This window comes from Rhinopithecus roxellana, chromosome 4 (assembly GCF_007565055.1).
Source record: "Rhinopithecus roxellana isolate Shanxi Qingling chromosome 4, ASM756505v1, whole genome shotgun sequence".
Taxonomy (NCBI): Eukaryota; Metazoa; Chordata; class Mammalia; order Primates; family Cercopithecidae; genus Rhinopithecus; species Rhinopithecus roxellana.
The window spans coordinates 23,856,827-24,134,665 of NC_044552.1; the positions used below are offsets into that span (position 1 = coordinate 23,856,827).

General features: G+C 48.2%; 12 protein-coding genes, 1 long non-coding RNA gene and 1 pseudogene across 35 annotated transcripts in view; 6 read left to right on the plus strand and 8 right to left on the minus strand.

The window, feature by feature from the left end:
- Positions 1 to 12,255, plus strand: part of ABCF1 (ATP binding cassette subfamily F member 1) — a 19,490-nt gene extending 7,235 nt beyond the window's left edge. For both annotated transcript variants that reach the window (XM_010368197.2, XM_010368198.2), the window contains exons 4-25: positions 1 to 66; positions 210 to 247; positions 332 to 439; positions 1,485 to 1,559; positions 1,639 to 1,752; positions 3,925 to 4,038; positions 4,596 to 4,718; positions 5,137 to 5,237; positions 5,340 to 5,425; positions 5,716 to 5,855; positions 5,942 to 6,090; positions 6,786 to 6,869; positions 7,082 to 7,206; positions 7,403 to 7,515; positions 7,658 to 7,829; positions 7,998 to 8,072; positions 8,165 to 8,235; positions 10,517 to 10,549; positions 10,635 to 10,803; positions 10,979 to 11,043; positions 11,135 to 11,207; positions 11,364 to 12,255. The exon at positions 1 to 66 is cut by the window's left edge. In XM_010368197.2, the coding sequence (XP_010366499.1) occupies positions 1 to 66; positions 210 to 247; positions 332 to 439; positions 1,485 to 1,559; positions 1,639 to 1,752; positions 3,925 to 4,038; positions 4,596 to 4,718; positions 5,137 to 5,237; positions 5,340 to 5,425; positions 5,716 to 5,855; positions 5,942 to 6,090; positions 6,786 to 6,869; positions 7,082 to 7,206; positions 7,403 to 7,515; positions 7,658 to 7,829; positions 7,998 to 8,072; positions 8,165 to 8,235; positions 10,517 to 10,549; positions 10,635 to 10,803; positions 10,979 to 11,043; positions 11,135 to 11,207; positions 11,364 to 11,530 (2,261 nt within the window). In that variant the 3' untranslated portion in view covers positions 11,531 to 12,255. The remainder of the gene's footprint in view (positions 67 to 209; positions 248 to 331; positions 440 to 1,484; positions 1,560 to 1,638; positions 1,753 to 3,924; positions 4,039 to 4,595; positions 4,719 to 5,136; positions 5,238 to 5,339; positions 5,426 to 5,715; positions 5,856 to 5,941; positions 6,091 to 6,785; positions 6,870 to 7,081; positions 7,207 to 7,402; positions 7,516 to 7,657; positions 7,830 to 7,997; positions 8,073 to 8,164; positions 8,236 to 10,516; positions 10,550 to 10,634; positions 10,804 to 10,978; positions 11,044 to 11,134; positions 11,208 to 11,363) is intronic.
- A 9,364-nt stretch (positions 12,256 to 21,619) lies between these two features.
- PPP1R10 (protein phosphatase 1 regulatory subunit 10) lies at positions 21,620 to 40,936 on the minus strand. Of its 2 annotated transcripts, none has more exons than XM_010368201.2 (20): positions 39,547 to 39,652; positions 38,802 to 39,323; positions 32,203 to 32,320; positions 31,440 to 31,526; positions 31,142 to 31,277; positions 30,208 to 30,259; positions 27,970 to 28,047; positions 27,663 to 27,836; positions 27,348 to 27,453; positions 27,133 to 27,245; positions 26,207 to 26,307; positions 25,803 to 25,950; positions 25,568 to 25,726; positions 25,223 to 25,469; positions 24,991 to 25,054; positions 24,687 to 24,881; positions 24,428 to 24,503; positions 24,064 to 24,177; positions 23,151 to 23,906; positions 21,620 to 22,876 (listed from the first exon to the last, which is right to left on the minus strand). In XM_010368201.2, exons 3-20 carry the CDS (start codon positions 32,307 to 32,309, stop codon positions 22,767 to 22,769), a joined length of 2,823 nt encoding a protein of 940 aa, XP_010366503.1. In that variant the 5' UTR covers positions 32,310 to 32,320; positions 38,802 to 39,323; positions 39,547 to 39,652; the 3' UTR covers positions 21,620 to 22,766. The 2 variants fall into 2 exon arrangements, with proteins under 2 accessions (XP_010366503.1, XP_010366504.1); XM_010368202.2 differs by lacking the exon at positions 39,547 to 39,652 and adding an exon at positions 40,882 to 40,936 and having other exon boundaries at positions 21,625 to 22,876.
- MRPS18B (mitochondrial ribosomal protein S18B) lies at positions 40,039 to 48,857 on the plus strand. Its single transcript, XM_010368200.2, has 7 exons — positions 40,039 to 40,267; positions 41,814 to 41,922; positions 42,030 to 42,127; positions 42,243 to 42,311; positions 45,000 to 45,066; positions 47,078 to 47,137; positions 48,041 to 48,857. Exons 1-7 carry the CDS (start codon positions 40,190 to 40,192, stop codon positions 48,334 to 48,336), a joined length of 777 nt encoding a protein of 258 aa, XP_010366502.1. The 5' UTR covers positions 40,039 to 40,189; the 3' UTR covers positions 48,337 to 48,857.
- Positions 48,858 to 49,321: 464 nt separating this feature from the next.
- ATAT1 (alpha tubulin acetyltransferase 1) lies at positions 49,322 to 71,986 on the plus strand. Of its 8 annotated transcripts, none has more exons than XM_010368205.2 (13): positions 49,322 to 49,466; positions 49,930 to 49,990; positions 50,106 to 50,197; positions 50,321 to 50,381; positions 50,501 to 50,614; positions 50,798 to 50,899; positions 65,559 to 65,604; positions 65,719 to 65,787; positions 67,332 to 67,403; positions 67,922 to 68,165; positions 71,037 to 71,116; positions 71,209 to 71,251; positions 71,612 to 71,986. In XM_010368205.2, the coding sequence occupies exons 1-13, from the start codon at positions 49,360 to 49,362 to the stop codon at positions 71,790 to 71,792; spliced, it is 1,272 nt and encodes a 423-aa protein (XP_010366507.1). In that variant the 5' UTR covers positions 49,322 to 49,359; the 3' UTR covers positions 71,793 to 71,986. The 8 variants fall into 8 exon arrangements, with proteins under 8 accessions (XP_010366507.1, XP_010366505.1, XP_010366506.1 ...); XM_030928488.1 differs by lacking the exon at positions 49,322 to 49,466 and adding an exon at positions 49,496 to 49,743; XM_010368203.2 differs by having other exon boundaries at positions 71,037 to 71,251.
- Positions 71,986 to 72,933, minus strand: LOC115896861. Its single transcript, XR_004056765.1, has 3 exons — positions 72,793 to 72,933; positions 72,373 to 72,519; positions 71,986 to 72,110 (listed from the first exon to the last, which is right to left on the minus strand). It is a non-coding gene; the product is annotated as an uncharacterized LOC115896861 (long non-coding RNA).
- Positions 72,143 to 77,742, plus strand: C4H6orf136 (chromosome 4 C6orf136 homolog). Its single transcript, XM_010368209.2, is given in 9 exon segments — positions 72,143 to 72,504; positions 72,507 to 72,690; positions 72,693 to 72,780; positions 72,782 to 73,043; positions 74,347 to 74,748; positions 75,659 to 75,747; positions 75,935 to 76,135; positions 77,288 to 77,357; positions 77,442 to 77,742. Coding segments are annotated over 9 exon segments (1,752 nt in total). The 5' UTR covers positions 72,143 to 72,162; the 3' UTR covers positions 77,556 to 77,742.
- A 17-nt stretch (positions 77,743 to 77,759) lies between these two features.
- Positions 77,760 to 98,195, minus strand: DHX16 (DEAH-box helicase 16). Of its 3 annotated transcripts, none has more exons than XM_030928485.1 (21): positions 97,736 to 97,853; positions 97,561 to 97,616; positions 96,063 to 96,310; positions 95,817 to 95,979; positions 95,423 to 95,479; positions 90,190 to 90,444; positions 89,780 to 89,983; positions 89,510 to 89,701; positions 87,625 to 87,735; positions 87,340 to 87,455; positions 85,013 to 85,223; positions 84,717 to 84,815; positions 84,453 to 84,605; positions 81,626 to 81,766; positions 81,271 to 81,433; positions 81,065 to 81,183; positions 80,872 to 80,939; positions 80,109 to 80,271; positions 79,849 to 80,010; positions 79,379 to 79,552; positions 77,760 to 78,005 (listed from the first exon to the last, which is right to left on the minus strand). In XM_030928485.1, the coding sequence occupies exons 5-21, from the start codon at positions 95,447 to 95,449 to the stop codon at positions 77,877 to 77,879; spliced, it is 2,487 nt and encodes an 828-aa protein (XP_030784345.1). In that variant the 5' UTR covers positions 95,450 to 95,479; positions 95,817 to 95,979; positions 96,063 to 96,310; positions 97,561 to 97,616; positions 97,736 to 97,853; the 3' UTR covers positions 77,760 to 77,876. The 3 variants fall into 3 exon arrangements, with proteins under 3 accessions (XP_030784345.1, XP_010366510.2, XP_030784344.1); XM_030928484.1 differs by lacking the exon at positions 97,561 to 97,616 and adding an exon at positions 78,527 to 78,617 and having other exon boundaries at positions 77,877 to 78,005; positions 97,736 to 98,195; XM_010368208.2 differs by lacking the exon at positions 97,561 to 97,616 and having other exon boundaries at positions 97,736 to 98,195.
- A 3,308-nt stretch (positions 98,196 to 101,503) lies between these two features.
- On the minus strand, positions 101,504 to 112,326 carry PPP1R18 (protein phosphatase 1 regulatory subunit 18). Its single transcript, XM_030928504.1, has 4 exons — positions 112,159 to 112,326; positions 109,466 to 111,098; positions 104,280 to 104,490; positions 101,504 to 102,397 (listed from the first exon to the last, which is right to left on the minus strand). The coding sequence occupies exons 2-4, from the start codon at positions 111,068 to 111,070 to the stop codon at positions 102,378 to 102,380; spliced, it is 1,836 nt and encodes a 611-aa protein (XP_030784364.1). The 5' UTR covers positions 111,071 to 111,098; positions 112,159 to 112,326; the 3' UTR covers positions 101,504 to 102,377.
- A 770-nt stretch (positions 112,327 to 113,096) lies between these two features.
- NRM (nurim) lies at positions 113,097 to 116,209 on the minus strand. 4 transcript variants are annotated; one of them, XR_004056776.1, is made up of 4 exons: positions 115,861 to 116,015; positions 115,050 to 115,268; positions 114,315 to 114,491; positions 113,097 to 113,993 (listed from the first exon to the last, which is right to left on the minus strand). XR_004056776.1 is itself a non-coding variant. In XM_010368211.2 (4 exons), the coding sequence occupies exons 1-4, from the start codon at positions 115,991 to 115,993 to the stop codon at positions 113,712 to 113,714; spliced, it is 789 nt and encodes a 262-aa protein (XP_010366513.1). In that variant the 5' UTR covers positions 115,994 to 116,209; the 3' UTR covers positions 113,097 to 113,711. The 4 variants fall into 4 exon arrangements, 3 of the variants coding, with proteins under 3 accessions (XP_010366513.1, XP_010366515.1, XP_010366516.1); XM_010368211.2 differs by having other exon boundaries at positions 115,072 to 115,268; positions 115,861 to 116,209; XM_010368213.2 differs by lacking the exon at positions 114,315 to 114,491 and having other exon boundaries at positions 115,072 to 115,268; positions 115,861 to 116,008.
- A 9,159-nt stretch (positions 116,210 to 125,368) lies between these two features.
- MDC1 (mediator of DNA damage checkpoint 1) lies at positions 125,369 to 143,474 on the minus strand. Of its 8 annotated transcripts, XM_030928962.1 has the most exons (16): positions 143,243 to 143,378; positions 140,154 to 140,292; positions 139,143 to 139,295; positions 138,915 to 139,044; positions 138,753 to 138,828; positions 136,984 to 138,461; positions 136,772 to 136,831; positions 136,517 to 136,609; positions 132,165 to 132,956; positions 131,983 to 132,053; positions 128,533 to 131,007; positions 128,330 to 128,449; positions 128,016 to 128,198; positions 127,664 to 127,789; positions 127,465 to 127,575; positions 125,369 to 125,697 (listed from the first exon to the last, which is right to left on the minus strand). In XM_030928962.1, the coding sequence occupies exons 3-16, from the start codon at positions 139,143 to 139,145 to the stop codon at positions 125,536 to 125,538; spliced, it is 5,880 nt and encodes a 1,959-aa protein (XP_030784822.1). In that variant the 5' UTR covers positions 139,146 to 139,295; positions 140,154 to 140,292; positions 143,243 to 143,378; the 3' UTR covers positions 125,369 to 125,535. The 8 variants fall into 8 exon arrangements, 7 of the variants coding, with proteins under 7 accessions (XP_030784822.1, XP_030784821.1, XP_030784823.1 ...); XR_004056850.1 differs by lacking the exon at positions 143,243 to 143,378 and adding an exon at positions 143,404 to 143,474 and having other exon boundaries at positions 128,330 to 128,427; positions 138,915 to 139,295; XM_030928961.1 differs by lacking the exon at positions 143,243 to 143,378 and adding an exon at positions 143,404 to 143,473 and having other exon boundaries at positions 136,517 to 136,606; positions 138,915 to 139,295.
- Positions 143,475 to 146,342: 2,868 nt separating this feature from the next.
- On the plus strand, positions 146,343 to 151,544 carry TUBB (tubulin beta class I). Its single transcript, XM_010368217.2, has 4 exons — positions 146,343 to 146,700; positions 148,665 to 148,773; positions 149,046 to 149,156; positions 149,462 to 151,544. Exons 1-4 carry the CDS (start codon positions 146,644 to 146,646, stop codon positions 150,517 to 150,519), a joined length of 1,335 nt encoding a protein of 444 aa, XP_010366519.1. The 5' UTR covers positions 146,343 to 146,643; the 3' UTR covers positions 150,520 to 151,544.
- A 2,307-nt stretch (positions 151,545 to 153,851) lies between these two features.
- FLOT1 (flotillin 1) lies at positions 153,852 to 165,590 on the minus strand. 2 transcript variants are annotated; one of them, XM_010368218.2, is made up of 13 exons: positions 165,427 to 165,590; positions 165,060 to 165,116; positions 164,705 to 164,780; positions 164,526 to 164,616; positions 164,103 to 164,246; positions 163,595 to 163,714; positions 163,411 to 163,506; positions 163,079 to 163,231; positions 157,339 to 157,520; positions 157,126 to 157,171; positions 156,873 to 157,010; positions 156,467 to 156,631; positions 153,856 to 154,263 (listed from the first exon to the last, which is right to left on the minus strand). In XM_010368218.2, exons 2-13 carry the CDS (start codon positions 165,100 to 165,102, stop codon positions 154,234 to 154,236), a joined length of 1,284 nt encoding a protein of 427 aa, XP_010366520.1. In that variant the 5' UTR covers positions 165,103 to 165,116; positions 165,427 to 165,590; the 3' UTR covers positions 153,856 to 154,233. The 2 variants fall into 2 exon arrangements, with proteins under 2 accessions (XP_030784825.1, XP_010366520.1); XM_030928965.1 differs by lacking the exons at positions 164,526 to 164,616; positions 165,427 to 165,590 and having other exon boundaries at positions 153,852 to 154,263.
- A 494-nt stretch (positions 165,591 to 166,084) lies between these two features.
- Positions 166,085 to 167,429, minus strand: IER3 (immediate early response 3). Its single transcript, XM_010368219.2, has 2 exons — positions 167,180 to 167,429; positions 166,085 to 167,067 (listed from the first exon to the last, which is right to left on the minus strand). The coding sequence occupies exons 1-2, from the start codon at positions 167,387 to 167,389 to the stop codon at positions 166,807 to 166,809; spliced, it is 471 nt and encodes a 156-aa protein (XP_010366521.1). The 5' UTR covers positions 167,390 to 167,429; the 3' UTR covers positions 166,085 to 166,806.
- A 16,484-nt stretch (positions 167,430 to 183,913) lies between these two features.
- LOC115896906 lies at positions 183,914 to 184,106 on the plus strand (annotated as a pseudogene).
- The last annotated feature ends 93,733 nt before the right edge of the window (positions 184,107 to 277,839 follow it).

Sequence of the window (277,839 nt, forward strand, 5' to 3'; positions counted from 1 at the left end):
AGGAGAAAGAGCTCATGGAGCGTCTTAAGAAGCTCTCAGTGCCAGCCAGTGATGAGGAGGATGAGGGTAAATGACCTGAGGGGGAATGGGTGCCTGGAATCCATGAGTCATGGAGAGTGATGCTTCATACCTTGATCTTCAAGTTGGATTAAAGTGGGGGGCCAGACATTGTAATTGTTTCCTATCATGTTCTCCCCTTGTCATTTCAGTACCCACCCCAAAACCCCGCGGAGGGAAGAAAACCAAGGTAAGCCATCTGTGTGGTAAACAGAGACCCCAAGGATGCAATCTTGACCATCCTACTGACTTCTGTGGCCCTTTCATTCTCTAGGGTGGTAATGTTTTTGCAGCCCTGATTCAGGATCAGAGTGAGGAAGAGGATGAGGAAGAAAAACATCCTCCTAAGCCTGCCAAGCCAGAGAAGAATCGGATCAATAAGGTGACACTGGTGGCTCGATCAGTCATTCTCACTCCATTTAGCACCTTCTGGCCATGGTGGAGTAATTTCCTGCTTTTAAACTAGCTCTCCTCGATCTGTCTTACTTATACGGTTAAAATCATCTTTTTAAAATACACACCCAGGCCGGGCACAGTGGGTCACACCTGTAATCCCAGCACTTTGGGAGGCCAAGGCAGGCAAATCACGAGGTCAAGAGATCGAAACCAGCCTGACCAACATGGTGAAACCTCGTCTCTACTAAAAATACAAAAATTAGCCAGTCATGGTGGTGTGCGCCTGTAATCCTAGCTACTTGGAAGGCTGAGGCAGGAGAATCACTTGAACTTGGGAGGCGGAATTTGCAGTGAGCCGAGATTGAGGCACTGCACTCCAGCCTGGGCAACAGAGCAAGACTCCGTCTCAAAAAAAAAAAAAAAAATGCCCTTTTTATCACTCAGAAATCTTCAGTGATTCTGTTGCTTCAAGCACAGAACCTGAAACAAAGCCCCAGGTCCTTGCTCTACTTGTGACTCTTCTGCGTGTGCATCTTAGTCCATGTCCATTTGCCCTCTCGAGAAAGCCTCCAGTGCTAGTGCCACCCACTCCGGTTGCGCACTTGCCTGACTTATAATCCTTAACCTTGCTGATGTTCCCTAGTTATCTCTTCACTATCTAGTCTCAAGCTGGAGGGTAGGGTTTTTCTGGGTCTCATTTTTCGTCAGCAGCACTCGGTACAGATGGTCTCCAACTTATACTTAGGCATACGGTTTTTCTACTTTATGATAGTGTGAAGGTCATACTCATTTAGGATACTCCTCAACTCATGATGGGGTTATGTCCAGAAAAACCTATAGTAAGTTGGAACTGTCATTTTTGATTTATGATACTTTCAGTTTCTGGTGGATTTATCGGGATGGGATGCAACCTGATCATAAATGGAGGAGCATCTGTATGGGTAACACAGTAGACTTAAATGCTTATTACACAGCAAAGTAGCACAATAATTTGTACGTATGTGTTTAATGTGTATGTGTGTCTCCTCCAGGCCGTATCTGAGGAACAGCAGCCTGTGCTCAAGGGCAAAAAGGGAAAGGAAGAGAAGTCAAAAGGGAAGGCTAAGGTGAGAGAGTAACTAGCAGGAGGAGGTATTGGGGCCCAGGAATTAAAGCATTTCATCACACCTGTCTTTTCCCTATTAGCCTCAAAATAAATTCGCTGCTCTGGACAATGAAGAGGAAGATGAAGAAGAAGAAATAATAAAGGAAAAGGAGCCTCCCAAACAAGGGAAGGAGAAGGCCAAGAAGGCAGAGCAGGTGTGTATTTGGTGTTGGGGGAAGGTAGAATGAGGGACTAGGGCTCCAGGGTTCTTATGGGAGAGTCACGATCTGGGGATATAGTTACTATCCCAGGAAACCTTTTTTCTTTTCTTTTTTTAGGGGGAATGGTGGGGTTGTTGTTTTGTTTTTGTTTTTATTTACACAGGATCTTACTCTGTCACCCAGTCGGGAGTGCAGGGGTGTGAACACGGCTCACTGAAGCCTCAACCTCCTGGGCTCAACAGATTCTCCTGCCTCAGCCTCCTGAATAGCTGGAGCTAGAAGTGTGCACCACTACCCCTGGCTAATTTTTTAATTTTTAGTGTAGAGACGAGGTCTCACTCTGTTGCCCAGGCTGGTCTTGAACTTCTGGGCTCAAGCAGTCCTCCTGCCTCAGCCTCCCAAAATGCTTACAGGTGTGAGCCAATGTGCCCAGTTAGCAAACTTTTTCTATAAAGGGCCATGTAGTAAATGTTTCTGGCTTTGCAGGCCACATATAATCTCTATTACATATTCTTTTTTTTTTAGCCAACTCTTTGAAAATACAAAAACTTATTTTTATTAAGTTCAGGAGCTATGTAAAATCAAGTGTCAGGTCAGCCTTGGCCCATGGGCTGTAGTTTGCAACACCTGATCCAGTGAGGAAAGGGCCTGGAATTTATCTCAGATGATCTGGGTCCTGGCTCTGCCTTCACTGGCTATGACCTTGAATACATCTTCCCATCCCTTTGGGTCTCACTTGTCTCCTTTGTGTGATAGAAGGAGGAATCTGGAGATCTCTAGGGTCCCCATGCCTCCAACACTTCCTGGTTCTGTGATTCTGCTTGATTCCTCTGACCGTACACTAGAGATTCCCGATGTTTTCTTTTCTTTTTTTTTGAGATGGAGTCTTACTCCATTGCCCAGGCTGGAGTGCAGTGGTGTAATCTCGGCTCACTGCAACCTCTGCCTCCCGATATCAAGCAATTCTCCTGCCTCAGCCGCCTAAGTAGCTGGGACTACAGGCACGTGCCATCATGACCAGCTAATTTTTTGTGTTTTTAGTAGAGACAGGATTTCACCATGTTAGCCAGGATGGTCTCAGTCTCCTGACCTTGTGATCTGCTCGTGTTGGCCATTACAGACATGAGCCACCGCACCCAGCCAGCTACCTGATTTTTTTTTTTTTTTTTTTTTTTTTTTTGAGGCAGGGTTTCACTCTTGTTGCCCAGGCTGGAGTGCAATGGCACAATCTCGGCTCACCGCAGCCTCCGCCTCCCAGGTTCAAGCAATTCTCCTGCCTCAGCCTCCCTAGTAGCTGGGATTATAGGCATGTGCCACCATGCCCAGCTAATTTTGTATTTTTAGTAGAGACGGGGTTTCTCCATGTTGGTCAGGCTGGTCTCGAACTCCCGACCTCAGGTGATCCACCTGCCTCGGCCTCCCAAAGTGCTGGGATTACAGGCGTGAGCCACTGCGCCCGGCCTACCTGATCTTTTCTTTGCATGTTAACAGGGAAACCACAGAAACTCATTTTATGCAAATGAAACTCTTGAAATCCATTTACTCCACCTTCAGTTACATTGTATTGGGAGTTACGTTTATAGGGACATACGCGTTGTCACATTTCATACATATATATTCATACCATTTGTCTTGTACCATTCCTGGTAGCAGAAATTGGTAAAGGACTACAGGGAGACCAGGGGCTGGGTATGAGAATGAGAGAGGATCCCAAGATATTTTAGGACTCTTTTGAGTAGTGAAGGAAAGAGCTGACTGTGGAACTGGGGCAGGGACAGGGGGCGGATGACATGAAATCTGAGTTCTAGAAGGAGTCCCTGGGTTTTTTTGTTTGTTTGTTTGTTTTTGATATGGAGTCTCGCTCTGTCACCCAGCCTGGAGTGCAGTGGCGCTATCTCGACTCACTGCAAGCTCCACCTCCCAGGTTCACACCATTCTCCTGCCTCAGCCTCCCAAGTAGCTGGGACTACAAGTGCCCACCACCACCTCCAGCTAATTTTTTGTAATTTTTAGTACAGATGGGGTTTCACTGTGTTAGCCAGGATGGTCTTGATCTCCTGACCTCAGGATCTGCCCGCCTTGGCCTCCCAAAGTGCTGGGATTACAGGCATGAGCCACCGCACCCAGCCGGGGTCCCTACTTTTGACCATCCCTGGGTTCTCACAGGGTTCAGAGGAAGAAGGAGAAGGGGAAGAAGAGGAGGAGGAAGGAGGAGAGTCTAAGGCAGATGATCCCTATGCTCACCTTAGCAAAAAGGAGAAGAAAAAACTGAAAAAACAGGTAAGACCTTGGTTCTTAGCGGTCAAAAGTAGGGGATTTTTAAATACTTCAACTAGGGGACATGCGATTGGGAACAGGAAGGACAGCTTTGGGGCTACTCCAGGTAAAACAATCGGAGTAGGAAAATAATTGTGTTCTGTGAGCCTTATCTCAATGTCTGATGACATGGGCTGTTTCAGTTTGGAGTTTTTTGTTTGTTTTTTGAGACAGGGTCTCACACTGTTCCTCAGGCTGGAGTGCAGTGATGTGATCTCTGCTCACTGCAGCCTCAACCTCCCAGGCCTAAGTGATCCTCCCACCTCAGCCTCCTGAATAGATGAGACTATGGGTGGCACCACCATGCCCGGCTAAATTTTGTATTTTTTGTAGAGACGGGATTTTGCCATGTTGCCCAGGCTGGTCTCAGACTCCTGAGCTCAAGAGATCCACCTTCCTCAGCCTCCGAGAGTACTGGGATTACAGGCGTCAGCCAGCATGCCCAGCCAGCATGGGCTGTTTCATGGTGATGGGAAACTGGTAGACCGTGGCTTCAAATGTAGTTTTTCCTTCCTTCTCAGATGGAGTATGAGCGCCAAGTGGCTTCATTAAAAGCAGCCAATGCAGCTGAAAATGACTTCTCCGTGTCCCAGGCAGAGATGTCCTCCCGCCAAGCCATGTTAGAAAATGCATCTGACATCAAGGCAAGGTCTCAGGGGGCCCCTTCCAGTCCACTTACCTAGGGAAGAGCCAGTTCTCTCATCTTCCCTGAGTGGCCATGGTGTGTGAATGGGTTAGTTCAGTGGAAAGAAAGATTGGAGGCATTTTCCACACCTTGGGTTCTGCAACTTGAGCAAGAAGATAGAAAAACCAGTAGAAGTAGGGTCCACCCTCGGCAGAAAATAGTGTGGGACAGACCAGACTAGCTGAGGACGCATGGGACTCCCATTCCAGGCAGTGGACAGGGCAGGGACCGGCTGTGGGGAGAAGAAGGGGATTATGCTGGAGGTATCGGTTTGTCAGAGGCTTCCCTGCAGGGAGAAAGTGACCACTCCTGTCCCAAAGGGAGAATTTTCATGTGATCATCCCTTCCCTCTGCCACCTCTTTCCTGATGGCTGCAGCTGGAGAAGTTCAGCATCTCTGCTCATGGCAAGGAGCTATTCGTCAATGCAGACCTGTACATTGTAGCCGGCCGCCGCTACGGGCTGGTGGGGCCCAATGGGTGAGAAGAGGATGGAGCTGGAGGCCAAAAAGGGGAGGAGCCTGGAGGGATAAGAAGAGATTTCTCAGTGGTGGCCGGGTCCTAATAGCTTTTATTCCCCAGCAAGGGCAAGACCACACTCCTCAAGCACATTGCCAACCGAGCCCTGAGCATCCCTCCCAACATTGATGTGTTGCTGTGTGAGCAGGGTGAGGCCAGTGGGGAGAAAAGGGGCTCGGTGGGGTGGGCAGTTGGGTAGAAAAGCCAGCCAAGAATACAAGAAATTGTGGCTATGGAGTTGGAAGGGTGTGGAGGGAGACTAGGGACTGGGAAAGGGATGCTAACGAAAGGAGGGGAGAGTCAATGAGGAACTTGTTTTATTTGGAACGAGTACAAAAAGCTGGGCAGGGTCAGGCAAAACAGAAATGCAGTTGAAGGGAAAGAAGGATGAGACACTTGGCTCTTGAGGCTGCCTGACTGTTCTCCCTCTGCCTCCCAGAGGTGGTAGCAGATGAGACACCAGCAGTCCAGGCTGTTCTTCGAGCTGACACCAAGCGATTAAAGCTGCTGGAAGAGGAGCGGCGGCTTCAGGGACAGCTGGAACAAGGAGATGACGCAGCTGCTGAGAGGCTAGAGAAGGTAGAGGAGATGGCGCAGGGGACACGGGCTAAGACTCGGGGGTTCCTGGGACCCTCAGACATGTGTCCTCTTCTCCCTCCTCCCAGGTGTATGAGGAATTGCGGGCCACTGGGGCAGCAGCTGCAGAGGCCAAAGCACGGCGAATCCTGGCTGGCCTCGGCTTTGACCCTGAAATGCAGAATCGACCCACACAGAAGTTCTCAGGGGGCTGGCGCATGCGTGTCTCCCTGGCCAGGTGGGCCATTCACTTCACTGCCCTCCCTTCCAACCTCAGACCACCAGGGCCCTTTCCCTCTATCCCTTCTCATTCTTCCAAGGCAATAGGGAGGCCCAAGGCTTACCTCTCCCTCCTTACTATCTGTGTTGTGAGAGCTTAGGGTCTTTCTCTGTTTCTCTCTACCTGGTGGTGAGTTCTCATCAACATATCCTGCAGCTGGGCGCAATGGGTCATGCCTGTAATCCCAGCACTTTGGAAGGCAGAGGCAGGAGGATTATCTTGAACCCAGGAGTTTGAGAGCAGCCTGGGCAATATAGTGAGACCCTATCTTCACAGAAAGGGAAAAAAAACATATCCTAGCCTGGGCAACATAGGGAGACACTGTCTCTACAAAAAATTTAAAAATTAGCTGGACTTGGTGGTGCACGCTTGTGGTCACAGCTACTCTGGAGGGCTGAAGTAGAAGTATCACTTGGACCTGGGAGATTGAGGCTATAGTGAGCCCTGACTGTGCCATTGCATGACAACCTGGGCAACAGGGCAAGGCCCTGTCTCAGAAAAACTTAAACCATATCCTCCCCAAGAACTTCTCTGAGGAGAGCTTGGGAAGGAGTGTTCATGGTCTCAGGCTCTATCTCCCTGAATTTTCTCTGGGGTTGTCTGAGCAAGGATCTTTCTCTCCCTGACCCTGCCCTCTGCTACCCACCCTCTAGGGCACTGTTCATGGAGCCCACACTGCTGATGCTGGATGAGCCCACCAACCACCTGGACCTCAACGCTGTCATCTGGCTCAATAAGTGCGTTACGGCCTTTACATCATTGGTTCCCATTCTGCAGTTTCTTTCCCTTCCCTCCCTGCCCTATTTTCCTTCAGCCGTTCTCCACTGTGCCTGTGACAGCTCTACCCAGACCCCCCCTTTTCCTCCCAGCCCCCATTGTCTGCCTGCTTCCCCTGACTTCTCTCTCAATTGACCGCTGTGACACTTACACCCTGTTCTCTGAAACCCAGCTACCTCCAGGGCTGGCGGAAGACCTTGCTGATTGTCTCCCATGACCAGGGTTTCTTGGATGATGTCTGCACTGATATCATCCACCTCGATGCCCAGCGGCTCCACTACTATAGGGGCAATTACAGTAAGTAGGATTGTGTGTGGATGCAGGGAAGAGATAGAACCTTGAAAAGAGACCTGAATGGGAGGGCCTATTTAGATAAACTGAGTCCTGTCAGAATTCCAGGCAGTGATGCCTACCCCGTCACCACCAACCCCTGGTTGTCCCTTTGCTGGGGAGAGGAGCAACCACTGATGCCCATTCCCCTCTTCTGCCCCAGTGACCTTCAAAAAGATGTACCAGCAGAAGCAGAAAGAACTGCTGAAGCAGTATGAGAAGCAAGAGAAAAAGCTGAAGGAGCTGAAGGCAGGCGGGAAGTCCACCAAGCAGGCGGTGAGCACCTGAGGGATTTCTGGGCTGGGGACCACTGTTCTCTCCTGACAGTGGAGGAAGAAGAAGACTCTGGAACACTGGCCTACATTTCGAAGACTGCTGTGCAGGACACAGATTTCTCTTTCTTCCTCTTCCTCTCCAGGAAAAACAAACGAAGGAAGCCCTGACTCGGAAGCAGCAGAAATGCCGACGGAAAAACCAGGATGAGGAATCCCAGGAGGCCCCTGAGCTCCTGAAGCGCCCTAAGGAGTACACTGTGCGCTTCACTTTTCCGGACCCCCCACCACTCAGCCCTCCTGTGCTGGGTCTGCATGGTGAGTGCCACGGGCCTCTGCTGCTCCACAAGAAGCACCAGAAGCATGTATGTGCACCCCAAATTCTCCACCAAGGTTGACATTGCTCCTGTTCTCCAAGGCCAGCACATCAGAGGAACTTTACAGGGACTGAAAATAATATAACTTGCTGCTTTTCCTGGCTTTCAGGTGTGACATTCGGCTACGAGGGCCAGAAACCACTCTTTAAAAACCTGGATTTTGGCATCGACATGGATTCAAGGAGTGAGTTGGTGGGGTTGGCTCAGGGATGTGTAGCAGGAGCCATGGGGAGAGTCTCTGGGGACCTCTTTGACCACCTGTCTTCCATCTTGCAGTTTGCATTGTAGGCCCTAATGGTGTGGGGAAGAGTACGCTACTCCTGCTGCTGACTGGCAAGCTGACACCGGTGAGTCCTGGAGCCAAGAAGGGAGAGCATGAGAAATGTGAAGACACAGCTGCTTGCCAGAAGCTGGAATCAGGGAGCTTCTCGAGAATGTAGAGTTAAATACAGAACTCATCATAGATGATTCATTTCCCTAAGAGGAGCAGTAGAGGAGGAGAAGAGTTTAGATCAGTTCAGGGAGGAGAGCTAAGAGAACTGGGATCGAACTGGGGGCACACCCACGTGTTTTGGTTATACAAGAAATATATGTCTTTTATAGAACAATTAAAAATTGCATAAACGGGCTGGGCACAGTGGCTCACGCCTGTAATCCCAGCAGGGATCACCTGAGGTCAAGAGTTCCCGACCAGCCTGGCCAACATGGTGAACCCCGTCTCTACTAAAAATACAAAAATTAGGCGGGTGTGATGGCACACATCTACATCACAGCTACTCAGGAGGCTGAGGCAGAATTGCTGGAACCTGGGAAGCGGAGGTTGCAGTGAGCTGAGATTGCACCATTGCACTGTAGTCTGGACAATAGAGCGAGACTCCATCTCCAAAAAAAAATGGCCTGGTGTGGTGGCTCACGCCTGTAATCCCAACTCTTTGGGGGAGGCTGAGGCGGGCGGATCACTTGAGCTCAGGAGTTAAAAACCAGCCCAAGCCTGATGCGGTGGCTCACACCTATAATCCCAACACTTGGGGAATCCGAGGCGGGTGGATCACCTGAGGTGGGGAGTTCGAGACCAACATGAAGAAACCCCATCTCTACCGAAAATACAAAATTAGCCAGGTGTGGTTGCGCATGCCTGTAATCCCAGTTATTTGGGAGGCTGAGGCAGGAGAATCACTTGAACCCAGGAGGCAGAGGTTGCAGTGCACCGAGATTAGCCAGGATGGTCTCGATATCCTGACCTCATGATCTGCCTGCCTTGGCCTCCCAAAGTGCTGGGATTACAGGCGTGAGCCACCGCGCCTGGCCAAGTCTACCATTTTATTTGAACTTTTGTAATATATTGCCATCTAGTGTGTTAGAAAGTTTGTAGCCATTTCTGCTCCCTCCAGCAAAGTGTTGAGAGGCCATTTTCTCACATCCAGAGATTAGATCCTTTTTTTTTTTTTTTTTTTTTTTTGAGACGTAGTCTGGCTCTGTCGCCTAGGCTGGGGTGCAGTGGCACGATCTCGGCTCACTGCAAGCTCCGCCTCCTGGGTTCACGCCATTCTCCTGTCTCAGCCTCCTGAGTAGCTGGGACTACAGGCGCCCACCACCACGCCTGGCTAATTTTTTGTATTTTTAGTAGAGACAGGGTTTCACTGTGGTCTCGATCTCCTGACCTTGGGATCTGCCCGCTGCGGCCTCCCAAAGTGCTGGGATTAGAGGCATGAGCCACCGCGCCCAGCCGAGATTAGATCTTTAGAAAGGTATTAGATCTTCCCCAAAACACTAAACTTGTCACCTGAGGCCCTTAGGATGTACCATTCATGAGTCTCGCTGTATGGAGAGCAGATGTTCTTTGGCTGTGGTTAGTCCCTCCTGCTTGTCCCTGTCGTCCTCCCTCTATTTTGCTTAACTCCCCTTTTGCCCCTTACTCTTTTACTTTGCTCACCATGCCTTTGTCATATTAGGGGAACATCCCTTTTCCTTTTCTTTTTTGAGACAGAGTCTTGTCCTGTCCTCGAGACTGGAGTGCAGTGGTGCAGTCTCAGCAACTTCAACCTCCTGGGTTAAAACGATTCTTGTGCCTCAACCTCCTGAGTAGCTGGGATTACAGGCATGTCCCACTATGCCCAGCTAATTATTGTATTTTCAGGAGAGACAGAGTTGTCCAGCCTGGTCTCGAACTCCTGACCTCAAGTGCCTCCTGACCTGCCCTCCTTGGTCTCCCAAAGTGCTGGGATTACAGGCATGAGCCACCGCGCCCAGCCCTTTTTCCTTTTCTTGTGCATACTTGTCCCTGGCCCATTTCTCGTGTTTGTCTCCCCTTCAGAAAAGTTGGTGTATGGATGAGGTCAGGACATTGAGACCATCCTGGCTAACATGATGAAACCCCGTCTCTACTAAAAAAAAAAAAATTAGCCAGGCGTGGTGGCAGGCGCCTGTAGTCCCAGCTACTCGGGAGGCTGAGGCAGGAGAATGGTGTGAACCCAGGAGGCGGAGGTTGCAGTGAGCCGAGATTGCGCCACTGCACTCCAGCCTGGGTGACAGAGCTAGATTCCGTCTCAAAAAAAAGAAAGTTGGTATGTGGAGCTGCAGTGCCTTTTCCCCTTACCCTCCTCTTAACTACTTTCTCTTCCCTTGCAGACCCATGGGGAAATGAGAAAGAACCACCGGCTGGTAAGTTGGTATTGGGATTTAGGGAATGGTAATCTGATGGAGGAAGTGTGACTTCAACTGACCACCTCCCTCTCTTCTCGGACAGAAAATTGGCTTCTTCAACCAGCAGTATGCAGAGCAGCTGCGCATGGAGGAGACACCCACTGAGTACCTGCAGCGGGGCTTCAACCTGCCCTACCAGGATGCCCGCAAGTGCCTGGGCCGCTTCGGCCTGGAGAGTCACGCCCACACCATCCAGATCTGCAAACTCTCTGGTACCACTGCAGGGGCCGGGGAGGGCACCCTTCACCGTATCATTCATGTCTACTAACTACCTAGAGGAACTGGGAATGAGGGAGCCTCAGTTCACAAACTGGCTTATCTTGAGGGTTTGCCTTCAGACCGTGAGGTGCTAGAAGGTGTGACAGCCCTCCCCTTCCTTTGCTACAGGTGGTCAGAAAGCGCGAGTTGTGTTTGCCGAGCTGGCCTGTCGGGAGCCTGATGTCCTCATCTTGGTGAGTGAGCTGGGCTGTGGGAGAAGGGATAAGGTTAACAGCATGGAAGATGGGAGTTGCAGTGCTCAGTCATGGAATTCCTCCTCTGTAGGATGAGCCAACCAATAACCTGGACATAGAGTCTATTGATGCTCTGGGGGAGGCCATCAATGAATACAAGGGTGGTAAGTCAGCTAAGAGTGTGCCCTCCTCCCTGCTCCATGGGGACCAAGCTGTAGTGTCCTTCACTGCAGCAGGGCCTGGGACTCCCTTATTTCATGTTCTGATTCCCCTCTTCCTCCTTTCTTCCTGCCCTCTGTTCTTACTTTCTTTCTTCAAAGCTGTGATCGTTGTGAGCCATGATGCCCGACTCATCACAGAAACCAACTGCCAGCTGTGGGTGGTGGAGGAGCAGAGTGTCAGCCAAATCGATGGTGACTTCGAAGACTACAAGCGGGAGGTGTTGGAGGCCCTGGGTGAAGTCATGGTCAGCCGGCCCCGAGAGTGAGCTTTCCTTCCCAGAAGTCTCCTGAGGGGCATACTTGTGTGGCCTAGAAGTCCCCTGTGGTCTCCCCTTCTCATCTGAAGACTGCCTCTGGCCTGCAGCTGACCTGGCAACCACTCAGGCACATGAAAGTGGAGTGTGACCTTGATCCCACTCTGACTGCATCTATTTCTCTGAAAGACTTGTTTGTTCTGCTTTTCTTCATATAACTGAGCTGGCCTTATCCTTGGCATCCCCCTAAACAAACAAAAGGTGACCACCTTATTGTGAGGTTCCATCCAGCCAAGTTTATGTGGGGCTATTGTCTCAAGACTGTCATCACTCAGAAGCCTGCCTCTGGTTTACCCTACAGCTTCAGGCCCAGCTGCTCCCTGGTCTTTGGGTGGTGCTGTTCTTTTCTGGTGGATTTAATGCTGAGTCACTGGTACAAACAGCTGTTGAAGCTCAGAGCTGGAGGTGAGCTTCTGAGGCCTTTGCCATTATCCAACCCAAGATTTGGTGCCTGCAGCCTCTTGTCTGGTTGAGGACTTGGGGCAGGAAAGGAATGCTGCTGAACTTGAATTTCCCTTTACAAGGGGAAGAAATAAAGGAAAGGAGTTGCTGCCGACCTGTCACTGTGTGGAGATTGATGGGAGTATTGGAACTGTTCTCAGTCTTGATTTGCTTTCTTCCGTTTTCTAGCAGCTTTTAATAATCCCCTCATCCCCACTAAATGGATCTTGTTTGCAGTCTTGCTGACGGTGTCTGCTGTGTGAGGATCGTGGGATTCCTCCCCCAGCCCTTCACGTGAGGAAAAAGCAGAGTGACTCCGTCCGCACCTTCCGTCTTGGAACCTGGGTCTCTTTTGTTTTTGTTTTTGTTGACAGAATCTTGTCCTTTCACTAAGGCTGGAGAGCAGCGGCCTGATCTCGGCTCACTGCAGCCTCCACCTCCCAGGTTCAAGCAATTTTCCTGCCTCAGCCTCCCACGTAGCTGGGATTACAGGCACACACCACCAGGCCCAGCTAATTTTTGTGTTTTATTAAAAACACACACAAAAAACAGGGTTTTACCTTGTTGGTCAGGCTGGTCTCGAACTCTTGACCTCAAGTAATTCACCTGTCTTGACCTCTGGAAGTGCTGGGATCATAGGGGTGAGCCACTGCGCCCACCTTTTTTTTTTTTTTTTTTTTTTTTTTTTGAGACAGGGTCTTGCTCTGTTCCCCAGGCTAGAGTGCACTGTACCCTCAACCTCCTGGGCTCAAGCAGTCCTTCCACCTCAGCCTCCTGAGTAGCTGGGACTACAGGCATGTGCCACCACACTCAACTAATTTTTTTTTTTTTTTTTTTTTTTTTTCTTGAGACAGAGTCTCGCTCTGCCACCCAGGCTGGAGTGCAGTGGCCGGATCTCAGCTCACGGCAAGCTCCGCCTCCCGGGTTCACGCCATGCTCCTGCCTCAGCCTCCCGAATAGCTGGGACTACAGGCGCCCGCCACGTCGCCCGGCTAGTTTTTTGTATTTTTTAGTAGAGACGGGGTTTCACCATGTTAGCCAGGATGGTCTCGATCTCCTGACCTCGTGATCTGCCCGTCTCGGCCTCCCAAAGTGCTGGGATTACAGGCTTGAGCCACCGCGCCCAGCCCACACTCAACTAATTTTTTAAAAAAATTTTTAGTAGAGACGGTGTCTTGCTATGTTTCTTAAGGCTGGTCCTGAACTCCTGACCTCAAGCAGTCTTCCTGCCTCAACCTCCCAAAGTGCTGCGATTATAGGCATGAGCCACCACGCCTAACCAGAATTTGGGTCTCATTGTCCAAGCTAATCTCATGAATGAGGAAGTGCTCTGCCCTGTGGTCAGGGACCAGGGTATTGATCCTCTCAAAAATTATTAAATCGGCTGGGCGCGGTGGCTCACGCCTGTAATCCCAGCACTTTGGGAGGCCAAGGCAGGCGGATCACGAGGTCAGGAGTTCAAGACCAGCCTGGCCAACATAGTGAAACCCCGTCTCTACTAAAAATACAAAAATTAGCTGGGAGTGGTGGCTGGTGCCTGTAATCCCAGGCGGGAGCCTGAGGCAGAGAATCACTTGAACCCAGGAGATGGAGGTTGCAGTGAGCCGAGACTGCACCACTGCATTCCAGCCTGGGCGACAGAGCGAGACTCCATCTCAAAAAAAAAAAAAATTAAATCGTCCAGCCAACATGTACAGTACTGTGGGATATATAAGAAGGGAAGGGATAAGATCTGCCTTCATTAATAGTCTGGTTAGAGAAGGCTTAAAAGTAAGCATGAATAGGTAATGTAATTTGATCAATTGTCTAACATGTACTCTAGATTCTAAGTTGCCACATACTCAAAAGGAAACACTATCCATGGCTTGATTATTTGACAGGGTCACTTGAGGATAGACCTTGAAAAATAATGATTTTTTTTTTTTTTTGAGACGGAGTCTCGCTCTGTCGCCCAGGCTGGAGTGCAGTGGCCGGATCTCAGCTCACTGCAAGCTCCGCCTCCCGGGTTCACGCCATGCTCCTGCCTCAGCCTCCCGAGTAGCTGGGACTACAGGCGCCCGCCACGTCGCCCGGCTAGTTTTTTGTATTTTTTAGTAGAGACGGGGTTTCACCGTGTTAGCCAGGATGGTCTTGATCTCCTGACCTCGTGATCCGCCCGTCTTGGCCTCCCAAAGTGCTGGGATTACAGGCTTGAGCCACCGCGCCCGGCCGAAAAATAATGATTTGAATAATCAGGAAACAGGGAGCCATTTTTCAGAAGTAGGAAAAGAGCAGAGCTAAGGCTTGGGAGGAAGAACAAGCTAACCTGGGAGTTAATGGATGATAGCTGCTGTGGCCATTTTTCTTACGAGTTAGACTGGGGAGATGGGTTTGGAAAGTAAAATACAGATGATGGGTAGTGGTATTAGGTGGTGACAGGCAAGGCGTGCTATAGAAACCTGAAGGGTGAAGCCCATAACTTCCGTTACGGGAATGGGGTAACTGAATCCTGCACTAGCTAGGGGAGATAGGGAGGGAAAGAAAAGGGCAGATGGAAAGAACAGATGTGGAGGTTGGGGAGAAGGGAGTGACAGGAGATGTATCCAGTTCCAGAGGGAATATGGAGAGCTGTGTGGCTAAGATTTAACTGTTTGGACATTTAATTTGGGGGAATTGTTTTCCAGTCAAGTGAATAAATAATACTGGACCTCAAGTACAAGCTTCATACAACAAGTGAAGGTTTGGTGTGGAGACAGCTGCATAGTCAGGGAACACTCTAAATTAGAAATAAGAAGGCCGGCTGTGGTGGCTGATGCCTGTAATCCCAGCACTTTGGGAGGCCGAGGCAGGCGGATCACGAGGTCAGGAGTTCAAGAACACCCTGACCAACGTGTTGAAACCTCATCTCCACTAAAAATACAAAAAAAGTAACCGAGTGTGGTGGTGCACACCTGTAGTCCTAGCTACTCAGGAGGCTGAGGCAGGAGAATCGCTTGAACCCAGGAGGCGGAGGTTGCAGTGAGCCGAGATTGCGCCACTGCACTCCAGCCTGGGCAACAGAGCAAGACTGTCTCAAACAAAACAAAAAACAGACATAAAGAAACATGCCTCTTACGGAATTTGAGGGGGAGAAGTCAGGGTCTTGTCAGTGACCTTGGATAAGCCATTAGCCTCTTGATACCTCTTTTCTCATCTGTAAAATGAAGGTGGTAGTACCTACTTCACAGTGTTATTAGGGGATTCAATGTGTAATAATATGTAAAGTGCCTTAAACTCCATTGCTTTTGTTATATGTATTTCATATTATAATTTTTTCTTTTTTTTTTTGAGATGGAGTCTTACTCTTGTCAGGCTGGAGTGCTGTGGAATGATCTTGGCTCACTGCAACCTCTGCCTTCCAGGTTCGTTTCTCCTGTGTCAGCCTCCCAAGTAGCAGGGATTACAGGCATGTGCCACCACGCCCGGCTAAGTTTTGTACTTTTAGTAGAGATCGGGTTTTGCCATGTTGGCCAGTCTGGTTTCAAACTCCTCACCTCAGGTGATCTGCCCACTTCAGCCTCCCAAAGTGCTGGGATTACAGGCATGAGCCACCGCACCTGGCCTACACTTTTGCATTTTGAAGTTTTTAGTTCGCTAGTCTAGATGAGATGATACATAAAATATATAGGAATGTTATTTATAAAGTGAATACCAGCTTGCATTTCAAGTATTTGATCACTAATTTCACTACTTCAAACATAGTGAAAAAATACTCCAAAATAACTTCCCCTCACAGGCATAAATTTCATCTCTCTTTCTCTCTCTCTCTCTTTTTTTTTTTTGTAAAGATGAGGTCTTGCTATATTGCCCAGGCTGGTCTCAAACTCCTGACCTCAAGCAGTCCTCTCTCCTAGGCCCCCCAAAGTGCTGGGATTACAGGAGTGAGCCATAGCACCTGGCCACAAATTTTATCTCCTCCAGTGTATATGTTTTAACTTCTGTGATCCCTCTAGCCAATCATACATGCTGTTAATGGAATTAATAATTCACCTAAATGTGGGCAGAAGTATGCCCTCCAAAAAGCAGCATAGAAATGGAACACGAAAGGGAAACATTTCCATGGTAGCGCATGGAAATTTCATTAACCACATTAAATTGTTTTATTTATAAACAACTTATTACCTACAAGTGATGCACATACGTGGTACACATAGTAAACCTTGTAGAAATGTGTTTTTTGGTTTGAGACGTGGTCTCCCTCTTTCCCAGGCTGGAGTGCAGAGGCTTCAGTGGCTCACTGCAGCCTCAATCCTCTGGGCTCAAGTGATCCTCCTACCTCACCTTCTCAAATAGCTGGGACTACAAGCGTTCACCAACATGCCCAGCTCATTTTTTAATTTTTTTGTAGCATAGAGGTCTTGCTTTGTTACCTCGGCTGGGCTCAGACTCCTGGGCTCAAGTTATCCTTCCACCTCAGCCTCCTTAAAGCCAAAGCCTGAAGGTAGGAAAGGAGAGCCTTCAGGGAAGGGACCAAAATGTGCAAAGACCCTGAGGCTGCGAAGAGCTGGACATAGTCAAGGAATGGCTGGAGCTGAGAACTTGAGCATGCGCCAATACACACGGGGTCTTATATGCCTTGACCAGCGGGTTGGGATGTGATCAGGAGAGGCTGAGCAATGGGAGGCCATTGGTTCTGTTTAGCCAGGAGTGCAAACTGATCCAGTTTTCATTTTTACAAAATTGCTCTGGCTACTAGGTGGTAAATAGTGGGTGTGGGGAGACAGGGAAAAGAGATGCCAGGAGAACAACTCAATATTACTTTGGAAAGAAGATTCTCTTCATCTAAGAATGGAAGGGAGATAATGTAGACTCAGGTATTTCCATGGGAAGAGAAGGGGAAATGTTGCTCCCAGTGGATGGGACTCACTCTTTTCCAAGCTTTGGTGCCAGAGAATCAAGAAGAGTAGGCCAGGCACGGTGCCTCATGCCTGTCATCCCAGCACTTTGGGAGGCCGAGGCAGGCGGATCACTTGGCAAAACACCGTCTCTACTAAAAATGCAAAAATTAGCCAGGCGTGGTGGCACGCACCTGTAATCCCAGCTACTCAGGAAGCTGAGGCAGGAGAATCACTTGAACCCAGGAGGTGGACGTTGCAGTGAGCGGAGATCGCACCATTGGACTCCAGCCTGGGCAACAAGAGCAAAACTTCGTCTCAAAAAAAAAAAAAAAAAAAAAACAAAACGCCAAGCAGCAGTAAGTGTACCATCAATGCTAATATTAATGTGTACTGGGCTAGCTAGTAGGATTTTGTGATTTTTCAACATGAGGTCTACTGCCCAGGAGTAGGAATGAAAGAAATGAGATAATGATTCTGAATTGAAGATAGACCCGTTGCCCCTGGGAAAGGACTGACAGGAAGAGAACATTGAACATTACAAGAGTATTTTAGAGGGAAAAAATGGAAGCAGAAAGGAAAAACAGACTGAAACGGGAGAGAGAAAAGTGCCTACAGGGCTTGGTGAAGAAACATCATTGTAGTGAAATGAATGAAATGTTCAACCTCTCTCCCCCTGCAAAAAAACAAGGAAAATCTTCTCTTTATATAATCTAAAGTTCTTATGTAAGTAAAAAGGAACAGGTAGGCTGGGTGCCGTGGCTCACACCTGTAATCCCAGCACTTTGGGAGGCCAAGGCGGGTGGATCGCCTGAGGTCAGGAGTTCGAGACCAGCCTAGACAACATGGTGAAACCCCTTCTCTGCTAAAACTACAAAAATTAGCCAGGCATGGTGACAAGCGCCTACAATCCCACCTACTCAGGAGGCTGAGGCAGGAGAATCACTTGAACCCAGGGGGCAGAGGTTGCAGTGAGCCAAGATTGTGCCATTTCACTCTAGCCTGGGCAAAAGAGTGAAATTCTTGTCTAAAAAAAAAACAACAACAGGTTCTTTTGTTTTGTTTTGTTTTTGAGATGAAGTTTTGCTCTTGTCAGCCAGGCTGGAATGCAATGGCACGATCTTGGCTCACTGCAACCTCCGCCTCCTGGATTCAAGCGATTTTCCTGCCTCAGCCTCCAGAATAGCTGGGATTACAGGCAACAGTCACCACGCCCAGCTAATTTTTTTGTATTTTTAGTAGAGATAGGGTTTAACCATTTGGTCAGGTTGGTCTCAAACTCCTGACCTCAGGTGATCCACCCGCCTCAGCCGCCAAAAGTGCTGGGATTACAGGCATGAGCCACCGCGCCTGGCCAAATTTTCATAAATGATTTGAAAGAAAAGGAGCTTTCTTTTTTTGAGACAGAGTCTTGCTCTGTTGCCAGGTTGGCGTGCAGTAGCATGATCTCGGCTCACTGCAACCTCCACCTCCTGGTTCAAGCGATTCCCCTGCCTCAGCCTCCCGAGTAGCTGTGACTACAGGTGTGTGCCACCATGCCCAGCTAATTTTTGTTTGTTTGTTTTTGAGACAGAGTCTCGCTCTGTTGCCCAGGCTGGAGTGCAGTGGCGCGATTTCAGCTCACTGCAACCTCCGCCTCCCAGGTTCACGCCATTCTCCTTCCTCAGTCTCCTGAGTAGCTGGGACTACAGGTGCCTGCCACCTCGCCCGGCTAAGTTTTTGTATTTTTAGTAGAGACAGGGTTTCACTGTGTTAGCCAGGATGGTCTCGATCTCCTGACCTCGTGATCCGCCTGTCTCGGCCTCTCAAAGTGCTGGGATTACAGGTGTGAGCCGCTGTGCCTGGCAATTTTTGTATTTTTAATAGAGACGGGGTTTCACCATGTTGGCTAGGATGCTCTCCCATCTCCTGACCTCGTGATCTGCCCGCCTCGGCCTCCCAAAGTGCTGGGATTACAGGTGTGAGCCACCGTGTTTGGCCGAGCTCATTCTTAAAATATAGTAAAAACTTTAAGCTCTCTTTAAAGGTTCTTGTGGCTTGTTGCAGAAGATAGAAGAAAGAGGGTGAGAAGCAGGCAGCAGATGGAACCAGAAAGAAAGAGAGACAAAGTTGTGACCACTAGGCTGTGACATGTTTGGGTTTTTTCACTTGAGCTGTATACTTCTTTGGTATTTCACGTCCTAGCCTGGTCCTTAGATTATGTCTTGTCAGGTCTTCTCCCAGTGCACAGAGCAACAACAGACTGACCTGAACACCCCACACACACACCAAGCCTGGGCAAGGGGAAGGTATAACTACCCACTTTGGGCCTAAATGCAGTGAGGCCTTTGAGAGACATTAATAAAACATCCTTGCCCCCTCATGTGGCCAATGCCAGAAATACAGCTGAGACACGTGTTCCAGGGCAGTGGAGCAGCATCAGCAACTGGGAATTTGTTAGAAATGCAAATCTCAGGACCCATCCTGACCTACTGAATCAGAATTTTGCTGGACCCTACCCCCAATTTGTCTCTTTTTTTTTTTTGAGACGGAGTCTCGCTCTGTCACCCAAGCTGAAGTGCAGTGGTGTGATCTCGGCTCACTACAAACTCCACTTCCCAGGTTCAAGTGATTCTCCTGCTTCAGCCTCTCAAGTAACTGGGATTATGCGCGCAAGCCAACATGCTTAATTTTTGTATTTTTAGTAGAGGTGGGATTTCAGCATGTTGGCCAGGCTGGTCACAAACTCCACCTCAGGTGATCTGCCCACCTTGGCCTCTCAAAGTGCTGGGATTACAGGCATAAGCCACTGCATCCAGCCCAAATTTGTTTTCTAATAAGCTCTTCAGATGATTCTGATGAATGCTAACAGACTTGAAAACCAACGTTCTTAACCCACGTTAAACATGTTAGTTTCTTCAACTGCCCCATATCTGCCACACACACTCTCCCCCGAGTGATAGATCCTTTTTTCTTTTTTCTTCTTTTTTTTTTTTAGATGGAACTTCACTCTTGTTGTCCAGGCTGAAGTGCAGTGACACGATATTGGCTCACTGCAAGCTCCGCCTCCCGGGTTCATGCCATTCTCCTGCCTCAGCCTCCCGAGTAGCTGGGATAACAGGTGCCAATCACCACACCTGGCTAATTTTTGTATTTTTAGTAGAGACGGGGTTTATTCATGTTGGCCAGGCTGGTTTCGAACTTCTGACCTCAGGTGATCCACCCGCCTCAGCCTCCCAAGGTGCTGGGATTACAAGCATGAGCCACTGTGCCCAGCTTTAATTTCTGATTTTAAGAAGAGTGGGGGCCGGGCATGGAAATGGGGAAATGGAGTTTCCCTATGTTGCTCAGGGTAGTTTTGAACTCCTGGGTTCAAGTGATCCTCCCACGTTGGCCTCCCAAAGTGCTGGGATTACTGGCATGAGCCACTGTGCCTGGCCAGAGCCACTTTGGGAAGAGCAGTCTATACTTACCCTTTTTTTTGTGATGGAATTTTGCTCTGTCACTCAGGCTGGAGTGCAGTGGCATGATCTTGGCTTACTGCAACCTGCACCTCCTGGGTTCAAGCGATTCTCCCGCCTCAGCCTCCCAAGTAGCTGGGTTACAGGCACCCAGCTAATGTTTATATTTTCAGTAGAGACGGGGTTTTATCACGTTGGCCAGGCTGGTCTCAAAACTCCTGACCTCAGGTGATCCACCCACCTCACCTTCCTAAAGTGATGGGATTACAGGCATGAGCCACTGTGCCCAGCCTTTTTTTTTTTTTTTTTTTTTTTTGAGACAGGGTCTTGCTCTGTTGCTCAGGCTGGATTGCAGTGGTACTATCATAGCTGTGGCCTTGAACTCCCAGACTCAAGTGATCCTCTCGCCTCAACCTCCCAGGTAGCTGGAACTAAAGACATGTGCCACCATGCCTGGCTTTTTTTTTTTTTTTTTGCATTTTTTTTGTACAGACCCGGTCTCCCTATGTTGCCCAGGCTGGTCTGAAACTCAAGTAGTCTTCCCACCTTGACCTCCCAAAAGTGCTGGGATTACAGACATGATCCACTGAGACCCAACACTAACCTGGCTAAGGTCACCCAGACTGTAGAGAGGTAGAGCTGGGACAATGGCCTTTATCTGACTCCAGCATCCTCAGGTTTTCCTCTCTTATCTGTAGAATGTGGATAAGATGACCAAAAACACATCCTAGAGAGCATGGTAGTCAGGATAGGACTGTTCTAGGAACACACACAAGGCATGTTAGGGAAGACTCAGAAAGATGAGAACCAGGAAAAACCCCTGTGGCTGAGATCTAGTCTGTATCCTAGAGTGTTTTATGTACTTTTTGAAGTATTTTTTCACCAGTACTTAATAGCAACTCTTAAATCAAGCATTAGCTCCAGAGGAGTAAAAATCAGATTCCACAGATTTATACTAATGTACCTAACACAGGTGGTAATGGCTTTTTTAAAAAAACAGTCCAGGCCAGGTGCGGCGGTTCACGCCTGTAATCCCAGCGCTTTGGGAGGCCGTGGTGGGCGGATCACGAGGTCAGGAGATCGAGACCAGCCTGGCCAACATGGTGAAACCGTCTCTACTAAAAACACAAAATTAGCCAGGCATGGTGGCAGGTGCCTGTAATCCCAGCTACTCAAAGAAAACTGAGGCAGGAGAATCCCTTGAACCCAGGAGGCAGAGATTGCAGTGAGCTGAGACTGCACCACTGCACTCCAGCCCAGGCAACGGAGCGAGACTCCGTCTCAAAAAAGTCCAAACACACCAGGGGTTAAATAAGCTGCTTCTCTTTCCACTGTTTATTATTAATGTACAAAATATACAAAACCAAAAAAAAAAAAAATACTCATCCTCAAATCCATTTTGGCTCTAACCCAAGACCCTGCACAAAACCCAACCAATCCACTGTTTTCATAGAAAACAACTGATGCCAAGGTGAAGGAGAGAACTGGGAAAGGGCAAAATCATCTTGTCGAATCCACCCAGGAAGGCACCTGGTGGGGATTCAGAGGTGGTTGACAGGGTGAAGTAGCTGGAAGCCTCCTTCACACTGGCAAGGTTCCAGGTGGGAGCAGGGAGTGAGCTAACTCCCAAAGGCAGTGCATGTAGTGTGACTTTCAGGCCCAGCACGCCAGGCCCAAGTTGATGAGAAGCTGGTCTCACTGAAGTATGATCAAGTCTCCAGACTGGCTGTAGTTGGCAAAGGCACACCAGCATCACTGGCCTCACCTTTGCCAGCTAAAACTTGCACCGGATGCAGATATGAGTTCACCGTCATCGAACCTAGCAGACCCAGGATGCAGACTGGGTGTTCACAGACAGTTCAAGGTCCCACTTGAGAAAGGACTCAGAATGCAGACCCCACGCTGGGGGAGGAGTGGGGATGATGTATGTTCCAGAACTCAAATCCAGCTGATTGAGCCCTCAGTGCAGTGGGATATACAATACCCCTTCACCATCTCCCCACCCCATGAGGAATAATGAACTGAGCTGGGATGATTTCTTAAGTGCAGCTGATCCTGTGTCAGAGTTCTGTGTGCATGTGGGGACCCGCAATAGAAGGGTAGGGGTGTTCTCCAGGATAACCAGCTTTAGGTTCTCAAGCATTAAGGGTAATACTGGAAAGGGGTTTGGGGTACAGGGTGAATCTTCTCAAAAAGTGAAGCCAACTGGGTCTCCTCTTCAGCAGTCCAGGAACGTTTCCAGTCTCTCTCCTCCCCAGACTGGAGGAAAATATGTACATCAATGCGCACCAGTGATCAGAAAACCCCCAGGAACCCAAGCAAGTGGGAACTGAGGGGGCCGGCTCCTCATCAGCTGGGGAAAAGGGAAAATGGGCCTCACAGAAGCCATAACAGGGTAGAAGGAGCGAGGCTGCAGTCCACAGGGGTTGTGTGAACGGGGCAGGCAAATGGTCCCTAGGGCAGTGGGGGCCCATTGACACCCGGGTGGTAGAAGGCACAGTTGTTCTCATAGCGGCAGTTGCCCTTCATCATGAAATGTCGGCAGACAGGGCGGTTTGACATGTCTGTGGGAATGATGGCAGAACAGTTAGACAGGGAAATGGCTGAGGGCAATGCCACCCTCACCACCCCAGTCCATGGCATCCTGAGAACTTTCAGAGACACAGTCTTAGGGATTTGGGGGAAGGGCATAGAGTAGGAACTGCTATGCATACTAGGACATCAAAGAGACGGGAACTTCACGTTCTGCCTAGCTACCAACAGTAGTGACTCTCACCCACTCCCCAAAAGCTTGTATGGGACACCAAAGGGCATATGGGGGACAGGCAGCATCCTCACCTCCTCCATGGCTGTGGCCTCCATCGTGCCCTCGGTGGCCCCCTCCCCCGTGGCCAGGGCCATCATGGCCACGGTGCTCATGAGGTGGTCCTCGATGGTCATGGCCTCGGTGACCAGGGACATCATGAGGCCGGTGGCCATGGGGCCCCCCGTGTCCAGGGCCTTCATGGGGACGATGTCCACCACTTCCACCCATGCTTCCGCCAGGGCCTTCGTGGGGGCGATGTCCACCACCAGCACCCATTCCTCCACCAGGGCCTTCGTGGGGACGATGGCCACTGCCACCACTGATGCCACCACCAGGGCCTTCGTGGGGACGATGTCCTCCACCCCCACCCATGCTACCACCAGGGCCTTCATGGGGGCGATGCCCACTGCCCATGCCACTGCCAGGGCCTTCGTGGGGACGATGTCCACTGCTGTTGCCCATGCCTCCACCAGGGCCTTCATGGGGACGATGCCCACCACCTCCAACCATGCCCCCACCAGGGCCCCCTCGTCCATTTGGGGGTCCTCCTCCAGAGCGACCTCCTCTGGCGCCTCGGAATGGAGGAGGAGGAGGGGGAGGAGGTTCGTTTCCTCCTCGGCCACCTCGGCCTCTATGGTATGGTCCAGGACCTGGTCCTGGACCCCCCCGCATTGGGCCACCCCGCATAGGGTCGCCCGGGCCATCCCAGAAGGGATCACCCCCCCGGGGAGGGGGTGGAGGACCCAAAAGACGTGGACCCACTGGCCCACCAGGGCCTCCATGGGGACCTGTAAGGGGAGAAAAAAGAGACAACAGTATCAGCTACCAGGAACTGCCATCTCCCAACCTAAACCACCTCACCTCCCACCTTCCAGTCAATCCTATACTATTATCAGACTGAAATTAAGCAGATAAGCCCATTCCAACCTTGTACTCACTACCTACCTGGCATAGGTCCCCCAGGTCCAGGGGGAAAGTGCTGCATGCCCTTGGGGCCCCCAGGACCCCCTGGTGGGAAACCATTGGCTATTGGGCCAGGGCCTAGGAGTCCATGTGGCACTGTTAATGAAAACAAGAGTAACACAGAATAAGCACTCTAGAAGACTGGCATCGTTTCCCATTTAGATGCACCCAACTGACCCTCTCAAACCGACCTGGCAGAGCAATGCTCTCTCTGTCCAGTCTTTCCCTCCCATTTCTTGCCTACTGTCCACAGCCCTGTACTCTTCTGCATCTGTGAAACCCTGCTTCCCCCAACTCCACTGCAGGCTTCCTCCCCCAGTCCCCTGGGGCTGGCCCTGAGGATTACCCAGCATCTGCTTGATCTTGTCTGAATAGTCTGGTTGTTTCAGTAGTTCCTCTGAAGGATGACTATTTGGGCTACCCTGTGAGGATGTAAGAACGCAAAGTAAACAGACAGGGTAACAACCATGGCGAAAGGGAGAGCCAAAGATTAGGGTAAGTGGGTAGATGTGGAGAACTGGGGTAAGGCGAATGGGAGACAGAGTGAGGAGAGAGCACTTAAGGAGGCTCCACAGAAGGTGGAAAAGGGGAAGGAGGGCGCATACCATGATGGAAGTGAGGATCTCCTGGACGTTAATGCCTCCTCCTCCAGGGCCTTGGGGGCCCTTTCCAGCACCCATGCTTCCCATAAGATTGGCCAGAACTGGAGGCAACTTGGAGCCTCCTGCCCCATCAGGTGAGCCACCTGACCCCCCAGGTTCCAGGGTCTCAACATACGGAGTCTCATCCATGGAACACTCCTGAAAGAACAAAAAAATCAGGACTGACAGAACAGAGACATTCTCACATGAAAGATGCACTGAATTCAATGACCATCACAAGTTCCATCATCACATAACATTGACTTACCTCATCTAGGGGGATGAGTTTAGGGGGTATGGGCTCGTAGGGCTCAGGATCAGGCTCATGAGGACTATCAGGAACAGCACAGGTGAGGGAAAATAGTAGAATGATAGTCAAGTTATTAATTCAGGCCCTGAAAGTAATTTCTAACCTCCACCCCTTAATTCCGCCAGCTCATGTTCCCCTCAGGAGTGTCCAAGCACTCAACATCCCAGGGCAGGAATCCTACTCTGCTCACCTCTCCTTGTTCAGGAAGAGCTCCTGAAGGATTCCCTTCTCCCGCTCAGCCTGGATATATCGCTCCTGGCTATTGCTTCCAGGGGTGACAAGCGGTGATGGTAGAACCAGAGGCCGGGGGCACACCCAGGGCACCTTCTCCTCCATGTTATCATGGCTCAGACGCCGCGCTGTCTCAAATGCATGTCGGTCTGACAGTATCTCTCGCTTAGCTGCCTCACCAAAGTCCTTGATCTTATTCACATTTACTATCGGCAGAGGAAGAAAAGCAAGAGGGAAAGTAAGAACAACCAAGTTCTTTTAAAATCCCTTAAACACACCTATTACATAGGAAATGACCTCTTACCTCGTTCAGTTTCATCCAATTCAAAATAGAAATATTCTCTCAGTTTGCCTTCCTCAGGCCATGTCACACTTTTCCTCTTCCTGCCTTTCCGGGTCAGTTGGTTAGGATCTCCAGGACTCTCCACTGGCTTGGCATCCAGAGCTCCTGGCTCCAAAGAGGCTGGAAGCAGAAGAGTTTTCAGACCCAGATCCCTCCTTTCAGAAAACCCCCCAAACTGAACCAGTTTCTAGATTACCTGTATCCATGAGCTCTGGGACTTCAACAGGGGGAACCGGGGTGCCTGGACGGTCTATGTCCATTGCCTCAGAAGGCGGTGCTGGTTCTGGGGAAGAAGGTTTGGCTGTGCTTGGTTCTGTGCTCGTTTTCCCTTCAAAGGGGCTTGGCTATGGTGAAAGAAAAGGAAGTGAACTGACTGGAAAGCCAAGGGCAAGGCAATTAGTCCAGGGTCCCAGGCACAATCCCCCAACAGTTCCTATATAAAGGAAGACTCTTATCTCCACACTGGTCTCACCTGCACCAGTCTATAGCCAAGGCAAAACGCCTCTTGTTGTCCTCCCGGACAACTTCTAGCTGCTGTGCCCTTTCTTCTACTTTACCTTTTATACTCTGTCACTGAAACCTACTTTTAGGAGCCCATACCTTGGCAGCTGTAGGTGACAGCACTTTTTTCTTCTTCTTAATTTTGATGCCTGGAACAGGGGCTGAATTGAGAGCATCCAGAAAGCCCAGGCCCTCCATAGCTACAAAAAGAAAGAGCATCAAATGGCATCATCAGACCTCCTTCACCATCCTACACCTGCACACACAGTCCAGGCATAAAACGAGCCAATGAAGAGCCTGCCTCAACTTAGGACACGATAAGCTCAACAGGACCAGGAAGCACATGCAGGAGGATTCACACACGATATTCTTCTTGTTATTATAGGTTTCTCGTGGCAGGCAAGCCATAGCTTTGGATGTGAATTTTAGCTCAGGTAACTGATGAAGTGAGCCCCTGTGAACACGACAGATCACCTTGCCAGGCGCCCCTGACCAGTCACAAAATGGCACACCTCCCTATCTTATCTCTAAAATTACTCCTAAGTGACCCCGGAAATGGGAGTTCCAGAAGTACAAAAAGTAAAGGGGACCAAGAAATCAAAGGAAAATGGAAGGAAATAATAAAAGAGAAGGGAAAAAAACTTCTCGTTCCCAGGGACATTCGTTCCCATAAGAGTTTGCTCCTGGCCAGGCGCGGTGGCTCACGCCTGTAATCCCAGCACTTTGGGAGGCCAAGGCGGGTGGATCATGAGGTCAGGAGATTGAGACCATCCTGGCTAACATGGTGAAACCCCGTCTCTACTAAAAATACAAAAAATTAGCCGGGCATGGTGGCGGGCGCCTGTAGTCCCAGCTACTCGGGAGGCTGAGGAAGGAGAATGGCGTGAACCCGAGAGGCAGAGCTTGCAGTGAGCCAAGATCGTGCCACTGCACTCCAGCCTGGGCAACAGAGCAAGACTATCTCAAAAAAAAAAAAAAAAGACTTTGCTCCTAATTCAAAGTACATCTCCCCACTTTAGACTCACGCTGCGGCGGAATGATCTTCACTTTGATCTCTTTGGTGGCATTAGGTGTTGTGTTGAGTGGCTTGTATTTCTTCTCTGCAGGGGGGGTAGCATCTCCTGGAGCAGCTACGTTGCTGTCAGAAGAGGCACTGTCATCAACATCTCTGACTCACCCCCTCTTGCTCCCTTGTGTCCACAGATCCACCCCATTCAGAACCTGAGAATATGGTCCATACCTCTGACGTTTGAGGGGAATGGGTTTAAGGTTGTACTTGTCAGAAACCACCACTGTGCTGGCGTTCTTCTTCACAGGCACCAAGGATGGTGTCTCCAGCTCTAGTCCTGGGGAAAGAAGCATGGTGTGGGCGGCTGAACTCAAACCCCCAAACCCCTGAATTTTCCTCCCGTTCTCACCCGCAAATGTTCTTCTAGCCTTGGTAACCAAAGCTTCCTCCGCTAATCTTCCCTCTTCCTTACAATTAACATTCCCCCATAAGGCTCTGAGTGTGCACATGCACACGAACCCTCCAGAGGCCAGCCGCCAGTCTTACCAGTGGAACGGAACTTGGCATGACTGGGTGCTGTGGTTCGAAGAGACTTGGGCTTCTCCCTCTTCTTCTCTGGGGCCTCCTCGGCCCGGGTCTCAGCCTTCACCTCTGTCAAAGGTCGCTCAGGAGGGGTAGTTCGACTTTTCCCCTCATCTTTACGTTTCTTCTTATCTTTCTCTGTTGTGAAAAAACAAAGCAGAAACAGATTTTATTTAAACACTGTCAGAAGTGAAGCAGACTGGGAGCATCTAAAGGCCACATCCCAGTAGGAAAGAAATAAATACAAAGGATAAAGGACTAAGGAGCTTACCAGTGGGCTGAGTACTGCTCTGAGAGCGGATGACAGCCATCCAGTCGCTGACAAGGACTGAGGCCAATTTCCGGAGCTCTGCAGGTGAGAGAAAGGGGAAATGCCTAATAATGTAAAACATTCTTCCAGGAACAGAAAATGGGAGATTTGAGAAAATATTGTGAAAATCTATGTAATGGAGAAAGTAATCCAAAGTTTTAAGAAGAACATGAGATATGCTTGAAAACCAAACTCTTAAAAAATGGAACAATGAATTAAGAGTTGTGTTCTACTCAAATAACTTTCAACTCTGACGTCATCACACCACTCTGGAGTAAAAAGACCTAATATTTATTTCAGAATATGTGGTTAAAATCTGCATTAGTAAAAGACTACACATTGGGTGCAGTGTACACTGCTCGGGTGATGAGTGTACCAAAATCTCAGAAATCACCATTAAAGAACTTATACATGTAACCAAAATCCACCAGTTCCTCAAAAACTACTGACTTTTTTTAAAAAAGCTACATTAGTTGCTTTACGTATAACATACCTAATTGTTACAACAATCTGAAGACTTTTTATTTTCCTTTATAGATGTAAAAACAAGAATAAAATTTGTTTCTAAATATATGAAAAAATACTTTTGTAACTCTTTCCTTTTGTACTTGGCAAATAACATCTCTGATCTATGGCACCTCTCTTCTGGCCAACATTTCCACTTATAGACTCATTTCATAATTTGTCACTTAATAGTAAGATTTTTCACAGAACACTAAAACATAACTTTTTGAAACAGTCATACAATTAGCAATTTCTGCACCTAAGCCAACATGAACCTCAAAGGAATATCCTAAAACCTTTCTGGAGCAACTGATAACTATGGTTCCGGTGAGACTTAACTACAGCCGACAGGGAATATACAAATTTCAATATCTAAAGGAATGATGGTAATTAAATACATATTTAAAGAGAGCAGCATAATTAAGCCAGCTGGAAATAGATTACTGCTCACTTGGTGGGAAACTAGTATCTTGTGTGCCTGCGTAGAGATAAAGGAAACTCTAAATTTCTAAAGGAGACAGGCTTTGTCTTCAAGACAGAACTGTATGGTCCTTGTCAGAAGCTCCACAACTCTTTTAGAAAAGGAAAGAAATCAGAGCTTTGATATATTTCTTTTTTTTTTTTTTGAGATGGAGTCTCACGCAGTCACCCAGGCCAGAGTGCAGTGGCGCAATCTCGGCCCACTGCAAGCTCCGCCTCCGGGTTCACGCTATTCTCCTGCCTCAGCCTGCCTAGTAGCTGGGACTACAGGCGCCCACCACCACGCCCAGCTAATTTTTTTTTGCATTTTTAGTAGAGACGGGGTTTCACCTTGTTAGCCAGGATGGTCTCAATCTCCTGACCTCGTGATCCGCCCGCCTCCGCCTCCCAAAGTGCTGGGATTACAGGCGTGAGCCACCGCGCCCGGCGCTTTGATATATTTCAAGAGTCAAGATTTTGCCCATGTCCTACAGGAATATGTTTATTGGTAGAACTAGTATATCTATTGTTAGGAAAACAGATATTAAAGTTCCCAGAATATGCCATAGTTAGAAAAACAGAAGTGAACGATGATGAGACACGCTAGGATGATACTATTTCCCACAGCGAATTTTAAGTGTATGTGTTTTATAACAAGCAATCTTAGGAATCAGTTTCCAGTTAAAGTATGGTGCCTTATATTCAGCAACAGAGAAATGAACAACTTTGGAATTGAGAACAGGAAAGAGGGTTAGAGGTTAGAGGAACTTTCTCTTTAAAAAAAGGAAAAAGGCCAGGCGTGGTGGCTCAAGCCTGTAATCCCAGCACTTTGGGAGGCCGAGACGGGCGGATCACAAGGTCAGGAGATCGAGACCACCCTGGCTAATACGGTGAAACCCTGTCTCTACTAAAGAATACAAAAAACTAGCCGGGCGACGAGGCGGGCGCCTGTAGTCCCAGCTACTTGGGAGGCTGAGGCAGGAGAATGGCGTAAACCCGGGAGGCGGAGCTTGCAATGAGCTGAGATCCGGCCACCGCACTCCAGCCTGGGCGACAGAGCCAGACTCTGTCTCAAAAATAAAAAAATAAAAATAAATAAAAAATAAAAAAAGGAAAAAAAAGCAAGGTGACACAGAAGGAGAAAAGTGAAGGGACAATCCAAGGATGGGAAAAGATATTAAGGTAATGAAGTGGAAGTGGTAGCGAAAAGCCCATGAGAGAGGAGCGGCACCATACCTTCATCCTCACTTGACTTGCTCAGCTGCTTCACCAGTTTAGCTGTGTTGTTCTATGAGAGATGGGAGCAACAGAAAGGTAAATGCCAGGAGGCATATAATTCCACTTAGAGCTAAAAATGACAAAAGTTACAATGCTCCCCCCTCCCTTTTTTTTTTTTTTTTTTTTTTGAGACGGCGTCTCGCTGTCTTGCCCAGGCTAGAGTGCATGGCGCAATCTTGGCTCACTGTAGCCTCAATCTCCCAGACTCAAATGATTCTCCCACCTGAGTCTCCTAAATAACTGAGTCTACAGGCATGCACCACCACCACCACATCTGGGTAAATTTTATTTTTTGTAGAGACAAGGTTTTTATCATTTTTGCCCAGGCTGGTCTTAAACTACTGGGCTCAAGCAATCCACCCACCTCAGCATCCCAAAGTGTTGGGATTACAGGTGTGAGCCACCACACCCGGCTGACACATTCTTTTCTTTGGGGGTAGGGGACAAGTCTTGCTTTGTCACCCAGGCTGGACTGCAGTGGTGCGATCTCGCTCACTGTAACCTCCACCTCCTGGGTTCAAGCGATTCTCCAGCCTCAGCCTCCTGATTAGCTGGGACTACAGATGCATGCCACCATGCCTGGCAAATTTTTTGTATTTTTAGTGGAGATGGGGTTTCATCGTGTCAGCCAGGATGGTCTCAGTCTCCTGACATCGTGATCTGCCCGCCTCGGCCTCCCAAAGTGCTGAGATTACAGGTGTGAGCCACCTCACCCAGGCGCCACACACTTATTAAAGGAGATAAATTCAAACCAAGTCTTCTTATTCTAAATTCTTTTTCTGCCATTCTACCTCACAGGCCCAAGATTACAGCCAACATCAGTCAGTGTGAGTTTTCATCTGTTAGATTAAACCAAAAAAAAGAAGAATCAGGGTTTAAAGACTAAAGGTACCTGCTTGAGATGGTCTACAGTGAGTGGTAGGTGCTGCAGGGTCAGTAGTATTTGCTGGAGGAGGGGAACGTTGTTGGTTGTCTTTGAATACGTCAGCCAATTGTTAAGAAGTTTGTAGCCGCCAACATCAATAAACCTGCAGGCAGGCAGGAGAGTCTATCAGTAACGCCCTTTCTAGGTTTTGAAAGTACCACATCCCACGATGCCAGTCTCCCATCAATGACCCTGGAACCCCATGCCTCACCGCCCCATCTTTTAGCTACATCTTCCCATTCCAACCATCTAGATCCCCACTTACTTGACCAGTATTTCTGGTGAACGGGTCTGCAGGAGAATGTTCAAGTAAGTGCATCGACTCACCATCTTTCGTGCTTCCTTCATCAAACTGCAGGATATGAGTGAGGGTTAGAAATGAAGCAGCCAGTATCTCTTCTCTTAGCAAAAGCGCCTCTCTCATCTGTGAACTGCCTAGAGATTCCTGATGATTTGGGACTTTGCTCCAGAAAACGGGAGTCACATATACCTCTAGGAGGATGGGATGGAGCCAGTGCGACATGGAAACTTATGGGAGAACAGAGACACCGAAGTCCCTGACCTGGGGAGGAGAGCATCACTGCCTCCCTAACACACAGGATGAATGTCATTCTGTCCCCAGGTGATACGGCTAGCCCTCAACAACTGTCCCTGATAGTCTGTTCAAGACTGGCTTATTTACTCTCCACTGAAAAACCTGAGACTCCCTGAAGAAAAATAACATTATAGGTACGTGGAACACGAACCAAAACAATCTAGAATTCTGTTACCAGGCTACCCTGCTCTCATTCCAACATATGACTTCCTTGGGACTGTGGACGTCCAAATCTCCAGCTCCCGCTATGGTCAGAAACCAAGTGATCATCTTTTCCTCCCCCTTACCCTAAAATTGTTAGATTTTAATCCTATTGCACTGTCTGTCTTTCCCTTTCCTTTCCAGGATCATTCCAGTCTGCCTCAACTGCAGCCATATTTTAACACACAATATTCTCTACTCACAATGAATCCAAAAAAGGGTAAAGACTCACCTGAAGATCTTGGAAATCCCATCCACACTTTTGACTTCCCCATCTCGGTTAAGGAAGCTGTCCAGGCCCTTGAGAAGTTCTTTGGGGTCTATGGGACCAGAACCCATGATGGTGGTTTCTATGGTAAAAGGACAAAACAAACCCACAGAATAAATGGGTGGCAAGGACTACCCGTGTAGGCCCTCTAATAAACCACATCTCTACATCTGACAAAGTATAGTGACTATTCAACTACGCTATTTTTTAGATATGAAAAATCAACACAGACCACTTGCCACTACCGAGAAAATAGCCCCAAGTTAAACATGGGGAGCGTTATGTGACTGAACAGGAAAGCAATTCGATTGGAGGACTAGGGCAGCACACCTGTCCCTCCCTCCCAGCAGCATCCTTCCTAGGATGGCTAACTTCACTCGATCGTACTAGAGCTAAGATTCAGTTCTCATAACAAGATGTTCAACTCTCCAGGGCATTTGTACCTATTGTTAAGTCCTGTCTTCCCTAGTTGCTGAAAAATTTGGCTTGAAAAACAGCCTATAGCTTGACAGAAATTGGGCCAATCTTGGGTGTTTGAGCTAAATGTCTTGTAAGAGTTGATTCCTTTTTATCTTAGCCCACTAAGAGTCATAATCACGACATAAGGCAAGATATGTATCAGCTGAAGTGGTTGATGATAGAGAACAAAACAAAACTTGCAAACAGAATCCCTCCCTAAAGAGATCTGGAGGTAGGTGCCAGATATTGAGACAAATGGATGCAAGGAAATCAAGCAGGTCCTCCTAGGCCTTGAATAGACTGTCACTCATTAACCAAACACTGCACAAGTTTTTACTGTCTCCATGTTAAACGGAAGCTAGTGGTTTGTGCTTTCAAAAGCAAAGTTGTGAATCTGGTCCTCTCCTCAAAAATCACGCTGTGGATCCCCTAGGAAAGCCTAAAACTGAAAACCATGGAAACTAAAGAATGGAATAGATAAAGTCAAATGCTAGACAAATTCCCTTTTAAGCAGCTGTTTTAGACCAGGCTGGAAAAGGAATTAGTTAAAAGCTAAGCTCCTTTTATGGGACAGGGCAGAATTGAAGTTTCAGAAAAGTAATTTACGATCAATATTGTTCTGAATGGGATTTTTATCTACACTGCCTCTAAATACTTGCTTCTAAGAACCAAAAAAGAGGCCAGGTGCTGTGGTTCATGTCTGTAATCCTAGCACTTTGGGAGGCCAAGGTGGGCAGATTCCTTGAGCATAAGAGTTTGAAACCACCCTCGGCAACATGGTGAAACCTCATCTCTACAAAACGTAAGCTGAGTATGATGGTGTGCACCTGTGGTCCCAGCTACCTGGGAGGCTGAGGTGGGAAAATGGGAGGACTGCTTGAGCCCAGGGACATTGAGGCTACAGTGAGCTGTGATTGCGCCACTGCACTCCAGCCTGAGCGACAGAGTAAGACCCTGTCTCAAAAACAAACAAAAAACCACCAGAAAAGAAAGCCATTTCAGCAATATCTGCCTTTGGGCAATAAGGCCAACACTGGGTAGCAAGGAAGAGGCAAGAACAAAACCTTCCTCATCCTACATCTAGCACAGAGGTAACAGACACAATCCCAGCAGAAGGGTAGAAAAATCAGTATTTTACAAAGATGAGTATTTTTGTGCCGGAAAAAACACGGGTTTCTTGTAAGATAATGCAAATTAATTCTATTTTTTCTCAAACAAAAGAAAAAACATAAGCATAACAATCTCAGCCTTTTAGTCCTCCCAACAAAAAGGTCAATAAATTTCCAAATGTGTAGGTCCTAACAACCTAGGCGAGCAGCAGCAGAAGCAGGGAGGAGGCAGCCAGGAAGGGAAGAAGTATAATCTTGGCTCTGGAGATCACAACCTGTGGGCCGAACAGAGGGAGAGATGAGGCAAGAAATGTTGAGAAGTCGGTGCTGCCCTGGAACCTCTACAAGTACAAGCAGAACCTGAGGTCACAGAAAAAACATTCAAGGAGAATATTGGAAAAGATTAGACGTTCGTGGGCCAAATCCACTCAAGTATGGTGATTCTTACACAGACAGACACAGAAATAAAGGTATTCTTCCCATGTAGTGAGATACTATAAAGTGATCTACAGCACCTATAAAGAGATATGATAAAGGGACATATAAAACAGATATCACATCTGTTGGAGACTGGAAAAGCAATGTATGGGTTCCAATAATAACATATAAGCCATCAAGAAGACTAAGAAATTTTTAAAACTCTATATACATATACACACATACCTACCATTAAATTCCCAAAGCAAAATATATGCAATTTGACAAAAGGCCTTGAATTAAACATCATTTCAAACCAGTTTCCCTTGACTTGACTGATTCAAACCCAGGGCTGAATATATATAACCCTGGAGAATTCCCTTTGGCATATCCAACTGCAAACTAAGCCAATAAATAGACCAGCTACCCCTATTTCCTTCAGACACTAAATAAACTGTCATCTGAGCTCAAGTGTTCCTTCAGAGGATGGGAGACAAGACAGAAGAGCCAGTCTTAGAAAAATGGACCAATGAGTACACAGCTAAATTCTGTCCAGAGCCCTCTGCTGGGAATGGGATCCAGGGACTTTATTCCCATTTGTATAAACAAGAATAAAAAACATTAATAGTCAAAGGGAAGCTAAGAGACAAAGCAAAATTAGTGTTAAATATTCATTTTCCACTACTTATATTTTGGAAATATAAGTGAAATTTTGTCTCATTAGCACCAATCTTGATAAAATGTAAGTGGGTTTTCTCATGATGGCCTTCCTTTAGGCAGATTCATTCTTACTTAAAATTAAGGACCCCAAGTGTCTTATAACCTAGTTTCCTTACTTGGAAGTCAGTATATTTCGAGAAAAAAACAAACAAGTTCCAAGGCACTGAAGTGGGAAGGAATGTAAAGTCCAACATTCCAGGCACAGGACTACAGCTGAGAAGGCAAACTGAGTTGATGAAGGAAGGCAGGGGCTGTGACTAAGTGTTGTAACATTACCTACTCAGGATCTGGTGTCTAGAATGAAAGCTTGAGAAAGCTTTCTGGAACCACGAATAATCCAGGGCATAATTATGTCTTCTTTTAATGAGCTGCTATTTCCTTGACTGCAGAACATACAGAAGGTGGGGAGTGAGGGAGCAACCCCCGGGCCTACCTCCACCTCATCCTAAGCTATGCTTTCCTTATGGAGATGTTTCAGGCAGAGCCATACTCTACTGGCACAAGGCACTGGGGAATTTTCTACCATTTTTACCAGAGATAAATGTCTGTGACACCAACTCCTGCCTTCAAAATGAATTTTACTTGAGGGCTATTCAATTAAATAGGGTGAAAAATATCCAGCATAGCTAAAGTTATTCCACATCCATCACCAATGAACAGGACTGAATTGGTTCAGAATAAAAATTCTGTGCAAGTCAGAGCTCTTTAAAAAATAACTGTCTTCTAACAAAAGGAGAAAAAAGTCCCAAATTTACCTTAATTTACAGGCACTTCTGGAAATGAAAATGATTTGTACCTAACTCATGTTCCCCTTCCTTTCTTCAGTGTTTTAGGCATTTCCTAGTTTGACTCAATAGTGGACTGAATTATGTCTCTCAGGTGATTCATCACAAGGTCATAACTTTCTTCCAAGTAGTAAGCCCCTTCCCCTCAAAGTCATTTTGCAAACCTAATAATGAGCTCCTCAAAGGCTTATCTGCCTTTCAATAAAGATGCAAAATGATACACCACCCCAACTCATAGAAAAAGACCCCAGACTAGAACTGTGGCCACAAACTACAAGGATCAGGTTTTCCAAGATTCTCTGAATGGATGTGGTTCCCCTAGTAGACCTTGCTTCCCATCTCCCATGTTAAGGAAGATCTTCTTTATTAATCCCCTGGCTCACTAGTTATCAGGAACCCCAGTGGGTAGAATGTTCAGCTCCCAAGGAAGATATGCTGCAGGCACATGGCAAACTGCTTAAAAGAAAAAAACAACAAAACAAAACAAAAAAAAACTTGTGGTCAATAGACATGTGGAAGAGTCCCTCCCATCCAATCCAGAAGTTTAAGTAATAATTTGAGAATCTGTACCCAGTAGGAAATTAGCCCTAAGTCTCACCCACGTCACCACAGGGCAGTTGTGCTTTCCAGTTCTGCCTAGAACCTCCATGCTTCAGTGTAGGACTTTTAAAAATTAAAATTATATGGAGAGTCTGATAAAGATTTGGCTTTGAAAAAGTTGGGGGAAGAAAGGAACTAGACACCCAATACCACCCTCAGATAGGGCATGGCTTCTGAACATGCACCAACTGCCACAGCACTGCATGAGTTGAAAAATGAAGAGGACATCATTTTTTCATTAATGCTTTCAAGGAATTTCTTTTAGAAGGGAAGGAAAAAGAAATTCAAAAAAGGTGGCTCTTTGGGAAAAAAAAAAAATGAAAGTTGTGAAATGTAATACCAGAAAGGTTTTGCTTACCAGAAACCGTAGCTTGATTCCCCCTGCCTTGAGTTTACAACTGCCGCCTCCTTTCCTAAAGATTCACTTCTTATCCTAGTACCAATGTACAGGAACTAAGCAAGTGCAGAACGTGATACAGCACTGAATACAGTTTATCCCCAAACTGAGAGGTGGGAATGAGGGCGATTTAGAAGAAAGTCCTAAAAGTACCCACCTTCCCCCGATTCTCATTACACAAAGCGACCAAACGCAGGAGGCCCAAAGACTGATTCCTGAGCAGAAATGGCACATTTCAGTGCCATCAGGCCCGTTTATCTCGAAGGTACTCTTGCAAGCCCTTGTGTCTTTCCCATCTCCCTCTACACACATATATACATACACACACGCTCTCACACATCCTCAAAGTTTCCCAATCTTAGGTTTGCCTGTTTTTTCACCCCTGGCAGCTGAAGTGGGGAAAAATTACAAGCAGTTGTGATGAGTGAAAGAAAGTGAAAATAAAAACTGGTTCTGTAAAAACTAGAACTACCCAAGGAGATGGACAGCCTTAATACTTAATTCCTATAAGCTCTCATCCCTTTAAGGTATTTTATATAATGAAAATAAGGAAAATGTCTTCTCCCTAGCAGCAACGAGCACAGGGAGTGCAGAGGCATCTGCTCAGGGGTGGAGCTTCAAGAGGGTGGAGAAAGGAGGAAGAAAGCTGATTACATCACCTTTCAAGGCTGCTCCTCCCCCTTGACCAAGTTTCTAGGGCGGCCCTAAGCTCAGGATGGCAAAAGGGGAAGAAAAACAACAAAGACGGAGGGACGCCATTTTGTAATGGAGAAAGAGGACTCGAACTTTAAAAAGCCACCCAGCTCTGCCGGTAGCTTCAGTTACATTATAAAAACCTTTTTAGTAAAAAAGCCAAAAGCCAGTTCCCCATTGTGAATAATCTTTGACCTATTTTGATCAGTAAGAGCGTAGTGAAAATTAAAGCAATCAAAATATTAGAACAATTTTCTGCAGGGAAGAACTGAATTTGCAACGGAGGTTCAACCGGCTACCATCGACCACCCCCATCCTCCCTATAGAGGGAAAGGGGGAGGAAGGACTTGGACCCCTCTCAACAAATAGGGTTGAGGTGGGAGGACAGGAAAAAAAATGGGTCAAGACACAACCTGCAACGCCGCTTGGAAGACAAAAGGACAAGGAAAGTCGCCATATTGAAGCAGGGAAGAAAAAAATTCCTTTTAACGACACAAATCTTTTAGAAAGCTAGCATTCAATTGCACTAAATGGCTTTTAAAATTATACTCCTAAATTCCACATTCCCCAACCTTTCCACCCTCTATTTAACTGTACCTCCCCCACCGAAAAATATCAAGTTAAAATGTTAATCACTCTTTTGCTTTTAAATACCTATGCAATCTGCAACAATTATAAGACATTCTTTACCTCCCCAACTATTATCTTGTATGTACTGGCACTAAGATTATATTTTGTCCTAAGTGTCTTGCAATCTTTATTCCTAGATTGCCACCTATTTTAACCACACAAATATACCCCAAACAAATTACATTAAAATTGAGAGGATTTAACAGTCATTTAAAAAGTTATAGCGACCTATTACTTCTCTCTGCCCATCTCCTTACCCTGCAATCTTTATGTACAGATTGCTTATTAATCTGGCAAATTGAAAGGCACCCTGCTTGTCTCACACACAAAGAAGTGGTACTTCTGGGCCACAAGATCCACCATCTCTTGTATGTGAGCTCATTAACCCTTTCGAAGACTGCTGCTAACCAGAGGAAGGTAACCATTCCTCCTTATATAAACACGTATGGCTTTGGCAGTCTGGAAATTGGCTGGATTACCAAGGGTTAACCATCAAAATCCTTACTTGCTGGCCCTCCCTCCACCCTCTCTTTGCCTGCAGCAGGGCAGGGAAGAGATAGGTGGTAGGGGAGAGAGAACAAGACTGTTTAGACCCACAGGCCCTTTTTAATGGAGATTAAGTGACCAGATTGGTCCTTCTCCAGCTCTCTATTTGTTCTATGGTCTCATTTCTTCCTCTCATTATTTTTGGTTTCACAACGGGAAACGTTGACTTCTTGTTGCAAGGCTGGTTTTTGAAAATTCGACACTTACTATCCAATTTTTTTGCGACGTCAGCACCTCGGGCTCAGGGGGGAGGGGGTAGAATTTTGGAGGAAAAAAAATAAAACAACCAACCAGGACCCAAAACTCAATTATTTAGGGGGCCTCATTGGATCAAAAAGTCTTTTAAAAAATAAAGGCCAACTCAGTATTCATTTCCCCCCCCACCCAACTCCATTTAGGGAGGGGGGTCGCAGAAAAAAGTTCTGAGTGGATTCAAAAAAGTAAACGCTGGATGAGTGAATTTGGGTGGTTTGGGAAGGGAGGGTGGTTGATTATTTTTCAAGTTATGTGGTGACGGTCCTTCGGCCACAGATTTCAAGTCCCAAGCAGCGTGGGCTGGTGGGGTGGGCAAGATAGGTGGGAAGGGGCAGAAGACACAAGTGGTTGGGCTGGTGGCTGCTGTTTTCCCTTTCCCCCCTCTCTCAGGATCCTTTCAAGGGCTTAGATGTTGCTGCGGCTTGTTTCTGTTTTCCTCGTGGTCGGCCTGTCTTTCTCCGAGAAAATTCAAACCTGGGATAAAAGGAACACAAGGGAGAAAGATGTAATCAGTACGGGTTGCTTCAAAACACCCAGAAATGCCATCTTTGCTGTCCCCAAACAAACCTCTGTGTCCCATCCTGATCGCAACCGCTTTAAGCCGTGGCTCTCAAATGAACCCATCCCTACCCCGCTTCCCAGATCCAACGCACTCCGCAAAATTTTGCCCACTAAACAATAAGGTATGCAAACTTACCTCTAAACGAACCCCAGAATGGCGGCCGCCCGCTCGGGTGGAGTCTTTTATACCCGGACGCCGCCCAACGCGCCCAAACGTGCTAGTGAAACGCCCTTGTCGCGAGACATTATACGCGAGGCGTGAACTCATTGGTCAACCTAAATGACAATTCGCCAGCTGATTGGCTAGTCTCACTACACCTTTGCTCCGCCCCTTCCCCTGGCACTCTCTTCCGCCTCCTTTCTGCCTCCCTGTCGCGTGCGCGTGACCAGAGAGCCCAGCACCTCCCTTTCCTCTGCTTCCGCCACTTCCGCCCTGGAGAACATTTCTCACTCAGGGTTGGTAGAAACGTATCGGAGCATGCGCACTGAGAGGATCTCGATAAAAATCGCCTTCAAAATTGCTTAAAAGGTAAACTCTAACAAAGAGATCTAAGAGTCGTAGTGACTGGCCAAGAAAAAACGCAATTTTGAGGTCTAATTCGATTGTGACGCAGTTGAAATTAGTTTCTCCCCCATGCCTTTCCTTTCACGCTTCCGTCCTGACGCAAACGTGCGGCCGCCTTCCGCACTGCGGGCTTGTCCTTGGCCCTGCCCTAGTCAGTTTCCTGAAGCATGCGCAGTTGCCTTTCCTTCCATTCCTGTGCGGGGCGTACGTCAAGATGGCGGCGTCTGTATTAAACACCCTGCTGAGGCGGCTTCCTATGCTTTCTCTCTTCCGAGGTGCCCACAGAGTTCAGGTAACTCCTCGAAGGACATTTTGCACAACCCCAAGTTGGTTATACCTTCTCTAGGTCGTCGCTCCGCTGTCAGGAATCCACGAGTGGAGACCTTCCCACGTGTTTGTGTCTTAGCTGTCTAGGCATTACTTCCAGCAACCCCCTCCATACACCGCGCGTTTTCTAATCTCGAGCTGAGGACTAAGCCCCAGGGTTAGGTGTCATCCTTCTTCCAAAATACCATCTCAGTAAAATAATTAAGTGATGGAATTGACCCCCGTTCACCCTCAGTTATGCGTAACCAGCTTTTTGAAAATTATTTAAATAATTAAGGGGCCATGCTAATCTTGTATCGTTGCAATTTTAGCATAACATATGTGCTCCCCAAGCGAGCGCCACAAGCAGCTCGTAACTATGCAGGCGGTGTCTAAATCTGTGTTGCTCAGGAATGTCCTTAGGGAAATTAGGGATCCTAATTTCTACCCACCTTGCTATTTCCCAGTAAGGTCACGATATATTCTTACGACCTGAGGACAGTTTCTCAGCTCTCTCTATTAAATCAGTTTCTTATCGGAGTTAGGAGAGCTTAACTCCGTCCTTTGAATTGAGGTTTCCCTCCAGTCTTGTGTACTCACCTCTCTGGAGGTTCTTGGTGGGGCACGGTGAGATAGGAAGGCTTGCCCAGCCGCCACTCCCTAAAGTGGGACTGAAGAGTGGTGACAGAGGTCAACACAGACTTAATAACAGCCTTGGTAGCTTTAAAACTAGCGTTAGGACTCAGGTTTGTTCTGCCCTGTAGATTGTTGACCTTCAGCGTTTATGAAAATGGGCAACTCAGTGACTTCATTGGATTGCTTTGGAGACTCACCTGTCTTCAGCATCCCCTCCCCACCACACATCTTGGTTCCGAGAACCTAGATATCCTTCCTCTTTATTCTGCCACCAGAATCAATTCATTTCCCAAAAGCAGGACTACCTTTTGTATACTAGATTTTTTTTTTTTTCTTCTTTAGATGCAGTCTCACTCTGTTGCCAGGCTGGAGTGCAGTGGTGCGATCTTGGCTCACTGCAGCCTCTGCCTCCCGGGTTCAAGCGATTCTCCTGCCTCAGCCTCCCGAGTAGCTGGGACTACAGGCACATGCCACCATGCCCAGCTAATTTTTTGTATTTTTAGTAGAGATGAGGTTTCACCATGTTGGCCAGGATGATCTCGATCTCTTGACCTCATGATCCGCCCGCCTCGGCCTCCCAAAGTGCTGGGATTACAGACATGAGCCACTGCGCCTGGCCTTGTACTAGACATTTTAATTGTTTTCTGAAATAAGATTGTTTTTCAGCATATATCCGCTAACTTAGCTTTTCTTTCAGGATCCAGTTGTAGAAAAGGAGAGTGGTTGTTGATTTATGTCAGTTTAAACCCAACAAAAATACTTAACTTACATATGTATTCCTGTTATATTCCATTAATGCAATATGTATGCATTCCCCCTCTTTCCAAAGTGTGATAAGCAAACCATTGAGTTTTTTCCTTGAACTCATTCTTTTATTTTTTTCTGCTCCTTCATAGGTTCCCCTCCAGACTCTTTGCACCAAACCTCCCTCTGAGGAAGATTCTTTGTCCCCAATTCCCATTTCTCCTTATAAGGATGAACCCTGGAAATATCTGGAATCAGAAGGTACCTCTAAATGGGGAAAGGGAGGGTCAGATAGGATTTAAGATAAGTGGATAGAGCCACCCACTACACTCCCACCCAGGAATAACTTGTATGATCTTTCATTTCAGAATACCAGGAGCGATATGGTTCTCGCCCTGTCTGGGCTGACTACCGCCGCAACCACAAGGGTGGTGTACCCCCACAGCGGACTCGGAAAACATGTATTGTGAGTTTCTGAGAGTGGGATGTGGAGTAGGGGTAGAGGCCACAAGTAACAGTAACAGCAGCACTTTTTCTGATGGGTTTGAACATCCTTAACTGCTGGTTTTTTCTCTCTACAGCGTGGGAATAAAGTTGCTGGGAATCCCTGCCCCATCTGCCGAGATCACAAGTTGCATGTTGACTTTAGGGTAAGGATAGTCTTTTCTTTTTATGGAAAGAAAAATAAAGATTAGGAGCCCCTTTGCAGTGCCAAAGAGATTACTGTAGGTGCCCCACACTTCGTATATCCTGGAGGCCTTACAGTTTATTTTGTAGTAACTGTTTCTGGCATTATAAAAACATTCCTCTCTTCAGTCTTTTACCTTCTACTATGGATTGTACTGCAAGTTTTATCCTATGCCTGTGAAATTTACAGTCTAAACTGGCAGGTAAGAGAAATAGCTATTTCTTTTGAGACTGAGTCTCACTCTGTTGCCAAGGCTGGAGTGCACTGGCGCGATGTCAGCTCACTGCAACCTCTGCCTTCTGGGTTCAAGCGATTCTCCCCCCTCAGCCTCCCAAGTACCTGTAACTACAGGCATGTGCCACCATGCCCGGCTACTTTTTGTATTTTTAGTAGAAACAGGGTTTCACCATATTGGCCAGGCTGGTCTCAAACTCCTGACCTCATGACCCGTCCGCCTCGGCCCTTTAAAATGCTGGGATTACAGGTGTGAGCCACCATGCCCAGCCAGCGAAATGGCTATTTCTAGTGGGAGAGCAATATCCAAAGATTCGTTTGTATTCTTTACAGTTATTACCAAGTATATTGGCCCACTTTCTTCCTGAGGTTTTTTATATTTCCTTGTCAGTGTTCAGTGGCATGCTGGGACGTGAGGCCGGAGGGCAAGATAGAGTCTAGTGTTTTTCAGAAAGCCTTCAATATGTGAGAAGGACAAGATTTGCTCCTTGAAAGAATTTGGAAACATATTGGCTGGGGGCGGTGGCCCATGCTTGTAATCCTAGCACTTTGGGAGGCCGAGGAGAGTGGTTCACCTGAGGTCAGGAGTTCGAGACCAGCCTGGCCAACATGGCGAAACCCTGCCTCTACTAAGAATACAAAAATTAGCCAGGCATAGTGGCAGGCGCCTATAATCCCAGCTACTCGGGAGGCTGAGGCAGGAGAATTGCTTGAACCTGGGAGGTGGAGGTTGTAGTGAGCTGAGATTGCACCACTGCACTCCAGCCTGGGCAAAAGAGCGGAACTCCTCAAAAAAAAAAAAAAAAAACAAAGAAAACCAAGAATTTGAAAACATTACATTAATAAAATAGGTAATAGGAAAGTGTTCTTCTGAGTTTGCACCAAAAGTATTAGAGCAGAAGCTGTATGGCTTGTCATCAGGGAAGTAGTAGAGCATTTGGATAACAGTCAGAAAATGGGGGTATTTGACTCCAATAAGAACCCTTCTGACACAGGTTATTCAGGAGTCATATAGATAATTCCCCAGTTTCAACTGCATATGATTGGTTATAAAAAGATATTATGGCCGGGTGCGGTGGCTTATGCTTGTAATCCCTTGGGAGGCCAAAGTGGGTGGATCACTTGAGGTCAGGAGTTTGAGACCAGCCTGGCCAACATGGTGAAACCCCATCTCTACTAAAAATACAAAAAAAATTTGCCGGACGTGGTGGCGGGTGCCTGTAGTACCAGCTTCTTGGGAGGCTGAGGCAGGAGAATCACTAGAACCTGGGAGATGGAGGTTGCAGTGAACCAAGATTGTGCCATTGCATTCCAGCCTGAACAACAGAGCAAGACTCTATCTCAAAAACAAAACAAAACAGAGATTATAGTTAATTATATAACTGAGAGAGAAATGTTACAAATTTAGTAGCATGGGTGATTCTGCTTGCATTCTACTCTATAGTGTATCTGCTTTTTTCTCAAGAGTCTCATTTCCTACAGTTAATTTGCTGAGTGAGGGTTGTTCTATGTAAACTGTAAAATTATTCTTACTATATAAATTATATTCAGTATGCTATTAAATACATTAGTTGTTTATACATACACATTACAATATCTTTTTTTGGGTGATTTCTGGGATTTCCAATGACCAGTCCCAGTTTTTCACCTAAAGGCTGACTTTAGAACTTAACTTCTGCAGGCCGGGCATGGTGGCTCACGCCTGTAATCCCAGCAGTTTGGGAGGCCAAGGTGGGTGTATCACCAGGTCAGGAGTTCAAGGCCAGCTTGGCCAAGATGGTGAAACCTTGTTTCTACTAAAAATACAAAATAATTAGCCAGGTGTGGTGGCGGGTGCCTGTAACCCCAGCTACGCAGGAGGAGTAGCAGAGAATTGCTTGAACCCGAGAGGCGGAGGTTGTAGTGAGCTGAGATCGCACCACTGCACTCCAGCCGGGGCGACACAGGGAGACTCCGTCTCAAAGAAAAAAAAAAAACTTAACCTGTGCTTAAGAGATTTCTGTGGGAGCACAGTGACAGAATATGGGATGTGCAAGGATGGATTCAGTGAATTGATGAAGCCCAACTGGGACATGAAGGAAGATAGCATCTGGGGAGCTGTAGAGGGGTGAGAGGATAGCACCTGGAGAGCTGTAGAGGGGTGAGAAGATAGCACCTGGAGAGTTGTAGAGGGGTGAGAGGGATAGCATCTGGAGAGCTGTAGAGGGGTGAGAGGATAGCATCTGGGGAGCTGTAGAGGGGTGAGAGGATAGCACCTGGAGAGTTGTAGAGGGGTGAGAGGGATAGCATCTGGAGAGCTGTAGAGGGGTGAAGGTGGTCCATGTGGGTATGTAGGGATTGTGTACTTGCAGTGTCCAAAGATCTTGCTGCTCTCCCTTCCTCTTTCCTCACGTTTCTCTACCACTTTCCCCTACAGAACGTGAAGCTCTTGGAACAGTTTGTCTGCGCCCACACGGGTATCATCTTCCATTCTCTATACACAGGTTAGCCCATCATCCCTGCACCACCAGAGAGCTTTTCCTTGTGTCATGTTTTGTTTATGTAGTTGTTCAATAGTTATTCGTTCAGTGGCTCCTACTTATAGCTTAAAAGGTCTGGCTGAACCTTTTGGAAATCTTGGCTTACTGGGGGCTAAAGCAATTAAATGTGGACAAAAGAAAAGGACAAGTACAGCCGGGTGTGGTGGCTCACGCCTGTAATTGCAGTGCTTTGGGAGGCCGAGGCGGCCGGATCACCGAGGTCGGGAGTTCGAGACCAGCCTGACCAATGTAGAGAAACCCTGTCTCTACTAAAAATACAAAATTAGCTGGGTGTGGTGGTGCATGCCTGTAATGCCAGCTACTCGGAAGGCTGAGGCAGGAGAATCGCTTGAACCCAGGAGGCAGAGGTTGCAGTGAGCTGACATTACGCCATTGCACTCCAGTCTGGGCATCAAGAGTGAAACTCCATCTCAAAAAAAAAAGGAAAAAGAAAAAAGCAAGTGCTTCTGTAAGCAAACTATCTAAATGTAGTTTTTAATTGATGAACAGTGATTAATTCCTTTCTATAGGGTCTTTTCACTTTTACAAAAGATTTCTCGCAAATTATCACATAAGTTATTTTATATCATTGTCAATTGAATTAGATTTTCCAAACTTGGAGTTGTAAATTTAACAATTCAGGATTATATCTATTCCCTAACTGCAGTCACAGGGCAAATCTGGCCCACTGCCATGTCCATTTGTTTTCATATTGTCTACAGTTGCTTCCATGCTACAATGGCAGAGTTGAGTAGCTGAGACGGAGACCACAGGACCTGCAGAGTTTAAAATATTTAGTATATGACTCTAGACAGAAAAATTTTGCTAACCCTGCTCTGAAGCAAGACAAATTTGCAGAGAATTTTTTTTTTGTTTCGTTTTTGAGACGAATTTTCACTTTTGTTGCCCAGGCTGGAGTGCAATGGCAGGATCTTGCCTCACTGCAACCTCTGTCTCCTGAGTTCAAGTGATTCTCCTGCCTCAGCCCCCTGAGTAGCTGGAATTACAGGTGCATACCACCATGCTTGGTGAATTTTGTATTTTTAGTAGAGATGGGGTTTCTCCATGTTGGTCAGGCTGGTCTCGAACTCCCGACCTCAGGTGATCCAGCCACCTCGGCCTCCCAAAGTGTTGGTATTACAGGCGTGAGCCACCGTGCCCGGTGGAGAGTAATATATATATGTATTTTTTTGCAACGAAATCTCATTTACTTTGTCACCCAAGGCTGGAGAGCAGTGGCGTGATCTCGGCTCACTGCAGCCTCCACCTCCTGGGTTCAAGCAATTCCCCTGCCTCAGCCTCCCATGTAGCTGGGATTATAGGGCACGTGCCATTGTGCCTGGCTAATTTTTTTTGTATTTTTAGTAGAGACAGGGTTTCACCATTTTGGCCACTCTGGTCTTGAACTTCTGACTCAAGTGATCTTCCTGCCTAAGCCTCCCAAAATGCTGGGACTATAGGCATGAGCCACCGTGCCCAGCCTTGCAGAGAATAAATCTGAATTCACCATTATTGGGGGTGGCAGTACAATCAGTGTTCAGTTTGTCAAGAGTTTCTTGTAGTCAAGCTGTAAAGGCTGAAGGGACTGTTATTGTTACTCTCTCAGGTTGCCTTCCCCAACTCTGAAATCTCCTCTCTTTATTGAATCTTTCTCTGTGGATTGTTCAAGTCAACCCTCTAATTAACCACATTTGCCCATTAAATTGTGTTCTGCTCCCTGTCTTAGAGGCTTTACCATTAAATAACTTCTCTATAGTGGCTAGACCCTCCTAAATCTTTATCCCAGCTCTCCAAGAGATGGGGGAGATTCTTTCCATTGGGCAGATGGGGAAACTGAGGTCCTTGGAGAGGTCAGGGGAAAGGGGTCATTAGGTAAAGCCAGTCCTTCCCAATCTACTCCTCTGTCACCATATGGAAGCAGTTGTGTTCTATTATTTACTGTGCCTTAAAGAACAAGTTATTTTTCTCCCCACAGGAGTCTGTGTGAAGCAGCACAAGAGGTTGACCCAGGCCATCCAGAAAGCCAGGGATCATGGTGAGCATGAGACGGGGCACACGGCAGTTTTGTTTAGGTATAAGGAAGGTGACTTAGGGCTAGATTATGGATATAAATGCTCACACCTGTTCAAGATGATAGCAACCAGCATGTTCTTCCTGAGTCTCTTCTGACATTCCATTGTCCCCTGTCCCTTCTCCTGGGTGTCTTACTTTATCATTACCCTGTCTCCTTGGTCTTTGTCTTTCCATCCCTTTCCCTCCTATTTTACAACTGCTGGTCTCAATGCCATAGCAAGATCATAGGAATATCTTTATGTAAATGTCTGGCCCTGAACTACATGGCACTGCTGCATAAATTAGTAAAAGGTATAGATGCAGCTTCATAGTCCTTGTTCAGGGCTGCATAGCTTTGTAAGCAAGAGCCCCAGCAGTATGTCAGCCCACACTTGCCTTCTGGGCCAGTCTCACCTGTTTGCAGTATACAACAGACATAAATGTACCCAGTGGCTCTGACTGGTCCCTCCCTTTATAATCCTTTTTCTTTATCTTTTTCTTTTTCTTTTTTTTTTTTTTTTTTTTTTGAGACGGAGTCTCACTCTGTTGCCCAGGCTGGAGTGCAGTGGCCGGATCTCAGCTCACTGCAAGCTCCGCCTCCCGGGTTCACGCCATTCTCCTGCCTCAGCCTCCCGAGTAGCTGGGACTACAGGCGCCTGCCACCTTGCCCGGCTAATTTTTTGTATGTTTTAGTAGAGACGGGGTTTCACCATGTTAGCCAGGATGGTCTTGATCTCCTGACCTCGTGATCCGCCCATCTCGGCCTCCCAAAGTGCTGGGATTACAGGCTTGAGCCACCGCGCCCGGCCTATAATCCTTTTTCTTACTTCATCTAAACCACCCTCCTCATTCCCTCTTAAATTTCTCTTCTTTTTTAATCCCTTAGGTCTCCTCATTTACCACATCCCCCAGGTTGAACCACGGGACCTTGACTTCAGTACCTCTCATGGGGCTGTGAGTGCTACTCCGCCAGCCCCCACCCTGATCTCAGGTGACCCCTGGTACCCATGGTACAACTGGAAACAGCCACCAGAGAGAGAACTGTCACGCCTTCGCCGGCTTTACCAGGGTCATCTCCGAGAAGAGAGTGGCCCCCCACCTGAGTCAATGCCCAAGATGCCCCCTACAGCACCAGCGGAAGCCTCCTTCACTGGGCAGACAGACCCTCAGAGTGCTCTGTAGGAGCTGTAGACTGGGAAGAGAGGCCAGGCGTGGTGGCTTACAAAAAAATACAAAAGTTAGTTGGGTGCGGTGCTGCACGCCTGTAGTCCCAGCTATTGGGGAGGCTAAGGTGGGAGGATCACTTGATCTCAAGAAGTGGAGGTTGTAGTGAGTTGCAGTCACACCCCTGCACTCCAGCCTGGGTGACAAAGCCAGACCCTGTCTCAAAAAATAAAAAGGGAAGAGAGCCAGAGGGACTAGGAGATAATGTGTATGTAGGTTGTAGGTTTATGTAGGTTTATATGATGGGATATCACCCTGAAGAGTTGTGTCTTCTGCGGCCAATGACAAATCCAGGAAATAAATGAATGTTGCTGATAGGGATAAATCTTGAGGCTGAGGGAGGGCAGGACAGATGTGTATGGGAAACCCCAACCCCTATATATTGTAAATAGATGGGCTGGGCTAAACATTGTTGCTGTTTCAGACTTACACCAACTCAGCTTTTACACAATAAAGCTCTACTCTCCTGTCTCTAGTTTGCTTTGGGCTGTTTACCATGAATACCATTAGTGGGGGTGGGCTGAGTGATGTTTTTTTCATATAAGCAATTGGGTGGTGCTGTGGGGAGATGAGTGGTCAGGCTTAAGCCAGCCTTGCCAGTGACGCCTGGGACTAGAAGCTGGGGATGGGCAGCAGTGCCACTCTGTCAAGATGCCTTTGTGGGTCCCCATTCCACATTCAGAGCATAGCCCACTTCACTGAGGGGCTAAAAGGTTAGACAGTGACACACTGGGCCTAGGAAGACTGCGTTGCCATGGCACTCACTGCCGAGGGATGCAGAGATGGGAATGAGTGGCACTGCTAGGGATACAGCTGGTTTGGCAAAAAAAAAAAAAAAAGGGTGCCCTAGCAGTTGCCGGGACGCTAGGGGCATGGTCTACAGGCGGGGCTCCTGGAAATAAAGACTCCGAGAGGCAGTGCGGCGAAGGGAGGGGCGGAAGTGACGTCGTGTGGGGCGGGTCCAACCGCGCACAATGGGCCATGGAGTTCCCGTTCGATGTGGACGCGCTGTTCCCGGAGCGGATCACGGTGCTGGACCAGCACCTGAGGCCCCCAGCCCGCCGACCCGGAACCACAACGCCGGCCCGGTGACAGCTCAAACCCACCCCCTGCCCCTTTTCTCCTGGTTCCTCTCCAAACCTGGTCCAGGCACCACGCCCCCTTCTCACTGACTAGTGATCGCTCCTTTTGATGTCCTGGCCTTTTTGGTGACCTCTGACCCTGGGCCTAGTGGGATTGATCAGCGCTTGGATCTGTGACCTTTCACCCCGGCCCAAAATGTCCCAACCAAAGGATGTGGTTGACCCGGCCTTTCTGCTTCCTCACAATAACCTTAAGGGAGGAGGGAGTGTACCACCTTGAAAGGTGTGACAGAAGTTTGGGTTTCAGAAGCGTGGGGTGGGAAATCAGATTGGGAGACTTCCAGGCAAAGGCAGCGAACGTTCAGTGTTAAACCTTGGTTGGAGTTGTGGCCCAGGTTCCCAGGACTGACTGCCCAGGACCCGTTAATTCAGTGAGTATCTGACTCTTTTATTTCTTCTCTTTCTCTAGTGTTGATCTACAGCAGCAAATTATGACCATTATAGATGAACTGGGCAAGGCTTCTGCCAAGGTACTGGAGAGTTTTTAGATGGAGTAAAGGGAGGACCTCTGTGGGGATGGTAGATAAGGGAGGCCTGGGTCCTTTGGAGGGACTTGCAGAAAGTCTGACTTAATCTTCCCTGCAGGCCCAGAATCTTTCCGCTCCCATCACTAGTGCATCAAGGATGCAGAGTAACCGCCATGTTGTTTATATTCTCAAAGACAGTTCAGGCCGACCGTGAGTGCCACATTCTCTTCCATCCCATACTTAATTCCTTCCTCCCTCAGCCCTTCCCCCATCTTTGACTATTTCTTACAGATAGTTACCACTAGCCTGTTCATTATTTTCCCCGTTCTACAGGGCTGGAAAAGGAGCCATTATTGGTTTCATCAAAGTTGGATACAAGAAGCTCTTTGTACTGGTGAGTGTTATTGGAAGCCAGGAGTTCGTATACCTTGGTTCTTGAGAACAAAAGTGCTGGAGTTAGGGGGCAGCAGAGATGCCGGGGGTCCTAAAACATTTTTATTGTTTCTCTCTTAGGATGATCGTGAGGCTCATAATGAGGTAGAACCACTTTGCATCCTGGACTTTTATATCCATGAGTCTGTGCAACGCCATGGCCATGGGCGAGAACTCTTCCAGTATATGTTGCAGGTATCACTTACCTCTTCACTGGTTCATCCAAACTAGGGACTCCTTTGCCATGAGCCCTTCCAGAAGCCCTGCCTCCCACCCCCAGTATTCCTATGTCCTCCTATTCCCTTCCCAGGCTTGTGGCTTCCTGTTGGCATGCTTTCCCCATACTTCCTCCTACCCTGAATCTCCTGTTCCCTGCAGAAGGAGCGAGTGGAACCGCACCAACTCGCCATTGACCGACCCTCACAGAAGCTGCTGAAATTCCTGAATAAACACTACAATCTGGAGACCACAGTGCCACAGGTTAGAAGTTTCAGAGAATAGATCCCCACTGAGCATTCCCATTGAATTTATTATTTATGGCAAAGAAGTAGTGACTTATTTCCTATCACATAGGTTTCATTTTCTTTTTTTTTTTTTTTTGAGACAGAGTCTCGCTGTGTCACCCAGGCTGGAGTGCAGTGACCGGATCTCAGCTCACTGCAAGCTCCGCCTCCTGGGTTCACGCCATTCTCCTGCCTCAGCCTCCTGAGTAGCTGGGACTACAGGCGCTCGCCACCTCGCCGGCTAGTTTTTTGTATTTTTTAGTAGAGACGGGGTTTCACCGTGTTAGCCAGGATGGTCTCGATCTCCTGACCTTGTGATCCGCCCGCCTCGGCCTCCCAAAGTGCTGGGATTACAGGCATGAGCCACTGCACCCAACCCTTATGCCTTTTTTTTTTTTTTTTTTAAGATGGAGTCGCTCTGTCGCCCAGGCTGGAGCGCAGTGATGCGATCTCAACTCACTGCAAGCTCCGACTTCCGGGTTCATGCCATTCTCCTGCCTTAACTCCCCCTGTAGCTGGGACTACAGGCGCCCGCCACCACACCCAGCTAATTTTTTGTATTTTTAGTAGAGATTGGGTTTCAGCGTGTTAGCCAGGATGGTCTAGATCTCCTGACCTTATGATCTGCCCACCTCGGCCTCCGAAAGTGCTGGGATTACAGGTGTGAGCCATTGCGCCTGGCCCCTTATGACTAATTTTCAACCCAAATATAACCAGCTCATTTTCACTGCCTTGTTTTCACATAGTCCATTACTCATCTGGTCAGTCAGTATTTATTAAGGGTCCAGAATAATATGCATTCCCTGTCCTCATGGAGCTTTGGCCTAATATGGGGAAGGAGATCTTGTTTATAACTAAGTGCAGCAAAATGTTACTAATGCTACCCATTCATCCAATAAACATTGAGTGCCTGGCAGTGTTCTGCGCACTAGGAATGCTTTACTCAATGAAACAGACAACAGCCTGGGCAACATGGCGAAACCCTGTCTCTACAAAAAATACAGAAAAAAAAATTTAGCCAGGCATGGTGGTACGTGCCTATAGTCCTAGCTACTTGGGAGGCTGAAATGGGAGAATCACCTAAGCCTGGGAGGCAGAGGTTGCAGTGAGCCACGATTGCGCCACTGCATTACAGCCTGGGCAACAGAGAGAGACCCTGTCTCCAAAAATAAAAACAAAAACAAAAGGCCAGGTGTGGTGTGATGGCCCACGCCTGTAATCCCAGCACTTTGGGAGGCTGATGTGGGCAAATACTTGAGGTCAGGAGTTTAAGACCAGCCGGGTCAACATGGTAAAACCCCATCTCTATTAAAAATACAAAAATTAGCCGGATGCAGTGGCTCACGCCTATAATCCCAGCACTTTGGGAGGCGGAGGCAGGCAGATCACCTGAGATCTGGAGTTCGAGACCAGCCTGACCAACACGGAGAAACCCTGTCTCTACTAAAAATACAAAATTGGCCGGGCGTGGTGGCACATGCCTATAATCCCAGCTACTAGGGAAGCTAAGGCAGGAGAATCGCTTGAACCTGGGAGGCGAAGGTTGCAGTGAGCCGTGATCATGCCATTGCACTCTAGCCTGGGCAAACAAGAGTGAAACTCCGTCTAAAAAAAAAAAAAAAAAAACAAAAATTAACGAGACATGGTGGCGGGTGCCTGTAATCCCAGCTACCCAAGAGGCTGAGGCAGGAGAATCACTTGAACCCAGGAGGCAGAGTTTGCAGTGAGCTGAGATTGCACCACTGCACTCCAGCCTGAGCAACAGAGTGAGACGCCATCTCAAAAAAAAAAAAAAGAAAAAGAAAAAGGGCCAGGCATGGTGGCTCACACCTGTAATCCCAGCACTTTGGGAGGCCAAGGCAGGTGGATCACCTTATATCAGGAGTTCGAGATCAGCCTGTTCAACATAGTGAAACCCTGTCTCTACTAAAAATATAAAAATTAACTGGGCATGATGGCGTGCGCCTGTAATCCCAGCTACTCAGGAGGCTGAGGCAGGAGAATCGCTTGAACCCCAGAGGCGGAGGTTACAGTGAGCCGAGATCGTGCTGCAGCACTCCAGCCTGGGGGACAAAGCGAGACTCTGTCTTGGAACAAAAAAGAAAAAGAAAGAAACAGACACAAGTCCCTGTCTTAGTGGTGGAGCTTATATTCTAGCTGGAGAGACAAACATAATAGACAAGAATATGGTTAATAAGTGCTCTGGAAAAATGAGAGCAAGTAAGGGTTTGGGAATACTCAAGTAAGGTGGGCATGGGAGTATGTGGGATTGCAGGTTGAAAGGGGATCATCACTGAGAAAGTGTCATTTGAGCAATAAATGAAGTAAGAATAAAAACCAAGACTGGATGCAGTGGTTTACACCTGCAATCCTAGTACTTAGGGAGGCCGAGGTGGGTGGATCACTTGAGCCCAGGAGTTTGAGACTAGCCTAGGCAACATGGTAAAACCCCATCTCTACGAAAAAGCAAAAAAATTAGCCAGGTGAGGTGGCAAGCACCTGTGGTCCCAGCTACTTGAGGGTCTGAGGCAGGAGGATTGCTTAAGCCCAGGTGGCGGCTGCAGTGAGCCAAAATGGTACCACTGCACTCCAGCCTGGGTAACAAAGTGAGACTCTGTCTCAAAAAATAAAAAAAAAAATTTAAAAAAAAATAAGAGCCAAGAAATATCTGGAGAGAGAGCATCCCAGACAGAAAGTACCACCAGTGCATGGCTGTGAGGTGGGAGTGTGGGAGTGTACCTGAAGGAGCAAATGGGCTGTGTCCAGAGCAGCATAGTGAGTGGAGGAGTATGCTAGGAGATGAGATCAGAGAGGTAATGGGGAAGGAAGGGCCTTATAGGCTACTGCAAACACTGGCTTTTATTTTAAGTAAAAAATAAGATCAGGCCAGGGGTGGTGACTCACACCTGTATCCCAGCACTTTGGGAGGCCGAGGTGGGCAGATCACCTGAGGTCTCTACTGAAAATATAAAAATTAGCTGGGTGTGGTGGCAGGTGCCTGTAATCCCAGCTACTTGGGAGTCTGAGGCAGGATAATCACTTGAACCAGGAGGCAGAGGTTGCATTGAGCCGCTGAAATTGTACCACTGCACTCCAGCCTGGGCAACAGAGCAAGACTCCTAAAAAAAAAAAAAAAAAAAAAAAAAAAAAAAAAAAAGAGCCAGGCGTGGTGTCTTATGCCTGTAATCGCAGCACTTCGGGAGGCCAAGGCGGGCAGATCACAAGGTGAGGAGTTCAAGACCAGCCTAGCCAATATGGTAAAACCCCGTCTCTACTAAAAATACAAAAATTAGCTGGGTGTGGTGGTGGGCACCTGTAGTCCCAGCTACTTGGGAGGCTGAGGCAGGAGAATCGTTTGAACCCAGGAGGCAGAGGTTGCAGTGAGCTGAGATCACGCTATTGCACTCCAGTATGGATAACAGAGCGAGACTCCATCAAAGAAAAAAAAAGATCACTTTGGCTGTGATCTTGATTTTTTCTTTTTTAACAAGATCACTTTGGCTGTTAAGAACAGGCAATAGCCGGGCGCAGTGGCTCACACCTGTAATCCTAGCACTTTGGGAGGCAGAGGCAGGTGGATTGCCTGAGGTCAGGACTTCAAGACCAGTCTGGCCAACATGGTGAAACCCTGTCTCTACTAAAAATACAAAAAAAATTAGCCGGGCATGGTGGTACGCACCTGTAATCCCAGCTACTCAGGAGACTGAGGCAGAGGAATTGCTTGAACCAAGGAGGTGGAGGTTGCAGTGAGCTGAGATCGCACCATTGCACTCCAGCCTGGCAACAGAGTAAGACCCTATCAAAAAAAGAAAAAAAAAGAAAGAAAGAAAAGGCAATAAGGGAGCAAGAGTAGAAGCAAGTAAACTAATTAGCAACAATCCTGGTGAAAAATGGTGGTGGCTCAGACCAAGGTGGTAGCAGTAGTGAGGGTAAAGAGTGGTCAAATTTTTAAAATTCTGAAGGTAAAGCAAGTAAGATTTTCTGACAGATTGTATGTGGAGAAAGAGGACTTTAGGACAACCCCAAAGTCTGAGCAGCTGGAAGAATGAAGTTGCTTTAACTGAGATGGTAGGTAGACCAGCTTTGGAGGAAAATATTAGGAGTACATTTTTAATATGTTAATTGGAGATGTCTGTGATAAGTCCAGGTTTGAGTAGACAGTTGGATACTTCCCTGGAGATCAGGGAGGAGGTTTGGGGAGGAGCATTTTCAGCATACATCTGGTATTTAAAGCAAAGAGACAGGATGTAATCACCATAGAAAGATTATAGATAGAGAAGCTACCCTGGCCAGGCACAGTGGCTCACGCCTGTAATCCCAGCACTTTGGGAAGCCAAGGCGGGTGGATCATGAGGTCAGGAGATCAAGACCATCCTGGCTAACACAGTGAAACCCCATCTCTATTAAAAATACAAAAAAAATTAGCCAGGCGTGGTGGTGGGCGCCTGTCTAGCTACTCGGGAGGCTGAGGCAGGAGAATGACGTGAACCCGGGAGGCGGAGCTTGCAGTGAGCCAAGATCGGGCCACTGCACTCCAGCCTGGGCGACAGAGCGAGACTCTGTCTCGGAAAAAAAAAAAAAAGAAGCTGCCCCTTTGGGCCCTCCCCTTGGGCCCTCTTTAAGAAGTGAGGACCCCCAACTGGCTGCTCTGAAAAGCCATCTTTGCATTGTTCCTGGTTCGGTGTCCTGCTCATGGCAGCCACCTCCGCCATGCGCTTCCTCTGCTGTCTCACAGTCTGGTAGCTTAATCGACATAGTCCCCAAACTCTTGCTTTCTTCTTAATCCCTTGCATCGGATCACCGCTGTGCTCCACGATGTCAGATGCAGTTGTGGACACAAGCTCCGAGATCACCACCAAGGACTTCAAGAAGTTGTGGCCGGGCGCGGTGGCTCAAGCCTGTAATCCCAGCACTTTGGGAGGCCGAGACGGGCGGATCACAAGGTCAGGAGATCGAGACCATCCTGGCTAACCCAGTGAAACCCCGTCTCTACTAAAAAAGAAATACAAAAAAAAAACTAGCCGGGCGAGGTGGTGGGCGCCTATAGTCCCAGCTACTCGGGAGGCTGAGGCAGGAGAATGGCGTAAACCTGGGAGGTGGAGCTTGCAGTGAGCTGAGTTCCGGCCACTGCACTCCAGCCTGGGCGACAGAGTGAGACTCCGTCTCAAAAAAAAAAAAGAAGTTGTGGAGGAGGCAGAAAGTGGAAGAGATGCCCATGCTAACAGGAACGCTAATGAGGAAAATGGGGAGCAGAAGACTGACAATGAGGTAGATGAAGAAGAGGAACAGGGTGGGGAAAAAGAGAAGGAAGAGGAAGGTGATGGTGAAGAACAGAGATGAAAATGAAGCAACTGAGGCGTTCTGGACAAATGGGCAGCTGCTGATGATGAAGATGACGATGTTGATCCTAAGCAGCAGAAGGCCGATGAGGATGATTAGACAGCAAAAAAAGAAAAATTAAACTTTAAATTAAAGCCACTGTGATCTATTCACCCTCCGCTTCCCATCTCAGAATCTAAACGTGGTTGCCCTGGAGAGGCCTGCTTGCCCTCCAAAGGCAGTGCCACTGCAGATGACAGGCACTCGCCACCACCCAACCCAATGCAGAGAACTTGCAACAGAGGAGGAAAAAAGAACCAAAACTTCCAAGGTCTTGGTTTTTTAGAAGTACTTTAAAAAGGAAGTTTGTATTTTTTATTTACATTTTATATTTTTGTACATATTGTTAGGGTCTTTTTTTTATTATTTCTTTGAGATGGAGGCTAGCTCTGTCACCAGGCTGGAGTGCAGTGGTGCGATCTTGGCTCACCGCAAGCTCCGCCTCCCGGGTTCAAGCGATTCTCCTGCCTCAGCCTCTTGAGTAGCAGGGATTACAGGCGCCCGCCACCACACCCAGCTAATTTTTGTATTTTTAGCAGAGACAGGGTTTCACCAGGTTGGCCAGGATGGTCTCGATCTGACCCTGTGATCCGCCCACCTCAGCCTCCCAAAGTGTTAGAATTACAGGCGTGAGCCACCACGCCAGGCCAGGTCAGTCATTTTTAATGATCTCAGATGACCAAGCCAGCCTTTGGAGGGTTCTCTGTCTTACTTCTGACTTTACTTGTGGTATGACCATGCTCATTATAATCTCAAAGGAGGAAAAAAACCTTGCTTAAAAAAGAACAAAAAAAGAGTCTTATTCTGAGCATTCCAGTAGCTTTTTTAGTGTATGTAGTTAGCTGTACCATACACAGTTGGTTTGTGTGAGATGGTTAAAAAGACCAAAGATAAAATGTTTCATTTATTTGCCTTTTTTGTCTATGAAATAGCTGCTTATTTATTTATTTAGGCCTATTTGATGTATGCGTGAAACAATATTGTCCAACAATAAACCCAAATTTTATTTTGCTGAGTTGTTCTAACAGCAACAAAAAGAAGTGAAGGAAGAGAAGACCAGCAAATGCAACCACAGAGTGCCTAGTCAAGTAGATGAAAACTGAGGCCGGGTGTGGTGGCTCACACTTGTAATCCCAGCACTTTGAGAGGCCAAGTTGGGTGGATCACCTGAGGTCAGGAGTTCAAGACCAACATGGTGAAACCCCATCTCTACTAAAAATACAAAATTAGCCAGGTGAGGTGACTCATGCCTGTAATCCCAGCTACTTGGGAGGCTGAGGCAGGAGAATCACTTGAACCTGGGAGGCAGAGGTTGCAGTGAGCCGAGATCATGCCATTGCACTCCAGCCTGGGCAACAAAAGTGAAACTCCATCTCAAAAAGAAAAGAAAATTGAAAAGTAAGGTGACCTGAAAGGCCACTGAACAAAGTGTTTCCAGGAGGAAGGAATAGTTTACTGGGTCAAATGCTGCTGATCAAGGAGCAAAGAGGTCTGAGAAGTTACTATTGGATTTATCTGCCTTAGGCCATTGGTGATCTTGATGAGCAGTTTTGGTGCAGTGGTGTGTGGAAGCCTGGATGCAGTGGGTCTTGTAGACTGAGAAGCTAGGAATGCAGCAAGAATAAGCCACTTTTTAAAATCCTGCTTTAAGAGGAATAGAAATAGAGCAAGAGCTGGAGGGTGAAGTGAATCAAAAGAGTTGATCCTTTTCAGATGGGAGAACAAATAGCATTAGAATGATTCTATAGAGAAAAAATATTACTATGTCAGAGAAAGTGGGGAGAACTGTTGAAGTGATGTCATTGGGCAGGAGGGGTTGGGATTTGGTTGACAAGTTAGCCTTGGATAGGAACATGGACAGTTAATCCATTGTAACATGATTTGATAGATGTGATTACAGAGGAGGCATAAGGACATGGATTTGAGTGCTACCTTGGGCTGGGGGTTGGGTAAAGAAAGACGACATGTCTGATCTTGAAAGGCAAGTGTTTGTCAGGTGGACAAAAGGCTAAAGTGCCTTTTATGTAGAGAACTGGCATGAACAAAGGCAGAAAGGTATTAAACTACCTTTCAGGCCAGGCGCGGTGGCTCACGCCTGTAATCCCAGCACTTTGGGAGGCTGAGGCAGGTGGATCATGAGGTCAGTAGATTGAGACCATCCTGGCTAACACAGTGAAACCCTATCTCTACTAAAAATACAAAAAATATTAGCTGGGCGTGGTGGCGGGTGCTTGTAGTCCCAGGTACTCTGAAGCTGAGGCAGGAGAATGGGGTGAACTTGGGAGGCGGAGCTTGCAGTGAGCTGAGATCGCGTGACTGCACTCCAGCCTGGGCGACAAGAGTGAGATGCTGTCTCAAAATAAGTAAGTAAATAAATAAAAATAAACCACCTTTCAGGGTTTACTACAAGCAGTATGGTGTGGTTGGAGTGCTGAGCATGTGCTTGTTGGGGGAGGATGGGGATGGGTTGGTAGACATTACAGCAAGGTCAAGGCAAGGGATAGGCAGGGTTTTCCTACAGTATATTTTTCCATTAAGAGGCAGCAGAGAGGCCGGGCGTGGTGGCTCAAGCCTGTAATCCCAGCACTTTGGGAGGCCGAGGCGGGCGGATCACGAGGTCAGGAGATCGAGACCATCCTGGCTAACACGGTGAAACCCCGTCTCTACTAAAAAAATACAAAAAACTAGCCGGGCGAGGTGGCGGGCGCCTGTAGTCCCAGCTACTCGGGAGGCTGAGGCAGGAGAATGGCGTAAACCCGGGAGGCGGAGTTTGCAGTGAGCTGAGATCTGGCCACTGCACTCCAGCCTGGGTGACAGAGTGAGACTCCTTCTCAAAAAAAAAAAAAAAAAAAAAAAGAGGCAGCAGAGAGCAGTGGAAGGAGCACACTATTTTTTTTTTTTTTTTTTTTTTTTTTTGAGACGGAGTCTCACTCTGTTGCCCAGGCTGGAGTGCAGTGGCACAATCTCGGCTCACTGGAACCTCTGCCTCCTGGGTTCAGGCAACTTTCTTGCCTCAGCCTCCTGAGTAGCTGGGATTACAGGCGCCCACCACCACACCTGGCTAATTTTTGTGTTGATGAGGTTTTGCCATGTTGACCAGATGTCTCTAACTTCTGACCTGAAGTGATCTGCCCACCTCGGTCTCCCAAAATGCTATGATTACAGCCATGAGCCGCCACACCTGGCCCTGGAGCACAATATTTGATATGAAACACATTACCCAGTTAACATGTAAGGCCAGAGCAGTGTAGAGTGTAAATAACAACTCACATTTCATGGGCTCTATGTGATATCTATATGCATCATCTCAGTGGATTCTTGCACATCTTTTTGAGGTAGGTACTATTATTAAACCTATTTTGGGTTTATACAAATTAGTGACTTAACCAAATTCACACAGCCAGTAAATAGTAGAGTACACATTTGAACCCATAGCCATTTGCACCCAGTGAACTTTTTTTTTTTTTCTTTTTGAGGCAAGGTCTTGCTCTGTTGCCTAGGCTGGAGTGCAGTGGCAACATCATGGCTCACTGCAGTCTCTACCTCCTAAGCTCAAGAGATCTTCCCTACCAGCCTGGCCAACATGGTGAAACCCCATCTCTATTAAAAATACAAAAATTAGCTGGGTGTGGTGGCACGTGACTATAATCCCAGCTACTCAGGAGGCTGAGACAGGAGAAGAGCTTGAACCTGGGAGGTGGAGGTTGCAGGGAGCCGAGATTACACCATTGCACTCCAGCTTGGGCGATTCTGTGTTTAAAAAAAAAAAAAAAAGGCCGTACGCAGTGGCTCGCCCTGTAACCCCAGCACTTTGGAAGGTCAAGGCGGGCGGATCATGAGGTCAAGAGATCAAGACCATCCTGGCCAACATGGTGAAACCCTGTCTCTACTACAAATACAAAAATTAGCTGGGTGTGGTGGCACATGCCTGTAGTCCCAGCTATTCAGGAAGCTGAGGCAGAAGAATCGCTTGAACCCTGGAGGTGGAGGTTGCAGTGAGCTGAGATCTTGCCACTGCAGTCCAGCCTGGCAACAGAGCGAGACTCCGTCTCAAAAAAAAAGAGATCTTCCCACCTCAGCCTCCCAAGTAGCTGGGACTACAGGTGTGAGCCACCATGCCTGGCTAATTTTTTTTTTTTTTTTTTTTTTTTTTTGAGACGGAGTCTCACTCTGTCGCCCAGGCTGGAGTGCAGTGGCGTGATCTTGGCTCACTGCAAGCTCTGCCTCCCAGGTTCATGCCATTCTGCTGCCTCAGCCTCCCAAGTAGCTGGTACTCCAGGCACCCACCACCACACCTGACTAATTTTTTGTATTTTTAGTAGAGATGGGGTTTCACTGTGTTAGCCAGGATGGTCTCGATCTCCTGACCTCGTGATCCGCCTGCCTTGGCCTCCCAAAGTGCTGGGATTATAGGCATGAGCCACTGCGCCCAGCTCATGCATGGCTAATTTTTAAAAATATTTTTGTAGAGATGAGGTCTTGCCCAGGCTGATCTTGAACTCCTGGGCTCAAGCTATCCACATGAACTACCATGCCCAGCCCCCAGTAAACTCTTTTTTTTTTTTTGAGATGGAGTCTCACCTGTCACCCAGGCTGAAGTGCAGTGGTACAATCTCAGCTCACTACAGCCTCTCCCTCCTGGGGTCAGTCGATTCTCCTGCCTCAGCCTCCTGAGTAGCTAAGATCACAGGCGCACGCCACCATGCCCAGCTAATTTTTGTATTTTTAGTAGAGACAGGGTCTCGAACTCCTGACCTCAAGTGATCCACCCACCTTGGCCTCCCAAAGTGTTGGGATTACAGGCGTGATCCACTGCACCCGGCCCCGAGTAAACTCTTAATGACTACACTATTTTCCTGGCTGAAACACTGCAACTGGAATCAGAAGTCTGAAAGTTGAGGCCCAGCCCTGCCACTTGTACCTACTTGGCATTGGCCAAGCGAAGCCATGTCTCCAAGGCTGTATTTCCCCCCATCTTTCTTTTTTTTTTTTTTTTTGAGATGGAGTCTCGGTCTGTCGCCCATTCTGGAGTGCAGTGGCGCAATCTCGGCTCACTGCAAGCTCCGTCTCTTGGGTTCACGCCATTCTCCTGCCTCAGCCTCCCAAGTAACTGGGACTACAGGTTCCTGCCACCACGCCCGGCTAATTTTTTTTTTTTTTTTGTATTTTTAGTAGAGACGGGGTTTCACCGTGTTAACCAGGATAGTCTCCATCTCCTGACCTCGTGATCCGCCCACCTCAGTCTCCCAAAGTGCTGGGATTACAGGCGTGAGCCACCGTGCCCGGCTTCCCCCCATCTTTCAAATAGTGACTTCCAGGATTGTTGTGAAGGCCAAATTAAATGTGAAAATATAATAAAGTAACTCTAAAATTAATAGTTGCTGGTTACCAAAGTAGCATCCTGGCCTCCAGCATGTCTTCCCCTGACTTTACCCACCCCTTGGAACCCTGCTGCATTTTTTATTTTATTTATTTATTTATTTATTTTGAGACGGAGTCTCGCTCTGTTGCCCAGGCTGGAGTGCAGTGGCGCGATCTCTGCTCACTGCAAGCTCCGCCTCCCGGGTTCACAGCATTCTCCTGCCTTAGCCTCCTGAGTAGATGGGACTAGAGGCACTCAACACCATGCCCAGCTAATTTTTTTTTTTCTTTTTTTTTTTTTTTTTTTTTTTGTAGTTTTAGTAGAGATGGAGTTTCACCATGTTAGCCAGGATGGTCTCGATCTCCTGACCTTGTGATCCACCTGCCTCGGCCTCCCAAAGTTCTGGAATTACAGGCATGAGCCACCACGCCCGGCCTGTCTTTTCACTTTCTTAGTGAAAAATGAAGCATTAGATTTTTATTTTATTTATTTATTTATTTTTACTTTTATTATTTTTGAGACAGAGTCTCACTTTGTCTCCCAGGCTGGAGTACAGTGGCACGATCTCACCTGACCGCAACCTCCACCTCCTGGGTTCAAGTGATTCTTCTGCCTCAGCCTCCTGAGTAGCTCGGACTACAGGTGTGCACCACCATACCGGGCTGATTTTTGTATTTGTAGTAGAGACGGGGTTTCACCATGTTGGCCAGGCTGGTCTTGAACTCCTGAAAGATTTTTATTTTGATGAAGTACAGTTTTTCTTTTGTTTCTTGTGCACTAGTGTCATATTTAAGAAACTTGCCAGCCGGGCGCGGTGGCTCACGCCTGTAATCCCAGCACTTTGGGAGGCCGAGACGGGCGGATCACGAGGTCAGGAGATCGAGACCATCCTGGCTAACACAGCGAAACCCTGTCTCTACTAAAAATACAAAAAAATTAGCTGGGCGTAGTGGCCAGCGCCTGTAGCCCCAGCTACTTGGGAGGCTAAGGCAGGAGAATGGCGTGAACCCGGAGGCGGAGCTTGCAGTGAGCCAAGATCGTACCACCGCACTCCAGCCTGGGTGACTGAGCAAGACGCTGTCTCAAAAAAAGAAAAAGAAAAAAAAAGAAAACCTGCCAACTGGGTGCAGTGGCTCACGCCTGTAATCCCAGCAGTTTAGGAGGCTGAGGTGGGCAGATCATGAGGTCAAGAGATCAAGACCATCCTGGCCAACATGCTAAAACTGCGTCTCTACTAAAAGTACAAAAAATTAGCTGGGCTTGGTGGCGCATGCCTGTAATCCCAGCTACTTAGGAGGCTGAGGCAGGAGAATCGCTTGAACCTGGGAGGCGGAGGTTGCAGTGAGCCAAGATTGTGCCACTGCACTCCAGCCTGGCGACAGAACAAGACTCCATCTAAAACAAACAACAAAAAAAGAAACTTGCCTAACCCAAGGTCAAGAAAACTTCCCCGTTTCATTCTAATAATTCATAATTTTAGCTTTTATTTATTTTATTTATTTATTTATTTGAGACGGAGTCTCACTCTGTGGCCCAGGCTGGAGTGCAGTGACACATCTCAGGCTGACTGCAACCTCCGCTTCCCAGGCTCAAGCGATTCACATGCCTAAGCCTCCTGAGTAGCTGGAATTACAGGCATGCGCCACCACAGCCAGCTAATTTTTGTATTTTTAGTAGAGACGGGGTTTCACCATGTTGGCCAGACTGGTCTCAGACTTCTGACCTCATGATCTACCCACCTCGGCCTCCCAAAGTGCTGGGATTACAGACATGCCACCGCACCTGGCCAGTTTTAGCTTTTACATTTAGGTCTTTGATCTCTTAAGTTAGTTTTTGCCTATGGTATGAGGTGTAGAGATCAAAATTAATAATCTTGCACGTGGATATTCAGTTGTCCAACCACCACTCGTTGAAGAGGCTGTTCTTTTCCCATTGAATTGTCTTGGCACCCTTGTCAAAAGTCAATTGACCAGAGATATATGGGTTTATTTCTGGATTCTCAATCCATTCCTTTGATCAATATGTTGATCCTTAGGCCACTACCACAGTTTTGATTACCATAATTTTGTAGTAAGTTTTGAAATCAGGAAGTGTCAATTCTCCAGCTTTGGTTTCTCTTTTTCTTTTTTGAGACGGGGTCTCACTCTGTCACCCAGGGTGGAGTGCAGTGCAGTGGAGCAATCTTGGTTCACTGCAACCTCCAGCAATCCTTTTACCCCAGCCCCCTGAGCAGCATGTGCTACCAGTTCTGGCTAGTTTTTGTATTTTTGGTAGAGATGGGGCTTCACCATGTTTCGCAGGCTGGTCGCAAACTCCTGAACTCAAGCAATCCGCCTGCCTTGGCCTCCCAAAGTGCTGGGATTACAGGTGTGAGCCACCATGCCCGGTCTGTTCTTTTTCAAGATTGCTTTGGCTATTTGAGGTCCTTTGCAATTTCTTGTGAACTTTAGGATCAGCCTTTTGGGTTCTGAGTTTTTTATTGAGTCTATTATCAAAGACGAGAAGGTTGGCTTTTGTTCCTCCTCCTATGATTTTCCTAACACAGGTTTCTGTACCTAAGTATGTGCTGAGTGGCCAGCAGACAGCTATATAGTCATGTGCTTATCGTGACATTTCAGTCAGTAGCAGACCGCGTATGTAACAATGGCCCCATAAGATGATAATACCATATTTTTACTGTACCTTTTTTTTTTTTTTTTTTTTGAGATGGAGTCTCGCTCTGTCGCCCCGGCTGGAGTGCAATGGCCGGATCTCAGCTCACTACAAGCTCCGCCTCCCGGGTTTACACCATTCTCCTGCCTCAGCCTCCCGAGTAGCTGGGACTACAGGCGCCTGCCACCTCGCCCGGCTAGTTTTTTGTATTTTTTAGTAGAGACGGGGTTTCGCCGTGTTAGCCAGGATGGTCTTGATCTCCTGACCTCATGATCCACCCGTCTCGGCCTCCCAAAGTGCTGGGATTACAGGCTTGAGCCACCACGCCCGGCCGCATTTTTTTTTTTTTTTTTTTTTTTGAGACGAAGTCTCGCTCAGTCGCCCGGGTTGTAGTGGCACGATCTCAGCTCACTGCAACCTCCGCCTCCAGGGTTCAAACGATTCTCCTGCCTCAGCCTCCTGAGTAGCTGGGATTACAGGCGGGCACCACTACACCCAGCTAATTTTTGTATTTTTAGTAGAGACGGGCTTTCACCATGTTGGTTGGCCAGGATGGTCTTGATCTCTTGACCTCATTATCTGCCCACCTCAGCCTCCCAAAGTACTGGGATTACAGGCGTGAGCCGCCGCGCCCGGCCTTTACTGTACCTTTTCTATGTTTAGGTAAGTATAGATACATCTGCTGAACCATTATGTTAGAATTGCCTACAGCTGGCTAAGCACGGTAGCTCATGTCTATAATCCCAGGACTTTGGGAGGCTGAGGCAGAAGGATCGCATGAGCCTAGGAGTTTGAGACCGGCCTGGGCAACATAGTGAGACCCCTATCTCTACAAGAAGTTAAAAAAAAAAAAATAGTAGCCAGATGTGGTGGCATGCACCTGTGGTCCTAGCTACTCGGGAGGCTGAGGTGGGAGAATCATTTAAGCCCAGGTTGATGCTGCAGTGAGCTGTGATGGCGCCACCGCACTCCAGCCTAGGCAACACAGCGAGACCCTGCCTCTCAAAAAAAAAAAAAAAAATTGCCTCCAGCATTCAGTACAGTAACATGCTGTACAGGTTTGTAGCCTAGGAGCAATAGGCTGTACAACATCGTCTGGGTGTGTTGTAGGCTGTAGTGTCTAGATTTATGTAAGTACACTCTGTGATGTTCACACAATGAAATCACCCAATGACGTATTTCTCAGAATGTATCTCCATCATTAAGTGATGCATGATTATATTTTGTTTGTTTCATCTTCTAGGTGAACAACTTTGTGATCTTTGAAGGCTTCTTTGCCCATCAACATCGTAAGTTCTCTCACCTTTTGTTGGTCATGTAGTCGGGGTGAGGGAAAGGAAAGAGCTGGACTTTTGGTCCTGCCGGCCCCTCACTGAGGGATCCCGCCGCTTCCTTCCTCACAGGGCCCCCTGCTCCCTCTCTGAGGGCAACTCGACACTCTCGTGCTGCTGCAATCGATCCCACGCCCACTGGTAAAGCCTGTATTGAAGGGGTGGAACTGTAGTGCAGTGATGGCTACTTAATCTAGACACCACGGGGTACAGTGCCATCTGTGGGCAACCCAAGCCTCCAGCAGTCATGCCTGTTGCCTTTGCCCTCATGGGAGCTCAGTGCATTTTATATTTGGCAAGACTTTTAACTAAGCAAGCTCACTGGGAGCCTGTTTGACAACTGATATCAATGGACCCTCTTGCTAGTTCAGATCCATCAACATAGGCCAGAGTCAGGCTCCTTTGTAAACCCCAGGCTTCTGTCAGCCAACTGAGGGACACACTGGTGCAAACAGCCCTTCCATTTGCAGTCAAATAGTGATACAAATGGCCCAAAATTTAAATGTTAGTTTTAGAAGATAACACTCAGAATTTATAACATTTCCAACCAGATAATGAAATTGATATGGGGAAACCAAACCTCAGAGGCACTAAAATGTTGTCCAGATTCCCCATCCCGTACACACACACACACGCTCATACTTACTGACAGTCGGAGCCCCACTCCTTCCTCTTCCTCACCACCTCCACCTTACCAACTTCTGACGGCTGTACAGTGCTTGCTTGCACAGAAGAGCCCCCTTCCTGAGCTGGCTCTGTGGCCAGGAATGGGAATTACCACCATCCAAAGAGCAGTCTGTAACCAGCTATGAGCATCACAGTGTCAGGCACTGAGAGGCACCTCAACTCGCTTTGGTTTCCAAGGCTTCTCCCATTTAGCTCACGCAGAACCACAGGCTGTGAAACAGAGTGAGGGCCAACAAGGATGGTGAGGACTCAGGCCTGCAGGGGAGGGTGCTGTGGATAAAGCTTAAGTGAATTTGCTGAGAAGTCTTTCATTTGCCACCCATACATGGTAGAGAATCTCTTGAGAGGGAAAGCCAGGAGCAAGGAGAAAAGTGAGGAAGGGGAGGCTGAACTTTGGACATAATATCAGCCTGTTTACTCTGATAGCTCCTTTTCAGATGCCCATATTTATTTTCTCCTCATCCTCATCCTTTTTTTTTTTAACCTAATAAAACTTCAGTCTCTTCCCATTTTCAGTATAGGAAGGAGAGATTCTGGCCTCCTTCCAAACCTCCCCTGACCTCTCCAGAGCAATTCCTGATTAACCAAGGGCTTTGTCCATCTCATCCAGAGGAACCCAGGGTCCTTGTTGGCCCGGCTGGGACCATTCCACTGCCCCAGAATCCCAGGGGGCCGTGACAGCACCCACTGACAGTAAGAGCTCGCTCCCCTTTGCTGCCCTTCTCCTGCATCTCCCAGGCCCCCGGAGTCTCCCCTTAGATCTTTCTCCCTAGCTCTGTGTTTGGCCTACTCCTTCTGGCTCTCCTCAAAAGTGTTCCACATTCCCCTCAAATTCCCTTTTGGTGTGCTGGCATTGCCATGGTGCTGCTCCTGCAAGTTCCCAGGAGGAACTGTGGTGTCAGGGAGCAGAGGTTTGGGGTTGTGGGCTAGTGGCTGGGCGGAGGAGTGCAAAGTATGTCTTCTTACACTTACCCTGCCTGTGTCCCCTCCACTACCAGCTCCAGCAAGGAAGCTGCCACCCAAGAGAGCAGAGGGAGACATCAAGCCATACTCCTCTAGTGACCGAGAATGTAAGAGGGGCAAGGGTTGGGTATCTGGGCCTGGGGGACCTTAAACAAGGGAAGAGAATGTTCAGGGGACCCAGGGGAAGGATTTGTTCTTTCTAAAGACTCAGATTTCTTGGGCCAGGTGTGGTGGCTCATGCCTGTAATCCCAGCACTTTGAGAGGCCAAGGCGGGCAGATCACCTGAGTCCAGGAGTTCAAGAACAGCCTGGCCAACATGGTGAAACCCTGTCTCTACTAAAAATACAAAAATTAGCTGGGCGCAGTGGCACGTGCCTGTAATCCCAGCTACTTGGGAGGCTGAGGCAGGAGAATGGCTTGAATCTGGGAGGCAGAAGTTGCAGTGAGCCAAGATTGTGCCACTGCACTCCAGCTTGGGTGACAGAGCGAGACTCCGTCTCAAAAAAGAAAAAAAAAAAAAAGACTCAGATTTCTTTTTCTACCCAAACCTTTACTGTCATGACTCTCTGTCTTCCCTCTTTTTTCTTCTTTTTCTGTCTTGCTCTTCGTTCTCCCTGTCCCCAGTTCTGAAGGTAGCTGTGGAGCCTCCTTGGCCCCTAAACAGGGCCCCTCGCCGTGCCACACCTCCAGCCCACCCACCCCCCCGATCCAGCAGCCTGGGAAACTCACCAGAACGAGGTCCCCTCCGCCCCTTTGTGCCAGAGCAGGAGCTGCTGCGTTCCTTGCGCCTCTGCCCCCCACACCCTACCGCCCGCCTTCTGCTGGCTGCTGACCCTGGGGGCAGCCCAGCCCAACGTCGTCGCACCAGGTAATAGGAGTTGAAGGGGTAAGGAGCCTCACAGCTATCAAAGAGGATGTTAGAAATGACAAAGGTTAATTTGAATCCATCAGAGAGATGGATCAGTAAGATGGGTGGATTGGGGAGGTCCTGAAACCTTTCACGAAAAATATTTGTGCAAGTGATCTGGGAAAAAAAATACAGTGAAGGAGCAGAATAGGACCTTATATGGAGCCTAGGGACCCTGGCTTTAATGTGAGAGTTGTGTGGAACAGTAGCAAGGACACCAAGATCCATCGAGTTGGGGGAACGGAGCCTTCTAAGATTGGGGAAATCTTTGCATAATACTTGCTGGGGAAGGGGCAGTGTCTGACACAGAGTGGGGAGCCACTGGCTTGTGTGCCAAGAGTCCATCGCAGCAGGCAGGGAGTGGGCATTTCCTTGATTTCTCTCCCTGGCTTTCTCTTCACCTCTGACTTCTCTGTTTTTCTCTCCCCCCCTCCCCCGCCCATTTCTCCACTCCCTTCCTCCCATCCATAACATCCTTCCACAGCTCCCTTCCCCGCTCTGAGGAGAGTCGATACTGACAGCTACCCTCTCCCTTCCCTGGGAGACCTGGGGTGGGCAGAGACCCCCTCCCTGAGAACCTCAGACCCACTCTTCCATTGCATCCTGTAGGACCCAGTGGAACCTGACAGAGCCCATAGGATTCCCTCTTCTACTTTCTTAGATAATAGGGATGTCAGGGTCTCAAATTGCCTAATACTTTGTAGCTTTTCTTACCACAAAAGCACCCCTTCTGTCCTAGCTTGGGCTCTGAATACTTTCCCCACAGACAGCCTGATCTGTTGCCAGACCTCTTGGTTGGATGGCTCATACATTCATCTAGAGAAGCACATTCTTGCTTGCTGTCAAACTTTAGAACACCATGGAAGGTCTAAGGGCGTCCTGTGTCAGGGAAACTTTTTAAGGAATTTTATCCATGGGATAAACCCCATATTCCCTCTAGTGTCTACAGGTGGCTCTAATACTGCTTTGTGCTGCCTGCCACACTTGCCCTTTGAGCCTGCAAATGGCCGCCAGTGAGCAAGCTCTGCTTCAGAGCAGTCTAGTTAGGTAGAACAGGGACTTACCAGCTTCCCAAAGGGATCTACTCAACATTGCCAAACTCTTCATTTCCACACTTTGTGTAGGTGTCAGGGAACCCCAAACTGGTGTTGCTTTGGGGTCTCTAAAGGAGACTGGCTGACACCACCATTTCCCCCAGATCCAGATTCTCTGAGGGAGGTTGTTTCTTGAGAGTAGATCCAGAGTCTCGAGGATCTGTTAGATCCTGGAATCCCCTCTTGCATCCATCCCTCCCTGGTAGCTAGATGCTGATATACTCCTGTCTTGTGAGATTGTCGAGATAAGATGGGGGACCACTCTTCCTCTGTCCTTCCTCTCTCCTTTTCTCCATAGCAAGGATGACCTTCCCTGCTCCATGCCCAGAGTATAGCTAGATCCCTTCCCCTCCCTACCCTTTGAATGTGTGCTAGATCAGGTACCCCACTGTGTTTCCTGAAATCCTTGGGAGCCGGATCTCCCCCTCTCCCCTACTCACTCTTCCCTTTTCTTCTCCCTCTCCGTGTTGTCTGAATAAAGTGTGAATTCTTTTGTGTTTTCTAAATTGACATTTTCAATGAAAAAAAGAATCACAAAAAAGTTGTCAGCCTCATTTGTGCGTCACCCCTTATTTTCCTGGGACCTCAGGACCTCTGTCCCTCTCATTTCTAGATCTGCACATCTTTTACCCAGGAGCCTCAGAGTTCCCGGGTCTGGTGTCTGCCTATCCCCATCTGCACTGTTAGTCCTCCTGCAGATTCTGTGTCTCCTTTCATGTAGGTGCTGGATCCCTGTGTGTGGGCTTCTGTATCTACTTCCTCATTCCCTCCAGGAACCTCCAGCTCTCCCTAGTGACTTCTACCCTTTACTCTGGGCCAGCCTTTGCCGAGATGTCAACACCTCTGGATCCACTAATTACCTCCTGCCTGCTGTATTCCTCTTCCCTCTCTGATTACCTGATGTCTGCTCCACTAAACCGCTGGATCTCTCTCAAGACAAACCCTTACCTCCATTGAGAGTGTAACACAATCTGTCACCCTATTTACAGAGGCCCCCTTCCTTTTCCTCCTAAATTCAAAATTCAGCTTGTCACTTCCTATTTCCCTCTGGTCTAAGGAATCTTTTTTTTCTTTTTTTGAGATGGAGTCTTGCTCTATTGCCAGACTGGAGTGCAGGGGCACAATCTTGGCTCACTGCAACCTCCACCTCCTGGGTTCAAGCGATTCTCCTGCCTCAGCCTCCTGAGTAGCTGGGATTACAGGAGTACACCACTGTGCCCAGCTAGTTTTTGTATTTTTAGTAGAGACGGGGTTTCACCATGTTGGCCAGGATGGTCTTGATCTCCTGATCGTGTGATCCGCCTGCCTTGGCCTCCCAAAGTGCTGGGATTACAGGCATAAGCCACCGCACCTAGCCTGGTCTAAGGAATCTTATACTTAAGGTAACCCTGTTTTCCAAACCAAACACCAGAGTACCTGATCAAACACATTTTTGACCACATGTGAGTCTGTTCTTATGACATGATTTGGATCACACCTAGCCATATATTTAACACATTACCTCAACTAGAAAGAATACAGCAATAAATCAGAAGCGCTCCAGAAAATCTTGGGTATAAAATCAACTTCCCCTGCCCTTTTCTGGGACACAGCTTTGATTAAAACCCGTTAGGAATGATAATTACCCCCTTCTCTTTGTTCCTGTGCTATTCCTTTTACTTCTCTCCTCTGATTCTTACATACCCACCCATCTTTCATCCAGTTGCCTCCTCCCCATCATCTCCCATTTCTTCTACAGGGGAACTCCCCCAGGTCTGGTAGCCCAAAGCTGCTGCTACAGCCGCCATGGGGGGGTGAATTCCTCATCCCCCAATACAGGTAAGTATTCACTCCTCCCTACCCTCAAATCAAGTAGGCCACATTCACTATCTACTCCTGCCTTCCCATTCACATGCCTGGTATTTCCACAGGCAACCAAGACTCCAAGCAGGGAGAACAGGAAACAAAGAATAGGTGAGGTCTAAACCCCTCCCCTAACAGCCTCCCACCACCATCTGACTCCCTAACATCACTCTTAGCCACTTCATTGCCTACTCCTAAATCTTACTGTATGAACCGGACACCAGCTCCTCCCACAATTCCTTCCACCTTACATCCTGCAAGCCCCTTTCCCCCACAGGTTCAACTCTGGTACTTCCCTTTGGAATACAGGTTCTCTGGGAGGTTTTAAATTTGGACATAGCACTAATGGTTCCAGCCTCATACCCATCATGTGTCCTACATTAAAACCTGGCCTGAGACCTTGAAGAGTCTGTAATCTTAATTTTCTCTTTAGTATTCCTATAACCCAGTCTCCATCTCCCCACCTACCAGGTCTGCCAGTGAGGAGCAGGCCTTGTCACAGGATGGGTCTGGGGAGAAGCCCGTGCACACAGCTCCTCCACAGGTCCCGGCCCCGGCTCCACCAGCCCAGTCCTGGACAGTGGGTGGGGACATACTCAACGCCAGGTTCATTCGAAACCTGCAGGAACGTCGCAGCACCAGGCCTTGGTGACCGCAGCCCCGTCTCACATCTTCAAAGTGTTATTTCTCCCTCACTACAGGAAAGAGCCAAAGCCCAACCCTCATAACAGATGGATTCATTCATTCATTCATTCATTCATTCATTCATTCATTCAGCAGGCTTATCAGATTCAAGTCATTTGTATCTTTTAACCAGACCAATAAAAGTATTTATTTTTATCACAAGAGCGCTTGGAAAACTTGACTCATTATTTCAGCCACCTCACCCCTCACTGTCGTTGCACCCGGTTCAGGCTTCAGCCGTTTTTGCTCAGCTTTTTGCTCAAAGGCCTCAGCTGTGAATACAGCGCTGGGCGGAGAGGTGGGGGGGTAGGTGGGGGGGGTTGGGGGGGAAAAAAAAAATGCTAACTTGCGCAAGCGCACTCAGGCAGCCTCCGAGCCCGCGGGCGCAGGCGCGCTTACTGCCGACAGAGCGCTTCAGCCGCTTCCCTCGAGCCCGCAGTGCGCAAGCGCGCGACATCTCCGTTTCCCTCCCTCAGCCCCTTCCCCCCCTTCCCCCCCCGTCCCGGCCTCCTTTCCCCTTCACGAAGCCGGCTCCGGGGCGCGCTCACCCCTGTGAGGAGGCCGGAGGCCGGACTCAGAGGCTCCCTCTCCACTCCCGGAAGATCATGTACCAGCCCAGCCGGGGTGCGGCCCGGCGTCTCGGCCCTTGCCTCCGCGCCTACCAGGCTCGACCCCAGGTGAGAGCGGAGCAGAAGCTGGAGGGAGGAGAGGGGGCGGGGAGAGACCCTCCTCAGAGCCGGTGCGTGGGGCGGAGCGCGCGCTGGGTTCCGCGCAGGCGCAGAGACACCCACCGCCCCTTCCCACCTGTGCCCTGCAGCGCGTGGACGGGCTAGGGGTCGCGGGAGCGGGAGGGATTCACTGCCGGCCTGGCGCGTAAGGACTTCGGTCCTCCCAGGTTTGAGGGCGGACAGACGGGGTCAAGGCCAGGCAGCGGGGCGCGTCTGCGTTGCGCCCGACTCCGCGGTTACCTGTGCCTAGAGGTGATTTGAAGGGCAGGGGCGGAGAGATTCGCAGCCCGGCCGCGGCGCCGTCCCGGAGTTCCTCGGCCCAGACCAGACCCGCGGGGCGCCTTCAGCAGCCCGCGCGTCTTGCACTCGGAGAGCGGTCCGGGCAGGAAGGCCGGCCAGTGTGCACCCTCTTCGGGCCCCTGCGCCGGGGCTGGCAAGATGGCCACGCCCCCAGCAGAGACGGCGCCTCTGGGACACCGTTGGGGACCGAGGTACCCGAGCGGGCCGCCCGCCTTCCCTGGAGTGAGACGGTCCCCTGGGTGGTTCCTTGGGAGCGGAGGGACTCGGGTGAGGCCTGACTTTGGGTGACCTCCCCTTGCAGTTTCAACGTCGGTAAACCCAGGAGAATGAAGGCCAGCCTTTAACTGTCTCCTGAGGTTGTGTCTGTCATTAAAGGGGCCCAAAATGATAATAGCTTCCATTTATGTACTGCTTTCTAGCTCGCTACGTTTTGTTTACATTCATTATTTCATATAGGCCTCATAACTCAGTGAGGTTTTATTGTCCTGGTTTATAGGACATTTGTAGGAAGCGGAGGCATAGGGAATGAGAATGCCTGAAGTTACATGATAGAACTAGAATTCAGATTCCTAGCTTCAGCTGGATATTCTTTTTTCTCTGTACATTTGCCTCGCACACTTAATCATGGAGACGTATAGGCCACAGCATTTAATCCACAGTACAATAAAACCTGTTATTCTTTCACTCATCAAGTATGTATTAGATGATTCTTGAGATAAGAGAGGTGAAACTGCCCCCAGTTTTGGAATCTTTTTTTTTTTTTGAAACGGAGTCTCGCTCTGTCAACCAGGCTGAAGTGCAGTGGCACCATCTCGGCTCACTGAAACCTCCGTGTCCTGCGTTCAAGCGATTCTTCTGCCTCAGCCTCCCGAGTAGCTGGGACTACAGGCACGAGCCACCACACCCGGCTCATTTTTTTGTATTTTTAATAGAGACGGGGTGTCACCATATTGGCCAAGCTGGTCTCGAACTCCTAGACCTCGTGTTCTGCCCGCCTCGGCCTCCCAAAGTGCTGGGATTACAGGTGTGAACCACCACGCCCGGTCCAGTGTTGGAATCTTAAGGAATTCTGGCCGGTCGCGGTGGATCATGAGGTCAAGAGATGAAAACCATCCTGGCCAACATGGTGAAACCCCATTTCTACTAAAAATACAAAAACTAGCTGGGGGTGGTGGCGCTCGCCTGTAGTCCCAGCTACTCGGGAGGCTGATGCAGGAGAATCACTTGAACCCGGGAGACAAGAGTTTGCAGTGAGCTGAGATTGCGCCACTGCATTCCAGCCTGGCGACAGAGCGAGACGCCATCTCAAAATAATAAAATGGTTTCCTCCTGTTTTCAGTAGAGATGGAGATGAATCCATCCCTTTTTTCCTATAGTAATTCCATCCTTTCTGTCAGGAGGAATAGGTATTGGAAGCCTGTTGAGCATCCAAGGGATGAAGGGGTGTTAGGCAAGTGGATTCTTATCTTTTTCCCTTTTGTTCTGTCTCCTTAGGACCAGCTTTATCCAGGGACTCTACCATTCCCACCCCTTTGGCCCCACTCCACGACAACCACTTCCCCATCATCTCCTCTACTCTGGTCTCCCCTGCCCCCGCGCCTTCCCACCCAGCGTCCTCCCCAGGTTCCCCCACTGCCTCTCCCTCAGATCCAGGCCCTCAGCTCAGCATGGGTGGTTCTCCCTCCAGGAAAGGGGGAGGAGGGACCAGGACCTGAGTTGCATAGCGGCTGCCTGGACGGGCTTAGAAGCCTTTTTGAGGGACCTCCCTGCCCCTATCCTGGGGCTTGGATACCTTTCCAAGTCCCTGGAACTGCCCACCCTTCCCCTGCCACCCCATCAGGAGATCCTAGTATGGAGGAACATCTGTCTGTCATGTATGAGAGACTGAGACTAGAGGTAAGTCAGTGCAAAAGTGGCCTTCATCTACAGTGGGAAGGGATGTCAGTAATCCTTGGAGGTAGGGGGTTAGTCAACTGGATTCTTTTTTGGAACCATGAGGCAGGCATAGAAATGTATTATAAACGTTTTCCTGAGAAAATGATGTTCCAGCCAGGCACAGTAACTCGAAGTGCTGTAATCCCAGCACTTTTGGAGGCTGAGGCAGGTGGATCATCTGAGGTCAGGAGTTCAAGACCAGCCTGGCCAACATGGTGAAACCCCATCTCTACTAAAAATACAAAAATCAGCCAGGCATGGTGGCAGACACCTGTAATCCCAACTACTCAGGAGGCTGAGGCAGGAGAATCACTTGAACCCAGGAGATGCAGTGAGCTGAGATAGCGCCATTGTACTCCAGCCTGGGCAACAGAGTGAGACTGTGTCTCAAAAAAAAAAAAAAAGAAAATGTTCTTCATTTTGGGTTAAGGGAGGTTAATCACGGGATGAGATCTTTCATTCCAAGATGGGAGTAAGGAGGCCTTAAAAATAGAAAACTGGGCCTGGCATAGTGGCTCACGCTTATAATCCTAGCACTTTGGGAGGCCGAGGCAGGCAGATCACGAGGTCAGGAGTTCAAGACCAGCCTGGCCAACACAGCGAAACCCCATCTCTACTAAAAATACAAAAATTAGTAGCTGGGCACAGCAGGTGCCTATAATCCCAGCTACTCGGGAGGCTAAGGGAGGAGAATCGTTTAAACCTGGGAGGCGGAGGTTGCAGTAAGCCAAGATCACACCACTGCACTCCAGCCTGGGTGACAGAGCTACACTCTGTCTCAAAAAAAAAAAAAAAAAAAAAAAAATAGAAAACTGAAAAATAGGATTATCTTTTCTTTCCCACTGGGTTGATGCCATCTTCTTCCACCTAGCTTCCCAAGCTCTTCCTTCAGTCCCACGACTACAGTCTGTATTCCTTGGATGTGGAATTCATCAATGAGATCCTCAACATACATACCAAGTGAGAATTGGGGCACAGGTAGGGCCTTGGGGAGGAAAAGCACCCAAAGCTATACACATGACCCTTTCCACTTCCCAGAGAAGTTCCTAGATTGCTTCTCACAGCTCTTCCCCATTTCTTAGACAGAAGCCAGTTTGTTTTTCTAATTCTGCCATCATGAGATTTCTTTCCCATCCCTTCTTCACAGGGGCCGAACATGGTACATTCTTTCACTGACCCTCTGCCGTGTCCTGGCCTGGAATTATTTTGCACACCTTCGTTTGGAGGTTCTACAACTGACCCGCCACCCTGAGAACTGGACCCTGCAAGCACGGTGGCGGCTCATAGGGCTGCCTGTCCACTTGCTCTTTCTGCGGTTCTACAAGCGTGACAAAGATGAACTTTACCGGTAAGAGAGAAATGAAAAAGGACCCAAACTATAATCAGTTCCTTCTTTTTTTTTTTTTTCTTTTGAGACAGAGTCTCACTCTGTCACCCAGGATGGAGTGCAGTGGTGTGATCTCAGCTCACTGCAGCCTCTACCTCCCGGGTTCCAGCGATTCTCTGGCCTCAGTCTCCTGGGTAGCTGGGATTACAGGCGCACCACCACACCTGGCTAATTTTTGTATTTTTAGTAGATATGGGGTTTCACCATGTTGGCTGGCTGGTCTCGAACTCCTGACCTCAGGTGATCTGCCTGCCTTAGCCTCCCAAAGTGCTGAGATTACAGATGATCTAGTCTCCCAGACAACCCTTGACCTATCCTGACTTGACTGTATAAGGACAGGGATCTTGTTTAGTTTATGTTAATGTTAAAAAAAAAAAATGAGAGGCTGAGTATATTAGAAAAACCTCTGAGCTTCAGTTTCTTCCTATACAGTGCCTAGCATATGGTAGGTACTCAAATACTTACTGAACAGGCTGGGTGTGGTGGCTCACGCCTATAATGCCAGCACTTTGGGAGGCCGAGGCAGGCAGATCACTTGAGGTAAGGAGTTGGAGACCTGCCTGGCCAACACGGTAAAACTCAAAAAATACAAAAATTAGCCAGGTGTGGTGGTGTGCACCTGTAGTTCCAGGTACTTGGGAGGCTGAGATGGGAGAATTACTTGAACCCAGGAGGCAGAAGTTGCAGTGAGCCGTGATCACATTACTGCACTCCAGCCTGGGTGAGAGTGAAACCCTGTCTCACAAAAAAAAAAAAGTACTGAACAAATGAAAAGTCCTGTCTCTTACGTTGAGCCTTACAACCTGGTAAATTTCTGCCTGGGAGTATAATCGCAATAAAATGTTAGGCTCAGCCACAAACATTGGATATAAGTTTTTAAACCAGCAGTTCCCAAACTGCTGCACGGTAGAAATGCCCAAGGATCGTTAAAAAATATTGATGCCAAACACTGATTTAATTGAGACGGGACAACCTAAGCACTGAGATGTTTGTAAGTTGCCCAGGTGATCTAATATGTAGCAGAATTTAGAGACTACTCGTTGAAACAAATGCTTGAATTCAGCTTTGGGACCAGTCACCTTCTCCCTCAGTAAGCCTCCCTGTATTCCCCAGGACCTATGATGCCTACTCCACTTTCTACCTGAATTCCAGTGGCCTCATTTGTCGCCATCGTCTAGATAAAGTGAGTCCTAGGTAGGGCTGGGTGGGGTGAAGGGTAGAACATCTGTGTGCCTCCCCCAACTGGCATTAACCTTTCTCCTTGCAGCTGATGCCTTCACACTCACCTCCAACGCCTGTGAAGAAGCTGCTAGTGGGAGCCCTGGTGGCCCTGGGGCTGTCAGAGCCAGAACCTGACTTAAACCTGTGTTCCAAGCCCTGATCCTTGACCTTTGAGTGGGGGCAGCACTGAAGACTGCTAAGCCCAAGAGAAGGAGGTGGAGGCAGCCAAGAATCTCAGGAGCCAGCTTCCTCTCTTTTCTCTCCTTCCTTTCCATCTCATGCTGTGTAAAGCTGCTCTGTAATTTAACTTGTAAATAATAAAGTTTAACTGACTATATGAGATAGAATTTCATATATCACTTTCTCTAGATCCCAAATATTCCCACAAGTTTTATTCCAAAAATAATTTTATTTAATAGGTATTAAATAATGTATAGAAGGAAAAGGAGCTGGTGTCACAGGTTCTGTTTACGTCCTTCTCTTACCCTAGCTCTTCTCGTGTTTTGCCTATTTTTTTGGGCATTTTCTTAGCATGGGGATCTTCTAGCTCCTTGGCCTTATAATAATGGGGAGCCACCTCCAGAAGCCAGCTGCTCTCAATCTCCAGTACCTAGGAGGAGAGAGAAAAGATCAATGGAGTTCCCTTCTTTCCAACATAGATCTTTTGTTGTTATTATTTTTTTCTTAAATTGAAACAGGGTCTTGCTCTGTTGCCCGGGCATGGCTCACTGCAGCCTCGACCTCCCAGGCTCAAAGCAGTCCTTCTGCCTCAGCCTCCCAAGTAGCTGAGGCTACAGGCACACATCACAGTGCTCCATTAATTTTTTGTATAGATGGGGTCTCAGTATGTTGCCTGGGCTGATCTTGGCCTCCCAAAGTGCTGGGATCCTGCCTTGGCCTCCTAAAGTGCTAGGATGGTTTACAAGAATGAGCCACTATGCCCAGCCCCAACCTAGATCCTTATGTGTGTGGTCAAAAGTTATCTTTCCTCTTTGCAGGGCTAGGGGTAAAGGTGCCTGGCTCTATTATTATATATCCAAAGGGCAGATACACCTCTATATGTTATTCAAGATACCAAATAAACTATTCCTAAGAAAAGTCTAGAACAACATGCCAGGCGTGGTGACTTGCCTGTAATCCCAACACTTTGGGAGACTGAGGCGGGTGGATCATGAGGTCAGGAGTTCGAGATCAACCGGGCCAACATGGTGAAACCCTGTCTCTATTAGAAAGACAAAAATTAGCTGGGCGTGGTGGTGGGCACCTGTAATCCCAGCTACACTGGAGGCTGAGGCAGGGGAATCGCTTGAAACTGGAAGGCAGAGGTTGCATGAGCTGAGACTGTGCCACTGCACTCCAGTGTAGGCTACTAGAGTGCAAAACTTGTCCCAAAAAAAAAAAAAGAAAAGCCTAGAACATAGACTAAGTACACTCTGAGACAAGAGACACTCTGCTTTGTTCATTATGGCCCCAGCACCTATATAGTAGCCATTCAAATATGTATTGAATAAATGTCTAGTTCTCAGATCTTGGAAGATGCTGACACCTGTTAGAAAGGATGTCTTTGGGCTGGGCACAGTGGCTTACAACTGTAATCCCTGCACTTCGGGAGGCCGAGGCACGCATTTAAGACCAGCCTGGCCAACATGGTGCAACCTCATCTCTACTAAAAATAACAAAAATTAGGCGTTGAGGTTTGCGCCTGTAATCTCAGCTACTTGGAAGGCTGAGGCATGAGAATATCTTGAACCCGGGAGGCAGAGGTTGCAGTGAGGCTAGATTGCGCCACTGCACTCCAGCCTGGGCAACAGAGCGAGACTCAGTCTCAAAAACAAAAACAAAAAACAAAGGATGTCTTTCTATTTTACCCTACCTTCCTCTTTCTGTTCCAGTCCCAGCAACTTGAACCTGGGTTCTTAGCTTGTCAGGATACCATCTCTCTACATAGTCTCCACGTGTGTGGGCACAGGATGTTCTCCTCACCTGTCTCATGAACTCTTTGGTGGTCAAGACAAGTTCGTGGTAGAGCAGCCAGCGTGGCTGTTGCTCAAAGAGGGAGGAGTTGGGATGAATGAAGACCGTCTGCTGCTGTTTTACTGTGCGGTAGCCGCTCCGAGTCAACCGTGCCGTGTGGTAAAAGTACCCAGCAGTGATGGCCTAAGGAGCAGGCAGGAAAGAAAATCAATGGAAAAGGCAGACATCTAGGGACCCTAAGAGCTCACTACCTTTTTAATTCAAGCTTCAGGAAAATTAGAGAGGTAAGGAATGCATGAAGAACTTCCCAGGAATGAACCTTCAGCGGTCTGGGGAAGAAAGGGCCCTGGGAGGACACCGTCATACACCAGGGGAAGAAGGCGTGCTCTCAGGCTGGAGGAACTGCTGCATGCCCCCAGAGAAGCTTGCTCCTGGGAAGGTACTGGGGGTGGAGAGCAGGAGGCTGAAGAAATGCTGACCTTGCGTACACGGATATAGTCCCCCTGGCAGGAACTAAGACCAACTTCCACACGTTCCAAGAGCCCTTCCAGCTGTTCCCGCACATCCCGGGCTCGGCGCATTGATCTGAACTGTACAAAGTTCTCATAGCACCACTGGGAAGAGTAACCACTCTCAGCCCACTGGGAAAAGGGTTAAAAAGAAAGGAGAGATAGTTAAGTATACAGCAGGACTAAAGTCCCCCGGTGTCTCTCATTCCCACTCACCCAAGCCCAGTGACCTGTGTGTAAACGTTTAGCAGAACCAGGTGGTCACCACCAGGGAGAAAGAAGTTGACACGGGCATTGTCAGCATGGACGACCTTGTCCTTTGGTCGGTAGAAGATGGAGTTGTTGACAGAGAGCATGGCAGCCACTGTCAGGATCTCCTCTGAACAGCTGTACCTGGGACAGAAAGGGGAAAGCATGAGTTCAAAGCAAGACACATAGGAACGGATATGGGGGAGTGGGGAGTGATCACTGTGTGATGGATGTTTCCTCATGTGGAAAAGGCTGGTTGGCCTAATGGCTACAAAGCAGCCAGCAGACAGATTCTGGCAGCAGCCTGGGGGTCAAGGAGGTAGGGACCATAGATGAAACACAGTCACAAAGGAGGGACATCCATGGAGGCAGGAGCAGGAAACACTGGGGACTTCTGAGGCTTCTGCAGAAAGTGTGCATTCACTATGTGCATTTGGAAAAGATCTCTGACAGCAGAGGAATGGCATTTAAAGGTCGTCCCTCCACAGCTACATTAAATGTTTTAGTTTGAAACCTTAGGAACGAGTAAGTTCCTCAAGGGGCCAGGCACAGTGGAATCAAGGATAGGACCAAGTGTCTTACCCTTGTTGGCCTCAAAAGAGGGCAATCAGAGGTATCTAATACTTTACTATGTGTTAAAGGATAATACGATGAAGAGAAAAAGACAGACAAAGAGGATGCCAGAGACAAGAGGAGGCCTGGCCAGTATGTGTGCTGGGGGACCAGGTGGAGGGGAGGGCTTACTTCTCAGAGGCTAAGATCATTTTGGACAGCATGGGGTCCACCGGCAGCTCTGCCATCTTTCGACCAGACTAAGGAGAGGAGAGAGAGAGTTGAGCCCAGTCCTCCCTCGGGTTTCCCACTACTACTACAGGTGTCCCTAGAGCCATCCTGACCCCTATCATCCTGCCCCAAGCCATGCTGCCTCCCAACTCACCGTAGTGAGCTCCCCAAGGTGGTTGAGGGCTCCCAGAGCATACAGCTGCTCCAAAGCCAGCAGCAGTGTCTCATATGGTGGAGCATCCAGGAAATCAAAGTGCATTAGGTCATGGATCCCTAGAGAGAGGTGTGACAGATGGAACACAGTCCCTTCAAAGGACAGTGACTCCAGCCCCTCCCTCCTCTCTCAGGTAGCCCAATCACCTAAGCTCTTGAGCAGCAACACGACATTGCCCAAGCTGGTCCTCTGGATCTCAGGCACTGTGGTTTCCTCAAGCTCGTGCTGATAGGCCCAGGCGGTATACAGGCGGAAGCACTTCCCTGCAGCCACTCGACCTGCCCTGCCAGCTCGCTGATTGGCTGAGGCCTGGAAAGAAAGGAGAGCAGGCTGGCTGACAAGTTGGTCAGGGAAAAGAGAAAAGGCAGTATTTACACAAGAAATCTGGAAGGATGCAAACTGCTCATCCCCGTTCCCTAGGAAGCCCCCACTCTGCTTCTGAGTTGGACCTTCTCTGTGGGCCAACTCCACCTCCCCACCCCCATGCATTCCCAGGCTGACCTTGCTGCAGGGTGTGACAGTGAGCGATTCCATGCCTGTGCGGGGGTTGTAGCTCTTCTGCTTACAGAACCCTGGATCCAGCACATAAATGATGCCCTCGATGGTGAGTGATGTCTCAGCAATGTTCGTTGCCACAACCACCTGAGTGAGAGGATATGGGGTCATCCAGTGACCCCACCTACCTAGTTACCCAGAAAAAGTAATCTTGGAAAGTTAGGAGTAGTGAAGCAATTGCAGGTAAGGGGCAGGAGCTAAAGGAATTAGTATTCAAGGTCAGGAGCAGGAGACAAGTCCAAAAGACAGGGGAGAGGGAAGTGGGGGCTGGGAGATAGCAGGGCCATAGGAGGAAAGGAAATGGAGAAGAGGATTTAGGGGTTTTTTTTGGGGGGGTTGGGAAATGGGGGTGTTCAAGTTCCTGCCCCATCTTCCCCAACACCGCTTTCATCTTCACACAACACTTCCTGTAAGAGCCTCCTAACACGTCTCCCTGCTTCTGCTCCTACCCTCTGTTACATGGCATCCAGGACAGTCCTTTTAAAATACAAACCTGTCACATCACTCCCCATCCTTCAGTGGCTTCTTATCCTACTCTAGAATTTAATCCAAGCCCCTTAAAAGCCTGGATCACCTACCCCGGCTGCCTTTCTGACCTCATCTGCTAGCACTCCACCACCTCCCTCACTCCTCTCGCACACTGCTTTGCTCTGCCCACATAAGTGCACTCCTAACTGGATTATTTGCATCAGCTGTTCCCTCTGTCTGGCACGCTCTTCTCACAGGTATCAGCCTGGCTCCCTCCCTCACCTGGTTTGGGTCTCTGTTCCACTTTCCCCTTACTGAAGAGGCCCTCACTACACCTCAAGAAAAATACCTTCATGCCAGTCCTCACTCCCACCCCTCAGAGTCAAGTTCCATCCTGCTATGCTACCTTGTATCTCTTCATAGCACTGGCCACAAATTGACATTATGTATTTATGCATCCACTGTTTCCCCAATAGACCACAAGTGCAAGTTTATTAGGCTAGGGACTTTTGTTTTGTTCATCACTGTATCATCAACCCCTGTGTACCTGACCTGACACACAGAAGGAACTCATTAAATATTTGTTGAATGAAAGTTAAATCTCTGCTCAAAATCCTTTGATTGCTACTCAGCTGTCTAAAGTCCAAACTTCGCTGGGCACAGTGGCTCATGCCTGTAACCCGGCACTTTGGGAGGCCAAGGCAGGTGGATCACTCGAAGCCAGGAGTTCAAGACCAGCCTGGCCAACATGGCAAAACCCCGTCTCTACTAAAAATTAGCTGGGTGTTGGCCGCGCACGGTGGCTCATGCCTATAATCCCAGCACTTTGGGAGGCCAAGGTGGGTGGATCACCAGAGGTCAGGCGTTCAAGACCAACCTGGCCAAAATAGCGAAACCTCATCTCTACTAAAAATACAAAAAATTAGCTGGGCGTGGTTGAGGACGCCCATAATCCCAGCTGCTAGGGGGGCTGAGGCAGGAGAATCGCTTGAACCTGAGAGGCAGAGGTTGCAGTGAGCAGAGTTGGCGCCACTGCACTCCAGCCTGGGCAAGAGTGAGACTCCATCTCAAAAAAAAAAAAAAAAAAAATTTAGCTTGGTGTGGTGGTACACACCTGTAATCCCAGCTACTTGGGAGGCTGAGGCACAAGAATCACTTGAGCCTGGGAGGCGGAGGCTGCAGTGAGCTGAGATCTTGCCACTGCACTTCAGCCTAGGTGACAGAGCAAGACTGTCTCAAAAAAGAAAAATAAATAAAGTCCAAACTCTCCTGTCATCAAAGGCTCTCTCTAATCTTAGCCTCAAATTGTTTTCAGCCTTGTCTCCTACTCCTTCACCATATGAACCTCCCACTAAGCCTACTAGCTCACACTGACCTCAAACACACTTTGGGCCTTCCTCTGATAACTTCTCAGCCATTTCTCTTTTTTGAGATGGAGTCTTGCACAGTCACCAGGCTGGAGTGCAGTAGGGCAATCTCAGCTCACTGCAACCTCCTCCTCCTGGGTTCAAGCGATTCTCATGACTCAGTCTCCTGAACAGCTGGGATTATAGGCGCACGCCACCACGCCCGGCTGATTTTTGTATTTTCAGTCGAGGCAGGGTTTCACCATGTTAACAAGCCCAGTTTTAAACTACTGACCTCAATGATCCATCCACCTCGGCCTCTGAAAGTCCTGGGACTACAGGCGTGAGCCACCGTGCCTGACCTCAGCCTTTTCTCTTTTTTTTGAGATGGAGTCTCACTCTGTCGCCCAGGCTGGAGTGCAGTGACGTGATCTCAGCTCACTGCAAGCTCCACCTCCTGGGTTCATGCCATTCTCCTGCCTCAGCTTCCCGAGTAACTGAGACTACAGGCGACCGCCACAATGCCCAGCTAATTTTTTATTTTATTTTTTTAGTAGAGACAGGGTTTCACCGTGTTAGCCAGGATGGTCTTGATCTCCTGACCTTGTGATCCACCCGCCTCGGCCTCCCAAAGTGCTGGGATTATAGGCGTGAGCCACCGCGCCTGGCCGACCTCAGCCATTTCTCTTAAAGGTCCATATCAAATCCCACCTTCTGGCACATCAAGGACTTCCCTTCTCCACTGAATCTACTGTGCTTACTTTCCAGATCACATAATTGGCTCTCTCTTGGTTCACACCATATTTCTCCTCCCTTCAGTCCCAGGGACAAAGGACTGACTGCTCCTCAGCTGTGTGCAGCAGTGCCCAGGGCTCACCTTGCATGGGGCAGACACACAGCTTTTTCACTACTAGTTGTGGGAAGCATAGGGGTGAAGAGTGTGGGTTTCTCCAACTGACCTTTCGTGCCCCAGGTGGCGTGGGCTGGAAGATACGGGCCTGCATGTCAGAGGGCAGGTTGGCATAAATGGGCAGCACCAGGAGCTCCCGGATTTTGGAGCCCAGGCGGCGGCAGCGATCCTGGAGCATCTCACAGGCAGCCTCAATCTCCTCCTGGATAGAGGGTGGGGAGAGCAGCAGGGATCCCAGAGTCACAGAAGGCCAACATGCCGGCCCCGTCTACCCCTGGGATACATCATCCCCTCTCCCAACCATGTCAGGCACCTGTCCTGTCAGGAACACCAGGATATCCCCAGGGGGCTGGGTCACGTGGATCTGCAACACAGATACAACACAAGCTTCCAAGTAGTCGGCCTCTGGAGCCTGGAGAACAGAAAGAGATGGGGTCACAGGAGGACCACCTGCTTAGGCAAACCTTTCCTCTCCTCCCAGTTCAACATATACTTTATCCTAGTTCCCCTTTGGACCTTCCACTCCATCTTTCCCTCCTTGGGATAACCTTCTCCAAAGGCCTCAGCTTTTCTGCCACAGACTTAAGCCCATCCTCCCTGAGGTAGCACCTTGGTGTAGAAGATGTCCACAGGAAACCTGCGTCCAGGGATTCGAAACACAGGGGCGTCATCAAAGAAGGTGGAGAAACGGGCAGTGTCCAGTGTGGCTGAAGCCACCAGGACCTTGAGCTCAGGTCGGAAGCGAGCAACATCCTTGATCAATCCAAAGAGAATGTCTGTGTGTAGGGTCCGTTCATGTGCCTCATCCACCATCACCACACTGGGGAGGGAAGAGGCAGCAATGAGGGAGGAGCGCTGGGCAATGCAGTATCAGACACCAGGGTTCCCTGGATGAGAGGGGAGTAACGGACACAAAGAGCTCAAGAATGACTGTTGACGGAGGGGACTCTAAGGAGAACTCAGCCATCCCAGTTATGTAAGACCAACAGAAAGTCAGAGGCGGCCAGGGACCCATGATCTGCAACCTATCCCAGCCTCAGCAGACAATAGAAGCCAAGATGTAGAGGCTGCACTGAGGCCAGGACAAGTTAGACATACTCTCTAGTTCAGTCAAGAGTCTGCTTAGACTCAGCAGCTGCTCTTACAAGAAAAAGTTGAAGGATATGCTTTACGCTGGGCACGGTGGCTCACACCTGTAATCCCAGCACTTTGGGAGGCCAAGGCAGGCAGATCACGAGGTCAGGAGTTTGAGACCAGCCTGGCCAATATGGCGAAACCCTGTCTCTTCTAAAAATGCAAAAAAAATGAGCCAGGTGTGGTGGCGCGCACCTGTAGTCCCAGCTACTCGGGAGGCTGAGGCAGGAGAATCGCTTGAACCCGGGAGGCAGAGGTTGCAGTGAGCCAAGACTGAGCCACTGCACTCCAGCCTGGGTGACAGACAGAGACTCCGTCTAAAAAAGAGGCCAGGTGCGGTGGTTCACGCCTGTATTCCCAGCACTTTGGGAGGCCGAGAAGGGTGGATCACGAGGTCAGGATATTGAGACCATCCTGGCCAACATGGTGAAACCCTGTCTCTACTTAAAAAAAAAAAAAAAAAAAAAAATTAGCCGGGCGTGGTGGCAAGCGCCTGTAGTCCCAGCTACTTGGGAGGCTGAAGCAGGAGAATGGCATGAACCTGGGAGGCGGAGCTTGCAGTGAGCTGAGATTGCACCACTGCACTCCAGTCTGGGTGACAGAGCAAGACCTGCCAAGAAGGATTCTTCTTTTGCAGAGAGGAGCAAGTTAAGCCTTTCTACTCCAACTCTCAGAGGACTCTGCATGCTCCCTGGTTTCCTCCTAACTCAGTTATGTGCATGACACCTTCTTTCTCTTTGCTTTATTTTTTGGCTTTTCTGGGTGGCAGCCAAGTCCCAGGAACTCATCCTCATCTTCCCCTACCCACCTCTCTGACCTCAACTCTTTGTCCCTAACCCTAACTGTGATGGTGAAGTCCCCAGTTATTCCACAAAGCAGGCTGGCTCAATGGGCAAAAATATCTGCATCAGGCCCTCTTGCACTGGCTGGCTCTCCATGGGTTCTCAGAGATTTTTTGCAAGTGATATGAAGGATAAAATCCTATCTGTCCAATTGCTCCACTGTGATCTTCCAGGGCCAGAAATTCACAGCCTCTGAAGAGTCAAAAGGGCACATATTGTTCAGCTGGCCTGACCCCAACCCCATCACATTCATGAATCCCTTTCCCCCTCAACACACGTTCAAGCAACCTCTGCTTGGCCATTTCCAGCACTAAGAGCTCATTATTCACAGACCAAGCTACCCAAGACTTGTGTGGAGGGCCAAGATCCAGAGTCCAACAACTCTGACAGGCCCTGCAATCTCCAACACTCTGAGGGTTACTCAGCCATCGGTACTGAGTTGGAATCTGTCTCCCTGTAACCTCCTCATGGCTCCTAGCTATATCCTGTAGGGTTACATAAACCAAGTCTCATCCTTCTTTCCGTGTAACAGCCTTCACATATTTAGAGGGAACCAGGATGCCTCTCCTGTTTCTCCCTCTGAGCTGAGCATTCCAAGTGTTTTCAAATGGTCTTCACATGGCATTTCAAGCCTCCACAGCAATGCTATGCTATCCTGGTTGTTTTCTAAACCCTGGAGATGAATGGGGAAAGAAGAAGAGGCTTTCTCTACAATCTCTTCTATCCTCCAGCCCCATCTCCGTGGTACCTGGAGGTCAGTTCAAGGACCGTTTGAATCATAACAATTTAAGAACTGGTGGATTAATCAGAAGACAATGGCTGAATTGGCTGGGTGGCAAGAAATGAGAGAAAAGCCAGAGATTAGAGATCCAGGAAAGAACTGAGTGGGAGGGAGGCGGCAGCACACGGGGAAGAGAGTGTGGGCAGCTCTCTCATGGGAGATGAGGGCCCTGTATGTACCTGTAACTCGCAAGGTCAGGCTCAGAGAGGAACTCCCGGAGAAGCATCCCATCTGTCATGTAGCGGAGGACAGTTCGCTCAGATGTGCAGTCCTCAAAGCGGATGCTGTAGCCAACCTGGTCAAGGGGAACCATTAGCAACCAAGTGTTGGATGGTGTGCCCTGAAAGGAACTTGGGGAAAGGTGAAGTGGGGCAGCACCAAGACTTCTGCTGTAGGGACCTGAGGGCAGTATAGACTGAGTCACAGACCCCAGTCTCTACCCCTCAGTTCCCTAGAAATCTCACCTCATTCCCAAGCTTCACACCCATCTCCCGGGCCACTCGGGCGGCTACACTCATGGCGGCCACTCTCCGGGGTTGGGTGCAGGCAATCTTCATACCCTTCTTTGTATAACCCTGAATGACAAGGAAGAAAGAAGAGGTTTACCCTTTGCTAAATATGCCCCCTGGGACTAGGTACAATTCAGAGAAAGAAGTTGTAAAAGCCAGACAGGAGAAAAGGAGGAAAAGAAGGGCAAATAGATAGGATGACAGACCTAGGGCCCTCAAAGGGGGTCCTCACCTAGCTCTGGGTAATTAAGTTCATGGCTCTGCTAGACTTGAGCTGGAAAAGAACAGATTAGCTGAGGCAGTCAGCTAAGGTAAAAAGCAGGAAGGCTGGACACAGTGGCTCACGCCTATAATCCTAGAACTTTGGGAGGCTGAGGTGGGAGGATTGCTTGAGCTCTGGAGTTCAAGACCAGCCTGGGTAACATAGTGTGACTTAAAAATTAAAAATTTTGGCCAGGCACAGTGGCTCACGCCTGCAATCCCAGCACTTTGGGAGGCCGAGCCAGGCGGATCTCCCGAGGTTGAGAGTTTGAGACAAGCCTGGCCAAAATGGTGAAACCCTTTCTTTACTAAAAATACAAAAAAGTAGCCGGGCATGGTGGTGCATGGCTGTAATTCCAGCTACTTGGGAGGCTGAGGCAGGAGAATCGCTTGAACCTGGGAGGCAGAAGTCGCAGTAAGCCAAGATCATGCCACCGCACTCCAGCCTAGACAAAAGGGCAAGAGTCTGTCTCAAAATAAAAAAAAAAAAAATTTCAGGCCAGGTGCAGTGGCTAACACCTGTAATTCTAGCACTTTGGGAGGCCAAGGTGGGCAGATCACGAGGTCAGGAGATTGAGACCATCCTGGCCAACATGGTGAAACACCCTACCTACTAAAAATTAACTGGGTGTACAAAAATTAATACAAAAATTAGCTGGGTATAGTGGTACGCACCTGTAGTCCCAGCTACTCGGGAGGCTGAGGCAGGAGAATCACTTGAACCTAGGAAGCGGAGGTTGCAGTGAGTCAAGATCGCACCACTGCACTCCAGCCTGGCGACAGAGCGAGACTCCACCTCAAAAAAACAAAAAATTTTTAATATGGGCATGGTGGTGTGCACCTCCCAGATAGGAGGCTGAGGTGGGAGGATCTCTTGAGCCCAGGAGTTCCAGCTTGCAGTGAGTCATGATGGTGCCACATCACTCCAGCTTGGGCATCAGAGCAAGAGCCTCCAAAATAGGGCAGGGGCCAGGCACAGTGGCTCATGCCTGTAATCCCAGCACTTTGGGAGGTTGAGGCGACTGGATCACTTGAGGTCAGGAGTTCGAGACCAGCCTGGCCAACATGGTGAAATCCCATTTCTACTAAAAAATAAGCCAGGTGTGGTGGCACATGCCTGTAATTCCAGCTACTCTGAAGACTGAGGCAGGAGAATTGCTTGAACCCAGGAGTAAGAGGTTGCAGTGAGCCGAGATTGCGCCACTGCACTCCAGCCTGGGTGACACAGCAAGACTCCCATCTCCAAAAAAAAAAAAAAAAAAAACAACTATCAAAAAGACAAGAAAATAGTCCTTTAACTTCTTGTTTTTTGGCCAGGCTGGAGTACAGGGAGGTCCACATTTACACACATGTCCCACTCCACCTATCCACCTACCCATCCTTCTAACCTGAATGAAATGAATGCAGGAAGTGAGAACAGAAATGTGAAAAGGGTATGGTCTTTATTCTCAAGAATTTCACAATTTAGTGGAAAAGATGGGTAAGTGACTACTAAAAATGCAATGTAAAAGGAGCTCTGACAGGAATGAGGACATTAATGCCAGGTGCCCTGGCAAGCTGAAGGGTGAGATGACTGTACCTCCTCAAACAGATACTGCGGGATCTGGGTGGTCTTCCCTGAGCCTGTCTCGCCTTCAATGATGAGGACTTGGTGATTTGCAATAGCAGCCAGGAGCTCCTCTCGAAATGGGAACACCGGGAGGCTGCGGCGGACGGCCTGGATGGACTCTTTCTGCTGGGCCTGAGTTGAGGTGGGTGGAGCTGATGGCTCCTAAGGAAAGAGGAGGAGATGTGAGCTAAATAGCTCGCTTCGGGTCCTCCTCAGAATATCTCCCAGCTCTCCTCTTACCTCATCACCTTGGAGCTGAGTGGCCCGGACAAACTCAATGGTCTCCTCCTCCTCCAGCACCAGTTGATACTTGGGCTCCTGAGAGGCAGCATCTCGGGCCCCAAACTTCAGGGATGCTGCCCCAAGCCGCGCCTCCTCCCAGCGCCGCTGCTCCTCCCCAGGGGCTCCTGATTCCTCCTCCACTAGATCCACAGCTCGGGCTGGCTACAGAGAGCAGGGATATGTGAAGACTCGAAAACAGAGGATGTCCTCTCTGCCCACCCCCCTCCTCCCATAACTACCCCCGCCCACTGCCCACTGGGAAAGGCAAGGCAAGAAAGGGGCTGACCCAGGGGTTGCCCAATCCCCTGAAGCCTTCCCCACAATTTGTCTTGGGGACCAAGGCTGAAGCAGATGCCGCTTCGCCTCACCTGTCCTCGGGTTTCCTTGGGCATGTGGTAGCGATTGGTGGCCTCTAGCTTCTCCTGCTCCCCAGCTGCCCGGTACTCCCGGGCGAGATCCCGCACTCGCCGCTTATATTTGAGCTCCTGCCGCTCATGCCGGCTCAGCTGGACGTCCCCAAAAAGAAACTCCTCATCAGCCAGCTCCGCCTCCAGGTCCTCAAGCTTCTCTCGCTCCCGCTTAGCCAGGTACTCTCGGCGAGATTTCTTCCGCAGCTCAGGGACCTGAGTTGGGAAAGGACAGTCGAATCCTCATCTTGCTGGAGCAGCAACCCCTTTCTCTACCAATCCCTAAAAAGGAAAAATTCCCTGACAGGTGGGCATGAGAACCTAAGGATGCACCCTCTACCTTCCCTCTGCAATGCACAACCAAAACAATGACATACTCAAATCTGGGCCCCTTTGGATGCTACATACTGATGCCACACCCTACGTTCCTGCAGCAGAATCCAGCTGGAAAGTCCTCTTGGGCAGCATTGTCATCTTTGTTAAAATAGACACATTACGGAAATGTCTGCATAGCTTTATTTTACTCTTGCCATTTTATTCGAATTAGTGGAAAGGGGGAAAATAAAAGGCTAATCCAGTATTTAGAAGCACAGGACTCAAACCGAAAACAATTCAGACAAAGATAGAAACCAGTGGGGGTGCCAACAGGAGGCAATCTTCAGCCCCAGTTAGATGTTCCTTGGTCTTAAACTGTACGACTGTAGTTTGAGGAAGAGAGAAAAAGTGATTATAAAAAGGTAGGACTACAGCATCAGAGTGTTTCTGTAAGGCAAATGTAATCAGGGATGTTTGGCTCTCTGGTACTAACCTCTCTTCACCATGCTATGTGTCACTTAGTTTCTACACATTTACCTTTGATACAAACTTTTCAGGACACATTATGGATGACAGCAGAAAACTGGCAATATCTGTAAGGCCCCTTCCTGCCAGGAGTCCTCCCACTATGACATCATCATCTTCCCTGTGATCACAACTTCCTCTAATGCAAGGTCAAAGCCCCTCTGGCAGGCGCAGTGGCTCACACCTGCAATCCCAGCACTTTGAAAGGCTGAGGCGGGTGGATCCCCTGAAGTCAGAAGTTCGAGACCAGCATGGCCAACATGGTGAAACCCCGTCTCTACTAAAAATACAAAAATTAGCCGGGCACGGTGGTGGGCACCTGTAATCCCAGCTACTTGGGAGGCAGAGGCAGGAGAATCGCTTGAACCTGGAAGGCGGAGGTTGCAGTGAGCTTACATCACGCCACTGCGCTCCAGCCTGAGCGACAAGAACAAAACTCCATGTTAAAAAAAAAAGTCCCTCTAGTGCTTTATCCTTAAGGGGCCTCGTTCTACTTAGTTGCTTGGCTTTTCTTGTTTGTTCTGTAAAGACTTAAAATGCAGTTTATGATCACGACCTAATTTAAGTACCACAGTCAAATATTCCTTCAATGGAAGAGGTAGATTTTTTTTTTTTTTTTTTTTTTTGAGACGGAGTCTAGCTCTGTTGCCCGGGCTTGGAGTGCAGTGGCCGGATCTCAGCTCACTGCAAGCTCCGCCTCCCGGGTTTACACCATTCTCCTTCCTCAGCCTCCCGAGTAGCTGGGACTACAGGCACCCGCCATCTCGCCCGGCTAGATTTTTGTATTTTTTAGTAGAGACGGGGTTTCACCGTGTTAGCCAGGATGGTCTCGATCTCCTGACCTTGTGATCTGCCCATCTCGGCCTCCCAAAGTGCTGGGATTACGGGCTTGAGCCACCGCGCCCGGCCGACTTTTTTTTTAATATGGGTAAAAAATCAGAGCAATTTGAGCATTAAAAAGAATAATGATGTGAGATTATAAAATACTGAAAAATAAAAATTCTTGAATCCAACATGACACACACAAACAAAAAACAAGGGAAAAAAAATCTGCCTCCAGTGAAATACACCAAACTCCTTACTCTAAAAGCTGGTATTTAAAAGGAAACAAACATTTACCCTGGTTTTTAAGAAGGAACTGTAGCTTGTTCCTAGTTGTTAAGGAAAAGCTCTTCTTTATAGACAAATTCTAGCCAATACATGTAACAGGAGTGACAGAATCAAAAAATCACCATTTTACAATCCCCAATAAAACAACATGTTCAGGAAAGGATTACCCGTGGCTGCTAAAAGCATTCGATGAAAGGCTGTTGGTAGAAAGGGCATCAATGCTAATAGATACACAACCGGACAGTATGTCCCCGTGATGCGACATAACATGAAGTGCGCATCACCGCCCAAGAAGGGTTCCTGCCACAACTGTTTAATCTGAATGTAGACAAGCTTTAGACCCGATTGCCGCTTTAAAGAAAGCACAGGGCAGAGAAGTACTTAACACCATAAGATAAGGATCAGACAAATCCAGAATGTAGGACACTGCAAGGTGAGACAGAGAGAGAGAGAAACAAACTTAAAATCTAATAACCAAATGCAATGCATGAACCTTGACTGCATTGTTAGGAAAAAGCAGTCATTAAAGTTATTTTGGGGGTAATGAGGGAATCTTTGATTGTACAGAGATCTTAGTCGATACATAAGAATTGCTGTTCAACTTCCTGACTGTGACAAGAGCATTCTGATTTTAGAGGACAATGTCTTTATCCTTAGCAGGTACATACTGATGTACTTAGAGATAAAATGCTATGATGTCTAAGACTCTTTTAAATGATCTGAAAAGAACATACCACATTTACAAAGACAATGTAAATACCGCCCACAGTATTAACCATTTTTCAAACTGAATAGTGTATATGAGTGTTCTTTGTTCTAGTCTTTCAACTTCCCTATGTGCTTAAATATTTTTGTAATTGTAAAAGAAAAATTACGGCTAGGCACAGTGGCTCACGCCTGTAATCCTAACACTTTGGGAGGCCGACGGGGGTGGATCACCTAAGGTCAGGAGTTTGAGATCAGACTGGCCAACATGGCGAAACCGCGTCTCTACTAAACATACAAAAATAAGCCGGGCATGCTGGTGCATGTCTGTAGTCCCCGTTACTCAGGAGGTTGAGGCAGGAGAATCACTTGAACCCGGGAGGCAGAGGTTGCAGTGAGCCGAGATCATGCCACTGCACTCCAGCCTGGGCAACAGAATGAGACTCCGTCTCAAAAAAAAAAAAAAAGAAAGAAAGAAAAAGAAAGAAAAATTAAATTCAGGCCAAAACAGTAACACCACCACCACTACAACTGCATTGAGATGTCTCAGAAGCCTAACCACAGTCAATTTCAGGAAGAGATATGAGATAAATTGGTCAGGAGAGACCTGGGAACCAGTAGGCCATTCTCAGAACTCCAAGAGTAGGCCAGGCACGCGGTGGCTCACGCCTGTAATCCTAGCACTTTGGGAAGCCAAGGCAGGTGGATCACCTGAGGTCAGGAGTTCAAGACCAGCCTGACCAACATGGAGAAACCCTGTCTCTAAAGAATTAGCCAGGCAAGATAGCTCATGCCTGTAACCCCAGCTATGCTGGAAGCTAAGGCAGGAGAATCACTTGAACCTGGGAGGCAGAGGTTGCAGTAAGCCAAGACCACACCATTGCACTCCAGCCTAGGCAACAAGTGCAAAACTCCGTCTCAAAAAAATAAATAAATAAAAGGCCAGGCGCGGTGGCTCACGCCTGTAATCCCAGCACTTTGGGAGGCCGAGGCGGTCGGATCACGAGGTCAGGAGATCAAGACCATCCTGGCTAACATGGTGAAACCCTGTCTCTACTAAAAAAACACAAAAAACATTAGCCGGGCATGGTGGCGGGCGTCTGTAGTCCTAGCTACTCGGGAGGCTGAGGCAGGAGAATGGCATGAATCCGGGATGCGGGGCTTGTAGCAAGCCAAGATCACACTACTGCACTCCAGCCTTGGGGAAAGAGAGAGACTCCATCTCAAAAAAATAAAAATAAATAAATAAATAAAATTTAAAAAGTAAAAAGGGCCAGGCGTGGTGGCTCAGGCCTGTAATCCCAACACTTTGGAAGGCCAAGGCGGGCAGATCACAAGGTCAAGAGATCAAGACCATCCTGGCCAACATGATGAAACCCCCTCTCTACTAAAAATACAAAAAACTAGCCGAGTGTGGTGGTGTGGGTCTGTAGTCCCAGCTACTTGGGAGGCTGAGGCAGGAGAGTCGCTTGATTCCTCCACCAGGGAGGCAGAGGTTACAGTGAGCTGAGATCACGCCACCACCCTCCAGCCTGGCAACAGAGACTCCACCTCAAAAATAAATAAATAAATAAAAATTAAAAATAAAACAAAACAAATAAATAAAAAGAAGGCAGGGCACGGTGGCTCACGCTTGTAATTCCAGCTCTTTGGGAGGCCAAGGTGGGTGGATCACAAGGTCAGGGGTTCGAGATCACCCCGGCCAACATGGTGAAACCTCGTCTCTACTAAAGATAAAAAAAATCAGCCAGGTGTGGTGGTGTGCTCCTATAATCCCAGCTACCCGGGAGGCAGAGGATGCAGTGAGCTGAGATCGTGTCATTGCACTCCAGCCTGGGCGACAGGACAACGTGTGCCCCTCTCCATTTCAAAAAAAAAGAAAAAAGGTAAGAAAAAAAAGGAGCTCCAAGTGTCTCAAAATTCTATTGGGGAATCTAAGTGTGACTTTACTTGACAAGACCAGGCCTTTGGAAAACAGCTTACCCTACCTAGTTTCATACCATAAAAAGTCCAGTTTATGAATTATGAGGGCTCTGCCCCTGTCCAGTGAGAAGACACAGGGAGATCACAAAGCCACATAAGGGGTGCAGGAATTAGGTGGTGGGAAGGTATTTGGAGATGGTGTGCCTAAGCTGAATGATTAGCACATTCCTGTACAGTGGGACTGCTGCCCTGCCCTTGTCCTCCAGCAACCTTCTTGACAACATTCCAGCTGCCTCACATTTCATTAGGACTCAGGAATAGGGAAAGCTCACGATTTCATTCACTAATAGAGTATATTTGATCCTAAAGTTAACAGTCAAGGAGGACTTATGGGTAGCCTCCTTCCCCCTACAACTTAAGAGGGTTCCTTCCCTCGACAATATAAGTCTGTCCTCAGCTGGCTCCTGACAACCAAGGCCCTCCTCTAGAGACCTGACCACTCCATCAGCATCCACACCGTGCTTCCTCTGTATTCTCTCTCCCTATACGTAACCACTCTATCAGAAGGTCTTCCCTTTTGTCTTCTGATCTTGGCTCCCTGGGCCCTGGGACTCACCATGGCCTTCCGGTCTTCCTCGGCCATCTTGAGGCGCTTCTGAGCCTCTTCATAAGCCTAGAAAAAAAAAAACAAGAATGGAGGGGTGTGAGGCCAAAGAGCCCCCACACTGACAGCTGCTCCTCTCTAGAATCACAAGGATCATTCAGATGTACCCTAACACAAAAAATGTCCCCTCTCAGTGAGGAATCTGTATGATTGCAGGTACAGTAGAGAGTTGCCTTAGCCACAGGATGCACAGGGCTTCTCTCACCACATCTCTCACCAGAGAGGTGAACATCTCACTAGAGAAAGCCCCTTGTCTTCCCAGAGATCACCATCTCTGCAATCACAGCCAACCTCAGATTTCACCCTGGGATCTTGGGGATTTACAGAACGTGCTGCTCCTATTCACCTTCTTGTCTGACCGCTCCAGGACATTTCGAGTCCGATCCTTGTCCCGCTGTCGAACCCTCTCAGCAAAGGCATCACGCTCCTCCAGGTCCTGAAGGCGCTCACGCTCTGTCCGTTCCCACTCATCTTCCGACTCGGGCTTCTCTGTCTGCTGTTTACTCCCCCTGCAGCCCATCCAGGGGATTAAATAAGGGCATCGAGAACACTTCAGCCTGCCCCATCGTCTCTCGCCCTGCTTCTGACTTACCCTGTTTTCTTCTTCCCTTTCTCAGAAGCCTCTTCCTCCTCTTCTTCCTCCTCTTCCTCACGCTTCTTCCTGAGGTGTTTCCGCTTTTTACGTTTCTTCTGGAGGCTGCTTCCAGCCCTACTCACAGTCTCCTCACTGCTCTCTTCACTGTCTTCCAACAACCTATAAGATTGGTTCTTCTCCAGCAGGGCTCGGGCCTCTCGCTCTGCTGCCCGCGCTGGTTTTTCTACCACTGCCTTTCGTGGTACCTGTCAGTAGAGGAGAAGATAAGGAGGTCTGAGCAACTCCTGATCTCTGCCCTCCCACTTAGCTCTAGCTCTGTTCCTAATTTAAGCAATTACTTAGTCTCCCCCTGCCCACCGAGATGGAGTCTTGGTCTGTCACCCAGAGCTGGAGTGCAATGGCGTGATCTCAGCTCACTTCAACCTCCACCTCCTAGGTTCAAGCAATTCTCCTGCCTCAGCCTCCCAAGTAGCTGGGATTACAGGCACCTGTCACCATGCTCGACTAATTTCTGTATTTTTAGTAGAGATGAGGATTCACCATGTTGGCCAGGCTGGTCTCGAACTCCTGACCTCATGATCCAGTTGCCTGGGCCTCCCGAAGTGCTGGGATTACAGGCGTGAGCCACTGCACCCGGGCAAAATTACTTAGTTTTAAACCAGCTAACCAGCCTTCATTCTTTCTTCCTCATGGCTTCACCCCATGTTTATCATCCTGAATGGGGCCCACAGCTTTTTGGTTTTTTTTTTTACAGACAGGGTTTCACTCTGTCCCTCTTGGGCTCAAGTGATCCTCCCACCTCAGGCTCCTAAGTAGCTGGAAACACAGGTGCACACTACAACGCCCAATTAATTTTTAAATTTTTTGTAGGGCGGTTTCACCATGTTGCCCAGGCTGGTCTTGAACTCCTGGGCTCAAGTGATCCTCCTGCCTCAGCCTTCTGGGGTGCTGGGATTACAGGTGTGAGCCACTGCACCCGGCCCCCTCTGTTAATTAAACGGCTGAAAGGAAGTTCAGAAGCTGAGGGGGGCCGGGCAAGTTGGCTCACGCCTGTAATCCCAGCACTCTGGGGTGCTGAGAGAGGACTGCTTGAGCTGAGGAGTTAAGAGACCAGCCTGCGCAACACACCAAGGCCTCGTCTCTAAAAAAATATAAAAATAAAAGATATTAGCCGGGGGTGGTGGCGCACGCCCGTACTCCCAGCTACTGGGGAAGATGAGGTGGGAGGGTTGCTTCAGCCAGGGAGGTCGACGCTGTAGTGAGCCGTGATCTTACGACCGCACTCCAGCCTGGGCGACAGGGAAAGCGAGGCTATGTCTCTCCAAAAAAAAAAAAAAAGAAAGAAAAGAAAAGAAAAGAAATAAATAAATAAATAAAAAGAAAGAAATGCAGAAACTAAGATCCCTACTGAATCGCAATCTGCATTTTAACGAGGGCCCTGGATGCATGTTAAGAGTTCGAGAAACACCGTTCTATTGCGCTTAACCCGACACACCTAAGCCCTCCTCAATCTTCTCCACTGAGCTGGGCGTCCAGCAGCTAGCACAGTACCTAGGCGATAACAGACAAAGAATAAGTGCTTGTGAACTGAGCTTTCTTAACTCCTCGATGGACCGTTAGGCCAGCCTCACCCGGACAAATCACAGGACCCCTCCCCACCCTGCCGACACCTTGTTCCAGAGTCTCAGGGCGAAGTCCCGGGCCGGCCCACTGAGATCCAAGGTATCAGTGTCTCGTAGGCGCTGCACGAACTCCTCGGCCGACGTGCAGCGCTGTGCAGTACCGATCAGGAACTGGGCGACGTGCCGCTCGCTCAGCCCCAACACCGAGTGCAGCTCGTCCTGAACCCAGCGCTCCAGCCCCGCCGGCGTCGCCATGGCGACCCACGCTCCCTGCTCCCGGCCCTGAAGCGTCGAGCGGACGCGCTCACTTCTGGGCCGGTCGGAGGCCTGGAGCCCTCGGCTGGAGCCTCAGCTTCGCAAGGCAGCTACTTTGGGACCTCTAGGATCAATTTCCGACATCCCAAAGCCGTCTTCCGGTACCGCAGAGCCCGGAAGGGGCTGCACTTTTTCGGCCTCTAAGCACTACGGTGGCCGAGCGAGTTCAAACTTCGCGGAACCATACCTGAAAGTTCGGAATAATTCTTTTTTCTTCATTTCCGCCTCTATCCAGTTTCTCTGACGCCCCCTGATGGTCAGTCCGTGAGTGCTTCGCTAACGCATTCATTCAACAAGTGAAATCAATTTAATGGACTCCTAATGTGTGCTCATTGCTTTCCGTCGCTGGAATCTAGCAGAGGACAAATCAAAAGTTCCTTACCGAATTTACATTTTGCGGTGGGGGAGGGACATAATAAATAGGATATATGAAATAAATAAATAAAAAGGATACATAATAAATAAACTATGAAAGTTTTATAGAGCCCAAAACTATATAAAGTAAGGGACGACCGAAATTCTATTTCAGATTGGAAGATCGGGTCCATGCTCATAAAACATATTAGCCGTGTTGGCCAGGCGCGGTGGCTCACGCCTGTAATCCCAGCACTTTGGGAGGCCAAAGCGGGCAGATCGCCTGAGGTCAGGAGTTCGAGACCAGCCTGGCCAAGATGGTTAAACCCTGTCTCTACTAAAAATATAAAAATTAGCCGGGTGTGGTGGCTGCGCCTGTAGTCCCAGGCACTCGGGAGGCTGAGGCAGGAGAATCGTTTGTACCTGAGAAGCGGAGTTCGCAGTGAACCGAGATCCCAACACTGCACTTTCAAACAAACAAAAAAGTGACCTTTGCTAGGACTGGTTTGCCTGCAGCAGGAGTGAAGACAGGTCAGGCATAAGGGAAGACCTCTAGGCAGGAAGAAACTGGGGAACTGGGGAAAGTTGTTAAAGACAAAATCTCCAAACTAAGGAACAGGCAAACTGTTTTCTGCATTTTTGCTAACATCTTGAGAAAATCACTGGTGGCTGCTTATTTAAAAGTAAGCAAGGCAGTTGCAGTGGCTCTTCCTATAATCCCAGCACTTTGGGAGGCTGAGGCAGGAGGATCTCTTGAGACCAGGGGTTTGAGACCAGCCTGGGCAACATGGTGAGACCCCCCATCTCTATAAAAAATTAGCCAGGTGTGGAGGTGTGCATCTGTAGTCCCAGCTACTCTGGAGGCTGAGACAAGAGAATATTTTATTTTTTATTTTTATTTTTTTGGAGACGGAGTCTCACTCTGTTGCCCAGACTGGAGTGCAGAGGCACGATCTTGGCTCACTGCAACCTCTGCCTCCTGGGTTCAAATGATTCTCCTGCCTCAGCCTCTGGAGTAGCTGGGATTACAGGCACAATAGGCACGTGCCATCACGCCCTGCTTACTTTTGTATTTTTAGTAGAGACGGGATTTTACCATGTTGGTCAGGCTGGTCTCGAACTCCTGACCTCATGATCTGCCTGCCTCAGCCTCCCAAAGTGCTGGGATTACAGGTGTGAGCCACTGCACCGGGCCTGAGACAGGAGAATCTCTTGAGCCCAGGAGCCAGAGGTTGCAGTGAGCCGAGATCAGGCTGTCCAATCTAGGCGACAGACCAAGACTATGCCACAAACAAAAAAAAAAAAAAAAAAAAAAAAGCTGAATTTGTCACTTGATGCTCTGCTGTCTGATTTGTTTGACCCTGCATCATACTTTTATGATTAATTGCAGTTACCAGGCACTACTGTTAGGAAATGAAACATTGTTCTTATTAATAGTCACAAGTGGATCTACATCACTGACTTTTTTTTTTTTTTTTTTTTTTTTGGAGAGGGAGTCTCAGAGTCTTACTCTGTCGCCCAGGCTGGAGTACAGTGGCGTGATCTTGGCCCACTGCAACCTCCACCTCTCAGGTTCAAGCGATTCTCCTGCCTCAGCTTCCTGAGTACCTGGGACTACAGGCACGTGCCACCACATCCAGCTAATTTTTTGTATTTTAGTAGAGACGGGGTTTCACCGTGTTGCCCGGGCCGGTCTCAAACTCCTCAACTCAGGCAATCCACCCGCCTTGGCCTCCCAAAGTGTTAGGATTACAGGCGTGAGCCACCACGCCCGGCCTGACTTCTTGAATGCATTGTTTTCTGTTTCTGAGATGGACTGTGGGCACTCCTGGCATCTCAGAGCTTCCTAACTCTGTTTTCCTGGGTCACAACTGGAAACTTATTAAGACCTTTACCTAACAGGCTACTAATATAATCATTCTGTTTCCTTCCCTACCCAGACTTTCTCCAAACTGGCTGTCTTTTGACACTTGGCTCGTTCTCTTGCTAGTAAATTGAAAACCTTTGGCATATGCTTAAGATCAATTTGTCTGATACATTTTGTTTTATAGTAAAGGCGTGGGGCCTCCTCTGACCAGTCTGAGAGTAGCAACTTGTAGTGGTAGGAGGACTCTAACTATTCAATGATATCTTTCTTAGCCTGGAGAGCTAACAACTAACAAACAAAAATACCTGATGAATAAAATATTGATGTTCCACATTTGTATAAGATATTCTTTGAAATGGGAAAATCCCGATTATCAACTATATGGGCACCAAAGCCATGCATTATCAAGGTTTTTTAAACCTTTTTTTTTTGAGACGGAGTCTCGCTCTGTCGCCCAGGCTGGAGTGCAGTAGCGCGATCTCGGCTCACTGCAAGCTCCACCTCCCGGGTTTACACCATTCTCTCGCCTCAGCCTCCTGAGTAACTGGGACTACAGGTGCCTGCCACCACGCCCGGCTAACTTTTTGTATCTTTTTTGTATTTTTAGTAGAGATGGGGTTTCATCGTGTTAGCCAGGATGGTCTCGATCTCCTGATCTCATGATCCACCAGCCTCAGCCTCCCAAAGTGCTGGGATTACAGGGGTAAGCCACTGCGCCCAGTGATATAAAATCCATTGTCTATCAGAGAACCTTTTCCAGGAAACTGACTCTGGTACATACTTACTTCATTTTGCAGCAATTTCAGATTTACTATTCATAGCCCCAACCCTTGAAGTACATATCCCTGGATTAGCCACATGGGTTGTGTGTCATATACTACCTAGCTGCCCGCATAGCACAGGCTTCTAAATCCTAGAACCCTTCAACTCGAAGTGTCCTCTGCAATATTTTAACCCTTTTCTTCTATTCATTGTCATTCATTCTAGAAATAATTTCGTGTCTGCTAGTTGACAGGTACAGGATGTTGCAGTGAACCCAGCTGATGTAGTCAGCCTTCATGGCACTTCCAGTCTAGTGGACACTTCAACTGCCCTTTCTCATGTCACCTGCTTGTCCTGCGTGAAACCCATGCGCAGCTTCCCAGACCCCTTTTGACATGTCAGTGCCGAGTTCCTGGTTCATCCCCCATCATTCTCCTCTCCCCCAGCCACCAGAGCCTCCCCTCACATACCCGTTTTTGTTTTTTTGTTTTTTTCCTAAAGAAGGAGAAGCAGATGAGTTGGAGAGAACTCCATTTTATTATGGAAAGTTAAAAAACAAAACAAAACAAGACAAGCAATTGATGAAGGTGGCACAATGGGGGAGGAGAGGTGAGGGGTCTCCTTAGCCACCCGACACCATCTCAATTCAGTTCAATCGTGAACCACTAGGAGAAACAATTAAATAACTATCAACGGGTACAGAGTTAAGATTTCCAGCCTTCCCTCTTGGGGAAAACTAAGGCAAAGTAATACTGAGAAAAAGTGGAGGAAGCCACACCTTCAGGTCACTCCAATGAGAAGACTGGAGGGGACAGAGGAAAGAATTCCACGCAGACACAGCAAGTAAGCGTGGCTTGTAAACCTGGGACTTTGGCAGGTGGGGCTGGGAGCTGGTGGAATTTGTAAACCAGGCTGTGGTCAAGGAGGAGGCAGGAGCTGTAAACAAAGGGGCAGTGACCTAGGAAATGAAGGAGATGTGCCTATAAATGGAGTGGGGTCTGGGCCTCCCAGAGAGATGAGTGCTTAAATCCCAAGAGTCCCCACAGGATGGTGGGGAGGAAGGCTGTGAGGAGACTATACCCTGCCATGGGGTGATCCATCTCCACCCTCCAGGGAGTTCTGTGCTCCTTCTCAGCACTTGGCGCTCACTCTTGGATCACCCAGGATGTACCAGCACGTTTAACCCCACCCACACCAGGGACTTTGGATTAGGGTAGAAATTGGGCAATTGGCTCTGCCCCCAGAAACAGGGTGGGGAAAGCAAGTTACAAGATGTTGGTTGTTGCCCTTCCCTGCCAGGCTCATTATCAGGGTCTGCCTGCCCTGAATCTTCCAGGATCCAGGATCTTCAGTTATAAGAAGGAAGGAGGTATATCCCTATGTTGAAGATGGTCACCGCCGGCAGGACTCATCTGTGGGAGAAGGGGCAATAATGATAGAGAATGAGTGAGAGCCTCTGCCTTCTGCCCACCCTTCCCCGACACACAAATTGAAGGGCAGTTGGCATACAGGAAGTCCTATAATATTTTCCATATCTAAAGCACGTTACCATCAGTAACCACATCCATCACTCATTTAGCTCAGATTCTGTGCCAAGCATCCTCATAATTGTTTAATGTCACCATAACTCCAGGAGAGATTAAGTAGTTTGATATCCAGCTGTGGCTCTTGGTGCTTCACTGGAGCCCCTGTAATCTGAGCAATTTAGGAGGCTGAGGCGGGAGGATCACTTGAGGTCAGGACTTTAAGACCAGCCTGGCCAACATGGGGAAACCCTGTCTGTACTAAAAATATAAAAACTAGCCAGGTGTGATGGTACACATCTGTAATCCCAGCTACTTGAGAGGCTGAGGCATAAGAATCGCTTGAACTTGGGAGGCAGAGGTTGCAGTGAGCCGAGGTTGTGCCACTGCACTCCAGTCTGGGCGACAGAGGGAGACGCTGTCTCAAAATAAATAAATAAAATAAAATAAAATAAATTACTTAATCTTTTCTACAACTCTAGGAGATAGTTTTTGGTTTCTGTTTTTTTTGAGACGGAATTTCACTCTGTAGCCCAGGCTGGAGTGCAGTGACATCATCTTGGCTCACTGCAACCTCTGCTTCCCAGCTTCAAGTGATTCTCCTGCCTCAGACTCCCGAGTAGCAGGGATTGCAGGTGTTTACCTCCATGCCTAGCTAATTTTTGTATTTTTAGTAGAGATGGGTTTTCACTATGTTGGCCAGGCCGGTCTTGAACTTCTGACCTTGAGTGATCCACCTGCCTCAGCCTCCCAAAGTGCTGGAATTACAGGCGTGAGCCACCGTGCCTGGCCTGTTTGTTTCTTTTGAGACAGGGTCTTCCTCTATTGCTCAGGCTGGAGTGCAGTGGGTGGTGCAATATCGGCTCCCTGCAGCCTCCAACTTCTGAGGTCAAATGATCCGCCCACCTCAGCCTCCCAAGTAGCTAGAACCACAGCTGTGCACTGCCACACCTGGCTAATTCTTTTATTTTTATTTATTTATTTTTTTTTGAGACAGAGTCTCGCTCTGTTGTCCAGGCTGGAGTGCAGTGGGTTGATCTCGGCTCACTGCAAGCTCCGCCTCCCAGGTTCACACCATTCTCCTGCCTCAGCCTCCCAAGTAGCTGGGACTACAGGTGCCCACCACCACACCCGGCTAATTTTTTTTTATTTTTAGTAGAGATGGAGTTTCACCGTGTTAGCCAGGATGGTCTCAGTCTCCTGACTTCATGATCTGCCCGCCTCGGCGTTTCAAAGTGCTGGGATTACAGGCGTGAGCCACCGTGCCTGGCCCACACCTGGATAATTTTCGTATTTTTTTGTAGAGACAGGATTTTGCCATGTTGCCCAGGGTGGTCTTGAACTCCTGGGCTCAAGCAATCCACCCGTCTTGGCTTCCCAAAGTGCTGGGATTACAGGCATGAGCCACAGGAGGTAGTTATTATTAACTTCATTTCATAAATAATCAACTAAAGCCAGAGATCAGATGGTTTCCCTGAGATCACACAATTAAGAGACAAGCTGGAATTCCAACTCAGGCCTGTCGACCCACCCTGTGGTTTTGACCAGATTACAGTACTCAGGAAGAGTTCTCGTTTTGAAACCTGAAGACTCAATGTGTACTTCACTGCCCGGGACCTCAGTTTGCCCATCTATTGAAGGAGCAGGTTGGACCACAGGACCACCATGCCCCTTCCAAGCGCCTACATGCAATCCTCCCTCTTCTCTCCTGGACCGCAGCGCCCGCTCTGACAGCAGGGGGCGCCCTCGAGCCGGCGGAGCCTCCGCTTACCCACAATCAGGGCCTTGGTGCGCAGGCCGCCCTGGAGCTCTGGCTGCAGCAGCAGCAGCTCTTCCTCATCCTCTTCGTCGTCGGGTTGGGCTGCTGGGGGGTTGGGGGCACTGGGGACCTCAGGCTCCGGGCCCAGCTCCTCCAGTACCGAACTCTCGGAGGGGTATTGGTACGTGGTCTCCAGGGCTGTCTCGCTGAAGGAGATCTTAAGCTAAGGAGGGAGAAAAAGGGGGCAGGAGGCAAGGTCAGCAGGGGTGAGGCCTGCGGGGGGGTTGAGGGGGAGAAACCGGGGGCGGGGGGCGGGAAGTCTGCAAGAGAGCGGGTGAGGCGGGCGAAAGGTGGGGGTGGGGGTTGGACTTAGGCGCCCCCCTCACTCTCTCCCATCCACTCTGGGATCCAGTTTTCCTTTACACACTGGCTTTCCAATCCTAGAGTTTCCCTCTTCGATCATATCATTTCAAAACATCAGACTTTGCCCTGTACGTTGGCAGGGGCTTGGGAGGCAGAAGTGAATAACATAAGACCAAGGTTCCTGCTCTTTCGAGTGTGGGAGGCAGAGGGGTAAAAAGAAATTAAAATACATGGCGATTAGTCTTGTGATCAGAACCCAGTCTTTGGGCACCTTGGAGGCAATAGAGTAAACTTCGTAGAGGAGCCCAGCAGACTGGCCAGTGGGGAAAGAACTGGCTGGGGAGCCAGTCTCAACCAAAACCATGGTTTTCATACCCACAACCCCTTGCTGTCCTATGCGAAACCCAGGACCCTGGGCACCTGTTCCCTCCCACTCCCCTCATTCCTCTCCTATCCATAGCAAAGGGGGTCTAGGGCCTGGGAAGAGTTGGGAGATGAATAGAAAGGCCCAGAGGAACCAAGAGACTCCCACAACACACAGGGGAAAGATTAGCCGCTGACACCTTGAAAGGTTGGGGGAGATGACAAGGGCAGAAAGGAAAGTCCACACAGACCTGGGGTGGGGGTCCACAGTGTGCTCAAAGGGACAGGCACAGAGACAAAATACCAGACAGGGCACAGAAAAATCACACTGTGCCAAAAGCAGGCTGAGTCCCAGCTGTTCTCACTGCCTTTCTACCCTTCCCCTTTGCCCTCTTAAGAAGCTCAGGGGGAAGGGGCAGGGTGGGATTAAGTCTAGGAGCCAAAGGGATTAGGCAGACAGCAGGAGGATTCCATGTGAACTACTTGGAAAGGTCCAAATGATCTACTCAGGCCTTCCCTGGCATCTGTTTGGGAAGACTTGGGGCCAGTCAAACATCCCTGAGTCCTCTAACAGACTGAGGTATGAAAAGGGAGAAGCCAGAAGGGTGACTGGGCAGGTGGTTGCTAAGAGCTGCATCAGATATGACATCAGTCAGGCACGGTGGCTCACGCCTGTAATCCCAGCACTTTGGGAGGCTGAGGCAGGATTATTTCTCGAGCCCAGGAGTTGGAGACAAGCCTGGGCAATAGAGTGACACTGTCTCTAAAAAAGAAAAAAAAATCAGATATGACACCTGGGTCCCCATGGGAAGGTGGAACTCAGGAACTGTATATGTTACTCCTTGTTGGCTCCGAACCCTGCATTGTCTCCCCATCTCACTTGGAGCAAAAAGTCTACTCGAGGCTGGGTGCGGTGGTTCATGCCTATAATCCCAGCATTTTGGGAGGCCAAGGCGGGCGGATCACAAGGTCAAGAGATTGAGACCATCCTGGTCAACATGGTGAAACCCGTCTCTACTAAAAATACAAAAAAATTAGCTGGGCATGATGGCGTACACCTGTAGTCCCAGCTACTCGGGAGGACAAGGCAGGAGAATCACTTGAACCCGGGAGGCGGAGGTTGCAGTGAGCCGAGATCACGCCACTGCACTACAGCTTGGGCAACAGAGTGAGACTCCACCTCAAAAAAAAAAGTCTACTCGATTGCTCCCAAGGTGCCCAGAGCCTGACCAAAGCCTACAGGGTGCTCCCAATGTGCCACCCTCCCCTTGCCTCTCTGGCTTCTTCCTCCACTCCAGCCACACTGGCCTTGGTCCCTCCACACACTCCCACCTCAGGACCAGAACAGTACTAGCTATTCCTTCTGCCTAGAACACTCCCCCGAAATATCCCCATGGCTCTGACCCTCCTGATCACCCCATTTTGAAGTCTCCATATTCACTCCCCCTACTTCCTGACCCTCTAAGTTCCACTGTTCTATTTTTTTTCCATAATCACTTACCACCTTCTAACTTCCTAGATAATTTACTAATTTGTTATACTCGTGTCTGGTGTTGAAAGGAGCTTGGGGCCAGGTGATCACACCTGTAATCCCCGCACTTTGGGAGGCCAAGACAGGTGGATTATTTGAGGTCAGGAGTTTGAGACCAGCCTGGCCAACATGGTGAAACCCCACCTCTACTAAAAATACTAAAATTAGCTGGGCTTGGTGGTGTGCGCCTGTAGTTCCAGATATTCAGGAGGCTGAAGATGGAGAATCACTTGAAGCCGGAAGGTGGAGATTGCAGTGGGCCGAAATCTCACCATTGAACTTCAGCCTGAGAGACAGCAAGACTGTCTCAGAAAAAAAAAAAAAGAAAAAAGAAAAAAGGAGCTTGGAAGTTGCTACAATGCAAGAGGTTAGAGTTTGTTCAAACCTCAGATGAGGTGCCATCAGGGGACCAATGCTGGAGAAACAATCTGGGGGTGGTCCAGCCTGTACATATTTGACCCCCTAGTTCATGTCTGTGGAACTGCTGGTAGAATCTAGTTACAGCAGCCAGACTGCTTATATCCCAAGTTCTCAGAAGTGACCACTTAGTTTCTGTTACTGACAGATTTACCCACATTTCTGGGAACCCATTTTTGTTTTCTTCTCATATCCTCTTTTGGAATAATAACCTCTGTAGTTTATTATCTCCTCTGAAAAAGGACTTATTTTATTTGCTCTCGGTCTATGTTTATATCTCCCCCCTACCCTGCCTCTCTCCTCACCCCCCAACCGGCTTCTGACTGGGCTTCTCAGGAATGCACAGCCTGCATGGGAGTGGGGAGGAGAGAGAGAGGGTGACTCACTTGCTCCTCTCCCATCAGCTATATAAGGTCACAATGGGGCCGGTCTCTCAGCCCAAGAGGCCTCTGGGTTAGGGCACCAGCCACAGCCATCCCCTGGGCTCCAGTGGCAGGGCTGGGATTTCTCTCCTGATGGCAGGGATAAGTTTGATGGACTTAGCGTGCAAATGAGTTATTTAGGGAAGGTGAAGCGGGGGTTGGTGGCAGGGTCCTCCTGTCTCCTATTCCTGAGCCAGTGTGTTGCAGCAGAGCTGGGACAAGGCACCCAGTCCCTGAAGAGCAGGGTGCTGAGAGTGGGGAGAGGGTGGAGGGTGAGGCATCTGGGTCAGAAGAACTCTGTGCTGCCTCTTCCCAACCCCCACCCAAGCAGCGGCTGCTTCCTTATTCTCTCACCACATCCTGAGCACAGCTCTGGCAGGCCCAGGGCCCAGGGTTCTCCACTCAGCCCCACCAGCCTTCCGGCCCCCACCCCAGGCTTCCTGTTTGGGCGATCTGCTTCCGGCTCCCCTGCTCTCTGGCCTAGGTATGGTCACCAGCATGGGTCCTGCCCTGCACTTGCTTCCTGGCTCCCCTGGGATGCTCCCTGGGCTTTGGGCCCCAAAGCTTCATGCTTCCCTCTGCTCATTCTTCCCCAGAGGCACAAGCCTCTCAGTAGGAAGTGACTTTTCTGAATACCTCACCCGGGTAGCATTTCCGGACTTCTGTTTTTTTCATCTGCCCAGCCCTGAGGGGAACAGGATGGTAGCAGTCAGAGGGCTGAGGGTAGGTTCCCAAGCACCACTGGCTCAGGGGTGTGAACTTACGCTTCATGTGAAGATGAATTGGGCAATCAAATGAACCCCCCTCTACCCCAGGCTTAACCCGTATCTTTAGTCCCTGTGGTTCCCCACTGATACTGAGGACACAAAAAAATCAAATCTGAGGATATTCACACATGGGATGAGAATGAGACTGGGCTTCCCAGGCTCTGGGGAGGTGTGTGTGCCTGGAGGGACTTCCTAAGTCTGAGATGTCTGAGTGTGGGACCTCTCTCTCCCCAGAGATTTTCAAGCTGGAAACAGGTGGGTGTGCACAGGGAAGAAACGAGGCCAGGGCCAGGGGGAGTCAGCCTAGCTGCCCCCACTTTCCTGCAGGTCTTTGTTGCAAGTCTAACCTCTGACCCTCTGCTGGCCTGAGCCCCGACCCCTGTCCAGAACTCCCACTGTGCTCCCTGGCCAGTGCCTGCTCTCAAAACTGTCTCCAAATTCACTTCTCTCTTTCGCTACCCTAAGGGGAGGGAGAGTCCAGGATGGCAGGAAGAGAGGGGAAAACCGATCCCTAAAGCCAGTTCTTAGGAGGGAGGGGAAACCCAGGGAGGAAGGACAGGGGAGTGAGGGGTGGGGGTATTTTGGAAGAGGAGAAGGCTTTTCTTGTCCCAAGAGAGAAGGGAGCACTGTCTGAAGCAGTGGCCCAGCTGGGGGTGTGCAACCCCGAGGTCACCCACTTCAAATGGCCTCTCTGTGTCTCTCCCATGGGGCAGACTCGGGGTTCAAAAGCCTTCTCTCTGCTCTTTGGCCGGCCCAGTTCCATCTCCCCTCTCCCCTCCATCCTAAGATGTCCCTATTCAGCTCTGCCCTCTTTCCCATGGGGCAGCTGGACCTTCCTCCATTCACTTCTCCCTACAGTTTCTCCCTAGAACACAAACGCACCCCCTCCGCCACCCCAGGCTCCCTAGCCCTTCTCCGCAGAAAAACTGCAAGTGCTTTCACCCTCGTGACCCTGCCCTCACTGATTCAAGCTTGTCAGTTTGGGCTCTCCCACTGGATGGGCTGGGGCGGGTCACACTCAGGAAAGGAAGGAAAGAAAAGGAGGTTGGAAATTTAGAGCCCAAGGGAAGGGAGAATGAGCAGCCGGGCACACCCTGAAAGAGACACACCCAGAGACGGCCTTTGCTGGGGGAGGATCTTTTGGGCTCAAAATGGAAAAGGAGGGCTCTGAGAAGGAAGGGTGTATGTGCAGAGCGAGGAAGGGTGGTGGCAGGAATTAACAAGAAAGAAGAGAGGAAGACAAGAAAACAGGGGTATAAAAAAGAGATAAAGACCAGAGTCCAAAGAGAATTGACAAGTGGGCTTCTAAGAAGTCTGGCTTGGCTGCTTCCCTACCTGTTTGTGGTGTCTTTCGGGGGACCCCTTGGCAAGGCAGCTGCGGCTGAGACGGAGGTAGCCCCCCAGAACCAAGATCTCCTCGGCAGTTGGGTACCGCTTCTTCCCAGCTCCCGGGACTGCAGCATCAGCTGTGGCTGGAGAGGTTGGGGTGGCTGGGGTCGCAGGGGGCACAGACCGCCGGGGGTTGACGGTGAAGGTGTGTCCACTGCGGCGGGGGGCCCCCACCCCTGGCCCTGCCTTCACCCCATAGAACAGGCGGCTCATGAGGGGATCCCCAGGAGGTTGGGGGGCAGTTGGGGCTGGGGGTGGGGGAGATAGAGGGGCTGGTGGTGGGGGCTGGAGTTCCACTGCTTCCTCTTCCTGCTGTCTCAGGCCTCCAGTCCCAGCGTCCTCTGGTGGGAGGGGGGAGGGCACAGAGCAGCAGTTCTGCAGGGCTCTCAGAGGCCTGCCCTGAGCTCCCGCCTCCTCCTTCTCAGCCTCCCCTTCTCCAGCCTCCACACCAGGAGATTCCAGACGCTTCTCTGCTGACTCTGAAGGTTCTGGTTTCTGAGTTTGAGCCTCTATGTCCCTGGGTGTCCATTCTCGAGCCTTCCCGGAGTTCAGGGTCCATTTCCACCCTTCTGCTGGCTTCATGCCCCCCTCGCCATCTTCCACAGGCCTCTGCTCTGCTGCCTCCATTCCTGTGGAACTGCTGCCTTGGGCCTCCCTTGTCAGGGTCTCGGACAGCTCTGTAGTCTCTTCCGGGGCCACCCCTGGAACTGGCCACTCTTCTTTCCTCCCACATTTTTCCGAGTAGGCTTGTCTTTCTTCTTCTGACCTCAGCCTCCACTCTGTTGCCTCCAGTTGTACCAAACTCTGTTCCTGAGACTCTCTGGAGTCAGGTCTCCATTTATGGGCCTCTGTCAGGCCCAACTTCTGGTAGGCAGATTCCCCTGGGCTCAGTCTACTTTCCACCTCTTTTCTCCTGGGGCTTTGCTCTCGAGACTCTGCTAGTCTCAGACTCCGCTCTGGAGTTTCTCCAGGACTCAGCCTCCATTTCCATGGCTCTGACAGTCGGGAGCTCCTGTCTCCCACCTCTCCTGGGCTTTGCCTCCAGTCCCGAGCCTCCAGAGGCCTCAGGCTGGACTCTTGGGCTCCCCCTATCCCCAGTCTCCTCTCTCTGGTCTCCCTGGGACTTAGTCTCTCTTCTCTTGACTCTCTTCCCTTGGGGCTCTGATCCCGCATCTCCCCAGGGCTGGGTCTCCGCTCCCGGGCCTCCAGAGGCACAGGCTTTCTCTCTGCTAGCAGCTCTTCACTCCTTTGTTGCTGCTGCTGCTGCCGCTCCTGCCGGATAAATCGGTTCTGGTGCACTGGCCCAATAGCCTCCAGAAGGACCGCAGACTCATCTGGGTCTGGAGGTCCAGCCTCTGCAGTCCCTGGCACAGGGCTAGGCTCCCCAGGGGACAGCCCAAGCTTGGCCCGGCGGCGCTCCAGGAGCCCTCGCTTCCAGGCTGGCATCTGGGACAGGCGCTCCCGTTCTGCTTTCTCCCGGCCTCGAACGGACGCCTCCTCCTGCCGGCGCCTGGCTAGCAGCTGTAGCTTCCAGTCTGGGATGGTGGCCATGGTCGCCTTGAGGTGAGGGTAGGGAGCACTGGGGGCAGAGAACAGGAAGGAGAGGCTCCAGAGAGGCCCAGGGGGAGACTGAGGGTGGGAGGAGAGGAAGTGGAGGGAGAGAGGTGGGACACAAAGCAGGGCAGAGGGGCTAAGTATGAGGACAGAGGGAAAGAGGGAAGGCAGAGAACTGGGGAAATGGAAAAAGTGAAGAGAAGTTGTGAGCCCAAGTTGGGGGTGGTGGGGGTGATGTGAGAGGAAGAGTCCTGATTGGAGGCAATGAGGGCAGGAGCCAGATGTGGCAGTCGGGGTTAATGCGTATTAAAGACAGTCTCTAGGATGTGAGACATAGAGAGAAGGGTGAAAAGGAAAGTTGGTGTGAGGGAGAAGAGAGAAATGGGGCTGGGGTGAGGGGAATCTGGGTGCAGGCCAGACTGCCTCAGCGATATCCCAGGGAGACTAGTGTGGGAAGGAAGGACCAGGAATCCCTGGAAGGACCAGGAGGCAACGGGACCTTGGGGGGGTGTTGGGGAGGCAAGGAGGAGCGGAGAGCGAAGAGGTCTAGGGGAGAAGGGAAACCAGGGAAGAGGGGAAAGGAGCGCGGCGGCAGCAACCCGGCGCGTCTCAGCGCGGGCCCCAAAGGTCCCGGCTCCCCTTCCAGCACCGCTCGGGCCACGCCTCTCCCCAGCCCCCACCCCTCTGCCCCGCACTCCGCCCCCGAGGCGGGTTCGGGGGAAGTACTCACCCCCGGGACTTTCGGAACCCGGGCGTCAGGGCTGCCAGCGCGTTCCCAGAACCCTGGCGTCCACCCCCACCCTGTCCCGTCACCACCGCCTGCCTCCCCCACCGGCTGCGCCACGCGACCCCAGAGTGCCGGGGGCCGGCTCCATGTCTCTTCTCCCCGGCGCCTACAAGTCCTGTGCCCCGTCCCCGCTCTCATGGAGCCGTGACAGAGCCGGCAGTCTCCACCCCGCTCTGGCCGCACAGACTGACAATCTCGGCACAAAGAGGAGACAGCCAAGATCCGGGCCAGGGATGGGAGCAAGGACCGGAGCGAGGAGACACCCACTCCCCAAGTCTGAGCCCCTCAGTCAACTCACACGCCGCGGGACCCCCGCGGGAGGGGGTGCCGAGGAGCCGGGCGTCCGGAGAGAGGAAGAGGAGGAGAGAAGGACCGAGAGAGATCCGGAGACTAGAGGGAGGGGAGGAGGGAAGGAGAGGAGGAGGGAAAGAGGCAGCAAAGGAGGTGGAACGGAGACAGAGACCAGGGGGCCGGGCGGGGGCGGCGACCGCTTTGTCTAAGGACAATGAGGAGAGGGATGGGGGCGCAGGGCGGAGTCCGAGGAGAGGGCGGGGCCTAGCTCCCTCCTACCCCGCGTGGGACTCGCTCCGGGACTGCCCTGTTCTCGTCCCAACCCCTGGTCCTCCGCTGTGTCCCTAGGGGCCCTCACCAGCTTCCCGCCCGGACACCCCAGGTGTCCAGATCCCTTCCCCCAGCTCGCCGACCAGGGCGGTGGCCCGTGACTCAGGCCCCTCGTGGGACTTTGGGAGGAAGCGGCAGCTGCTCGGGGCCGGGCCCGCCCTTCCCATCTCCTGCAGCTCCTCGCTACGCTTTTGCCTTCTCATCTGGGTCTGGAGGTCCAGCCTCTGCAGGCCTTTGTTTTCGCGGGGTCGAGGGCAGCCGCCAGGCTGTGGGGGGCCTTGTGGAGTGGGCGGCAGGAGAGGAGCTCAGAAACCAGAGGTTTTGGAAGCTCGCTTCCCTACCAGAGCCTGCTGCCCGACTCTTTCTAGCTTCAACCTGTCTCCCTTGGGTCTGCAGGTCGGCTGCCGGGCAAAAGGGGATTTGAAGGAATGGGAATGGGGACCCGGCCGCTCTGGCAAAGTGGGGGCGGGTCTGCGGGGGATGGCCGAAGCCCAGCGGTTGCCAGAGGGCGTGGTGGCTGCCCAGACTCCAGTTCGGCGCTCCCAGGCTCCCTCTGGCTTTCCTTTCCAAACTCAGCCCTGCAGCTTGGGAGACACTGACAGACTGCATGCCATCTGTAGAAAAATCAGGCTGACTTTTATTTTCCTGCAGAGCATCTTCCTCGGGAGAGCAGGGAGTCCCAAGTCATCGAGTTAAGAGCAGGAGAATACCCTTGACTAGGTTGGGGTGTAAGCACAGAGGCAGGGCCTAAGGAGGTGCAGAGACTAGGGCCGGGAGTGGTGAGGCAAGGTGTGGGGCCTGGAGGGACAGCTATGACGGTTGAACTTGCAGACCCTGGTCCAGCTTCTTGGAGTGGAAGCCAGAGGTGGAGAAGGGGACCCCTGAGGCACAGAGGCAAGTAACAGTGCCAGGGAGTGGTCAGGGCAGATCCTTTCCTTCTCAGGAGGCTGTTGAGGGCGAAAGTGTCATGCCCTAAACAGTGAGGGGACAGATGAGTTCCATACCCCGCTCTTCCTTGCTAGTGAGAAGTGGACCTTGGAGTTCAGTGGCTGAAACTCAGAATTTAGGGTGTGGAGCTGGACCCAGAGAATAAAGTCTCAAGTAGTGGAAGGGGCAACTCCTTCAGTCTATGAATTTGGGCCTCTGGCGTGAAGCAGCCATGGCCTGGACGTTAAGGATTTAGAATTCAGGGGGAGAGGAAGAACAGAGCTTGTACCCAGAGTGAGCTCCTCACTCTGCCTCCCCATCCTGGGGCCGAGAGAGCAGGTGGAGTTTTCTTTGTAGTTGGGCCCGGAGGTAGCGGAGGTCTTGCTGATCAAGCCCATGAGCCAGGCCCAGGTAGAGGGTAAGGAGGAGAGCAAGGAGGAGACGGTCCATGCCCAGGGTAGGCACCACCCACAGCACTGTCAGCAGCTCCACACACACTGGGTGGCGCAGGTGAGAGAAGAGTCTGAGAGCCCGGGGAGACTTCAGGGCCAGAGGCTCGCCCAGCCCCAGCACATGGTAGTATACCTAAGAGAGGGAGAAGAGTTTAGAAATTGAGTCAAGCCCTTTTCTCAGCTTAGGCGCTTCTTTCCTCCTCTTCCAGGCACCACCCTTCTAGAACTCAGATCCAGGAACCCCTCTTCTGAGACTTGGATCCCTGATCCTGACTTATGATCCATGTACCTTCCCCAGGCCCAGGAGGCCCATGGTTGCTGTCCTTCTGAGGGAAGGGTCATGAGGGAGAAGCAAGGAGACAGTAGAAGAGCATGAGAGGAAGGAAACCCTTGAAAGGGAAAGAGTAGTTCTAAAACGGGTCAGAGATCGTAGGTAGGGATCTCAGAGCCTCACCTGTTTGAGGCCCATGAGCTCAGCATAGTCAAAGACGAGAAGGATGCTGAAGATGAGAAGCCAGGAGATGACATGGAGCACAAAGCACAGGAGGGGCACCCAGGTGGCCCATGGCTCAGCCTGAGCCTCCCACAACACGGGGCCTCGGGGTACGGGCTCCCAGTACCGCATCACCAGCTGTGGAAGGATAAGGGGTCGTATCCCAGTGGCCTACCCTGCCCGACCTTGGGAGACCTGGACCCAGAGCTGCCCCCACCACAGGCTAGCCTGCAACTCTCCCCCACCTCTCTCCTAAGCATCACTACTAAATATTCACCATGTGGAGGGTGCATGCTGGGTGAGGTCCCAAAGATGTAAGGATGGCCTGTCTCCACCCTGAGAATTTACAGAACAGATGGGGTGACCTGATAGCTACACAAAGTAGTAGCCTATGCCAACCACCCAATGAGAAGACAGACAAGGCCTCTTCAGACCTAGGGAAGTGGTTTTGAAGAAAGGGTAGGACTGAAGAGAAGGAAGGGATCTCAAGCAGGACATGAACAAAGTTGCAAAGGTGAGAATGCACGTATTGTGCTTGGGCAAGGACAGGTACACCCTTCTTGATAAAAACTAGGGTATGTGCTGTAGAGGAATGGAAGCTGAGATTAGTTCCTCAGTTCTCCTCCTGAACCCATATTTTGCCCCTCCAATCTGGGGCACCCCTCCCACACTTGGTCTCCCTTAGGGACTTCATACCTGCAAGGCCAGGGCCTCATACCTGCAAGGCCAGGGCAGTGCAGGCCACATACAGTGACCTCTGAAGGACCCCAAAGTACCGGGATGTCCATGCCTTCACTCTTTCAGCTGCCATGAGGCTGTGCTGCCCAACAAATAGAAGCAGGAGTCCCAGATCCCATGCCAGGGGGACAAGGATGCTGCGGTCCTGCAGGGCAGCCAGCCATCCCTGGCGGGCATCTACAGGAAGTTGAGGGAGAAAGAGACAAAAGATGGAAAAGGTGGCAAATGTTTCCCCCATCCTCATGTCCTTTTGGAGCCCCAGGCCATGTCCCTACTGCTTTCAAGAGCCTTAATGCTTCCTCTCTAGGCTGTGCCCATCTCACTTTTCCATTCCTAGTTTCTGCCCTCTTCCCTAGGCCTCCTGCAAACCTAGGGGAGAGGATTTATAGAACAATGCATGTTAGGCAGTTGCAAAAAGCATGGCTGGAGAGGCCACCGCTGGATTGCCCCTCTTATTTCGGTTCTCCAAATGCTCCTTCTTTTTAACACTCTCAACAGTCCTCTCTACAAAACATTGTACTTAGAATACTCTGGTTATCGCCCTTTTCGGCTCCCTCAGTCCTCACTCTCCCGCCTCTCCAAAACTGTAATCCTTGAGTTCCTAATTTAGAGCTCAGGTCTCCCTCCCCTGTAGCTTCTCGGCCGCTTTCAAGATTCGAGTTCCCTCTCTTGGACTTCCCCTGTCATTTGTTTCCAAGCCCCGCCCTCGATCCTTCTCCTACGGCTCCACCTTCCTACTCCCAGTTCATCCTCGATCCCTCCCGCTCACCCGGACCACCAGACTCCGGGATCCCTCCAAGAAGTGGCCGAAGGGAGGTAAAGCGCACGAACTCCACTCCGGTGCCAAAGGCCAGGATGAAAGAGGCGAGGGCAGCAGGGACCAGGAGCAGTGCAGGGGCCATGGCGAGAAATGGAGGGGTGGGGAAAGGGGCGGGGTCGGGATTCCCGCTGCCTTAGGCCCCGCCCCTTCCCCGCCCCCCCCCCGCCCCCGCCCGAATCCAGCCCGGGAAGGCGGGGCTCCTGCACGCCACCGCCCGGCTTCCGGCCCGCCGGGCGCAGCCTTCTGCACCCAGCTGTGGATCCGTCCCGGGATGCGTGTCCCAGCCTGCGGTCTCTCCGTCACAGAAGGGAATGTTAGAATCCCGAGAGAGAGCTGTTAAGGGTAGCTGCTCTGCAGCCGCTTACGTGGGTTGAATCTCAGCTCTTCTAGTTTAACCATCCAAAGTTAAAAGTTACTATTTTACCACAAAATACATTAATGTATGGAATACATTGTACAGAATACAGTGTACAGAATAAATTCTGTAACTTACTATAAAGTTGAGTTGTTGATTGGCCAGTTGCTAAGAAGGGCAAATAACTGCTCTGTAAATACTGAAAGGTTGGTTGTAATTGTGCCAGAGATTGTTGATTTGTAACCACGAGAGTAAAAATGTTAAAATATTTGTGATAGTAACCTTTGTCAGAATTAAAGATCATGCAGCTAAGGACCTTGTCACAGTAGCTGTGCACATAGTAGGGACCTTAGATATCATTAGACTAATTCCATCAACTTATAGATAGAAGAAACAGGTCCAGAGAGATAATTGCCTGTTAGGAAGCTGCTAATCCTGTAGGCTAAGGGACCAGAAAATTGCTGAGCAGCCTCTCGCAGGCTTTACATTCCTTCTCCCTCTCCTGGGCTCAGTACTCCCACCCTCCTCTGAATCAATGCTGTTGTATGCTGTACCAGACATCTTATATTTTCCCTTGAATTCAGTCTCCACCCTGCTTTCTGCTTCAGGAAGTTGTCCCAAATGGACGGTATCAATGAAAGTCATAGTTTTTATTGAGACAGTCCTCTTTACACGACTGCTCCGTCCTCATCTTTTTGAGCTTGGAGGTGATCACAACAGAGCTGTGGGTACTAAGGCACTGCACTATGCTTTCTGATTTCCCTACACCCTGCCTACTTCTTCGTAATTATCATTTTATTAAACTCTTCCCCAAATTATCCTAATTTGACTGTGCTATTCATTTCCTGCTAGGACCACGAATAGAGACACTTACCACACAAAGCAATGTGCTACAAGCTGTGGGGTTCATTGGGAGTGTAAGAGGCCAGACGCGGTGGCTCACGCCTCTAATCCCAGCACTTTGGAATCGCTTGAACCCGGGAGATGGGAGTTGCGATAAGCTGAGATCTCACCACTGGACTCCAGCCTGGGTGACAGAGTAAGACTGTCTCAAAAAAAAAAAAAAAAAAAAAAAAAAAAGGAGGCTGGGCTCAGTGGCTCACACCTGTAATTCCAGCACTATGGGAGGCCTAGGTGGGTGGATTACAAGGTCAGGGGTTTGAGACCAGCCTGACAAACATGGTGAAACCCTGTCTCTACTAAAAATACAAAAATTAACTGGGTGTGGTGCCACATGCCTGTAGTCCCAGCTACTTGGGAGGCTGAAGCAGGAGAATCGCTTGAACCTGGGAAGACAGAGGTTGGAGTAAGCCGAGATCACGCCACTGCACTCCAGCCTGGGCAACAGAGCAAGACTCCATCTCAACAACAACGAAAAAAAAAAGGAGCCAGGCGTGGTGGCTCATGCCTGTAATCCCAGCACTGTGGGAAGCCAAGGCGGGTGGATCACCTGAGGTCGGGAGTTCGAGACCAGCCTGACCAACATGGAGAAACCCCGTCTCTACTAAAAATACAAAATTAGCCTGGCGTGGTGGTGCATGCCTGTAATCCCAGCTACTCAGGAGGCTGAGGCAGGAGAATCGCTTGAACCTGAGAGGCGGAGGCTGCGGTGAGCCGAGATCACGTCATTGCAACCCAGCCTGGGCAACAAGAACGAAACTCTGTCTCAAAAAAAACAAAAACAAAAACAAAAAACGGAAAGAAAGAAATCAGGGCCTCAGGGATATGGAAAATTTCAGAGTATGAAAGCTTTGAGTTGTGCAAGGGGACTAATATTTATTTGGGTCATACTGTCTGCCACCCCCACAATGGCTGTGCTTAATGTATATTATGAGATTAGATATGTTTAATAGCCAGCACAATGCTTGGCAAATCTCATGCTCTTTCTACTACAGCAAAGTTTTCCAAACTTAAGTATTACTTACATGCAGAAAAGTGTACAATTATTTTTTATTCTTTTCTTTTTTTTGAGACGGAGTCTTGCTCTGTCGCCCAGGCTGGAGTGCAGTGGCCAGATCTCAGCTTACTGCAAGCTCCGCCTCCCAGGTTTACGCCAGTCTCCTGCCTCAGCCTCCCCAGTAGCTGGGACTACAGGCGCCGCCACCTCACCCGGCTAGTTTTTTGTATTTTTTAGTAGAGACGGGGTTTCACCGGATTAGCCAGGATGGTCTTGATCTCCTGACCTCGTGATGCGCCCGTCTCGGCCTCCCCAATTATTTTTAAAAAATTGAAATTCATACAACATAAAATTCACCTTTTTTTTTTTGAGTTGCGGTCCAGGCTGGAGTGCAGTGGTATGATCACGGCTCACTGCAACCTTGAACTTTTGGGCTCAAATGGTCATCTTGTCTCAGCCTCCTGAGTAATTGGGACTACAGGCATGTACCACCACATTCAGCTAACTTTTTATTTTTTGAAGTGATGGGGTCTCCCTATGATGCCCAGGTTGGTCTCAAACTCCTTGGCTAAAGTGATCCTGCTGCCTTAGCCTCCCAGGGTGCCACCATACCCTGCCTAAACACTTTATTTTATTTATTTATTTATTTATTTATTTATTTATTTATTTATTTATTTTTGAGACAGAGTTTCGCTCTTATTGCCCAGGCTGGAGTGCAATGGCGCGATCTTGGCTCACTGTAACCTCCGCCTCCTGGGTTCAAGTGATTCTCCTGCCTCAGCCTCCCGAGTAGCTGGGATTACAGGTGCCCACTACCACACCTGGCTAATTTTTGTATTTTTAATAGAGATAGGGTTTCACCATGTTGGCCAGGCTGGTCTTGAACTCCTGACCTCAGGTGATCCACCTGCCCCAGCCTCCCAAAGTGCTGGGATTACAGGCGTGAGCCACTGTGCTGGGCCTTCAAAACTTTTTTATTACCCCAAAATAAAACTCCATACCCATGACGTTACTCCCCATTTCCCCATTTTCTCATTCCCGCCCCCCCACCCCCCGCCAACAGCCACTGGCAACCACAAATCTGCTCTTGTTCTCTGTGGGTTTACCTATTCTGAATATTCCACACATGTGTAATCATATAATATGTGTTCTGTTTCTGGCTTTCCTTCACTTAGCAAAACATTTTGATGTTCATCCTCAAAATATTGTAACATATATCAGTGTTTCATCCTTTTTTATGGTCGAATAATATTTGATTATATGGGTCTATCACAATTGTTTATCGAATAATATTTGATTATATGGGTATATCACAATTGTTCACCACGCGTTTGCTGATGAACATTTGTGTTGTTTCCATCTTTTTGGCTATTGTAAAAAGTGCTGATATGAACACTCGTGTACAAGAATTTGGACAACTGTTTTCTTTTCCTTTTTTTTTTTTTTTGGAAACAGGGTCTTGCTCTGTTACCCAGGCTGGAATGTAGTTGCACAATCATGGCTCATTGCAGCCTCAACCTCCTCCCACCTCAGCATTCCAAGTAGCTGGGATTACAGGCGTGTGCCACCACACCTGGCTAATTTTTTTTTTTTTTTTTTTTTTTTTTTTTGAGACAGAGTCTCGCTCTGTCACCCAGGCTAGAGTGCAGTGGCATGATCTTGACTCACTGCAACCTCTTCTTCCTGGGTTCAAGTGATTCTTCTGCCTCAGCCTCATGGGTAGCTGGGACTACAGGCACATGCCACCATGCCTAGCTAATTTTTGTATTTTTAGTAGAGAGGGGGTTTCACCATGTTGGCTAGGATGGTCTTGATCTCCTGACCTCATGATCCACCCGCCTCAGCCTCCCAAAGTGCTGGGATTACGGGCATGAGCCACCATGCACAGTTAATCTTTTTTTTTTTTTTTTTTTTGAGAGAGAGTTTTGCTCTTGTTGCCCAGGCTGGAGTGCAATGGCATGATCTTGGCTCGCCACAACCTCCGCTTCCTGGGTTCAAGCGATTTTCCTGCCTCAGCCTCCCGAGTAGCTGGGATTACCGGCATGTACCACCAAGCCTAGCTAATTTTGTATTTTCAGTAGAGACAGGGTTTCTCCCTGTTGGTCAGGCTGGTCTCAAACTCCTGACCTCAGGTGATTCACCCACTTTGGCCTCCCAAAATGCTGGGATTATAGGCATGAGCCACCACACCCAGCTAAGTTTTGTAGTTTTTAGTAGAGATGGGGTTTCACCTTGTTGGCCAGGTTGGTCTTAACTCTTGACCTCAGGTGATCTACCAGCCTCGACTCCCAAAGTGCTAGGATTACAGGCGTTAGCCACCACACCTAGCCCATTTTTGTATTTTTTGTAGTCACAGGGTTTTACCATGTTGCCCAGACTGGTTGCCCATGAACTCCTGGGCTCATGCAATCCTCCCGCTTTGGCCTCCCAAAATGCTGGGATTACAGGCATGAGCCACCCCACCCAGGCTGGACACCTGATTTAAATTCTTTTGGGTGTATCCCTAGGAGCAGAATTGCTGGATCATTTGGTAATTCCATGTTTAACTTTCTTTTTTTCTCTCCAATTCGAGAGCAGGTACTGTTTAAGTGCTTAGATTACAAAAACAATCATGGTAGACACCTTAGTTCATTCTTCTAAGAAGTCTGTTGATCTGGTCCTCCCTGTTGCCAGCATGTCCACTTTCTACAAAATGGGTAGTCTTTTTCTTTATTCCACCATGTGGAGAGGATAATTTCGAGGGCCACAGGAAGTTATTTGTTTCTTTGAAGCATTTTCCAACAGTATAGATCTCAAGAATCAGATCCTCCATGCAGGTGATGCCATATTTACCCAGAGATCAAGCAATCACAGTATCATCTGTCAAAGTAATTCGCTTCTGGCTGGGCGCGGTGGCTCAAGCCTGTAAGCCCAGCACTTTGGGAGGCCGAGACGGGCGGATCACGAGGTCAGGAGATCGAGACCATCCTGGCTAACACGGTGAAACCCCGTCTCTACTAAAAATACAAAAAACTAGCCGGGCGAGGTGGCGGCGCCTGTAGTCCCAGCTACTCGGGAGGCTGAGGCAGAATGGCGTGAACCCGGGAGGCGGAGCTTGCAGTGAGCTGAGATCCGGCCACTGCACTCCAGCCTGGGCGACAGAGCGAGACGCCGTCTCAAAAAAAAAAAAAAAAAAAGTAATTCGCTTCTTACTGATTTTGCCATAACCACGCTGATAGATTAGTTCATTTACTGACTTCAGATTTGGGTATCCCCATGCCATATATGGTTCTATAATCCTCAGCATGTTCATTGAAGCCATTGAAGATTTGACAAAGGCGAAGAAGCTTCAACACCTTTTGGACCTTTGGGCTCACACCATTGATATCTCTGATCCCGATGACAAATGTCAATTTGGGTTTTGCAGATACATAGAAGTTGCCAGCTTTTCTGGCCGTCCTAGCCGTTTGAATTTCAGTTCTGTATACCTGCCTATATTCCTTGTGGTAGTGTTTCACTTTTTCTTTTTTTTTTTTTGAGACGGAGTCTCACTCTGTCGCCCAGGGTGGAGTGCAGTGGCGCGATCTCGGCTCACTGCAAGCTCCGCCTCCGGGTTTACGCCATTCTCCTGCCTCAGCCTCCTGAGTAGCTAGCTGGGACTACAGGCGCCCGCCACCACGCCCGGCTAATTTTTTTGTGTGTTTTTAGTAGAGACGGGGTTTCACCGTGTTAGCCAGGATGGTCTCGATCTCCTGACCTCATGATCCACCCGTCTCGGCCTCCCAAAGTGCTGGGATTACAGGCGTGAGCCACCGCGCCCGGCTCACTTTTTCATAGATAAGTTTCCTCCTTGCCTTTTGAAGCATCTTTTGGGCAAACTTCTTTCTCAGGCCTTTGATCTTCAACTCTGGGAAATTCCTTCGCTTTTTAAGGGTTTCTGGCATAGCAGGAACCTCCTTCTTTTTTTCCTTTTTTTTTTTTGAGACGGGGTCTCACTCTGTCTTCCATGCTGGAGTGCAATGGCGTGATCTCGTCTCAATGCAACCTCCCCCTCCTGCGTTCAAGCAATTCTCCTGCCTCAGCCTCCTGAGTAGCTGGGATCACAGGCACCTGGCACCACGCCCGGCTAATTTGTTTTGTATTTTTAGTAGAGACGAGGTTTTGTCATATTGGTCAGGCTGGTCTGGAACTCCTGACCTCAGGTGACTTGCCCACCTCGGCCTCCCAAAGTGTTGGGATTACAGGTGTGAGCCACCGCACCCTGGCCCTCTCCTTTTTCTCTATGACACCCTACATGGTTCCAGCCAGAAAATAAGTTACTTTTTTTTTTTTTTTTGAGACAGAGTCTCACTCTGTTGCCCAGGCTAGAGTGCAGTGGCGCGATCTCGGCTCACTGCAAGCTCTGCCTCCCGGGTTCTTGCCATTCTCCTGCCTCAGCCTCCTGAGTAGCTGGAACTACAGGCGCCCGCCACCACGCCTAGCTAATTTTTTTTTTTTTTTTTTTTGATACGGAGTCTCGCTCTATTGCCCGGGCTGGAGTGCAGTGGCCGGATCTCAGCTCACTGCAAGCTCCGCCTCCCAGGTTTACGCCATTCTCCTGCCTGAGCCTCCCGAGTAGCTGGGACTACAGGCGCCCACCACCGCGCCCAGCTAGTTTTTTGTATATTTTTAGTAGAGTCAGGGTTTCTCTGTGTTTGCCAGGATGGTCTCTATCTCCTGACCTCATGATCCAGCTGCCTCAGCCTCCCAAAGTGCTAGGATGACAGGCGTGGGCCACTGCACCCGGCCTTTTTTTTTTTTTTTTTTTTTTTTTTTTTTAGGTGGAGTCTTGCTCTATCACCCAGGTCAGAGTGCAGTGGCACGATCTCAACTCACTGCAACCTCCACTTCCCGGGTTCTAGCAACTCTTCTGCCTCAGCCTCCCAAATAGCTGGGATTGCAGATGCCTGCCACCATGACCAGCTAATTTTTGTATTTTTAGTAGAGATGGGGTTTCACCATGTTGGCCAGGCTGGTCTCGAACTCCTGTCCTCAGATGATCCACCTGTCTTGACTTCCCAAAGTGCTGGGATTACAGGCATGAGCCACCATGACTGGCCTTTTATTTTTCTGAGACAAGGTCTCACTCTGTTGCCCAGGCTGAAGTGCAGTGGCTTGATGTCAGCTCACTGTAGCCTTGACCTCCTGGGCTCAAACGATTTTCCTCTCAGCCTCCCAAGTAGCTGGGACCATAGGTGTGTGCCACCATGCCTGGTGAATTTTTGTATTTTTGGTAGAGACAAGGTTTTGTCATGTTGCCCAGGCTGGTTGTGAACTCCTGAGCTCAAGTGATCTGCCCGCCTTGGCCTCCAAAGTGCTGGGATTACATGTGTGAGCCACTGTGCCCATCCATATGTTTAACTTTTTGAGGAACCATCAAACTGCTTACCACAGAGGCTGAACCATCTAATATTCCTACCAGCAATGTATAAGGATTCTAATTTCTCCACATCCTTGTAATCAACTTTTAAATTTTAAATTTGGCTGGGCATGGTGACTCAAGCCTGTAATCCCAGCACTTTTGGAGGCTGAGGTGGATCACTTGAGGTCAGGAGTTACAGACCAGCCTGGGCAACATGACAAAACCTTGTCTCTACCAAAAATACAAAAATTCACCAGGCATGGTGGCACACACCTATGGTCCCAGCTACTTGGGAGGCTGAGAGGAAAATCGTTTGAGCCCAGGAGGTCAAGGCTGCAGTGAGCCGACATCAAGCCACTAGACTTCAGCCTAGACAACAGAGTGAGACCTTGTCTCAAAAAAATAAAAGGCCAGTCATGGTAACTCATGCCTGTAATCCCAGCACTTTGGGAAGTCAAGACAGGTGGATCACCTGAGGTCAGGAGTTCAAGACCAGCCTGGCCAACATGGTGAAACCCCATCTCTACTGAAAATACAAAAATTAGCTGGGCGTGGTGGCATGTGCCTGCAATCCCAGCTACTCAGGAGGCTGAGGTGGGTGGGTCACTTGAGGTCAGGAGTTAGAGACCAGCCTGAGCAACATGACAAAACCTCGTCTCTACTAAAAATACAACAATTTAATAGAGCCCCGTCTCTACTAAACAAAAAAACAAACAAACAAAAAAAATTAGCCAGGCATGGTGGTGTGTGCCTGTAGTCCTAGCTACTCAGGAGGCTGAGGTGGGAGTACTGCTTGAACTGGGAGGTGGAGGTTGCAGTGAGCTGAGATGGTGCCACTGCACTCCAGCCTGGGTGACAGAGATGAAACCCTGTCTCAAGAAAAAAAAAAAAAAAAAAAAAAAAACCCTTAAGAAATGTTACATAATTTGCCCTAAATAGAAGATAATGATGAATTAAATACAAGTCCGTGACTTTTTTTTTTTAAAGTTTGTGTCTTGAGACCTAGACATTTTAAAAAACTACACTACACCGTAAGGCACAGAGTGAATATTTATTTATCACAGAGGTCAAGCCTAAGCTCTAATTTTATAAATCCTGGAAAAGCAGGCCAGAAAAGTACCGAGACTTGCCCAAAGTCAAAGCTAAAGATGCTTCCAGAGGCCAGGAGAGAAGAAAATGTTTTAGTAGCACTCCATAACTGGACCCTCAAATCTACTCACTCCAAGCATCCCTTCAAGTTCTTGACTCCAAAGAATCTCAGTAAGAAAACAATAGAGGGGCCGGGCGCGGTGGCTCAAGCCTGTAATCCCAGCACTTTGGGAGGCCGAGACGGGCGGATCACGAGGTCAGGAGATCGAGACCATCCTGGCTAATACGGTGAAACCCCGTCTCTACTAAAAAATACAAAAAACTAGCCGGGCGACGAGGCGGGCGCCTGTAGTCCCAGCTACTCGGGAGGCTGAGGCAGGAGAATGGCGTGAACCCAGGAGGCGGAGCTTGCAGTGAGCTGAGAGCCGGCCACTGCACTCCAGCCTGGGCGGCAGAGCAAGACTCCGTCTCAAAAAAAAAAAAAAAAGAAAACAATAGAGATGGTTTCCAAATAGGAGGTAGGACACCATGAGTGGTATTGAGCAGTAACTACAACACTCTAGCTAAAGATACCTGCCACTTATGACATCTGAGCATGAAACTAATTTTAAAATGGCCATTTAGTATATACATGTAAGAAATCTTGTATCCCCTAAATCTATACAAATAAAAACTACAAATACAAAATAAAATGGCCATAAAAACGAAACAACAAAACAAAAGCAACAACCACCTGTGGCTTCCAAACGCCTTATCTTTTCATTTATTCATAAAGATTTCTGGTCCCACACATGTTCCAGGACAAGTTGTATCAATATACCCCAATCCTTTCTAACGCCCTGAGTTCTTTCTTCCAAATATCTTCTAATTCGTGGTCTGGGAGGGAAAAGGGTAGCGGAGTTCTCAGGTAGATGACAAAGGGGAAAGGACAAAGGCCTCTGGCTTGGCTTCCTGCTTCAGCACTCCAGTCAGCAGGAACTCAGGTGAGAGGAGGGGCAGCCCAACACGCAGTGGAACAGAGCAACGAGGGAAGTCCTGAGGGCATGTGATCACAACTCTCTGAGGCTAGGGAAGACAGAGCAAACACAAAATCAGGGGTGAAAAAGAATCCTAGAAATGGGTTCAGGACCCACTAACCAGTCTTAGCATCACTAAAATAATACCTCCTAATATGAAGCCAAGTGAAGCACACCACATACTGTCTATGAAATACTCTTGCTAGGCCAGGCACAGTGGCTCACGCCTGTAATCCCACCACTTTGGGAGGCCGAGGCGGGCAGATCATGAGGTCAGGAGATTGAGACCATCCTGGCTAACACAGTGAAACCCTGTCTCTATTAAAAACACAAAAAAAGGCCGGGCGCGGTGGCTCAAGCCTGTAATCCCAGCACTTTGGGAGGCCGAGACAGGCGGATCACGAGGTCAGGAGATCGAGACCATCCTGGCTAACACGGTGAAACCCCGTCTCTACTAAAAAAATACAAAAAATTAGCCGGGCGAGATGGCGGGCGCCTGTAGTCCCAGCTACTCGGGAGGCTGAGGCGAGAGAATGGCGTAAACCCGGGAAGCGGAGCTTGCAGTGAGCTGAGATCCGGCCACTGCACTCCAGCCCGGGCGACAGAGCAAGACTCCGTCTCAAAAAAAAAAAAAAAAAAAAAAAACACAAAAAAATTAGCCGGGCGTGGTGGCGGGCGCCTGTAGTCCCAGTTACTCAGGAGGCTGAGGCAGGAGAATGGTGTGAACCCGGGAGGTGGAGCTTGCAGTGAGCTGAGATTGCGCCACTGTACTCTAGCTTGGGCGACAGAGCAAGACTCCATCTCAAAAAAAAAAAAAAAAAAAAAAATTAGCTGGGTGTGGTGGCGTGCACCTGTAGTCCCAGCTATTCGGGAGGCTGAGGCAGGAGAATGGTGTGAACCCGGGAGGCAGAGACTGTAGTGAGCCAAGATTACTCCACTGTACTCCAGCCTGGCGACAGAGCAAGACTCTGTCTCAAAAAAAAAAAAAAAGAAAAAAAGAAAGATGCTAGAAAGATGAACCTGAATTTATTCAAGCTTTTACAATTATCTGCAGTTTCCAGGAAATATGGAATACAGAGGAACAAGATAAATGATGCAACAAGGAGGCAAACCCAAAATTCCAGACTGAGGAACATTCTAAAGGACAAGTGACCTAGTTTCTGCAGGAAATTGATGGCATAAAAATAGCTGGGTGGGTTAAGGGATGCTGTAAAGAGAATTAAGAGGATAATAGGTGTGGCAGTATGTGGACCTTATTTGAATCCTGATTTGAACAACTGTATAGAGAGATTTTTCAGTCAATGGGAGAAATTTTATTAATGGAGTGTGAGCAAATGACCAATAAACTACTGTTAATTTTGTTTAGGATCAATAATGGCATTGTGATTATGAAACAAAATGCACATATTTCTTAGAGATGTATATTTAAGTATGTAGGAAGAAATAATATAATATTGGCAGTTTGCTTTAAAATACTTCAGCAAAGGAAGAGAAAGGAAAAAAGGAAAGAATAAAGAAAAATAAAAAGAAATAAAATACTTCAGCAAAGCAAATCAAAGGAAAAAAGGGATAGATGTAGCAAAAGTAGCATAATCTAAATTAAGCTGCTGAATCTCGGTGATTGTTATATGGGGGTATCAGCAGATCTGTTCCCTCATTCCTATCCCTTTCTATACCATAGGTCTTTCCCCACCCTCTCACTTCTCTATATTCCTTTCTGTACCTCCATTTTTTTTCCCCTCCAACCTTTGCCATTCCAGCCACCTCTTTAACTGCCACTGCCACCTCACCCAGACCCAGAACATCCTAAACATACCTTATAGGACCGAGGCATGCTGGGTAGGTATGTGCCTCCACAGCAGGTAATGATCTCTCCCATCTGAGGTGGTGGTGGCTGGACTCCAGGGGTCACATAGATCTCATAGCCCTAAGAGAAAGAAATGGTGGAGACGGTATTGTAGGTTGGGAAGCACTGGAGGGAGGGCTGAAGCACGGGTCAAAAGATAGCCTCTCACCTCCAGCAGCCTTCGCTCCCGAGCCCGACTCAGTGCGTCTTGAAGGCTAAAGCCAAAGTTCTTCTCTTGCTCAGGGTCAGTCACCACATATTCATCCGGGGGTAAGAAGCAACCGGCCTTGCCGGACTAAGGACAGCAGCAGTCAACATGAAAGCTCAGCCCAGCCCCTCACCCAGTTCTGCTGCCTAGCATTTAGAGAGAGCTCAGAAAATGTCTTTTAAATCAATTCAGGCTTCTGGCTCACTAATGCGCCTGTCTTCCTGTAACGCCTCTTCCCTTCCACAACTTTCTAGGGTACTACGTGAGCAGTCTTGCCACTATATCGGTCTGTCATCATCCCTTGGCCTCTCACCTGATGCAGCCAGTCCAGGGAGAGAATGGGGATTCCCCGCCCCAGGGCACACAGGAACTTGACTGTTCGGCGGATGCGATCAGTGACCAGGTGGGAAGCCTCTGCCGCTGAACCAGCCAGACTTCCCCCAAGTGCCAGCACGGCCCGCTCTCCCCGAGCATCCACCACTCCTGTGAAGAGCACCTGTGGAAGGGTTGACCTGAGGTGGTCACAGCAACCCACACCATCAGCACCCATCTCTACAATCCTCTAGGTCTGCTTGCATCCTCCCCTCATCTCTGTCTCCCACAAAGTCCCATGCCCTTGTCTCTTACTTTGGGGGCTGTTGATTCTTGGTTAAGTTTGGTCCGTCGGAGGCTGCGATTAGGTATTCTGTTGGGCTCCTCCTCTGCCTGGTCTCTCTTTCTCTTGCCTGGTTTTGGAGTCATGACATCCTGAGATTGAGAAAAATCTTGGTGGGAGTTTCAGAGCCCCGAAGCCATTTTTCCCAGCTTTGTGGTCCTAGCCCTCTCCTCACCTCTTCCTTCCCTGGCTTCTCCACAGTATCTTCTTCCTCTTCCTTGATAATCAGTGTCTTCTGGGAGACTTCCCCTCTTTGGGGCTGTTTTTGATGTGGTGAATCCATGATAGCTAAAGACCTCTTGCGGCTTTGAGAGGCCTTAGGCTGGAGCTCTGGGGTGAACCTAGATCTACCTGTTGGTTCCACCTTTTGGATCTGGGAGGCATGAGTTGGTGTATCAAGAAGCTGGGGAGAGGTAGGCTCAGGAATGGCTGTAAGGGATTCACCTGCTCTCACTGCTCCCCATCTTTGGTTCCTTGAGGGCCGGGATTTAGGTTCCAGGGGTGCAGAGCAAGGCTTATGGTCAATGGGAGCTGTGAGGGAGCCAGGATTCCCAGTGGCTCTCTGCCTCTTGATGCAACTGGCTTGAGGAATAGGCTCAGGGGAAATAGGCTGGTCTGTGGTGACAGGAGATTGGAATTCAGGGGTAGTAGGAATTAGCATAGCACTTACTGTGGAAGACCTCAGTGTTTTGCTCTGACCACCCTGAGGTATGGCCTCAGGGGTGACAGGCTGGTCTGTGGGGGTAAAAGGCTCAAGATCAGAGGCTGCTGGTTCAACTGATTCAGGAGTCTTGACAGAGGACCTATTTGTCCTTCCCCTAGTGGCCCTAGATGTGGGCTTGGGGGTGACAGGCTGGTCTGTGGAGGTGGTAGGATGGGGCTCAGGGGCTGTGGGGACAGCTGGCTCAGGGGTCTTGACAGAGGACCTATTTGTCCTGCCCCTAGTGGCCCGAGATGTGGGCTCAGGGGTGACAAGCTGGCTTCTGGAGGTGGAAGGGTAAAGCTCAGGGGCTATAGGGACAATTAATTCAGGAGTCTTGACAGATGACCTATTTGTCCTGCCCCTAGTGGCCCGAGATGTGGGCTTGGGGGTGACAGGCTGGTCTGTGGAGGTGGTAGGATGGGGCTCAGGCGCTGTGGGCACAACTGTTTCAGGGGTCTTGACAGAAGACCTATTTTTTCTTCCCCTAGTGGTCCGAGATGTGGGCTCAGAGGTGACAGGCTGGTCTGTGGAGGTGGAAGCCTGGAGCTCAGGGGCTGTGGGCACAACTGTTTCAAGAGTCTTGACAGAGGATCTATCTGTTCTTCCCCTAGTAGCCTGAGATGTAGGCTCGGGGGTAATAGGCTGGTGTGTGGAGGTGGAAGGCTGGAGCTCAGGGGCTGTGGAGACAACTGGTTCAGGGGTCTTGACGGAGGACCTATTTGTCCTGCCCCTGGTGGCCTGAGATGTGCACTTGGGAGTGACTGGCTGGTGTGTGGAGGTGGAAGGCTGGAGCTCAGGGGCTGTGGGGAGAACTGTTTCAGGGCTCTTGACAGAGGACCTATTTGTCCTACCCCTGGTGGCCTGAGATGTGGGCTCAGGAGTGATAGGTTGGTCTGTGGAGGTGGAAGGCTGGAGCTTAGGGGCTGTGGCCACAACTGTTTCAGGGGTCTTGACAGAGGATCTATTTTTTCTTCCCCTAGTAGCCTGATATGTGGGCTCAGAGGTGACAGGCTGCTCTGTGGAGGTGGAAGGTGGGAGCTCAGGGGCTATAAGGACAGTTGATTCAGGGGTCTTGACAGAGGACCTATTTGTCCTGCTCCTAGTGGTCCGAGATATGGGCTTGGGGGTGACAGGTTGGTCTGTGGAGGTGGAAGGCTGGAGCTCAAGGGCTGTGGGCACAACTGTTTCAGGGGTCTTGACAGAGGATCTATTTTTTCTTCTCCTAGTAGCCTGAGATGTGGGCTCAGAGGCGACAGGCTGGTCTGTGGAGGTGGAAGGCTGGAGCTCAGGGACTGTGGGGACAACTGGTTTAGGAGTCTTGACAGAGGACCTATTTGTCCTGCTCCTAGTGGTCTGAGATGTGGGCTTGGGGGTGACAGGTTGGTCTGTGGAGGTGGAAGGGTGGAGCTCAAGGGCTGTGGGCACAACTGTTTCACGGGTCTTGACAGAGGATCTATTTTTTCTTCTCCTAGTAGCCTGAGATGTGGGCTCAGAGGCGACAGGCTGGTCTGTGGAGGTGGAAGGCTGGAGCTCAGTGACTGTGGGCACAACTGGTTCAGGGGTCTTGACAGAGGACCTATTTGTCCTGCTCCTAGTGGCCTGAGATGTGGGCTTGGGGGTGACTGGCTGGGCTGTGGAGGTGGAAGGGTGGGGCTCAGGGGCAGCAGAGGTAGCTGGAAAGGGTGTCATCCTAGAGGACTTCCGAGTTATGATTTTAGGCTTTGGGTGGAAAGGCTCCAGCTCTGAGGACAAGGGAGTCTCTGGAGCTTCCTGACTCCTATCCTGCTCGGTCTTACGAATGGTTGGCTCGATAGAAGGTGAAAGGGGAGGAAGAAGGGGCTGAGGTGCAAGATGTTTCTGGCTCTGAGAGTTAAGGGGCTTTTGGGGTGGGGCTGAGGCTTCAGGCACTGTAGGAGGCAGACAAGCATCTGGAGATTCCTGATCGCCCTAGGGAGAAACAGAAGCAAGTGAGGGGGAGGAGGTGGAGAAAAGTGATAGAACTTGGATACTGTTCTTGATACTTGTTTATGGTTAGACAGGCTTACTGGATTTCGCCCAGGCGTGGTGGCTCACAGCTATAATCCCAGCACCTTGGGAGGCCAAGGCGGGTGGATCACGAGGTCAGGAGTTCAAGACCAGCCTGGCCAACATAGTGAAACCCCATCTCTACTAAAAATACAAAAAAAATTAGCCGGGTGTGTTGGCAGGTGCCTGTAGTCCCAGCTACTTGGGAGGCTGAGGCAGGAGAATCACTTGAACCTGGGAGGCAGAGATTGTAGTGAGCCAAGATCGCGCCACTGCACTCCAGCCTGGGTGACAGAGTGAGCCTCTATCTCAAAAAAACACACAATAATTAGCTGGGCGTGGTGACACGCACATGTAGTCCCAGCTACTTGGGAGGCTGCAGCAGGAGAATCGCTTGAACCTGGGAGACGGAGGTTGCAGTGAGCCAAGATCACGCCACTGCACACTCCAGTCAGGGTGACAGAGACTCTGTCTCAAAAAAGAACAAAAACAAAACAAAAAATATGCTCACTGGATTTCCCTTTCTGTCTATGATCTCTCCTCCATTAGAATGGGATATACCTGGGAAGCTACCTTTTCCCCATGGACCTGTCTCCATAATGCTACTATAGTGTTCTCCACACATGGATGATGGTAATGAAAAGAATGGCTGGGGCAAAGAAAGAAGAAACACGAAGGGTCTTTCTTTTGAGTCAGGTAGGAGGTATAACTTGGGAAACAGATATGGAAAACAATGGGTGCCAAGGATAAGGGAATAGAAGCCAATCAAGGAGTGATAAAAATGGAAGAAAACTGAATAATGAGAAAGGAATAGATTAAAGTGAGGCTAGGTGAAGGAGTGTTGGAGAGGATATAGAGATGACTTGTGGAGTAGGAGGCAGAAAAAGCAGCTCTCACCCTGGAAGCTTTCTCAGCAGCTCTGATCCTAGAAGCCTTCTCAGTGGGTGGCATCTTACAATTCAGGAGGCCTAGACAGAAAATAAACACAAAGGTGGCTGAGTTCCAAGCAGCTGGTTGCCCAGGGGTTGATTATTATGAGGCCTGTGCATCACCTTGAGTTCCCCTCTGCCTTCACTTACCTTTCTGATGCCTCCTGGGGCTCACTGGGGATCCCCTTCCACCTGACTGGCTCCCAGAAGGTACGGGGGCTGAGGTAGGTCCCGGAAGGTCCCCCGCCCCCACCCCAGGCTCTGGTGTTGGGCTGGAGGCCTGCCCTTTCTGGTCCTGGCTTCCTCCCTCTGGCTCCCCTCTCTGTGCGTCTCTCTCCAGGATCACTTTGGGCACCTTCTCTTCTAACTCAGCGGGCTCACACTCTCTGTCTGCTACTGGTCTCTCTACTTCTCTCTCAAATGCTTTGCTTGGAATGGTCTGCTTCTGTACTTGTTTCTCTTGTATTTCCTCGGATGTCTCAATTTCTACCTTCAAACTCTCCCTATCTCTTTCAGGACTTGCACTTTCCCCATTTTTGTCAGATTCTTGTCTCTGGGTGTCTCTAGCTAACAATTGTTTTTGTTCTGTGTCCTGTATCCCCCTGGTTAATTGTTCCTCTCCTGTCACATCTGTCTGTCTTTCCGGTAGCAGTTTCTCAGTTTCTCTCTCCAGTGGCCCTCTCTCAGGGCCCACCCTCTCTGCTGTTTCTTTTGGTATAACCATGCCTTTATCCACAGTCTGCCTCCCTCTGCCTTGAATCCCCATTGGCTCTGTGTGAACTGGGCTCTCTGGATGTTGGTCTCCTGGTATTGCCCTAGGTGGAGACAGGCAAGGTCCATAGGCCTCAAGGTGGGTGTCAAAAGGCTGGGTCTCAGAGTCCTCAGACTCTCTCAGACAGAATGGCTGTGTAGCCAGGACCTCCCATGGTTCATCTAGGGTACCTGGAAGGGAGGAAGGAAGAGAGAGAGAGGGGGAGAGAGAGAGAAGAAGGAGAGGAGGAGGGAAAGGGAAGTACAGGTTGACATAATAAATATGATGAGAAAGGATTTAGATAAACTCATAAATAATAAATCTGAACAGGTTATTAAAGGAAAGCTGGGAATAAGAGTGGTAGTTATAACATTTAACGTTTGTCTCAAAAAGGTCATAGCCTTGGGTGGGCATGGTGGCTCAGACATGTAATCCCAGCACTTTGGGAGGCCAAGACATGAGGATTGCTTGAGGTCAGGAGTTTGAGACTAGCCTGGACAACAGGCAAAACCCCATCTCTACAAAAAATACAAAAAAATTAGCCAGGTGTGGGGGCAGGGACCTGTAGTCCTGTAGTCTCAGCTACCCAGGAGGTTGAGGTGGAAGAACTATTTGAACCCCAGAAGTCAAGACTGTAGTGAGCTGCGATCATACCACTGCACTTCAGCCTGAGTGACAGAGACCCTGTCTCAAAAAAATTAAAAAAAAATTAAAAGGCCGGGCGCGGTGGCTCAAGCCTGTAATCCCAGCACTTTGGGAGGCCGAGACGGGCGGATAACGAGGTCAGGAGATCGAGACCATCCTGGCTAACACGGTGAAACCCCGTCTCTACTAAAAATACAAAAAAAACTAGCCGGGCGAAGTGGCGGGCGCCTGTAGTCCCAGCTACTCGGGAGGCTGAGGCAGGAGAATGGCGTAAACCCGGGAGGCGGAGCTTGCAGTGAGCTGAGATCCGGCCACTGCACTCCAGCCCCGGCGACAGAGTGAGACTCTGCCTCAAAAAAAAAAATAAAATAAAATAAAATAAAAAATATCATAGCCTAATAAGAGAGTTCCCTGAATAGTCTCTCTTTTTTTCTTTTTGAGACACAGTCTCAGTCTGTCACCCAGGCTGGAGTGCAGTGGCATGATGTTGGCTCACTGTAACTTCCAACTGCTGGGCTCAGGAGATCCTCTCACCTCAGCCTCCTGAGTAGCTGGGACTATAGCATGTGCCAATGCGCCCGGCTAATTTTTTGTATTTGTTGTAGATATGGGGTTTGGTCTTGAACTCTTGGACTCAAGTGATCCGCCCATCCTAGCCTCCCAAAGTGCTGGGATTACCGGTGTGAGCCACCATGCTTGGCTGGAATTTCCTACTTTTTAAAGGCTGAATAGTATTCCACTGTGTATATATACCATATTTTGTTTTTCATCGACACATAATAATAGTACATATTTATGGGGTACCTGTGCTATTTTGACTCATGCATACAGTGTACAATGATAAAACCAAGATAATTGGGATATCCACTATCTCAAACATTTACCATTTTTTTGTATTGGAAACATATCAAATCTCTTCTGGCTATTTTGAAATATACAATAAATTATTAACTATAGTAACCCTACTGTGGAACTGAATACTAGAACTTATTCATTCAATCTTGACTGTATTTTTGTATCCATTAACCAACCTCTTTATGCGTCCTGTCCCTCTACCCTTCCCAGCCTTTGGTAACCATCATTCTACTCTCTACTTCCATGAGATCCATGTTTTTAGCTGCCACATGAGTGAGCATGCAATATTTGTCTTTCTGTGCCGACTTATTTCACTTAACATAATGTCCTCAGGGTTCATCCATGTTGCTGCAGATGACAGGATTTCATTCTCTTTTGTGGCTGAATACTGTTCCATTGTGTATATACACACATTTTCTTTTTTAGATTGAGTCTTGCTCTGTTGCCCAGTTTGGAGTGCAGTGGTGTGATCTCAGCTCACTGCAATCTCTGTGTCTTAGGCTCCAGCAATCCTCCCATCTCAGCTTCCCAAGTAGCTAAGACTACAAGTGCATGCCACCATGCCCAGCTAATTTTTGTATTTTGAGCCACCGCACCCAGCCTATATACACATTTTCTTTTTTTTATTTGAGACGAAGTCTCACTCTGTCACCCACATTGGAGTGCAGTGGCGTGATCTTGGCTCACTGCAACCTCTGCCTCCGGGGTTCAAATGAATTTCGTGCTTCAGCCTCCTGAGTAGCTGAGACTACAGGCACCCGCCACCATGCCCAGCTAATTTTTGTATTTTTAGTAGAGACAGGGTTTCACCATGTTGGCCAGGCTGGTCTCAAACTCCTGACCTCATGTGATCCGCCCACTTCGGCCTCCCGAAGTGCTGAGATCACAGGCATTAGGCACTGTGCCCGGCCTACGTTTTCTTTTCTTTCTATTGTTTTTGAGACAGAGTTTCACTCTTGTTGCCCAGGCTGGAGTGTGATGGCACAATCTCAGCTCACCACAACCTCTGCCTCCCAGGTTCAAGGGATTCTCCTGACTCAGCCTCCTGAGTAGCTGGGATTACAGGCATGTGCCACCACACCCAGCTAATTTTGTTTTTTTAGTAAAGACGGGGTTTCTCCATGTTGGTCAGGCTGTTCTCGAACTCCCAACCTCAGGTGATCTGCCTGCCTTGGCCTCCCAAAGTGCTGGGATTAGAGGCGTGAGCCACTGTGCCCGACCCCAGCCTACATTTTCTTTATCCATTCATCCGTTGATGGACATTTAGTTTGGTTGCATATCTTGCCTATTGTGAATAGTGATGCAATAATGTGCTTTCTTTAAGAGACATTGGGCCGGGCGCGGTGGCTCAAGCCTGTAATCCCAGCACTTTGGGAGGCCGAGACGGGCGGATCATGAGGTCAGGAGATCGAGACCATCCTGGCTAACACAGTGAAACCCCGTCTCTACTAAAAAATACAAAAAACTAGCCGGGCGAGGTGGCGGCGCCTGTAGTCCCAGCTACCGGGGAGGCTGAGACAGGAGAATGGCGTGAACCCGGGAGGCGGAGCTTGCAGTGAGCTGAGATCCGGCCACTGCACTCCAGCCTGGGCGACAGAGCGAGACTCCGTCTCAAAAAAAAAAAAAAAAAAGAGACATTGGGGGTGGGGGTTGAGCGAAAGGCTATTGCCCAGGCTGGGCTCAAGTGAACTTCCCATCCTGGCCTCCCATGTAGCTGGGACTACAGGTGCTCACTACTATGCTGGGCTAATTTTTTCATTTTTGTGGAGACCAGGTCTCTCTCTGTTGCCCAGGCCAGTCCCTAAATATTTTCAGTCTGCAGCTGGTTGAATTCACGGACGCAAACTCGCATATACAGAGGGTTGATTGTGATCAGAGTATGAAAGAAACATGTAGGAAGGCAAATCAAGAAAGAATGCAGGCCGGGCGCAGTGGCTCATGCCTGCAATCCTAGCATTTTGGGAGGCTGAGGCAGGTGGATCACTTGAGGTCAGGAGTTCGAGACCAGCCTGGCCAACATGGTGAAACCCTGTCTCTACTAAAAATACAAAAACATTAGCCAAGCATGGTGACAGGCGGCTGTAATACCAGCTACTTGGGAAGCTGAAGGAAGAGAAACCGCCTGGGAGGTGGAGGTTACAGTGAGCCGAGACGGCGCCACTGCACTCCAGCCTGAGCGACAAAGGGAAAAAAAAAAGAGAATGCAAAATTGGGGGCACAGAGGAGGTAAGGAGGTAAGAGTTTCTTGTACCTGTTGTCTGGAAGCTGCAATGGGAAGGGCCAAGTTCTTGGGGTGGAGTCAACATGAAGGCCTGGGTAGGTTCATCCTCCATGCTCTGGACTGCTGTATAGGAAAAGATGACCTAAGTACATCTCCTCCATACTACTGCAGGGTCTGATTCCTGGTCTCCTACCCTACCCACACTAGCTTTTACCCTTCAAGGACCACCAGTCTAATCTCCCAGCTCCCACTGGTACAGGATTCAAATAACATAGAAGTCCTCACCTTCCAAGCCCTGATTCTCCAGAAAGCATTGGGTAGCTTGTAGGTCCGGATCTTCAGAATCTGGTAGGGGAGGAATATTAGATAATTAAAAAAAAAAAAAAAATCATACCTGACACTAAACTCCTTAAATAATCTCTACCTTTCTCTCCCCAACCCCAGCTGTTAGAACCCTGGTTTATTTCAGAGGTCAAGGAAGGAAGGCCAGCACTTACCATCACAGTTGTCTTCAGAGTCCTTGGTCCTACCCACATGTTGTTTTCTCTCCCTTTCTCTGGGGACCTGGGCTCCCTCTCTCTGTGGCTGGGTGGATTCCCCTGGAATGTCTGTGTCCACCACATCTGTGAGGTTCTCTCTTGAGGTAGGGAGGTCCTGCTCCACTTGTGCCACAGGTGACCCACCCTGGGCCCCCACCTCATAAGCTCTCTCCTGCTTAAGACAAGCTGCAGTCCACTCTGCCCCAGTATCCCCTTCTGCTGGAAGCTGGCTCCTTCTTACATCTGCAACTGCTGAGGCTGCTAAGGAGGTGCCCTCCTCCGCATCTGTTTCACAGTCCCCATGCGGAGGCCAGGCTTCCTCTAGAGATACCACAGGCAGCTTTGCTGGTCCCCCGTCTGCTTTCACATCTGTTTGATTTGTCCCCTCCATAGACACCTGATGCTTCTTCATATGTACAATGGCTGACCCTGGCGGGACTTCCTCCTCTACTTTTGTGTTGATGTCCACTGTGATGGAGGCTTGGCTTCTTTCCAGGTGGATCCCAGGTGAGCTCTTATCTGCTTCCACACTGTCATCACTGTCCCCAAAAGGAGGCTGGTCCTTTTCTGAATGTGCTCTAACAAGGGCTCTAATCTTTGTGTGACCCTTGGGGACGGTTTCTGTATTTTCCACTGGGAGCTCTTCCTCCTCCACATCTGTGTCACTGTCTCTCCCAGTGGTGGTTTGGCTTCGCTGGAGAAGGACCACATGGTGGGCCATGTCCTCTTCTGCATCTCTGTTCCATACAGCAGGCTGGCTCTCTTTCAGACGTGCCAAAGTCAGCGCTGCTGAGACTTCTTCCTCATCATCTGTATCGCTGTTGATAACCATGGAAGCTTGGCTTTTCTCCAGAGGGACAGCCTGTGGGGCCTTGCCTTCCTCCACATCTGTATCACTATCAGCCTGGCTCTCCTGCAGATGGGACAGGCCTGGTGCTCCAGGACCCCCTGTACCAACTCCATGAAAGATCTTCCTCTTCTTCATAGGAACGACAACTGGGGTTGCTGGAATCCCCTCTTCTTCCGCATCGGTGTCGCTGTCGATGAAGCCAAAAGGCTGAGCCTTTTCCAAATGGACCTCAGCTGGCCTTCCAGGAGGCCTGCTGTCATCATCCACATCTGTGTCACTATCCTCTCCAGGAGGTTGGCTCCTCTCCAGAATTATCCCAGCTAGAACTACCCCATTCCCTGCACCCCTCTTGACTTTTGTGTCATTGTCCCTCTCCTTCACTGAAGGCTGATCCTTTTCAAGCTGGATTTCAGTTACAACTTCAGCTTCAGACTGCTCTGCCTCTATAGTGGCACCTCTTCTGGCAGCTGAGGAGGCCTCCTCTGTGGCTGATTGCTGACCTTCTTCCGCATCTGTGTCACTGTTCAAATTGAAGGCAAAAGGCGGCCCAGGGCCACCCAGGACAGGGGAATGCCCCTCTTCATCACTGTGAAGGGAAGAAAAGAGAGTCGATAGAATTTAGTTCCCTGGAAGGGATACCCCAACTCAACTGTGAGCTCCTTGAGGGGAGACACAAGATAGTATTTCTTCTTCTGTTTCCAATTTGTTTTCCACTTGGCACATCAGAGGTGCTCCATAAACATTCAGCTGAGTGAATGAATATGTATGGTTCCCCAGCCCCAACTCTCAGGATAATCATCTCTTTTAGAGATTGATCCTCCAGCCCCTGGTTCTTCCTCGTTTTGAAGACTCAGGTGTCTGACTCTTTGGCACTCACCTCTCTGGAACTATCATTGCCACGGGGGAAGATGTGGTCCTTGATTTTTTTACCACACGCCTTTCAGAAAGAAAATCTGTCAAGAACAGAAAAAGAATAAGTTGACAATTGTACACTCATTATTCCTGTCTCCTTGTTCGCCCTGCAAACATACAAACTTACCTACTTCCTCCTCTGAGTCCTCAGCTAACAGAAGCCTCTGGGGTTGAGTTCCTCCCTGTACCCTGGGTGTCTCTTCTACAGTCAGAGGGCCCCGGGAGACAAAGGGCAGAGAGACATCCAGGCGATGGTACTGGCAGAGCAAGTCAGCAAAGAGAATCAATTCCTGGTCCCTCAGACGGTGACTCACCCCAGGGCTCAAAACCTTAGGAGGTCTCAGGATTTGAGTACCATTAAGGCTCCCACAGTCTCGGAGGATAGGTGCCTTGTCCCAGGCTAGGATTTCAATCTCTGCATGTTGTTTGGAGATAGATGGAAAGGGCAGGGCCACAGAGCAGTCAGGCATTCGGCCTACCACATTCTTCCCGAGGTGTAGTGGGAAATCTAAGAATTAGAGAGGCAGGTAAGTTCCAGGGTCAGAGTCCTGGCCTGTCATTAGGAAAAAGTGCCTATTAGGTACTCTACTACTCACTCAAGGCCTCCGTATGCATTAGAAAAATAGAAGGCCCTAGGACATCTAGGCACTGAAAAAGTATATGTGATACCCCATCCATCCACAATGGATTTTTTTTTACTGTTATAAAATATACATAACACAAAATGTATCACCTTAATAATTTTAAGTGTACAGTTTAGTGGCATTAAGTGCATTCACATTGTTGTGCAATCATCACTACCATCTATCTCCAGAGCACACAATTGGATTTTATTTGATTTATTATTTTTTTTGAGACAGGGTCTCATTCTGTCACCCAGGCTGGAATACAGTGGCATGATCATAGATCATTGCAATCTTGAACTCCTGGGTTCAAGCGATCATCCTGGCTCAGCCTCCCAAGTAGGTGGGACTACAGATGTGCAATGAACCACCACACCTGGCTAATTTTAAAATTTTTTTGTAGAGACACGGTCTTGCTATGCTACCCAGGCTGGTCTCTAACTCCTAGTCTCAAGTGATCGTTCCGCCTTAGCCTCTCAAAGCACTGGAAATACAGGTGTGAGTCACTGCACCAAACTTCATTTCAATCTCTTAATCTTCTCTTATCAAAGTAAAATCACTTCTAGTGAGTCCAGGGCAGTAGCCTACAACAATCAACTCAATCGGCCCCATCTCTTCCATTCATAAAAAAAGAAAAATTCACATCTTGTTGAAACATACATAAGCTTCTTGCAACCCTCCAAATACCTTCCCACAAAAATAAAAGACCTATATCAATACTTGAGCATCCAATACCCTCTGACCTTTTTCTGGTCCATGGGCACCACTAAAGATATGTAGCCGCCCTACTGGCTCCACATTACACCTCAAGGATTCACTGGATTGCTCTGTCTCCTCCTCTTCTTCAATATCCCAGTCAATAGCCTGGGTGTCCTCCATGATCTGGGAAGGATACACATTATCAATTATCCTCATTATTGGTTCACACAAACAACATCAGAGTTATCAGACTGAAAACTGGGGGGTAAACTGGATCATTATGAATGTTGATGCTTCTCTTTCCACCAATCTTTCTGTTGTTAACCTTCTGAAGCACTTAAAACATTTTTTTTGAGAGAGAGTCTCGTTCTGTTCCCCAGGCTGGAGTGCAGTGGTAAGATCTTGGGCCCACTGCAACCTCTGCCTCCCGGGTTCAAGCAATTCTCTCACTTCAGCCTCCTGAATAGCTGGGATTACAGGCACCTGCCATCACGCCTGGCTAATTTTTATATTTTTAGTAGAGATGGAGTTTCACCATGTTGGCTAGGTTTCATCTTGAACTCCTGACCGCAAGTGATTCCCCTGCCTTGGTCCACCAAAGTGATGGGATTACAGGTGTGAGCCACTGGGTCTGGCCCTTAAAACACAGTTTGACCATGATGCAGAGCAAGAAATATTGTAGGCCAGGTGTGGTGACTCACGCCTGTAATCCCAACACTTTGCTAGGCTGAGAAAGGCAGATCACTTGAGGTCAGGAGTTTGAGACCAGCGTGACCAACATGGAGAAACTCCGTCTCTACTAAAAATACAAAAATTAACTGGGCATGGTGGCTCATGCCTGTAATCCCAGTTACTTGGGAGGCTGAGGCAGAAGAATCGCTTGAACCCAGGATGTGGAGGTTGCGGTGAGCCGAGATCATACCATTGCACTCCAGCCTGGGCAACAAGAGTGAAACTCCATCTCAGAAAAAAAAAAAAAAGTAATATTGTAATGTCCCAAGTACACAAATAGGTAAAACGTGTGCTTGTTTATAGAAACAAGTTTTGAGAAAGAGACAATGTTTATCCTTACTATGTACAATATACTGATATTTTTCATTCTATTTTTTTCTGTTCTACATATTTTAAATGCTGATTTGTAACCTACTAAATTGATTTCACTATCCACTACTGGATTGCAACCCACAATTTGAAAAATGCTATTTTGCTAACACATGCCAAGCATGTGTTGGGCATTGTCTTATGGTCAGGCATAGTAAACATATGAGGCAGGCATTTAGGAAACTAATACCAAACATATATTCAATAGTTTGCTCAGGATGTCCCAGCAGGTTAAGTGAACAAGAATAAATGTGCTTCTGGCTGCAAAACCCATGCTTCTTTTTGTCTTTCTCCTTTTTTTTTTTTTTTTGAGACGGAGTCTTGCTCTGTCTCCCAGGCTGAAGTGCAGTAGCACAATCTTGGCTCTCTGCAACCTCTGTCTCCTGGGTTCAAGCCATTCTCCTGCCTCAGCCTCCCAAGTAGCTGGGACTACAGGCACGAGCTGCCACGCCCAGCTAATTTTTTTATTTTTAGAAGAGACGGGGTTTTGCCATATTGGCCAGGGTGGACTCGAACCCTTGACCTCAGGTGATCCGCCCACCTTGGCCTCCCAAAGTGCTGGGATTACAAGCGTGAGCCACTGTTCCCGGTTGTTTTTCTTTCTTTTTTAGCCCACGCTTTTTATACTTTACCAGACCACCTCAATATGATCAGATGCAACTGCAAAAAATGATAACAAAAGATGACATATATAGAGGCTTCCTATGTGTCAAGTACTGTTCTAATTACTTTATATTGACTCTAACTCATTTAATCTTCACAAGAACCTTGTAAAGTAGGTATTATTATCTTCCATTTCTTCAGATAAAGAAACTGCAACATAGCTGGGTTAAGATTTTCAGATCTCCTTGAAACATATATAAGCGTATATAACGTTAAGATTTGCCTCAAATCACCCAGATAATGTCTCTCCTCTAAAATCTTCTGATGGTTTTTCGTGCACACAGAATAAAATCTAAACTCCTTAGCAAGACTCTCCATGATCTGAAATTCACATCTTGTAATGCCTGCCCCTCACCTGCAAAAGCCTATGGTTCAGCCAGACTTTTTCCCCAGTCTTCGAACACACTGTTCTTGTCCCCTCAAATCTTCATGCCTTAGACCAATTCCTTGGCTTTTTCCCACCTAGTTTTCTGGTCCAACTTCTACCTATCCTTTAAGATTCAGTTCAAATGTCACTTTTTTTTTTTTGAGACGGAATCTCACTTTGTCATCCAAGCTGGAGTGCAGTGGTGCTATCTTGGCTCACTGTAACCTCTGCCTCCCGGGTTCAAGCGATTCTCCTGCCTCAGCCTCCGGAGCAGCTGGGATTACAGGCGCCCACCACCACGCCTGGCTAATTTTTGTATTTTTAGTAGAGACGGGGTTTCACCATGGTCTTGAGCTCTGACCTCAGGTGATCCGCCCACCTTGGCCTCCCAAAGTGTTGGGATTACAGGCGGGATCCACCGCGCCCGGCCTCAAATGTCACTTTCTCAGCAAACCTTTTCCTGGTGTCTTCCCTGCTTTCTGGTGTTCCTGGTGTATCCTGCCTGTTCCACAGTGGTCAATGGACTTGTGCTTACCCTAAGATATCTCGCTACACTGTAACCATTACTTTCCATTTCTGCCTTCACATCCACTTCCAGGACTGGATTAGGGGAACTGTGTCTTTCCCCTGGGGTCCATCTTATTCATTCAATGGTTATGGTATACCTAGTGCTGTTTGAAGTATTCGGCATACATCTGTGAACCAAACAAGAAATCAACCCTGCCCTCGGGAAGGCTCATCACCGAGCCTACTGATGAAGGAACAAATGAGATGAAAAGAAAATAGCATAAATGGAATTCACCTGAAAATATGCCACTCTAAAGGGAAACTGTTGACAGGTAGGGAAAGTAGGATGCCCCATGGACAAAGAGTCAACTCTGTCTTTATGACAGGCCATCTCAGCGGGTGCCCACCACGCTTGGCTCCAATTCAAAGAGCCACCATCTTTGGTCCCCACCTCAGTGGGTTCCCTTGTGGCCCAACGTCTCCGTGTCTTCATACCTAAACTCGGAGCGGGGCGCCAGGTAAGGATGAGTATTATGGTCCGAGAAGCGAACTTCCAAGTCACCTCCGCCCAGTCGCACCCAAGACATGCCCCTCCCACCTTCTGGGGGAACCAAGATGGCTCCCGGGGAGCCGTGGACGAGGCCCCTAGAACTCACCTACTTTGAGTCTCCGCGCGCGCCACCAGTAACGGTCGCGACCCGGGTGGAGCGAGTGCGTGTGCTGAAAAAGACCCGATTTGCTGATTGGCTGCTGCCGCTGTCTTTCACAGCTGCAGCCAGTCGAGCAGAGGCACACCCAAATCCCCGCCCCTCCTCCCCGCCCCCTTACAGCTCAAATGGGAGGTGTCTCCCAGGCTGCTGAGATCAGTTAATAAGACGGTAATTGAAGGCCGCCGTGCGCCAACAAAATAATGCACGTCGATTGGGCAGCTCCAAGGGACAACCCACTACCGCTTGCCCGCCCACCACCCACTTCCCGCGCAGATTTCCAAAACGCGACCAGAGAGTCTGGCGCCAGCTGCCGGCGATGGATAGAGGGGCTCTGCCATAGACGTCCGACGTGTCCGGTACGGCCAGAGCGCCTTTCCTCAGTCCTCCCAGACATGGTGTCCGCTGACTCATGAGAAATGAAAGTGGGTTGGAGGTTGCAGTCGTGGCTGGGGGCTGCAGTTTGGAGAACAGCCCGTAGGCGTGGCATTTCACTCCTTGTTGCAGTGGAATTTCATTTCCTTTTGATTTGGTTTGTAGTAGAAGTCGTATCATTTCTTCCCGGGAATACATCTCTGACGGACATTTTGAGGTCATTTTCATAAATCCAAGATCCTAAAGATCTGTAGTCGAACAGAGAAAACTGGCTTGCACTCTGTCTTAAAGCCTGTCCCCACCTTTCGAGGGGCGAGGGAAGGATGATAAAATCATTTATTTTTATTTTTTAATTAATTAATTAATTAATTTTGAAATGGAGTTTCGCTCTTGTTGCCTAGGCTGGAGTGCAGTAGCGCGATCTCGACTCACAGCAACCTCTGCCTCCCGGGTTCAAGCGATTCTCCCTGTCTCAGCCTCTCAAATAGCTGGGATTACAGGCATGCGCCACCACACCCGGCTAATTTATATTTTTAGTAGAGACCGGGTTTCTCCATTTGGTCAGGCTGGTCTTGAACTCCTGACCTCAGGTAATCTGCCCGCCTCGGCCTCTCAAAGTGGTGGGATTACAGGCGAAAGCCACCGCGACCGGCCATTTATTTGTCCTTTTTTGAGACGGAGTTTCGCTCTTGTTGCCCAGGCTGGAGTGCAATGGCGCGATCTCGGCTCACCGCAACCTCCACCTTCGGGGTTCAAGGAATTCTCCTGTCTCAGCCTCCCTTAGTAGCTGGTATTACAGGCATGCGCTACCACGACCGGCTAATTTTGTATTTTTAGTAGAGACGGGGTTTCTCCATGTTGGTCAGGCTGGTCTAGAACTCCCGACCTCAGGTGATCCTCCCACCTGGGCCTCCCAATGTGCTGGGATTACAGGCGTGAGCCACCGCACCCGGCCTATTTTATTATCTCACAGTAAGACATGAAGAAAACGGTAACTATAACACTTGCATAATTCATAAAGTCCGTTCTGTTGGTTATCTCAATTCTGTCCACAACAGTCAAATAAGCAGATTTTACAAACAAGGAGTTGAAGCCCTGCAAAGTTAAAGGACTTTCCTAGGATCCTACAGCTAATATAGGGACAAATTGAAACAAGTTATCTGATTGTGTATTTTGAGTTATTTCTACTCCCACAAAATGACTGTTTTCATTTCCCTAAAACATAGAGCATTATATTTTAAGTGGGTAGAGAGGGCTTACACAAGTTGATGTTCCCTTATTTAGAAGGCAACTTAGAAATACATTGATCTGCCCGCCGCGGTGGCTCACGCCTGTAATTCCAGCACTTTGGAAGGCTAAGGCGGGCGAATCACGAGATTAGGGGATCAAGGCCATCCTGGCTAACATGGCGAAACCCTGTCTCTACTAAAAATACAAAAAAAAAAAAAAAAAAAAAAAAAATCGATCTGTGTGTAATCGAATGTGAATTAACAATGATGTTGACTTGATACTACATTTCTGAGTGGCCAGACTGCAACATCCTGGAGGACAGGGAACTAATTTTTAATCATTTTGTAACCATAGTTCCTAATTTTGTGGATACATAGTAACTATCAAATAAGTGAATAAATCTCTGGGAAGAAGCAGATGGACTCTGTCTTGAGCCCATCCAATTTTCCCCCATCAATTACCCCTTCTCCTTTTTCAATACTGGGTATCTTGCAGAGTTGCAATGGCGGCCACCTGGTCAGTGAAATAAGCGAACCACTGACTTCATTAACATGTCTAAAAAGGTAGGCTGAAAAAACTGAAAATCTATCAGGCATCTCATTCCATAGTTCCCTGTTTGACAAGAAGATCAAGGTGTCTTCAAAGTCTGCCCTAAGGCCCAGATCTCCTACGTGGATGGAGACTTCTAGTTTCACAAATCCCCAATGTCGGTTTCTCTAAACTATTTTATTCTTTGAACATACTCTCCAGACAACATCTCTATCCTGAAAAGCCCTTGCTGCAATTTTGTTTCTCTTTCAAAACAATGACTCGAAAATTCCCAAGGAAATAGCAAGCAAGAGGGCGATTCCCTTCTTGAAGCATTTGAGGGAGCAGAAGCTTACTGAAGTTCATGACTTGTGTCACCAAAGGCCAGAGGTAGCAGAGCACGGTGCCACACTACTCCCCATTTTCCGCTGAGCTAAGCAATTCTGTCTTCCCTAGAGGTACTGCAGCTGGGAGCTTTCAGGGCGTGCCTCACCACCCAACTTCTGGAACCCCAGACTTCTCAATTTCTGTATCCCCGAGAACTGCTCACTTTTTGTGCAAAAACCTCAGGCACAGAGGAAAGGAATCTTGCGCAAGGTCGTTTTTCATTTACAAAACAAAAACCCAACAAAAACCAAACCGGTACCCACCCATTCGTCACTTCATTTTGCACCGTGAACAACAATAGGGGACTACAACTCCCAAAGAGGACTGCGCTCGTCCACTGGCTCAGAGGCCAATGGACGCCTGGTACATGACCGGCATCGACTAATCAGGGCCAGGCTTGATGAGGCTTTGTCTCCCGACCGCGCGCGGGGCCGATTCTCCCGCCTCCCAGCGCCGGCGCACGCGCGCCCCGCCCAGCCTGCCTTCCCTCCGCGCCCTCCCCTCTCCTTTCTCCCTCTCAGAACCTTCCTGCCGCCGCGTTCGCACCTCGCTGCTCCAGCGTCTGGGGCGCATTCCAACCTTCCAGCCTGCGACCTGCAGAGAAAAAAATTACTTATTTTCTTGCCCCATACATACCTTGAGGCGAGCAAAAAAAAATAAATTTTAACCATGAGGGAAATCGTGCACATCCAGGCCGGTCAGTGTGGCAACCAGATCGGTGCCAAGGTAAGAATTTTACACCTCTTCTATTTCTTTTTAGAAGGAAAAATCCAGGTAAGTTATGAAAAAATGGTTGTGGGGCATTTGCGCTCTCCATCCTTAATCAAGCTTTGCCCCTCCCAAGTTTTTGTTACATTTATATATATAATAAGTAGCATTTGCTTTTGGAAAGCTGGGAATCATTTTTCTTGGCAGGCACATTTTGGAGAAACTAGTAAAAGGGCTCTTCGGGTTTCGGGGGCGGGAAGACCAAGGACATATGTTACTTAAAAGGGCTTCTAACGGTCCGAGAACCGGGCAGGGAGAGAGATGCGGAAACAGTCGGAGACAAAGCGGGGCGAGGTTTTGCCCATGTGCATCCCGCCCAGCCCCCCCTGCGGGGTTCGTAGGGCCAAACGGGAGCGGGAAGGGGTGAGGCTGTCGGGCGACTGCAGAGAGCTCCAGTGCAAAGGTCGGGGGGCGATGCGCCAGGGTAGGCTGCGCTGGGCGCTACCATTCACAAAAGATCAGGGACCCCAGCGCGCCCGCGACCCCGGAGGGCCCGTCCTGTAGTTCCTGGGTGGAAGGAGAATAAGAACGGGATTAATTTTTCTTGCTTTCATGGCCCCTAAGCGAGACCTCTTTAGGGCGTGAACTGATATGTCGAGAAAATGGGGGTGTGTGGTTTTCTTTAACGAGTCCCTCAGGACTTAATGAGAGAGAAAGAATGCTTTAAATCAAGGGGGAGCAATCTAGCAAAGGAATAAAATTCCGAGGCCAAGGGTTTTTTTTTTTTTTTTTGCGCGCGGTTACAGTGTAGTGGGGGAGGGGCGGGAGGAAGTGCGGGTGCTACGTTGTAGCAGAAGGGCGGGGCCCTGCGGGGCGGGGCCAGGGCGCCGCTGGCGCGCCGGGACAATGCGGCGTTGCCCGCCGGCAGGGGCGCGCTATCCTGGTCCCCGCCCCTCGCGCGGAATTTTTGCCCCTGGCCCCGCCCACGTGCGAAGGCCTTTGTCGGCGGCTCGACCTGCGCGTGCGCCGCAGTCACGTGGAGGGCGGGGGGTGGTCGACTGCGGCAGCAGCTCTTTTCTAGTACCCCAAGCCTTTTGTGCGCCGCGCGGTGGGGCGGTGCCCAGCTCGGGGGAAAGACAGCGGCGCTTATCCAAGTATGGTCGCCCTCCATCCGCCCACCGAGCACTTGGGACCTGCTGCACATAATCCCGAGCAGGGAAAGCTGTGGCTTTCCCGGGGGAGCGAGTGTCTAGGGGAAGGGTGTGGCAGGCACACAGGATGCCAGGTCCTAGAACAACGGTCTGAGCGCGTGTGGAATTAAAATGGGAGATGTGGGGCTGAGGCGGGCTAATTGGGATCGCTCCAGCTCAGGGGTTTGAGACCATCCTGGGCAACAAAGCGAGACTCCTACCCCCCGCCACATCTCTACAAAAAAAATAAAAAATTAACTGGGTGTGGTGGCGCGCGTCTGTGGTCCCAGCTATTCGAGAGGCTGAGATGGGAGGATCGGTTGAGCCTGGGAGTTCCAGGCTGTAGTGATCCGTGATTGCACCACTGCACTGCAGGCTGGGCAACAGAGGAAGACCCTGTCTTAAAAGTTAAAAGAAGCTAGGCGCGGTGGCACACGCCTGTAATCCCAGCACTTTGGGAGGCCGAGGTGGGCGGATCAAGAGATCTAGACCATCCTGGTCAACATGGTGAAACCCGTCTCTACTAAAAATACAAAAATTAGCTGGGCGTGGTGGCGCGCGCCTGTAGTCCCAGCTACTCCGGAGGCTGAGGCAGGAGAATCGCTTGAACCCGGGAAGCAGAGGTTGCAGTGAGCCGAGATAGCGCCATTGCACTCCAGCCTGGCGACAGAGCGAGACTCCGTCTCAAAAAAAAAAAAAAGAAAGTTAAGAAAAAGATGAAATAAAATGGTAGTTGGGGACGTAGTTGACTGGGACTTGACTTGTTGTGGTCTCGTTGCTTCTGCCCGGCAGTTCTGGGAGGTGATCAGTGATGAACATGGCATCGACCCCACCGGCACCTACCACGGGGACAGCGACCTGCAGCTGGACCGCATCTCCGTGTACTACAATGAAGCCACAGGTAAGGGCAGGAGCCCGGGCAGCTCAGGTTCCCTTCCCTGTCTCCCACTTCTCTGGGGTCTTTTTCCATTCTTGGGCACGCCTTATCCCCTTTGGGTGAATCTGTCATTTTCTCCCTTTTGTGAACCACCGTCGGGGCCAAAGACGTCTTCTGCCACCTGGTGGCAGGACCTGAAACAACAAGTCTTGGGTCCCTGCTGTCTCCCATTCCCAGTATATCTATACACCTTCTCCTCTGCCAGATCTCACAGCTCTTAACTTTATTCTTTGTAGGTGGCAAATATGTTCCTCGTGCCATTCTGGTGGATCTAGAACCTGGGACCATGGACTCTGTTCGCTCAGGTCCTTTTGGCCAGATCTTTAGACCGGACAACTTTGTATTTGGTAAGTTATGCAGATGATATACTATCGTGTTCAACTTATTTGAGTGCAAGGACACAGCAAAAGTTAGGAGATGATTGTTGTACTGGAGTGCTAAGAACTGTGTTCTGAAATCTAATGGAGGGTAGAGGTAGGGTAGAGGTACTGCCTGCTGTTGCTGGTACATTATGGGGTAGTGGGGGGAGAATACATCACAGTGAAGGAGAAAGAAGATACATCCAAGGGGATTATTTCTAAAGTTGAAAGATGGAAACATCATGTATCTTCCATACCCTGTTAATTGAGCTTTTCTCTTGACTGCATTCCAGGTCAGTCTGGGGCAGGTAACAACTGGGCCAAAGGCCACTACACAGAGGGGGCTGAGCTGGTTGATTCTGTCCTGGATGTGGTACGGAAGGAAGCAGAGAGCTGTGACTGCCTGCAGGGCTTCCAGCTGACCCACTCACTGGGCGGAGGCACAGGCTCTGGAATGGGCACTCTCCTTATCAGCAAGATCCGAGAAGAGTACCCTGATCGCATCATGAACACCTTCAGTGTGGTTCCTTCACCTAAAGTATCTGACACCGTGGTCGAGCCCTACAATGCCACCCTCTCCGTCCATCAGTTGGTAGAGAACACTGATGAGACCTATTGCATTGACAACGAGGCCCTCTATGATATCTGCTTCCGTACTCTGAAGCTGACCACACCAACCTACGGGGATCTGAACCACCTCGTCTCAGCCACCATGAGCGGTGTCACCACCTGCCTCCGCTTCCCTGGCCAGCTCAATGCTGACCTCCGCAAGTTGGCAGTCAACATGGTCCCCTTCCCACGCCTCCATTTCTTTATGCCTGGCTTTGCCCCTCTCACCAGCCGTGGAAGCCAGCAATATCGAGCTCTTACAGTGCCAGAACTCACCCAGCAGGTCTTCGATGCCAAGAACATGATGGCTGCCTGTGACCCCCGCCACGGCCGATATCTCACCGTGGCTGCTGTCTTCCGTGGTCGGATGTCCATGAAGGAGGTCGATGAGCAGATGCTTAACGTGCAGAACAAAAACAGCAGCTACTTTGTGGAATGGATCCCCAACAACGTCAAGACAGCTGTCTGTGACATCCCACCTCGTGGCCTCAAGATGGCAGTCACCTTCATTGGCAACAGCACGGCCATCCAGGAGCTCTTCAAGCGCATCTCGGAGCAGTTCACTGCCATGTTCCGCCGGAAGGCCTTCCTCCACTGGTACACAGGCGAGGGCATGGACGAGATGGAGTTCACTGAGGCTGAGAGCAACATGAACGACCTCGTCTCTGAGTATCAGCAGTACCAGGATGCCACCGCAGAAGAGGAGGAGGATTTCGGTGAGGAGGCCGAAGAGGAGGCCTAAGGCAGAGCCCCCATCACCTCAGGCTTCTCAGTTCCCTTAGCCGTCTTACTCAACTGCCCCTTTCCTCTCCCTCAGAATTTGTGTTTGCTGCCTCTATCTTGTTTTTTGTTTTTTCTTCTGGGGGGGTCTAGAACAGTGCCTGGCACATAGTAGGCGCTCAATAAATACTTGTTTGTTGAATGTCTCCTCTCTCTTTCCACTCTGGGAAACCTAGGTTTCTGCCATTCTGGTGACCCTGTATTTCCTTCTGGTGCCCATTCCTTCCATCTGTCCAGTTAATATTTCCCTCTTAAAAATCTCCAAGACGCTGGGTCTCATCCAGATCCCATTTAGAACCAACCAGGTGCTGAAAACCCATGTAGATAACGGCCACCATCCTAAGCCCAAAGTAGAAAGTGGTAGAAGGTAGTGAGTAGAAGTCACTATATAAGGAAGGGGATGGGATTTTCCGTTCTAAAAAGTTTTGGAGAGGGAAATCCAGGCTATTAAAGTCACTAATTTCCAAGTATGTCCATTTCCCATCTCAGCTTCAAGGGAGGTGTCAGCAGTATTATCTCCACTTTCATTCTCCCTCCAAGCTCTACTCTTTGGAGGGGTCTGGCCCACTCTTGTCAAGTGGAATCCTTCCCTTTCCAACTCTACCTCCCTCATTCGAACTCCTTTCCCCTGATCAGAGAAAGGTATCAAGGGGGCGGGGGGAAGAGACCAGCCTTGGTCCCTAAGCCTCCACAAACGTCCTCTGAATCCCCCACCTTTTCTTACCCCCAAAAAAGAACAAGCATCCCTGACTGTGGAATGGTGTATGCCACATCAGTGTTTGAGTCAATCCCCAGAGGAGAGGGGAACCCTCCATCTTTTTTTGCAACATCTCATTTCTTCATTTTGCTGTTGCTTCCCCCCGCACACACTTGGTTTTGTTCTTTCCTACATTTGAGATTTCTATTTTGTGTTGAACTTGCTGCTTTTTTTCATATTGAAAAGATGACATCGCCCCAAGAGCCAAAAATAAATGGGAATTGAAAAAAGCTACGAGATGTGTGCTTATTTAGAGCAACACTGCTGATGGAGGCCTGGGGCCTGAGTTCAGGTGCACTGCTCTCAAATTGACACTTCACAATATTAAGTCCCTGTCCCATCTATGGGTTCTGCATCCATGGATTCAACCAACTGGATATTGGGAAAATAGTTGTACTGGACATGTATAGACTTCTCATTCCCTAAACAATAATAGTGTAAACTATTTACATAAGATTTGCATTTGATTAGGTATTACAAGTAATGTAGAGATGATTTAAAGTACACAGGTTATATGCAAGTACTACATTTTATATGAGGGACTTGGGCGTCTCCCGATTTGGTATTTCAGGGAGGTACTGGTAAGGACACTGACTACTGAATAGACCCTCACATCGTTATCTCTGGTACCCAAACTGTTCCCAGCACCAGTCAGTCTTTTTAATGGAGTCTCTGACGGCTCACTGCAGCCTTGATCTCCTGGGCTCAAGCAATCCTCATTCTCCCAAGCAGCTGGGACTGTAGGCATGAGCCAGGTGAGCCAATGCACCAGGTCCACCAATGAGTCTTAACTGGGGAAGGCATAGGCTTAGATACAGGATCCAGCGCTGGAAAATGGAAGCTGAGAAGAATGACAAGTCATGCCTAACTGGTTTCCAGACCAGCATCCACATCCTCTGGAAACTTGCAGAAATAAATGGAAGTTTTTTGTCCTACCCAGATGTACTGAACCAGAAATGGTTGAATTGGCCTTGGCCACCCAGCCCAGGATTCCTTTGGGTTAAATGTACCCATGGCCATTTCCTGTGATCCTATGGGCTTAGTCAACCTGTGACACCAAGATAACTAGTGAAGCCCTGGTATGGTGGCTCCCACCTGTAATCCCAGCACTGGGCGGCCGAGGCAGGAGAATGGCTTGAGCCCAGGAGTTCCGCACCAGCTTGGGCAACAGTGAACCATCTAACCAAAAAAAAAAAAAAAAAAAAGCTGGGCATGGTGGCGCATGCGTGTAGTCCCAGCTACCGGGGTAGGGGGTGGTGGTTGTTGGCCAGGGTGGGGGTTGGGTGGGAGGGCGAGGCTGCAATGAGCCCTGACCGTACCCCTGCACCCCAGCCTGGGTGACAGCAAGACCTTGTCTTTTTTTTTTTTGAGATGGAATCTTGCCTTGTCGCCCAGGGCGCAGCGCATTGGCGCGATCTCGGCTCACTACAACTTCTGCCTCCGGGGTTCCAGGAATTCTCCTGCTTCAGCTTCCCAAGTAGCTGGGATTACAGGCGCCCGCCATCACGCCAGGCTAATTTTTGTATTTTTAGTAGAGATGGGGTTTCACCACGTTGGCCAGGGCTGGTCAAACTCCTGACTTCAAGTGATCCACCCGTCTCAGCCTCCCAAAGTGCTGGGATTACAAGCATGAGCCACCGTGCCAGGCCCAAAGTGCTGGGATTACAAGCATGAGCCACCACGTCCGGCCCAAGACCTGTCTTAGAAAAAAAAAAAAGACAGTCGGGAATGCTACCTTACAGTCCCATTCTAAGACAATCTGTACCATCGGCTACCTCATGCTTTTAAGTTCTCAATGCAAGTCTCAAAGCTACCCTGAAAACAATAATTCCTTTTGTCATATTTTCAGGAATTCTGGGAACTAACACTATTCTCAACAGTCCTTCTATTTTAGCATGGTTTTCTGACCATAATACACTGTTGGGGGGAAAAATTAACTCTAAAACTCTTGACAGTATATAAGTAACTTGCTTTTCTCCCATTCTAGAAAGCCTATTTTATGCAAGGGAGGAAGCTACATTCTAGCGTTCATTTTCTTTCTAATAGAGCCAGGATCTTGCTTTGTCACCCAGGCTGGAGTGCAGTGGTACGATCATGGCTCACTACAGCCTCAGACTCCTGAGATTAAGTGATCCTCCCACCTCAGCCTCCCAAGTAGCTAGGACTACAGGCAAGAGTCACCACACCTGACTCTAGCATTCATTTTTTTTTCTTTTCAGTCTCACTCTGTCACTTAGGCTAGAGTGCAGTGGTGTGATCTTGGCTCACTGCAACCTCCACTTCCCAGGTTCAAGTGGTTCTCCTGTCTCAGCCTCCCAAGTAGCTGGGACTACAGGCACGTGCCACCCTACCTGGCTAATTTTTGTATTTTTGGTAGAGACAAGGTTTCGCCATGTTGGCCAGGCTGGTCTCGAACTCCTGACCTCAGATGATCTGTCTGCCTTGGGCTCCCAAAGTCCTGGGATTACAGGTGTGAGCCACCATGCCGGGCCAAGCATTCATTTCCAGTTGTTTCTGTTTTATTAACTGTTGATAAGTATCAGTACTTACTTACAGCAATTTATTTGGGTAGCAAAGTTGAAAACCTCCAGCCCATCCTTCAGTCTTGGTTAGGAAAGTATTCTAGACAACAGGCTCCAACAGTCTGATTTAATTAGGAATTAAATAAGTTGAGATGGGGTGGAGTGGGATCATCAGAAGGCTGACATGGGACCGCTGGAGTTGGCAATCATAGCAGTGTGAGGTTGGCAAGGGGAGAAACCCCTTCGAGACAAGGCACAAACTATTTGGCAAGGAGAGATGAGGGGTGGGACCTCATTGTCAATGGACATGCTCAGGGAGGCCAGTGGATTACATGCAACAGGAGGATCATTCAGGCAACTTCAGCTATGAGGCTGGGCATCTGTGAGGGCTGAAGGCTCAGGCTGTTCGCAAAGGCTTGTGATTCACCTGGCAAAAAGACAACAGCAGGTGACACTTGGGAACATTTGGGAGGTTGAGGCCCCTGCTCTCCTGGGCCCCCATTTAGACGAATGGGCTATAGGGAGAACACACATGGCCAGGAGTCTTCATTCTGGTGCCTTACCTCATCCTGTTTCCCTAAGCAAAGACATCAAGATCCACATACAATAAATCACTCAAGAGAAGAGAAGGGGCAGAGCCTTGTTTGCACTCTCCTTAGCTATGAATATTCCACTGCAGGCCTCCAGGAGGCTCCAAGGAACCCAGTTTGAAGGTCATCGGTATGATCCAGGGCTTTTATTTACATATGCTTTTTTTTTTTTTTTTAAGAAGGAATCTCATTCTGTTACCCAAGGCTGGAGTGCAGTCGTGCGATCTTGGCTTACTGCAACCTCCGCCTCCTGAGTTCAAGTGATTCTCTTTCCTCAGCCTCCCGAGTAGCTGGGATTACAGGTATGCGCCACCATACCCGGCTAATTTTTGTATTTTTGATAGAGATGGGGTTTCACCATGTTGGCCAGACTGATCTCAAACTTCTGACCTCAGCAGATCCATCCACCTTGGCCTCCCAAGGTTCTGGGATTATAAGCATGAGCCACAGCGCCCAGTCCAAATATGCATTTCTTTCTCTTTTTTTTTTTTTTTTTGAGACGGAGTCTCGCTCTGTCGCCCAGGCTGGAGTGCAGTGGCGCAATCTTGGCTCACTGCAAGCTCTGCCTCCCGGGTTCTCACCATTCTCCTGCCTCAGCCTCCCCAGCAGATGGGACTATAGGCGCACGACACCATGCCTGGCTAATTGTTTTGTATTTTTAGTACAGACGGGGTTTCACCATGTTAGCCAGGATGGTCTCGATCTCCTGACCTCATGATCCGCCCGCCTCAGCCTCCCAAAGTGCTGGGATTACAGGCATGAGCCACCGTGCCTGGCTTTTTTTTTTTTTTTTTTTTTTTTTTGAGATAGAGTCTTGCTCTGTTACCCAGGCTGGAGTGCAGTGGTGCAATCTCAGCTCACTGCAACCTCCACCTCCTGGGTTCCAGCAATTCTCCTGCCTCAGCCTCCCGAGTAGCTGGGATTACAGGCAGACACCACCAAGCCTGGCCAATTTTTTTTTTGCATTTTTCGTAAAGATGGGGTTTCATTCACCATGTTGGCCAGGCTGGTCTCGAACTCCTGACCTCAGGTGATCTGCCTGCCTTGGCCTCCCAAAGTGCTGGGATTACAGGTGTGAGCCACTGCACCTGGCACCATTTCTTCACCATACACATAATGCTTACTATACACCAGGCACTATTCTAAACACTGCAAATATTTGCTGGAGCCCCTCAACAATTCAACAGGGTAGTTTCTTTTTTTTTTTTTTTTTTTTGGAAACGGAGTCTCGCTCTGTTGCCCAGGCTGGAGTGCAGTGGCCGGATCTCAGCTCACTGCAAGCTCCGCCTCCCAGGTTTACGCCATTCTCCTGCCTCAGGCTCCCGAGTAGCTGGGACTACAGGCGCCCGCCACCTCGCCTGGCTAGTTTTTTTGTATTTTTTAGTAGAGACAGGGTTTCACCGTGTTAGCCAGGATGGTCTCGATCTCCTGACCTTGTGATCCGCCCGTCTCGGCCTCCCAAAGTGCTGGGATTACAGGCTTGAGCCACCGCGCCCGGCCTCAACAGGGTAGTTTCTAATTATTAACCCAATTTTAAGGTGAGGAAACAGGTATAGAGAGGTCCAAGATCACAGCTAGCAGGCATTGTAGCTAGGATTAACAAAACAGTGGTTCCAGAGCCTGTTTGCTGACCTCGATCATGATCTACAGGTGAATTAACTGGGGAACCAAGAAAAGCAGTGATATGCCCTGGAATTAATTAACTGTCAATAGGCTGCAACTAGTTCCCTATACTAGTGGGGTGACCACAAGCACAGGTTACAGAGACAGTTGACCTGGATTTCACTCCAGCTGCACCAGCAGAATGAGTAGGAACATGCTGGAAGTTCAGTTTCTTGACTTTGTAAAACCCTATATACCCTAAGGGTAGTTTAAGACAACTCATTCATGTAGAAGCTTAGCACCGTATCTGGCACACAGAAAGTGATTAATAAACATCAATGACTCTCAGGCCTGGATGCTGGTTAAATGCTATGCCTGCTGCATTACACAACACAGGAACTAGCAATTCTGCTCCTCAGCTCCAACCTGAGACCTCACCTGGGAGATGCTGACACCTGTGAGTCTTTCCACACTCTCTGGCAGGCGGGTTAGAATGTCCAGTACTTCCCCAGTCACTTTGGCTGCCCCCATGGTCCCACTGCCGCTGGACACCAGTGTGATCTTATTGGCCGAAGTCAAGGGACCACTGATCTCCTCTGCCACCTGGCAGGAGAGAGATGCCCATTCAGTGCTCATGATCTGACCACACTCCTCATAAAACAACTTACCCTGGGTTTTAAGGTCCTCATTCCATTGGTCATCCTTCCTTACTTTGGTCACTAATAATTCCCACCCCTAATTTAGGGTCCCCCTAGCCTGGTTCTCCCTAAGCCCCCCATTTCACCCCACCCCTTAGTCCCTGGTTCTATTTCCTCCTTTCTTGGTGCCCACACAACCTCCAGACCTGGGGCAGCTTCTCTAGCAGCATGTCCAGCTGAGCAGCCTCTTGGTACAGCTGGAAGGCTTCTGCCTTCTTGGCCATCTGCTCAGCCTCGGCTCGGGCTCGGGCCCCTATGGCAAAGGCCTCAGCTTCCCCACGCATCTGAGGGTTAAGGATGCTTGTGAGATTGACGGAAATCATTAAGAACAAGAAATCCCAGCTCAAGCAGCAACCCCCACTTTCTCTACAAGCCAGCAGGAGCTGCATCTTAACTCACCCGCACAGACTCAGCTTCTGCCTCCGCCTGCATAATTAGTTGGGACCTGTGGACAGAAGGGAAGTGGAGGGTGGAGCCCAGGGACCCAGTGTTGCAAAGGCAGAGGTTCCTGAAACCTAAAACCCATAGTCCAGGTGGTGAAGGCTTCAGCCCTCCATCTTGGGGTGCCTAGGTGGCAAGTGAGCTAGGAAGGGTCAGGAAGGGGACATTTACTTCTCTGCCTCGGCTAGGCGCTCCAGCTTGTAGCGCTCAGCTTCTGCTGGCTTCCGCACACGGGCCTCCAGTTCCTTCTCCCGCCGGGCAATCTCCTGCTCCTGCACTGCCACCTGCTGGGCCCGCTCCACCACCTGCACCTGCACCCGCTGCTCCTCAATCTGCTGCTTAGTCTTGGCCACCTGGGTAGGAGGGGCGCTCTGAGTCAGAAGTGAAGAGGAAGTGCCCCGGAACCAGAGCTCCAGAGTGGGATATAAAAATAGGAGCTGGTGGCCGGGGGCGGTGGCTCAAGCCTGTAATCCTAACACTTTGAGAGGCCAAGGAGGGTGGATTGCCTGAGTTCAGGAGCTCAAGACCAGCCTGGTCAACATGGTGAAACCCTGTCTCTACTAAAATACAAAAAATTAGCCAGGTGTGGTGGCGCACGCCTGTAGTCCCAGCTACCCGGGAGGCTGAGGCAGGAGAGTTGCTTGAACCTGGGAGGTGAAGGTTGTAGTGAGCCAGGATTACGCCACTGCACTTCATCCCGGGCAACAGAGTAAGACTCCATCTCCAAAAAAAAAAAAAAAAATAGGAGCAGGTACATGAAGGTGGGTCCCCTCCTGCTTGGCCAGCCCAGTGGAGTCCAGTGTTCCTCTGATGAGCCCCCGTTTAATCTATTTTTCCCACCTGTGCCCCCTTCTAGAGTATAAATACCTTGAGGGCACTGAGCACATGGTGGCCTTCTGTTATCTCCAGTCTTGCTCAAATCCCCCCACTGTTGCTAGAATAACCTTAGTGCTAGCCTAGGCTACTGCAATAGCTGACTTATTTTTTGTGGGGGTGGGGATAGGTGATCTTTTTTGTCTTTTGCATATGGTGGAGATTTAACAGAAAAAAAAGTAAACCACAAGAAAGCTTCTTCCTACATTCTCCACGTGGGTCCCTTTCCCAGAAGTAACCACCGAGACCAGCTTCTTGTGTATCCTTCCAGGGATACTCTGAACATCTACAAGAATGTGTGTATTCATATAATTCCTCTTATTTAAGCAGATTTATTTATTTTCCTTTTTTTTTTTTTCTTTTAGGCAGAGTTTAGCTCAATTGCCCAGGCTGGAGTGCAGTGGCATGATCTTGGCTCAGTGCAACCTCCACCTCCCAGGTTCAAGCTATTCTTTTGCCTCAGCCTCCCGAGCAGCTGGGACTACAGGCATATGCTACCACGTCTGGCTAATTTTTTGTATTTTTTTTTAGTAGAGGCAGGGTTTCACTATGTTGGCTAGGCTGGTGTCGAACTCCTGATCTCAAGTGATCCATCCACCTCAGTTTCTCAAAATGCTGGGATTTTGGGAGGCTTAAGTGGGAAGGATCCTTTGAGCCCAGGAATTTGAGACCAGCCTGGGCAACATGGCAAAATTCCGTCTCTACAAAACATACAAAAATTAGCCAGGTGTGGTGGCATATGCTTGTAGACCCAGCTACTCGGGAAGCTGAGGTGGGAGTATTGCTTGAGTCTCGTAGTTGAAGCTATAGTGAGCTGAGATTGTATCGCTGCACTCTATCTAGCCTGGTGGACAGAGTAAGACTCAGTCTCAAAGAGGAGGAGAGGAGAGAAGAGAAGGAAAGAAAGGAAGAAAGACTAGTCAAGTGCAGTAGTGAGAAGTAGGTAAAGAGCAGAACAAGGAGTTCTGTCTGTAACTGACTGAACAATCAATTGAGATAACTCACTACCTTTGGACTAGCCTCTGTCTTTATCTTAAAAAAAAAATCATTTTGGCTTTAGTGAGGTTTTAGGAGAGAGTAAAATTAGCTACATTCGTTTAATCCATCGTCTCTGAAAAAGAGCCCAACTCATCTCTTACTTCCTTTTTTTTTTTTTTTTTTTTTTTTTGAGACAGAGTCTTGCTCTGTCACCCAGGCTGGAGTGCAGTGGTGTTATCTCGGCTCACTGCAAGCTCTGCCTCCTGGATTTATGCCATTCTCTTGCCTCAGCCTCCTGAGTAGCTGGGACTACAGGCGCCCGCCACCACACCTGGCTAATTTTTTGTATTTTTAGTAGAGATGGGGTTTCACCATGTTAGCCAGGATAGTCTCTATCTCCTGATCTCGTGATCCGCCCGCCTTGGCCTCCCAAAGTGTTGGGATTACAGGTGTGAGCCACTGCGCCTGGCCTTGCTTCCTCTCTTCAGACAGTCCATTCTCCACAAGGCAACCAGACTGATCCCTATACAAATATAAATAAGACCATGGCACCTTTCTGCTTGAGGTTCTCCAATAGCTTTCCATTGTGCTTTCAATTCTCTTCTATGTCTCCATCATGACCACACAAACCCTTTGTAATCTGGCCCTGTCAGCCTTTCCTCCTCATTCACAGCACACCAGCTTCCCCAGATCAGAAACTTCCTTTCTGTCTCCACCTCCTGGCCTTTGCACTTACTGGTCCCCCTGCCTAGCCACTAGCCCTATCTATCTATCTTAGATGGAGTCTCAATCGATTTATCTATCTATCTTAGAAGGAGTCTCGCTCTGTCACCCAGGCTGGAGTGCAGTGGCGCTATCTCAGCTCACTGCAACTCCTGCCTTCTGGGTTCAAGTGATTCTCATTCTTCAGCCTCCCCAGTGTCTGGAATTACAAGCTCACACCACCACACCTGGCTAATATTTTTTGAATTTTTGGTAGAGATAGGGTTTTACCATGTTGGCCAGGCTGGTCTCAAACTCCTGGCCTCAAGTGATCTTCCTGTCTCGGCCTCTCCAAGTGTTGGGATTACAGGCATGAACCACCGCGCCCAGCCACATATGACTACTTAAAAAGTACAGGCTAGAATGTTCTTGGCCCAGAACTCTATATTGTTCCTTCTTATCTCCAGGTCTGATCTCAAACACCACTTCCTCATAGAAACTTTCTCTGACCACCCACTAACCTAATAACTCCCCTCCCAGAGTTTTTCACATCACCCTGTTTATTTCCTTCACAGCACGTAAACAAGAATTATAGCCTGGGAAGGTCATTTACTTGCTTACTAGCTGCTTCCTGTGTCATAATGTAAGCTGCATAAGGCCAGGAATCTTTTCTGTCTCATTCATATTTACAGCCTCACCTCCAAAATGATGTCTGGCACACAGGAGGCACTTAACAGATATTTGTTGAATAAATCCTTTCCTGAACACCTAGCACATTGCCTCGTGCATAAGAAACTGATAAAAGTTGAAAAGAACCCAACCAACCCAATCCCTTAATCTGCAGACAAGTAAGGTCATGTTTAATAGGTTAAGAACTTTATCCACAGCTTTACTGCAAGCTAGCAGTTTCCATTATGGTAATCCTTTTCAAACTCAAACTCCAATGTGCATACAAATCACCTAGGAATTCACCTCGAGATTTTGTTAAAATGCAGGTTCTGACTCAGTTGATGAGGGCCAGGGCCTGCAATTTTGTATTTCTTTTTTTTTTTTTTTTTTTTTTTTTTTTGAGATGGAGTCTGGCTCTGTCACCCAGGTTGGAATGCAGTGGCCAGATCTCAGCTCACTGCAAGTTCCGCCTCCCGGGGTCATGCCATTCTCCTGCCTCAGCCTCCTGAGTAGCTGGGACTACAGGCGCCCACCACCTCGCCCGGCTAGTTTTTTGTATTTTTTTTAGTAGAGACAGGGTTTCACCGTGTTAGCCAGGATGGTCTCGATCTCCTGACCTCGTGATCCGCCCGTCTCAGCCTCCCAAAGTGCTGAGATTACAGGCTTGAGCCACCGAGCCCGGCCGCAATTTTGTATTTCTAACAAGCTTCGCAGTGATGCTATAGCTGCTGCTAGGTAGAACAGTTTGAGTTGCAAAGCTCTATGCCATGCTCAACCTGTCAAGTCACCCAGGAATTTAACATAGTAACAAAAGATGTTTTCTACCTTCATTATGCTTTCAGCCTGTACCAACTCTTGGCAAAAACAAAATGCATAACATTGCTATCCTTTGGGTAAAGGTCTCAAAGTAGAGTTGACTTTCATTGTTCTTGGTAGTTCTGTTCTATAAAGTAGCCATGAATGCTGAATTAGTTAATACCTAATTTGTTCCTAGAAGAAATACAGGGCTAGGTTTCTGTGAGCCTCTGGTCACAATATTTTCATCAACTGATCAATATAAAGCCTTGCTTTATATGTGTTTCTGTTTAAAGACACCTTATGTAAACTATATTGTTGATTCATTAACACTGAACTCACAGCTAACAGCACTACAACTCATGCACGAACGAAGCTTACCTAACACATGTATTTCTCCCATAAGGCATATCATAGCCTGCTTGCACTAAAGGACACCAGACAGCACTCCAGTACTGACGCTTGGGGGCCACTTTAAAGAGCGAAATCACCAAGAAAAAGCACAAAAACGCAAAAACCATGGCAGTAAATATACTGTGAAAATAACATGGCTTATGATACGAGAGCTGAAACAAAGCGGCAGAGCATCTCCTTGCTCACCCTCACCTGGGCACTGCACATCAGGTGGCTCAGGTATCTCACCACTCTGTGCGTGTCTGCAAATGATTCTGAAAGTGCAGCGACTTTATTGGTAACCTTTTGAGGTTACCAACACATTTTAGTGAATAGGCAAATTCTCAGATACAAATAATGAAGAATGAAGATCAACTATATCTCCTGGCAATATCAAGGGCTGCCCATATCTCACTTTGCAGGATTCAATGTCCAAGTCCATGTTTTCCTTCTTCATACCCTTTTTTGATTAACCAGGGCTGCTGTTAGCCCACAGCATGCCTCTGTGCAAATTAGAAATTCCTCTGTGTAGATGCAGACCCATGTCAGCACTGCTTGATTAGAGGGGCATGGGCCGGATCTGAGCTCGGATCCACTTTCTCGGTCAGATACCCTTGCACAGGCACAGTCTGCTCCAAACATATGACCAGCCTTATTGATCATATCCCTTCTTGAATTTTTTTTTTTTTTTTTTGAGATGGAGTCTCACTCTGTCACCAGGCTGGAGTGCAATGGCATGGTCTCAGCTCACTGCAACCTCCGTCTCCTGGGTTCAAGCAATTCTCTGGCCTCAGCCTCCCGAGCTGCTAGGACTACAGGTATGTGCCACCACACCTGGCTAATTTTTGTATTTTTAGTAGAAATGGGGTTTCACTACGTTGGCCAGGTTGGTGTTGAACTCTTGACCTTGTGATCCACCTTCCTTGGCCTCCCAAAGTGCTGGGATTACAGGCATGAGCCACCGCTCCTGGTCTTTTTTTTCTTTTCTCTCTTTTTTTTTTTGAGACAGGATCTCACTGTCACCCAGGCTGGAGTGCAGTGGTGTGATCTCGACTCACTGCAACCTGCACATCCTGGCTCAAGTGATCCTCCTGCCTCAAGTGATCCTCCTGCCTCATCCCCCAAGTAGCTGTGACTACAGGCCCGAGCCGCCATATCTGACTAATGTTTGTATTTTTTGTAGAGACAGGGTTTCACCACGTTGCCCAGGCTGGCCTTGAACTCCTGAGGTCAAGCAATCAGCCTGCCTCGACCTCCCAAAGTGCTGGGATTACAGGCATGAGTCACCACACCCAGCTGGCCTTTTCTTTAAAGCTTTTCAGCTGTAACATCTGAGTCTTAAATCTCTCCTCATATGGGGGAGCTGGTCCAGAGATGGAGAGCCAGAATAAGATCAAAGTTAAGAGTACGAAAAATAGTGGTTCCTGAGATGGACAGCCTGAGAGGAATGGGGAAGGGGCAGAGAGCAGCCTGGCCATCTGCCCAGTGTGGTGGCTCTGACCTGAAGCTGATAGGCCAGGTCAGCCTGTGCTCGGCGGGTGTTGACCTCGATGTCATAGGCGGCCTTCTTCAGCTCGTAATCTCTCTGTGCCTTAGCCATCTCGATCTCACTCAGGTACTGAGCGGACACCTTTTCCTGCTTGGCTTTAGCTTCCTGTCCAAGCAGAGATCAGGTAGGAAATGTCAGGGCAGAAAGGCCACAGTGAGAGCCTGCTTCCCACCAAGGTTCTCTGTCTGCCTCATGTATTTTCCCTGCTCACCCAGCACCCCTGCTTCTTCTCAGTTGTGCCACTTCTATCCCCTTTCCCACTAAGCAACCCCCATCTCTCTCACCCGGATCCCAGCATCTCTCTTGGCCTCTGCTTCTCCAATCCGTGCATCTTTTTGGACTTGAGCTGTTCGAGCCTTTCCCAAAGAGTGCAAATAGTCCTGTGGGAGAGATGTAGAAATTAGTCCTTTGGAGGGCTTAAGAGATGGGAGGCAAGGAAGTGGGGACGGATCAATTGCCTAGTTTTACCTGGTCATCGTGAATGTCCTTCAGAGTGTAGCTAACCACACTGATGCCCATGTTGACCAGGTCTGAGGAGGCCACTTTGAAAACCTGCTCTGAGAATTTCTGCCTGTCCTTATAGATCTCCTGTGATAACAGGATGGTGGGGAGAGGGGATGTAAGTTTTTTTTTTTTTTTTTTGGCTCACTGCAACCTCTACCTCCTGGGTTCAAGCGATTCTCCTGCTTCAGCCTCCCAAGTAGCTGGGATTACAGGCACCCACCACCATGCCCAGCTAATTTTTGTATTTTTAGTAGAGATGGGGTTTCACCAGGTTGGCTAGGCTGGTCTTGAACTCCTGACCTCAAGTGATCCACCCGCCTTGGTGTCCCAAAGTGCTGGGATTACAGGTATGAACCACCCTGCCCGGCCGGGATGTAAGCTCTTAGATCCACTGTCTCTCACAGACTAGTGTGGTCCTTGGGTCCCCCTCATTCTGGCATCATTCCAGATGGTTCCCTGCCCCTAGGCCAACCTCCACAGTCATGTGGGCCATTATGGCCCTCTGGTGGCCCTCTAACGTCTCCAGGGCAATGTGGGCAATCTCAGCCTCCGTCTTCCCCAGGAACATCTGACAGGCGGCCGCCAACATCTCCTTGTTCTGCCCCTGGATTTTTACCTGTAGCCAGAGTAGGGGTAGGAAAGGTGTGGTGGAGGTCTCATGAAGTCAGAAAAGAAGCAGAAAGAAGGAAGAGCCCTCAAAGAAATGCTTCTTCCATTTCAGGGAAAGAAAGGAGGAGGCGGCAAGTGCCTTGGGGGTGCCTGGAAAAGATGAGACTAGCAGAGGAAATTCTCTGCAGGCAAGGATTGAGAAGGCTGTGGCCAGAAGATGTCTTAATGTCTGGGTGAGAGGGTGATGGGGAAGTAGACTTTGGGGAAAAGGCTCTGAAAGCCTCACCTGGGCAATGCCAGTGACTGAGATGGGGACCCCATGGCGAGTGTAAACCTTTTCACTCTTGACATTAAGGGTCAGTGTGTTGAGAGAGATCCTAGGGGAAAAAGAAGGGACAGACAGTAAGAAAAGGGGGAAAAAGAGAAAATGGGAGGTTCCCCTTCCCTGGTTCCTTTCTTGCCTACCTCTGGATCTGCTGGATGCAGGGCAGGACAAAGACTCGTCCTCCAGCCACCATGACTGGGGGGCTTCGGCAGAACCCTGCAAAGTAAGGAACAGTGAGGAACTGTGGCAGAGCTTGAATGTGGAAGACTGAGGAACTGGCGGGGGCGAGGGGACAGCAACACACAGGAGAGAATCTGGGAGCTGGAGGGGAAGCAATCTGGGCCTTGGAATGGTGGGAATCAAACTGGGCAGTTCGTGGTCATCAAGGGGCAGAAGTCTGGGGCTGGGAAACTGGTAGAGAGAGGGAGAAGGGGCAGAGGCCAGACTCACAGGGGTTCTGGTGTCACTGGCTGGGAAGGGTACAACAGTACTTACCGGAGACCACCATGGCCTCATTTGGGCCACAGGTGAAAAACATGTTTCAGGCTGGAGCTGGAGGAGAGGGAGGGAAAGCCGTTGCGGATGGGGAAGGGGCGCTGTGGCGTCCACAGGGGCCCATCCTTTCCCTTTCCCGTCAGGCCCTCTCAGTCTGCATCCGCCACAGCCTGTCCCTTCCGCACCCATGGGTCCGCTAAAGCTTTTCCCTGCAAAATCCTGAAGTCTTCCCCGCCTGCGTACGGTCCCTCCCTTCTCCTCGCCGCTCCCTCTGATAAAGGTCCCCTGCGCCAAGAGGCCTGAAGACCTTTCCCCTCCCTCCCTGCTTCTCGGCAGCGCCAGGCTCCATCTCCCCTCCCCCACTCACCTTCCTGGACACCGGCGGCGGCCCGGCTGGGGTCTCGGGAAGGGCGGGGGCGCGCAGGGACCTGGAAGCCGAGCAGGGGCCGCTTGCGGACCAGCCTTCCTGGGTCCGCTCCCGCGTTCCCCACCCGGCCGCACCCTGTTGCTGCTGCAGACGCGACCCCGCCCCCCCGCAGCGGACTAAGCACCCCACCTCGCCCCGCCTCGGCCCCGTGCGCTCGGCCCGCCCCTTTCCCGGCAGGCCCCGCTCGAGTCCGCAGCCCGCCCACCCGTTGGCTCCCGGGCCCAGCCGGGCTGCCTGGTCAGCCCAGGGGCGGCCACATCCCTGCCGCCCCAATCACCGCCCTTCTTGGGCCGGGCCACGCAGCTTCACGCTCCGCCCCCGGGCGTGGGACTTGACCGCGGCCCAGCACCCTGGCGTAAGGGTGATTGCCACATCTCGGATTCGCCGCGGGGCAACTACCTGGGAAAACCGCAGACTGGGCAATGAAAGACTGCATCGGGCAACCGGATGCTGGGTTCTGTTGACTCCAGGAAAAGGAGCTCCGGGGCTCAGGGAAGTGCGCGGGCTGGGGACTGGGCCACGGCGCCTCCCGCCGGTCCTTGCCATCTGAAGGCGGGGAGGAGTGGGGAGTCGGCGCTTGCAAAGATACACTCAAGACTGCAGACAGTAAATCAAGTTTATTTGTGTTCACAGAACATACCGGGCAATCTCGACAGTCGCCCCGTGACAGCTCACCAGCCCCCAACCCTCTACCCCGCAGCCTCTCCCTAAAGGCGACTTCAAGAAGATCAAAAGATCTCACGGATCTCATTCCCAATGGTCCGCCGAAGTCTCACACAGTAGACAGAAGGAGCTGAGATGCTGGAGGATGCAGTGTCACCTCCTAAACTTACGACCCACCACCAGACTTCATCCCAGCCGGAACGTCCTCCCCCACCCGAGTCCTCCCCACTTCTTCTAGTCTGCCGCAGTTCCAGGTGTCCTGCCTCCACCAGTCCCACAAAGCTCAATAAATACCAAGTGACCTGCGTTTACAGCAGGGGGATAATCTCACACCCTTGCATAAGTTAAAATAAATATTACGTACACCCCTTCATCACCTAGGAGGACGTACATAAATACATATAAATATTAATTAGGAGCAATAAGAAATAAATTAACGACGCTCTAATTCCCACCGGGCCTAGCCCCAGCTTAGCTGTGCTTCGGTCTATGTGCGCCTCGGTCCCGCCTCAAGCACTGGGTGTCCTCTCCGCTGTAGTGTTCTGAGTTCAAGTTGCCTCGGAAATCCCAGTTTGGGATACGCTTTCGCGCACCAGGTACGCCTGGTGTTTCTTTGTGGTTTTTCGAATTCTTTTTGGGGAGTGCGGGGAGTCAAAGTCAGAAGGCGGCTGGGTGTTGCTGGAGGAAAGTGCTGAGGTCCAAAGCATAGTCCGAGGGCTCCGAAGTCAGATTAAAGGGCTCGAGGACCGGGGGCACAGGGGTGGGCGCCGGGGATGCGGTGCTGGGGGCGTCCTCCGGAGGCAGGGACGCTGGCACACCCTCTTCAGCTATCAGGATCTGGCAGAAGACGATGGTGAGCAGCAGAAAGAGAAGCCTTTTGGCTGGGTTCGGTTCCTCGACTGGCAGCTGGCGCCGGACCTAAGGGGTGACAAAAAAGGAGACAGGTCAGGTCGAGGCCTCTGGAGTCGAGCGGTTCCCCAGTGACTCCAGGGCAGCGCACCCCGCGAATGCCCACTTCGGCGATACTCACCACTCGAGGGTAGAGAACCCTACGGCTGCGCTTTCGGTGCCCGCGAGAGGCGCTGGGGCGCCCGGCGGGGACCGCTGCGGGCTCCGGGAGAGGGTCAAAGGTGAAGATCTCAGGACCGGAGCCCCGCCGGGGTCCCGGGTTGGTGGAGGGGGCCGGGGTCGGGGCCTGCAGGATGGTCATGGTCGAGTGGCAGCTGCGAGAGTGACACATGGTGCCCTGAGCGGAGTGTAAGGCCAAGTGCAGGCCGGCTGCCGGCAGAGTTAATTTATGGGCTCCCGGGGATTGGGCGGGTCGTTCTAACTCCTCCTCCCGCAGCTGGGGAGCGGTTGGCAGCAGCGGGCTGGAAATTCCGACGATTAAACAAAGGGAGTGGGTGGAGACTTGGCGTGCGCAATCCTAGGCGCCCAACTGTACGTTGAGTGTGTGAGTCGTGAGTGGGGGTGGGTGAGATCCCTGGCTGTAGGCACATGTCGGGGCATGTGGCTTCTGGAGAGGGGTTCGCGACAGCCTAGCAGATGGTTTAGCCACAGGGTCCCTCACAGGGCCCAGCACTAGGGACCCAAGAGGGCTTTTTTTTTTTTTTTTTTTTTTTCTTTTGGAGACGGGGTCTCGTTCTGTCGCCAGGCTGGAATGCAGAGGCACGATCTCGGCTCACTGCAATCTCTTACTCCCTGGTTCAAGCGATTTCCTGCCTCAGCCTCCCCAGTAGCTGGGAATACAGGCACGCACCACCATGCCCAGCTAATTTTTGTATTTTTAGTAGAGACGGGGTTTCACCATGTTGGCACGGATGGTCTCAATCTCCTGACCTCGTAATCTGCCTCGCTCCCTCCGTCCTTCTTCCAGTAGTCTCAAGTTGCTACTGTTGCCATCTTTATGTCCATGAGTTCCCAATGTTTGGTTCCCACTTATAAGTGAGAATGTGTGGTATTTGGTTTGCCCGCCTCAGCCTCCCAAAGTGCTGGGATTACAGTCGTGAGCCGCTGCGCCCTGCCAATAGGGCTTTTTATTGGAGATCAGGCTGTCCTGCTACAATACTGACCTGGTTACATGCGCACATTCATGCACTTGTAGGTATCCTTAGAAAATACACTCCCCAAGAAGGAAATCGTTACAGAAATAGTCAAGATTAAGAGAGAAATGAACACAGTAGCACACACAGACACAAACCTGCCTGCCTGAGCACATATGAAGACACACACCACATACCCGTAAAAAAGAATGAAATTATGTGCTTTGCAGCAACATGGATGCAGCTGGAGGCCATTATCCTAAGCGGATTAACTCAGGAACAGAAAACCAAATACCACACATTCTCGCTTATAAGTGGGAATCAAACATTGAGAACTCATGGACATAAAGATGGCAACAATAGCAACTTGAGACCACTAGAAGAAGGATGGAGGGAGCAAGGCAAAAGTTGAAAAACTAACTATTGGGTACTATGCTCAGTACCTGGGTGATAGGCTCATTTGTACCCCAAACCTCAGCATCATGCAGTATACCTAGGCAACAAACCTGCACATATACCCCAAAATCTCAAATAAAAGTTGGGGGAGAAAAAAGGATAGAAAGATTAAAAAAGTAATATACAATGGTGGGGCATGGTGGCTTTTGCCTGTAATCCTAGCATTTTGGGGGGCTGAGGTGGGAGGATCACTTGAGCTCAGGAGCCTGGGCAACATAGTGAGACCTTGTCACTATAAAATAATAACAACAACAATAATAATACACAATTAAATATTATTCAGCCATAAAAAAGAATGAAATCCTGGAAAAAAGGAAAACACATACCACATGAACATACCAACACATGTACACAGCAAAGGTGCAAAGACTGTATAGGGGCAGTTCAGCAAAACTACTCTCTTAGGAGTGTGCAGAAATATTCACATAAAGGCTGGTGGAGAGAGCCACAAATACAAAGGCAATAGGTTAGTAGCCACCTAGATTTGCCCCTTGCTGTGAGTCAAACAACCAAATTTATGGGAAGAACATTCTAAATCGTGAGATGTACAAAGGTTACAGTAATGGTAATTACTCAAAGCAGATTCACATTTCCATAACTTCCTTACAGACAGCTGCTCATGGACACAGAATTTAACTTTTTTTTTTTGAGATAGGGTCTGGCTTTGTTGCCCAGGTTAGAGTGCAGTGGCATGATCTCGGGTGACTGAAACCTCTGCCTCTTGGGCTCAAGCTATCCTCCTACCTCAGCCTCCTGATTATATATATATATAATTTTTTTGTAGAGCCAGGGTTTTGCCATGTTGCCCAGGCTGGTCTTGAACTCCTGAGCTCAACCAATCTGCCTGCCTCGGCCTCCCAAAGTGCTGGGAGCCACCGTGCAGAATTTAACATCTTTTGAGCATTCACCTGTTTCAGGTGCCCTCTGTTGAGGGTACTGCTGTTGAGAATCCTGAGGCTAGTTTCAGTATAAGTGCTGTGCCATGCAGCTGCCCTAGGAAAGCCAGATAAAGCTGATACTCCAGTTGTGGGGGCCTTACCCTCCAGCATGAAGAGGGAAACATGGCCAGGAGAGCTCTCTATCTCTCAGTCTCTCTGTTGGTCTCTCTCTCTCTCTCTCTCTCTTTTTGTTACATTGAGTTTCTGCCTGAAGGAAAGGCAAGCTTTCTTGAAGATCCTAAGAAAGGCCGGGTATGGTGGCTCACACCTGTAATCCCAACACTTTGGGAGGCCAAAGCGAGTGGATCATTTGAGGTCAGGAGTTCGAGACCAGCCCTGTCAACATAGTGAAACCCTGTCTCTACTAAGAATACAAAAATTAGCCAAGCATGGTGGCGCATGTATGTAATCCCAGCTACTCGGAGGCTGAGGCAGGAGAATCGCTTGAACTCAGGAGGCAGAGGTTGCAGTGAGCTGAGATCGTGCCACTGCACTCCAGCCTGGGTGACAGAGTGAGACCCTGTCTCAAAAAACAAAAAACAAACAAAAACTAAGAAAACTGAAGACTAAGTGTTAAGGGGGACCCAAAAGAGCTAGTGTTCACATCTGTCCAATCAATCAGGGAAGGCTTCATGGAAGAGTGGCACTGGAGGTGACCTTGAACAGTGGGTGGGATATGACAAATTCAGATGTGGAGGATGACTGTAAGAATGGAATTAGCAAAGACCTTGAACTGGAAAAGTACAGGATGTGTTTGGAGAATCACAAGAAAAACAATCTCAGATTAAGTTTCCTGTAAGGGAGTAGTGGGATGTAATAATGGCTGGAAAGGAGTGGAATTGGGCAGAGTGTGGAGAGCAGAGCTGCTAGGTCTGGAGCCTGGGTTTCACTCTAGACTGTAGAGCTTGTGGGTTGCTGGATGAGATAAAGGGAAGAAAATTCAAGCAGGAAACTGATTGGGATGAGGAGTGATGCTCTGGATGGGGAGAGACTAAGACAGGAGACAGGAGGCTATTGGAGGGGCTCAGGTAGATGGTAACAAGAGCCTGAGAAGGTGGCCCTAAGAGACATTCCTAGCATAAGATAATCAGAATTGGGCAATGAGGTGGATATCATTAGGGGAAGGGAGCATGGGGGAGGGAGGGTTGCCGACAGCAAGAGGATGAAAAGATCTGAGATTACTCCAGAGATTTGAAATACATCTGGCTCAGATCTTTCCACCATCATTTTAAGCCTGCTGCACAAAGTGAATACACATATGATCTCTTCCATTGGAGGCTGTGTCATACACATCTTTGTGTCCTCCAGAGAACCCAGCATGGTATCTTGTAGGCAGCAGTTGCTCAATAATCTTGTTAAACACCAGGTGAAATGTACAACTGTAGGTATGCATATAGTATTCCCACCTTGGCTGGGTCACACCAAGCTTCTGAGATGTGGTTACACTCCTCCAAACCACTCACACAAATGTACAACGTCTTTAGAAAAGCTGGGACAATTCTTAGACACCAAACAGGATACACTTTTCCCATTTAGGAAACACTTACAGGGATTTTTCAATCAAGAACATGTAGGAACACAAATAAGAGGACAGGCCACAACCGGCTAGAAATAGATACACTACTGCTGTGTGTACAATTCCTGGGCCTACAAGTCACTTTATTTTATACTCACCACTCATCTAAATACACAAGATCCCTTCCACATTACACACTTCTTCCTGGCCTGCATAAAACACACCTCCTCTGTAAACAAAGGCGCATTGCTTTCCCATGCCTGCCTTCACACCTGCCATCATTCTTACATTTATACCCAAGCACAGGGAGCCCACCCCCACCCCCAACATCCTTATACCAAGGCAACTCGCACGCTACACAATGACCAACATAAACCCATGACTATTTACAAATGTGCACAGACCCTCACACTCACGCAGACATAAATTGGGAATAGGGAGAGCTAGTGATGATGGAAGAAAACTAGTGGGTGGGAGAGAGAACACAGCACCAAAGGTTAGGAATGCATTACTTGTTTATGATGGAAAATTTCTCTAGGCCATTAGGCAGAGGAGGGGAAATGAAGGGGATGCCAGGATCTTGTTTTGCCACTACCTCCCACATCTGGAATCTGGGCCTGCAGTTGGGTCTAGTTATCCTCACTGTCCTCCTGGCACAGAGAGACCTTTATTTGCGGCAAGACCAGAACGGGACAAAGAGAAGACATGAGAACTCGGACTGCTCACCATTCCCAACCAATCCCATCCCCATTCCTGCCACCCTCAGAGCCCCAGGGCTCTGCTCCTGCCCCTTCCTGCCACACAGGAAGCTAGGGAAAGGTTGGGGGTGAATCATTAAGCCAATAAACGGGTGGGGGAGTGCAGGCTGGGGAATGAGTTAAGGCCAGAAAGTGCCGGGGGCTGAGACGAGCAACTGGACTGGCTCCCACTGCCCTGATCCTGGAGAAACAGGCCCTTAACCTCTTCCGTTTCCAGCTCTCCTCCTCATTTCCTTCCCATCTTCCCTAGATCACCATGTTCCTTCATTTCCCTCGTTTGACCTTTACCTTGATCCATCACCACCGCTAACCTCCTTCTCAGCCCCTTGTTTTTCTTCATGACACGTACCACGTTGGGGAATCATTTTATGTATTTACTTTTTGCTGTCGTTTGTCCCACCTACTGGAATAGAATCTCCACGAGTGTACAGTGCCACATCTGACCTTTTTCTCATTAGATCTCTGTAGTATCCCCAGTACTTGGCTGTCACCTAGTAGGAGCTTAATAAATATTCTTAAATCTATCTCCTCTGAGGAGCTAAACCTCATCTCCAGAGAGGTCTGTTTATCTAGCCATGTTCCTTTAGAGGCCCCCATGTTTGCTCTTCAAAGAGGAGGTTGGTGGTACTCAGGTGTGGCTCAGGTGATCTGCCGCTGAATCAGGAACAATTGTGCAGTGACGACACAGCGACAGCAAAGCCTTGGCCCGCGCCCTTTACAGTCCCTGACACAGGAGTGAGTCAGGCCTGCTGCCCCACCTGGGTACTGCTGTACTGCTGACCACAGGCCCAGAATGGGGGACAGCAGGAGTGGGCACTGGCGGAGGCAGAATGGGCAGGGGAAAGGGAGGCAGAGATTTGGAAATAGGAGCATCTGAGACAGGAAAGCAGGGTGAAGGGACTGTGCCAGGGTCCTGGGGTCAGGGAATGACAAGTGAAAGCTTTTAGCTGCACCTGGTATTCAGTAGATCCTCAGTAACTACTTGTTGGCTTGAGATGGGTTTGAGATAGAAAGAAAACATGGAATAGCAGAAAGAACATATTGTAACCTAGTGGTGTTAGAGGAAATTGGGTTTAAGTGCCAGCTCTGCTACTTATTAACTAGGCAATATTGGGCCAGTTACTTAATGTTGCTGAAAATCTGTTTCCTCAATTGATAAATGGGCAAACTGACCTCTAGGTAACTGCGAAGATTAAGAATATAAACGTACTCCTTCTGGGCACATAGTAGGTACTTCTTGCATGGAGCAGGGGCATTATTATAATTATGAGAAGAGGGACTGCTTTGGAACAGGGATGGGCAGCAGTGAGCCAACCCAGGAGTAGGGGACTGGAATGAGAAAATAACCTCCAACTGCTAACATCACCAGGAGATACAAGTTCTCTTTCTCTTTTTATTCCTCCCTCCCTCCCTCTCCATATCAGGCAGATTTTGTGGCTCTTTATTTTCCCCAGAGAAGCAAAGACTTCTGCATTTCTAGTTCCTGTTCAGCTAATGCGAGTGATTTTATTTTTTTATGTATGTCTTTATTTAGTTTTTAAGATAAGGTCTCACTCTCTCACCCAGGCTGGAGTGCAGTGGCATGAACATGGCTCACTGCAACCTCAACCTCCTGGGCTCAAGTGATCCTCCCACCTCAGCCTCTTGAGTAGCTGGGGCTCCAGGCACGTGCCACTATGCCCAGCTAATTTTTATTTATTTTGGTAGAGACAGGCTCTTGCCATGTTGCCCAGGCAGGTCTCAAAATCCTGGGCTTGAGTGATCCTCCCACCTCAACCTCCCAAAGTGATGGTTTTACAGGCACGAGCCACAGAGTCTGGCCTTTATTTATTTAAAAAATGTAGTTTAGCTGGGCACGGTGGCTCACACCCATAATCCCAGCACTTCGGGAGGCCGAGGTGGGTGGATCACGAGGTCAGGAGTTCGACAGCAGCCTGGCCAACATAGTGAAACCCCGTCTCTACCAAAAATACAAAAATTAGCCGGGCATGGTGGCGTGTGCCTGTAATCCCAGCTACTTGGGAGGCTGAAGCAGGAGAATTGCCCGAACCAGGGAGGCAGAGGTTGCAGTGAGCTGAGATTGCACCATTGCACTGCAGCCTGGGTGACAACAGTGAAACCCCGTCTCCAAAAAAAAAAAAAAAAAAAGTCTTGCTCTGTTGTCCAGACTGGAGTACGTGGCACAGTCTTGGCTCACTGCAACCTCTGCCTCCCGGGTTCAGGCAATTCTCCTGCTTCAGCCTCCCGAGTAGCGAGGATTACAGGCACACACCACCACGCCTGGCTAATTTTTGTATTTTTGGTAGAGATAGGGTTTCACCATGTTGGCCAGGCTGGTCTCGAAAACTCCTGACCTCAGGTGATCCGCCACCCTCCGCCTCCCAAAGTTCTGGGATTACGGGCGTGAGCCACCGCACCCAGCCAAAAAAAAAAAAAATTTGTTTTTACTCACCACTATACTGACAAGGAACAGGTGATTTTAAACACCCCCTCCCACCTACATTTTAGCTGGAACAATTCTTTAGAGGCATGGGGGTAGAGTGGGGTGGTGAGTTCTAGGCAGCAAGTTAATAAATGACCCCTAAAGATGTTCATCTAAGCTCTAGGAGGCCCCAAATCAGGCCCTGGCAGTTCCCCTGACACAAAACCATGGCAAGAGTTCCGGGAGCACCAAGGCAAGGTCACAAAAGTGGCACAATGACCCTACCCTGGGATGCAGCTCAGCCTGACCCAGCCCAACTCAGCCCAGCTACCCTGGAGGCTGCTACAAGCTGAGCGGGGAGCTGGTAAAGGGCCCAGTGTTCCTGTCCTCCTGCCAAAGCTGGCTTCCTAGGACTCCAGTGTTGTGGCGCCTCCTTTGGTCTTGGTTTCTTTCCCACCAGATTATAACTCCATCAGAGTAGGACTTTATCTATCTTGTGTACTGCTTGATTTTCAGTGCCCAGAACTGTGCCTGTCAATCAACACAGGCTGCTGAAAAGGCTAGAAATACAGGATCGTTGATGTTATTACTGTTACAGTGTTGTTCCCGTGGGAAACAGCCTGCATCTCTCTGTAGACAGCTCCAATGTCAGCCATTGGAGAATTTGAGATTTAAGTCAAAACATAATCATAGGGGAAAACTGCACAACAAATAAAGTATTTCCCCTTTTGTCCGGGCTTTTCAGACACCCTGTATTTACTGGATGAGTTGATCTACAAAGTGAAAGGCATAAATTAAAGGCTCTCTAATGTTTTTCCTCCTCTGAAACCCCATGATTCAGCAGCGTCTCCCATGTGTGCTCAAAAGTTGGACGTGCCTCCGGCCTACCCTCCAAAGCAGCTGCCATAGGCTCTTTTCTTCCAAGGTTGGGAGGGACAGTTCATTCCCCAAGAGGCCTCTCCAGGGGCGGAGGCAGGTGCTGGGGCTGGCCTGTCTGCAGCTCCCTGGCCCTACCCAGTGGGGATCGCGTGTCAGTACTGGGGCTTGGTGGGCTGCCAAGGGGTGAGCCCTGAGGCGGTTTTCTGGGAAGGATAGATGCCATGTGTGACTCAGAACCAAGTTAGGGAAAAAACAAGCTCACTCAATCGCCAGCACCCTCTGCCTGGCCTGGCTTTGACCATGAGCTCATAAAAGAGGAAGCTGGGCCGGGCAGACAGTAGCTCTGCTTTCCCTCATGTTTTCTCTCCATGCCTCATGGATTCCCTAGAGTGTCTGGGCCTCAGGCCACCGTCATCCTAGCTCCTGGGCCCTGGCTCTTTTATGACACTTTCCCTTCCCAGACACTTGGTCATTTCTTTCCCCAGGTTGGGAATCCCACCCACCACAGTAGGGGAATTGCACACAAGGGGAGGTTGCAAATGGTACTGTGTTCCTTGGCCCTGCTGAGGCCTCCACTGTCAGCCATGACCATGTGGGTTTGCGCGTGTGACTGCTGTGTCTCTGACACAGATCAAGTGTTGCTGACCCTGGGAGCCTGAATTAATAGATTTCTTGAGAGCTGAGATTCCCTGGTTCAGGAAAGAAAAAGGGGGTACCAAATGACTGGGCAGCCGAGCCACCCTCAGGGCTGCAATATTCCAGTTGGAACCAACTTACCTGGTACTTTTGGCATTCAGAACAGTTCACTACCAAAAAGGCACATTTTATTTTAGTGAAAATGGGACAATCATGGGCCACAAAGAACCTTCCTAACTATTGTCCCTCCAGTTCACCTTCTATACCCCCTAGGGCTTTCTTGTTCAAAGACAGCCTTGACCATGTCCATGCCTGCTTTAGCAACTTCAGTGGCTCCAAACTCTCTGAGCTCCCAACCCAAATCCAAGCACCTTGCAGGCGTTCTCTTTCAACACCTCCATTGCTTCTTGCTGTTGTGCATCTCTAATTTTGTCCTTTTTCTCACACATGCCAAACTCTTGTCCCTTGGACCCTATTAACCATTCTATTCTTTTCCATTTTCCTCCCTATTCTCCTGGGAAAAAACTACCCCTGACTCTGCCATCCAGAATTAGTTCATCTACATTGTATACAAATCTCTCAAAGCATCACACACACGATATTATAGTCATTTGTCTATTTATCTTTCTGATTGCCAGAAGAGGCATGTGCTGTTGAGATGCAGCCATCTTAACACTGGTAACCTCTCGACAAGTCCTAAAATTATTATTAAATTGTCACCATTAAAAAAAAATCAGTGGCCAGGCATGGTGTCTCATTCCTGTAATCCCAGCACTTTGGGAGGCCGAGGCAGGCAAATCACCTGAGGTCAGGAGTTTGAGACCAGCCTGGCCAACATGGTGAAACCCCGTCTCTACTAAAAATATAAAAATTAGCCGGGTGTGATGGTAGGTGCCTGTAAACCCAGCTACTTGGGAGGCTAAGGCAGGAGAATCGCTTGAACGTGGATGGCGGAGGTTGCAGTGAGCCGAGATCACGCCATCGCACTCCAGTCTGGGGGAGAAGACAAGACTTCTCAAAAAAAAAAAAAAAAAAAAAAAAAACAGTAAGAAATGTATAAACCAGATATTCTCAACCTATCCCTGTGGGTTGAACTCATCCTGTCTCTGACCCTGAGCCTTTCACATAAATTTTGGTAGTATTTGGTGATACTGCATTTTGTTTTAAAAAGTCAGGTAGATTGAAGTATAATTCAAATACAGTAAAATTCATCCTTCTTAGGAGTAGTTTTTGATGAGTTTTGATAAATGCATATAGTTTGTGTAAAGGCCTCCACCATCATGATTTTGTTTTCCATCACCCCAAAAGTTCCCCACATCCCTTTGTAGTCAGTTTTGTCCCTATCCCCTATAGCAACCACCGATCAGACTTCTAAGCTTACAGTTTTGCCTATTGTAGAATGTCATACAGATGAAACTACAGGCAGGGCACGGTGGCTCATGCCTGTAATTCCAGCACTTTGGGAGGCCGAGGCAGGAGGATCATCTAAGTCTGGGGGTTCAAGACCAGCCTGACCAACGTGATGAAATCCCGTCTCTACTAAAAATTAGCCAGGTGTGGTGGCGGGTGCCTGTAATCCCAGCTACTTGGGAGGTTGAGGCAGGAGAATCACTTGACCCCATGAGGCAGAGGTTGCAGTGAGCTGAGATCACGCCATTGCACTTAAGCCTGGGCAACAAGAGCAAAACTCCGTCTCAGAAAAAAAACAAGAAAGAAAGAAAGAAAGAAAGAAACTACAGTAGACACTCTTTTGTGTCCAGATTCTTTTGCTCAGTATAATATTTTTGTGATTCATCCGTGTCATGGCATGATTCAGTAGTTCTTTCCTTTTGACTTCTGGATAGCATTCCATCGTATAAATATATGACAGTTCACTTATTAATTCACCATTGATGGACATTGTGGTTTTTTCTTATTTTTGGAAATGATGAATAAAGCTACTATGAACATTCATAGACAACTCTTTTTGAAGACATGTATCTAGGAGTAGTATAACTAGGTGCATATTTAGCTTAGTAAGAAATTGCTGCTGGGCCCAGTGGCTCACACCTGTGATCCCAGCACTTTGGGAGGGAAAGGTGGGATGATTTTTTTTTTTTTTTTTTATTGGGGGAGATGGAGTCTCCCTCCGTCACCCAGGCTGGAGTGCAGTGGCACTTCCTGAGTTCCAGCGATTCTCCTGTCTCAGCCTCCCGAGTAGCTAGGATTACAGGCATGCACCACCACTCCCAGCTAATTTTTGTATTTTTAGTAGAGACGGGTTGATCAGGCTGGTCTGGAACTCCTGACCTCAAGTGATCAGCCTGCCTTGGCCTCCTAAAGTGCTGGGATTACAGGTGTGTGCCACCATGCCCAACCTAAAGGCAGAAGGATTTCTTGAGTCCGGGAGTTTGAGATCAGCCTGGGCAGCATGGAGTGTTGTGAGAAATCAGGGACCCCGTACGGAGGGACCGGCTGAAGCCGCGACAGAAGAACATAAATTGTGAAGATTTCATGGACATTTATTAGTTCCCCAAATTAATACTTTTATAACTTCTTACACCTGTCTTTACTGTAATCTCTGAACATAAATTGTGAAGATTTCATGGACACTTATCACTTCCCCAATGAATATCCTTGTGATTTCCTATGCCTGATTTTACTTTAATCTCTTAATCCCGTCATCTTCTTTGTAAACTGAGGAGGATGAATGTCACCTCAGGACCCTGTGATTGTGTCAACTGCACAAATTGTTTGTAGAGCATGTGTGTTTGAATATGAAATCTAGGCATCTTTGAAAAAGAACAGGATAACAGTGATGTTCAGGGAACAAGAGAGGTAACTTTGAACTGGCCTCCGGTGAGCTGGAGGGAACAGAGCTATATTCCTCCTCTTTCATAAGCAAATGGGAGAAATATCGCTGAATTCTTTTTCTCAGCAAGGAACATCCCTGAGAAAGAGAATGGGCCCTGAAGGTAGGCCTATAGACGGCCCCTTTTTAAGGTGTCCTATCTTTTATGGTCAAAGCCAATGAGATGAAATAAGCCCTGGTCTCCTATAGTGCTCCCAGGCTTATTAGGATGGGAAAATTCCCACCTAATAAATTGTGGTCAGGCAGGTTACCTGCTCTCAAATCCTGTTTCCTGATAAGATGTTATCAATGACAATGCGTGCCCGAAACTTCATTAGCAATTTTAATTTCTCATCTGGTAGTCCTGTGATCTCGTCCTGCCTCCATTTGCTTTGTGATATTTTATTACCTTGTGAATTCTGCAATCTCTGTGACCCACACCCTATTCGTGCACTCCCTCCCCTTTTGAAAATCGCTAATAAAAACTTGCTGGTTTTACGGCTCAGGGAACATCATGGATCCTGCCGACACGTGATGTCTCCCCCGGACACCCAGCTTTAAATTTCTCTCTCTTGTGCTCTTTCCCTTTATTTCTCAACCCAGCCGAGACACTTGGGAAATAGAAAAGAACGGGTTCTCCTGAGAATGGAGAAACCTCGTCTCTACAAAATTAAAAAATTAGCCAGGCATGGTGGTGTGCGCCTGTGGTCCCAGCTACTCTGGGAGGCTCAGGTGGAAGGATCACTTGAACCCAGGGGTCGAGGCTGTGGTGAGTCACGTTCACACCACTGCACTCCAGCCTGGGAGACAGAGCGAGACCCCATTCTAAAAAAAAAAAAAATTAAGGACTGGGCTTGGTGGCTCGTGCCTGTAATCCCAGCACTTTGGGAGGCCGAGGTGGGCAGATCATGAGGTCATAAGATCGAGACCAGCCTGGCTAACATGGTGAAACCCCATTTCTACTAAAAATACAAAAATTAGCTGAGCGTGGTGGTGCGTGTCTGTAATCCCAGCTACTCAGGAAGCTGAGGCAGGAGAATCGCTTGAACCAGGGAGTTGGAGGTTGCACAGTGAGCCGAGATTGCACCACTGCACTCCAGCTTAGCAAGACTCTGTCTCAAAAAAAAAAAAAAAGAAAAGAAAAGAAAAGAAGTTGCTATGCTGTTTTTCCAAAGTGGTTTACCATTTCATACTGACAGAACTGTTTCAAGGAAGCTGCATCAAAATGTTCCTCTTGTAAATTCTTGCTTCAAATATGCCAAAACTAAGTGTTATGTTTGTTAGAGAACAGGTTGCCACTCAGATTACCTCAAGGGACAGAGATGGGTTGGAATGCAGCCATCTCAGTGGCCAGTAATCTGCCTCTTGAAGAACCAGCAGGTCTTCTGGAAGCCACAGTGGCTTCCAGTGCCCAGTGGCAGCCCCAGGAGCACACCCTGCCTCCCTGCCCAGACCCCCTGTGGCTCAGCATCTCTGTCTGTAGTGACTGGCTGGCTCTGCCCAGGTCTTGTGGTACAGGTGAAGTGACACTAGCCCACACACCTGAGCATGTATGATGCCTCATAGGCACTGTTTTTTTTTTTTGAAATGGAGTCTCACTCTGTCAGCCAGGCTGGAGCGCAGTGGCGCGATCTGGGCTCACTGCAAGCTCTGCCTCCCAGGTTCACGCCATTCTCCTACCTCAGCCTCCCGAGTAGCTGGGTAGATAGGACTACAGGTACTCACCACCACACCTGGCTAATTTTTTTGTATTTTTAGTAGAGACGGGGTTTCACCTTGTTAGCCAGGATGGTCTCGATCTCCTGACCTCATGATCCGCCTGCCTTGGCATCCCAAAGTGCTGGGATTACAGGCGTGAGCCACCATGCCTGGCATAGGCACTGTGTTAAGAGCTATACTCAAATCAATTCATTAAGCCTTCATAACCCCAACTGTTATTTTATCTATACACCCATTTTACAGATGAGAAAAATGAGGTTCAATGAGGCAATTCACTTTCTTAAGATTATGTAACCGGCCAGGCGCGGTGGCTCAAGCCTGTAATCCCAGCACTGTGGGAGGCCGAGACAGGCGGATCACGAGGTCAGGAGATCGAGACCATCCTGGCTAATCCGGTGAAACCCCGTCTCTACTAAAAAAAATATAAAAAAACTAGCCGGGCGAGGTGGCAGGCGTCTATAGTCCCAGCTACTCGGGAGGCTGAGGCAGGAGAATGGCGTAAACCCAGGAGGCGTAGCTTGCAGTGAGCTGAGATCCGGCCAACACACTCCAGCCTGGGCGACAGAGCAAGACTCCATCTCAAAAAAAAAAAAAAAAAAAAAAAAAAAAAGATTTTGTAACCAAGAAGTAATGGGAGTTAGATGTGAACCTAGGTCTATCTCATTCCAAAGCCCAGTGACATACCTATTTGTCAGAGCATATATGCTAGAGCCCGTCTACCTGGGTTCAACTCCATGTTTGCTTGTTTGTTTTTTGTTTTTGTTTTTGAGATGGAGTCTCACTGTGTTGCCCAGGCTGGAGTGCAATGGCATGCTCTTGGCTCACTGCAACCTCTGCCTCCCAGGTTCAAACAATTCTCCTGCCTCAGCTTCCCAATTAGCTGGGATTACAGGCATGTGCCACCATACCCGGCTAATTTTTGTATTTTTAGTAGAGATAGGGTTTCACTATGTTGGCCAGGTTGGTCTTGAACTCCTGACCTCGTGATCTGCCTGCCTGGGCCTCCCAAAGTGCTGGGATTACAGGCATGAGCCACCATGCCTGGCTTGTTCGTTTGTTTTTAGAGTCAAGATCTCCCACTGTCGCCCAGGCTGGAGTGCAGTGGCGCCATCATAGCTCACTATAGCCCCAAATTCCTGGGCTCAAGCAAGCCTGCCACTTCAGCCTCCTGGGTTTCTAGGACTACAGGTATGTGCCACCATGCCCAGCTAATTAATTTTTTTTTTTTTTTTTGTAGAGATAGGGTCTCACTTTGTTGCCCAGGCTGGTCTCAAACTCTTGGCTTCAAATGATCTTCCTGCCTCAGCCTCCCAAAATGGTGGGATTACAGGTGTGAAACATCATGCCCAGATAACTGTATGTTTTAATTCACTTAATTTTTATGGTACACCTCTGAAAGAAGGGCATGGCAACACCCATTATATAGGTGCAGTGACAGCACAGAACTCTGTGAAGTAGGGGAATGACAGTTGGGTTTGGCATCCAGGAAGTTTGTCTCCAGAGACAAAGCTATTGACCTCCACGCCTTCCTGCCTCTCAACAATCCTCATTATTAATGTTATTATTCAACCCACTGACCTAGCTCTTTTTGTCTTTGGGGTTTTACACTACTCTGACGTTCATGTCCTTGCTTATGTCTTACATTGAGACTCTGAATGGGTTGTGTACACATTCCCCAGGATACAGTAACCTTTTTGGGTATTCTCACCTCTGGCTGTATCACTGGCCTCTTGCCAGCCCTTGAGAACTGCCCCTAGCTCAAGCAAGGATCCTAATTTAGCAGATGAGATCAGGGCCAGAAGATTATCTCCAGGGTGACCCATGCCCAAGGACTCGCTCTCAGCTACTTTTCTTAAGAGCAGGTGGTGTAACCAGAATGCACTTTAAGGTCTTGAGGCCATCCCCAAAGATCCTTTGTTTCCTCAAACAGATTTTGGGCTTTTTCAAGTGAGAGACTAATCACTGACCCCACTGTCAGTATTCAGCAGCGTGCCTGATTGATATATACCAGATACTCAAGGCTTTTGGTTGAATGATGAATAAGTAAATGAATGAATAAAGAAACCCAGATTCTCTTAATTTAGGTCTGTGCTGTGTAATACAGTAGCATGTGGCTACTTATTTTATTTTATTTTATTTTATTTGAGATGGAGTCTCACTCTGTCACCCAGGCTGGAATGCAGTGGCACGATCTTGTCTCACTGCAACTTCCTTCTCTTGGGTTCAAGCGGTTCTCCTGCCTCAGCCTCCCAGGTTGCTGGGATTACAGGCTCGTGTCACTATGCCCAGCTAATTTTTGTATTTTTAATAGAGTTGGGGTTTCACCATGTTGGCTGGGCTGGTCTCGAACTCCCGACATCAGGTCATCTACCCACCTTGGCCTCCCAAAGTGCTAGGATTACAGGCGTGAGCCACTGTGCCCGGCTGCATGTGGCTATTTGAATGTAAATTCTAATTAGTCAAAATTTAAAATTCAGTTTCTCAGTTTCATTAGCCACATTTCAAGAGTACAATAATCCCATATGGTCAGTGATTACCATATTGGAACATTTCCATCATTACAGAGAGATCTGTTGGACAGCACTAGGCTAGATGACAGATAGGGTGGGGGAAGAGAAAATGCTGCATTGGGAAAACGCTTGGTATAGGCTGATGGCTTTAATCTACTTTTGACACTTTTAAAAAAGTCAAGATCAGTCATCTCTCATTAGATTGTATCGCACACTGCCCAATCAGAGGTCCAGAAACCACTTCTTCAGAAATCTTGTATAGATAAATGAAAGCACATTTCTGATCACATACATGACCCATACTTCTTCAGAAAGGAAGGCATGAAGTTGAAGGGGGAACTAAGGCTGCTGAGTTCTCTGTCTTCAGCCACAGGAAACTAACTGATCCACGGCCCTTTGTACCCATGAGCTCATCTAGTTCTCCCAGGGCACAGGAGAGTGGTGAAAATAAGTGGCCATAGTTCACAGATTTTTCAACTGGCGAAGGCTAATTCCTACACTCAAAACATCAGTAAATTGTCAGATGTGTTCCAACTAAGAGCAGTGGAAGGCAGAAAGATGTATAAAATGTGGGCCTTAAGAAGTTTATAACCAAGTTAAGGGAAATTAAGAGATCAGCACATAAATATAAGTATATAAAACTGTGACTGTATCTGTAGCATATATGTGTGTGCATCTATTTATTATCCATCTACCTACTTATCTAATAACATAATTAATTAACATTTATTTGATATGTTAGAGCTTAACAAGTACTTTTCCTCATATGAAGACTCAGCAGATCCCCATGATGAATGTCAAACAAATGGAATGTTGGTGCAGAGAGCAAGCATTCTAGGCATTCGCAGTGGGGTGAGATCACTGTAGGATGGAGTGATGGGGGAAAGCTTTTGTTGAGGCAGAACCAGCAGGAATGTGGGGCAGTCACACAAACATGGATACAACTCCTGGTTTCCCTACTAGACACTTCCCAGGCTCTCCATTGCTTGTAGTTTTTGTTTGCTTTTTTTTTTTTTTTTTTTTTTTTTTTGAGATGGAGTCTGGCTCTGTCTCCCAGACTGGAGTGCAGTGGCCGGATCTCAGCTCACTGCAAGCTCCGCCTCCCGGGTTTACACCATTCTCCTGCCTCAGCCTCCCGAGTAGCTGGGGCTACAGGCGCCCGCCACCTCGCCTGGCTAGTTTTTTGTATTTTTAGTAGAGACGGGGTTTCACCGTGTTAGCCAGGATGGTCTCGATCTCCTAACCTCGTGATCCGCCCGTCTCGGCCTCCCAAAGTGCTGGGATTACAGGCTTGAGCCACTGCGCCCGGCCTGCTTTTTTTTTTTTAAAGATGTGGTCTCACTCTGTGGGCCAGGCTGGAGTGCAGTGCAGTGGTGTGATCATGGCTCAGTGCAGTGGTGCAATCATGGCTCAGTGCAGTGGTGCGATCATGGTTCAGTGCGCTGGTGTGATCATGGCTCAGTGCAGTGGTGTGATCATGGCTCAGTGCAGTGGTGTGATCATGGCTCAGTGTAGTGGTGCAATCCTGGCTCAGTGCAGCCTCAACTGCCAGGGCTCAAGCAGTTCTCCCTCTTCAGCCTCCTGATTCGTTGGGACCATGGGTGCGTGCCATCACATCCGGCTAATTTTTTGACTATTTGTAGACACGGGGCCTTGCTGTGTTGTTCAGGCCGATCTCAAACTTCTGGGCTCAAGTAATCCTCCTCGGCCTCCCAAAGTGCTGGGATTATAGGCGGGAGCCACTGTGCCGGACCCACTGCTTGTAGTTTTTTTAATCAGGTAATTGTAAATTCATTTTACTTTCTAAAAGATAAAATGTTGACGAAGAGTTCTTAGTGATCTATGTTTTCTCTCCAGTCCTCCACCAAAATAATCAACACATTTAAAAAAAACAAACTCCCACATATTTTATAGTGAATCTAGAAATATAGAATAATTTGGATACTCTAAATACAAAATGGCTTGAGTTACCTTTATTTAATAATCCTGTGATGAGCATACAATGACATATGTCAAATAACTTACAACTCAGGCTTATATAACATCAGCTCTGCCCCAAATTCCTGCCTTGTAGAACACATAAAAATCTAACCCTGCAGTCTGACCAGTCTTGCCTAGGTTCTCCTTACATAATCATAACCACTTCCCTGCCAGGAGCAATTTTAAAATGTTCTTCTAAAGCCCTGTGCACTTTGCCTTGGCTTCCTTTAACTTTTCTTTCTTTTTTTTTTTTTTTTGAGAGGGAGTTTCGCTCTTGTTGCCCAGGCTGGAGTGCAATGGCTCAATTTCGGCTCACCACAACCTCCACCTCCCAGGTTCAAGAGAGTCTCCCGCTTCAGCCTCCCAAGTAGCTGGGATTACAGCGTGTGCCACCATGCCCGGCTAATTTCGTATTTTTATTAGAGACAGAGTTTCTCCATGTTGATTAGGCTGGTCTCGAACTCCCAACCTCAGGTGATCTGCCCGCCTTGGCCTCCCGAAGTGCTGGGATTACAGCCTTGAGCCAACATGCCTGGCCGGCTTCCTTTAACTTTTCTAAAGAGCTTCTACTTTTCTTCCTTGGTATTTGCATTTCTTTGGCTTCAAGCCACAAAATTGATTGTCCTTAACTTGAACAGAATAGTTGAGTCTTGGGAGGATATTAAATAGCTCACAAAATCAAAGGAAGGCCAGAGAACCAGACTCAGGAAACAGAGAACCAGGGTAGCTCCAGCAGATGAGGTAGCAGGAATTGACGGTGTTGTCCTGGCTACCTGCTGAAATGAATAAGTGACAAAGGGTTTTTTCCATCTTTTCCATTTTTGTTCATCATTCAAAGCCCTAGCAGAGAGAATCTGATCAGCCTAGTCTAGGTGAGGGCTAGGGGAAAAAGCACACCTTAACCATAGCTCATTAGGAATGCACACAGGGAATTCTCCAAGGAATCCAATGACTGTTCTCAGAGGAGAAGAGAATGTACACAGGATGGTCAAACCTCAGAAAATATCCACCACATTCGCATTTTCTCTTACCTCCATTTTCTACTTTTTCTAATTATCCACAACAGGGGTGATTAACGTATCTTCCAAGGTTGTGAAAAAGATATAGAAAAATAAATCTACCCCAGTGGAATTTTTCCCAGAAAGGATTAATGGTCGGGAAAGTTTGGCCCTACTTACCCCTCAGTGTTAAATATAAGGATTAAAGAAAATATATGCAAAACGCCTATTACCTTACCTGGCATGTAGCAAGGTTCATTAAATGTCAGTCCCATTCCACCCCTTCCCATTCACCCACTGTTGTGCTGAAGCCAGCTCACACCAGTTCATGAGAAGAATGATTATATTTTCAGGAACTTTATGAGCCAACTGGTATAACATTGGTAGGTTGAAGTTACCTTTTGTAGAGACAGAAAGATGTGATTGCTTTCTGCACCCATCCTGAGTCATGACCAACACTCCCATAACAAAAGACAGGTGAACAAAACAAAAGCATAACAAATTTATTTTATTTTATTTTATTTATTTATTTATTTAATTTTTTTTTTTTTTTTTTGAGACGGAGTCTCGCTCTGTTGCCCAGGCTAGAGTGCAGTGGCCGGATCTCAGCTTGCTGCAAGCTCCGCCTCCCGGGTTTACACCATTCTCCTGCCTCAGCCTCCTGAGTAGCTGGGACTACAGGTGCCCGCCACCTCGCCCGGCTAGTTTTTTGTATTTTTTAGTAGAGACGGGGTTTCACCGTGTTAGCCAGGATGGTCTACGATCTCCTGACCTCGTGATCCGCCCGTCTCGGCCTCCCAAAGTGCTGGGATTACAGGCTTGAGCCACCGTGCCCGGCCTTATTTATTTATTTTTTTGAAACAGAGTTTCACTCTTGCCCAGGCTGTAGTGAAGTGGCATGATCATGGCTCACTATATCCTTAACCTCCTGGGCTCAAGCAATCCTCCTGCCTCAGCCTACAGAGTAACTGGAACTACAGGTGCAGACCACCACACACAGGTAATATTTTGTAGAGATGGGGTTTCACCATGTTACTCAGGCTGGGCTTGAACACCTGAGCTCAAGCCATCTGCTTGTCTTGGCTTCCCAAAGTGCTGGGATTACAGGTGTGAGACACTGTGCCTGGCCAACAAATTTGTTTCATCAAAGTTTTACATGACATGGGAGCCTTCAGAAATGAAGACCCCAGAAATGCTCAGAGAAAACAATTTTTTTTGATTAATTTCAATGAAGAATGGACAGCCAAGGCTGGGTGCAATGGCTCACGCCTGTAATCCCAGCACTTTGGGAGGCTCAGGTGGGAGGATCACATGAGGCCAGGAGTTTGAGACCAGCCTGGCCAATATAATGAAAACCCGTCTGTACTAAAAATACAAAAATTAGCTGGCCGTGGTGGTGTGTGCCTGTAATCCTAGCTACTCAGGAGGCTGAGGCAGGAGAATCACTTGAACCTGGGAGACAGAAGTTATAGTGAGCCGAGATCGTGCCACTGCACTCCAGCCTAGTGTCTCAGAAAAAAAGAAAGAAAGAAAGAAAGAAAGAACGGACAGTCATGTAGAAATGTGATTGAACACAGGCTGGGCGCAGTGGCTTATGCCTGTAATCCTAGTACTTAGGGAGGCCGAGCGAGCAGATCACCTGAGATCAGGAGTTCAAGACCAGCCTCACCAACATGGAGAAACCCGTCTCTACTAAAAATACAAAATTAGCTGGGCGTGGTGGTGCATGCCTGTAATCCTAGCTACTCGGGAGGCTGAGGCAGGAGAATCACTTGAACCAGGGAGGAGGAGGATTGCAGTGAGCCAAGATAGCGCCATCGCACTCTAGCCTGTGCAACAAGACCGAAACTCTGTCTCAAAAAAAAAAAAAAAAAGAAATGTGATTGAACACAAAGTGAATGGTTGCATGGGAATAGGCTGAGGGAGAAAGTCAGCAGGGCCTGTCTGTTGGAATTCTGCCTGGTCTCTCTGCGCAACATTCCTTCCTTCTGGGTATAGGCAGGAACTCTCTGAAATGAGGGTTTTATGACCTACTATTAAAAAAGAAGGTAGGTCAGATTTTTTTTTTTTTTTTTTTAATGAGCTGTGCTTATACAGAAAGGCAAAGGAAGGCTAGAGTAGTATTTCTAAGTTTTATGATTGGCTTTGGGGAAAAGACATTCTGGTTTCTTTGACCTGCCTTGGAGGAGAGAGGGGAGCAGGAGAAGGTCAGAGGCAGACTTTACTTCTCAGGTCCTTCCCATGTTCTTCGCAACTTGCCAAAACACTAAACTCTGGGGTATCATTTTCTGAGCCCCAACAGCTTGATGGAAGTATTTACACCACAGAAATTGGAAATGTTGCAAATCAGGACTTTCACCTACCCTCAGCCCTCCACTGCCTCCGAGAGTTAAACATTTACAGGCCACTGCCGCATCTGCTCCTTTCTTTCCTTCACAAGATGTGAGGAGAACCAAGTTGGGATTAGGTGGACCTGTGAGTGACAAAACCAAATAGAACAATGACTTCCTAGATGGAAGTCCATTTCTCTCTGACAGAAACAAAGTCCGGAGCCAGGCAGGCAGCTCGGGGCTGGGACAGTTCTGCCTCGTTGCCTCACTGTCTTTGATGCATGGCTCTTCGTGATTTAGGATGATTGCTCAGGCTCCATGTTCAGGCCAAGGGGAAAGAGAAGGACAAAGAAATACACACCCCATCCTAGTAAGTCCACAGACAGAAGTAACCTGTAATATTTCTGCTCATTTCAAATAGGTTGGAAGGAAGTTTCTCTGCCACATCTGGCTGCAGGAGAGGCTTAGAGCCCTGTAACTTCCTGCAGGCAGCCATGTGCCCTGCTGGGGGCTGAGAAGGGGAGGGCAGGGGTTGGGGCTGCAGCTGAGAAGCTGGGTGGGATTCAAGAACATGTAGGGGAGAGGAAGAACTGGTGTTGGTGTGATGGGAATGAGCATAGTTTGTGGAACTCTGTGGGAGCTGACTGGAATAGAAAATTAAAAATACTGACAAATGAGGTTAAATAAACAAGGTAGAAGCCAGAGCTCAGTGAGGGACCAGGAAAGCAGACAAAAGAATCTTTATCTCCTGCCACTAGACACCGGAGGCACTGAACTTTCCAGTAGGGGAGCTACATGATCAGAGGCATTTCAGAAATTTTAATCTCACACTTAAGTGCTAGACATATTGGAGGCAGGAGGAAAAACAGGAAGCAGCAGGAAGGGTGGAAAGGAGACTGATTTCATAAGCCAGGTGTGAGGTGATTGCACGGGGGGCAATGGGAATGAGGAGGAAGAATGAGAGGCATTTGCTAGAAAATGTATTCAAACTGATGGCTGGTCTGAAAGCGAGTTTTGGGTTGGGGTGATGAGAGACAGGACTCATAGCAACAGAGTAAACAAAGTAAACTTGGCTTGGTTGGTGTTTTATTTATTATTATTATTTTTTTTTGAGACGGAGTTTCGCTCTTGTTGTCCAGGCTGGAGTGCAGTGGTGCGATCTCGGCTCACTGCAACCTCTGCCTCCCAGATTCAAGTGATTCTCTTGCCTCAGCCTCCCGAGTAGCTGGGATTACAGGCATGCACCACGACGGCCAGCTAATTTATTTATTTTTAGTAGAGACAGGGGTTTCACCATGTTGGCCAGGCTGGTCTCGAACTCCTGACCTCAAGTGATCCACCCGCCTTGGCCTCCCAAAGTGCTGGGATTGCAGGCATGAGCCACGGCGCCCGGCCTATTATTATTTTATTTTGAGACAGAGTCTTGCTCTGTCACTCAGGCTGAAGTGCAGTGGTGCAGTCTTGGCTTCCCATAACCTCTGCCTCCTGGGCTCAAGCTGATAGATCCTCCCATCTCAGCCTCCCAAGTAGCTGGGACTACAGGCGCATGTCACCAAGCTAGGCTAATTTTTTGTGTGTATTTTTTGAAAAGACAAGGTTTTGCTGTGTCCAGCCTGTCTCCAGGCTGGTTTTGAACTCATGAGCTCAAAGCAATCTGCCCACCTTGGCCTCCCAAAGTGCTGGGATTGCAGGTGTGAGCCAGTGTACTTGGCAGCTGGTGTTGTAGATTGGGCTACCTTGAAGCAGAACCTAGGGTGGGGACTTTTGTCCAAGAGATGCACTGGCCAGGGGAGGCTCTCAGGAGAAAGGCTGAAGAAAACAGGATAGGGAAGGGAAAGAGGCTAAGCAAGGATGTGAGCTTCAACCTGAGCTCATGGGGAAGCTCAGGGCAGCAAATTGCACCAGTCAATTGCACTTGGAGGCATAGGGGCTGGCGCTTTGTACATCTGCTTCAAGGTCAGGCAGCCACTGGGAGGTCTGTCCAGAGTGTGTGCAAGGGAGGGCTTGGCTCCTGTTTGGCCCACGGCAGTTCTTCACAAAAGGGGACAATTGTGTGTGATTATCAGCTGATATTCCCAAAAGCTGGAAGGTGAGTGGACCCACTGGGGAAAAGGACCTGAGCCCAAACAGCGCCCATGACAGTGAATCTATTTTGGTTGTGTTGGATTTGAGGTAGCAAAGAAATAAGGAACTTGCATGTGACTGTGGGAAATGAGAGCTACAAGACAGCAGTTCAGGCGAAAAGATAGGACTAGGTAGGTAGCTATTGGAGTGGGGGACTTTGGCGCACAGATGATAGGGTTTTTTGTTTGTTTGTGAGGGGTTTTTTTTTTTTTTTGGTTTGTTTGGAGAGAGGGTCTTGCTCTGTAACCCCAGCTGGAGTATAGTGGCATGATCATAGCTCTCTGCAGCCTTGACCTCCCAGGCTCAAGAGATCCTGTCACCTCAGCTTCCTGAGTAGCTGATACTACAGGTGTATGTCACCACTCCCAGCTAATTTTTAAAACATTTTTTGTAGAGATGGGGGGTCTCACTATGTTGCCCAGGCTGGTCTCAAATTCCTGGGCTCAAACAATCCTGCTGCTTCAGCCTCCCAAAGTTTTGGAATTACAGGTGTGAGCCGTGGCACAGGCCTAGATGATAGTTTAAACAAGAGGGAATTTGTATATTTGTCACTCTGGGGTTGCTGCTGGCCTTTGAAGGAAGACTTTCACAGCAGGACAGAGTGTAAAACCATATGGTGAGGTGAGGTCTAGCAATGCTTTCCACAATTAATATCCTCCGTACTGACTAACTCTTAACCCCTCTAGGGTACCTTATGCTTCGACTTATGTGCTGCTGATTCTGGCTTGTCCTCTGTGTTCTGGTTATTTTTTGCTGTCCAACAAATTGCCTCAAAATTTTATGGCATGACACAACCGTTTGTTATGTTCACGGATTCTGTGGGTCAGGAGTTTGGATACACCGCTGTGGGGACGGCTTGTTTCTGCTCCATAGTATCACGGGCTGCAGCTGGAAGACTCGAAAGCTGTGAGACTGCAATCATCTGCAGACACTTTGTATGTCTCACATATCTGGCAGTGGGTGCTGGCGGTTGGCTCAGGGACCTCAGGTTTTCTACCTGTGGTCTAGTTAGATTTTCTCTTGCTTGGTGGCTGGGTTGCTGTGAGGGAACCAGGCATGAGCTGCTTTTTTTTTTTTTTTTTTTTTTTGAGAAGGAGTTTCGCTCTTGTTGCCTGGGCTGGGGTGCAGCGGCACGATCTTGGCTCACCACAACCTCCGCCTCCCAGGTTCAAGTGATTCTCCTGCCTCAGCCTCCCGAGTAGCTGGGATTACAGGTGTACGCCACCACACCTGGCTAATTTTGTATTTTTAGTAGAGGCGGGGTTTCTGCATGTTGGTCAGGCTGGTCTCAAACTCCTGATCTCAGGTGATCCACCTGCCTCAGCCTCCCAAAGTGCTGGGATTATAGGTGTGAGCCACCACGCCTGGCTTTTTTTTTTTTTGAGACAGGGTTTCCCTCTGTCGCCTGTGCTGGTGTGCAGTGGTGCAATCATGGCTCACTGCAGCCTTGACTGCCCAGGCTTAAGTGATCCTCCTGCCTCAGTCTCCCTGGTAGCTGGGACTACTGCCAACATGCATGGCTGATTTTATTATTATTATTATTATTATTTTGTAGAGACAGGGTCTCACTATGTTGCCCAGGCTGGTCTCCAACTCCTGGGCTCAAGCAATCTGTCCATCTCAGCCTCCTAAAGTATTGGGATTTCAGGTGTGAACCACTGTGCCCAGCTGCATTCTTTTTATAACCTCATCTTTTTCTGATCTGCATCACTTCCCTCATACCCTATTGGTCAGAGTAGTCACAGCCCTGCTCTGATTCAAAGAGAGGAAATATGGTCCTTACCTGGAGTGTCAGTCATGGGACAAGGAGAGCAAGTGGAAAGGGGCACCCAACTTTGGAAAATACTCAAAAGCTGTCACACTCTATTGGAGCCTCCATTTGCTTTTTATGAGTGGCTTTCATTTATTCAACTGTCATTGGGTCATTTCCTCAGCAACTTGAGGAACTTCTTGAGGGCAGGGATCAGGCCTGTTACATTTGTTTACTTTATTTTTATACCCTGAGCCCAGGAATAAGTATTTGTGGAAGGACGGGATCCTTCTAAGTCTCTCATCCATTTTCACATACTCTGCATCATTTGATTCTAAATTAGCTGTCATTACCATTTCACAATTGAAGAAACTGAGGCTTAGAGGTGCAAATAGTCTCTCTCAGATGACTCAGGTCTTCTGGGTTGATGTGGCTTTTATTAAGAACTTGTTGTCTCCAACAGCAAATAACATTCCCAGGGGCTAGGTCTGTTTCTTCAGGACCCCTGCCTCTGCACCCTCATAGCAGCACAGGCCTAGCTGTAGGGATGTGGACAGCGTGCCCTTGGCTGCTTACTGACTGGTTTACATTTGATATACACGATGATTCAGTATGAAGATTTAGTGTGATTTTGCATCTCTTCACAGGAGCAGGGTCAGGACCAGGGTCCTAATGCGGAATTCAGCTTTGGGGCTGGGTAGAAGACTAGGATGAAGTTGCTCCTCATCTCTCTGCCCTGGCTATGAGCAGGTGGCACCTGGGTCAGGAGTGTGAGGTGAGTGGGTGATTCTAAGGAGGGTTCAGGTGGAGCAGTCAGACCGTGCTGAGTAACTCCCCTGGAGGGGAAGGGGGAAGTGGTGGAGGCAGTTCCTGTAGGCCCAGCTCAGAGGGGAGAAGGGAGCCAATTACCACCTCCTCCCCAAGTCACATCCCAGCCCTGGAAATACTTCACAGGCTCCGGGGAAATCTTGGCCAAATCTGCCAAGTGGCAGAGTGGGTGGTGGGGTGCTTATCACTCATGATCAGGAGTGCGTGGGGGCAGATCTTAGAGCTTTAGAGGTTGCATCAGGCCTCAATTTTCCAACTCCTGCCTGCGATCCACCCCCACTCCCGCTGCACACCACCAACCAACCTTTGACTTTATCTCTTTAGTTGATTTCTCAGAGATTGCAAATCAGGAAGGGCCTTTGGAAACCACAGCTTCCACTTCCGCTGTGGGGGCAGAAAGCACGGGATAATCTAACCCCTTCGTGTCTGGAAAATAACATGGAGGACTCTGCCCTTACCAGGTTCCCAAGGTCCTGTACCAGCCCTACAGGGACTGCTGAGGGGGGCTTTTTCTCTCTGGTTCCTCAGCCTCTCCTCTGCTCAGGTGTATGCTGTCCCTGCCTAGTCGGTCTGACAGCATCTCCCTACGACTTCTCACATCACCTCCGACTCCCCAGCCTGACCTCCACGGGCCCTGGTGCACTGGCTGCAGCTGTGTCTTTTGTGAGTCATCCTTGCTGCTTTGTTCCAGCCCCACCGATGGGCCTCCCACCCTCCTCCATACAGGACTTACTCACCAATCGTGTCATCAGTCCCTCTGGAATGCACCCCCTCCTCCAGACACCCACCTCCCCATATCCTTTATTATTTTGTTTAAACTAACAATGCCCCCCCCAACCCCCATGATTAAAATAGTACATATTTGTTGTGGGAAATCTGTAATATGCAAAATGCATACAAAAGAGAATAAAAAGCACCGATAATTCCATAATCCAAATTAGCTAACATTATATTCTAGTGGATTTCCTTCTGGCATTCTCCTAGCCAGAACTCCTTCCAGCTTCAGGCCTTCATGTATGCTTATTGCTTCTTCTACCTGAAGTGGTGCTCTCTGCCTCTCCTCTCCTTCAATCTGTGAGCAAATCTACTCATCTTTATCATGGCAAAGGTCATTCTTTCAGAGAAACCTTCCCTCTACCCCCAAGCTAGTCTCTTTATTACACACTCATAATACCCAGTACTTTTCCTTGTAGCACTCACCACAACTAGAAATAAGTCATCATTTTTGTCCTCTTGTGTTGAATGTCTGCCTAGCTACCTGACGTAAGGTCGGTGACTGGTCTTCTTGTTTACTCTGACGGCCCTAGCATCCATCACAGTGCCCTGTACTCAGAAAACACACATCATACCCAGATGCCTTCCCAGAATAACCATGTGCCTGTCTTCTCAGCACTTAGAATAATGAATTTAACAAATATAATTAATCAATTACTATGTGCCTGGCTTGGTTTCAAGTACAGTATACCAAGCGAAATGACCCAGTTCTTACTCTCAAGGAGGTCTCAGTCTTTTGAGGAAGACAGATCAGTAACGGAAGCATTCTAATGTACAGCTAAGTATACGGTGATCAATAGTGTTAGGTAAAGTGTGGAGGAGAGGTCCCTGAACAATCCTGGGGAGGTGACACCATTGTTTTATCTTGTCTTGTTAATGCATTTACTTCACAGAATCACAGGATAATGGAATTGGATGGCACTGTGAGATCAGCAGGCCCATCTCTTCCTGTACAGATGAGGAAACTAAAGTGGGGAAGGGTAGTAAAGCAACTTAGCCAAAGCCATTGGGTGACAGATCTGGGAATAGAACTTGGATCTTTAGATTCCCAGCCCAGGGCTCTTTCCACTGTACCTAGGGGCCTTTGGACTCCCCCTCCCCTCTCCTCTCCTCCCATTCTGTTAATCCCCAAGTCCTTTGATTTTCCCCATGAAGGTCTCTCCAATCTCTTCACTTTTCCTCACCTGCACATCCCCAGGCTCTAAGCCTCCAACATCATCTCCAGCCTGAGCACCTACCCTCACCCTCTACCTCGTCTCTCTGCTTCTAGTCTTGCCCTGCTCAGATCCCTTCTCCACTCTGCAGCCAGAATGAGCCTCACAGATGTACGCATGAGCATGTCTGTCCCTGGCTTAGAACTCCAGTGGCTTCCCACCATGCTTTTAGAAATATACTCAAAATTCTTCTATGGTGTATTAGTCAGCTCAGGCTCCTATAATAAAATACCCTAGACTGGGTGGCTTAAACAACAGAAGTTTATTTCTCACAGTTCTGGAGGCTGAGAAGTCTAAGATCAAAGTGCTGGCAAGGTCAGCTTCATTCAGACCTTCAAGAGTCCTCTTTCCTTTCTTTCTTTCTTTCTTTCTTTCTTTCTTTCTTTCTTTTTCTTTTTTTTTTTTTTTTTTGAGACAGAGAGAGTCTTGCTCTGTCACCCAGGCTAGAGTGCAATGGCATGATCTTGGCTCACTGCAACCTCTGCCTCCCAGGTTCAAGTGATTCTCCTACCTCAGCTTCCCAAGGAGCTGGGATTACAGGTGCCCACCACCATGCCAGGCTAATTTTTGATTTTTAGTAGAGATGGGGTTTCATCATGTTGGCCAGGTTGGCCTCAACCTCCTGACCTCAGGTGATCCACCCTCCTTAGCCTCCCGAAGTGCTGGGATTACAGGCATGAGCCACCGCACCTGGCCCAGAGTCCTCTTTGCTTGGCTTGTAGGTGGCTGCCATTTTGCTCTGTATTCACATGGCCTCTTTGTGCATGTGGGGAGAGAGAGCTCTCTTGTGCATCTTGTTCCTTTTATAAGAACACCAATCCCATCAGATTAGGGCCTCACCCTTAGGACCTCATTTAATCTGAATCACCTAAAAACCCTATCTCCAAATATAGTCGCATTAGGGGTTAGGGGTTCAACATATGAATTTGGGGGGACGCAATTTATTCCATAGTATAGGGTCCACTGGGCCTTTTTTGGTCAAGCCCACTTTACCAGCCTCTTCTAAACCCAACTCACCTCTCTGCCTGTACGCCTTTATATCTTGGATTTTTTTTTGGTTCCTCCGACTTGTCTGGATTTCTTATAGCTCAGGTTCCCCCTCCCCCTGCTCTGATGTTTTTATATTTTCATCATTTTCATGTCTCAGTTTGAATGTTAGCTTCTAGGGGAGGCCTTCCCGATCTGCATCCTGTGTTAGGTCCTCTGGCTGTACATGCCTATGGTACCCTGAACTCCACCTTGTGTAAGAGTCACCACCTCAGTCCTGTGTGTTTCATATCTGTCCTTCTGAGCTCCACAAGGCAGGAAGATCTCTGTCTGGTTGGTTGCAGCATCCCCAGGGCTAGCACAGTGCCTGGTGCCTACTAAGCAGTCAGTTAAGATTAGCTTTTATTGGTAGATGCTCAATACATTTCCATTGACCTGAGCTGTCCTCAGAGAGTATATGTATTTTGTTGTCTAATTTGGGTTGAAATCTCTCAGAAGGGTCCTATCTGTTCTTCCTTGAAATCTCCTATCCTGTGCCCATCCTGAGCTCCTTCATTCAGGAAACATTCCCTTAAATGATTATTAATTGATCTCCCGACAACTTTCCCAACATGTATCACATTTGACGAAACAATCATATTTAAAAGAATATGTTACATAGCAGGACAGTTTATTATGAATGTCATGTAACAGCAATCTATTGAGAATTAAAGAGAAACGAAAGTGTTCCTCTCCTCTTCCACCTCTGGGCAACCAGGACTTCGTTTCTTTGAAGTTGTGGATTTCCTGACCCCTGAGGGGTTTGGCTTTTTGTGTACGTTTTAGAAGGAACAGAAAGAATAAGGCTGGGTGGGGCTGTAAAGGAAACCCACCCTAAGCAGGCCTTGTTTTGGAAGAGCTGGAAAGATATCTGTGGTGCCGGATAGTCTGAGAGTACAGGGTGTGAGGGCAGGAGCCTACTTCTTGGTTGACTCTTAGACCTCCATGGACTCAGGGAAAAGAGAGGGGGTGCAGGCTGGGCACGGTGGCTCACACCTGTAATCCCAGCACTTTGGGAGGCTGAGGTGGGCAGATCACTTGCGGTCAGGAGTCCGAGACTAGCCTAGCCAAGATGGTGAAACCCCATCTCTACTAAAAATACAAAAATTAGCTGGGTATGGTGGTGGGCGCCTGTAATCCCAGCTACTCAGGTGGTTGAGGCAAGAGACTCGCTTGAACCTGGGAGGCGGAGGTTGCAGTGAGCTGAAGTCATGCCACTGCACTCCAGCCTGGGCAACAAGAGCAAGACTCTGTCTCCAAAAAAGAAAAAAAAACAAAAAGACTGTAGAATAACACTAAAAATATAGATATCATGCTGTCCCCCACCCCCAATGTAATTTTTTAAAAACCCAAGCAACCACATGAAAGCAAGAACAGCTTTAAGGGCAGGGCGCGGTGGCTCATGCCTGTAATCCCAGCACTTCGGGAGGCCGAGGCGGGCGGATCATGAGGTCAGGAGATCGAGACCATCCTGGCTAACATGGTGAAACCCCGTCTCTACTAAAAATACACAAAATTAGCTGGACGTTGTGGCGGGCGTCTGTAGTCCGAGCTACTCAGGAGGCTGAGGCAGGAGAATGGCGTGAACCCAGGAGGTGGAGCTTGTGGTGAGCGGAGATTGCACCACTGCACTCCAGCCTGGTTGACAGAGCGAGACTCCATCTCAAAAAAAAAAAAAAAGAAAAAAAACCCAAAAACCAAAACAAAAACAGCTTTAAGGATGTGTTATGGACTTACGACTTTCCCTAGGAGCATGACTACCTTGATGCTCCCCTCCCTCCATTTTCTCCTCCTCCTCCCTTTCTTCTTCTTGAATATCAAATTGTTTTCAAGGTTTATTTGTTTGTTTTTCTCCTGGCTTTGCTGATGCCATGCTTGGGCAATTAGGAGCTGCCCAGGGCAGCTGAGCAGCCTGAATTCTATTATTATTATTTTTTGTTTAAAGACAGAGTCTCACTCTGTTGCCCAGGCTGGAGTGCAGTGGCGTAATCTCGGCTCACTGCAACTTCTGCCTCCTCGGTTCAAGTGATTCTCCTGCCTCAGCCTCCTGAGTAGCTGGAATTACAGGTCCGTGCCACCACACCTGGCTAATTTTTTGTCTTTTTAGTAGAGATGGGGTTTCATCATGTTGGCTAGACTGGTCTCAAACTCCTGTCCTCAGGTGATCCACTCGCCTTGGCCTCCCAAAGTGCTGGGATTACAGGCATGAGCCACCACACCCCACCAGCAGCCTGACTTATAATGGTCCCCACAGGCCTGGGCAAGCAGTTGGCAAGTGCTGACCACATGGCCAGAGGAACAGACTCTTCGGTTTCATTAGAACTGCATAAATCTGGGCATCTTGTATGACCTGAGGGAGGGAACCTGAAAACTCCAGTCTCACGCTGGAGTTCCAGTCAATGGTGGGCAGGGCTGGACCCAGAGTCTATTTGAGTGAGTCCACAAAGAAACAAGACATTACTTGTAGCCCAGGAGCTGTGGGGCAATCATACCTGTTGCATATATGTTGACATACATGCCTCCCTTCACATAAATGTTTCTAGATAGATAGAGAAGAATCTAGTAACAGTTCTGAATCTGGGAAGTGGGACTGGATCTACCTTTTTTTTTTTTAACTTTTTTTTTAATTGAACAGATGTTATTTGTATAATAAAAATGTATTTCAAAATTAGAATGACAGCAATAATAAACTCAGATTGCTAAATTCTTCACATGATAAGACAGCTGGTAACCCTGCCTCATAGGCGGGGTGAGCTTGTGACCCACACCTCAACAGTGATGTCTCCCAGCTGTGGTGCGTCCTCTGGGCAGCTGGAGAGGAGGCTAAACATAGACTAGCCTGTGGAGCATGCCAAGATGGATCAGGCCTGGTGCTAGAATATTCCTTCACTCTGTCAATGAGCAACTACCTCGTACCTGTGTCCTAGGGACCGGGGACATAGGAGTGAGCAAAGCACACTGGCTTCCTAGACCCCGAGACTTAGATGCTAAAGGAGGGGATGTGCGGGTCACTCTGGCCCAGCAGGAGGACAAGGAAGGAGAGTGCGAACCACAGAGGGCCCAGGAAGATCCCCAGGCCTGGTATGGGGCAGGGTGGGGAAGGTGGTATGCCTTTTCCAGGGCAGCCAGTTCCTTAGCGCCTCCTTTCAGAAACTCCTCTGTGCTACTGAGGGGCTGGAAGGTTTCTTTTTAATTCAAAATAATTTTATTTAAAAAATTAACATAAAGTAAAATTGATTTTTTCAGTGGACAGTCCTATGAGTTTAACGTGTAAAGATTCACGTAATCACCACAATGGGTCATGTAATCACCACCACGGAAACAGAAAAGCTCCACTGCCTAAAACACTCCCTCTGGCTACCCCTTCGTAGTCCTATCCTCTTTCCTGCCATTTTGCTATTTTGATCTAGTCTCTGTTGCTGTTGTTTTATGTTTTCAAAAGTGTCACATAAATGGAATCATACAGTCTGTGACTTTTGAGAACAACTTTTTTCACTCAGCATAATGCCTTTGAGATTCATCCAAATCATTTCATGTGTCAGTAATTCGTTTCCTTTTTCCATTTAAAAAATGTATGCAGTTTGATGTTTTTTGCCTTTTTCCTTTCTTTTCTTTTTTTAAGCAAGGTCTCATTGTGTTGCCTAGGCTGGAGTGCAGTGAAATGATAACGGTTCACTGCAGCCTCAACCTCCTGGACTCAAGTGATCCTTTCTGCCTCAGCCTGTGATTACAGGTGTGCACCACTATGCCCAGATAATTTTTGTATTTTTTGCAGAGACGGGGTTTCACCGTATTGCCCAGACTGGTCTTGAACATCTGGGCTCAAGCGATCCTCCCGCCTCAATCTCCTAAAGTGCTGTGATTATAGGCATTAGCCACTGTACCTGGCCCAATTAGTTTTTAAAAATTAAATCAATTAATTAATTAACTAACTGGCTATCAGCAGGAAACAAATCCATGAGCTTTTACATTTATATTTACCCATTTAACCACCATCTAGACAAGATAGCTTCAACCCAGGCATCTCCCTTGTTTCCCTTCTAGTCAATATGTAGCACCGTCTTTCCTGCCCACTTCACTCCAAACTAACCACTAATCTGACATTTTTTTTCTTTTTTTTGAGACAGAGTCTTGCTCTGTTGCCCAGGCTGGAGTGCAGTGGTACTATCTCAGCTCACTGCAACCTCTGCCTCCCGAGTTCAAGCAATTCTCCTGCCTCAGCCTCCCAGGTAGCTGGGATTACAGGTGCGTGCCACCATGCTGGGCTAATGTTTGAGTTTTTGGTAGAGATGGGATTTCACCATGTTGGTCAGGCTGGTCTTGAACTCCTGACCTAAGGTGATCTGCCCTCCTTGGCCTCCCAAAGTGTTGGGATTACAGGTGTGAGCCACTGCACCTGGCCTATTCTGACTTCTGTTACCATACATTGGTTTTGTCTGGAAGGTTTCTAACAATTGTGGTGCAAGTTATATGACCCACCTGGTTTTGTCTTGGGACTTGGAAGTCTCTCAATGTTTTGGAGAGAGATTCTGATGCCCCTCATCAGAAGTCATGCTCTGGGGCCAGTGAGCAAAGATGGGCTTCTTATCCTTTTCCTTCCTGGGTTCCAGCAAGCCAAGCCTCACAGCAGCGTCCAAAAAGTTGGTAGAAAAGGCCTAACTTTGTATTTTATTTTTATTTTTTTTGAGACAGAGTCTTGCTCTGTCACCAAGGCTGGAGTGCAGTGGCACAATCTCGGCTCACTGCAACCTCTGCCTCCTAGGTTCAAGTGATTCTCCTGCCTCAGTCTCCCAAGTAGCTGGGATTACAGGCATCACCTTGCTCAGCTAATTGTTTGTAGTTTTAGTAGAAATAGGGTTTAGCCATGTTGGCCAGGCTGGTCTCAAACTCCTGGCCCACAGCCTCCTGCCTCAGCCTCCCAAAGTGCTGGGATTACAGGCATGAGCCACTATGCCCAGCCAGGCCTTGTATCTTAAAAACCCAGTGAAGGGGAAGGTCACAGTCCTAGGAATCAAAAGGCATGGGTTCAGTTCCTGTCTCTGACATTTGCTGCATGTTCTTGAACAAACTATGTAAACTTCTTGAGCCTCAGCTATTTCATCAGTAAAGTGAGAACCGTATATCCACTGTGATTATCAGACCTATTCGCAAATAGTTGAGGTCCTCTTTCCTTCCAGGGATATAAGAACACTGAGCTTTGCCACTCTATTTAACTCCTACCCACTAATCCAGGCATGGCTACGAGACTTACTTAGGCCAATTAAAATGATCCCTTCTAGGTGGAAGTTTTAAAAGCTAGTGTATGCTTTTCTACATTTTTTTCTCCTTCAACTGTAGTAATTAGTGATATTCCACATAGTGGCTGCTCTGTCAACCTGGGTCCTGGAGTTATGACAGTGACAGCTCAGAGCACAGCCTCGGCCAACCCACCATGGATATGTGGCAGGAGAGTCAATGAAGCTTTGCTGCATAAAAGCCATTGAGATTTGGGGGTTGTTTGTTACTGAAGCATATCCTAGTCTCTATGGTTGATATACCATATTACACATTTATTACCAAGACTATGTGAAGTAAAATGTTTGGAACTTCTTGGTACATAATAAAGCTGATTTTCTTCCTTTCAAACTCTCCTTTTTTCTTTCTAAGAGTCATGAACCCAAGGATACTCTTTTTTTTTTTTTTTTTTTTTTTTTTTTTTTTTTTGAGACAGAATCTTGCTCTGTTACCCAGGCTGGCGTGCAGTGGTGTGATCATAGCTCACTGCAGGCTTCCTCTCCTGATCTTTTTTTTTTTTTTTTTTTTTTTTTTTTTTTTTTTTTTTTTTTTGAGACGGAGTCTCGCTCTGTCTCCCGGGCTGGAGTGCAGTGGCCGGATCTCAGCTCACTGCAAGCTCCGCCTCCCAGGTTCACGCCATTCTCCTGCCTCAGCCTCCGAAGTAGCTGGGACTACAGGCGCCCGCCACTTCTCCCGGCTAGATTTTTGTATTTTTTAGTAGAGACGGGGTTTCACCGTGTTAGCCAGGATGGTCTCGATCTCCTGACCTCGTGATCCACCCGTCTCGGCCTCCCAAAGTGCTGGGATTACAGGCTTGAGCCACCGCGCCCGGCCCCTCTCCTGATCTTAAGTAATCCTCCTGCCTCAGCCTTCCGAGTAGCTGGGATTGCAGACATACCCTGCCATACCCAGCTAATTGTTTTATTTTTTATAGAGACAGGGTCCCACTATGTTGCCCAGGCTGGTCTTGAACTAGTGGACTCAAGTGATCCCTCTGCCTTGGCCTGCCAGAGTGCTGGATTACAGGCGTGAGCCACCGCACCTGGCCCCCAGGAATGTTCTTACCAGCTTCTAACCCTGGCTAAAGGGCAATAGAACAGTCACTCAACCACAAAAGAAAAAGGAAGAAGAAAGGATGTAAAGCAACAAAGGTACAGAAATGTAATACAGAGGAAAGGAAAAGAAGCAAAGTGATAAAGAAGGTGAAACAAAGTATAAAAACAGGGAAGAAAGAGGTACAGAGGGGCCAGGCAGGGTGGCTCAGGCCTATAATCCCAGCACTGTGGGAGGCCCAGTCAGATGGATCACCTGAGGTCAGGAGTGCAAGACCAGCCTGGCCAATATGCTGAAACCCCATCTCTACTAAAAATATAAAAATAAGTTGGACTTGGTGGTGCAGGCTTGTAATCGTAGCTACTTGGGTGGCTGAGGCATGAGGATCACTTGGAACTGGGAAGGAGAGGTTGCAGTGAGCTGAGATTGAGCCACTGCACTCCGGCCTAGGCCACAGAGTGAGATTCTGTCTCAAAACAAAAACAAAAACAAAAACAAAAACAGATATAGAGGATGTCTGAGGCATGGACAGAGGTGATTCTCAGAAAGACAAAAGAAAACAAAAGGAAAAACCACTGAGGCAAAGGGAAACTGTATTTCTTGGAATTGTTGGCCCCAACCCCAGGCAAACAACATTTTCCCTTAAGACAAATGAACAAACAAACTTTGGCAAATAGAGCTTCTGGGTGTGCATTTATCAGTCTTTCCACCCAGTTTACTGAGCGCCTACTCTGTGCCTGACATTGTGCTTTGGCTGGGTTTATAGAAGCAAGCAAGACCTAGTGCTGGCATCTGCCTTCAAGGAGCCCCTAGACTGGTGTGAAACAGATACACGAACAGTTGGGATTCAACCTGGCTTGGGCAATGTTGGAAGTACCAGGAGGAATTAAGGGAGGAGAAGGGGAAGCAGGCCCTGCAAAGGGGCTTTCTGGAAAATTTGAGCCTGAGTGTCTTGAAGGCTAACTAGGAGTTAGCAATGGCAGGGTTTGTGAGGAGAAAGAGGGACCACATTGGGCAGAGGGGCAAAAGGAGCCAGGTAGCAGAGGTGAGAAGCTGCAGGTAGTTTGGGGTTGCTAGAGTCTTGATGAGAGGCTGTGGGCAGCAGGAGATGAGGCTGGAGAGGGATTCAGGGGCCTATCACAGAGACTCAGATGTTAAGATGTTGGTCTTTCGGTGGATGGGCTAGGGGATATTTGGGCTGTTAAGCGGGGAAGTGACATGGTCAGATTTTTAGCTAAATTGCTCTGCCTGCGGTGTGGACAGTGGGTTGGGGCAGCATTTCTTTGCATGAGGTCTCTGGGGATTTGGCTGACCACCCACCCAGCCCAGGGCCTGCAAGTGGACAGGATGGCCTCTGGAAGAATCATCCTAGCCGCTGCTTCATGAGCGTCTCGGGGGAGTGATGGCTATCTGCGCTGGTGGCGTCAGGGTAAAAGAATTTAAGGGCCAGGTGCGGTGGCTCACACCCCTAATCTCAGCACTTTGGGAGGCCGAGGCGGGCGGATCACCTAAGGTCAGGAGTTTGAGACCAGCCTGGCCAACATGGTAAAACTCTGTCTCTACTAAAAATACAAAAGTTAGCCGGGTGCGGTGGCGGGTGCCTGTAATCTAATCTCAGCTACTCAGGAGGCTGAGGCAGGAGAATTGCTTGAACGTGGGAGGTGGAGGTTGCAGTAAGCTGAGATCGCGCCACTACCCTCCAGCCTGGGCAACAGAGAAGACTCTGTCTCAAAAAAAAAAAAATTTTTTTACCAAGGCAGTTGTAGGTAGAGAAAGGCAGATTTATTACAGTAATTAGGAAAACATGTAGTCAGGGAGGCCTGTAAGAAAGGAGCTCACTGCAAGGAAACAACGGCTTTTTGGGGATTTTATAGGATGGCTCTTAGGCTGCAGACTGTTATGTACAGCACTAGTAGCGCCAGGGTAGCAGGGAGGTAACTTGCATTTTTTTTGTCAGCTGGCATGTCTGGAAAGTTGACATGTTCCTGGTAAGCAGGAAGTTTGTGAGTTCTGTTATCTGAGTAGGAGCTGGGGCTTGTAAAGCAGCCAACAGTTGAGCCTGCCTTTTGTCTCCGTGTTTGTTTTTTTCTTAGTCTTGTCCTCCTTATTTTGTTCTTGGTTGTAATGACTGAGGAGGCTAATTTGATAATTTTCTGCATAGGGGCCATGCTGTATTATACAAGAAAGTTAGATGTTTGTTTTTGAGAGTTTGGGGGTAGAATTTGTCCCAATTCTTTACAGCCTAGAGGTGAGTTTGCAGGAATGGATGGGGTTTGTTCCGTGGTGGGACTGGAAAGCACTCCTCTCAGGGGCAATGTCAATCAGGGACATGAACTGCACGTTTCTGGGGGGCATCTCACTGAGATGATCAGAGCGTTCCACTTACATCCACAGAGGGACTTGGGTGCACTTTCCAAAGTGGGCATCCCACCTATTAGAAAAGACCTCCTGGCCGCTCAGGGGCCTCATGCTGGATGGCCAGTCCAGGCACTTACCTATTCTGGGTGATCAGCCCAGGTAGGAGGAAAAAGAAGGGTAAAGGAAGATCTCTACCTGGTGTTGGCCCAGGAGATGGGATGGGTAAGAGAAGACTCACCGTTCTGAGGCTGTCTGACATCACCTGATTTAGCAAGACCCAGAACAGGATGGCTGGCTGACTCCATAGGTGAATTTAGAGTGAGAAAAAGAGGGTTTGCGTTACCTAAAACGTGGTGAGTTTGCCCCAAACCAGCTCCTGCTGTCAATTGCGTCACATGTAGGGATGAGGGACTTGGAATCAGAGAAGACAGGAAACAGCAGGCCGGGCGCGGTGGCTCAAGCCTGTAATCCCAGCACTTTGGGAGGCCGAGACGGGTGGATCACGAGGTCAGGAGATCGAGACCATCCTGGCTAACACGGTGAAACACCATCTCTACTAAAAATATAAAAACTAGCCGGGCAAGGTGGCGGGCGCCTGTAGTCCCAGCTACTCAGGAGGCTGAGGCAGGAGAATGGCGTAAACCCGGGAGGCAGAGCTTGCAGTGAGCTGAGATCTGGCCACTGCACTCCAGTCCCCGGCGACAGAGCGAGACTCCGCCTCAAAAAAAAAAAAAAAAAAAAAAAAGACAGGAAACAGCTTTTCTCCCTTCTGGGCAGTGCAGCTAGCCCTGTTCACTGTGGGCCTTCAGGAAACACTGGAGAGCGGCCCTGGCCAGTTACCTTCGATTGCCAGAGAGATACTAGAAGCTGATTGTGAAAGACTGAAAAAAATAAAAAAACCTCAGGTCACTCACCCAAACTGGGCGATAGTGATCAGATGCTTCCACATGGACAGACACCTTTCAGTCTCACTGGAGTGTAGCTCTGGCCAGAGACCTGCAATTGTCTTTGTGCTTAGATGCTGTCCTTTGAGGGTCCTGAGTTGGGAAAGGGAAAGGAGAGAGAGTCGCTGTATGGAGAGGGAGAGTTCCCTGTATGGGCCACCAAAATGTTTCAGGGGAGCAACAGCTATCTGGGCTGGCGGCTCAGGGGTAAGATAATTTACCAAGACAGTTGTAGGTAGAGAAAGGCAGATTTATTAGAGAAAGTAGGAAAACAGGAGAGCAATGGGCAGGAGAGCAATGGGCAGGCCAGCAGAAGAGAAGCTAATTGCAAGGAAACAAAGGCTTGTTGGGGATTTTTTAGGATGGCTCTTAGGCTGTAGAGTGTTATGTGCAGTACTGATTATGCCAGGGTAGCAGGGAGGTAACTTGCATTTTTTTTTGTCAGCCAGGATATTTGATAAATTGAGGTGTTTGATGGCAAGCAGAAGTTTGTGAGTTATGTACATTATCTGAGCAAGAGGGCCATATGTCTTGGGCCATTTGCCTCATTTCTTTGCTTTCCCCTGGTCCCACCAGCCTGATTCTTTTTTTTACATTATTACTCCACAGTGAATGCTGTTACATGCTGGGCATTGTGCTATGTGCTCTATGTGGAGTAACTCACTCACTGCCCCTCTATACCCCAAGACCGCCCTGTGACATGAGCATTTTTTTTTTTTTTTTTGAGACGGAGTCTTGCTCTGTCGTCAGGCTGGAGTGCAGAGGCGCGATCTTGGCTCACTGCAACCTCCGCCTTACGGGTTCAAGCGATTCTTCTGCCTCAGCCTCCTGAGTAACTGGTACTACAGGCATGTGCCACCACACCCAACTAATTTTTGTATTTTTAGTAGAGGCGGGTTTTCACCATGTTGGCCAGGATGGTCTCGATCTCTTGACCTCATGATCCGCCTGCCTCTGCCTCCTAAAGTCCTGGGATTACAGGCGTGAGCCACCACACCTGGTCAGACATGGGTATTCTTATCCTTATTTTGACTGAGTAACTGGGCACAGAGAGGCTATGTTATGCATCCCAGTTGCAGAGCTAGGCAGCGGCAAGCCCACTTTCACACAGTGCCAGCTGCCTGGCTCTGGGAACAGCCTGTAATCACTCTCCATTCTGCCCCCCGGGATCTGCTTCTCCCAGGAAGCCTCTCACAGAGGCAGAATTTTGCATTGGCATCCTGCTTCAAGCTTATGAAATCTTTTATACAGATGACCTCATTCCAGTCTTGCAATAATAGCTTCTGTGAAGTATTATTATTCATAGCTTTTAAAAAGCCAGTTGAAGGAAATCTAGTGATTTGTCAAAGGTCAGAAGTTAGGTAGCTGTGCTCCTACTCAGACTTACGTTTTCTGACTTGGAGTCCAGGGCTCCGCTCTCACGTTATTTGTCAGCTGATGCTGCGGCCAGCCTCATACCCAACACATCACATGGTTCGAAGGCCAGGCCATTTTCCACTACTACTCAGCTGCCTCCTCTCTAAGAAAATGCTTTTCTGGATTGAGGGAGACAGCCATAGAGAAATGTGTTGTTGGCATCGATTTCTTATGGTTGGGCAATGGCTTCCGCCATCTGGACCAGGTGACGTCAGCTATCTGGATTTCGGCCAGCATTCCCCGGCCCAGGAAACAGACTTCCGGCTGTCTGGGCTCTGAGCCATCTCCGGCCTCCTGGGTGAGTGGGTCTCGCAATTTTGCAAAGTGAGGAACTGAAAAGTCAGCTCTCAGGGAAGATTTCACTGTAAAAAGTCAGGTAAAAATGGGGAAGAGGCATTCAGGGGACACCGGGTCAGAGAGACAGGGAGCCCTTCTATCTGAGGCTGGGGCCTTTCTCAGATGAGAGGGGAGGATCTAGTGATCAGGCAGGGAGGTTGAAGATCTTCGTGACTAAGACTATAGTCAATTGGAGGTGGATGAGGAGTAAGGTAAGCAAAGCTAAAGAAATCTGGGGAAAGATACACATAAAGATACAAACACAGAAGGTCAAATACTGGCCAAGGATAGAATATGGATCCCAAAACTCATGCACTTTTCTATGGACACTGAGACTTGAACAAATCAATAACTTGAGAATATAAGCAGCCCCCTGCCATGTCTATAGCTTGCTGAGTTATGTAACAGTTGGGGGAAAACCTAAACAATAGGTAAATGTGTTAAGGTAGAAAGTTCAATTGTCCCTCCACCACTCCCTGGCTCATTCCCAACCCCGCTCTCCAGGCCAGGCTCATAAAAGTTGTTACTTATTTTAGCCATTCCTTCAGCCAATATTCATCTTCTTCATCCTCACAATCACCCCATGAGGTAAGAGCTATTATTATGCCTTTATTTTGAAAATTGTAGCGGCCTTCCTCAGTCCTCCACTCCTGTCGGGATGTCAGGACTGCGGGAACTCCGTCCGAGAGCCCCACTGGGGGGGGCTCTGTCGGCCTTCTTTGCCGGAGGCCGACAGACCTCTTCCCCACACCTTAGGTGACCAAAATAAACTTGCAGTTTTGCTCCTAAAAAAAAAAAAAAAAAAAAAAAAAAAAAAAAAAGAAAATTGTAGTAAAATAGACATAAATTTAGCATTTTAAGCATTTTTAAACATACAGTTCAGTGGCATTAAGTACATCCACATTATTATGCAACCATCACCATCAGCCACATTCAGAACTTTTTCATCTTCCCCCACTGAAACTCCACCCAGTAAACAATACCTTCCCATTCCCCGCTTTCCTTAGCCCTGGCAACCACCATTCTACTTTCTTTAGAATGTAACCACTTTAGATGTCTTTTATTTTATTTTTTATTTATTTACTTTTTTGAGATGGAGTCTCGCTCTGTCGCCAACCTGGAGTGCTGTGGCATGATCCCAGTTCACTGCAACCTCCGCCTCCTGGCTTCTAGCGATTCTCCTGACCCAGCCTCCCAAGTAGCTGGGATTACAGGCACACGCCACCATGCCCAGCTAACTTTAGTATTTTTAGTAGAGATGGAGTTTCACCATGTTGGCCAGGATGTAGGTGCCTTTTATAAATGGAATAATAGGCTGGGCGTGGTGGCTCATGCCTGTAATCCCAGGACTTTGGGAGACCAAGTCTGGTGGATCACTCGAGGTCAGGAGTTCGAGACCAGCCTGTCCAACATGGCAAAACCCCGTCTCTACTAAAAATTCAAAAATTAGCTGGGCATGGTGCCATGTGCCTGTAATTCCAGCTACTCAAGAGGCTGAGGCACAAGAATCGTTTGAACTCAGGAGGCAGCAGTTGCAGTGAGCCGAGCTCACGCCACTGCACTCCAGCAAGACTCTGTCTTAAAAAAAGTGGAATCGGCTGGGCACGGTGGCTCACGACTATAATCCCAGCACTCTGGGAGGCCGAGGCGGGCAGATCACCTGAGGTCAGAATTCAAGACCAGCCTGGCCAACATTGCAAAACCCCATCTCTACTTAAAATAGAAAAATTAGCCGGGCATGGTGGTGGGCACCTGTAATCCCAGCTACTTGAGAAGCTGAGGCAGGAGAATCACTTGAACCCAGGAGGCGAGGTTTCAGTGAGCTGAGATCACTCCAGTCTGGGTGACAGAGCAAAACTCTGTCTCAAAAAAAAAAAAAAAAATGGAATCATAAAATATTTTTCCTATTGTGATTGGCTTTTTTTTTTTTTTTTTTTTTTGAGATGGAGTTTTGCTCTTGTTGCCCAGGCTGGAGTGCAATGATGCGATCTTGGCTCACCACAACCTCCACGTCCCAGGTTCAAGTTCAAGCGATTCTCCTGCCTCAGCTGCCTGAGTAGCTGGGATTACAGGTATGCACCACCACACCCGGCAAATTTTTTGTGTTTTTGGTAGAGATGGGATTTCTCCACATTGGTCAGGCTGGTCTGAAACTCCTGACCTCAGGTGATCACCCGCCTTGGCCTCCCAAAGTGCTGGGATTACATGCATGAGGCACCACGCCCTGCCGTGATTGACTTTTATTTCACTTAGCATGATGTCTTCAAGGTTTATCCACATTGTAGCACATACCAGAATTTTCTTTTTAAAAAAGTACTCCATTATATGTATATATGTATATACCACTTTTTTTTTTTTTTTTTTTTTTTGGTGGAGACAGAGTTTCCCTCTGTTGCCCAGGCTGGAATGCAGTGGTGTGATCTCAGCCCACTGCAGCCTCAGTCTCCCTGGCTCAAGCTATCCTCTCACCACCTTAGCCCCCTGAGTAGCTGGGACTACAGGTATGCACCACCATGCCTGGCTAATTTTTGTATTTTTGGTAGAGATAAGGTCTCACCAAGTTGCTGAGGCTTGTCTTGAACTCCTAAGCTCAAGCAGTCCTCCCAGCTCAGCCTCCCAAAGTGCCGGGAATTCAGGTGTGAGCTACCACGCCTGGCCACATTTTGCTTATTCATTCATCTATTGATGGACACTTGGATGGCTTCCACCTTTTGGCTATTGTGAATGATGCTGCTGTGAATGTGGGTATACAAATATCTGCTTGAGTTATGCTGTTATTTTTAATAACAGTTATATTGAGACACAATTCACATACTATATAATTCACCTTTTAAGAGGTGGAGGTTGCAGTGCAGTGAGCTGAGATCGTGCCACTGCATTCCAGCCTGGGGTACAGAGTGAGACGCCATCTCAAAAAAAAAAAAATATATTGCCCTTTAAAAATGTCCAATGAAATGGTTTTTGTTTGTTTGTTTGTTTGTTTTGAGACAGAGTCTCACTCTGTTGCCCAGGTTGGAGTGCAGTGGCTCGATCTCGGCTCGATGCTACCTCTGCCGCCCTGGTTCAAGTGATACTCCCGCTCAGCCTCCCGAGTAGCTGGGATTATAGGCTTCTGCCACCGTGCCCAGCTGATTTTTGCATTTTTAGTAGAGATGGGGTTTCACCATCTTGGCCAGTCTGATCTTGAACTCCTGACCTCGTGATCCACCCACATCGGCCTCCCAAAGTGCTGGGATTACAGGCGTGAGCCACTGCGCCTGGCTGAAATGGTTTTTAGTATATTCACAGAGTTGTGCAACCATCACCACAATTTTAGAACATTTTCATAACTCAAAAGACATCCCATGCTCATTAGCAGTCATTTCCGGTTTTACCCCCAATCTCTCCCCTTCCTGGCCTTAGGCAACCACCAATCTACTTTTTGTCTCTATAGATTTGCCTATTCTGGACATTTCATATAAAGAATCATACAATGTGTGGCATTTTATGTCTGGCTTCTTTCACTTAGCATAGTGTTTTCAATGTTGTAGCATGAATCAGTACTTTCTTTTTATTGTTGAATACTATTTCATTGTGTGGATATACCATATTTTATTTATACATTCATCAGTTGACAGACATTTATGCTGTTTCCAAATTTTAGCTATTATGAATAATGCTAGTGTGAACATTCCTGTATAAGATTTTGTATGGACATCCGTTTTCTCTTTGGTATACACTTAGGAGTGGAATTTTGAGGTCATATGGTAACTTTATGTTCCACTTTTGAGAACTGCTTTCCAATATTGCTGAGCCATTTGACATTCTCACCAGCAGTGTATGAAGGTTCCAGTTTCTCCAGTCTGTCTTTTTGATTCCAGTCGTCTTAGTGGGTATAAAGTAGTATTTCATGGTGGTTTGGATTTATCATTTTCTTGGTGGTTAATGATGTTGAATATCTTTTTTTTTTTTTGAGACAGAGTCTCACTCTGTTGCCCAGGCTGGAATGCAATGGTGAGATCTCAGCTCACTGCAACCTCTGCCTCCTGGGTTCAAGCGATTCTCCTGCCTCAGCCTCCTGAGTAGCTGGGATTACAGGTGTGCACCACCACTCCTGGCTAATTTTTTATATTTTTAGTAGAGATGGGGTTTCAGCATGTTGGCCAAGATGGTCTCAAACTCGTGACCTCAACTGATCCGCCCACCTCAGCCTCCCAAAGTACTGGGATTACAGGCGTGAGTCACCGGGCCCTGCCTGAACATCTTCTCATGTGCTTATTGGTCATTTGTATACCTTTGGAGAAATGTTTATTCAGATCCTTTGCCTATTTTTAAATTGGGTTGTCTTTTTATTATTGAGTTGTAAGAGTTTGTTATAAATTCTAAATATACGTCTCTTAACTGATTCATAATTTACAAATATTTTATCCCATTCTATGGGGTTTACGTTACGGCCTTCTGTTTCTGTGTGTAAGTCCCTCCCCCCTCACTCCCGCCCGTCCTGATCATCCTTCTTCCTTCCTGCCTTCCTTCCTTCTCTCTCTCTTTATCTCTCTTTCTTTTTTCTTTCTTCTTTTTTCTTGTCTTTCTTTGTTATTTCTTTCTTTCTTTTCCTTCCTTCCTTCCTTCTTTCTTTTCTTTTTCTTTTCTTTTCTTTTCTTTTTTCTGTTCTTTTCTTTCTCTCTCTCTCCCCCCCCCTTCTTTTAAATAGCGACGGGGTCTCGTTTTGTTGCCTAGGCTGATCTCTTACTCCTGGGCTCAAGCAATCCTTCTGGCTTGGCTTCCCAAAGTGCTAGGGCTACAGGCATGGGCCACCATGCTCAACGTATTTTCTTAATGTCCTTTGAAGCACAAAAGTTTAAATTTTTGAGTCCAATTTATCTATTTTTTTTTTTTCTGCTTGTGCACTGTGTCATAGCTAAGAAACCACTGCCTGATCTATGGTCACAAAGATTTACATCTGTGTTTTCTTTCTTTATTTTTTTTTTGAGACGGAGTCTTGCTCTGTCGCCCAGGCTGGAGTGCAGTGGCCGGATCTCAGCTCACTGCAAGCTCCGACTCCCGGGTTTACGCCGTTCTCCTGCCTCAGCCTCCCGAGTAGCTGGGACTACAGGCGCCCGCCACCTCGCCCGGCTAGTTTTTTGTATTTTTTAGTAGAGACGGGGTTTCACCGTGTTAGCCAGGATGGTCTCGATCTCCGGACCTCGTGATCCGCCCGTCTCGGCCTCCCAAAGTGCTGGGATTACAGGCTTGAGCCACCGCGCCCGGCCTACATCTGTGTTTTCTTCTAATAATTTAATAGTTTTATCTCTTACATGTAGGTCTTTGATCCATTTTGATTAAATTTTTGTCTATGATATGAGGTAGGGGTCCAACTTCATTCTTTTGCATGCGCATATCCAGTGGTCTTAGCATTAGTATGCTTTGTCACAGTGAATAAATTTTCAGCTTCATAAGAAAAGGACTGTGGGCCTGGCAAGGTTGCTTATGCCTGTAATCCCAGCACTTTGGGAGGCCGAGATGGGCGGATCACGAGGTCAGGAGATCGAGACCATCCTGGCTAACACTATGAAACCCTGTCTCTACTAAAAAATACAAAAAACTAGCCGGGCGAGGTGGCGGGCGCCTGTAGTCCCAGCTACTCGGGAGGCTGAGGCAGGAGAATGGCGTAAACCCGGGAGGCGGAGCTTGCAGTGAGCCGAGATCCGGCCACTGCACTCCAGCCTGGGGGACAGAGCGAGACTCCGTCTCAAAAAAAAAAAAAAAAAAAAAAAATTAATAATAATAATAAAATAAAATAAAAATATAAAAATAAAAAGAAACCATATGTCTTCAAAGTTTTATTTGCTGTCTCTGTTATATGATCCCAATCGTTTCATTGTTTGTGAGCAGCAAAACTCAAATCTAGGGAGCCTCGTGTCCCTTCTGCTTCTGACTCCTCCCCCACTCCAGCCATAGAGTCAAAGATTCCACTTCCTTCTAGGGTGGTTTTATAGTTGGAAAGTTCTTCTAAAACTGTGACCACAACCTCCTGCTGCAAAATTGTACCATAAATCCCCATGAGTGTTCTGTGTAACCATTGATTATGGGACCTGGTTTGATGTGGGAGGCATTTGGGGCATGTGGAAAGCTTTATGTGCTCTGCCCTGTACAAAGGGCAGCCTTGGGGCAGCCAATGCCCTTGCTCTGGCCCTGACATGCTGCTCCCTTTTTGGAGTGTGGTTTCTGGTTCTGGGTGCAGCTTGCCATATCAGAGGAGAATGAAGCCAGATGGCATGAACCCCAGAAAATTTTGATGAACTCACCTCTTGGAATGAGGACAAAGGAGAGTCTTGAAGCAGAAAAGACCTTGCAGGGGTCCAAAGTTAAAGCTCACACTGGGGTGGATTGTGTAGACTTACCTGTCCCCTCTTTGACAGTGTTGCATTTGGGCTTCTCCTACTGGGTCCTTTGAAAAAGAATTCTTTGAACTACAAGAAAATTAGGAGAGGGTGGGGGCAAAAGAAAATGTATATTGAGAGCTTGCTCCATGTATTTGTTAGGCATTTAATCTAGGTATCTAATTTTATCTTCAAAGTAATCCTGTGGGTTGGTTTTATCAATCCTATTTTGCAGAGTTGGATGCTGAAACTCGCAGTCCCACAGGGACTTGAATCTATAGCTTTTTAAAAGTCCTTACTCTTTCCAGTACCCTGAGCCAGGGGAGCCAGCGGGCAGAAATGACGTGTGAGGTATCCTGTTTCCCTTCACTTCCATGTTATCTGTTACTCATTTTGTCGAGACATCCTGGGTCCCAGGGAAGCTCCAGTGATTCCCCTGAACCAGTGGAGTGCTGGAGCCAGCTCAGACCTGCTAGCGAGAGTGTTAAATATTCAGGAAATTTGCAAGCTGGTTGTTAAACTGTTAGTGGTTGGAAATTGGTCATGGGAGGAAGTGTCTACACTATGGAAACTGATAACTGCTACAACCAGGGATCTCTATCTCCCCCACAAGCTGGTTTACTAGCACATCACTGTCTTTTGTTTTTTTTTGAGACAGAGTCTCACTTTGTCACCCAGACTGGAGTGTAGTGGTGCCGTCTGGGCTCACTGCAACCTTTGCTGCTCAGGTTCAAGTGATTCTCCTGCCTCAGCCTCCTGAGTAGCTGGGATTACAGACATCTGCCACTGAGCCTGGTTAATTTTTGTATTTTTAGTGGAGACGGGGTTTCACCATATTGGCCAGGCTGGTCTCGAACTCCTGGCCTCGGGTAATCCACCCCCCTCGGCCTCCCAAAGTGTTGGGATTACACGTGTGAGCCACCACACACAGCATTTTTTTTTTTTTTTTTTTGAGACAGAGTCTTGCTCTGTTGCCCAGGCTGGATGGAGTGCAGTGGCATGATCTTGGCTCACTGCAACCTCTGCCTCCCAGGTTTAAGCAATTCTTCTGCTTGAGTAGCTGAGATTACAGGCATGTGCCACCTTGCCTGGCAATTTTCATATTTTTAGTAGAGACAGGGGTTCACAATGTTGGCCAGGCTGGTCTCGAACTCCTGGCCTCAAGTGATCCACCAGACCCAGCCTCCCAGAGTGCTGGGATTACAGGTGTGAGCCACAGCGCCCGCCCCAGAGCACTAATTTTGGGGCCCAGAGTGAGAGCCGAAGAGAACAGGGCCTGCCCCCAGCGGTCACAGAGTTTCAGCTGCAGACTGAGGGAAGATAGATGTTATCTATTGGAAAGTGAGAAAGTGTGTGCACAAAGGAGACAGAAAAGAGGCTGGAGAATATTGATTATTCACACATGAACAAAGTAAGTACCAATGTTCTTAATCCCAGAGATTTTGCTGGGAGGAGTTCTGGCTTGTTATTAGGGTCCTTTTCTTTCAGATCAGAAAAGGGAGATCTAATTCACGAAGAAACTAGAAAAGTGCCCTGGATTAGTGGCAGAGTGGTGGGGGTGGTGCTGCACAACACAGAAGAGGGGAACTTCGACTTTGAGCCTGAGGTCTTGGGATGAAAAGCAGTTTGTGGACCAGATTCCTGACCTTGGGGTTATGGTAGGAATCCCTTTGCCTGCCAGGTGGTGATCTTCCTCTGGCAAGGTCCCCAGACTCCCAAGACAGAAGCAATCCTCCCACCTCAGCCTCCCAAGTAGCTGGGACTACAGGTGCTCACCAACACACCTGGTTAATTTTTGTATTTTTTTGTAGAGATGGGGTTATGCCATCTGGCCCAGGCTGGGGTCTGTGAAGAGCAGAACAGCTCTAAGCCCCAGAGGAAAAAATCTACAGAGCTGAGTCTCATGCCACTTTGGTGCACTCCATCTGAGGCCTAGAATCTGAGGCCTTCCGCAGCTTGTGTAGATGCTGCCAAAAGGCTGAGCTCGGTGGCCCATGCCTGTAATCCCAGCACTGTGGGAGGCTGAGGCAGGCAGATTACTTGAGCCTAGGAGTTTGAGACCAGCCTGGGCCACATGGTGTACCCCCATCTCTACAAAAAATACAAAAATCAGCCAGGTGTGTTGGCGAGCACCTGTAGTCCCAGCTACTTGGGAGGCTGAGGTGGGAGGACTGCCCCAGGGTTTTGAGGTTGCAGTGAGCCATGATCTTGCCACTGTACTCCAGCCTGGGCAACAGAATGAGACCCCATCTCAAAAACAACCAAAAATGTGCTGCAAAGAAACAGCAGCCTCCTGTAACAAAATAAGGGGTACATCTTTTGCGATGGGAGCATCAGCATCTCCCTGGGGAGCAGAAGCTACACGTTGCAGCCCTGCCATGTCCCCAGAGGATTTTCCGTCCCTTTTTGTCTATGAACAAGTACAGCTGAGGCCATCAGCACCGCAGACACGTGGAACAGTCTTGTTAAAACAGGACTTCCCTAAAGACCAAGAGCTAAGAAAAGAGAAAGTGAAGGATTGAGCAGCAGGTAACCAGAATCTGAGTCATGGAAGGCAACTGCAGGAGTTGCCCCTTCCTGGTTCCCTCCCATGGCGACTCTCTGAGTCTGAATAGAGAAGGTTAGAGATGCATGGAGGTTCCCACCCCTCCTGTGAAAGGCTCTCTTCTGAGTTCCAGGTCCCTATCTGATGACCCACCTCACCTATGCCTGCCTAATACCTGAATGACCATCTCTTTCAGAGACCACTCTTATTCCCAGGTGTGTGACCTCCTCCTACAGAGTACAGTGGGAAAGCCACTGTCTCCGGGTAACCCCAACACAGTGAGAGGAGGAGCGGGGATGTGGTCATTCGTTCCGGGTATTGTTGGCCCTCTCGAGTTTCAATCCGGGGCTAGAGATTGTGACTAAAGAGATACCCAGATTGGGTGTGCGTGCAAAGGGCAAGAGCGATGAGACCAATGTGACATTTAGGATTAATTAGTCCTTTGCCTTCCACAGGGCAGGCTGCCTCTCGCTGGTACAGCTCCTGGGCTGAGCCTGGCAGAGCTCATTAGCAAGGCAGACACTGGAATGTGTGTGCAATGGAGGGAGGCTTAAACTCAGAGGCTGCTGGTTCCTATCAAGTAGAGGTTAGAACTTTGTGGCACAGAAACTGATATCAGCTAAATATGGGTTAGTCACCAATCCTGCACCATCTTCCCTAACCTTTGAGAAAGTCTGTTCCTGCTGCTTGTTCACATCCATTCATTCAACAAACATTTATTAATTTTCTCTTAGGTGCCAGGCGCGTCACAAGACACTGGCTATAGCAGCAAACAGGACAGCCTGTCTCATCCCCATGGAGGTCACAGGACAATGAGAAGACTTTTTTTTTTTTTTTTTTTTTTGAGACGGAGTTTTGCTCTTGTTGCCCCAGGCTGGAGTGCAGTGGCGTGATCTCGACTCACTGCGACCTCTATCTCCCAAGTTCAAGCAATTATCTTGCCTTAGGCCTCTTGAGTAGCTGGGATTACAGGAGCCTGCCACCACTCCTGGCTAATTTTTTGTATTTTTAGTAGAGATGGGGGTTTCACCATGTTGGCCAGGCTGGTGTCGAACTCATGACCTCAGGTGATCCACCCACCTCGGCCTCCCAAAGTGCAGAGATTATAGGAATGAGCCATCGAGCCCAGCCCAAGAAGAAAGACATTGAACAAGTAATTACAGGGTGTTGGGTATTATGAAAGAAAAGCATGGTGGTGTATAATGAGGTCAGTTAATTTAGTCTGGGGTGACAAGGAATGCCTACTAAAGAAGGTACCGTTTAAGACATACCTGGGGATTAGCAGGAGTGAAAATAGAAGCTCCAGAAAATCAGGGACCATGGCTGACATGTTTACCATACCAGTGTCTGGCATGGAAGAGGCACCAATTCCTTTGGTTGGAAGGATGAAGTAATCTAGCTGAATAAAGGGTGTATGTGTGTGTGTGCACACATGTGTGTTTGTAGTTAACCTTCCTTTAGCTCAGCTTAGGGAACAGCTTTTGTAAAACTGCCTAACTGGTAGTAGGTGAGAAAGGAATGTGAATGAGATACACACCATTAGAGACAACTTACGAACAGAACGAGTCCGACATAGATTCCTTCCTACTTGGGTTTGAACCCTGAGTCCACCAGTTACTAGCTGTGAGAAGGTGAATGAGTTGCCTCCCTTTGCTGCGCCTCTGTTTCTTGTAAATTCTATTTCCAAGCATTGTGAAGATAAAAGACAATGTATATACATTGTTTGGTATATTACAGTCAATACTTGGTAACCACTATTGTTATTTATGTACACCAAACTTCTATCCAAAGGGACTTTGATAATTACAAGAAAAGATATATGAGTCTGGATATCATTAAACAAGAGTAAAATAATAAATCAAGTAGGAATGGAGGGGAGGATATGCATGCAGCACTAGATAATATCTATACAGAGAGAAGATGAGGTCTTGGAAGATGAGTCTGAAGACTTCTCTGTTGGAGAGGGGCTCTATGCTTGGCATGCTGACTGCTCTTACCAACCCCACCCCCACATCTCATCTTACCCACAAGACAACCTTGTGCTGGGGAGTTCAGAGCCTTATTTATTTATTTATTTATTTATTTTTTGAGATGGAGTCTCGCTCTGTCACCCAGGCTGAAGTGCAATGGTGTGATCTCAGCTGACTATAACCTTTGCCTCCCGGATTCAAGCGATTCTCCTGCCTCAGCCTCCTGAGCAGCTGGGATTACAGGCAAGTGCCACCATGCCCAACTAATTTTTGTATTTTTAGTAGAGATGGGGGTTTCACCATGTTGGCCAGGCTGGTCTCGAACTCCTGACATCATGAACTACCCACCTTGGCCTCCCAAAGTGTTGGGATTTCAGGCGTGAGCCACTGCGCCCGGCCCCAGAGTTTTTATTTATTTTTTAGAGAGGGTCTCACTTTGTCACCCAGGCTGGAGTGTAGTGGTGCAATCTTGGCTTACTGCAGCCTTAACCTCCCAGGTTCAAGCAATCCTCCCACCTCAGCCTCCTGAGTAATTGGGGCCACAGGCTCACACCACCATGCCTGGCTAATTTTTTTTTTTTTTTTTTTGAGATGGAGTCTCGCTCTGTCACCCAGGCTGGAGTGCAGTGGCCGGATCTCAGCTCACTGCAAGCTCCGCCTCCTGGGTTTACGCCATTCTCCTGCCTCAGCCTCCCGAGTAGCTGGGACTACAAGCGCCCGCCACCTCGGCCGGCTAGTTTTTTATATTTTTTAGTAGAGACGGGGTTTCACCGTGTTAGCCAGGATGGTCTCGATCTCCTGACCTTGTGATCCGCCCGTCTCGGCCTCCCAAAGTGCTGGGATTACAGGCTTGAGCCACCGCGCCCAGCCTCCTGGCTAATTTTTAAAAAAAATTTTTATAGAGACGAGGTCTTGCTATGTTGCCCAGGCTGATCTTGAACTCCTGGGCTCAAGTAATCCTCCTGCCTCAGCCTCCTAAAGTGCTGGACTTACAGACATCAGCCACCGTGCCCGACCCAGAATCTTTCAACCCCTAAAATCCACTGGTGTGGGGTTAGATGAGGGATCCTGAAAGGAGAGGGAGGCTGCTGTGCAGTGATCCCACTGGCCTGCTTGCAGGAAGGAGAGCCGACCCTTTCTTGACCTCTACCAAAGACACCAGAGAACTTTGTAAATCTTCCAATTAGATGATACATAAATACTTCCCCAGGTCTTCTAGGCCTGACTCAGTAATATTTACTTCGAGAGGCTGCTGATTCCTGTTTGTATTCTCTTACCACAAGTTATCTGCCATTCCTACTTTCACTTAAGTTTTATATCTTACTCTGTGAGAAATGTTTGAGCTGGCTGGAAACTTTTCCTGAAATCATATCTCTAGTCTTTTAAGAAATGTCTGCATTTATGCTGGATTCATAGAGCTGAACTATCATTGAGATAAAAATTCCAGTCTTTACCCCAATTTGCAATTCCTCACTTTCTTAGATCTCTTCACATTTTCATGACTTCTTTTTTTTTTTTTTTTTTTTTTGAGACTGAATTTTGCTCTTGTTGCCCAGGCTGGAGTGCAATGGCGCAATCTTGGCTCACTGCAACCTCTGCCTCCCAGGTTCAAGCCATTCTCCTGCCTCAGCCTCCTGAGTAGCTGGGATTATAGGCGCCCGCCACCATGCCCAGCTAATTTTTGTATTTTTAGTAGAGATGGGGTTTCCCCACGTTGGGCAGGCTGGTCTCAAACTCCTGACCTCGTGATCCACCCACCTCAGCCCCCAAAAGTATTGGGATTACAGGTGTGAGCCAACACACCTGGGCAGACATTTTCATTACTTCTATTACCTGTGTAAGCAAGTGGCTTTTTTGGGAGGTGATTTTCACAAAGAAACAGGTTTTTTAAAAAAGGTGTTTCCCACAGGTTTCTGCCTGTGAGGCCACCTGCCGAGAAACAGAGCTGCTTTGATAAGCTGGGTGGTCAGCTCTCATCCATACTTACTCAACCATGCCCAGCCGGGCAGTGCCACTTGTGTCTGAGCCTCAGCAAAACTGCATGTCCCTACATGTTAGGGGTCTTCACACACAAGTGAAGCAACCAGAAATATTGAATTTTCAGATGCACATATTTATCGTACTTAATATCCATAGCAAGGAGGCACAGACAACTAATAAAGCCATGTACCCCATTATTGCTTCATTGATTCACTGAAATAATGCTAGCTGTGATTGTGGTTACAGAGTTAAGCCCCATTGTTAATTATATGGTTTGGTGAGGGAAATAGTTTTTTTTTTGGCTAGATTAGTGTAAACACAGTTCAAATGTTGCTCCTTCACTGGGGACAGAAAAATCCACATGTGGCTCACGCCTGTAATCCTAGCACTTTGGAAGGCCAAGGCAAGCAGATTGCTTGAGTCCAGGAGTTTGAGACCGGCCTGGGCAAGATGACAAAACTCTGTCTCTACTAAAAATAAAATAAAATAAAATAAATTTAATTTAAAAAATTGAGGTGAGAGGATCACCTGAGCTTGGGGATGTCAAGGCTGCCATGAGCCATGTTCGTGCCATTGCACCCCACCGTGGATGACAGAGTAAAACCCCATCTCATAAAAAAAAAAATCCACATAATATAGTTCGTATCTTTGCTTTCCATATAAATTCCACTTTTTTATGTGTCATTATCAGTATGTAATTACTGAAACTTCAAGGTATGACTCTTGTTAGGAAATGATAGAGAAAAAATAATTGCTTTATAATTACCCATTACACTGTGACTTCTTGCAAATAAATACAACCCATTTTCAGCCTCACTCATTTATTATAAACTTGTAAGAGGTGGAACAAGCCTTTGTTTAGAGATGTGAGTCAGGTGTTGCTTGCTGGAGTTTCTGAAAACAAACAAACAAACAAACAAAAAACCCACCATAGTAGATGGCCAGATGAGCCACTGGGAAGGTAGCAATGGCTGGTCATGGCTCCTGTCAAACACAAAGCTCTGACTGCAGAAGCTTGGAGTCTTCTGGATGTCTTTTGCAAAGATGACAAATTCTTTTAGATAGGCTGCTGCTTGAAGGTAAGATGGAAGAACCTTTGTTCATTGTATTATGGAGGTCTTTGACCCCCCAACCCCTCCCAACCCATGAACTCAGACCTTCCACATTAGACCTGGGCTGTCCCTCAGCATCTTTGCTGCAAACATTGCATGAAACTTCAGTTATTACATGTAACTTCCAGGTGTTTGAAATAGGAAATACGTAAGAGACATGTTCCTGAGATGTCAGAATGAGGTTTCCTTTGAGAGAAGGAAGTGAGGGTTGTTACCTATAGATTGTTGAGGGTAACAATGGGATGAGGCAGACAAAGGACCTAGCCTAGCAGCAGGCATGTAGTAAGAGCTCAGTAAGTATTACATTTGTTTAATTAGTGTCTGCCTACCAGGTTCAGCCCTTGGCTTCATGTGTCCAGTGACACTTCCTAACTTGCCCATTCTTGCCCTTCCTTGGGTCCTGCTGTTTATTCTGTTCTCTGAAATAAGGAGTTCCTCTCTGTATTGTATCTGATAAGGTTAGAGCTCAAAGCAGTTAGGGACCTCAAGAGGTATCCTAGTCTGGTTCCTGGTCTAGATAAAATATTATCCCTTATTGCAGAAGTAGCAACTGAATCTAGGAAACGTTGAGTGATTTGAGAGACTATAGTAGGCATAGGTGGGGATATTGGCTAATTCTTAGGTCTTCTGACTTAGGAGCATCTAGGTCGTGGACACAGAGTTTTTTCAAAGTGGAGTCCCACAGTGCATCATTTACAGTTATTCTAGCTGCTGGTGGAATTTGGAGAAGTATCCTAAACACTTCTCTTTCCAAATCACAGGCTTAGTTGGGATCAGGAACATCAACTCACATCACATCAGCAGAACTTGTTCATTTGGGGACATCCCAAATAATGCCAAAATCTATGCTCCAGATGTGTAAGAGTATGAATTGGAACCACTTCCAGGGAACCTCTTGTCTGCACCTCATTCTGTATTTATTTATTTATTTATTATTTTTGAGACAGAGTCTCTCTCTGTTGCCCAGGCTGGAGTGCAATGGTGCGATGTCAGCTCACTGCAACCTCTGCCTTCCTGGTTCAAGTGATTTTCCTGCCTCAGCCTCCCAAGCAGCTGGGACTACAGGCATGTGCCACCATGCCTGGCTAGTTTTTGTATTTTTAGTAGAGACGGAGTTTTACCATGTTGACCAGGCTGGTCTTGAACTCCTGATCTCAAGTGATCTACCCACCTTGGCCTCCCAAAGTGCTGAGATTATAGGCATGAGATACCGCGCCCCGCCTGCACATCATACTGGAAGGCCGAATCCTCCACTCTCCTGGTTCTCTCCTCTGTGCTGGTAGGAGGAGAGGCTGGGAGAGAATGGGAGAGGTGATCATGATCAGTAAAGAGACAATTGGAGGGAGATGGTCCAACCCTGTAGTTCTGGACTCTAAAGTGGTCTTTACTGAGAACAGCAGATTCCTAGGCTCAGAAAATAGTGGCAAAATAGCTTGGAATTTAGGAGTTTCAGATTTTTTTTTCAGATTCTCCCAGGCTGGAGTGCAGTGGTGTGATCCCAGCTCACTGCAACCTCTGCCTCCCGGCCTCAAGAGATCCTCCCACCTCAGCCTCCTCAGTAGCTGGGACTACAGGTGCCACCACACCCGGCTCATTTTTGTAGTTTTGGTAGAGACAGGATCTTCCTGTCTTACCCAAGCTGGTCTTGAACTCCTGGGCTCAAGCAATCTGCCTGCCTCAGCCTCCCAAAATGCTGGGATTCCAGATGTGAGCCATCGTACCCTGCCTCATATTTTTTTGTAATAAGTTTACTTTAAATCAAGATTGAAGGCTGGGCACGGTGGCCCACATCTGTAATTCCAAAAGTGGGATTTGAGAGTACAAATTTGGGATTGTAATTTGTAATCCCAGAAGTGGGATTTGGGCATGGGCCACCATACCCAGCTGATTTTTTTTTTTTTTTTTTTTTTTTTTTTGATAGAGAAGGGTTTTACCACATTGCCCAGGCTGGTCTCGAACTCCTGGGTTTAAGCAATCTACCTGCCTTGGTCTCACAAAGTGCTAAGATTACAGATGTGCCTTGCCTGACCTGATTGTTGTTGGTTATATCTCTTTTAATGTACAGGTTAGCCCTCTCATTTTTTCCCCCTCTTGCAATAGGTTTGTTGGAGAAAATGGATTTCTTTTGTACTGTACAGCTTTCCAGTCTGGGTTTTGCTGATTTTATCCTGGAGGTGCTATGTCAGACACTCCTCTGATCACTGACTTCTTGTAAGTTGCTAATTTCATCTAGAGGTCTGATCAGATTGGAGTTCAGTGTTTGTTTTTGCAGGGCCCCTTCTCAGGGAATGTTGTGAATGTCCACCCAGAGGTACATGCTGTCTGCTTGTGTCTGTCTCTTTTGGTGATGTTCTAAGTCATTCGTGATCATTGACTAATCCATTATTTCATTAGGAGTTGCAAAATGGCAATATTGGAATTCTATTCTTTCTTTCTTCATTTAGGTATTTATTCTTTTTTCTCCCCCACACCCCACTCTCCTGCCCTACTCACTCCTTTCTTCAGTTATTAGGTGGACTGCTTGTATAAGAGAAATTGCTTCATCAACCATGGGGTTCAGTTATGGTTTCTATAGGAAAGGCAGAATAAAGGATTTCTCTTTATTACCACTTTTCAAATTGTTGAGTTGGCTACATAGAGTCCTCCACAAGTCACCAATTATTTAAGATACCATTATGAAATCATGGATTGAAACATATTTGATATACTTCAGTTCACTGTAGTCCATTATAGTTATTAGTCTTATGAATGCTCAAATTGTCCCGTCTTTGGCAAGTGGGAGTCTTTTCACCTCTTTCTGACACAGTCCAAAGAGACTTTGATAGCTTTTTGAGTTTCTGATTTGACTAGATATCCAAGTACATTGTGTGCATTTCCGTTCCCAGTCTGAGAGCCAAGCATTTCTTCAAGAAGATCTGATTTCAGTTGAAGGGAAATCACAGAGTGCCAGGGATGCTCGTTGCTGCTGGGTTGGTCCTTGTTTCTAGGGCCTTTTAGTGGGAAGAAAATATAAACATATTTTAAAAATAAACTCATTCTCTGTTTATACTAATTCTTTATTTAAATTTTTTTTTTTTTAACCAGCTCTAGGATCAAGGAAAATATTTTTACTAATACTTTCCATTCAAATAGAGGCTCTCAGTGTTATATAACTTCATATATCTTGCATCTGTTTTTTTCTCCCAACCTAATATTCTTGTTTCCAAATCCGCCAATGTTTGTCCCTCAATACTTTACACACAGGCTTAACATAACAACATCAATATTATCACCATGAATATGATAATGCTTTTCCATGAAACGGCCATACATGCAAAGTGGCCCCCAAAGGTCAAAGGAGCTGAGAAACCGAAGAACCAGGTAGACAAGTCCAGTTTGTTGCTAAAGCATGTTTCACTGGGGAACTTACAGACAGAATCCTGCTCTTGGGCAGCTGCAAGACAGGTAGATCTCGCACTACAACCCTCATACCCAAGGCTTATATACCACAGGGAAAGAGTATATGTGCTTAGTGCAAGACAAAAGCAACTATCCAGAACAGGCTAGAATGCTATGTGCATCACAGCCTATAATTTGTGTGATAACATCAAGGTTGATATATTCTTACACTAGGGACAGTAAATAAAGTAGGAATCAGGAGGCATTCCTGGGACTGGGGCTAATCAGATGTCAACATGGCGGATTAGCATCCAAGATGGAGCCACTTTTGTCTCCACAATAAAACTGTTTTTTCAGTTCTTTGTTTTTTTGTCCTTTGGGTATATCTCACTAGGAATATACAGTCAAATTGCAGTGGTCTAAAGTTGTTTGAGACAGTTTTTTTCTCTGTAATTGTATCACTAACTCACTGTGCAGATAGTCTTTTTCTTTGCTTTTGATTTTTAGAAATTTATTTATTTATTTATTTATTTATTTTTTTTTTTTTTTTTTTTGAGACGGAGTCTCGCTCTGTCGCCCAGGCTGGAGTGCAGTGGCCTGATCTCAGCTCACTGCAAGCTCCGCCTCCCGGGTTCACGCCATTCTCCTGCCTCAGCCTCCCGAGTAGCTGGGACTACAGGCGCCTGCCACCTCGCCCGGCTAGTTTTTTGTATTTTTTAGTAGAGACGGGGTTTCACCGTGTTAGCCAGGATGGTCTCGATCTCCTGACCTCGTGATCCGCCCGTCTCGGCCTCCCAAAGTGCTGGGATTACAGGCTTGAGCCACCGCGCCCGGCAGAAATTTAAATATATACATGTATATATTCTTAGATATAGAGTAGCATCCAGATTTCCCCACTTCTCTTTTTTTTTTTTTTTTTTTTTGAGATGGGGCTGGAGTGCAGTGGCCAGATCTCAGCTCACTGCAAGCTCCGCCTCAGCCTCCGGAGCAGCTGGGACTACAGGCGCCCGCCATCTCGCCTGGCTAGTTTTTTGTATTTTTAGTAGAGACGGGGTTTCACCATGTTAGCCAGGATGGTCTCGATCTCCTGACCTCGTGATCCGCCCATCTCGGCCTCCCAAAGTGCTGGGATTACAGGCTTGAGCCACCGCGCCCGGCCCACTTCTCTTTTTTTTTAAATGAACATTGAGATACAATTGACATACAGTTTGACCTTTCTTTACTTAACAGTAGGTGCTGTCAATCAGTCCATGACAGTATGTAGAGATATTCTTTATTCTTTTTTTAATGCTCCATAATACTTCATATTTAATTCAAGCAGCCCCTTGTTGTTAGACATTTGGGTTATTTCTAGTTTTTATTTATTTATTTATGTGTTTTGAAAATTTGAAATAGAGATGGAGTTTCACCATGTTGCCCAGGCTGGCCTTGAACTCCTGGACTCAAGCAATCAGCCTGCCTTGGCCTCTCAAAGTGCTAGGATTACAGTGTGAGCCACCATGCCCGGACTATTTCTAGAGCTGCAATAAATAGGCTATGCAAATACTTTTTCATATATTTGCCAGTGATATTTTGGAATAGTTTCCTAGAAGCGGTATTGCTGGAAATGCATATGTAACTTTGCTAGATAGAGCCAGTCAAATTCCCTTCCATAGAGGTTGCCTCATTTTGCATTCCTAGTCACAATGTACTCGAATTCCTGTTTCCCTACAGCTTTGCCAACTACATGTATTGACAAATATGCTACCTTAGGATAGTTGTTTTGTTTTGTTTGTTTTGTTTTTTTGTTTTTGAGACAAGTTCTTGCTCTTTTGCCCAGGTCGGAGTGCACCTTGAACTCCTGAGCTCAAGTGTTGTTTCTGTCTCAGCCCTCCAAGTAGCTGGAACTGCAGGCATGCGCCGCCATGCCTGGCTAATTTTTTATGTTTACTTTTTTGGAGAGACAGGGTCTCACCACATTGCCCAAGCTGGTCTTAAACTTTTGGCTTCAAGCTATGCTCCTGCCTTGGCCTCCCCTTAGTATGATTTTGACTTATATTTCTTCTTATTGGAATCAAGGTTAAACATCTTTTTACATGTTATAGGGCCCTTTACATTTCTTTTTCTGTGAAGTGTTTGTTCATGTCTCTTATCCAGTTTTTAAATTGAGTTGGTTCTTTTCCTTCTACTTTTATTATTATTTTTTAACCCTTGCTATGGACTAAGGGGTCCCTCTACTTTTTTAGAAGTTCTTTATATATTAGGAATCTTAACCATTTGTCCGTGATATGTTTGCCACGTGTATTTTTTTTTTTTTTTTTTTGAGACGGAGTCTCGCTCTGTTGCCCAGGCTGGAGTGCAGCGGCTGGATCTCGGCTCACTGCAAGCTCCGCCTCCCCGGGGTTTACGCCATTCTCCTGCCTCAGCCTCCCGAGTAGCTGGGACTACAGGCGCCCGCCACCTCGCCCGGCTAGTTTTGTTTGTATTTTTTTAGTAGAGACGGGGTTTCACCGGTTAGCCAGGATGGTCTCCATCTCCCGACCTCGTGATCCGCCCGTCTGGGCCTCCCAGAGTGCTGGGATTACAGGCTTGAGCCACCGCGCCCGGCCAACATTTATGACTCTTTCTCTTCAATTGCAGCTGAAGATTTAGCCATAGTTATGCAAGTCTTTTCTACTCCCAAGCTGTAGAAGAATTTATTTCCCTTTAATGTTGTGTGGTTTTTGTTTTTTAAAGTCTCATATGGAATTTATCTTTTTGTATGTATGCTTTGATAAATGGATCAACTTCTATACTTTTTCATATAGAGTCTCAAATTTGATATTACTAGCTCCTATCTCGCACCCCCTCCCTTCAGCTTGATTTTTCCTGGACATTTTATTATTTTCTTGGCCAACGTTGGACATGGATCAAAATAAACATCTGTTCAACTCCTGTGTTTGGTTCCATTTTGCTGGCCTGTTTTTCTTTCCTGGACTCTGTGATTTCAGCACAGTGTTTTTCCAGCCATTCAAGGAGTTATGACCTTTAGGGCTTGAGGAAGAGTGCATTAAAGGCCCGTCCAGAGAATGATTCAAGCTGGAGTGGATCCTGCAGACGTCCAGGAGGGCTGAGCTCTACTTGGTCAGGGGGTTGGAGAGCTGCTTTTCAGGAGCGGGATGGCTGCTCATGCGTGTGGAGCATTCAGGAGCCCAGTTTTCTGTGTTTTTGTTTTTGTTTTTCCTTGAGACGGAGTCTTACTCTGTTGTCCGGGCTGGAGCACAGTGGTGTGATCTCAGCTCACTGCAACCTCTGTCTCTTGGGTTCAAGTGATTCTCCTGCCTCAGCCTCCCGAGTAGCTGGGATTACTATGATAATGACAACCATGTCAAAATGTGATTGGATAAAAAGGATATGATCTAATACTAATAGACTGAGTGGGGAAACCCAACAAGTCCTGTCCAGATTCTTCTTGGCTTCTCTGTGCAGCCTTTCTTCCTCCAGGGTATGGGGCACCCTTTCTGAAATGGTGGCGCCTGCCACCAAGCCCAGCTAATTTTTGTATTTGTAGTAGAGACAGGGTTTCACTATGTTGGCCAGGCTGGTCTTGAACTCCTGACCTCAAGTGATCTGTCTGGCTGCCTCCCAATGTGTTGGGATTACAGGCATGAGCCATGGCACCTGTCCTGGAGCCCAGTTTTTGTTGATGACCCATGTTTCCTGTTTCTACCCCTCCCCTGCTCTTGATTTCCATTAGGAATTTCTACCTTTCTAACTGGAAAAGACTGGAGTCAGGGGGTAGAGAAGTGGGCAGAGGAAGGGAGGAGTGAATACGAGATTGAATCCCGTCTTCTTCTGCTCATATAACTCCCAGCGCAGATCCATATCATTAATGCCAGCTACCATTTAGTGGTTATTTTTTACCACCAGGCATCAGGTACTGTGCTAAGTGCTTTATACAGAATAAATCATTTAATCTTGACCTGTTAGTTGGCTAGGGTTGTTACTTCCAGAAGGAAAAAGAGGCCCAGAGATAAGGTCACACAATTGGTAAGTAGTGGGATTTGGGTCTGTGTGACGTCAGATTCCAGGCTCAAAACATCTAAGTCTGTGGCCTCCACAAAAAAAAAAAAGGTTCATAACAGCCTGTATTTCTGTTCGCTTTTGCATGTAAAGACTCACTTTACTCCACTTCACTGCCCAGATCTGCTGAGCTCAGATGTGAGCAGTGTGCTTGGCTCTGACTGCAGGCATCATGCTGGACTGTAGGGACCCACGGCTGGAGAGGGGATCCGGCTTGCCCTCCGTCTGTTCTGTTGCCAGCACAGTGCTTGGCACACGTGGGCTCTCATCATATATCTGTTGGATAATTAGATGAGAAAGGAGGAGAAAGGAATGTGTGCTGGAGATAAAGGGGCAGGAGTGGAGGAGGCGCAGGGGAAGAGAACAGATTTGGGAGAAAACAGTGGGACATGAGGATGCTGGGCGAATGGCTGGAAGGTTGCCATGTGTTCAGAAGCACAGAAAAAGGGTGACTTTCAGGTCAAAAGTGATTTCAGGCTGGGTGCACTTTGGGAGGCTGCCGGACGGATCACCTGAGGCCAGGAGTTCCAGACCTGCCTGGCCAATATGGTAAAACCCTGCCTGTACTGAAAATACAAAATTAGCTGGTGTGGTGGCAGTCACCTATAATCCCAGTTACTCGGGAGGCTGAGGCAGAAGAATTGCTTGAATACCCAGGAGACGGAGGTTGCAGTGAGCCAAGATTGCACCACTGCACTCCAACCTAGGCATCAGAGTAAGACTGTCTCAAAAAAAAAAAAAATTATATATATATGTATATATACGTACACACATATACACATATATACATATATGCACATATATACATATATGCACATATATATACATATATATACACACACACATATATATAAAGTGATTTCAGTTTTTTCACAACTTGATCACTGAGCAAGTGACCTAGACTGTGGTCATTTTCTGTTAACTCTTATCTGATCCAATCAGAAAGCAAAGCAAAACAAAAACCTGACTGCCTTCTACAAACAAGTCAGTGTGAAGGTATTCAGCTCTCTCAGCTTGCAAAAGACAGAGAAACACCCAAGTTACCTCAGGCGATGGACATTGCTAAGGATACACAGGTGAGTAAGGAAAATAGGAAATGGCTTCTGTAGGTCTCAAGAACTAGAGCACCATTCAGGATGCAATGGCCGTGCACAGTGTGGCATGGCAAAGAGGAGGAAACTGCTCTCCATCATCAAGAATATAGCTCTAGGCCAGGTGTGGTGGCTCACGCCTATAATTCCAGCACTTTGGGAGGCTGAGGCGGGTGGATCACCTGAGGTCAGGAGTTCAGGACTAACCTGGCCAAAATGGTGAAACCCCATCTGTACTAAAAATACAAAAAAAATTATCCGGGCGTAGTGGTGCATGCCTGTAGACCCAGCTACTGAGGAGGCTGAGGCAGAAGAATCACTTGAACCCAGTAGGGGGAGGTTGCAGTGCAGCCTGGGCGACAACAGTGAAACTCTGTCTCAAAAATAAAAATAAAAGCCGGTGGCTCATGCCTGTAATCCTAGCACATTGGGAGGCCAGGGTGGGCAGATCACGAGGTCAAGAGATCGAGACTATCCTGGCTAACACAGTGAAACCCCATCTCTACTAAAAATACAAAAATTAGCTGGGAGTGGTCTCGCTTGCCTATAGTCCCAGCTACTCAGGAGGCTGAGGCAGGAAAATCACTTGAACCCGGGAGGCGGAGGTTGCAGTGAGCTGAGATCGTGCCACTGCACTCCAGCCTGGCGACAGAGCGAGGCTCCATCTCAAAATAAAGTAATAATAATAATAAATAAATAAATAAAATACAGAAATTCGGCTGGGCGCGGTGGCTCATGCCTGTAATCCCTGCACTTTGGGAGGCCGAGGTGGGCGGATCACTTGAGGTCAGGAGTTCAAGATCAGCGTGGTCAACATGGTGAAACCCTGTCTGTACTAAAAATACAAAAAAAAAAAAAAAAAAAAAAAAAAAAAAGCCAGGCGTGGTGGCAGGTGTCTGGAATCCCAGCTACTCAGGAGGCTGAGGCAGGAGAATTGCTTGAACCTAGAAGGTGGAGGTTGCAGTGAACTGAGATCGTGCCACTGCACTCCAGCCTGGGCAACAGAGCAAGATTCTGTCTCAAAATAAACACATACATACATACATACATACATAAAAGAATACAACTCTTCTAGTTCCCAGCCCCTCTGGGGTTCTTGTGTGAAAAAAAACATTTTAATGTGTTCTTTGACTACATGAAATTCAGGCAGAGTCTGATCAAAGAGATGCTCCATTGCTGAGCACAATGAAGAGAAAGGGTGTCTTCCTTGAGCAGAGAGGTGGTGAGAAATTTCCAGAATAGGGCACCTTGCGTAGAGATTATTTTAGGAATGGTCATCTCTGGTATGGAATTCTACTTGTCCCCTGTAGAATTCTGGCTCGCCTACCCATGGCTCAAGCCTCCACTGAAGCTGTGTTGACCCCTAGTTCAGTGTCAGCTGGTAAATAAAGGGAAGGGCTGAAGGAGCTGGACCCCCACAGGGAGGTGTTGAAAGAAAGGAAAAGTGAGAGGTGATACCGACCAGGGAAATGGCGCCACTTTCTGAGCCAGAGCCCTGGACTTCCTGCAGCTGTAGAAAAGTGTGGGCCTGAGTTATTTAACTATCAAAGAAAGAGTGATGCTCTCTGTGTGGGAAAAACAACGCTCAATGTGCTTTTTCCTACTCTCTCACTCACGACAATCATCGACACAGAAGGCTTCTGTGACCAGATGTGAGGAGTTTTGTCTTTACACATCAAGCAAGCACTTAAGTCTGCAGCAGACACCAGTTGGGTGTCTTCCAATCCAATTCTGACACTATCTACCTGCGGATAGTGTCAGATTCCACAGGTTGAGGGCTCAGTCCCCAATACTGCACCCCCCCAAATTGGTCACAGTTTTGGCCTTGGAAACTTCTGACCCACCAGCTTCAAGCTGGGATTCCCACAACCCCCTCTTTGGGTTCAGTTAAATAAACACTTACGTTTACTGGTTTATTACAAAGGCTAGAGATGAAGAGATGCACAGGGAGAAGGGGCACTGAACTTCCATGCCCTTCCTGGGTGCAACAACCTCCAGGAACCTCCATGTATTCAGCTCTCCAGAAGCTCTCTGAACCCTGTCCTCTTGGGCGTTTATGGAGACTTCACTGGACAGGCATGACTGAAGCATGGACAACCATGCCAAAATGTGATTGGACAAAAGGACATGATCTAGTACTAACAGACAGAGCGGGGAAACCCAGCAAGTCCTGTCCAGATTCTTCCTGGCCTCTCTGTGCAGTCGTTCTTCCTCCCATTCCTTTCTGAAATGGGAGTCTTATGACCTATAGTCAGATAGGGTAGGTCAAAGACAGAAAGATGGGCAAAAATTCCTGCCTTGGAGAGATAAAAGAGCAGATGAAATGAGGGCAGGAGGTCAGAGAGATTCTGTTTATTGAGGTCTGCTTCTGAGGCCTAAAGCACCCAACATTACAACAACAGACTGTAACAAGGGTGGTGGGAATTATAAGCCAGGAACCGTGGACTAAATCCTGTATATAAATTATAACAGCACAGACTCCCAAAGGGTGGAAAACTTGTGGGCTTCCCTTTAACCACATAGAGCCACTGTTCTCTCCACAGTGCCTGCATATTCCTGTCTCTTTCTGTTGAATGACTTTTTTCTTTCTTTCTTTTTCTTTCTTTCTTTCTTTTTTTTTTTTTTATACAGTCTCACTCTGTTGCCCAGGCTGGAGTGCAGTGGCGTGATCTTGGCTCACTGCAAACTCCACCTCTTGGGTTCAAGAGATTCTCTTGCCTCAACCTCCCAAGTAGCTGGGATTATAGGCTCCCGCCACCACACCTGGCTAATTTTTTGAATTTTTTTTTTTTTTTTTTTTTTTTTTTGAGACAGAGTCTCGCTCTGTCACCCAGGCTGGAGTGCAGTGGCGCAATGGCGTGGTGGCACGATCTTGGCTCACTGCAAGCTCCGCCCCCCGGGTTCACGCCATTCTCCTGCCTCAGCCTCCTGAGTAGCTGGGACTACAGGTGCCCACCACCAAGCCTGGCTAATTTTTTGTATTTTTAGTAGAGACGGGGTTTCACTGTGTTAGCCAGGATGGTCTCGATCTCCTGACCTCGTGATCTGCCTGCCTCGGCCTCCCAAAGTGCTGGGATTACAGGCATAAGCCACTGCGTCTGGCCTAATTTTTTGTATTTTTGTAGAGACAGGGTTTCACCATGTTGGCCAGGCTGGTTTTGAACTTCTGACCTCAAGTGATCCACTCACTTTGGCGTCCCAAAATGTTGGAATTACAGGTGTGAGCCACCGTGCCGAGCCTGCTGAATGACTTTAAATCTCCACCCTCTACCTATAGCAGCCCACTTCCTCCTATCTCTTCAAATCTTCTTTTTCTCACTTTCTTCTCCACCTTCCTTGCCCTTTTCTGTGATACCTTTCCTTTCCATCATAAGAGTCTCAGCCACGGTCCTCTAACAAAAAACAGGTTAACGAGAGAAAAACATTTATTGAATCCAAGTTTCGTGTGTCCTGGTAGCCTTTAGAATGAAGACCCACAGGGGTTGGGCATGGTGCCTCATGCCTATAATCCCAGCAGTTTGGGAGGCCAAGGCGGGCAGATCACTTGAGGTCAGGAGTTCACGACCAGCCTGGCCAACACGGTAAAATCCCATCTCTACTAAAATAAACAAAACAAAACAAAACAACCCCCCCACCAAAAAAAAGTTAGCTGGGTGTGGTGGCATGAGCCTGTAGTCCCAGCTACTCAGGAGGCGGAGGCAGGAGAATTGCTTCAACACGGGAGGCAGAGGTTGCAGTGAGCTGAGATTGCACCACTGCACTCCAGCCTGGGCGACAGAGTGAGACTCCGTCTCAAAAAAAAAAAAAAAAAAAAAAAAAAAAAAAGAATGAAGACCCACAGGGAAAATTCTCCATTTTAATGCTTAGAGTTGATGAAGAATGGATGGCCATGTGGAAATATGATGGGACAGAAAATGTATGATCTAATGGGGGAATCCAGCAAGGCCTGTCTGTCCAGATTCTCCTTGGCCTCTCTGTTGCAGCATTTCTTCCAGCCAGGTATGGGACAGGATCCCTCTGGAATGAGGGTCTTATGGCCCACCGTCAGACAAGGGTAGGTCACACAATTTCTTTATGGTCATGTCTTAGACAGGCAGCAGTAGAAGAAATAATTCTAGTTTTTATGGCTGGCTTTGGGGAAAAGGGGTTCTGGTTTCTGACTTGTCTTAGGGAAGACTAATTTTGGCTTCTGTGGCTCACTTTAGGGGAGAATGAGGGGCAAGAGACAGGAGCGGCAGGAGAAGGTCAGAGGGATCTTGGTTTCAAGGCTGCTTTTGTGGCTTCCCAATGTCCTTTAGTTCAAAGTACTCAGCATGTCAAGGTGCCACGCTTTGGGGTATTGTTTTCTGAGCCCCAATATTTTCTTCCTCTCTTCTTCATTCTTTCCTAGTCTCTTCTTCTTCTTCTCTTCCTTCCCCTTCCCCTTCCCCTTCCTCCTCCTCCTCCTCGTCCTCCTCCTCCTCCTCTTCTTCTTCCCTCCTTCCTCCTCCTCCTCCTCCTCCTCCTTCTCCTCCTTCTCCTCCTCCTCCTTCTCCTCCTCCTCCTTCCTCCTCCTCCTCCTTCTCCTCCCTCCTCCTCCTCCTCCTCCTCCTCCTCCTCCTCCTCCTCCTCCTCCTCCTCCTCCTCCTCCTCCTCCTCCTCCTCCTCTTCTTCTTCTTCTTCTTCTTCTTCTTCTTCTTCTTCTTCTTCTTCTTCTTCTTCGTTTTTCTCTTTTTTAAACTGAGTTGGGGTCTCACTCTATCATCCAGGCTGGAGTGCAGTGGCATGATCTCAGCTCACTGCAACCTCCACCAGCGCCCGGGTTCAAGCAATTCTCATGCCTCAGCCTCTCAAGTAGCTGGGACTACAGGCATGTGCCGCCGCGCCTGGCTAATTTTTTTCTATTTTTAGTAGAGATGGCCAGGCTGGTCTTGAATTCCTGACCCCAAGTGATCCGCCTGCCTTGGCTTCTCAAAGTGCTGGGATTATAGGTGTGAACCACTGCGTCTGGCCCTCAATCTCTTCTCAATCACATTCATCAATGTTTTTCTTTCCACCTGTTTTTTTCCTTTTTCTTCCCATCACCTTGGGTCTCTTCTTGTCTGTTTCCCAGTCTTTGTTACTGTCAGCCAGTTCTTTGCTTGTCCCCTTCCTTTCTTTGCAACAATTTCTTATCTCAGTTGTTCAGCATAATAGAGGTGCAAACTGATGGCCTACTGCCTGAGTATACTCTGCAGAAACATGTAATTTGCTAAAAGAATGTTTATCCAAAATATTGCCTTCAGGGCCTGGGAGCAGTGGCTCATGCATGCAACTCCAGCACTTTGGGAGGCCGAGTTGCGAGGATTGCTTGAGCCCAGGAGAGACTAGCCTGGGCAACATAGTAGGACCCTGTCTTTACAAAAAATACAAAAATTAGCCAGGCATGATGCTACATGCCTGTAGTCCTAGCTTCTGGGGAGGCTGAGTTGGGAGGATTGCTTGAGCCCAGGAGGTCAAGGCTGCAGAAAACTTTGTGCTACTGCACTCCAGCTTGGGTCACAGAGCGACTCTGTCTCAAAAAATAACAAAAGAAAGAAAGAAAGACAGAAGGAAAGGAAAGGAAAGGAAAAGAAGAAAAGAAAAGAAAAGAAAAGAAAAAAGTCTTCAATCTCAACAATTAAGAATTGGAGATTCCACATAAAAATCCAGTTTTTTGTTTGTTTGTTTGTTTTTTTGAGAGGGAGTCTCACTCTGTCGCCCAGGCTGGAGTGCAGTGGCATGATCTCGGCTCACTGCAATCTCCGTCTCCTGGGTTCAGGCCATTCTTCTGCCTCAGCCTCCCAGCCTGTGGTGGGACCACAGGCACCCGCCACCACGCCCGGCTAATTTTTTGTATTTTTTTAGTAGAGACGGAGTTTCACTGTGTTAGCCAGGATGGTCTCGATCTCCTGACCTCGTGATCTCCCACCTTAGCCTCCCAAAGTGCTGGGATTACAGGCATGAACCACCACAACTGGCTAAACAAAAATCCAGATTTTAACCTGGGCAACATGGGCAACACAGTGAGACCCTCTCTTTACAAAAAATAATAAAAATCAGCTGGGTGTAGTGGTTCACACCTACAATTTAATCTGAGAGGCTGAGGAGGGAGGATTGTTTCAGCCCAGGAGTTTGAGGCTGCAGTGTGTTATAATCATGCCACTGCACTCCAGACTGGGATGAGACCCAGTCTCCAAAAAGCAATCCCAGTTTTACAGCTTAAAAAAGAAAAAAAATCAGGCTATCTGGCATCATGCAACCCAAACCGATCACTAGTAACAGTTGATGGAGCTGGGCAGTGGCTTCCCCTCTTTGTTCACCAGTGCCCACTCCATGCCTCCTGGCCTCCCTAACACTGAGGGAAAGTGTCAATTGGCATTTATTATTTAGCTTGAGCAGTTATTTTTCCTCTAGCAGGCAAATTTTAGTTTCTACCCATATCTTTGCTGAAAAATGGGAAAACAAAGAGAGAACAAGAGCCGGGTCTTTCTTATCCCAAGCCTGCTACATCATTTGCATTTTCTGCTTTGCCCCTGCAGGTGGCTGAGTTTTCAACCTTTGCTATAGACAAAGGCTCAGGTCTCCCTTCCCCATTTCCCACTGTGCCTCACTTCTCTTTTACTGTCTCCATATATCCTCATTTCTCTTTTTGTTCATATAAGGTTAATATTTAGGCTGGGCACAGTGGTTCACGCCTGTAATCCCGGCACTTTGGGAGGCCCAGGCGGGCAGATCACTTGAGGTCAGAAGTTTGAGGCCAACATGGTGAAACCCCGTTTCTACTAAAAATACAAAGATATTGGCCAGGCATGGTGATGCATGCCTGTAATCCCAGCTACTTGGGAGGCTGAGGCAGCAGAATCACTCGAACCCAGGAGACGGGGGTTGCAGTGAGCCGAGATGGCATCACTGCACTCCAACCTGGGCGACAGAGTGAGCCTCCGTCTCAAAAAAAAAAAAAAAAAGAAAAGAAAAACTTAGTATGTAATGCATTGATGTAAGGCTAACTTTAGGACCACTTTTGAAACTATTTTTTCAAACTGTTTTGAAATCTTCAATCTTCAGAAAAAGTCTGTTAAAAATCATTTTATTTTCGCACTTTGTGTGTGTGTGTGTGTGGTGTGTGTGTGTGGTGTGTGTGTGTGGTGTGTGGTATGTGTGGTGTGTGTGTGTGTGGGGTGTGTGGTTGTGTGTGTGTGTGTGGTTGTGTGTGTGTGTGGGGTGTGTGTGTGTGTGGTGTGTGTGGTGTGTGTGTGTGTGTGGGGTGTGTGTGTGTGTGAGGGTGTGTGTGTGTGGTGTGTGTGGGTGTGTGTGGGGGGGTGTGTGGGGTGTGTGTGGGTGTGTGTGTGTGGTGTGTGAGAGTGTGTGTGGTGTGTGGTCGTGTGTGTGTGGTGTGTGTGTGTGTGGTGTGTGGTGTGGGGTGTGTGTGTGTGGGGTGTGTGGTTGTGTGTGTGTGTGGGGTGTGTGTGTGTGTGTGGTGTGTGGTTGTGTGTGTGTGTGGGGTGTGTGTGTGTGTGGTGTGTGTGGTGTGTGTGTGTGTGTGGGGTGTGTGTGTGTGAGGGTGTGTGTGTGTGGTGTGTGTGGGTGTGTGTGGGGTGTGTGTGTGAGGGTGTGTGTGTGGGGGGTGTGTGTGTGTGTGTGGTGTGTGGTTGTGTGTGTGTGGGGGTGTGTGTGTGTGTGGTGTGTGTGGGGTGTGTGTGTGTGTGGGGTGTGTGTGTGTGTGAGGGTGTGTGTGTGTGGTGTGTGTGGGTGTGTGTGGGGGGGTGTGTGGGGTGTGTGTGTGGGTGTGTGTGTGTGGTGTGTGAGAGTGTGTGTGGTGTGTGGTCGTGTGTGTGTGTGTGTGTATACGCACACAGATGAGAGTAGTTACTCTATGAAGGATCTGTTACTTGTCTTGCTATTTATTTTGTTTGACTAACAGCCTATTTATATGGATAAGATCTCAGAACCGGTTACTAGGCGGTATGAAAGAGGAGTCTTCTTTAGGATCATTATCAGTACAGGCCTGGCATTCAGCTAACGAGTAATAGAAACCTGAAAAACAGTGGCATAAAAAATTGAGAGTTTAATTTTTCTGGATTTAGAATAAATCTAGAGGTGAGAGCAGGGGTCCTAAGAGCATAGCAATATTGGCAAGAGCCCAGTATAATTAACCATGTTTTCTGGTTTCTGTATTCTGATGCTTCCACATCTCTGGATCTTGCTGACCCTGGAGTGACTGCCCCTCCCAGGTTGAAGTAATTCCTAGAAACAAAGAACTCGTCTGTCATATGTAGATCAACTAGTCTAGACCCCATCCTCCCAACCACCGCCTTCATCAGGCTCTGCCACTCCTAGCTGCAATTCCCCTAGTCACCCCAGGACCAGTACTAGACAGCTAGGGACAGCCCCTACGCCACAGAGGCTGCTGAAATTATTCAAACTAGCCAAGCCTGAACTTGCTTACCTGCCTGCACACTCCTGCCTGTGAAACCACAGTTAAGGCTCTTGCCCACATTTTCCTTTCACTCCTGCTACCTCCTGATTGACTCAGGTGCTTCAAGGCTCTTGCCCACATTTTCCTTTCACTCCTGCTACCTCCTGATTGACTCAGGTGCTTCCCCATGGGGCACCCCCTGCATGCCATGCCATGCCTCATGCATGTTTCTAGGGAACTGTGAGTAAATTTCTTCCTCCATGAAAGTGATTCCTGTGTCTGCATGCCTTACCACACCTGATTAAAACAAACCCTGGCTACCTTTACAACCCCCAGGTCCAACCAGCCTTCTGAGCCACCACCCTGACTTGATCTAGCATCAAGAATCTCATTTCTGGGCCAGGTGCAATGGCTTATGCCTGTAATACCTACACTTTGGGAAGCTGAGGCTGGCGGATCACTTGAGGTCAAGAGTTTGAGACCAGCCTGGCCAACATAGTGAAATCCTATCTCTACTAAAAATAAAAATTAAAAAAATAGGCTGGGCGTGGTGGCTCATGCCTGTAATCCCAGGACTCTTGGAGGCCTAGGCGAGCGGATCACAAGGTCAGGTGATCGAGACCACGGTGAAACCCCATCTCTACTAAAAATACAAAAAATTAGCTGGGCGTGGTGGCAGGCGCCTGTAGTCCCAGCTACTCCAGAGGCCGAGGCAGGAGAATGGCGTGAACCCGGGAGACGGAGCTTGCAGTGAGCCGAGATCGCACCACTGCACTCCAGCCTGGGTGACAGAGGGAGACTCCATCTCAGAAACAAACAAATAAAATAAATAAATAAATAAATAAATAAATAAATAAATAAATAAATAGCTGGGTGTAGTGGCATAATCCTGTAACCCCAGCTACTTGGGAGGCCGAGGCATGAGAATCAGCTGAACCTGGAGGCAGAGGCTGTGGTGAGCCGAGAATGTGCCCCTGCACTCCAGCCTGGGTGACAGAGTGAGATTCTGTCTCAAAACAAACAAACAAACAAATAAAAATAAAAAGCATCTCATTTCTGGGTGGTGTCATGGCTCACACCTATAATCCCAGCCCCTTGTGAGGCTGGGATAGGAAGATCACTTGAGGCCAGAAGCTTGAGGCCAGCCTGGAGAATGTCGCAAGACTCCATCTCTCCAGAAAAAAAATTTTTTTAAAAATTAGCCAGATGTAGCGGTATACGCCTGTAGTCCCAGCTACTCAGGAGGCTGAGGCAGAGGATCACTTGAGCCCAGGTGTTTGAGGTTACAGTGAGCTATGATCAGACCACTGCACTCCAGTGTGGGCAACAGAAGGAGATGGAGCGAAAGTGTCCCTAAAGATAATAAGAATAAGAATCTCATTTCTTAATTTATTTTCCTCAACACTTACCATATTCTGAAATACTATATATTTGTTTGCTTATAATTTGTTTCCTCTCACTAGACTGTAAGCTCCTTGAAGGCAGAGATTTTTATCTGTTTTCTTTACGGTAAGTTCCCAGAATTGAAAACAGTGCCTGGCATGTATTTGCTGAATAAATGATGAAGTGCTCTCATGTTGATGGCTGGAGTTCACACCATCAGGGTTTTGTTTCAGGCTGGAAGAAGTGGGAGAGTAAAAGGCAAAGGGGGCCCATGCCAATTGAGTCAGCTCTAGAAAAAAACTTTTCTGAAAGTCCCCTTTATGTGACTTAGGCCAACATCTCATTGGCTAGCCCTATGCCACACCACCACTCCTACCTGCATGTCAGTTTGAGGCAAAAAAAATTTTAAAGCATAGAACTTTGCTAAACAAAATGGAATTGGGATTCTGTTAGAAGAAGGAATGGGACAATGAATACTGGGTCTCTGCAAGGGGGCTGTTGGCTGTACTCCAAATGTCCTCAGCATTATACATGAATTATACATGGAGCTCTTTTTTATTTATTTATTTATTTAGAGACGGAGTCTTGCTCTGTTGCCCAGGTTGGAGTGCAGTGGTGCGATCTCGGCTCACTGCAAGCTCCGTCTCCTGGGTTCACGCCATCCGCCCACCTAGGCCTCCCAAAGTGCTGGGACCACAGGCGTGAGCCACTGTGTCTGGCCCTACGTGGAGCTCTTTACCCTGGCCTGTGCTTTCCTCTCCATTTACTTTTTTTTTTTTTTTTTCTGAGAGGGAGTCTCACTCTGTCGCCCAGGCTGGAGTGCAGTGGTGTGATCTCAGCTCACTGCAACCTCTATTTCCTGGGTTCAAGTGATTCTCCTGCCTCAGCCTCCTATGTAGCTGGGATTGCAGATGCCTGCCACCATGCCCAGCTAATTTTTGTATTTTTAGTAAAGAACAGAGTTTCACCATGTTGGCCAGGCTGGTCTCGAACTCTTGACCTCAAGTGATCTGCTCGTCTTGGCCTCCCAAAGTGCTGGCATTACAGGCGTGAAGCCACCGTGCCCGGCCTCCTCTCTGTTTACTCTTGTGAGTAACATCAGCTTCTTTGAACTTCACCAAACTTTGATTCCTTAATTCCATACTAACTGTTTATTTGTTGAGTTTCCAAGATGCAATTGCATATAATTCCAGGAACTGTGAGTAGTGAGAACCCCCTTAACCTATCAGCTATTCTATTTTTAGATATCATGATTCCTACTGAAACATTCAGTGGCTTAAGCTCTGCCCAGCAGGTTCTCAACCCTATGTGCCTGTGGGTGTGTGTGTGGGACGGGCAGTGTATGTGCACATGGGGATGTGCACTCTCACATCACAGATAAGGGGAAGATAGAGGGAGACTCTCCATGGCCCTTCCTCCTTTTTTCCAAGGCTGATGTTGGCTCTTTCTGAAAATGCTTTGATGTGTAGAAAGCAGCCCACAGATAGGCACTCCCTGTGATAAAGCAGTCACAGCCAGAGCGGGGCCCCTCCCACCTCAGCCTCCTAAGTAGCTGGGACTACGAGTGTACCACCACGCTTAGCTAAGTTTAATTAAAAAAAAAAAAAAAAGTTTTGTAGAGATGGGAGTCTTACTATGTTGCCCAGGTCGATCTCAAACTCCTGGCCTCAAGTGATCCTCCCACCTTGCCCTCTCAAAGTGCTGGGATTACAGATATAAGCCACCACACCTAGCTGAGAATTTCTTTATGGTCATCTTCTGGACAAAAAGTCAGGGAGAGTTTAGAGTAATAATTCCAGTTTTTATGGCTTTTGCTTCGGGGAAAAAGAAGGGTTCTAGTTTCTAGGACCTGCTTTGGGGAAGAGGATTCTGGTTTCTATGACTCACTTCAGGGGAGAATGAGGGACGAGAGAGACAGAAGAGGGCAGGAGCGGGTCAGAGGGACCTTGGATCTGAGGCTGCTTCTGAGGTCTTCCAATGTCCTTTAGTTCAGTACTCAGTGCCATACTTTGGGGTATTGTGTTCTGAACCCCAACAGAAACAACCCACTCTCGCAACATCAGCCTCGTGCCTACACCCACAGGAACAGGAGCGCAAGCCGCTGCAGGTGCGGGCTCCTCGGATGGAGCAACGCCAGCGTCACCTGCTCCTCACCTGTCCCCAGTGGCCTTTCTTGGCAGCCTCCCCCATCTTCTCATGTTGCTCCGTATCTTGATATCTTCTGTGGCAGACATAGGCTGCTGCCTCCCCAAACTCCATCGTCCTCTTCTCCTTTAACCATGGAAACTTGATTTTGTCTGTGGCATCCATGTGCCTCTTTGAAGCACTCATCTCCCCAGACTCCCTTGAGTCCAGGGGTGGCCACATGACTGTTTGGGTAATGAGTCATCAGTAGAAGTCGGCTTGGTGGGGCTTTCAGGGAAACAATGGCTTTCCTGTTTTTGTTTGTTTGTTTTTCTTCTTCTTTTTTTGAATTTGCTCCTGCCACCCCTCCCCTTGCTTGTTTGTTTTTAGGATGGATTTGGTGGGAACACATCTTTTGCTCTTTCCTCCTCCTTTCTGCCTGGAATGTAGATACGACGTCTGAAGGCAGAGCAGCCATCTTGCACATGTGACATAGAAAGGTAGATGTGAAGACATCTAGCAGGAGATTGCATCTCTGGCGATTGGAGCAGCTGTATCAGCCCTGGACTGCCTGCTCTAGTCTTCTTGATTACTGGGAAAAGTAAACACCTATGAAGTTAGGCCATTGTATTGAACCAAACACAATATTTATTTATTTATTTATTGAGACGGGGTTTCACTCTTATTGCCCAGGCTGAAGTGCGATGGCATGACCTCGGCTCACTGCAGCCTCTACCCCTCCAGGTTCAAGCGATTCTCCTACCTCAGCCTCCTGAGTACCTGGGATTACAGGGGCCCGCCACCACGCCCGGCTAATTTTTTGTATTTTCAGTAGAGGTGGGGTTTCACCATGTTGGCTAGGCTGGTCTTGAACTCCTCATCTCAGGTGATCCACCCTCCTCGGCCTCCCAAAGTGCTGGAATTACAGGGGTGAGCCACTGCACCTGGCTTTTATTATTATTATTATTACTTATTTTAATTTTTATTTTAGACAGAATCTCACTCTGTTGCCAGGCTGGAATGCAGTGTGGCGTGATCTTAGCTCACTGCAACCTCTGCCTCCCAGATTCAAGTGATTCTCCTGCCTCAGCCTCCTGAGTAGCTGGGATTACAGGCGTGCGCCACAACGCCCAGCTAATTTTTGTATTTTTAGTAGAGATGGGGTTTCACCATGTTGGCCAGGCTGGTCTCGAACTCCTGACTTCAGGTGGTCCACCCACCTTGGCCTCCCAAAATGCTGGGATTACAGGCATGAGCCACCGTGTCTGGCCTCTATGTAGTTTTGTTTGGAGCTGCGGTAAATAGTGTCTCATCTTTTCCTTCCTTACAGGCTATTTATCCATATTGCTTCCCAGATACAAAATTCATAAATGTATACAAGCCATACCAATGTTACCCACTCCCTCAGGCCCTGCCAAGGCCTTGAGAAACTAGACTCAGCCTGTGTCTCCACATAGGGGGATTGCACATAGCATCTTTGAGCTTCAGTTTCTCTTTCTGTAAAATGGGGAATTTTGACTACTTAGCATGCGTCATGTGTTAAAACCCTAACCTCGTTAGCAATTATAACCACTATCAGCATCCCATAGTCTGGTTTTTTTAGGGCTTTCCCAAAGCAAATGGGAAGATTTGCTGCCAACCTCACTTTGGGAAGTCACCAGGCCCAGAACATTCTTGTCCTCACAAATGTTCCCTTCCTTCATTTAAGAACAAGGACTAGAGTGTTCTCAATTACAACTGGGATAGGTGGGAGGGAGTTACCCATGTGGGCAACATTAGGGAAACTTTTTTTTGAGACAGGGTCTTGCTCTGTTGCCCAGGCTGGAGTACGGTGGTGCGATCATGGCTCACTGCAGCCTCGACTTCCTGGGCTCAAGCAATCCTCCTGTCTTAGCCTCCTGAGTGGCTGGGACTACAGGCACACACAACCACACCCCATTCATTTTTGCATTTCTTGTAGAGACAGGTTTTTTCCATGTTTCCCAGGCTGATCTTGAATTCCTGGGCTCAAGAGATCCTTAGAGAAACATTCTACCAAACTGGAAGTGACGGATCAATTCCCAGCAAGCCTTTAGTGGGCATTGTCCTTTTCAGGGAGCTGGATAGAAGAGGGATCTCACAGCCACAACACCTGTGCTGCCCATGATGGTAGAAAAGGGGAGTCTAAAAAGAGTTGGAGTCTGAGCTGGGGCCTAGGAAAAGTTAATGGGGCAGTGATTTGGTCTTTTCTACCCTCTTCCTTGTAATAATATTATTTTAACAATCTGACTGGGTATGTGGCTCACACCTATAATCCCAGCACTTTGGGAGGCCAAGGTGAGTGGATCACCTGAGGTCAGGAGTTCGAGACCAGATTGGCCAACAGGGTGAAACCCTGTCTCTACTAAAAATACAAAAGTTAGCCAGGCGAGGTGGTGGGCACCTGTAATCCAAGCTACTCAGGAGGCTGAGGCAGGAGAATTGCTTGAATCCGGGAGGTGGAGGTTGCAGTGAGCTGGGATTGCACCATTGCACTCCAGCCTGGGTGACAGAGGGAGACTCCTTCTCCAAAAAAAAAAAAAAAAAAAAAACCGAACCAAAAAAAAACAACCCAACCAAATAAAAATGCAATCTTACCCCCATGACCTTGCCTCTCTCTAACCTCCCAGGATATTTCTGTAGTCTGAATATTTGGCCTTAGCTACAAGAAAATTTCCTTACCATCACTCTTTGTTTATTATGCAATTCTCTGAAGATATTCTTCCGATGGCATTCTTTCCTCTCCATTCCTTGTGTGTCATCATTATTTCTTGCTTATTTCTGTCTTGTGCTCACTCCCTGAAATTTGATCTATCCTTTAGGCCTATCTCAGAAGCCCTTATGAAGCCAGCCTGGATGGAGACACTTCCCTTCTCTGGAACCCATGGCACTTAGCTGCTATGACTTTTGTGCTCGTCGCCAAACTGGAATGCACTTCCATTAGACTTATCTTTTCACCATTCTTTAGATTTCTTAAGGCAGGAACTGTCCTGTACTTAGCCCTGTTCTTGGCATGTTGTATTTGCTTGATAATTATTCCTTGAATTTAACTGGAAATTCCAGTTTGGAAAGAGAGGACATATATACACCAAGCATGGTATATTTAAATAAACTGGAGATAATTTTCCTTGAGAAATACCTCCTATTTAAACCTTTGCCATACAAGTATAGGCCTGGAAATAAAAGGTGTGACTAAAAGCCACCTGCTCAGATAACTCTTTGTTGTTGTTGTTTTGAGACGTAGTCTCGTTCTGTCGCCAGGCTGGAGTGCAGTGGTGCAATCTCGGCTCACTGCAACCTCTGCCTCCTGGGTTCAAGCGATTCTCCTTCCTCAGCCACCTGAGTAGCTGGGACTACAGGCACATGCCACCATACCCAGCTAATTTTTGTATTTTTAGTAGAGACGGGGTTTCACCATGTTGGCCATGCTGGTCTCCAGCTACTGACTTCGTGATCCCCCCGCCTCAGTGATCCCCCTACCTCAGTTGAGGCCTTGACGCCTCAACTGCCAAAGTGCTGGGATTACAGGTGTGAGCCACTGTGCCCGGCCCAGAGAACTCTTTTATTTTGAGACGGAGTCTCACTCTGTCACCCAGGCTGGAATGCAGTGATGCGATCTCGGCTCACTGCAAGCTCCGCCTCCCGGGTTCACGCCATTCTTCTGCCTCAGCCTCCCCAGTAGCTGGGACTACAGGCGCCCACCACCATGACTGGCTAATTTTTTGTATTTATTTTGTATTTATTTTTTAATTAGAGACGGGGTTTCACCATGTTAGCCAGGATGGTCTCGATCTCCTGACCTCATGATCCGCCCACCTCGGCCTCCCAAAGTGCTGGGATTACAGGCGTGAGCCACCCTGCCTGGCCCCAGAGAACTCTTTTCTTCAGATTTACTTTACGGATTCTTCAAGCTGTAAAGTAAATGAATACTGTCTGTCATCCCCTATACCTAGGAAGTTCTGAGTAACTCTTTCCTGTGGACCCACTGAGTCAGAGGTTCACATCTGGTTGGGCAAGTAGTGGCTGTGATCAGTGACGAATATTCTTTCGGTTTCAGCACCACCATCAGCTATTTATATGTCAGTGATGCAAATCTCCATATGCAGAGTCCTTGATACTGTTCGGAGTGCTTTCATACCCATGCCCAAACAGGACCCAGCGGGGGTGGCTGCTGAGAAAAGAAACTTGACAGAGCAGGTCCAAAGGGTCCCTGGTTTCTTGTACTGGAAGAATTAGCCTTCTTCAGGGTAGGAACACAGTGGGAAAGGAGAAGTGGAATGTCACAGTTCTGACAGCCCTTAGCATGGAGATAGCCAGCAGCCAATTAGATATGGGAATTGGAAGCCTAGCAGAGAGGATAGCTGGAGAGTACATTTCAAAGTCATTGCCACATAAACAGGAATTAAAACCCTGACAGTGGGTGGGATTGCCTGGGAGGATATGGAGGAAGAGGAGGATGGATTGAGAATGGAGTCCCAATGCTTGGGCAGTGCATGGAGGATAGGACCCCTGAACAGGCCAGGAAGGTGTGGGTAGAGAGGTCAAGGACAGAGAGGAGAAGTTATTGTAGAAATTGATAACTTCAATAAATGAGAGAGAGGTCAGCTGTAAGGTAAGAACCAATAAGGGCCCACTGGATTTGGCGTGGAGCAAAGGGATGGGATGAGTGGAGTACAAACGAAGATGGAAGGTGGACTGCAGTGGTGGCAGAGGGGAATGGAAGTAAGGAGAGCATCGTGGAGATGGAGATGTGCTGCTCGGATCTCTCCCAAGGAAGGACTTGTTGCCCAGCTATGGGAGAGCAGTCAGCAGACAGCCTCAAGCCATCAGCTCCTTCAGGGTTCCCGGGCTGCAAAGAGCTGCCTGGCTTCTCTTCCTGGTCACACCCTTTCTCCTGGCAGCAGCATGTGGTGACTGAGCAGGGCTGGATATAAATGCCTGGCTCTTTCAGTTCAACTTTTTTTGCTTTGATAGACAATACTGCCCCAAGCTCTCCGCAGAGTTATGAGAGGTGTGGTTGGGCCTGCAGCTCAGTTTAACTTCTCCCTCTGCCCACTCCGGCTTCCTCACCCTTATTCATAGGTGTTAATTCCTAATTAACATCTTGCATCCCAACTTTATCTCGGTATCTGTTTCCAGAGAACATGATCTCCAACAGAGTCATGGGAACACGTCTTTTGAAGAGTCGGGGGACGGGAAGGAAGTGTTTTCTTAAACACTTAAAAAATTAGTGGGGCATGGTGACATGCCTATAGTCCTAGCTATTGGGAGGCTGAGGTGAAAGGATCACTTGAGCCTAGGGTTCAAGGCTGCAGGGAGCTATGATTTTGCCACTGCATTCCAGCCTGGGTGACAGAGTGAGACCTTGTCTCAAAAAAAAAAAAAAATTCTGTGTGGACTGTCAAGATGGATTTTGTGCACTGATTCTGGAATTCAGTGGGTTTGCTATTTCTTCAAACTATGTCATTCATATACGTGCTAAACGTGGCCTCTATATAATGTGCAAGACATGATAAAAGTATTAGACAGGCCAGGCTCGGTGGCTCACACCTGTAGTCCCAGCACTTTGGGAGGCCAAGGTTGGCAGATCACCTGAGGTCGGGAGTTTGAGACCAGCCTGACCAACGTGGAGAAATCCCATCTCTACTAAAAATACAAAATTAGCCGAGTGTAGTGGTGCATGCCTGTAATCCCAGCTACTCAGGAGGCTGAGGCAGGAGAATCGCTTGAACCTGGGAGGTGGAGGTTGCGGTGAGCTGAGATCATGCCATTGCACTTCAGCCTGGGCAACAAGAGCGAAACTCCATTTCAAAAAAAAAAAAAAAAAAAAAAAAAAAAAAAAAAAAAAAAAAAGAAGTATTGGACAGAGCAGGATTGAAGTGAGAACCCTCTAGCACCTTAAGATACTATAATTTAATCAGTTCCAGTTTATCCTAACTGTACCATTACTTATTCCATATTCCTTCGTTTATTCCAGAAGTATGTACTTTGGAATGCCAGGAAATGCCTTAATTAAAGGCAGACCCCGGCCTGTCACACTCCCTGGCTCCATCTGTCTAGCAACCCCGGTATGAGAGCACAGAGTGAGGACAGCCTGCTGTGACCTGACCTTGTGGAGCCCCCAGGGGCCCTTGGTGACTCTACTCAGCTCTTCTCGGGGCTCACAACACACTTTACAAAACATCTTTCTGTATCTCATTTGAGGGTTTTTGCCTACAGTCATTGCCAAGGCCACTTATCTGTAGCTTTCTTTTTTATTTTTGAGACAGTCTTGCTTTGTCACCCAGGCTGGAGTACAGTGACGTGATCTTGGCTCACTGAAAGCCTTGACTTCCTGGGCTCAAGTGATCCTCCTGCCTCAGTCCCCCAAGTAGCTGGGACTACAGGTGTGCACCACCACCACACCTGGCTATTTTTTTTTTTTTTTTTTTGAGATGGAGTTTTGCTCTTGTTGCCCAGGCTGGAGTCAATGGCATGATCTCGGCTCACTGCAACCTCCGCCTCCCAGGCTCAAGTGATTCTCCTGCCTCAGCCTCCCGAGTAGCTGGGATTACAGGCATGCGCCACCATGCCCAGCTAATTTTGTATTTTTAGTAGAGACGGGGTTTCTCCATGTTGGTCAGGCTGGTCTCGAACTGCCGACCTCAGGTGATCTGCCCACTGCGGCCTCCCCAAGTGTTGGGATTACAGGTGTGAGCCACTGTGCCAGGCTAATTTTTGTATTTTTTGTAGAGATGGGGTTTTGCCCAGCTCGTCTTGAACTCCTGAATTCAAGTGATCCACCTGCTTCAGCCTCCCAAAGTGCTAGGATTATAGGCGCAAGCCCCCACACCTGGCCTGATCTGTAATTTTCAACATTCATCTTTTTTCCATCTTTGGCAGTCAGAGCCACACAATCTTCAACTTTTAATACCTTTCAGCCTCTTTGTGATTCCTCAGAGACTGTCGATAGTGACTTGGAGATACTCTCAGTTAATTTTTATTTTGGTACTTGGGAATGTAATCCATTCAGACCAGGAGGTTTGAACACAATTGGAGCAGCTACTCTTGTTGTTATTTTTTTTTTTTTCAGGTGTTAGGGTGATTCCCACTTAGCAATGGCTGTTCTGCTGTTTCCTAGTCAAATGCCATGCTGCTTACTGAGAAGCCAGGGGCGCCGGCTTCTGCTCTTGCTCTGTCATCTGGAAACATTATCCTGTTCCTTTTGACATGGGCAAGGGTCCTGTCCCTACCTTGTCCTTCTTTTCCCTTTGATCTTAACCAGTTTCACTTATACCAAGATCAAACTTCCTTACCTTTCCATGTAGGGAACCAGGCACCATCAAGATCAATGCCCTGGCACTCCTTACGTAGTGAGTGATAGATGCTCATGGAAAATGGGGAGAAAAGTAAGGGGGCGAAAGGGAATAACTCTAAAAAGGACACGTTTGCACTTTCTGACAGTATAGTTGCATATTTTCAATTTATTTTGGCCACCAGATGGCATAACTGGGCTCATTAAGATAAACAAAGAGGATGGCTACTACTCTGAAAAAACAAACAAACAAACAAAAACTCTAGATAATTAATGGTGAAAATGCCCCTGAGAAAGCTCATTTCTAATTCTTACTCCTAGCTGGCTTTTTATACATAGGCAGGGGAGACCCATCGTTGGAATTTTAAGGTTCAAAAAGGAATTTGTCTGTACCTGATGGCCGGAAAACCGTATCGAAATCGTTAACTGGCATTCAGAATTGTCTGTTCGAAGAATTAGAAATGAGCGTGTCTCTACCTGCTTCTAGCACACACCTTCCTTTGAGGTAAACTCCTTACTGTTGAGCCGTCGGATCTCGGAGTGGATGAAGAGGGTGATGAGGGATTGTTGCTAATATTAGCATTGTTGGGTGAAAATATGCATCGCATTTTGTCAGGAGAAGTGCTGACTGTCCTGTGGAATCTGAGTGGCATAAACCCCTAAGGATTAGCTTGTCCCTTTCGGTTACATTTCAATATGATTTGGAACTTGTGGGGTTTGGGTTATGACAAGAAGGGAACTGAGAAAGTAAAAACATTCAGTGCTTGTTTTGTGCTTCCACATAGTTTTGACCCTGGGAGATTTTAAAGGTCTATTTCTAATATTTGTTCTAGGTAGATAGATTTGTTTATTCAACAAGCATTCCAGGCACCGTTTAGGGGCTGGGGAGAAATAGTAAATAAGGCAGAGTTCCAACTTTCAAAGCTTTCTAATTTTGGTTTTTAGTGCCACAGGGGCAAGATGGGAATGCCACAAGAGGCTCTTCGATTGTAGCCCCAGGGAATACTCAGTGCCCAGTTGTGTGAAGTGGGATGCAGCTCCTGGTGAAAGCACAAGTCCTTTAAAAGTTTATTGACTGCAAAGAATAAACCAAAATGGGCCAGGTGCAGTGGTTCACACCTATAATCCCAGCACTTTGGGAGGCCAAGGCAGGTGGTTCATGAGATCAGGAGTTCAAGACCAACCTGATCAACATGGTGAAACCCCGTCTCTACTAAAAATACAAAAATTAGCTGGGCATGGTGGCGGGTGCCTGTAATCCCAGCTACTTGGGAGGCTGAGGCAGAAGAATCACTTGAACCTGGGAGGCAGAGGTTGCAGTGAGTTGAGATGGCACCATTGCACTCCAGCCCAAGTGACAGAGCAAGACTCCCTCTCAAAAAAAAAAAAAAAAAAAAAAAGAATAAACCAAAATGGCAAAGCTTCTTGATAACATCCCAGCCCATTTCTTCTTCTCCTCCTCCCTCCTTCTCCTCCTCCCTCCTCCTCCTCCCTCCTCCTCCCTCCTCCTCCTCCCTCCTCCTCCTCCTCCTCCTCCTCCCCTCCTCCTCCTCCTCCTCCTCCTCCTCCTCCTCCTCCTCCTCCTCCTCCTCCTCCTCCTCCTCCTTCTTCTTCTTCTTCTTCTTCTTCTTCTTCTTCTTCTTCTTCTTCTTCTTCTCTGTCTCTTCCTCCTCCTCCTCCTCCTTCCCCTCCTTTTTTTTTTTTGGAGATGGAGTCTTGCTCTGTTGCCTAGGCTGGAATGCAGTGGCGTGAGCCACCCCGCCCAACCATCCCAGCCCATTTCTTATACAAAGAAACACTGAAGGTTTACTACAGAAAGAAAGAGACAGTAGAATAATGGGAACCACATTGCAAAAATGTAAATCGCTCACTGGTGACTGCCAGGATTTTGATGATCTAATAAAATGACTGGCATATGAGGTGGAGTAAATGCACCCTCCTGTGATCAGCCAGAGGTTTCAGCAGCAGTGGAAGATGCATACCAGAAGGCGGTGCAGAGGGTGGATTAGAGAGGATCCAAAGTTGGGTGTGGTGGCTCACATCTGTTACCCTAGCACTTTGTGAGGCCAACATGGGAGAATTGCTTGAGCCAGGAGTTTGAGACCAGCCTAGGCAACATAGTGAGACCTCATCTCTACAAAAGTTTTAAACAATTAGCCGGACGTGGTGGCGCATGCCTGTAGTCCCAGCTACGCAGGGGGCTGAGGTGGGAGGATCACTGAAGCCCAGGAGATGGAAGCTGCAGTGACCCATAATCACGCCACTGCATACCAGCCTGGGCAACAGAGCAAGATCCCGTCTCAAAAAAGAAAGAAAGAAGAAAAAACTGGTGTCAGGAAAAATAGTTGGGAAGCTATGGAAATTGCTCCAGTGAGAGGTGATGAACATCTGAATTAGTGGCGGGTGTCTCTCTGAGCCTATTGAGTTTCAGGGGATTGCTTGATTTAAAAAAAAAAAAAAGACAAATTAGCCGGGTGTGGTGGTGGGTGCCTGTAATCCCAGCTACTTGGGAGGCTGAGGCAGGAGAATCACTTGAACCTGGGAGGCGGAGGTTGCCGTGAACCGAGATGGCGCCATTACACTCCAGGCTGGGTGACAGTGCAAGACTCCGTCTCAAAGAAAAAAAAAAAAAAAAAAGAAGACAGTGGTTAAGGGACTGAGTAGGGACAGATGGGAGATGAATTTCAGGGTGGGAAGGGTGGATATAAGGTGAAGGAGAGGAAGAATGACTCTGGAGAGAATACCAGCTCCAGTGGCCTGACCCTAAGGCCTGTGTGCTTTCTCTCATATTGTGCTGCCTTGTCATATAACGAGGATTCCACTTTAGTCCAACTCTTCCATTTTACAGTGAAAGGAGGAAATTAAAACCCAGGAAATGGAAACCTTCATTTATGGTAAAGCTGCACGTTGCTGGAAGAGCAAGAGTAGAAGTCAAGTCTCCCTTCCCTGATCCGACCCTCTTCTGCAGATTCATGACAGGGTGCACATTAGAACTACCTGCAGAGCCTTCCAAGTGGCATGTGCCTGGCCCATCCCCAGATCCAGTGAACCAGAATCCCTGGGCTGGGACCACTGGCTCATTTCAGACAGTGACACCATCTCTTCCTGATGCAACCTTCCATAGCATGTTCTGCTTGGACCACTTTCTCTTTCTCTGTTTTATAATTGCACATTACATACAACCACTGATAACGGAAAAGGCTCGCAGTGTTTGGATGAGGAACCCTATGCAAACAAATACCACAGTTCTTCCTCATAGACCCACTTAACTGATTTGCAGACATCTCACTGAAACCGCAAGGGAGAGATTTTAGAAGGCTACGCTCCAGTAAGGAAAGATTAATGGAAGTAATTGTTCAGTAAGCAGTTACCAATCTAAGTTTTATAAAATTGATAGTCTCTTTATGAGTGTATTTTAGTAAAAATAGGGAATAGCTTTTTTTTTTTTTTTGAGATGGAGTCTCGCTTTGTCACCCAGGCTGGAGTGCAATGGCACCATCTTGGCTCACTGCAACCTTTGCCTCCTAGGTTCAAGCTATTCTCCTGCCTCAGCCTCCCAAGTAGCTGGGATTACAGGCACCTGACACCACGCCTGGCTAATTTTTGTATTTTTAGTAGAGACGGGGTTTTGCCATGTTGGCGAGGCTGGTCTTAAACTCCTGACCTCAAGTGATCTGCCTGCCTCGGCCTCCCAGAGTGCTGGGATTACAGGTGTGAGCCACCGTGCCTGGCAGGGAATAGTTTTAAAACATAAAAAACCAAAAGTTTTTAAAAACATGGGTTTTCTAAAATTTTAGTCTCCCCTATCCCTAATTTTTCATAAAGTCCTGAGTTTCTTAATCACAATGTTTTCATCCAAGGAGGCTTTTAGGAACAGGACCCCAGGGTTAGGGCAGGAATACTCTATTGTTATTTTAACAGTCTTTATCAACTAGAAAGGCAAAAATAAATTTAGATTTGTTTTCATTATTAATGAAGTTGAATTGTTTGTTGATAATTGTTAATTAGTTATGGTGTTTCTGTTATAAATTGTCTGTGTCTGAATTTCTCACACAGTACAATATAAAATACAAACAGCTGTGGGGTACTTTCTAGGTGCTAGTTAACTGTTCTAAGAGCTTTAAATGGAATAATTCAGTTAATTCTGCCCTACGGTACAATAATTAGTCTCCTATGATGGAGAAAATAGAAGCATGGAGAGGTCAAGTAACTTGCCCAAAGTCATACCCAGAAAGGCTGGATTCAGAGCTTGTTGCCAACATTTTCTTTATTTATTTGTGTTTCATTTTTTTCTATTAAATATAAAGATTAGCCAGGCGTGGTGACTCACACCTGTAATCCCAGCACTTTCGGAGGCGGAGGAGGGTGGATCACTTGAGGTCAGGAGTTCAAGATCAGCCTGGCCAACATGGTGAAACCCTGTCTCTACTAAAAACACAAAAAATTAGCTGGACATGGTGGCCTGTGCCTGTAGTTTCAGGTACTTAGGTACTCGAGGGGCTGAGACAGAAGAATCGCTTGAATTTGGGAGGTGGAGGCTGCAGTGAGCCAAGATTGTGCCATTGCACTCCAGCCTGGGTGACAGAGTGAGACTTTGTCTGAAAAGAAAAAAAAATTTTTTTGAACTTTTTGTAGTTAAATATATGCATGTATTCCTTTCTTTTGTTGGCCTATTGTTTCAGTTAATTTGTTTTTTTACTTTTTCCCCACATTTTACTTATTACCTTCATATTTCTTGTATGATATTGATCTTAAAATCTAGTTTTATTTTTCTTTAAGAGATTGGGAGTCATGCTGTGTTTCCCAGGCAGGTCTCGAATTTCTGGGCACAAGCGATCTTCCTGCCTCAGCCTCTCAAGTAGCTGGGATTACACCAACACACCTGGCTTCTTCCAGCTAATTTAGAACATCCTACCCTTTTCAGAGATTGCAAAATATTTAGATTTGCTCAGGGTATGTTAGATGAAGTGAGGATTTACATCTACTATATGTATTTTCCCAAATATTAATAATTATTTCTCCCAAACCATTTATTACATAATACTTTTCTGTTCCATTGTTATATGACAGCATGTTTCTGCCTGGTTTTAATCTCACCGTGGCTTGATTTTTAAGTGAACATGATATGTTTAACTGCCTCTTTGAGGATTCTGAAGTCTCTTTCCAAAGATTATATTCTTTCCACTTCACCTGGCATGCATCTCTCTTTAGTATTGATGTTGCTGGCTGCCTTTCTCAGTGTTAGTTTTTCTGTGTTTTGGGATTTCAGCTTCCAGGTTCATTTCCAGGTTTTTTCTATCTCCCTTCTCTTGTTCCTCAGTCCTCCCTGCCTAGTGGCTATGCAGTTGCCCTTCCCAAGGGCGGGTGTTTAGGACTAGGTCTTATATGGCAGTCGGGGCTCCTGTCCTGGGATAACCCTGGGGATGACTCACATCCAGCCCCATGGCTGTGGGAGGCTCAGTTAAGCCCAGGTGTGGTGCCGTTTGTTAACCTTGGGCCTCCCTAGGCCACAGTCCCAGGCGAAGTTAGTAGCAAGCTATTTCAGTCTTCTTAAAGAGGGTGGAAGTGTGGGCAAGAGAGGAATCCCAGTCCCTAATATTTTCACAGTGACCATGACACTGGTTCCCTACCTCAGTGGGCAATTTAATTCTATCTCATCACTCAGTACTCAACAGGACTTGACCTCCCAGCTGCCCTTGACTGTACCCAAAGTCAGAACCCATCAGGCCACAGCTGTAGCCCTGTTCATCTTTTGCATTTATATTCAGTTTCTGGGAATATCTTTGGGGATATTCTCCCTTTGGGGAGCACTGCTTTTTAATTTTCTCTAATATTATATCTATCATTGCTCTGTATTGAAAGCCCCTGGACTAGCCTGTTTCACTCGTGTCTATTTTTGTAGAAGCATTTGCTGTACCTTTATACTACACATTTGGGGATCACTAACAATTTTTTCCAGTCATATTCTAATCGCTTTCTCAAGGCTGGATCAGGTGTGAGGCTCTGTAGCAGTAACCTGAAGTTGAGAATTGAGGAAGTAGTGCTGCCCCTCCCCCAACCTGGGGACGCATGAGAGGAGCCCTGGGGCGGCATCCCTAGGATGGGGTGCTGGTGGGGGGTGGGTGGCAAGGGGGAAAAGGGGTTGCTGCTTAAGGGAGTTTCTGCTCCATGCCAGCACTTCATCAAAGGTCTTGAGCCAGGGTGGAATCCAGCTCCAGGGAGCCTATGAGAGCAAACAATGGAAGCTTGACACAGTCCCTGGATGAACATCTGAAGTTTCATATGTGATGGGATCTCCCCAGAAAACAATGGTGCACATCACAGCCAGGAGGCACCCAGAGCATTGTGTTGCTGTGTTTTTAGAACCCAGTGAGTAAACTGCCCAGTGTTCCACACCATTCTGACCTGGGTCAACAGATGGTGGCAGGGAGCACTCTTGGCTGTGGCTGATCCCCCTCTCCTGCTGCAGCATGACATTTCTCAGCCGCACAGGCAAGGTGCTCTGGGCAGGGGACTGCATAGGAAGTGGTGCCTCCTTTGCAATATAAGCAGAACAAGGTTTCCTGCTGGAGTGCCTCTTGGCTAATTCAGGGGCATGAGAGGCAGCATCTACCTAGGGTCCCTGGCTCCCCTTTGCTATGGGGGGTGGCCTGTGATTGGGCCAAGTGGGACTGAGGAGCAAATGTGGACAGTCTTGCCCCGCACACATCGGCTGACCTGCATGCCCAGACTGTCTCCTGGGGCGCCTGTACAAGTTGGTCCTAGAATCCAGTTCTTCCTGGAACTGGGTGTCATTTCAGGACAGAGAATGCCAGGAGTCATAAATTGGCCCTGAAGCAAACGACAGTCTTCCAATCCTGCATGACATAGCAAATTGTTTTGCTTGGGCTTTGGCTTGGTCTGGGGCTTGCGGTGCCATGGGGGAACCTCTGGCAATCCCACCAGGGGGAGCCCTTTCCCCATCTTGGAGCTGTGGATCTCAGCTTTCCAGAATATTTGTGTGCATGTGAGTGCGCACGTCTGACCTAATTTTTATATGATTACAGTATAGAATCATGAATCAACTTTCCCAGTTAATGTAGTCAACTGAAGCTACTGCCACGGTTCAGGTTCCATCATACTTCAAATATAGTTCATGACTGTAGTTACGTACTGTGGCAGCAACACAGGCAACTCGGGGCTGGGGAGAAGCGAGTGTGTCTTTCCCTCCCCAAATGCAGTCATTTAGCGTCTTCCTCTTCCAGAGTCCTGTATCCCAGTGATGGGGATCAAGATTCAGACTTAAGGACACCCTACCCAGACCTTGGCAAGGAGATTTTTACAGTGGAGGTCTGGTCCAGCCTCTCTCTGGCCCCAAGCCTCTGCTGTCCACCTTATACAAATGCCACATAGTAAGGAGTCAACTGAGCTACCTTCCAAGGAGCTGGATTGGTCCCCTGGCTCTGCCTGACCCTCCTCAGCCCCTCTGCAACCCTCACCTGCTCCCTTCTCCTTCGCCTCCTCTCCTGCTCACCTGTACCCTCTTTCCTTAGATGTGGCCACACTCTGCTCCCCCAGGCAGTGTCTTCACTGGGTAGTCTTCGAACCATTAACCACCTGCAGCCCTATCCATGTTCTCCAGGGCACCTGCAAGAGGAGGAAGGGGAATTTGCTGATAGCCACAGCTGTGCATCCTACTGCAGGTGCCTTGTGGAGGGCAGCATAGTTAATCTAGTCACCCAGCATTCTCAGTCCACCTCCACGGCCTTCTCTTCCCATTACCTGGGTCTCGAAAGCCCCAGGACAATCTCATGAGGTGGACTGAGCAGTATCTGGAGAGGGAGGATAGAAAAGAGACTGAGATATCTTTAATTAATAGACACTATTAGAACCTCCTCCCCAGCAGTAGTAGGGATTGTTAGCGGCAGCAAATCTGTAGGGGTCTGCAGCAACCTCAATTCTTGCCTCTTTGGTCACTTATTGGGATCTTATTGGGCTACTGCTGATCACTAGTTTCAGGTGTTTTCTAATGGGAGACTGCCTGTCTCTGGTGCCAGCTGTGACCAATTATTTTAGAGAACCCGTTAACAACCGCCTGACCCTCACCTGATGTTTGCCTGACATTCCTGTGAGTGTCTGGGGTGCCCACTCCTGCCCTGCTCATCCCTGACTAGCTACTTACTCTAACAGGATGAGAAATCATACAAAATAGAGGCTACTTTTTAAAAAAATTCTCAGAATGTGGTGTGTAAACTTTCACCTCCACTATAAAAACCTCCTTGCCGGGGGTAGGGAACCTTTAGACTGAACCTTGAGCTCCATCACTGGGATACAGGACTCTGAAGAGGAAGATGCTAATGATGGCATTCAGTTGACTCCACAGCATCTCACAATTCTTTCTTTTTCTGAGTCATCTGCGTTTAGTATCCACTGACCAAGCAGGCAGGAAATGTAATTGAAGTTTTATTAGGGACTCCCCTATCTCTTCTCATATGGGGTCCAGTGACTATCCCACGGGTCTGGCCCAGCCTAGAACATTCAGAGTCTGGGCCGCTGACCTTCAGACACAGCTAATATGAATGGGAGTCTTTCTTTGTGGTTAGCAAGACCAAGGTTCTTAGCTAGTTTCCTTTGGAATCCTTGACCTCCCCTCATCCCCACTGCTATGTGTGTGGGGTTCTATGTGGGAGCAGGGCTTCTTCTCACTACTCCAAGGACCCCCAAACCACATCCCTTCCGCAGCATCTGGGAATCTCCCCTGCTACTCCCTTGGGCAGCTTTTGCCTCCTTCACTCCAGTGTGCTCACCTCTCTCCCCTGGCAAAGAACCCAGTGCTGGGGAGGTCTCCTCTGGATGCCTTGCCAACTTCTTCTCTCCTTTTTTTTTTTTCTTTCCAACTTCTTCTCTTGGTGAGGCTACGCAAAATGCTCTGGGGCCAGGATGTGCAAACGCTTCCTGGAATGGGGTAGGAACAGTGACAAAACAGGAAGAACAAAAACCACATGTTAATATCTCAAGAAAGTATCCAGCCACCCTAATGAAGGGGCTTCCAGGTTCTGAGGGAAGACCACTGAGCTGAGGGGCCTTTGCACTCTATTCCAGAGAAGAGAATGGATGCCCAGAAGCGGGACACTTGGAGCCCCAGACAAACCAATGACACAGACTGAGACACTGTGGAGCTGGATGCCTGTCTGTGTGTTTGTTAAGAGTATGAGAAGCCCCCGCTGGGAACAAGTTAAGGGCACCTGTAACCATCAGTGTCCATTGCCCAAGAGAGATGGCAGAAGTGGGTTGGTCCAAATCCTTTCCATTGTAACTGTGAAGGGAAAACATTTTGAAATATTCTCTGGCCAGGTGCGGTGGCTCACACATGTAATCGTAGGTACTTGGGAGGCTGAGGCAGGAGGATCACTTGAGCCCAGGAATTCCAGGCTGCAGTGAGCTATGATTTTGCCACTGTACTCCAACCTGGGCGACAGAGTGAGACCTCATCTCTAGAAAAAAAAACCTTCTGATTTATTTCATCTGTATCTCTCCCTCCTTCCCTCCCACTCCACAGCCCTTCTAGCAGTTGGGGTAGGAGGGTTGGCGGTCAGCAGAAAGCAGAGCCAGGCAGCATCTTCTGCCTCCTAAATTTCAAACATGAGGCCTCATGGGAACTGAAAGGATTTATGACATAGGCCAGGTATTTAGGAGAAATGGAGACTAAGAGCAACCATCCCCTCACCTTCTAACAGAAAGGGGTTCCCTTGGGCTGGTGGGGCAGATGGGTTATAATAACGATGCGCATATTTGTGGGTATTAGAGAAAGAGGTCCCTGGGCTGAGTCCTGGGGAGGTGGCAGAACTGGCAGAAAGGTTTGTGGAGTCAGACAGAAAGCTCTGTCTTGCTTCGTCTTTGAGCCAAAGGGGACCTGGAGCCCCTGAGTGGGGGGCACTGTGTGGTGCCCAGTCACACTCTCCATAGTGTCCTCAGTGAGTGGCACTCATTGAGGGACAGGAGGAGCAGAGCCGCTCCCAACAGAGAAGCACTGGAGCCCACACTGCCTAAAGCTGGGAATGACCCAAATAGCCTTCAGCAGGAGAAAGGGGAGGAAAACTGTGGCATCTGCATGCAGTGGAATACTTATCAGCACTGAAAATGAATGTTCCTATAACTGCATGTGATAACACAGGCAAATGTGTAGACATAAAGTCGAGTGAAAGAAGCCAGCCGCAAAAGAGCACATTGTATGATTCTATTTATATAAAACTCAAGTCCAGGCAAAATGGTAGTAGTCAGGAGAGAGGTTGTCCTTTGGGGAGGGCAGTAACTAGAAGGCACAGGAGGGGGCCCCCAGCATCCTGGGAATGCTCTGTTCCTTAATCTAGGCACTGGTTGCATACATATGCTGTTGGTGAAAGTTCTTTGAGCTGTACATTTAAAAGTAATGCACTTTTCTGTATGTATGTTTTATTTATATAAAAACTTTTTTTTAAAAGACGGAAGTGGTTGGGCAGCAGTGGCTCACACCTGTGATCCCAGCACTTTGGGAGGCCAAGGCAGATGGATCACCTGAGGTCAGGAGTTCGAGACCAGCCTGACAAACATGATGAAACCCCATCTCTACTAAAAATACAAAAATTAGCCGGGTGTGGTGGTGCATGCCTGTAATCCCAGCTTCCTGGAGGCTGGGAGGTGGAGGTTGCAGTGAGTCAAGATCGCACCACTGCATTCCAGCCTGGGCTACAAAGCGAGGCTCTGTCTTAAAAAAATAAAATAAAATAAAAATAAAAAAGAAGTGTGAAAAATGAGGCTGCAGAATGCAGTAAGGGAGGTGGGAATGGTCTTTTATTATCTCACTACTCATCGTGCTCTGTGCTCTCAACATTGGATCTCTGCTGTCATTTCATCAAGGGGCAATGAGTGGGGCATTAGTGGTGGTGCAGAATTTAAATTATGAAGGACTTTCTGCTCTTTCCTGCTTGACATCTTCCTTGACTCCATCTTCTTTTTGATCACCTTTTTATGGCTTCCTGAATTGATCTCATGGATTTTTTATGTGCTGCAAAAATGTAAATGGATTAGATGATGTGATTTTTAGGGTATAATTAGATGATTAATTTTGTGTGTCAATTTGAGTGTGTTGCACTATGGGTGCCCAGATTAAATAACATTTCTTGGTGTGTCTCTGAGGGTGTTTTCTGGGTGAGATTAGCATTGTGGACTCAGTAGATCGTCCTCGCCACTGTGGTGGGCATCATCTAATCTGCTGAAGGCCTGAACAGAACAAAAAGAGGAAAGAGAAATTCACTACTGTTTCTTCCTGCCTGTGTGCTGGAACTGGAATATCAGTCTTCTTCTCTTCTTGGACTGAGATTTGTACCATTAGCTCCCCTGGTTCCTCTGGTCCACAAGATTGTGGACATAGACTGGAATTATATCACTGGCTTTCCTGGGTCTCAGTTTGCAGATGGCAGACTGTGGGACTTTACAGCCTCCATAATCATGTGAGCCAATTCCTCATTCTATCTATCTATCTATCTATCTATCTATCTATCTATCTATCTATCCATCCATCCATCCATCCTATCATCTACTGATTTCTCTCTCTCTCTCTCTTTTTTTTTTTTTTGAGACAAGATCTCACTCTGTTGCCTAGACTGCAGTGCAGTAGCACAATCCTAGCTCATTGCAGCCTTGATCTCCCACGCTCAAGCAATCCTCCAGCCTCATCCTCTTGAGAAGCTAGGACTACAGGTGCGCACCACCATGCCCAGGTAATTTTTAAACTTTTTGTACGGATGAAGTCTCACTATATTGCCCAGGCTGGTCTCTAACTCCTGGGCTCAAGCGATCCTCTCACCTCGGCCTCCCAAAGTGCTAGGATTCAGGCATGAGCCACTGCATGTGGCCCTGATTTCTCCTATTGGGTCTGTTTCCCTGGAGTACCCTAATACAGATGGGTTTGCCTTATTTGCTGCCTCCTTCACAAGATGCTAGCTGAACTCTTGAGCATGGGCATCGGCATTGGTAAATCTGGCAGTAAGGCCTGTGGGCTGCTCACATCAGCCAGGCAGACATTTGATCAAGTTTCAGATCTTGTTGATGTCTTTACCAGAGCCACTAAGTTTCATATATGCCATTGTTGAAGCCAGCCGCAACTCACCTGGCAATCAGCTGGAGGAAGGGGACTACTTCTATTCATTGCAGATTAAAAAGTTGGCCACATATCCTTTGCTACTTCTCCTATTGGGAGGTGGGGACCCCTTAAATCTGGGTGGCTGTGTGGCTGTTTGATCGACACAAATTGTTGGAAGTGATGTTAAGCCAGTTTCCAGCACAGGATTCAATAGCACCTTCCACCTCCTGTTTCCTGGAGCATTATCTGGGAGCCTGAATCACCTTGTAAAAAGTTCAAAATCAGGCTGGGCATGGTGGCTTAAACCTGTAATCCCAGCACTTTGGGAGGCTGAGGCGGGCAGATCATGAGGTCAGGAGTTCGAGACAAGCCTGGCCAACATGGTGAAATGCCGTCTCCACTAAAAATACAAAAATTAGCTGGATGTGGTGGTGCCCACCTGTAATCCCAGCTCAAGAGGCTGAGATTTGCTTGAACCCTGGAGGTGGAGGTTGCAGTGAGCCGAGATCGCACCACTACACTCCAGCTCTGGGTGACAGACCAAGACTCTGTCTCAGGGGAAAAAAAAAAAAGTTCAAATTCAGACTGGGCACAGTGGTGTGCCTCTGTAAATCCTAGCACTTCGGGAGGCTGAGGTGGGGGATAACTTGAGGTCAGAAGTTCAAATCAGCTTGGTCAACATAGTGAGAGTCCGTATCTACAAAAAAGAAAAGATTAGCTGGGAATGGCGGCTTATGCCTGTAGTCCCAGCTACTCAAAAGGCTGAGGCAGGAGGATCGCTCGAGCCCTTTAAGGTTGTAGTGAGCTATGATCATGCCACTGCACACCAGCCTAGGCAACAGAGTGAGACCCTGTGCCCCACATCCCCACAAAAGAAGAAGTTCAAATTTCCTGCCACTGCCTGCTGGAATGGCCGTGTACGGCACTCTGGCCAACCACTAGTGGAGCCCAGCTGTCCCCACAAAGGTGACAAAAATGTGAAGGAAGCTGTCTTGAACACTCCAGACCAGCCAGCTGCCGAAGATGCCACTGAGTGACTCCAGTTAACATCAAGCAGAGTAGAATTGCTGAACTGACAGACACAATTTTTTATGTAAGGAAGTGACTATTGTTTTAAGCCACTAGGTTTGGGATGGTGGTTGCTCAGTGACAGGTAACTGAAACAGCTGTATCTGCACCTGGCCAGAGCCTTCATGCCCAGGGGGAGTAACTTCTTGGCTCTGTAAGGCTCTATCTCCTTCAACTCACTTTGCCAGGTTGTGGCTACAGCATTACCCAGCTCTTCATTCCATTACAGTTCAGCGAAGCTCCTATGCCAGGCTTGTGTAAGGGTAATTTACTGTGGAATTATTTTTTGTTTTGTTCTTGTTGCTCTATGTATATTCCCCTCACCAAGAAAGTTACTGGGCTTTTTGTTCCCAATTCTGAGGCTCTTTCTTGAGTATGGAGATGGTGGGTGGTGATGGCATTTGGATTATGTGCAAACACCTCGGCTAAGAGAGACAGAAGTGGGCTGTGGGTGTGTCTTGAGCAGAGGTTGAGATTCTCTAGGGTCTGAAAATTTGGTGCTTTCTCCCCACGAGTGGTGGAGACTCAGACCCCCCACTTCTGCCCAGAGTATTCCCAGGCTGAAGGATGGCTGGAGAATGCCCACAGAAGCCATGGTTTCTCCCAGCTAGGGGCACAGAGGCCAGGGTCCCCAGGGAGATTCTACTATGGGTGATATGGACCTTGCTGATGTGAGGGGAAGTGCTGGGCCTGACCCAGAGGACATCCTGACCCAGGACTTGACTGTAGCCTCTGAAAGCAGAGGGAACTACAGAAACAATAGTGCTTCTACAGGCTAAATGTCTCTGTCCCCCCATAATTAATATGTTGAAAATCCAACCCCCAGTGTGATATTTGGAGGTGGGGCCTTTTGGAGGTAATTAGGTTTAGCTGAGGTCATCAGGGTGGAGCCCCCATGTGTGATTAGTGCCCTTATAAGACGAGTTAGAGACCAGAGCTCTCTCTCTTGCCCATCAGTAGTGAGAAGGCCGCAGTCTGAGAACCAGGAAGAGAGCCCTCAGCAGACATCAAATCTGCTGGTACCTGGATCTTGGACTTCCTAGTCTCCAGAACTGTGAGAAATACATATTTCTTCAGCTGGGTGTGGTGGCTCACATCTGTAATCCTAGTACAGGTTTGGGAGACCAAGGTGGCCAGATTACTTGAGCCCAGGAGTTTGACACCAGCCTGGATAACATGGTGAAAACCCCATCTCTACAAAAATACAAAAACTTAGGCTGGCGTGGTGGCTTATGCCTATAATCCCAGCACTTTGGGAGGCAAGAAGGGCAGATCATCAGAGGTCAGGAGTTCAAAACCAGCCTGGCCAACATGGTGAAACCCCATCTGTACTAAAAATACAAAGAATTAGCCGGGCATGGTGGTGGGCACCTGTACTCCCAGCTATTCAGGAGGATAAGGCAGGACAATTGCTTGAACCTGGGAGGCGGAGGTTGCAGTGAGCCGAGATTGTGCCACTGCACTCCAACCTGGGTGACAGAGTGAGGCTATGTCTTTAAAAAAAAAAAAAAAAAAATTAGCCAGATGTGGTGGTGTGCGCCTATAGTCACAGCTACTTGGGAGGCTGAGGTAGGAGGATCACCTGAGCCTGGAAGGTCGAGGATGCAGTGAGGTGACATTGCAACACTGCCCTGCAGCCTGAGTGATACAGTGAGGCCCTGTCTCAAAACAAACAAACAAACAAACAAACAAACAAAAAAACAAAAAAAAAGTTGTCATTTAAGTCACCTAGTCTCTGCCATTCTGTCATAGCAGCCAGGGCGAACTAAGATGGCTTTCCTGAGTACTAAGGACCTGGCCTTGCTCCCAGTTTTTCTGGTACTACATAAGCACCTGGTATTTTGTAATGTGTTGGAGAGAGGAGACAGCCCCACTAATGACTAGGGTTGAATTTCCTCCCAGTCTTCCAGGGTGGGACACAGAGCAGATTACATTTGATTGAGTACAAGTAAGGAATGTGACATTTCACGCATATTTTATAGCCCCAAATGACAAAGATAACATGCTTCTCCAGCCGCCTGGAACATTTTATAGCTTTCTCTTTTTTGCATTGTAGGCTCCTGTGTCCATCAATTTATCAGCATTTTTCTTGGCAAGATTCCCTGAAATGTCTCCAAGTCTGGAAATTTTGTTTTTATGAAAAGTAGGGCATGGGACCAGAGGAGGGACTTGGTCAGAAAAACAAAGCACAATTATTTTTGATCCATGTCCTTATTTCTTGGTTACTAAATAGCTGCCTTCTGTATTTCTTTGATTTTAATAAATTGTCTAGATATGGATTTTTAAAATTCTATATATGTTTTTTGAGACGGGTTTTGCTCTGTCACCCATGCTGAAGTGCAGTGGCATGATCATGGCTCAATGAAGCCTTCAACTGTTGGGCTCAAGCAATCCTCCCACCTCAGCCTCATGAGTAGCTGGGACTACGGGTGTGTGGCACCATGCCTGGCTAATTTAAAATTTTTTTTTTTAGTGGAGACAAAGTCTTGCTATGTTGCCAGGCTGGTCTTGAACTCCTGAGCTCCAGCCATTCTCCCACCTTGGCCTCCTAAAGTGCTGGGATTACAAGTATGATCCACCACACCCGGGCCTAGTTTTTAAAATGATATTTCATTTATGTAGTTCAAATAAAAATGATGTCAACAAGTACATGAGAAATATCACTCCTACCCCATCCCTCCCCTCTCTTGTTCCCCCTCACATTGCCCCTGTCAGTAATCATTGTTACCATAATAGTGCCTTATTTATTCTCCCAGCGTTTCTTTATGCAAACATAAATAAAATACTTTTATTTCCTCTGTTACTACACAAAAAAAGCATGTCATATACATCTTGCCCCTTCCTTTTAAAATTGTAACTAAATATACTGGGTATCCTTCCTTATCACCACATACAGCTATTCCTCCTGCCTTTTTCATTTTGACAGCTCTATAGTATTCCATTGGTGGATCTACCAGAGCTGTGTGTTCCACCAGTCTCCTGTTGCTGGGTTATTGGGCTGTTTCTGATCTGTTGTTATTACAAATAATGCCACAGTGAATAACCTTATACATAAGCAAGTTTACCTTTGTGTAGGTGAATCTATAAGATAAATTCCCAGAAGGAGGATCTCTGAGACAAAAGGTTTTTGCGTGTATCATTCTGGTAGATATTGCAGGTCTGCTCCACAGAATTGTGCCATCTGTACTGCTGCCAGTAATGCATGGGACAGTCTGTTTCCCCTCAGCCTCTTTCACACACTGTGATGTCATATTCGGGACTCCTGCCAACCAAGGAAAGATTTATGTATAAGTTCAACATGGATGCACTTATGCTAATTCTCCTTCCTGCATTTCCTTCAGAACATCCTCAGTCTTCTCATTCATTTCAGATACCTTGATTAGCTGCCATTTTTCATGACACAGGATAGCCACGTTTGTATTTCCTTCATGATCATCACGGTTATGAAAGATTTCTTCTGGGGTTGGTAGGTTAAGTAACCGTGGTCCAGTGTTGGTTATTGCAATCAAACCAGCAGCTACAGGTGGCTTGGATTGTTTTAGATGGAATTGGTCTCAAATTTAAAAGGTCACTTTGTCATTCTTTGTATCACTGTTATTCATTTCTGTATCTTTCACAAATGCATTTATTTAATATTTAATAAGACGAATAAAATGTTAAAAATTATTTTGTCCCGGGAAAGCCCAAGCCTTCCTGAACAGAAGCTGAAATATTCAAAGGACAAGAAAAGACCTCTGGCGCAGTCCTGTCTTGGACAGTTTCCCCGGCCACCCAGCAGGCTTCCTATTGTGCTGTTTGAGATGCAAATGGTCCCTTCTTATGCTGGGGAACCTTCTAGGCGTAGCAGGGGCAGTGGAAAGGCTACTTCCTCTCTCTTTTTTTTTTTTTTTGAGATGGAATTCTCGCTCTGTTGCCAGGGTGGAGAGCAGTGGCACGATCTTGGCACACTGCAACCTCTGCCTCCTGGGTTCAAGTGATTCTCCTGCCTCAGCCTCCCGAGTAGCTGGGACTACAGGCGCGCATCATCACCTGGCTAATTTTTGTATTTTCAGTAGAGATGGGGTTTTACCATGTTGGCCAGGATGGTCTCCATCTCTTGATCTCATGATCTGCCCGCCTCAGCATCCCAAAGTGCTGGGATTACAGGTGTGAGCCACTGCACCCGGCCACTTCCTCTCTTTTATTGCCCACTTCTCTAGCTAGTCCCAAGACTTGTTCAACTCTTTCTTATGGATTGTTTTGCAGAATACATACATGGAAACCGTCCACAAATTCTAGCCCACCAATGAGTGCTGTCAGACTGGGACCTTCATGAAAAGCCTGCTTGAAACAAAAAAATTGAAAATAAAGTGGCTTAAACAAAGTAGATATTTATTTCTCTGCTTTGTGCATGAGGTCTGAGATGAAACGTCTAGGGCAGGTGTGGAGGCTCCCTGGCATGACGGACCCAGGCTCCTGTCCTCTGTTCCTATCATCTTAGTGTGCTTCCTTCTACCCTTAGGGTGGCCTTGCGGTCTGAGATGGCTTCAGGACTCTCCACTTCAGGCCCTTTGGAGTCCATGATGTTCTTTTCTTTGAGATGGAGTTTCTCTCCTGTTGCCCAAGCTGGAACAAAGTGGTGTGATCTTGGCTCACTGCAACCTCTGCCTCCCAGGTACAAGCAATTCTCCTGCCTGAGCCTCCCAAGTAGCTGGGATTACAGGCGCCTGCCACTGTGCCTGGCTAATTTCTGTATTTTTAGTAGAGACAGTGTTTCATCATGTTGGCCAGGCTGGTCTCGAACTCTTGACCTCAGGTGATCCACCTGCCTTGGCCTCCCAAAGTGCTGGAATTACAGGAGCAAGCCACCGTGCCCATCCATGATGTTCTCATTGTCAACATCCTGAGGTCTCCCAAAGGCAAGGGCTCCTTTGCTTGCCCACTGGTTTGGGTACAGAGATATTTGTGCACTCTGGAGCCCAGGTGTCAGGATACAGCTTCCTGAGGTGCACAGGCAGCTGGTCTCCTCTAAGGTCTTGACAGCCCTTGACACGCCTGGGGCTGCGGAGCTGGGAAAGGTCTCCACCCCAGAGGGATCCACCTACCTCAGCTGCTATCCAGTCCAGGGACTCTGTCTTCTTGGCTGCCCTCAAGGCACTGGGCTCCTTTAGACACTCCCAACCAAACCCTTAATCCTCTCAGGGAACTCCAGTCTCCAGCAAACAAAAGCCTGAAAAGTGTCTGCAAGGAAATTCTGAGTTCAGGTTTCTGAGGTGAAGCACAAAGTCCTTTCTCCTGGCTTGGAAGTGCAGGGTGGTGCGAAGAGTGGGAGGGAGGCAGGGTTAGGTGAGGAAAAAACAGAAAACACAAATTAATTTCACAATGATATGTTAACTCAAAAATCACAACTTTAGGCTGGGCAGACGGTGGCTCTTGCCTGTAATCCCTGCGCCTTGGTAGGTGGAGATGGGAGGGATGCTTGAGGCTAAGAGTTCGAGACTAGCGTGGGCAACATAGTGAGACCCTTTCTTCACCAAAAATAAATAAATAAATAAATAAAAATTAGCTAGGTGTGCTGGCACATGCCTGTAGTCCTAGCTACTCAGGAGGCTGAGGTGGATCCCAGTAGTTTGAGGCTGCAGGGAGCTATTCATTCCAGCCAGGACGACAGAGTGAGACTCTGTCTCTTAAAAAAAAAAAAGAAAAGAAAAATCCTAAATTTGGAAAGGAGAGCTTTATTTCTTTTAAAGAGTTACAGCTGGCTGGGCACTGTGGCTCACATCTGCAGTCCCAGCACTTTGAGAGGCTGAGGTGGGTGGATCTCTTGAGCCCAGGAGTTGGAGACCAGCCTGGCAATACTGATGCAGAACTTTGCTCCTTAGTTCAGTTAAAACCGGGTTCTTGTCACATGACCAGGAAAAGTTAGGCAGACAGACACTTTGAAGGGTGAGGGGAATGGAATTTATTGGGTGAAAAAGGAAAAGAAGAAAAGAAAAACCTCTCAGCAAAGCAAGAGGGGTTCCTGCCAACAGGTCTCCACTCTACAGACTGATTCCAGGCCACACACAGTAGCTGAAGAGGCCAGACTCCTCCCCGACCACTGCACACTTGGCTTGAACTTCCCATGGCTCCACCCCGTTTTCCCAGTGTGCAGGCAGGTCAGAGATTCTCCCTCCCCTTTATCTGCCTCCTGCATCTATCATTATCTATTTTGTTTCATACACTTAAAACACTATTCTGCCAGGTGTGGTGACCTGCATCTGTAGTCCCAGCTACACAGGAAGCTGAGGCAGCAGGATCTTTTGAACTCAGGGGGTGCAGGCTGTAGTGAGCTATGATCATGACAACGCACTCCATCCTGGGCAACACAGCAAAACCTTGTCTCAAAACAAACAAACAAACAAAAAACAAAACCCCACCATTATTCTGAGAAGTACAGCAGCTTTCACAAATTGCCAAAGGGGTCTGTTTTAGGTTAGGTTCCTTCAGAAGCAGATCTGGAGACAAAGATTTGAAGCAAGGAGGTTATTAGAGAGGAAATCCCCGGCATAATTGATAGTAAAGTAGACAGGAAAGGGCAGAAGCCAGCACGCGGTGCATCGATGAGCAATGAACTTAATGACCGCCTTGGCTCAATCCCACTGGGACCTTCAAGACTACTGTATAGAACATGCCTCAGAGTCATCCTACCCTTGAGGAAGCTGCGGCATTTCTCCACCAAATCCTATCTCATTTGACGGCTGCCCCCAGGGCACTGACATTTCTAGCCTGCCCTACCCATGGGTAGTGCTCCTGTAACCAGGGTAAGTCCTCAACGGTGTCAGGGGCTTACAGGCGGAGCCATCTCAATGGCAACCTTAGAGGACACGTGGGTAGGGCACAAAGCTTGGCTACAAGGCCTGCAGCACTAAAAGGTTAGGAATGCCTCAGAGCTGCCCCTTTTAGGATGGACCCACTCAGCTCCCGGGTTCCCACTCCCTGACATCTGCTTTCTGTCTACTGCTCAGTGTCTCCAGTGGATTCACAAAACAACTGCCGTTCTCCCTTTCCACCTCAGTTCATTACCAAGAACAGCCCTGGGTTTTCCCACCTTAATCAGGCTGCTCCGGCCTCTGCCCACAGCCCTCCGGACGCCTGGTTTATGTGTGACCCTGCCACCCTTAGCCCCCACCAGCAGGGGATGTCAGCTTTCTTTCAGGGAAGAACACAGACTCCTTATGAGAGACTACGATGAGACAATTTTGTAAACTAAAAATAAAATCCTAAGCCCCCAGGTGACTGAATGGACCCCCTCTTGGCCAAGGGGACTCCAGAGAAACCTTAAACACAGAGTTCCCAGCCAGGAGAGGACGAAAGGTCAGATATGCCTCGTCATACCTCCTCCCTTTTGTGGTTTAGGCAACCACTGACCAGCATTAACAAACCAGAGATCATAAGACTGACAGAACAAACTATTTGAGCCAATAAAAGACCAAACTATAAACAAGACCTAACGCCGTGGCAGGTCAGGGTTAAGTCACACACCTCTGCACTTAAAGAAAAAACTCTGTTCTGCCACAAGGTTTTAATTTCTCTCTAGCAGCCAAACAAACACTGGCCTTGAGATAAGCAAGATTAAAACAACTTGCAGATCATCCATCAGCCAAAACTACAGCTTGGATTGAACACAAGACTGATTTCAGTAACCTTCTCCTGATAAGAAGACTACTGACTGTGAACTGGTTCTGGCTGGTTTACAGATGCTGAATACTTGAGTTCTCTTGTGTCCTGAAAAGACCTTTTGATGTATAAGACCTAATTGTAATACATTTAAATGCTAAGTCTCCACCCTAAGGTGCACATGGGTCATATGCAACATACTAGTTTATTCAGTATATGTGCTTCAGGACCACTTTATGAATATTCATAGGTCCTTCTGTAACCTGTTGAATATGTACACTTCACAAACCAAGTCAGCTTAAATTCCTGTCTTAGTCTTTCCCTACCTCCAAGTTCCTTCTCCAGGCTCTGCCAGAGTGAGAGGTGAAGCCGGCTGTGCTTCCGGGTTGGGTGGGGACTTGGAGAACTTTTCTGTCTAGCTAAAGGATTGTAAACACACCAATCAGCACTCTGTAAAAATGCACCAATCAGCATTCTGTGTCTAGCTAAAGGTTTGTAAATGCAGCAATCAGCACTCTGCAAAATACACCAATCAGCACTCCGTAAAATGCACCAATCAGTGCTGTGTAAAATGGGCCAATCAGCAGGATGTGGGTGGGGCCAAATAAGGGAATAAAAGCTGGCGCCCCTAGCTGGCAGCTGCAACTTGGCGGGTCACCGTGTGCCAGTGGGGGTTTTGTTCTTTTGCTCTTCACAATAAATCTTGCTGCTGCTCATCCTTTAGGTCGTCACTATCTTTATGAGCTGTAGCAGTCACTGTGAAGGTCTACAGCTTCACTTCTGGAGTTAGTGAGACCAGGAAGCCAGTGGGGGAAACAAACAACTCGGGACGCGAGGCCATGAACCCACGGGGAGGAACAAACAAGTCCGGACGTGCTACCTTTAAGAGCTGTAACGCCCACTGTGAAGGTCTAGGGCTTCACTTCTGAAGTCAGCGAGACGCTGAACCCACTGGCAGGAAGAAACTCCAGACACGCATTTTTATAGAACTGTAAGACTCACCAGGAGGGTCCGATGGCTTCATTCTTGAGGTCAGTGAGACCGAGAACCCACGGAAATAACCAGTTCCGGACACGAGGCTATGCTTCCCACTAGTCAGAATGGCACATTGTAGGCTGCAACTCTTTATTTTTATTTTATTTTTAAATTTATTGCTGAGAGGCAGTCTCACTCTGTCACCCAGGCTTGAGTGCAGTGGTGGCAGAGGCTGCTCACTGCAGCCTCGAACCCCCGGGGTTAAGGTGATCTCCAGTCTCAACGTTTCACGTTGGCACCACATCTGTGCACCACTGGACCCAGCTGACTTTCATAATTTTTATGGCGATGGTTTCACCATATTGATGCAGGAGGTAGATAGGGGGAAGAATCCCCAGAGACTCTTCTGACTTGCCTATGCACTTGAGAGAAGGGGGTGGAGCCATAGGAAGTTCGTGCCTTGTGCAGTTGGGGAGGAGCCTGGCCTTTTCAGTGCCTGTGTGTGGCCTGGAATCAAACTGGGGACATGGGGGGACGTGGGAGGACATGGGGCAGGGGGGAGGGGGCTGGGCTGCTGGCAGGAATCCTTGCTTTGCTGAGAGTTTTTTTTTTTCCTTTTTCACTCAGTAAGTTCTGTTCCTCTCACCCTTCGATATGTCTACGTTCCTAGCTTTTCTTGGTCGTATGACAAGAACCTGGTTTTAGCTGAACTAAGGAACAAAGTTCTGCATCAGTAGGATTCAAAAGAAATTCTGTTGAAATGATTTTAGGTACAGACTAGTTGGGCGTCTCTGAGCCCCAGATCCCACAGCTCTGCTGAGATGCCTGTCCAAAGGCTCAGGGAGCATGTCTAGGAGTCCACGGAGGAAAGTGGAGGCAGGAAGAAGAGAACAGATTTCAGTCAGGCTGCCGGTGGTAAGCCTCAGGAAACTCTTTTATCAAAACCTGGAAAAGCCAAAGGTGGGCCCGAGAGGGAAGAAAGAGACAAAGAGATGGGAAGAAGATGGAAGTAGGATACCGATTGGGAAGAAAAAAGAGCAAGAGAAAGTGGAGAGGGAGCAGCAGTGCTCTGGGAAGAAAGCGTTGAAGGGGTGGGGCACATCTGGAAGCCTCTGTGATTATTTGGGGAAGGCTGGTTTTCTAGTTCCTTGGCCTGGGCCCATGCAGGTTACCTTCCTACCTGTTCTGCCCAGGGAGTTCCTGCCAGCCCCCAGCCTCCTGCCCTTCTCCCTTATATGCTTGGAGTGTGTGGAATGCTGCTCACCACTCCGGGGCAGCTGGAGACTGAGATAACTCCCTCCCTGGAATGTAGGGAATTTGGTGTGCTGGAAAGAGAGGGAGAGAGATTGCACCTTGCAGCAGCACAGACGGGTTCTGGATGGGCTCCATCTCGGAAAGAGAGGGACAAGAGGGTTGGGGAAGGGGTGGCTGCTGGTCTCAGTGAAGGGTTCACGAGGCACTAGCGTGTCTTCGCATTTGTGCTGCCTGCTTCCCAGAAGACTCAGCACATGGGGGAAGTGGTGCCAAGGGCACACCCACCAGTCACACTGTGGAGCTGGGACACTTGGGGCAGGATATTCAGTAGTCAGCCTGGGGACCTCCAAAGATGCTTTCCCATTCTTTAGCCTGTCAGCCTTGGTGGGGACATCACTTTCCTCCTTATCCGCCAATGGGGAGATTCAAGACAACATCCCTGAGCTGAAGGAAGCCCAGCCTCACCTCCTCCTTCCACCCCTCGTCTCCTAAGCTCCCCATCAGAGGTGTCTGGGGTGTGGAACATGGGGAGGCAAGGATGACAGCTCACCTGGCTCAGGCTTCAGTGCTCAGCCCCTCTTATTCCTTCTAGCAAGAGCTTCTTGCAAATACCTCAGTTTTTTGTCTTCTGCAGCTGTTGCTCAGACTGTCAACTTGTTGAGACCATGAATGTTGGTTATAAGAATTTGTCGACTTTTTTAAAAAATAAAAATGATGTTTGTCCACTTAAAGTTTTAAATTGTTTTTCATAGGAGTCTTTTTTTTTTTTTTTTTTTTTTTTTTGAGACAGAGTCACCCTCTGTTGATATGGCTCCGATGAGTGGAGGAACACCAGCGCTCTTGTCTCACGTCGAATTAGATAAGATGACACGAACACGCGTGGAGTGATTTTAAGGAGCGGAGAGTTTAATAGGCAAGAAAGAAGGGAGAAGAAAGAAGAAACTCGCTGGTACAGGGACAGAGGGAGGGGCGCTCCAAAGCTGAGAGAGGGAACTCCACACTTAGGTAATACCAGCCAGCTATATTTGATAGGTGGAGGAGGCAGTGTCTGATTTGCATAGGGCTCAGGGGATTGGTTTGACCAGGCAGTGTCATTCACGTAGCCGGCGGAAAAAACTGGCCCTCCCACCCTAGCCTTTTAATATGCAAATACAGGACTGCCTGATGTTCCACACACGTGGGGATATATGGGGGTGGCCATGCTGCCATGCATATGTAGGGACAAGGGCAAGAGGACAATGGTGGGAATAGCCATGTTGGGTGAACCCAGTTTCTAACAGCTGGCATTTGCATATCAAAGGTTGCTGGCCCAAGTCTAAGAGCCAGGGCTTTTATTCTAGAAAAGAGCTGTGAAAAATTTTCCACGGACCCCTTTTTCCTCTCTATCTGCCTAAAATAATTTCTTAATAACTCCTACTTCACTGTAGCCCAGGTTGGAGTGCAGTGTGGCACTATCTTGGCTCATTGCAATCTCCACCTCCTGGGTCCAGCAATTCTCCCGCCTTAGCCTCCCAAACAGCTGGGACTACAGGTGCCTGCCACCAAGCCTGGCCAGTTTTTTGTATTTTAGTAGAGAGGAGTCTCACCATGTTGGCCAGGCTGGTCTTGAGCTCCTGAACTCAAACGATCCACCAGCCTTGGTCTCCCAAAGTGCTGAGATTACAAGCATGAGCTGCTGCGCCTGGCCTTTTATGGGAGATTAATGGTTGATTTTACCCACTAACCTGGTGATCATGAACCAGCCATCTATAACCTTGTTGATCTAGCTCAACCCATTATATAAAACTGTGCTTGGATTGTATGGAATGCTACACACTTACAATTAGAGATATTTAGAGCTGGGCCTGGTGGGTCACACATGTAATCATAGCACTTTGGAAGGCCGAGGAGGGAGGATTGTTTGAACCCGGGGGTTCCAGACTTGCCTGGGCAACATAGAACCCATTTCTTTCCTTTTTTTTTTCTTTTTTTTTTTTGAGATGGAGTTTTGCTCTTGTTGCCCAGGCTGGAGTGCAATGGCACAGTTTCAGCTCACTGCAACCTCCGCCTTCAGGGTTCAAGCGATTCTTCTGCCTCAGCCTGCAGAGTAGCTAGGATTACAGGCATGCACCACCATGCCTGGCTAAGTTTTTGTATTTTTAGTGGAGATAGGGTTTTACCATGTTGGCCAGGCTGGTCTCGAACTCCTGACTCAGGTGATCTGCCCCCCTCGGCCTCCCAAAGTGCTGGGATTACAGGCGTGAGCCAACACCCCGGGCAGGGGTGGGTTGGGGAGCCCATTTCTATTAAAAAAAAAAAAAAAGGCCAGGTGTGGTGGCTCACTTGAGGCAGGAGAATCACCTGAACCCAGGAGGTAGAGGTTGCAGTGAGCCAAAATCGTGCCACTGCACTCCAGCCTGGGTGACAGAGGGAGACTCCATCTCCAAAAAAAAAAAAAGAGAGAGAGAGAGAAAGTAAAATTTGTGCTTCAATTCAGAGATTTTAAGCAACATACATTTGACTTTGTGGCAGTGATCACTATTGTACAATAGTTACTCAAACCCAGGAGGCAGAGGCTGCAGTGAGCCAAGATAGCTCCACTGCACTCCAGCCTGGGTGACAGAGCGAGAGTCTGTCTCAAAAAAAACAAAGTTACTCATTTGTTCTGCAGAATCCATTTATTGCTGTGCTCACAGTAAAGTAAGCATCAAGATGGCAAAGCTCTTTGATGAAGAGCCAGGCGCATTCACACACACAGTGAGAAAGTTCTGGAAACAGGAGAAAACATCTTTAAGGCATATAGGCTAAACTTATATAAATATTGTTAGTGTTTGCCAAAACAGGGATAATCTAGTCAAATCAGAGATACAAAGCCAGAACAGAGAACTGGTAAGTCAAAAATTGTTAAGAATGTACACTGGTTGGGTGCGGTGGCTCATGCCTGTAATACTAGCACTTTGGGGAGGCTGAGGCAGGCAGATCGCTTGAGCTCAGGAGTTCAAGACCAGCCTGGGCAACCCTTTCACTACTGAAAATACAAAAAAAAAAAAAAAAAAAAAAAAATAGCCAGGCGTGGTGGTGCGTGCCTGTGGTCCCAGTTACCCTGGAGGCTGATGTGGAAGGATCACTTGAGCCCAGAGTGTGGGGTGGGGGTCGAGAGGCGGAGGTTGTGGTGAGTCTGGATTGCACCACTGCACTCCAGCCTGGGTGACAGAGCGAGACCCTGTCTCAAAAAAAAAAAAAAAAAAAAAAGTGTATCAAAAGGCCTAGAAGTTTGTTTCTCCAGGTAAATATGCCCTCCTTCATCTCTAACCTTTGTGAAATCACCCAAATGGAGACATCATGGCAAGGCCCAGACAAGGAAATGACAGGAATGTAGGTGGATAAGGGACGGGAATACTGCAGCACAATTCTAACACTAATCCCAGGTTTCAGTCCCAATGAGATTGCCTTCACTTCTGCCACCAGCCACAAGTGTGGAGGTCCCCAGGCTACTAGCTCCTCTGACCAACTGGCTACAAATCTGGGGGGTATCCACAACCCCCTCAGGTTTGATAATTTGCTAGAACAACTTACAAACTCAGGAGAATGTTATGATTATAGGCTTGTTACAAAGGATACAAATCGGGAGGACTAGACTAATGAAGACACAGGTAAGGCCGGTCTCCCATGCAGAGCTTCTGTGTCTTCTCTCTGTGAATTAGGCCGTGTCACCCTCCTGGCACATGGATGTGTTCACCAACCAGGAAGTTCCACCAAACTTTGGTGTCCAGGGTTTTCATTAAATAGGCACAATTGGTTGACTCATTTGCCACAGAATTGAACGCAATCTCTAGTCCTCCTACCCTCCGTGGAGGTTGGGCTGACTCTAAGGCCCAATCCTTTTATCATGTGATCTTTCTGATGACCAACCTCCCATCCTGAGTTCTCCCTCAGCATAAGCCCAGGTGTGATCCAAGGGGCTCATGAATAACAAAGATACTCATATTGTTCAGGAAATTCTAAGGATTTAGTTTCCCTCCTAGGAACCAGGGACAAAGGGCAGTCAAATTCTTTATTGTATCACAGAGACACAATAATATAATATGCCACAACAGAAGAGAGGTGAGGAATGTTGCCATGCTTTGAGAAGCCTATCACAAGAGCTTTCAGGAATTCACACTTAAATATTAATAGGTACATTACGAAAGAAATCATCCAAATACAGTCTTTTCTTATTATGGCATCTAGTTATTGCAGGAATTGAAAAATGGATGTAATAAAGCCTAGAATGCAATAAAGGAATTGGCATTCAAGTAGATGAGAGAGGTTGGGGAATATGTCAAGATGCAAACGTGAAAGAGCTGTCACGGTTTACTTACATTACAATCTCTGAGGATAGAACAGGATCAAAGATGGAGCCAGGAAGCACAGAGTAGTTTTCTTCTTCCCTAATCTCATCCCTTGTTTTCATTTTGCACTTTTAAAAATTTCCACATTTATATTCATAAGGAATTGATTTTCAGAATATAGAGATAATTCTAATCATTATTGTTTTTCAAATGGTTAGCCAGTTGAACCAATACCATTTATCATAATCAAGATGATCATATGGTTTACTTTCTTGGCTTACAGAGATGATAAAATTGAATATATTTTAAAATATAAAACTATCTTTAAAATTTGAATATATTTGAATATGATACATTTGAATACATTTTAAAATATAAGAATTATCTTTGTACTCCTGGTTAGTCATGGTGCATTTTTTTTAATACTTCATATTACATTTTTACCTTCTGGATTGAGACACTAGAATTCTTAAAAGTTCTTTCAGAAATTCTTCCTCTATTCAGTATGCCACCAGGAAACCTCTTATAACTAACCTTATAGAAGATACTTTTTGCTTTGTACTTTGTCCAATATCAAAGGAAACCTCCAAGTTCCAAGTAGGTCAGGCTACTAATACCCACAAATGAATTCTGATGAAATCATTACACAATAAACAGTAACTGTTGCTTATTACGTGCTTACTCCGTACTAGGCAGGACTGAGATAAGTATTATTTAAAATTTTAAGATTATTCTTAATTTCTTATCAAAAGTATACTGGTTTACAAAGTAATGAATAAAATAAAATTTTTTTTTTGAGACAGAGTCTTGCTTTGTCGCCCAGGCTGGAGTGCAGTGGCGCGATCTCGGCTCACTGCAAGCTCCACCTCCCGGGTTCATGCCACTCTCCTACCTCAGCCTCCGAGTAGCTGGGACTACAGGCGCCCGCCACCACATCCGGCTAATTTTTTGTATTTTTTAGTAGAGAACGGGGTTTCACCGTGTTAGCCAGGATGGTCTCGATCTCTTGACCTCGTGATCCACCCGCCTCAGCCTCCCAAAGTGCTGGGATTACAGGCGTGAGCCACCGCGCCCGGCCAAATAAATCTTAAACAGTATCCCTATAATAATGACAATGGTGAACTTATGTCTCTTTTAAAAAACTCTGCTTATAATGACAATTTCAAACATACACAAAAGCTGTGAGTATATAGTGAGTCTTGCTGTATACATCACAAAGTTTTAAAACCTGTCAAAAGTTGACCATATTCACTTAATCTACTTCTACCAGTTTTTCAGCTGGAGATCTTTTAAAGCAAATTCTACACATTGTACCATATCATCCATAAATTATTTTGCCTTACATCCCATTCTTATTGAGTCCCTGCAAGCTGAGAGCGGAATGCCAAAGCACAATTCACTGTTAAGAGATTCTGTGAAGGGTTAAAACAAACAGTCCAAATTCACAGTACTGCAAATGTCTGTAATTGCATAATCTGCAAAGTATATTCTTCAAGAAATCTTCTGTGCACTTGGTTTCCCTT

Excerpts from the sequence above, each read along its gene's own strand:
- NRM (XM_010368211.2), bottom strand. The coding sequence starts at position 115,993 with ATGGCCCCTGCACTGCTCCTGGTCCCTGCTGCCCTCGCCTCTTTCATC. Across the intron at positions 115,269-115,860 it reads CCCGGAGTCTGGTGGTCCGG|ATGCCCGCCAGGGATGGCTG; the intron begins GTGAGCGGGAGG and ends AACTTCCTGTAG. Across the intron at positions 114,492-115,071 it reads GCACTGCCCTGGCCTTGCAG|CTGGTGATGCGGTACTGGGA; the intron begins GTATGAGGCCCT and ends ATCCTTCCACAG.
- ATAT1 (XM_010368203.2), top strand. The coding sequence starts at position 49,360 with ATGGAGTTCCCGTTCGATGTGGACGCGCTGTTCCCGGAGCGGATCACG. Across the intron at positions 49,991-50,105 it reads TGGGCAAGGCTTCTGCCAAG|GCCCAGAATCTTTCCGCTCC; the intron begins GTACTGGAGAGT and ends TCTTCCCTGCAG. Across the intron at positions 67,404-67,921 it reads CTCCTCTAGTGACCGAGAAT|TTCTGAAGGTAGCTGTGGAG; the intron begins GTAAGAGGGGCA and ends CCCTGTCCCCAG.
- IER3 (XM_010368219.2), bottom strand. The coding sequence starts at position 167,389 with ATGTGTCACTCTCGCAGCTGCCACTCGACCATGACCATCCTGCAGGCC. Across the intron at positions 167,068-167,179 it reads GGGTTCTCTACCCTCGAGTG|GTCCGGCGCCAGCTGCCAGT; the intron begins GTGAGTATCGCC and ends GTCACCCCTTAG.
- PPP1R10 (XM_010368201.2), bottom strand. The coding sequence starts at position 32,309 with ATGGGTTCTGGTCCCATAGACCCCAAAGAACTTCTCAAGGGCCTGGAC. Across the intron at positions 24,504-24,686 it reads AGATCCTCACTTCCATCATG|GGTAGCCCAAATAGTCATCC; the intron begins GTATGCGCCCTC and ends ACATCCTCACAG. Across the intron at positions 24,178-24,427 it reads CAAGATCAAGCAGATGCTGG|TGCCACATGGACTCCTAGGC; the intron begins GTAATCCTCAGG and ends TTTCATTAACAG.
- MRPS18B (XM_010368200.2), top strand. The coding sequence starts at position 40,190 with ATGGCGGCGTCTGTATTAAACACCCTGCTGAGGCGGCTTCCTATGCTT. Across the intron at positions 41,923-42,029 it reads GAAATATCTGGAATCAGAAG|AATACCAGGAGCGATATGGT; the intron begins GTACCTCTAAAT and ends CTTTCATTTCAG. Across the intron at positions 45,067-47,077 it reads CTTCCATTCTCTATACACAG|GAGTCTGTGTGAAGCAGCAC; the intron begins GTTAGCCCATCA and ends TTCTCCCCACAG.
- PPP1R18 (XM_030928504.1), bottom strand. The coding sequence starts at position 111,070 with ATGGCCACCATCCCAGACTGGAAGCTACAGCTGCTAGCCAGGCGCCGG. Across the intron at positions 104,491-109,465 it reads CCGAAAGACACCACAAACAG|CTTAAGATCTCCTTCAGCGA; the intron begins GTAGGGAAGCAG and ends CTCCCTCCTTAG. Across the intron at positions 102,398-104,279 it reads CACCAAGGCCCTGATTGTGG|ATGAGTCCTGCCGGCGGTGA; the intron begins GTAAGCGGAGGC and ends CTTCTCCCACAG.
- DHX16 (XM_010368208.2), bottom strand. The coding sequence starts at position 97,942 with ATGGCGACGCCGGCGGGGCTGGAGCGCTGGGTTCAGGACGAGCTGCAC. Across the intron at positions 89,702-89,779 it reads CTCAGCTCCAAGGTGATGAG|GAGCCATCAGCTCCACCCAC; the intron begins GTAAGAGGAGAG and ends CTCTTTCCTTAG. Across the intron at positions 81,434-81,625 it reads CTGTCACACCCTGCAGCAAG|GCCTCAGCCAATCAGCGAGC; the intron begins GTCAGCCTGGGA and ends CTTTCTTTCCAG.
- FLOT1 (XM_010368218.2), bottom strand. The coding sequence starts at position 165,102 with ATGTTTTTCACCTGTGGCCCAAATGAGGCCATGGTGGTCTCCG. Across the intron at positions 163,232-163,410 it reads AGAGAGATGCTGGGATCCGG|GAAGCTAAAGCCAAGCAGGA; the intron begins GTGAGAGAGATG and ends CTGCTTGGACAG. Across the intron at positions 157,011-157,125 it reads CAGAAGCTGAGTCTGTGCGG|ATGCGTGGGGAAGCTGAGGC; the intron begins GTGAGTTAAGAT and ends CTTAACCCTCAG.
- TUBB (XM_010368217.2), top strand. The coding sequence starts at position 146,644 with ATGAGGGAAATCGTGCACATCCAGGCCGGTCAGTGTGGCAACCAGATC. Across the intron at positions 146,701-148,664 it reads GCAACCAGATCGGTGCCAAG|TTCTGGGAGGTGATCAGTGA; the intron begins GTAAGAATTTTA and ends TCTGCCCGGCAG. Across the intron at positions 149,157-149,461 it reads ACCGGACAACTTTGTATTTG|GTCAGTCTGGGGCAGGTAAC; the intron begins GTAAGTTATGCA and ends ACTGCATTCCAG.
- MDC1 (XM_010368216.2), bottom strand. The coding sequence starts at position 140,289 with ATGGAGGACACCCAGGCTATTGACTGGGATATTGAAGAAGAGGAGGAG. Across the intron at positions 132,054-132,164 it reads CCCCAGGAGGCATCAGAAAG|GCCTCCTGAATTGTAAGATG; the intron begins GTAAGTGAAGGC and ends TTTTCTGTCTAG. Across the intron at positions 127,790-128,015 it reads CCCTGGACTGGCTGCATCAG|TCCGGCAAGGCCGGTTGCTT; the intron begins GTGAGAGGCCAA and ends TGCTGTCCTTAG.